The following is a 235,467-nucleotide window of genomic DNA, read 5'->3' on the forward strand; positions in this document are numbered from 1 at the left end:
AGGCCTGACGGATAAAAGCTTCTTTTGTTTTCTGTCCCAATACTGTCCCGTTTCTTCCCACATGGCTTCTGCCCTTTGTTGTTCAGTTTTGTTCCCATTGAGCACTGAGCTCTGTCCACCTATCAACACATTCTGCTATCCTACCTTTGCCACTATTAACACTCTTCAGTCCCTAATGGCACCATTAACAACCCCTTTGTCTCATATCCACGACATATTTACCAACCTCTCCTTAACTCTGGCCTATCACTGAATTTCCATTCTGCCCCACTCCCCTCTCCAAGTATATAGTTCATCACATTCCTATCGCTTTTCAGTTCTGTAGAAGAGTCGTACGAGCTCGCAACATTAACTCTGTTTCTTTCCACAGATTGTGCCACCTGCATTTTCTGTTTTATTTTAGGTGCCTGTCAGTCTCAGTCTGCCAACCGCTCCAACGCGGGCCTAGCCGCCTGGGGAGGCCCGACGCCGGAGTGGTAGGCGCCACTCCCCTACGCCGGGACCCCCCGCCCCGCCGGGTAGGGGAGAATGCCGCCCCGTTTGTAAATTAAAAGGCAATTAACCTTTTTATTATTAACAGTAACTATAATTAAAGAGGCAACTAATACATCCCCTGGTGTATGCAGCATTGTCAGTCCGTTTGCAAGTGACTTTTGTGATCAGATACCGGAGCTGCATATTGGCAACGGGGATGATTCACCTTCTCAATCTGCCTGTCTTGGGGGAAAACTGTTTGTTCTCATTCCAGCACTTCCTGACGGCATTGTCATTGTCAGGTATTAATCAGATCGGAATTGCAAAGATAATCTATTTTAAGTGCTAATCAGTTCCTAGACAGGTGAATAAATCTAACGAGCCACAATAAATGAGCGTAGTACTAATCAGGTCAAAGTAATAATACACCCATATACATTAGTATGACCAAAAGAAAAATTTAATTGCAGTATTGACCTGAGTTTAATTAATCAATCTAGTTACAGTGTTAGTCAGATCTTATAGTAGAGAAGAATTACAACACCCTGGGCCAGTCAATGCCAGCCCCACTTGACCCAGAGTCGCAACACGGTTGAAATTAACTTATTTCTTAAAATACTTGAGGCATTCGCTTGTCCAATAACTAGAGTCATCAGGGGCGAAATTGTCCGACCCCCAGCAGGGTCGGAGAATCGCCCGGGGCCGCCGAAAATCCCACCCCCCGCCGTGGCAGAAATTCTCCGCCACCCGGGAATTAGCGGGGGGGGGGGGGGGGGGGGGGAATCATGCCCCGCCGATTGGCGTGACGTCCGCTCCGATCGGCGAGATCCCTGCGGTGATTCTCCGGCCCGCAATGGGCCGAAGTCCCGCCTCTGGGAGGCCTCTCCCGCCGGGACCGGTGCGTGAGCGGGCCCCCGGGGTCCTGGGGGGGGGGGGGTCACGGGGCGATTGTCCCCGGGGGGTGCCCCCACGGTGGCCAGGCCCGCGATCGGTGCCCACCGATCGGAAGACGGGCCAGTGCCATGTGGGCACTCCTTCTCTTCCGCCGCCACCACGGCCTCCACCATGGCGGAGGCAGAAGAGAATCCCCCAGCGTGCATGCGCCGACGTCACCACCGGCGCATGCGTGAACCGGCGAAGGCCTTTCGGCCAGCCCCGGCGCCGGGCGGCGGGCCTGAAAGGCCGCTGGTGCTGGTTTTGCCGCTAGTCGGCGTGGTGCCAACCGCTCCGGCGTGGGCCTAGCCCCCTGGGGAGGCCCGACGCCGGAGTGGTAGGCGCCACTCCCCTACGCCGGGACCACCCGCCCCGCCGGGTAGGGGAGAATGCCGCCCCGTTTGTAAATTAAAAGGCAATTAACCTTTTTATTATTAACAGTAACTATAATTAAACAGGCAACAAATAAAACTGTTGACTACTATCTAATCTCTAAGCTTCCCCCCAGCCTTTTGACTCACCCCACCTTCAACACACAGACAGACACACACCGAGGGAAAAGAGGGGTGTAAAATAATGATGACAGTAAAAGAATAAGAGTCTTTGGGCTGGATTCTTCCGCCCTGTCCACCGCAAGAACGCCACGGGTGAGACCCCGTCAATGGAAAAATCTATTGACCTTGGGCAGGAATGTCCGGTCGCCAGGCGAACGCGGTCGGAGAATCCTGCACTTTGTTTCAGATGGACGTCTTCCAATTAGTTTCTTCCTCAGTCTAGGCTTTCAGATAGATGTTGGGCGGGATTCTCCATGAATCGGCGCGATGGCCCGATCCTGGTGCCAAAAACGGCACAAATCACTCCAGCGATGGGCCCCCCGAAACGTCGCAAATTCTCCTGCCGGGAATGAGTTAGTAGCGGTGTGACACCATTGGCGACGGCGTCACCCTCACGGACGCGTGCAGTGTCACTGCACAAAAGAACCCCCCCCCCCGGAAGCAAAAATGGCCACCCACCGCGCGGTGCCAAGTGAGAGCCCCCACTGCCTGTCCCCCTTTCCCCCTTCCCCATCCCCCTTCCCCATATCCCCCTTACCCCATATCCCCCATATCCCCCTTTCACCCATAGCTCCTTCACCATATCCCACCATATCCCCCCTTCCCAATATCCCCTTCACCATATCCCATTTCCCCCATATCCCCCTTATCCCCATATCCCCTTCCCCTGTAGCCCTACTTTCCCCCTTCCCCATATCCCCTTCCTCCATATCCCCCTTCCCCCATATCCCCCCATATTCCCCCTTTCCCATATCCCCCATATCCCCCTTCCCCTGTAGCCCTACTTTCCCCCTTCCCCCATATCCCCTTCCTCCATATCTCCCTTCCCTTATATCCCCCCATATCCCCTTCCACCATAGCCCCTTCCCTCATATCCCCCATATCCCCCTTCCCCCATATCCCCCCATATCCCCCCTTTCCCATATCCCCCATATCCCCTTCCCCTGTAGCCCTATTTTCCCCCTTCCCCCAAATCCCCTTCCTCCATATCTCCCTTCCCATATATCCCCCCATATCCCCTTCCCCCATATCCCCCCATATCCCCCTTCCCCCATATGCCCCTTCCCCATATCCCCTTCCCCCATCTGCCCCTTCCCCCATATCCCCCTTCTCCCATATCCCCTTCCCCATATCCCCTTCCCCAATATCCCTTCCCCCATATCCTCCCTTCCCCCATATCCCCCATTCTCCCATATCCCCTCTTCCCCCATTTCCCCCATAACCCCCTCCCCATATCCCCCATATCCCCCTTCTCCCATATCCCCCTTCCCCAATATCTCCCCTCCCCACATATCCCCTTCCCCCATATCCCCATTCCCCCATATCCCCCCTTCTCCCATATCCCCTCTTCCCCATTTCCCCCTTATCCCCCTCCCCCCATATCCCCTATATCCCCTTCACCATATCCCCAACCCCATCCACCATATCCCCCTTCCCCCATTACCCCATTCCCCCATATCCCCCTTACCCCATATCCCCCTTCCCCCATGAGGGGAGGGAGGATATGGGGGGAGGGGGATTATGGGGGGAGGGGGGATATGGGGGAAGGGGGGACAGACACGGCCCATCAGGCATACGACGCCCCCAGGATGTTCCAGGGTGGCCACGAGCCAGAGACAGACCCGGAGCACCGGAGGGGAAGGGCGGATGCTGCCCACATCTAGTGCAAGTCCGGTGACGCCGGCGGGCCACACCCAGTGACAAGGAGGGCAGACACAGCAATAGGCCCCCGTCGCAGCCGCCCAGGACTCTGACACCCATGACACTGACGCACACGACACCCCACATACAGGGGACGGACGGACAGGAATCACCACTCCAGGGGACCCAGAACGTCCGGTTGGATGAGGAGCACGCCATTACGTCACTGCACCCTCCACCATCGCAGACACTTGTGGTGATCGTAGATTGACTAGATACAAAAACAACAGAGCAAACACGAGCGGGAGAGCTATAAATACACTGGGACAGGATGTACAATTTTCTTTAACGATGTTCAGAAAATATGTTAAGAGAAAAAGGAGGATGTGGTGATCACAAGTTAACCAGATGCAACACAACTGAGCGACCACTAGAGGGAGCACGGGAGAGCCATATAAATAGATCAGGACAGGAAGTGAGGACACACTACACAGCAGGCAGAGCTAATAGCTGGACACACAGCAGCTAGGATAGCACTGAAGGTAGCCGTACGTAGAGCTCTGAAGAATGAACGAACTCACAATAAAGCATCTTCTCCACACATGCGAGCTTTATTAAGACACGAGGAACAACACATGGTACCAGGAGTGATTTCAGGACGCTTACTACAGGACAATTCAGCTGCAGATACAGAAAGCACAAAATGGCATGGAAATCTCCTACTGGACAAATGACTTGGGAAGACATCGCTAATTCGAGGATGTGGCATGGATACCCACCTCAGCTGGACACGACTGGTAATGTAAGAAATGTCTGGAAAAGGTTTAAACAAATGTTCGATTTTTATCTCATAGCTAATGATGTAGCAGAAGCCTCAGACAAATTAAAATAGCAATTCTCATCGAAGGGCCTGTCAATAGGAAAGTGTATAATGGATTTAAATACTCAAAAGGTGAAGACAGGAACAGCTTACAAACGTTACTAAACAAATTTGAAGAGTACTGTGAGAAATTTGAACAGCAAGGCATGCTCACAGTCCAAACTGCACAGAGACTGAGTGATGCAAAACTTAAAAAATCACAAAAAGATCAGGAAATCGCGAATGCACAGTACAGATCAAAAAGAAGAAATAACATGAATTTTTCACAAAGCCAAAACGCTGAAATCCAGTCCAGATCGGAAAGAAAAGGTAACTTACAACTTTTAGAAAGAACAAATGCTGAAATCCGCGATAAAATGGCGTCGGAGCACATTTTGCAGTCTCGGGTAAGCAAAGAACTACAAATCGCGTCTGCGCATGCGCCGGAACCGGAAGTCGCGCATGCGCAGTTTAAAAAAGATCGCGGCGCCGATCGTTATGCGCATGCGCAAGCCGCGCATGCGCAGTCAAAAAAAGTCTTCGTCGCGGATCGTCATGCGCATGCGCAAGCCGCGCATGCGCAATGGACACCGAACTGCACAAGGAAAGAAAGCCGATTTGCGCATGCGCAAGTCATGCCAACGCGTGACGTCATGACGTCTGAGAATCCTGACCACGCCCACTTAAAAGGGAAATGCCCGAAAATTGAAACCAAGACACTTAAAGTGGTAAAACCAAATTTTCTTGCCTCAGAACACAGAAAAACGCCTGAACTTAAACCAACAGTGAAAAACAACTTGCACAAAACCTTGGAAAAAGCTGCCTTCACCACACACAGTGAAGCGAACAAAAAGAATTCCGAAACAACAAAAGATGATTTGTTTTTCGACGATTACCTCTCAGACCTGACTGAGTCAGTCGGATATGCTTATCACAGCATCAGCGACACGGTCGCAAAGTACAACACGAACCAACTCGTGGTAGATGAATCAAACCAAAATGCTTTGGTTTTCGAAGAATACTACTCAGACAGAGCTGAGTCAGTCGGATATGCTAATCACAGCATCGGCGACACGGTCGCAAAGTTCAACACGAACCAACTCGTGGTAGAAGAAGCCAACCAAGATGAAATGGCTTTCAAAGAATACTACTCAGACATGGAGGAGTTATTTGGACATGCTGATCACAGCATCAGCGACACCGTTGCAAAGCTCAACACGAATCTACTCATGGTGGATGAATCCAACACCATGGTGACATGGCAGCTCGTCGATACATTGGATGACAGCAATACCCAAGACGAAGACGACGCCACACAGAGAGCACAGGAAGACTCCACGGAGCGAGCGATGACAGGCTCCACAGTGCGAGTGATGAAAGACGCCAACAGGGATGCAAGCAAACACTCCCGGGCGGACACCAAGCATGAACAAGACCATGAAGGTAAACCCGCTGTACCTGAGCAACCGCAAGCAGACTATGAAAGTCTACCAAGCTCACAGGAACAAGAAGAAAGAGCGGACTATGAAAGTCCAACACGCTCACAGGAACAAGAAGAAAAAGCAGACTATGAAAGTCCAACACGCTCACAGGAACAAGAAGAAAGAGCAGACTATGAAAGTCCAACACGCTCACAGGAACAAGAAGAAAGAGCGGACTATGAAAGTCCAACACGCTCACAGGAACAAGAAGAAGACAATGCACCTCTGCCCACTGCATGCGAAGACAGTGACAAGGTGATCACACTCAACGTACAGGATCACAGTGAGACTGACAGTTCTCAGCTTGTCTGTACCGAAGCACAGAGCGAAAACAGTGACAAGGTGCTCGCACTCGACGTACAGGATCACAGTGAGACTGACAGTTCTCAGCTTGTCTGTACCGAAGCACAGAGCGAAAACAGTGACAAGGTGCTCGCACTCGACGTACAGGATCACAGTGAGACTGACAGTTCTCAGCTTGTCTGTACAGAAGCACAGAGTCGGGCCACCCAACAATCCAGAGAGACGATGCCGAAAGAAAACATGCAGATTTTGACTCCAGAAGAGGAGCACCTGGAGCCCAGAGAGACAACGCCAAAAGAAAACATGCAGATTTTGACTCCAGAAGAGGAGCACCTGGAGTCCACAGAGACAATGCCGAAAGAAACCATGCAGATTCTGACTCCAGAAGAGGAGCACCTGGAGTCCAGAGACATCAAACAAAAAGAAACCATGCAGATTTTGACTCCAGAAGAGGAGCACCTGGAGTCCAGTGAGATAACATCAACAGAAATCATGAAGATTTTAACTCCAGAAGCGGAGCACCAAGAGTCTAGAGAAACCACGTCAACTGAAATCATGCAGATTTGGACTCCAGAAGAGGAGCGCCGAGAGTCCACAGACACCGCGTCAAATGTAATCAAGAAGACTTTGACTCCGGAAGACGAGCACCAAGAAAGCAAAGATGCGGAATCCAATTCTCCACAACTGATTGATGTCACCTACACCGATGCAACATCAGATCATTCGCACCACTCGCGAGAAGACGAGCACCAAGAAAGCAAAGATGCGGAATCCAATTCTCCACAACTGATTGATGTCACCTGCACCGATGCAACATCAGATCATTCGCACGACTCGCGAGACGGAATGCTCAATGACTCAAATTATCCACTCAGGACACTCATAGAGTATAACAAGAAAAACAAAAGTCAAAAGAAACACAGCAAGAACAAAAACAACATGAAGCGCGACAAGACCAACAACAATAGCAAGAAGCACAGCAGAAACGAGAACGACAACAGCAAGAAGAAAAGCAACATGAAGCGCGACAAGACAAACAACAATAGCAAGAAGCACAGCAGAAACGAGAACGACAACAGCAAGAATAAAAGCAACATGAAGCGCAACAAGACAAACAACAACGTCAGGCACAAAGATAGCGACAACGACAGAGGCAGAAACAACAAGAATGGCAACAAACACAACAAAGTCAGGAGCAAAGATAGCGACAACAACAAAGACGGAAACGACAAAAACAGCGACAAGTACGGCAACGGAAACAACAAAAACAGGAACGACAGAAACAACAGCAATGAAACAACGACTTGTACACAATGGCACTACTTGGCACATGATGGACGATGCCACAGCACACTGCAAAACGATAAAAAGACTATAAACATGTCATGGGATGACAACGAATCGCACAAACTCACGTCTGCTCCAGAACAAGCAAGCACACCAGCATCCAAGGCGGATGAGACAATAAATCAACACCACAAGCACAAAAAAAAGTCCATGCCAGTCAACATCAGTGATGTGACCATGCAAACACCTCGGGATGACGCATTGGGTACTTAAGATAACAAGGAACACCAACAACATTCACAGCGGACTTGCAATATCAATATCACCACGTCATCAACAACAAAAAGAAAAAAAAAAAAAAGCTCTGAACAAATTCATCAAGTTTGGACTCATAAATGTGTTTATTAAGTTTGGACATATAAATACATTGGCTTTGTTAACTAAGGCAATAGCATCATCACTTGTATAGATACGCATATCATAAGTTACTGTTTTGTATAATTTTCCTTAATGATGTACAGAAACTATGTAATGAGAAAGAGGGGGATGTGGTGATCGTAGATTGACTAGATACAAAAACAACAGAGCAAACACGAGCGGGAGAGCTATAAATACACTGGGACAGGATGTACAATTTTCTTTAACGATGTTCAGAAAATATGTTAAGAGAAAAAGGGGGATGTGGTGATCACAAGTTAACCAGATGCAACACAACTGAGCGACCACTAGAGGGAGCACGGGAGAGCCATATAAATAGATCAGGACAGGAAGTGAGGACACACTACACAGCAGGCAGAGCTAATAGCTGGACACACAGCAGCTAGGATAGCACTGAAGGTAGCCGTACGTAGAGCTCTGAAGAATGAACGAACTCACAATAAAGCATCTTCTCCACATTTGAGACTGCGAGCTTTATTAAGACACGAGGAACAACACAACACTCACCTCGGTTGGGCACTTTAGCGATGAGGCATCTGGGACACTAACTGGTGCAGCAGGTGGAGACAGAAGCAGCCGAGGGGCCGGGCGGTCAGAGGGCAGCCCGGCGCAGGCAACCATCTGCTGCCCAGACAGGTCCCGGGTTCCTGGCGTTACCACACTCACTCATAGACCTGAGTCAGTCACGGACCAAGGGACGACCGAAGGGGGTGACGGCTGGCTTGCGGTAGCTGCAGACGAAGGTGGAGAAGTCCACCTGCGTGCAGGAGCAGGTGGTGGTGCCAGTCGTGCGTGCCAACCAGGCTGACACCGCATGGGTGGCGTCTGCGGTGGAGGCAATGGGTGCGACGGTGTCAGACATGGGTCGCAGTATGCAAGGCCTGGGGCTTTCCGTGCAGGCGCCGTCTGTGGCCCAGGACATGGCTGCCTTCTCACAGGCAGCCATGAGCCAGAGCCAGAAGCATATCGCAGAGGCGCTCAACGTCATGGCCCAGTCTCAGCAGACAATGGCCCAGTCTCTGCAGGCCATTGCTGAGGGCATCGGCGTCATTGCCCAGGTGCTGGCCGGCGTCACCCAGACACAGACAGGGATGACCAACTCCCTGAACTCCAAGGCTGCAAATTTGCAGACCCTTGTTGATACCAGGGCGGGCCTCCAGGACTGGCAGCGCCAGGTGTCGGGGGGGGGGACGTCGGGTGCTCAGTCCGTTCATATCCCAGACCCATGTAGTGGCCCGGGAACCATCGGGCACCCCGAGGGAGGGAGGAGGTGGTGCTGGTCCCCCTGTAGGGGAGGTCCCGGAACACGGCGACACCTCAGACTCCTCCCCTTCCATCCCAGGTGCATCTGGTGGGCAAATGGGCAGGACAGGCTGGCAGCTTGCCATCCCAATTGCTCGAGCCGCAGCCTGGCACAACTAGGCCGGGCCGCCCCCAGGAAACGGCCGCCAAAGGCGTCCCTCGTCACAGGGCAGAAATCACAGTAGTCCACCTCCAGTTCTGCTGTACCATCTGGGGAAGCACCTAGACGTAGTCATAGGGACCATAAGGCCAAAAAATTAGATACTGAGTAAGTTGGCACGGGTGCAGGGCACAGATTCGTTTTAGGGGCTAGGGGACATGTATGAACTGTTTGTTATTAAAATCATTTTCACACCTTTAGAAGCTGCCTTTGTGCTCTGTCCGATGCGTGCAGGGGTGTGGTGTGAGGTGAGCGCGTGTGTGTGTGAGGGGTGATAGAACGTCAGCCTCAGGTGTGTGTGCCGACCCCCCCCCCCCCCCCCCCCCCCAACCGGGGGCCTGGCATGTTGGAGTGGCGTGAACCACTCCGCCATCGGGCCATCCCAAAAGTGCGGAGGTCCTCACATTGAGGGGCGAGGCCCGCGCCGGAGTGGTTGGCACTCCGCCGGCTGGCGTGAACGGCCTTTGGCTGCTGACGTCATCCCGGCGCATGCACAGGGGAGGGGGTCACTTCCGCTCCACGATGGTGAAGACCATGGCGATCTGTTCTGTAACCTCTGCTCTTTGTGTTTTTTATAAATGACTTGGATGAGGAAGTGGAAGGGTGGGTTCGTACATTTGCCGACGACACGAAAGTTAGTTGGAGTTATAGATAGTGTTGAGGGCTGTTGCAGGTTACAACAGGACATTGATAGGATGCAGAGCTGGGCTGAGAAGTGGCAGATGGAGTTCAACCTAGATAAATGTGAAATGATTCATTTTGGAAGGTCAAATTTGAATGCTGAATACAGAGTTAAAGGCAGGATTCTTGGAAGTGTGGAGTAACAGAGGAATCTTGGGGTCCATAGAACCCTCAAAGTTGCCGTCCTGGTTGATATGGTTGTTAAGAAGGCATATGGTGTATTGGCTTTCATTAACAGAGGCATTGAGTTTAAGAGCCACAAGGTTTTTCTGCAGCTTTATAAAACCGTGGTTAGACCACACTTGGAATATTGTGTCCAGTTATAGTCGCCTCGTTATAGGAAGGATGTAGATGCTTTGGCGAGGGTACAGAGGAGATTTACCAGGATGCTGCCTGGACTGGAAGGCATATCTTGTGAAGAAAGGTTGAGGGAGCTAGGGCTTTTCTCACTGGAGCGAAGAAGGAAGAGAGGTGACTTGATAGAGGAGTACAAGGTGATGAGAGGCATGGATAGGGTTTATAGCCATAGACATTTCCCCAGGGCGGAAATGGCTGCCACGAGGAGACATAATTTCAAGGTGATTGGAGGAAGGTGTAGGGAGATGTCAGAGGTCGGTTTGTTACACAGAGAGTGATGGGGGCGTGGAATGCACTGCCAGCAGAGGTGGTGGAGTCAGAGTCATTAAGGATATTTAAGGGAGTCTTGGACAGGCACATGGACAGCAGTAAATTGAAGGGCTGTAGGTTAGGTTGATCTTAGATTAGAATAAATGGTCAGCACAACATCATGGGCTGAAGGGCCTGTACTGTGCTATACTGTTCTATGTTCTATGTTCTAAGAGGAGAGAAAACTCACGAGCAAAAATACATTCTTTGTATAACTGTGGAGCACTTCAAACATGGAGGGGCGACTTAGAGCCCGCACTCACTGACGGCGGAATTGGCGGCACGGGCAGGAATTCCAGTGAGAATTAGGGGCGACCCTCCGATACCTCCGTGATGTGGGCTGGGTGCTGTTAGGCAACATCTCCGATTGGGATGCCCTTTAAAGATGGAGCCCCAATCTCTTCGGAGCTGATTGCCAGCTCTACGAGGTCCCACGCCACCAGTCTGTGCAACTGAGAGTTACACACCAGTTTTCTGTCTGAGTCTGACACTTTGTCAAATTCTGGTGTTGAAATAACTTTTGTCCATCCTATGTCTTTTCTTGTGTTAGAAACATGTATAGCAGTGAATATACTTTTCACGTCTAACAATCGTTATTTATTAGACAAATATTGCGGCCAATGATCATGCAGGACAATCTCACAACCAGAAATGAGGCAAGTCATCAGGTTTTATGGTGGTGATCACAAGGAAAAATGTTGGGCAAGAAACCAAAACGTGTGTTTGCTTTCCTCCAAACTGTGCCATGGGATTTCCTCTGCCACAGTGAAAGTCAGGCATGGCCTTTGGTTTCAGCTCTTTTGAAAGACTGAGGGCTGGATTCTCCATTGGCAGGATCTTCCGTTTCGCTGGCAGTGCACCCGTGCCCACGAATTTCCCAATGGCGTGGGAGTGCTCACAATGGGAAACTCCATTGACCAGCTGACGGGACAAAGAATCCCGCTGCTGGCGGGGGTGGGGTGCACAAGGAAACAGACGGAGACACCCACCCAGCATCTCTGGTAAGGGCAGCATTATCTCTAGCTAGATTATGCCCTCACTCTCTGGAGTGGGGTTTTATGCCATAGCCTCTGATTCAGACACCCACTGATCCAAACTAATTCAGAATGGAGTTTCCAAACATTTTTAGCACGTTTTCACCAAGGAACTACTTCTGTGAAATAACTTTCTTGAAGGAGATAGATAATAAAGTTGATACCCAAGTTTAATCTTTAAGCTCAATTTATTTTGCATTTAATTTTTAATGGTATCCAGAAAGATTTGCCCAATTTAATACAAATCATTGACTGAACTGACTGATATGATCACATTGTCCAGCCAGCCAAAGAATTTAATTTTCCAATTAGCTATACAAAGGATAATTTATTTTTATGATCAGTGAATCACTTTTGCTTTGCAATGTATTGAATATGTGATGGCACAGATGCTTTTGGGTAAAAAAATATATATTTATATTGCAGCGATGGTCCCTGTAAGATGAGGTTTCCCTCAGATTCTCTCAGCCCGTGCCGGTTCGGAAATCTCCGTTCCCGACGGTATTTCGTGCAACGCCAGTCCGACACCGTTTCACGATTCTGACAACAAGCAAACACGGCGTGGTCGTGATCGGTGCCGAGCGGCCCGGAGAATCGCCGGAGGGGGTCCGTTTAGCGATTCTCCGGGGTCCTGGTAATCAGGACACCCAGAGGTGACATACCACAAGGGGACCACTATAAAAAGGACACGGCACACAGGTCTGCTTCTTCCACCAGCAGAAACCTAGAGAGCAAGACAGGGTTGATTAACAGCAACATCACACCCTAGCACGTGGTCTCGAGCAAGCTTGTATAGTTAGCAGAGTAGACTGAGTTACTAGAGGCAGATTAGCAGAGTGTCGAACTCATTTAGGAGCATTGTTAATCGCTCAATAAATATGTTGAATTTACCTCAGAGTCTGGAGCATCCTTCAGCAAAGCCTACATCATGTAGCAGCTTAGGTTAACACAACATGCATGACCCTAGGTCATGCCAGCTCCGTTCTAACCTGCTTTTAAAAATCGGGAGCCAGTCGTGCTGTCTATGCGGAAGCAGAAGGTGAGGGGTCGGCGTGGGGGGACCTACGGGTAGCACGATGGGCACAGCCATGGCTGGGGGGGCGTGGGGGTGAAGGGGGGAGGGCCTCAAGGTTTGGAAGGTGGCGTGGGGAGGACAGCCCCGCCGGCCGGGAACAGCTCGCCATGGCAGGGCGGTGCCTGCACCACGGCCACCATTACGGCGGCCAGGCTGATGGGCACCGACCCTGGGTGCTGGCTGAACGCAAGCCCCCGGCCGTGAGGATGGGTGCCGGACCATCCCCCGGGGGGGCAGGCGACCCAGCTGGCGGCACCCACCACCGGGTGGGTCCAGGGCAACACCCATGGCATCCCTCAGTGAGGGCACTGCCATCCAACGGTGGTGCCAGCAGGAGGAATGGGCAAATGGAGTCGGGGCACAGAGGGTGCGGCCAGGGGTGGGTGTGCATGTGTGTGTTTGGAGCAAGTGTGGCACAACCAGCCAACCAGGGCGGCCATGTAGCCCATGGCATATAGTTGTGGAGGAGGCCATGCGCCATGCTTAAACCTGTTGCCTACCCCCCACCTCCTGCAGATCATAATGTTTGAGCACCAGCCAGTGATGTTGGCCGCCGTGGCAGGGGCCGCTGCCTGCATGCAGCCCTGTGACAGCGTCGGCACAGGTGGCTCAGAGAAGCGGCGGCAGCAGCGGCTGCAGCAGAGGGACAGGCTGCAGAGGCCCAGGTGGCACCCGCTCAGGCTGCAGGGCCGCCCGCCCAACAGACGCAGGAGGAGGAGTACAACCACGAGGATGGGGATACTGATGTGAATGAGGAGGAGGAAGAGGAGGAGAAGGTGGAGGAGGAGGTGCCACAACACCAGAGGCCCCGATGAGGCCTCGTGTCTCCTGGCGTCGCAAGTCCTTCGACGAACTGCCAGACAGAGCATGCAGGGGGAGACACCGGATGAGCAGGGAAAGCATCACACATATCTGCCACCTAACGGCACACCTGGCACCGAGTGGAACTGGGGGAGGACATGCTATTTGATGAACCATCAATTGAACGCGAGACGAGTTGCTGTACAAAAGTTAGGCTTTAATAAGCTAGATATTAGCCCTGCGGTCGACTACAGTAAATGGACGACCGCCGGGCGTACTGGGTATTTATACCTCGCCCTGGAGGCGGGGTTAACTCAGCCTCTCGACCAATCGGGGAGCCGTCACATGACTGGTCTCAACCAATCGGTCGAGAGGCACATGACCGACCAGGGCCAATGATAAGCCGGTGTTCTGCACCAATGGCAGGCAGCTATGTTAATCATACCACCACATTCACCCCTTGCGGAGAAAGAAGCCGGGGGGGGGGGTATCAACGAGAGCTGGGGGGCGGGGGAGGGAGAGAACTGGTGGTATGAGTAGTAGCCAGAGAAGGGAAAAAAAGTTTGGCTTCCCACTGGCCCAGACATTTAACAATAGTACATATTGTCCATACAAGGTCCATGGTGTTGTTGAAAATTAAATAGACTCGATCAGCCTTTTCGTTGCCCTTGACGTCTTGGCAGACCGCCGCAGTGGAGTTGGTGGCGCTGGTTCAGCCGATGGTGGTGGTTCCGTTGATGTCCTGGAGTCCGGGAGCGATGGTCCTTGAACTGTCTCTGTCACCCGGGCTGGTGGTGGAGACGCCATGGATGATGAAGGGGCGGCCTGCGTGGGGCGCTGGGGGAGAAAAAACAGGGTGGGGGGTCTGTGGTGAAGGGGTGGAAGGCCGCACGCCGGCGGGTGCCAGGTCCCGGAGGGAGACCGTGTCCTGCCGACCGTCGGGGTACTCCACGTACGCATACTGAGGGTTAGCGTGGAGTAACTGGACTTGTTCCACCAACGGGTCGGACTTGTGCACCCGCACATGCTTCCGGAGAAAGATGGGTCCGGGGGCAGCCAGCCACGTCGGGAGAGGGGATCCGGAGGACGACTTCCTGGGGAAAACAAGAAGACATTTATGAGGTGTCTGATTAGTTGCGGTACAGAGGAGTGAGCGGATAGAATGTAGGGCATCGGGGATAACCTCTTGCCATCAGGAAATAGGGAGATCTCTGGACCGGAGGACCAGTAGTATGGTCTTCCCGATGGTGCCATTCTCCCACTCGACCTGTCCGTTACCCTGGGGTTATAGCTGGTCGTCCTGCTAGAGGCAATGCCCCTGTTGAGCAGGAATTGACGCAGCTCGTCGCTCATAAATGAGGACCCCCGATCGCTATGTATGTATGTATGCGGGGTAGCCGAACAGCGAGAAGATGGAGAGGAGGGCCTTAATGACGGTCGATGTGGTCATGTCGGGGCAAGGAATGGCGAAGGGGAAGCGGGAGTATTCGTCGATTACCGTCTGGAAGTAAATGTTGCGGTTGCTAGAGGGAAGGGGCCCCTTGAAGTCAATGCTGAGACGTTCGAAGGGGCGGGATGCTTTGATCAGATGTGCGCCCTCGGGGCGGTAGAAGTGCGCAGATGTGGCAGTCACGGGTTACTGTCCTGACTTCCTCGATGGAGAAGGGCAGGTTGTGGGCCTTTATGAAATGGTAGAAACGGGTCACCCCTGGATGGCAGAGGTCCGCGTGGAGGGAGCGGAGACGGTCTATCTGCGCGCTGGCGCAGGTACCACGAGACAGGGCATCTGGAGGCTCATTGAGCTTCCCAGGACGATACAAGATCTCATAGTTGTACGTGGACAACTCGATCCGCCACCGTAAGATCTTGTCATTCTTAATCTTGCCCCTCTGTGCATTATCGAACATGAAGGCCACTGACCGTTGGTCTGTGAGGAGGGTAAACTTCCTGCCGGCCAAATAGTGCCTCCAATGTCGCACAGCTTCGACTATGGCCTGGGCTTCCTTTTCCACTGAGGAGTGGCGGAGTTCGGAAGCCTGGAGGGTTCTGGAGAAGAACGCCATGGGTCTGCCCGCTTGGTTCAGGGTGGCCGCCAGAGCTACTTCTGATGCGTCGCTCTCGACCTGGAAGGGGAGGGACTCGTCGATGGCGCGCATCGTGGCCTTTGCGATGTCTGTTTTGATGCGGCTAAAGGCCTGGCAGGCCTCTGTCGGCGGCGGGAAGGTCGTGGTTTGAATGAGGGGACGGGCCTTGTCGGCGTAATTGGGAACCCATTGGGCGTAGTAAGCGAAGAAATCCAGGCAGCGTTTGAGGGATTTGAGGGTATTGGGGAGAGGGAGTTCCATCAGGGGGCACATGCGTTCAGGGTCGGGGCCTATCACTCTGTTACGCACTACGTAGCTGAGGATGGCTAGACGGTCGGTGTTAAACACGCACTTATCCTTATTGTAACTGAGGTTAAGGAGTTTTGCGGTTTGGAGAAATTTCCGGAGGTTGGTGTCATGGTCCTGCTGGTCGTGGCCGCAGATGGTGACATTATCGTTAGATAATGTCTGATTCATGGCCACAGTTACACCCTCCACCTGGGTGGTCTCTGTGGTCCCTGTATGCGTGCTGGTCACTCCATCACGTGGCCCTGTCGAATCGATAGGGCATGGTTGCATGGACGCCAGGGGGGGGGGTTGGGGGTGCACATTACACCCACTGGGGCTGAAGTTCATTCACCCCTCAACCACAATGGCACTCAGTCCCCTACCCAACCCCGCAGGCATCAGACAGAGCACAGAGGCAGCTTGCATTGGTGTAACAATGAGTTTAATTGGAAAGGTTATGTACACGTACCCTCACCCCGATAACTAAACTGTGTCCTGCACACGTGCCAACTTACTAGGTGTCTAACTTCCTGGCCTTACGGGCCCTACCACTACGTCTCTGTGCCTCCCCAGACAGTACAGCAAGAGTGAAGCCGGACTGCTGAGACTCCTGCCCTGCAACATACCTTCCCGTTGACGCTCGTTTCCTGGGGTGGCCCAGCTTGGATGGGCCAGGCTACTCCTTGGGCATCCTAGATGGTTGTGGTGCCAACCTGTTCTGCCCGCTGTCCACCAGATGCACCAGTGATGGAACAGGGGAAGTCCGAGGTGCTGCGGTGTTCCGCGACCTGCCCTGCGGGGGTCACCGGCACGGGCTCCAGCCCCTCCTCCTCCCTCGGGGTGCCCGGTGGTCCCCGGGACTCTCTATGGGATGGGGGTGCGAGCAGAGACAAGACCCGAGGCACCACCGACACCTGGCACTGCCAGTCCTGGAGGCCCGCTGTGGTATTAACCAGGGTCCTTACGTCAGCAGCGATGGAGCTCAGGGAGTGGGTCATCCCTGCCTGGGACTGTGCCACCTTCAGCTAGGCTTGTGCAACGCCATCCAACATCTGGACCAGGCCGCTGATGCTCTCAGCGATGGCCTGCTGAGATCCAGCCAGACTGTGGAGCACGGCTGCTATGTCCAGCTGGCTCTGGCACATGGCTTCCTGTGAGATGCAGCCCTGTCCTGGGCCACGAATGACGTGTGCACATGAAGCCCCACGCCTTGCATGATCTGACCCATGGCCGACATCGTTGCCCCCATTGCCTTCGCCGCGGACGCCACCCGTGCGGTGTCGGCTTGGGTGGCAGCCATGACCGGCACCATTCCTTGCTCCTGAACGCGGATGGACTCCTCCACCTGCGTCTGCAGCTGCTGTAAGTCGGCCGTTATCCCATTGTCTAGTCCCTGGGTGTCTAACAGCATCAGGTCTATGGGTGGGACTGGTAAGTCCAGGAACCCGGGAGCCTTCTGGGCGGCAGTTGGTTGCTGGGGCTGGGCTGCCCTCCGACCGTCCGGCCCTCGGCTGCTCCTGCCTCCACCTGCTGTACCGGTTCGGCTGTGTGGGCGCACCAGTTAGTGTCCCAGAAGCCTCATCACTAAAGTGCCCAACCGAGGTAAGAGTCTCTACGATAGTGGAGGGTGTAGGAGATATCAGTGCCGAGAAATCAAGGTTGTCATCGGAGCCAACGTTTGGGGTCTCCTGCGTTGACCCCTGGCCCAACTGGTTGGCACCCAGTCAGCTAAAACTTTTGGTTCATTCCATGACAATGTTGTAAGATCAGGATCCAGATGGTTTAGCACAGGGCTAATTAGCTGGCTTTTAAAGCGGACCAAGGCAGGCCAGCAGCGCGGGTTCAATTCCTGTACCAGCATCCCCGAACAGGCACCGGAATGTGGCGACAAGGGGCTTTTCACAGTAAATTCATTTGAAGCCGACTTGTGACAATAAACAATTTTCATTTCATTTTCCATTTCAGATGGGAAGAATAAAATCCCTTTTGAAATTATTGTTGAGGTTCACAACTACCCCAACTTTATTTATCTGTCCACTTTACAATTGCACCCAGCCATACAACGGTTCGGCCATTTAAATATGCACACTGAAAACTATCCCACTAAAATACATTCTTCAGCTTTTAAAAAAAATTAGGCTGCAAATTATTATCCCGGTCAATCAGCCACCAAGAACACTTTAGAACTGTGACTTATTCTGCTGCCAGTCAAAGGTGTTTTTACTCACCACTTAAATCTCGATCAATGTCTCAGGAAATGTTAAGAGCTGTACCGATGCCCACTAGCTTCTCAACTTTTCCTGTTTCGAATGCACTCATGCCCTGAGGTTTGCAATCTCGAGAGAGGAAGATATACTCAGTATTGCAAAACCTGTTTGTTGTTCAAAGATCTGTTGGCAAAGAAACACAGCAGACCTCAGATCCTAAGTTGTTTTGGCAAGTGGTTTTACATAAACAGAACTAAATCACTGAATTCACCAACAAAGTCGCATCTCTATGACTGGCCTTTTGCAAGCAGTCACATGTGCTAATCTGTATTTTAGGTAGAACCCTGACCAAATTAAAACACTTCACTTGGTCTGATAGAACATAGAACAGTACAGCACAGAACAGGCCCTTTGGCCCTCGATGTTGTGGCAAGCATTGTCCGAAACCAAGATCAAGCTGTCCAACTCCCTGTCATTCTGGTGTGCTCCATGTGCCTATCCAATAACCGCTTGAAAGTTCCTAAAGTGTCCAACTCCACTATCACAGCAGGCAGTCCATTCCACGCCTTAACCACTCTCTGAGTAAAGAAACTACCTCGGACATCCCTCCTATATCTCCCACCCTGAATCTTATAGTTATGCTCCCTTGTAACAGCTACATCCACCCGAGGAAATAGTCTCTGAACGTCCACTCTATCTATCCCCCTCATCATCTTATAAACCTCTATTAAGTCGCCTCTCATCCTCCTGCGCATGGTTTTGCTGAGAAGGATAGAGGCATTTTTAACAGAAGTTATAGACTAAATAATAGCATAAATGAATGTTTACTTCCCTGCCTTAAGCATAAAGCAGTCATGGAAGGGTGAGTTAATTAATAATTAATCATCTTTATCGTCACAAGTAGGCTTATATTAACACTGCAATGAAGTTACTGTGAATAGCCCCGAGTCACCATATTTCGGCGCCTGTTCGGCTCCACAGAGGGAGAATTCAGACTGTCCAATTACCTAACAGCACTTCTTTTGGGACTTGTGGGAGGAAAGCGGAGCACCCAGGGGAAACCCATGCAGCCACGGGAGAACATGCAGACGCCGCACAGACAGTGACCCAAGGAGGGAATCAAACCTGGGAACCTGGGGCTGTGAAGCAACAGTGCTACTCACTGTGCTGCTAGTTATTAATAAATAAAAACTTGACTAGCGAGAAAGCAACATTTTGCGGCAAATTGTCATTTTGATTTATAATATTAATAATAGTTATCAGATTCAGGATAGGAGAGCGCAGTGCCAAATCCGTTACAAAGGCTCAAAGTACTTAAAACATAGAGACTCATCATAAGTGAGTTTACTCTGCAAATTAAGCCCTTAGAACAACTTGCAGCATTGGACTAACTTAGAATCATAGAATCCCGACAGTGCCAGTGGAGGTCAATCAACACATCGAGTCTGCACTGACACTTGGGAAGAGCACCCTATCTAGGCACATGCCCCCACCCCATCCCTGTAACCCCACCTAACCTTTTGGACACTAAGGGGCAATTTAGCACGGCCAATTCACCTAACCTGCACATCTCTGGACTGTGGGAGCAAACCGGGGCACCCGGAGGAAACCCATGCTGACACGGGAAGAAAGTGGCAACTCCACACAGAGAGTCACCCGAGGCCGGAATTGAACCAGGGTTCATGGCGCTGTGAGGCAGCAGTGCTAACCACTGTGCCGCCCTTCTCTGAAGTTACCCACCCCTCCTCCCAATTTTGATTGTTTCTTAACCAAGAATAGCCCAAGCACAATATTTTTAGTGTCTACTTTGAACGTCAAAAGAAAATAAATTACTGCCCCTATGGATTCTATCAAGTCCATCAGTCTGATGATAAAAAACTATGATTAAGCCCACTTAGATTATTTATTTTGCGATTGAAAACATTGAACAAAGAATGAATTCATTGGAAGAAGGAATATAGACAAAATTGAATCCTGAACTTTTCCCATCCTGTAAAATCTACAAGGCATGTTTGGAGACTGTAAAATCTTGTGGCTTCCTCAAATCATTGAAACCAAAACTTTCAACAAAGGTATTTTATTAATAAGCTCAACAACTACATACAGCAATTGTGCTCTGCCCGGGATTCTGGGGATAACTCCGGCGTTCTCGCTATGTGACCATTTTTATAGCCAAGTCATCGTGTTCTCACGTGGCCACTTGGTCTCCAGAGACTTATACATTGGATTGTTGTGGACTATTTTGTGCAGTTTTACTCTGAATAATCTGAATAGGACTTTGGTGCCTTGAAGAGGATTCATAATACTGTGATCAGACTAATTCCAGGTAGGATCTTGAGGATCGATGGCATTATTCTTTGACCAGATTTAGCGAGTAACCCGCTGCAGTGACGTGAGGCAGCCTGCCATTGGCCACCGGCAAGTTCTTCTCGCCCCGCCATTTTCGACAGCCTTTCCCGGTGAATGCTGAAATAAAAATGTGCTTCTGACAATTTTCAGTACTTATCACAGGCTATCAGCTCACGAATGAACATTTACTTAAAAGTTGAAGATGGTGGGGGGGGGGGGTATAATGCTGGCGCGACTGGATCTCCAAAACAATGCACCTCGTGATTTAATGACTTGGGTTCACAGCACTAAAGATTCCAAACAAGGATTCACCAATAATGTATACAGGATAACTTGTTGCAACTTACAATCAAATGTCCTTGACTAGTGAACGGATTTCCCAAGTCATGGGTATGCCACAAGGAACAGCGGTCAGCAGTTATGTCAGTGTGCCAATCATGAGCTCTGGTTTGGCAGGTCAATGTACTCAACGCTTCTTGCTGAGGAGAGGTCCACAGGCTTGAAAGCGCTTTATGATGGTCAGAAAGCAGGAGTTTACTGCAGTGTCAATGATAAGAACTTAGCTTCTATGCATTGAAATTGAAATTGAAAATCGCTTATTGTCACGAGTAGGCTTCAATGAAGTTACTGCAAAAAGCCCCTAGTCGCCATATTCTGGCGCCTCTCTGGGGTGGCTGCTCTGGGAAATGAACCGTGCTGCTGGCTTGCTTGGTCTGCTTTAAAAGCCAGCGATTTAGCCCAGTGAGCTAAACCAGCCCCTGGTTGAAGTATAAGCATATACTTATCTCTCATTTCTGCAACCTGAAACACAGGGAATTTGCTTGGTAGTTTGCACCACTAACACTGGAACTCAAAGATAAGAAGAATAATATATCCTGAGGTAGCATTTTGAAATGCTATCATTTTTCTTAGAAAAACTCCCTTGAAAACCATGCACTGCAAATCTTCGGTAGGGTTCATGTGCCCTGCTGCTTTATCATACCAAAGATAGGGATATGTTATGGATAGATACTTGAGCAGAATCTCAGAGTCCATGTTATGTAAATAGATGTTTGTAAAGGAAAGTTAAATTATTGGAGTTTTCAAATAATTCACTACTCGAATTATTGCCATTGGTAAAGAAATCGCATGGTAACACAGTGGTTAACATTGTTGCTTCATCGTTTCATCGTCCCAGGTTCGATTCCCGCTTGGGTCACTGTGCGGAGTCTGCATGTTCTCACCATGTCTGCGTGGGTTTCCTCCAGGTGTTCCAGTTTCCTCCCATAAGACATTCTGAAATCTCCCTCAGTGTACCCGAACAGGCGTCGGAATGTGGCGACTAGGGGCTTTTCACAGTAACTTCATTGCAGTGTTAATGCAAGCCTACTTGTGACAGTAATAAAGATTATTATTGTGTTGTGTTTAGTGGACGTATGTACTTTCAAACAAATGCACAATGCATCTTCACGATTGCAAGTTACTTCAATTACTGCAATCCCTCACAGCTAAACGTCCACAAGCAAAATGGTAAAATTTCTGGTGTAGATGTTTCAGCTCTGCAGTAATTGTATTAATGAGTGCACTCTTACAATCATTTCAAAGTAAAAACGTGTAGAACTTCCTTGAGATTGCTCATGATTAGCTCAGAGTTCAAGCTGGATTTTGGAGTATGTAAAGAAGTGATATTAGGAGCGGGAGCAGCACACAATGTCTGAGCTGGAGCAAGTGCATACTAAAGTAATTTTCTTGCGTTTTAGCCAATGGGCAAAAGAGGAAATATTTGCATTTAAATGTATCCTTTCCCAACCTAAGGCCATCCCAAATCATTTTACAGCCAATAAGGAACTTCTGAACTTTAGTCCCTGTTGTAATGTGGGAAACACAAGAGACAGTATGCACACTGCAAGTTCCCACAAACATCCTCAAAAAAAATACTACTTGAAACACATAACATCCTGAGGGATCTTGACAGGGTGGATGAGGAGAGGATGTTTCCTCTTGTGGGAGAGTCTAGAGCAAGAGAGGCACTGTTTAAAAACAGGGAGCCGTCCATTTAAAACTGAGTGCTGAGAGGAATTTTTTCCTCTCAGAGGGTGGTGAGTCTTTGTAGTGCTCTTCCTGAAAAGGCAGTGGAAGCAGAGTCTTTGAATATTTTCAGGCAGTGATGGATAGATTCTTGGCAAGCAAGGGGGTGATAGGTTATTGGGGGCAGGTGGGTTGCAGATTTGAGGTTACTATGAGATCAGCCAATGATCTTATTAAAGATGGAGCAGACTGGAGGGGCTGACTGTAGAATCCCTACAGTGCACAAGGAGGCCATTTGGCCTCTGACCCTCTGAAAGAGCACCCTACCTAGGCCCACTCCCGCGCCCTATCCCCGTAACTCCACCTAACCTACACATCTTGGGACACTGAGGGGCAATTTAGCATGTCCAGTCCACCTAACCTGCACATTTTTGGACTGGAGGAGGAAACCGGAGCAGCCAGAGGAAACCCACGCAGACACGAGGAGAACATGCAAATTCCACACAGGCAGTCACCCAAGGCCTGGGTTGAACCGCGGTCCCTGCCGCGTGAGGCAGCAGTGCTAACCACTGTGCTGCCATGCTGCCCTTGTTCCTTGTTCGCATGTTTGTATGTAAATGACCAGATCATTGGTTTTAACTGCAGATGGGAGAGATGAATGTTGGCCAGGACACTGGGGAGATTTCCCCAGCTATTCTTCAAATAGTGTGATGGAATCTCCTACACTCACCTCAAAGGGCAATCTACAAATAATTCCAATGTCCAAATTGTATTGTAATTTCGTGACTGTATCTCTTTTGACTATGGCTGAATAGCACAGTATTGAGGGAGTGATCAGTCTGTAAATATGACCTGCAGCTTCCAATGGTACGCCATTTTAATCCTCCACCCTACTCCCTTGCTAATCTCTTTTGCCCCCAGACTACTGCACTGTTTCAATGAAGCTCAATGCAATCTCAAGGAACAGCCGTTTATTTTGCACTTTGCAGCCTTTCAGACTCAACATTGAGTTCCACAATTTCTGACTGTAAACTCAGCACCCATTTTATTTATTTTTCTTTGTATGTATCAATTTAATTTTGTTCTTTTCCTGTTTTTGCTTTCAACGGCAACTGTTCATTATGCTGCCATGCACACCTTTTCTGGGCATATTTATTCCTTTATTTATCATACTATCTCTGCACGAAAAATATTTTGTCATTCAATGACCCCGTCTTCCAAACTATCATAGACTTTCCCTTTTTATCTAATCTCCCTCCCCCAGGTAAAACCAATTACACATCTAACTTTTCCCAGTTTTGAAAGATAATCGACCCGACGTAATGGACTGGATTTTCAGAGGATAAGAGAGGCCAAAACTTCCTCAGCCAGCAGAGCTGTCTCCTTATTAGAGGCTTCCTGTAAAATCTTTGTGTCAGGGAGGTGAGGCAGGCTGGAGTGAAACCCACCACTTTTAGAGGCAAGCCCAAAGGAAGTGGACGGATGGCAAGGCCAGCAGACTGGAACCAGGCCAGGGGCTGGTTTAGCACACTGGGCTAAATCACTGGTTTTAAAGCAGACCAAGGCAGGCCAGCAGCACGGTTCAATTCATATACTAGCCTCCGAACAGGCGCTGGAATGTGATGACTAGGGGCTTTTCACAGTAACTTCATTTAAGCCTCCTCGTGACAATAAGCAATTTTCATTTTCATTTTTTTTCATATCCACCTCCATTTACTGGGACATTGGCCCAGTTTTAATGGTGAACGTCAGCCGTCACACCCTCGCACACCTCCCCCCTCCCTGCCTGCCACCCCTTGCCAGAACATGGAAACTATAGAGGGCCATGGGGGTGGGGGGGCGGTTGGGAGGCAAGAAGAGAATGAAGTTGGGCCTTACGGCTTGGACACATAATGGAGGCAGTTCCAAAGACTGCCAACGATTGAGGTGATTTGTTTAAAAGGCCTAACTCAGCTCTAAATATTAGACCACAAATACCATCATGCATGAAACTCCCATCCCCCTCATCAACTCTATGTATTTATGCCACACCCACTCCCATAGCACTTTGTAGCCTCTATGGCCACCTATCCTCACCAACCTCCATGGCCCTCTATAGTCTCCATGTTCTGGCCGAGGGTGGGTGGGGGGGTCATTCAAAAACCCACTGTGTCTGATCATGAAATCCAGCATCGGGAAAGGGGGGCAGCTGAGAGCTACCCCCTACCATTTGCTGCTGACTCCCCCTTCTCAGCATCTGTGGCTTACATCTCTTGGGTGAGTACATTATTAGCAGCTGCCACTGCATCCTCAGTGGCAGTGCCAAGCAATGCAAAGCAGCTGGCCTCTAATTGGTAAATTGCAATCAAAAATTGGGAAATACAACTAATTGAGATGGCTTTAAAATTGAGCTGGTTCTGTTTGTGTCAATGTACATTCTCGTGAGGGGCATGGTAGGACAAACAAATCCAGAGCTCCCTAAATGCCATAAGGCATAGGAGCAGAAGTAGGCCACTCAGCGCATCGAGTCTACTCTGTCATTCAATGAGATCATGGTTGATCTGATATGATCCTCAACTCCACTTTCCTGCCTTATCCCCATAACCCTTAATTGCCTGACTGATTCTGTCTATCTTAGCCTTGAACTGCTTAATGAGCCAGTCCTGTGGTAAAGAATTCCACAGGTTCACTACCCTGTTAGAGAAAGAAATCCTCCTCATCTCTGATACTCTGAGATTATGCCCTCTGGTCCTAGACTTTCCCACAAGGGGAAACAACCTCTCAGCATCTACTCTGTCAAGCCCTGATAATCCTATATGTATCAATAAGGTCACCTCTCAATCTTCTAAATTCCAATGAGTCCAGGCTCAATCTAAGAGTAAGATGAAACAGAAAAAGGGTGCATGTGACAGATGCCGGGTTGATAATACAAAGGAGAATCAGACTTCTGAAAATAGAGAGTTCAAAAGGGAAGTAATAGCCAGAAACAGAGACAATATGAGAAAAGCCAACATAAAAGGAAATCCAAAAGTCGTCTGTGGGCATATAAATAGTAAAGAATGTGGTAAAAGGTTGGGCCATATCAGGGACCAAAAAGGATCCACATATAGAGGCAAAGGGCATGGTTGAGGTACTAAATGAATACATTGCATCTGTATTTACCAAGCAAGAAGATGCACTATAGTTGTAGTGAAGAAGGAGGGAGTTAAGACACTGGAAGTGCTTAGAATGGTCTTCTAGGGCAGCACGGTGGCCTAGTGGTTAGCACAACTGCCTCACGGCGCTGAGGTCCCAGGTTCGATCCCGGCTCTGGGTCACTGTCCGTGTGGAGTTTGCACGTTCTCCCCGTGTCTGCGTGGGTTTCGCCCCCACAACCCAAAAATGTGCAGAGTAGGTGGATTGGCCACGCTAAATTGCCCCTTAATTGGAAAAAATAATTGGCTAATCTAAATTTATAAAAGAAAAAAGAATTGTCTTCTAAGGGGAGGCCGCCTAGTAATCCAGAGATCTGTGTTCTGGGGACCCAAGTTCAAATTTAAATTCAACAAAAAAAAATCTGGAACTCAAAGTCTAATGATGACCATGAAATGAATGTTGTAAACACCCATCTAGTTCACTAATGTCCTTCAGACAGGCTGTCCTTACCTATATGTGACACCAGATTCATAGAAACGTGGTTAATTCTTAACTGCCCCTCAAGGACAATAAGATATGGGTAATAGATGTTGGCCCAGCAGGTGATGCCCATGTCCCAAGAAAGAATAACAAAAATTATTACCACTGAACTTTACAAGATGGCTATGTTTTAATATGCCTTATTTAACTTAAAGTAAAATTGGAAATTCAGAAGCGCCTAGCTCAGAGACAATATGAATGTTATCAGTTGATTAATTCTTAAAGTTGAAGGTAGTTAAATCAGATAGTTGGATTCTATTTATTTTTGTGTTTTCTATTAACCTTCCTATCCATGGGCGGGATTCTCCCCTACCCGGCAGGGCGGGGGGTCCCGGCGTATGGGAGTGGCGCCAACCACTCCGGTGTCGGGCCTCCCCAAAGGTGCGGAATTCTCCGCACCTTTGGGGGCTAGCCCCGCACCGGAGCGGTTGGCACCACGCCAACTGGCGCCAAAACCGGCACCAGTGGCCTTTGACGCCCGGCGCCCGGCGCTGGGGCTGGCCGAAAGGCCTTCGCGGTTCGCGCATGCGCGTTGGGGGATTCTCTTCCGCCTCCGCCATGGTGGAGGCAGTGTTGGCAGCGGAGGAAAAGAGTGCCCCCACATCACTGGCCCGCCCGCCGATCGGTGGGCCCCGATCGCGGGCCTGGCCACCGTGGGGGCATCCCCCCCGGGGTCCGATCGCCCGCGCCCCCACAGAACCCCGGGGGCCCGCTCCCGCCGCCACCAGAGGTGGTTCAAACCTCGGCGGCGGGAGAGGCCTCCCAGCGGCGGGACTTCGGGCCATCGCGGGCCGGAGAATCGCCGCAGGGGGCTCGCCGATCGGCGTCGGGTGATTCCCGCCCCCACCAATTCCCAGGTGGCGGAGAATTTCTGCCACGGCGGGGGCGGGGTTTTTGGCGGCCCCGGGCGATTCTCCGACCCTGCATGGGGTCGGAGAATTTCGCCCCATATTTTAAACATGTTGTGAGAGTGCATGTGGGAAGCAACTGCATTATTCCACCAAGGCACGATTAAAAACAGACCCTGACTCGTCTGGTCTGAGCACCCGTAATGAATATAGAATCTGTCCAGTTTAAGACAAAGAATAGACCTTGAAGTGATCCATTGTCTTATGTTAAGACAATGGGCTGGATTCTCCGGATACCCCAGCCGCGTTTTTCTCGGCGGTGAGCCGTTCGCTAGTGGCAGGATTCTATACTCCTGCTGCCTGTCAATGGGATTTCCCATTGAAGCTAACCCACGCCGCCGGGAAACTGGACTGCTGGCGGCAAAAGTGAACCTCAATGCCATCCATTTGAAGTTGTAATGTCCAAATTGTATTATTGATAAGTATAGCTTTTTCTTATTTTGCTCCTTAAGTTTATTGATAAGTGTATTGTTGTTTTATTCAATAAACTTTGTTTTTATTTGCTAATTTAGAATCCTTGTCTGATGTTTAGATCTCTATCAAACAAAGCAGGTTAAAGGGTTAATTTGAGATCCGGGGTGAGAAAGAGCCAGGGTGGCATGGTAGCACAGTGGTTAGCACTGTTGTTTCACAGTGCCCTAATAGTGGTTCGATTCCCGCTTGGATCACTGTCTGTGCGGAGTCTGCACGTCCTCCTCATGGCAGGGTGAAAAAATATCTGCAGGGCTAGGGGAAAAAGACAGATGATTGGGATCAGCTGAGTTTTTCCTCAAAGAGCCAGCATAAAATGATGGCCCTTCCTTCTGTGCTGTAACCAATCTGTGATTCTGTGAGGGACTTATGGATGAGGTGCTAAACTGACACCCTGTCACTCCTTGCAGGCGATCATAAAAAAATCCCTTGACACAATTTGAAGGTGGGCATAAGAGTTCCTCTGATGCCATGGCGAACATCTATTCTTCAACCAATAGCTCAAAAAATATCATAGAATCAGAGAAAGATGCAGGATTGAAGGAAGCACTTTGGTCAATCGTGCACAGGCGAGCTCTCTGGTAAATCTAACCAAGTAATTTCACCCTCCTGCTTTTATTCCTGTGTTTTTTTTTAATCCTTCAAGGACTTACCCAATTATCTTTTGAATTTGCTTCCATCACGTTCCAGGCAGCACATTAGCTGTTTAAAAATGGTTTTGTCATATCATCTCTGCCTTTTGTGAGGTGAGAAGGAAATACACAGGGAAAAGGTTTATGATAGGGTGAGCAGGAGTGAATAAATGACAAATGGGTGGTAGCACATTGCCGAACACAAAATGTTGATGCTGTTTTTCTCTCTCCTCAGATTCTGCCATACCTGCAGATCATTTCTGACATTTTCTGCTTTTACATTCCTGAAAAAAAGTGACATGTTGCTGAAGCTTTTCACCTCGCACTCATCAGGACAAATGCAAAAATGCCAAGTTTCAAAAGATCTCAATTTACACCTCAGGAGAGAATTGGCTAGCATTTTGATTCTAACTGATCGAGGCTAACTGTTTGCATTTCAGATTTCCAACACTTGAAATATTTTGCTCAACAATGTAATTACATGTGTCATTGCAAAAGATAAATCAAACCAGGGGTTGATTTTGCTGGCAGTGTCACCTCCCCACAGGTGGCCCACTGAAAGCACAGTCCCTGTGGTTATTTAAAATGCAGATAAGGGAGACGTGGTGACGTCATCGGCGGCAGCGGGGTAAGCTGCATACGTCTTCCCTTGACGGACAGCGGCGCTGGCCAATGAGGGAGGGCGAGTGGTGAGGTGGGCGGTGCGGCACGCGCAGAATGTTGGAAGGCGATACAGTGTCGCCGTGACAGCCCAGTGTTAGTGCAGCAAGAGCTGGACACAAGTAGCTGAGTCCTCGGCTGGTGAGAGGGGCTCGCTTTTACAACTCCGTTTCAAAGATTGTACATTTAACAACTTACATAAGCACGCAAAAGCAAAACAACAACAACTGCAGCAACAACAACAACAAAAAAAAAGCCAGCTTTGTCTCTCAGCCCTCTCCCTCAATAGGGTCAAAGATGTCGGTTGCCGGCTTGAAGAAACAATTCCATAAAGCTAGTCAGGTAGGAGACTCCCCACCATCGCCCGCCGTGTGTGTGTGTGTGGTGTGTACTGGCACAGCTTGCAGGATAGTCAGTCTCTCCTTTAATGGCATGAGACCCAATAACGGTACAGCCACAGGTTATGCTAATATGTCTGTGTGTGCTGCTGGATAGCTGCACCCTCCTGTGGAGTGTGTATAATTACATATGCGGGCATCTATTTTTTGGGAAATATTTATTTTTCCTTGCATATTGTAAATGACTTTTGATGTGTGTTGTAAATTGGGTTTAGACTCCCCACCTCCAACCCCGACACACATACGATCCTTCATGTGCAGGCTGTGGGCTATCTTAACATCCCCCTCACAAATCCATACTAATTTGTTAAACAAATACTGTCCACACTGGTTAATGCTAGCATGTCAAGCTCTGAAACTGGTGACCAGCAGATCTCAGCGACTCGGCCTTTTTTGGCTGTTTTCCATCTCACTGGGGGCGAGGGAAGGGGGAGGGGGTACTTTTAGTTCGTCTCACACTGCATAAAAATGTCCCTGTCCCTTTTGGAATTCCTCTTGTGTCTGCATTGCATTAAAGGCAATAGTAAACCTCTTAAACTTATTTCTTATGCTGTATTGTGGCAACCCATGCATTGCAAAACTGCAATTCTTTAAAGTTCGACGCTTATGTGCATGTGGTGTCTAGTAATATTGCATTGGCAGTGATGTTCAGTGTCTGGCATGTAATGGTTCAGAAGACCGTTGGTGCCAGGGAGAACGCACATATCTTATGTGTTGATGAAACTGTTGTATTGAGGAGGATGAATGCTTCACTCGAAATGCAGACAATGATCTGTTTTTGTAATAGTGGTGGTGATGATGTGTTGTGTTTCCTTGTTACAACCAACCCATGGAGGTTATAGTGTGCAGGCTGGCAAAAAAAATGCAACACACATTTCAAAGAGCTGTAAACATTGCCAATAAATCTTGAGCTTCCAGTGAAGTATAGATCTTGCTGTTTGTTGTTTGAATGGGGATTTTTGAGAAATTCAAAATCATGGTATTGCTAGTAAATATTCCATATTAATGTACTCACTGTTTTGCTGTTGTCATTTATATATTGGTATCTTCATTGCCAATAATGTATTGCCTAATGTAACATCACCAGCAGCAAGTGGGAAGGTTGAGTTGAGAAAATTAATTGCAGATTGGGTATTTTTTTTTGCAAAGGGGAAGAATAATTTCAGAATAAAATCAGTAATTCCTAAAACAGCCCTAATCTATTTGAACTACCAGATTGGTGCCATTGTACTCTGGTGTCTGCATTTTCCATGATTTACAAGTTACATTTTGTCTTGAAGGAAAAATCTCCTTCCGTGTCCTTGTACTAAGGTCACCGTCTTATTTGAAAATGTGACTTGTTTGTGTTATCTTTTCAAATTTGGAGTTTGATGTTTGGCAGTTTGACAGACCAGTAGTTCAGTTCTTGCAAGGGCAGTGAGATATTGAGGCCTTGATTTGTGTTTTGAAACTCTGATGCTGACAATTGGCATCTTATCCCTAACAGTAAATGAGCAAAATCCAGGGACTGCTAATCCATCTTTAGATTTCCATTTTTTATTGGAGTTCATTCCACATCTTGCATGCTTCCTGCTCCATTGTTGACTTCAGCAAAGTAACTGCACAATCTGTTTTTGGTCTTGTTGATGTTAAAGAGACCACACTGTGAGAAAATACAGTAAGCATGTAAACAAAATACAAGTAACTGTTGCCTTGCCTGCAAAGAGTGTTCTTGGCCTGACCAATGTGAGAAGAAGTTCACAAGTTCATTCAGGGTGGAGGAGAGTGGTGAGGGTTGGGGACTTGTTGGACCACTGTTGAAAGCAGAAGCAGATTGTCCTGTTGGGGCTGGGAGGGGTTTTAGCACCATAAATCCATAGTGAAAAGAACATGGTGAGGGGAAGGAAAAACAATGAGGGGGTTGGTGGGTTGGCAGGATTGATCCAAAAGACTATTATACAACTGGAAAAGGATGGAAGGGTTGAAGTAGCACAATGGGGTTAACACTGTTGCTTCACAATGCCAGGGTCCCAGTTTTGATTTGTGCCTTGGGTCACCGACTGTGCAGAGTCTGCACGTTCTCTCCTATCTGTGTGGGTTTCCTCCGGGTGCTCCGGTCTCCTCCCACAAGTCCCGAAAGACGTGCTGTTAGGTAATTTGGATATTCTGAATTCTCCCTCAGTGTACCCCAATAGGTGCCCGAGTGTGGTGACTAGGGGCTTTTCATAGTAACTTCATTGCAGTGTTAATGGAATCCTACTTGTGACAATAAAGATTTTATATATAAAAAAAGGCCAAATAATTGATTTGGTTAGAAGTGAGGAACAGAAGAGGAGCTATTATGCTACTCGATGTTTATTATAGACCACCAAGCAGTAGGCAGGTGATAACGGAGCAAATTATAGAAAGATGCACAAACTATCAAAGTGATAATTAAGTCCTGAAATTACCTTAATGTATAATGGGAAAGTAATGGCATCAAAGGGAGGAACATTTACATATTTCAGTGGCAGAAGGTGCAGAGGGGACATGAGGAAGAACTTGTTTATGCAGAGGGTAGTGGGAGTCTGGAACTTGTTGCCCGAGTTGGTGGTGAAGGCAGAGATCCTAAAAGTACCTGGATATGCACCATGAATGCTGTAAACTACAAGGTTATGTACAGGGTATAGGAAGGTGGGAGTAGAAAGGGTGCCTGGGTGTCGTCGGTTGGCATGGGCCAGATGGCCTCCTTCTGTGCTGTAACATTTCAATGGGTTCTATGTAGAAGATAACTTTTTTGATTAGTATGTTTGCAGCGCAAGAAGAAAAGGAGGCTGCAAGAAAATCAGAAAATGCTGGAAAAGCGTAACCGGCCTGGCAACCATTGTAGAGAGAGAGAGAGATAGAATTAACGTTTCGAGTCCATGTGTCTTCTGACTTGGACATGAAACATTAACTCCATATCTCTATCCTCAGATGGTGCTAGACTCATTGGGTTTTTCTAGCATTTCTGTTTTTATTTATTTCAGACTTCCAGCATTTGCAGTATCCATACCTGGAATATTGTATGTAATTTTGGTCCCCTTATCTGAGGAAGAATGTTCTTGCTCGAGAGAGAGAGTGCTGCGAAGGTTTACCAGACTGATTCCTGGGATGGCGAGACTGACATATAAGGAAGAATTGAATCGGCTAGGATTGTGTTTGCTGGATTTCAGAAGAATGGGGAGAGGGTGATCTCCTAGAAACTTATAAAATTCTAACAGGACTGGACAGGGTAGATGCAGGAAGGATGTTCCCAATGGTGCAGGTGTCCAGAATCAGGGGTCACAGTCTGAGGTTATGGGGTAGACCATAGAGGACTGAGATGAGGATCAATTTCTTCACCCAGATAGTGGTGAGCCTGTGGAATTTCTTACCAGAGGAAGTAGTCGAGGCCAAAACATTGTATGTTTTCATGAAGCAGTTAGATATAGCACTTGGGACAAAAGAGATCAAAGGATATGGAGGGGAAAGCAGGATTTGGCTATAGAGTTGGATGATGGCGGAGCAGGCTCGAAGAGCCGATTGGCCTCCTACTGCTCAGATTTTTCCATGTTTCTATGTTGTTTTTGATGAAGGAAGGTAGCAGTGGATCTAGTTCTGGGAGTAAACTGGAGCAAGTTTCAGTGGGGGAAAACGTGATCATAATATCTTCAGGTTTAGAATAGTCATGGATAAGGGCAAAGAACATTCTAGTGTGAAAATATGCCTAACTTAATTTAGTTAAAAAGGTTCTTGCCAAGATTCTGTTGTAAATACCTATTAGCTCAGTACTCCAGATTATTGCTACACAATAGGGTTTAAGTTCCAAAAGAAAATCTAAAACGTACAAGCAAACTATGTTCTAATTTATGCATCCTTTTATATAATGATGTAAGTAGTTCACAACCCTGAAAATCCAAAATAAACATGCCAAGTGCAATGTGCAATAAATGCTCCACAGATCTGGTGGCATCTGTGGAGAAAGAAACTGAGTTAAAGTTTCAGGTCAATATCCTTTCACCAGAAAGTCTGAACATATCTATAACTCTTAACATGTTGGTCCTAATCAGCTTGACACCAATAAACAGTTCTGTGGTAATATACAGCAGTTGGCAAACATTTTCTGAAATTTTACTCTACCACTGAATCATTATCTACATCCTTTCTACCAACAGGTCACCTGGGTTGCATTTTGGGTTGCATCAGGCTCAATAATGCTCAGCATCCTCCTCACTGAATTGTCTGCTTGGTTTTCTGATTTCAATTTGAAAATCTGCTGCTCTGAATAAAAATGTCACTCGTCACAGAATTTCAAAGTAACTCTTTTGGAAGTATTTGTGAATGTTATTTACCCGTAGTGGAGTATTTGACATTAGTTTAACAGTTGAGCCTCTAAAACTGTTTAGTCTGTGATATCACTCGTATTACTGATGAAACATTCCTGATGGATTTGTGAGATTGTTTCAAAATCCGGTGCAATGGCACTGAAGCCCAGTGCCTGAAAATAACAGATGTGTGAGAAATGACGTTGAAGAGTCTGGCGGCATGGTCACAAGGACGGCACGGTAGCATAGTGGTTAGCACTGTTACTTCTCAGCTCCTGTGCGGAGTTTGCAGATTCTCCCCGTGTCAGCGTGGGTTTCCTCCGGGTCCTCCTGTTTTCTCCCACAGTCCAAAGCTGTACAGGTTAGGTGGAATGGCCATGCTAAATGGCCCTTAGTATCATAAATTGTTGCATGGGGTTACTGGATTATGGGGTGGAGGTGTGAGCTTAGTTAGGGTGCTCTTTCCAGGGGCCGGTGCAGACTCGCTGGGTCGAATGGCCTCCTTCTGCACTGTAAATACTATGAAATCAGTGGGCAGCACTGTGGGTAGCACAAGGGATTAGTACTGTGGCTTCACAGCACCAGGGTCCCAGGTTCTATTCCCTGCTGAGTCACTGTCTGTGCGGAGTCTGTAAGTTCTCCCCGTGTCTGCGTGGGTTTCCTCCGGGTGCTCCTGTTTCCTTCCACAGTACAAAGATGTTAGGTGGATTGGCCTTGATAAAATGCCCTCAGTGACCAAAAAAGGTTAGGAGGGGTTATTGGGTGAAAGTGAGGGCTTAAGTGGGTCAGTGCAGACTCGATGGGCCGAATGGCCTCCTTCTGCACTTTATGTTCTATGTTCTGTGTATGTTCTATGAATTCTGGTTTCACTCCTCCATTCCCAATGCACAGCAAATGAAAGCAACACAAGATATTCTCAATATTGGTGAAAGTAGAAGTCTTTTGTCTCGCACTCATTCTTGCGTTTGGTTGATGAATGCAAGATGAATAGCTATCCAGAGGATTGGAGAGTGGAGAATGTCGTGCCCCAGTTGCAAAAAGGGAATAGGGATAACCCTGGGAATTACAGGCAGTTAGTCTTACTTCGGTGGTAGGCAAAGTAATGGAAAGGGTACTGAGGGATAGGATTTCTGAGCATCTGGAAAGACACTGCTTGATTAGGGATAGTCAGCACGGATTTGTGAGGGGTAGCTCTTGCCTTACAAGTCTTATTGACTTCTTTGAGGAGGTGACCAAGCATGTGGATGAAGGTAAAGCAGTGGATGTAGTGTACATGGATTTTAGTAAGGCATTTGATAAGGTTCCCCATTGTAGGCTTGTGCAGAAAGTAAGGAGGCATGGGATAGTGGGAAATTTGGCCAGTTGGATAACAAACTGGCTAACCGATAGAAGACAGAGTGGTGGTGGATGGCAAATATTCAGCCTGGAGCCCAATTATCAGTGGTGTACCGCAGGGATCAGTTTTGGGTCCTCTGCTGTTTGTGATTTTCATTAACGACTTGGATGAGGGAGTTGAAGGGTGGGTCAGTAAATTTGCAGATGATACGAAGATTGATGGAGTTGTGGATAGTGAGGAGGGCTGTTGTCAGCTTCAAAGAGACATAGATAGGATGCAGAGCTGGGCTGAGAAGTGGCAGATGGAGTTTAACCCTGACAAGTGTGAGGTTGTCCATTTTGGAAGGGCAAATATGAATGCGGAATACAGGGTTAACGGTAGGGTTCTTGGCAATGTGGAGGAGCAGAGAGATCTTGGGGTCTATGTTCATAGATCTTTGAAAGTTGCCACTCAAGTGGATCGAGCTGTGAAGAAGGCCTATGGTGTGCTAGCGTTCATTAGCAGAGGGATTGAATTTAAGAGCCGTGAGGTGATGATGCAGCTGTACAAAACCTTGGTCGGGCCACATTTGGAGTACTGTGCGGTTCTGGTCGCCTCATTTTAGGAAGGATGTGGAAGCTTTGGAAAAGGTGCAAAGGAGATTTACCAGGATGTTGCCTGGAATGGAGAGTAGGTCATACGAGGAAAGGTTGAGGGTGCTAGGCCTTTTCTCATTAGAACGGAGAAGGATGAGGGGCAACTTGATAGAGGTTTATAAGATGATCAGGGGAATAGATAGAGTAGACAGTCAGAGACTTTTTCCCCAGGTGGAACACACCATTACAAGGGGACATAAGTTTAAGATAAATGGTGGAAGATATAGAGGGGATGTCAGAGGTAGGTTCTTTACCCAGAGAGTAGTGGGGGCATAGAATGCACTGCCTGTGGTAGTAGTTGAGTCGGAAACGGTAGGGACCTTCAAGCGGCTATTGGATAGGTACATGGATTAGGGTAGAATAATAGAGTGTAGATTAACTTCTTCTTAAGGGCAGCACGGTAGCATTGTGGATAGCACAATTGCTTCACAGCTCCAGGGTCCCAAGTTCGATTTCGACTTGGGTCACTGCCTGTGTGGAGTCTGCACATCCTCCCCATGTGTGCGTGGGTTTCCTCCGGGTACTCCGGTTTCCTCCCACAGTCCAAAGATGTGCAGGTTCGATGGATTGGCCATGAAAAATTGCCCTTAGTGTCCAAAATTCTATGATTAACCTAAGACAAAAGTTCGGCACAACATCGTGGGCCGAAGGGCCTGTTCTGTGCTGTATTTCTCTATCTATCTATCTATCTATCTGCAAGTTGAACAAACTGTCTATCACAACTCTGCTCTATGACCATGAGAAGCGGCCCAAACTCTTGCCAGTATTGCTTGTACTCAACCACTCAGATATATGCAAGTCCAGTGCAAAGTGACTAAAGTTCTGTGCCGTCCTTCCCGTGACTACTTGATTAATTTTTTTGATATTCTGGCTGGGTGAAGCTTGGTGTGGAGAACTGAGGGCATATATCTCCCATCTTAGCACTCTGTCATCTTGCGTGCTGAAACGCACCATTCAGGTGATTATGATGTGGAGATGCCGGAGTTGGAGTGGGGTGAGCACAGTAAGAAATCTTACAACACCAGGTTAAAGTCCAACAGGTTTGTTTCAAATCACTAGCTTTCGGAGCACTGCTCCTTCCTCAGGTGATTGTGAATTTCACCTGAGGAAGGAGCAGTGCTCCGAAAGCTTGTGATTTGAAACAAACCGGTTGGACTTTAACCTAGTGTTTTAAGACTTCCTATTGAGATGATTTGTTGTTGTCTGTTGCTGCGCATGCCTTCTACATGTAGGAAAGCTCGAACAAGAGATTCCGACATATCGGTGGTGATGTTGAAATTTTATCAGGGCGGCTTTGAGGATATCTCTGAAGCGTTTCCTCTGCCCTCTTGGTAATCGCTTGCTGTGGTAAAGTTTGAAGCAGAGAGTTTGTTTGGGGAATCTGGGGCGGGATTCCCCCCTACACGGCGGGGCGGGGGGTCCTGGCGTAGCGGAGTGGCGCCAACCACTCCGGTGTCGGGCCTCCACAAAGGTGCGGAATTCTCCGCACCTTTATGGGCCAAGCCCTCACATTGAGGGGTTAGGCCCGCGCCGGAGTGGTTGGCGCCACGCCAACTGGCGCCAAAACCGCCGCCAGCGGCCTTTGACGCCCAGCGCCAGGGCTGGCCGAAAGGCCTTCGCCAGTTCGCGCATGCGCCGGTGCGTCAGCTGCCACCGACATCACCCCCGGCGCATGCGAGCTGGGGGATTCTCTTCCGCCTCAGGCCGTGGCGGCGGCGGAAGAAAAAGAGTGCCCCCATGGCACTGGTCCGCCGGCTGATCGGTAGCCCCGATCGCGGGCCTGGCCACCTTGGGGGCATCCCCCGGGGTCCGATCCCCCCCCCAGGACCCTGGGGGCCCGCTCGCGCCGCCGATCCCACCGCCACCAGAGGTGGTTCAAACCACGGCGGCGGAAGAGGCCTCTCAGCGGCGGGACTTCGGCCCATCGCGGGCCGGAGAATCGCTGTAGGGGGCTCACCGATCGGGGCGTGATTCCCGCCCCCGCCAATTCCCGGGTGGCGGAGAATTCCGGCCACGGCAGGGGCGGGATTTTCTCTGGTCCCGGGCGATTCTCTGACCCTGCGGTGGGTCGGAGAATTTCGCCCCTTGTGTCAGGCCTGTGGATAATGTGGCCCATCCAATGTAGCTGATTAACCATAACCAGTGCCTCGATACTGGGACATTGGCCTGTGCGAGGACACTGATATTGAAGTGTCATTGAATTTTCAGGATTTTATGGAGGCATCACTGGTGATATTTCTCCAGAGATTAAGGTGTCTACTGCACGTTATCTTTATCTCTGATGTATACCGGAAGTGCTGCTAGCACTGCAGACCATGAGCTTGATGCCTGGTTTGAGGTCTTTATCATCAAACACTCTTTTCCTCAGATGGGTGAAATCTGTCCTGGCACACTGGAGGTGATATTGAGTTTCATCATTGACAACTGCCCTTGCTGAGAGGAGGCTCCCAAGGTATGAAAAATGATTTAAGTTTCCCACTGTTTTATTGTGGATCCGATTAGTTGTGTTCCCCAGCAGGAGCAGGCTGCTCGATGACCTTTGTTCTGGAAGTGTATCCTAAGGTCCATTGTTTACATAAACCTTAGTGAATGTATCGGCAATGGTTTCAAACTTGGTCTCTGAGTGTGCGCATATGCAACTGTTGTCAATATGCTGCAGCTAGAGCAGCACGGTGGCGCAGTGAGTAGCACTGCGGCCTCAAGGCGCCAGGGTCCCAGGTTTGATTCCGGCTCTGGGTCACATTCTCCCCGTGCTTGCGTGCGTTTCGCCCCCACAACCATAAGATGTGCAGGCTAGGTGGATTGACCATGTTAAATTGCCCCCTTAATTGGAAAAAATTAATTGGGTACTCTAAATTTTCTTTTAAAAGAAAAAAATAAGTGGTGCAGGTAGATGACAGAGGTTGGGGTGATCTTGGTTCTGGAATGAAGGTGGAATGAAGGATCGAGTAACTTTCCGCTCATTCTGTCAAGTAGCTTCCCTCCGGCGGAGAGCTACATGGAGAAGAGGTGGAGTCTTCTGAGGACTCGCTGCCACTGAGAAGCTGTCCCTCCATCGGCACTTCCCTGGAGCACCGTGAAACCTTTACAAATGTGTGTGTAAGATGGGAAAGAGTTTTGTTGTGATGACACATCCTTGCTTGACCTCAGTTTGCACTCTCATTGGGTTTGTGATGGATCCATTGGTCAGTATCATGGCTTCCTCTCCTTCCTCAGGAAACTAAGGAAATTCAGCATGTCCACATTGACTCTTACCGATTTTTACAGATGCACTATGGAAAGTATCCTTTCTGGCTGCATCACAGCCTGGTATGACAACTGCTCGGCCCAAGACCCTATGAAATGACAGAGTCGTGAAACCAGCCCAGTCCATCGTGCGAACCCGCCTCTCATCCATCAATTCTGTCTACATCTCCTGCTGCCTTGGGGAAAGTGGGCAACATAATCAAAGACTCCTCCTATTCAGGTTATTCTCTCTTCAAACCTCTTCCATCGGGCAGGAGGTACAAAAGTCTGAGAACCACGCACTAACAGATTCTAAAACAGCTTCTTCTCCGCTGTTCCCAGACTCCTGACTCAACTGATCTCTCCACTGAGTAGCACAACACTCCGTATGCTTTACCCAATATCTATATCTATGTATTTACCATTTCTCCTATGTTTCTCATGTATGGAAATAACTGCCTGGTCTGTACGCAGAACAATACTGTACCTCGGTACATTTTTAAACAATAAATTTAGAGTACCCAATTAGTTTTTTCCAATTAAGGGGCAATTTAGCACGGCCAATCCACCTACCCTGCACATCTTTGGGTTGTGGGGGAGAAACCCATGCAAACACAGGGAGAACGTGCAAACTCCACACGGACAGTGACCCAGAGCCGGGATCGAACCTGGGACCTCGGCTCCGTGAGGCACAGGGCTAACCCACTGCGCCACCGTGCTGCCCGTACCTCGGTACATATGACAATAGATCTAAATCAAATCAAATCAAACCATGCAGCAGGCGGTGAGTGCGGACGAATTTCTGCGGGCATGCAAAATTTGAGCAGGACATTCTATAGCCCCTCCCGGTTGAGAGTTGAAGACCTTTGTGAGGTAGAAGACAGCCATGAATAGAGGTTGCAGCTGCTTAAATATCTGTCTATCTCAGCCTTAAGCACAATTAATGACCCAGCCTCTACAGCCCTCTACGGTAAAGAATTCCACAGATTCACAGCCCTCCGAGAGAAAAAATTTGTCCTCATCTATCTTAAATGGACGGACCCTTACACTGAGATTTTGCCCTCTGGTCCTAGACTGTCCCACAAGTGGAAGCAACCTCGCAGGATCTAATATTCCTGTTAAGTTTAGAAAACAGAGAGGTGATCTTAGAACATAGAACATAGAACAGTACAGCACAGAACAGGCCCTTCGGCCCTCGATGTTGTGCCGAGCAATGATCACCCTACTCAAGCCCACGTATCCACCCTATACCAGTAACCCAACAACCCCCATTAACCTTTATTTTTAGGACACTAAGGGCAATTTAGCCTGGCCAATCCACCTAACCCGCACATCTTTGGACTGTGGGAGGAAACAGGAGCACCCGGAGGAAACCCACGCACACACGGGGAGGACGTGCAGACTCCGCACAGACAGTGACCCAGCCGGGAATCGAATCTGGGACCCTGGAGCTGTGAAGCATTTATGCTAACCACCATGCTACCGTGCTGCCCAAATCTTATTGAGACAAACAAGAACCCTAGGGGACAGTATAGGGTGAACGCTGGAAGGATGTTTCCTCTTGTGGGGGAGACTGGAACTTAGGGATGCAGTTTAAGAATAAGAGCTCTCCCTTTTAAAATGGAGGCGAGGAGTAATTATTTTTCGCTCAAGGTCATTTTGTGAAATTCTTTCACGGAAAACAGTGGAGGCTGGGATACTGAATTTTTTCAAGGCTGAGTAAGACAGATGATTTTTGAAAGACAAGGGTTACGTGGGCACAGAAAGCAAAATTGACATGAGACCTCAACCAGATCAGCCATGGTCTTATTGAACAGGGTCAAAGGGCCGAATGGCCGGCTGCTGATTCTAAGCCCCATGTTCTGTGTTGCAGCACTTCTGTGATTCTATCTCCGTGGGACAAATCTTGACACAGCTGTTGAAATATTTGAGAAGAATGGCATATGGTTTTTTGGTCGGAAAACAAGACTTATGTAACAATAATTAGATGATGTAGTCTTTGAGAGATAACAAATACATCTTTTCAACAGAATAATGCATTCTGCATTATATACTGAAAGAAGATCCTTTTTAAAACAACTCCATCTGCTCCATCACGAGAATTTCCATGGAGATCTGCGAACAATGAATCATTGCACATGGTGAATGCTTTGGCCACACTCCTGTTTGATTTAATCATAGGGTAGATGTATTGTAAGTAATCAGTGGGTATTCAGATTTGTTTTCATTTATATATTACTCGGTAAGACATTGCAATCAAACTAGGCCTCGTACATCTGTTTTGTTTTTCCAAATATATCTTTGTTTAACTTTAGTCCTTTTCTTGGCTGGCACCCTGTCCAACCATTTTCCTTACCCCTTCCCTGTGGCTTCTTCACCACCCTCCCTCCTCCACTGGTGTACTTGGCTTTTCTTGTATCCAACCAATTTAGCACCTGTGCATTGTCTATCTGCACTTCCATCCTTACTGTATATTACTCCTGCTGTCGAAGCAGCTCGCTTTCCGTTGCACACTTCTCTGTCCAGCCCACCTATTTGTTATCTGACCATGTTATGTCCTTGTTTGCTAAAGTAGCTGCTTCATTTCTGCCCATGTGGGCTGCCTCTGTTGCCACCAGATCCCAACTCTGTTTTCTCCAGAACGTGCTCCAGCTTCCATCGTCAACTCCAGTCTCCCTCTCTAAGAAACTCAAGTCCCTACCATGGCTCCGCTGTGTTGTCTTCACTGGTTTATCATGTTCAACTCAAAGTCATCCAGGAGCCTGCTTGAATTACAACTCTAATCCAAAACCAACAACCTGGAAAGATGCAGATGCGAAACACTGTTTGTTATTATTTACTATTCTTCACGCACTCTTACCAGCACTCAAATATTCTGTAGCCAACCTCCTTGACGTTCCGAATGCTGCTGCATGTCCAGTATGCTTGTTCATTGAATGCACATTGCCCTTGTGAAAGAAGAACAGAAGGTACCAAGTGAAATGGACAACAGAATTCAGGAATTCAAACATCTTGCTTCTTTTAACCACATAATGGAGTTTATCGGTGGGAAGCCATTGATGACATACAAGCAGGTGGAGACAAGTTTCTGGCTTGTGCAATTATATTAACGTACCGTCCAGGTGCAAATGCGTTTCAGCAAGTTTAATGCAGTACGCGTAGCATCCCATGTATTGCCTGGGTATGAACAGGTTGAGTGGCTATCCACATGTACTTAACATGTATCCTACTTGTAGTAATCCACGGAAGGCAGGAGTTCTGTCACCACACCAATATTTATTTACAATAACGATATTACAGGAGCAGCTACAAACAGTGCTGCTAGCAGTCCAGTCAACTTAAGACTGGCTGACAAAGCCTACACAGGTGATTATATGGGCCCCCTCAATGAGCTATCATTGAGGGAGCTCATACTCCAATTGGCCAAACAATAAAGCCAATTGGAGTTCATTACACTGCTCCTCTTGTTACAGATTCTACCACTCCCCAAATGGAGCAAGCCACTTCCTGAATGACCAGGCCTCACCCCAACATTCAGCCTCATCAGGTCTTGAAGCAGACATCCGAACAAATGATCTGGCCATTATCTCATTGCTCTTTTGTGAGAGCTTGCTGTGTACAAATTGGCTGCCCCATTTCTTACAATGGACTGCACTTCAAAAGTTCTTTATTGGCTCATTATAGAATATCTAATCAGGTTTCACTCGTGGACTTTACAAAAACAGAAATTTAGAAAAATGTCATAGGTACATTGTTTTGCTTATCGTAACTGAAATTTCTAATTTAATTTCACTAAAGATTCTATGAAGGTTAATCTCTAAAATGTGCATATGTGATGTAGATTATTCTGACTTCCAAGAGGAAGTTGACCAGGAAAGCAGATCCAAAATCTAAATGGTATATTATTTTATAGAGTGCTATATTGAATGAAAAGATGCATAACTTGAATCTGGAATTTTTTCCCCTCATTTTCTAAATGAGCAACTAGTTAATGAATGGCAAGTAGTGTGGAGTTAGATTAATGTCACACAATTCAATTGATGCTTGCTGACCTACCATAATCTTCCATCAAAATTATGTTCTAAATGTTTAATACATAATCCTCTCATAGCAGGAATCTTCAAACTTTTAAGAAATAGTATGTATCATTTGCTGTATCACTTGCATTATCCCCCAATTCTTTTCCAATTCAATTCAGTAATTTGTCACAACTTCAGGCACCTCCCCGCACCCACCAGCTCAAGTTGTCTTGCCTCCCCATCTCTGATCCAACTTTATGCCCCATTCCCCGACGGTCGATTTCTCTCTAGTCTTTTCCATATGCTGTTGTGCTACATCTGAGGCCCAATATCGGGGTCAGTTGGATTTTGCCATCCAGGTGTAGGGGTTGTGTACGTGCCTGAATCTTTTGGCCAACCATGTGTGTTATTTTCTGGTAAATAGTGTTGATTAATACTTAAACTGTCACTGATCAAATCCTTCATTTGAAAACACCATCAAACTATATGAAATGTGCTGGCTGTTGTTAGTTGCCTGGATGTAAATTCAGCAAGTGTGTCCAACACCTTTTGTCATTATTACAGAAGGTATGATGCATCTAGCTTGTGGGTGAAGAGAGTTGGTATGCTTTCTACTCGTGTATGGCAGTTTGTTTCATTTACAGCCTGATTGGCTAGCAGTAATTCAAAAAAGAGAGCCAATGGTGTAATTCTCTCCCTGTCGGTGCACAGCCTCTCCATCGCAAGTCCTCAGCAGTGCTCCCTCGTGGGGACGCAAGGAAACGGAGTCCCTCACGGTCCTAGGCAGAAGCTTCAGAGGGACTCTGAGGAGGTTTGGTCCCCAGACATTCATTGTGGGGACGTGAGGACATCCACTGGTACTCACGAACCAAACTCACAGCTATGATCGAATTACTCCCCTAACTTGTGGATCCGTTGGAAAAGTAGCGAGTAAACTCTTTAAAAAATAAAATCTGGAGTGGAGCCCAAAGGGAACTGAAGTTTAAGTAGGTCGTCCTTCCGATAACTCCTGCAACCAAGTCGGTGCCAAACATGGTAACATCTTGGAATCTATCCTTGACAAAGTGGCCATTTTATGGACAGGCCAAGGAAACAGTCATTGTAGATTTTTCATCCATCTCCATCCTTAGTTCCCCATTGGAATAATGCCTGGTATGGCATTCACTGTCACATCAGGGACCAGCTAGGTTAAGGGTATATTAGAACGAATTGGCAACATTCAGGAAGGTAATTTACTTTGAATTTCAAATCGATGTGTAGCGTAATAATGTAACTTGAAGGAATATGCATTAATATTTTCAGGTGATCATGCCATTCCCAAATTCTCCTGAGCCAATTAATTACTTTTGAAGTTGTTTGGCAGGGAAAGGGGGCTGTTTGTGCACAGCAAGAGGTAAATGATCATTTATTGCAATTTAGTTTGGTGGGTAAATGTCGTCCAAGGCATCAGGAATCCTTTCCTCCTCTTTCAGTGGTACCACAAAGCCTGTTGGACATGCAGATGCAACCGAGGTTTACTGTCGAAATGAAGGGCTGCACATCCAACAATGCAGCACCTGAAATGTTAGACTAGATCACTCACTCGCGTCCATGGAATAGAAATTGAATCTCAACTGCTGCTGAACCAATCTAACACTTCATATCAGAATATTCCTCTTTGTCGGGGTGTGGGAAATGTGCACGTGTAATGGGAGCAATTTAATGTGTTGTTTAGTCTGCTTTTGATTCTGATCTTTGTGGGCTTTTAGCTGTCAAGCATGCCTGCCTTTCTCCTTGATGACATAGTTAAATAGCTACAATAGTGTGGATCATTAGCGCAGAAGTTTGCATTATAGATATATAGGGGCTGGTTTAGCACACTTGGCTAAATTGCTGGCTTTGAAAGCAGACCAAGGCAGGCCAGCAGCACGGTTCAATTCCCGTACCATCCTCCCCGAACAGGCGCCGGAATGTGGCGACTAGTGGCTTTTCACAGTAACTTCATTTGAAGCCTACTCGTGATGATAAGCGATTTTCATTTCATTTCATTTCATGATGTTATTCCTGTGCCGAGCATTTTTTATTTTAAACTGCAAATACTGTACCCCAATGAGTCTGTTCCAAATAGTTCCAACTGTATAATGATGTGTGTGGTTTCTCAGGTCCAGAGACTGCGTTCTGTTGCAGATTTTAATTTCAAATATTCAAGCCAGTGACACTAATGCTTGTTGCTCAGATACTATGCAAGGTATTTAACTTGCTTCAGTGCGACAATTGTGTAATGAGTAATTTTCAGATACCAGGCCATTATATTTAACCAATTTACAAGAGAACGTCTCATATACTCAGAGGGCTGCAATTTATTCCTTTTACCTTAAAAAATAGCGCCAGAAGCTCATTGAAATAAATGCACAAGCCTGACAACTATTGCAAAACTGCATTATATCCATGAATTTTTTTTTCTATAGCTGAGCTGGTATTGTAACATTGAACCAGTAGTGGGGGGATGAAAGTCATCTCAATTAATTGTAACTCCAATATTTATCAATTCTCAATTGTCTTGAATATGCTGCAGAATCCTAACCAGGTAGATGATGCACTGTAGCCCCAAGGTATTGTCACAACATATTACAGTAGCATATTTAATATTTTCACGGGTTTCCGTGTTTTGAAATACAAAATATTTTAAATTCTCAATTATATTGGTAGTTTGTGTAAACTACAATAGACAGAACATTATATTTAATTATATTTTGATGAGATTGGGTAGGTGAATGATCTTCTGGTGAATTGCTGGTCCATTTATGAATCTGCTTATTGTTGAATAAAGATTTGAATTTACATGGCACCTTTCATTACCTCAGCCCACCCTAAAATGCTTTGCAGCCAGTGAAGTATTTTTGAAGTATTATCATCATTGTAATATAGAAAATGTGACAACTAAAATGGAAACGACCAGCCTCCATAGTCAACAATAAGATAAATGACAAGATAATTGGATTTAAGTTTCGAGAAATAAATAGTGATCAAGAGAATGAGAGAACTCCCCTGCTTTAGCATGTCTATGTGAGCCAGGAGAAAATAGATTGGGATCACGGGATGAGAAGATGAACAATCCTATGCAAATCATAATACTGGCAATCTGTAATATTTCTCTTTTTACCATCACAAGGAGACAGTGCTCTGTAACTTTAATCACTGACATTTTTGGTTCCAAAGAAAACTACAATCAATAACACTGCAATCCTTTCATTTCAAGTATCTTTGCTATTCACGGAAATGTTTAGGATGGGCCTCCATGGCTTTTCTGGTATGTTTTAATCAATTGTATTTATGCTTAACATCAGTCTTGAGGTCCTTTCCCTTTTCTTCCAGCAGCCTAATCACTATTATCATCTTGGGATGACAGCCTGACTGCCTTCCAATCATCAGATTGGTTATACTGGGCCTGGTTGTTACAGGTGATGTATTGTATTTTGTTCAAATGTGTGCTGCAGCTATTGTTGAATGAAGATTAGTACCATGTGAGATTAGGGATGATCTGTTTCTTCTACTAGCTTCTACACTTTTCTGGAAAATTGCTCCACATTGTGTGGCATTTCACTCTTGGCCTACCCCAGCTGATCAATCACTGTATTGATCTGAATTAGAAAGACTTTATTGTCCTGTCTGCTGCTGAGGCTTATGATTAATTTCACTTACTGCCACACTGCAGGAGCGTCATGTGTATGGTTTGATTAGGACTTGTTACTATTAAAACATGTTTATTCTTTCTACAGATAAAATGGAAAATACTAGAAAGTTTGGGACAGATGGCATCTAATGAGAGAGAAGCAGAGTTAACATTTCAGGTCGTCGACCTTTATGCTTCTGCTTTGCAACTATAATAAATCCTATAGGTGTTTTTGTTACAACGAGGTTTCAATGCTTGCTGCTAGCAACTGGCCACTATTACTGCTTTGCACTGTTTACATCTGTGATTAAAGATGCTGAAAATTTATTAAATTTCCAGGTAATTATCAGTTATTTTTGAGTTATTTTCAGTTAATTTCTCAGTTATTTATTAATTATCAGTTATTTCTGAGTTATTTTCAGTTAATTTCTCAGTTATTTATTTTACCTCCCAACGTACAGGTCCTCAAATTCCTGCCTTTGCTAATTTTGGACTCTTGTAAGAAGCAGTGTGATTTATGCAGAAATTAGGAACAGACCTGATATTTATAGCTGGACTGACCCTCTTTAGTCTTCCAAAGATGGTTTAATGAATAATAGCAACCAGAGAGCAAGTGTCCGGCTTTGCTTTGCGGAACCTTGTGAACAGCATGTGTATGTACGGTGCCACTCTGAGAAATCAGTATTTCACACAGGTCAAACCTGGTGTTAGCTCAAAATTAATCTGTTTTCTAAGCCTGCTGTGATTGTAGCCACATGGAAACCTCCAGGAGCAACTTATACATCTCTGGTCGGTGAAGTACCTGACACTAAACTTGGGCAGACGTGAAAAAAAAACTCGGGGGGGGTGCGGAGTTGATTTGAAACATAAGTTGAATTATTATTTTTGTTCAACTTCAGAGCACTGCTATATGAAAATAGATGCAAACATTTTGTATCGCCTTGTCAGAAGGTGCTTCCCTGGAAAAGTTTGACTTTTTTTCCATGCTTGATTTTGCAGTAGCAAAATTATTTTCATACTCGGTACCACAAGCCTTTAAATTCAAGTGAGAAAGACCTCGCACCACTTATTTTTAACGTGTTACCGAACAAGGTTTTCTCTAATTTTCTCAATGCCATTATTTCTGCCCATTTGATTTCAAAACTATTTCTTCTGCATTGTTCATTGATTGTGTCTGGACTGCTGAATCTCTGGAATCGTCAGATTTCAAAATAGTTTCTTAAGACATTGTACATCAAATAATGGAGAGGAGCTACAGGAGATTTACAATTAGGGCAGCACGTTAGCACAGTAGTTAGCACAGTTGCTTCACAGTTCCATGGTCCCAGGTTCGATTCACGGCTTGGGTCACTGTTTGTGCGGAGTCTGCACGTTAGAATTTTTAGAATTAGAACAGTACAGCACAGAACAGGCCCTTCGGCCCTCAATGTTGTGCCGAGCAATGATCACCCTACTCAAGCCCACGTATCCACCCTATACCAGTAACCCAACAACCCCCATTAACATTATTTTTTTAGGACACTAAGGGCAATTTAGCCTGGCCAATCCACCTAACCCGCACATCTTTGGACTGTGGGAGGAAACCGGAGCACCCGGAGGAAACCCACGCACACACGGGGAGGACGTGCAGACTCCGCACAGACAGTGACCCAGCCGGGAATCGAACCTGGGACCCTGGAGCTGTGAAGCATTGATGCTAACCACCATGCTACCGTGCTGCCCCAGCACATTCTCCCCGTGTTTGCGTGTGTTTCCTCTGGGTGCTCCGATTTCCTCCCACAGCCCAAATTGTTAGGTGGATTGGTCATGCTAAATTGCCCTGTGGTGTCCAAGGATGAGGTTGGGTTGTGGGAAAAGGATGGAGGTGTGGGCTTAGGTAGGGTACTCTTTCAGGGGCTGTTGTAGACTTGATGGGCCGAATGGCCTCCTGCACTGTAATTTCTACAATTTCTATGATCAAGAGGTTGCATGTAATTTGCACAGTTGAGTGTCTAGGACCTTAATGTATATAATTATATGTCATTGTATATTTTAGTCAAACAAAGATGAAAAATGCAGGTGGAATATCTTTCCTCCCTGCAAAATAATCACTCATTTTCAGATCCGAGCAGTAGAAACAGGTCATGCCTGTACTGTTTTATTCAGTGAATTTAGTTTCCTGTATCCTAAAGTAATAATTGTAATTAATGTGCTCACAATGGTTTGATGAAATTGGCATGTGGAAAATAAGACATTATAATATGTGTTTCACTTCTTCAAAACAGTATAAATGAGGTCAACCTGCAGGCACCCCGATCACGTGATAACTCATCAGTAAAGTGGCCCATTTTTTTCTGTTTTTCCCTATTTTCCCCTACAGCGGTCAATCTCACAGCTGGATTAATGCCATTGAAATAATTGCCATTGCCGAAGCTGTGTGAATTTTTGTTTTTTTTAGAATGATCGAATTTTCAGAAACGAACAAAAAAAACCTAATTTTGTTAGCGACTCATGTATACTGAACAAATACAGGTTTCCTGCATATTATTTAGTTAGATGTGAATTTTTAGGCCCATTGCTCTTTCAAAAACAAAGTGAGCAGCAAGAGTCCCCCCCCCCCCCCCCCCCCCCCCCCCCAATGCAGTCGGTAGAACGTAGAACACTACAGCGCAGTACGGGCCCTTCGGCCCTCGATGTTGCGCCGACCTGTGAAACCATCTGAAGCCTATCTGACCTACACTATTCCATTTTCATCCATATGTCTATCCAGTGACCACTTAAATGCCCTTAAATTTGGCGAGTCTACTACTATTGCAGGCAGGGCGTTCCACACCCCTACTACTCTCTGAGTAAAGAAACTGCCTCTGACATCTGTCCTATATCTCTCACCCCTCAATTTAAAGCTATGTCCCCTCGTGTTGGTCATCACCATCCGAGGAAAAAGACTCTCACTGTCCACCCTATCTAACCCTCTGACTATCTTATATGTCTCTATTAAGTCACCTCTCAGCCTTCTCCTCTCTAACGAAAACAACCTCAATTCCCTGAGCCTTTCCTCGTAAGACCTTCCCTCCATACCAGGCAACATCCTAGTAAATCTCCTCTGAACCCTTTCCAAAGCTTCCACATCCTTCCTATAATGTGGTGACCAGAACTGCACGCAGTACTCCAGGTGTGGCCGCACCAGAGTTATGTACAGCTGCAGCATGACCTTGTGGTTCCGAAACTCAATCCCCCTGCTAATAAAGGCTAGCACACCATATGCCTTCTTAACAGCCCTATTAACCTGGGTGGCAACTTTCAGGGATTTATGTACCTGGATGCCGAGATCTCTCTGTTCATCTACACTACCAAGAATCTTGCCATTAGCCCAGTACTCTGCATTCCTGTTACTCCTTCCAAAGTGAACCACCTCACACTTTTCCGCATTAAACTCCATCTGCCACCTCTCAGCCCAGCTCTGCAGCTTATCTATGTCCCTCTGTATCCTATAACATCCTTCAGCACTATCCACAACTCCGCCGACCTTCGTGTCATCTGCAAATTTACTAACCCATCCTTCTACACCCTCTTCCAGGTCATTTATAAAAATGACAAACAGCAGTGGCCCCAAAACAGATCCTTGCGGTACACCACTAGTAACTGAACTCCAGGATGAACATTTGCCATCAACCACCACCCTCTGTCTTCTTTCAGCTAGCCAATTACTGATCCAAACCGCTAAATCACCTTCAATTCCATACTTCCTTATTTTCTGCAATAGCCTACCGTGGGGAACCTTATCAAACGCCTTACTGAACTGAGGTATCTGAGCACGCACACGAGTGTCAAGGGCAGTTTACATGTCAAAGAGACTGAGATGATGGGGCAAGAATTGAGTTATGCCACGTCATTCACGCAACACTTTGGGCAAACCAGAACTCCACATCAGAATCCTTGAATGAATTTCAAGAGCATTAGTTGTAAGTGGCTGAATATTGGTGATGCTTTTTCAGTGTCGGTGAACAGTTGTACGCTACTACTGAATATTGAAGATGGGGGCTTATCGGAACTTCCTCATATTTTAAGGTTCAAGAACCTCATTTTGCATTCGTTGTAGAAGATTAGGAGACTTTGTACTGAAAAATCACACCTGTGGCATGAGTCAGCCTAAATGTGAATAGGGCTGGATCAGGTAGGATGCTTATTTTGCAGTATGCCCGGCTGATTTGGCTGTCCATCAAAGTGTAAAGTAACATCAGGCAGGGGGTGAGGTAGGTGTCTGTACCAAAATCACCCCCTTTGCAAATCCATCAACTCAAAGTTCTAGAATTTTTAACTGCAGAATTTAACGTGTATGAGGTTATCCATTTTGGTCAGAGGAACACACAAACCCGCCTCCCATCCATTTACTCTGTCTACTCCTCCCACTGCCTTGGGAAAGCGGACAGCAGGCAAGCAGAACATTCTATATTCATGAACTAGATACTACAGATGAGCAACAGTAAAAATGGAGCCACCCTGTTCAGTTCCTGATGGAACCATTGCACCTTAACCCGAATATCAGCTGCCTTTCCTGTTATTCACTGAACCCATTCTTCCCGGAACCCTTAGTAACTAAGAACTGAGCTTCCGTGATCAGAGGAACATAGGAATTGGGAGCAGAAGTAGGCAATTCAATCCTTTCGAGTCTGCTTCGCCTTTCAGCCAGATCATGGCTGATCTTTTTCTGGTCTCAAAGCCACCTCCTTATGTTTCCCATATCCCTTTCACACATTTTTAAAATCAGAAATGTATCTATCTCCCGCTTGAAACTATTTAATGATTTGGACTCCACCGCACCATGGGGCAGAGTTCCACAAATTCACCACCCTCTGCGAGATGTAGTGCCTCTTCATCTCTATTCTAAATCTCCTGCCTCTCAACCTATATCAACCTCTTGTTCTAGATTGCCCCCTCAAGGGGGAATATTTGGACTACATGTAGTTTATCAGTACCTCTTAGTATTTTATATACCTCAATCAGATCCCCTCTCATTCTAAATGCCAAAGAGTACATACCCAAACTTTTTAATCTCTCGTCATACGTCAACCCCGGAATCAATCTGGTGAACCCATCCTCTGAACTGCTTCCAATGCCACCACATCCTTCCTCAAATAAGGGGAACAAAACTGGACACAGTACTCCAGCTGTGGTCTCACCAATGCCCTATCCAATTGAAACAGTACTTCTCTACTTTTTCCCCACACTACCATGTATTTCCACATCTTCATAATATCACGCATCTCCATTGCTATCACATGCTACTGCTTCGGAGCCATCCCCATTATCTTTTCTACAGTCTTGACTTCTTTAAGACTCCCCTCATTGGCCTCCCAGGCTGTCTTCTGCATAAATTCCTCCGAGTGCTCCGGTTTCCTCCCATATTCCAAAGTGGCAAATTAGGTGGATTGGCCAGGCTAAATTTCTCCTTGGTGTCCAAAGATGTGCAGGGTAGGTGGATTGGACACGATCAATGCACGGTGTTACAGGGATAGAGCGGGGCGTGCTCTTTCAGAGATTTGCTGCAGACTGAATGACCTCGTTCTGCATTGTAGGGATTCTATGGATTTCCCTCCACAATCTCCAGTATTTCATTATTAATAAGCAAAAGGTGCTCACAGAAACACTTGCTTTTTAATACCTATCTGATTTTCCTCTCTGACTCACAATCGTATCCTAGAGGTTGATCATCAGTTCCTGGAGACTGCAGGTAAATGCTGGAGCGTGGCAATCCCACTTCTCCAATATTAAGCTTGCGCGTGTACCATAATGTTGGGTGAGAGTCTGTCTTTTTTTTTTAACTCTGAACCAAATTTCAGTGGTTGCGTTACTGATATGAGCAATTATTGTGTCCTTTTCCACAGCAGTAGGTTGGAGGTTGGCACCGTTACATCAGCATAGTTGTATCACCTGAGTTTAATCTTTTTGTTGCAATTGTTTTCTGAGCCTTAATCAACCCATACCATTATTTTTTTTTGCAAGCACCATCTCACAATTGTCGAGAAACTCAAATTAAACCTGTTTTAATCTGTTTCACAGTTTTAACTACAGTACCACTTGTAACTTAAGCTGTCAACTCTGTGGTTTATATAACATTATTATTGTCAGTCAGTATGTTTCAACAATGTATGAAATTACGACACTGCACATTAGGATATCTACACTGGCTTTACAATTGCATGCCTCAGGGACTCCACACACACAACGTGCAGAAGGACGCCATTCGGCCCATCGGGTCTGCACCAACCCTCCGAAAAACTACTCTACCTTAGCCCATTCCCCCACCCTATCCCTATGACCCCCACCTAGCCTACACATCTTTGGACTGTGAGAGGAAACCCGAGCACCCATAAGAAGCCCACAAAAACACAAGGAGAACGCGCAAACTCCACACAGTCACCCAAGGCCGAAGTCCCTGGCGCAGTGAGGCAAGTGCTAACCACTGTGCCATCATGCGGCCCATATTAGGTCAAAGCCCATGTCACCATTGGTCTCGAATTACTGATGTTAACAAGACCTGGATTCATATTTGGGGCTTATTCACCAATGAGGAAGTAGCTCTAATCACAGTTCCCACAAAGGTCACTCTGGACAAACCGGCAGATGAAAAATTTTAGTGCGAATGGATTTGAACTGCTTGATGTTCAAAAGCCAGATTTCCATGTCCAAGGAGACCACAGATTGGATATCCTCCAGTAATTATAGCCTAGATTTTATTATCCTGTTAGTCCTGGCATTAACCCATTAATTTTAAGAATAACCATGCTTTTCTGATTGGTGTTTTGTGTTCTTATGATGAGTTACTTTTATATTTAGGCTACTCTAGCAAAACATATGATATAAATTAATAGCTAGTACTAATTTTCTTCAAAAGCTCTCTCTCCTGAAGGGTACCTACCATTTAGTGTTGGTTTAAAATATTTTTTTTGATTTTCTTAATTTCAAAGCCAATCCAGTTCCATATTTGATGTAAGCTTGCAGCTTGTTATTATTTACAAGATGCCATATTTTATAAACCTTTGATACTTATGCATTGCTGCCTTTCTCAGTAGCTTGAGATGATTGTTTCTAGCCCAGGACTCAAGTTTCTTTCCTTGATGTACTATACATTCGCCCTTTGTCTTTTCTCTGTTCTATGAGGATTCACTTTGTTGGATGGCATTCATGTTTAGTATTGAAATAACAATCTTTTCACCTCCCCCCACCCCCTCAAAGCATTGAATACATTAAGACGGGGTGGGCAAACTACGGCCCGCGGGCCGCATGCGGCCCGACAAAGGTTTTTATGTAAAGCGCATTTACTTCAGCGGCTTTTCCCCGGCGGCTTTTCAAAAATGCCGGTTATGATTCCGGGCACCTCATTGGCGGGCCGCATAAAAACGCGCGTAGTGGGGTGGATGAGTGGGGCTGTCTCATTGGTCGGTTTAGTTGGGTGTGCGACCAATAGGAGTCCAGGTTACAAACAATAAGCCTTATTATTGTTTGTAACCTGGACTCCTATTGATCACACACCCAACTAAACCAACCAATAAGGCAGTCCCACTCATCCACCCCACTACGCGCGTTTTTATCGTTGACTCGGCCAGGCTGTGCTTCTGTCAATGTTAAGGATCAGCACAAGCAACTTGACACCTGATTTCAACAAACTGGTAAATGACTGCAGTCAGATGCATCATTCTCATTGACATTGTTCTGTTACTTACTGAGTTACTTTATTTTTCAAATAAATGTGCTTTTTTTTCTTTAAAGACCTTTTATTTTGGCTATTTTAAATATTAATTATTTTACTTAATATACTATGCGGCCCTTTAAAATTGTGAACTTCTGAATGTGGCCCTTGCACGGAAATGTTTGCCCACCCCTGCATTAAAACCTTCGACATTTGTAATAATGGAGGAGGCCGTCAGTGGGAATGGAAGTTAGGGATCATTAAAGAGACTCCACACTTTAGCCTCACTGTTGCGTGAAAATAAAAGTGGCTAAAATTGCTGAACACGTGTGGTATAATAATGGTGCATGTTGTGCACCATATTATGTTGATGACATTTCAGTAACTTATGGCGCAAGTGTATTCTGCCTATCGGTAAGTTCCTGGAACTTACCAGGTGCTCGTCAAAAATGTTGAAGAACTGCATATGTTAGCGCCACCCACAACTAAAATAAACGGCGTGGTCAGTTTTGTCAAATTACCACCACAGATGCTTGGAATTTACAGAAGGCACTGATGGCTTCGCTATGTTTAGTGCTATCACAGGAACCGGAGTGTATAATGCAAATTAGGAAATAGCTCTGTTGCTCCCATTAGGCTTTTCTTTAATAGTTCAGTCACACACACACACAACATATTTACTGGTTTCAACTTGCAAACTTTCTTTAGATATGTAATTCAGGTCATTAATTGTGAATGTAGTCATTAGTAAGAACTATGTGGCAATTTGCACTTATTCCCAGCAACAAATCAGAAATAGCATTGGCATTACAGAATGCTTGAGCAAATGACAACTAAAGAAACGTCTGGTTTCCCAACTTCACTTTATTGGGAAGTGGGGTGGGGGAAGGAAGTCAGTGTTCCATCGAGACACAGAAAAAATGTTTCTTAAGATGAATCGTCTCTTTCTAATTTGAATATGTGCATGTGTTTGCCCATCTTTTCAACCTTTAAACATTTATTTTACTCAATTCAGGACCCGATTCCACCTGGCCATAGTACTGCTTCTCCCAGCCCCTTTGTTGTATTCACTGACATTCTATACGTTTTAATCATTTGGCCAACAAATTGCACACTAGCAGCAGACTGGGCACAAACACGTTTATACAAAATGAAATCATCTGTTTTTGGCTTGACCCACACTTTCCCAGCATTAATTGGTTTAGGGGAACTCTTTTTTTGCCCTTCGACCTGCCTCCCTCTACCCCCAGCCACTGAACACATTTTGTGTAAAGGATCTGCACAAAACCTGTTTTATCCAACAAATTTTGAAAATGTATCACCAAACTCCTAGTGTCTACTTAAATTCTAGAACCAGGCTGCGACATGTGCAGTTTGTTTTGGCTTTCATTCTACTTTTACCTGTGCCTCTTCTGGCTGGTTCCTTGAATGCAAACTCACCAGGAGCTTGCTGCTCTTTGCAGTACCTCCAGGTTTTCTTAACTAATCCAATAAAATGCCCTATTTGGGCCAAAACTCCATTAATCTCAACAGCTTTGTTAGAGTGCTATGTCCTTATGCCTTCAGGTCTGTTTTTATTCTGAGAGTAGCACGAATGTGAAACTGACATGGAGTCGATGAAGTGAATAGCATAGATACACGTAAGGGGAAGCTGGATTAACATGACGAAGAAAGGAATAGCAGGGTACAGTATTTCTATTGGGTTTAGATTAAGTAAGGTCAGAGAAGACACGTGTGGTGCATGAACACTGTGATAGCCTTGTTGCGTTCAATGGTCTGGTTCTCTGCTGTGCTCCGAATATGATGTCATATTATGGTCTTTTAAATATTAATACTTGACATCAGGAGATACAGTTGTATTTTCCTGGTAGATAGTTACAGCATAAATCTCTCTTTTAAAATGTTTGATATCTACTTCAAGATGGACCGTAGCTCCTTAGAGCTGGTCTTTAGAGGTGTACACACAAAACGTCAAGCTCATTTTGAATCCCAAACCAAACTCGGTACTGGGACACAGTATGACGACAGTACTCAGAACAAAGAAAAGTACACAAACAGACCCTTTGGCCCTCCAAGCCTGTACCAATCATGATGCCCTAACTAAAAACAAAACCTCCTGCCCTTAATCAGTCCATATACCTCTATTTCCTCCATATCCATGTATCCATCCGTATACCTCTTAAATGTTGCTAATGTGCCTGCTTCCATCACATCCTCTGGCAGCACATTCTAGGAATCGATCACACTGTGTGAAAAATGTACCCCGCCCATCTCCCGTAAACTTTCCCCCCTCACCTTGAACCTGTGCCCCCTTGTAATTGACACTTCCACCCTTGGAAAAAACCTCTGACTATCCACCCTGTCTCTGCCTCTCATAATTTTGTAGACCTCTATCAGGTCTCCCCTCAGCCTCCACCTTTCTAGTGAAAACAATCCTAGTTTATTCAACCTCTCCTCATAGCCAACACTCTCAAAACCAGGCAACATCCTGGTGAACCTTCTTTGCACTCTCTTCAAAGATTCCACGTCCTTCTGATAATGTGGTGACCAGAACTGCATGCAATTGACCAGAGCTGCACGCAATGAAGGAGACAAGGATGTGCCAGTTTGATCACTTGTCTGTGCCCGATATGTGGGAGTAAAAACTGTATCAGTGAGGCAGTATCTGAATCGGTTTATTCAGGCCCATCAAGTACTGTGCTCTGTAGAATGCTAAAAGAAACCTTAAAAAGTACTGAATTGTAAATCACTACAAACTGATGAGTTTCTTAATTATCAATGTCTTGACTTTGGTCAGTCAATATTGCAATTTAATTCACCTTCCATGAATACTTTTGAAAGACCTTTCTAGCCTGTATCAAATTAATAATAAAAAATAATTTTATAAGCAATAACAGCTGTTATATGAAAATAAATATCACTATTTGGTCTAGCAAATGTTCACTCTATAATTTAATGGGGGGGGGAAGCAACAGACACTGGCCTTCCATTTCATCACCGTATAAATGGGTAAAAGGGTCTGATGGATGAGGTAAATGGATAAGGGGGTAGGATGGGTGTGGTAAATGGAGAAGTCGGGGGAGGGGGCTTATGGAAAGTTGAGGGAGAAATCGGAGGTTGAGGTCGGATCAGGTTGGATTGGGGGTTAGAGTCTAGGTGTCAGGTTGGGGGGGGGGGGGGGTGCGGGAAGCAGTGATGTCAGGGGCTCGGTTATATAGTTTCCCAGGAGTTTGACTAGATATTCTGTTAACATTTCCAGAATCTGTACAAGACGGAACTATCCAAAGTCTCCGTGTGTTAATCTGACTTTTTTGGAGGGTCTTGGGGGACAGGGGAATTGCCCACTGCAAGTTCAAACTTCCCATGAAATTCCCACAGAGTCATTGCGTTGGGACTTCTGAAAGGTGCTGTTGCACATTTTGGGAGTACTCTGACTATCCGGATACTGGAAGATCTGGGCCATTATGTTTTGTTGAATTGGCATAATTATTCGCCTCCAGAGGGTTTTGCTCTGATGTTTTTATGTCTGTGCACTTATATTTATGTGGCAATTGCTCTTCTAAGCACTAAAGATCTTGATTTTGTAAGGTGCTGTCAAAGAAGCTGCAGTGGATCATAATAATCTTTATTAGTGTCACAAGTAGGTTTACACTGCAATTAAGTTGCTGTGAAAATCCCCTAGTCGCCACACTCCGGCGCCTGTTAGGGCACACTTAGGTAGAATTCTGAGTGTCCAATTCACCAAACAAGCATGTCTTTCGGGACTTCTGGGAGGAAATCGGAGCACCCAGAGGAAACTCACACAGACACAGGGAGAACGTGCAGACTCCGCACAGACAGTGATCCAAACCAGGAATCAAACCCGGGTCCCTGGTGATGTGAAGCAACAGTGCTAACCACTGAGCAACCATGTTGCACGAAATGTGGGAGTGAATGTTTAATGTGGTAGATTGGGTACTGATCAAATGGGCTGATTTGTCCTGGATTATGTCAATGTTGTTTTGTCTTGAATGTTGTTGGAGCCACACTCTTCCAGACAATATTCCATCACATCCCTGATTTGTGCCATGGCACAGTGGTTGGAACCGCTGCCTCACAGCGCCAGGGACCCAGGTTCAATTCCAACCTCAGATAACTGGAGTTTGCACATTCTCCCGGTGTCTGCGTGGGTTTCATCCGGGTGCTCCGGTTTCCTCTCACAATCCAAAGATGTGCAGGTTAGGTGGATTGGTCATGATAAATTGCCCCGGTGTCCAAAGTTTGAGGGGGATTACGGGGATAGGGTGGGGGAATTGGACCTAGATGGGTGGTCCTTTTTAAGAGAGTTGGTACAAACTCGATGGGCCAAATGGCCTCCTTTGGGGCGGCATGGTAGCACAAGTGGAATCGCACTGTGGCTTCATAGCACCAAGGTCCCAGGTTCGATTCCCCGCTGGGTCACTGTCTGTGCGGAATGCACTCGTTTCCTCCCACAAGTCCCGAAAGACGCGCTGTTAAGGTAATTTGGACATTCTAAATTCTCCCTCTGAGTACCTGAACAGGCGCCAGAATGTGGTGACGAGGGGCGTTTCACAGTAACTTCATTGTAGTATTAATGCAAGCCTACTTGTGACAATAAAGATTATTATTAAGAGGAAGCGCTTCAGACCAGGAAACCAGAAGTTATTGAAATGACATTGGGTGTCAGAAGAATCACGAATATAGGTGTGAGGTGACCGGACAAGGGGTGAAAAAATAGTCAAGACAGGAAGAAATAAGTTCAGTGGGGCAGGAACAGGCTGAGATGATTGGTCTACCAGGGCAGCTCTGTTTGTGGATTTTGGGAAGGAAGAAGTCGGCATTGGTGGACTATGAGATTGGCAGCTGTGGAGGGAAGAACTCCAGAGATGAGGTCAGTGATGGCCCTGGAAAAAATGCCTTGATGTTCAGTGGTGGGGTCATGATTTCAGGGGAGGTCAGAAGATGTGCCTGAGAGTTGGAGTTCAGCCTCCGCAACGTAAGGTCAGTACACCAGCACATCTCATTTCATGTGCTCAAGTCCTGGATTGGTGTTTCAACCATCTGGCTCTCTGACAAGAATGCTACTAACTTTAGAGTGAGAGGTAAGTCAGGTGCTCAATATACTACAGCATCTCACCAAGGAAATCTATTTATACAAATAGTGGAAACAAGTTTGAGTCATATAGTAGTGCTTTTGGAGACAGAAGGAATTGCAAAGTATAGTGAAAAGAAAGGCTGTGGTGTCAAGGTAGGCTGTGGTGTCAAGGTGGGCTTTGGTGTCAGGGTGGGCTTTGGTGTCAGGGTGGGCTTTGGTGCCAAGGTGGGCTTTGGTGCCAAGGTGGGTTTTGGTGCCAAGGTGGGCTTTGGTGCCAAGGTGGGCTTTGGTGCCAAGGTGGGCTTTGGTGTCAAGATGGGTTGGTTGGACCCAACTTCTTTTTCTTTAATATATACCTTTAAAACTGATTTTCTGCAAGAGACCAATTTGCTTATTCTGAACTTGAGCGAGCAGCATTAAAGTTGGTCTTGGCACTGCAGCATCCGTTGCCATGGTAATCATTCATTGGGGTATTTTTAATACTCCATAAAAACATTAATAAAGATTTACTGTCAGATTGTGTGAAATTGCTGAAAATTCTCATGATAAAATGCAAGAGCTAATTTTGGATAAACACGACAAATTTATGGAAGAGGGTTCTTCTGAGTGATGTTTTCAGGTCTTAAATATTTTCAGATGAGCGTTTTCAGGGTGGCTCCATTTTATATGCCATTTTATGTTGCTTTCACTATTAATTGTGCTGCCGCAGCTCCTTAATCTAGATGGGAGATGGTTTGATGCACAAAGATCACAATATTTTCTTCATTGCTCTCTGCATACAGGTGTTGCTGGAAAGGCTGCATTTGTTATCCTGAAGAGGTTGTAGTCATTACATTGCATTTACACCACAAAAATTGATTGGCCCAATCAGCCCAACTATTCTGTGACTGTATTTATGCTCCACACAAGCATCTTTCCATCCTACTGCATCTGACCTCTTAAGCATTTGCCCGTATTCCATTCTTCCTTGAGTATTTATTCAATTTCCCTTAAATGCATCTGTAACGTTTGATGCAACTGCTCCTTGTGATAGTCACTTCTACATTCTAACCACTCTGGACAAAGAAGATTTTCTTCTGTTCCTTATTGGATTCATTAATGTTACAATCCCAGTTCATGTTATAACTGAATGCGAAGATCCCAGAACTGAACGCTGGCACAGACGGCCGTACATTTTATTTTTCTTTATAAAACGTGGAGGAACAGTCATAGGAATGCTAATTAGTTTTATCAGCAAGGAAAAAACATTTATTAAACATTAAAAAATTGGATTATAGTACCCCCCCCCCCCCAATCTTAGCTTCTGAAATAGACATAGATTTAAAGATTACCATGAATTACAAAGTACATTTTAAGCTACAATGGTCTCCTTAGCACAAACATTCACTTTTGGACTCATAAGATGTTCAAATGCATCCTATATTCTGAATCTAAGTTTTTGGAAATAAATTTACAGTACCCAATTATTTTTTTCCAATTAATGGCTGTCTTAATTTTATGGCCCCTAGTTTTGGAATTCTATAAGAGGAAACATCTATTCTATCATACCTCTGCATCAATCTGAAGACCGGATTAGGTCAGCCCCCCAGACTTCTCTTAAGTAGTGATTGTCATACAACTTGAGTGGCCTTCAAGGCATTTATAAACCATATAGAACAGACCAGGTAAGTGTGGTACGTGCCCTTTCCTGTTGGGTAATAATGAACTCCTTGGGCTTTTCAACAATCTCAAAGCTTTCCTGGCCATTCTTTTTTTGGTTTGGCCTGCAACATGCTAGATTTTTTGGAGTCCAGTTTCACAACTCACCGTTGTGTATTGGAATCTAGCATTTATATATTTCTGATTTTGTTTTTAATTTTAACTAGCTCTAATGTTCAACATGATGCCCATCTCCACTGTGAAGAGAAAAAAATATATACAATTTTACATAGTGTTTTGCCTTGAAACATTAACATCGATGGCCATATTTGCTTTTAGGGGGATGTAGAATATGACTTTGGCCAAAACTATTTGCAGTCAGTAATTAGAACAAAAGAATTCCTACAGTGCAGAAGGAGGCCATTTGGCCCATCGAGTCTGCACCAACCCTTTGCAACAGTACCCTAACCAGGCCCACTCACCGCCCTGTTCCCGTAGCCCCAGAACCTCACCTAACCTGCACGTCATTGGACAAAGGCAGTTTAGCATGGCCAATCCAGCTAACCTGCACATGTTTGGTCTGTGGGAGGAAACCGAGCACCCGGTGAAACCCACATAGACATAGGGAGAATGTGCAAACTTCGCACAAGCAGTCACCCAAGGCCAGAATTGAAGCCATTTTCCTGACGCTGTGAGGCTGCAGTGCTAATCATTTTACAATTGTCATGTAACTTTTTGAAGTAACTTTTTTGATAGAAACATTTTGCTGTGAATGTTAAGATTTGAGCATTGGGGGCGGCATGGTGATGCAGTGATGCCTCACAGCAACGAGGACCGGGGTTCAATTCCGGCCCCGGGTTACTGAATATGGAGTTGCACATTCTCTCCGTGTCTACATGGGTCTCACCCCCACAACTCAAATATGTTCAGGGTAGGTGGATCGGTACACTAAATTGCCCCTTAATTTACAGAAAGGATTTGAGCACTGCAGTAAGATAAACAACGCTTATAAAGTTACTTTGTGAATACCAATAAACATAAATAGTATGGGCTACTTGATTGCATTTGAGGATCTATTCAATATCATCTTCTGAAAGCATTGAACCGCTTTTGCATCCAATGATGAATTTAATATTTTGCTATGTTTCAGGCTGCAAGCATCGTGGATGCCTGCTGTGAAATAATTTTGCCAGGTTGGGGCAAAATATGATTAAAAGGCAAAACAAATGTGAAATTAGAAACTGAAATGAAGCATTTTTATTGCTCTGGGATGCAGCGTGGTAAATGCTGAATAGAATATGAAATGAGATCACATATCCAGTTTTGATGGGTAGAAAACACTCGGTTAAGTCAGCTTGATGGGTGAATGTGAGTGACGTGGTTATCGACACTCCCTGGAAACTACTGAGTAATAGTGCCTAAGGGGGACTCTGTTTAGCATCACCAAAAGATAACACAGAACAACAATACTTGATCAAAATTAGGCTTGGGAAACAATAAATAAGGAATAATGCCAGGTAACCATCTGTGCATGTATTTAAAGGAGGAATATAAAAACTTATCTGACAGAATCTTGCTGCGATCAGTAAAATGTATACATACTTCTGTATTATTCACCTACCCACATGTTTCTGAAAATCAACAAAAATATTCCACTCGGGGGGGGGGGGGGGGGGGGGGGGAATAATTTAGTACAACAGAAGAAAATTCTGGAAGATAAAAAGTAAAGTAAGAAGGAGGTACTAATTGAATGATCCAAGTTTTAATTTGTTCACCGTGAGCAGATTCATTTAGTAACATTTAAGTACTGCAGCAATATTTGCTATGATGACAAAATGCAAATCTATTTCCAAGTGTTATTTTTTTTAAAGCCCCAAATAGATGGCAGAGCCCTCCTCTGATATTCCAGCTTTGTAACGTTTATTGAAATCATGAGCATTATTGGGAAAAATATATATATTTTTTATTGCACTTGACTGATGTGGGAGAGGTACACCCTTCTGCACTACAATAAGCAAACTGTGCAGTACTGTGCAGAATACCCCTGTGGTAGGTTTAATTACCAGTTTCACAGTGGAAAATCAAAATTCCTTTTTTCCCCCAGTGGCACTAAGAGGCTCTATTTTCCCAACACCGGTTTTTGCTCATGGTAAAGCTAATGGCACTTGTTGTTATTTATGCCGAACTGGTATGGCAGCTTCAGGTGAGGAATCAATGGTTGGTGAATAACCAAAGGTTTCTGCCTGAGCTACGCTGCTGTCGTGCTGTTAGCTTAACGATAGCAACACTTGTATACATTGACATGAAGTTACCACGTTTCTGTGGGAGACACAAAAGTCTCTTTTTTTGTGTGGACAATGTTGAAGCAAGGGATCTCTGGATTACAAAGAAAGTTGCTTGTGACGATCTAGCAACCTTTTGGCAGAGTTTTCCACTTTTCTTGACAACCATTTGAATTTGCCGTCTTGGATACCAGCAGTTATGTCAGCAAGCAGCCAATCATACTGAAGTACTCACAGACTAAACGATGAAGGTAAAAGCCAAGGAATATTCTTCGTTTTTATTTTAAATTTTCAAATTGTAAAATAAATGACGATCATTGGATTAGAATAGAAAGTAAAGGAAAACTTTGATAAATATGTGGATTTTATTATAATAATGGAAAAAATTGACAGTCCACTAATATTAAATTAGCTTTTCTGGGCCAGTGAGGGAGTTTGGCATGTAACTATAAAGTTCGTACGCTGTTTAAAAAAAACACCACTCATGCCTCATTCAACAAGGTGTAACTTGTTCATGGATTTTACAGTGAGCCTAAGTGTTTTAAGAGTGGAAGCTCTTGTCTATTGTTTTCCATTGATTGCAGTCCGGGGCGGCTCATAAGCACACTCCCAGCAGAAGTGCCGAATCATTGACAGCAACTTCTGGATTTCCATCTTATTCTGCGCATGTGTAGACTTCAGAAATTGCTATCAATTTTGGTGGAATAATGATCCCAAAGAAGAACTATTTTAGAATAATAGAATCTCTACAATGAAGAAGGAAGTGTTTCGGCCCATCAAGTCTGCACCGACCCCTGGAAAGAGCACGCTACTTAAGTCCATGCCTCCACCCTATCCCTGTAACCCAGTAATCCTATCTAACCAATGGACACTAAGAGGCAATTTAGCTTGGCTAATCCACCTAACCTCCACATCTTTGGACTGTGGGAGGAAACCAGAGCACCTGGAGGAAACCCACACAGACACAGGAGAAGGTGCAAACTCCACACAGCCAGTCACCCGATGCCGGAATCGAACCCGGGTCCCTGGAGCTGTGAGGCAGCAGAGCTAACCACTGTGCCACCATGCTGCCTATTCTTATCATCATTATCACTGAAAAATGTGGGCTAGACTTGTCACAGAAAGTTGAGTCTTATTATTTTGTGTCTTGTTAACCCTTCTAACAACATGATAATGTAATGATATCTAGTATATCGTCTTTGTATATATGGTATATCATCTTTGTATATGTGATCATGTAGAATAGTGTGTCATTACAGCATCCAGCCACTAGATGGTGTAAAAACACATCTCACAACCCACATGGTGGTCCACGTGTTCTTGGAGGGAGTTAGGAGAGAGGGTTGGAGACAGACGTGTTTTTCAGTAGTTCTGTGCATTGTAGTTATTTGATCTAATACTTAGCTTTTTCGCCATACTTAAGAATTCACAATTACTAGCGTAATGGAAAGAAATTGACTTTGATTTAGTTCAAAGTCTGCATGTTCTTTGTAGCAACACTACAACCTCAAAAGTATTAATTTAAACAAACAAAGAACATCACAGATAAGTATTCATTATTGACAGTCAAGCTGACACTGAAAATGCAGATATAGAAAGGCAGGTGTTACTCCTATTTTGGACGTAGGTACCCAAGAAACGACAGACCAGTGGGTTTGATGTCCACAGTTGGTAGAGTTAAGAAGCCTTCGTTAAAGACATGATAATGGAGCATCTGGTTGAAAGAATATTAAAAATATAGCCAAGGAAAGGGCGGTCTTGTCAATTTAATTTGCTGACGTTTACTTTGAGTGTGACAATAGCGTTTTGGAAGATAAGGCAATGGTTTTGACATACTTTGACGGTCTTCTGGAAAGGCAAGTATTGAAAATATGAATAAGTGGAAATATTTTACCATGCAAGTGTATTTAGTTGACTAACCGAACAGAAGAGGGTGATTGTATAGGGTCTGTAATCAACCTGGGAGAAAATTACCAGTCGAGTTCCACAGAAGTCTGGTTTAGGATTTTCCGTAGTACCAGTAATGATTTGAAGCTGCCACTTGCAATGGCTAATTTGCAAACACCCCATATAATTCAGATTTAAGTTGCGATTAATATTTTACAGGTATTTAGTGCTGTAATATTCATCAAATGTACTCTGCCATTCCCAGCCCAGTATTCCTGTAAGTAATGGTTTTAACAGATGAATCTAATTGGTGTTAATTAAATGCATGGTTCTATTGTGCTGTATTTCTGTAACATGTTGTTGCCTAGTGCGAAAATGAGTCATTCTCTTTCGAAGACACAGATGTGTCTGTCTTGGTATCATTGCATCGTGCATGTATTGTTTTTATTATTCCAAAGCTCTTATTTGAATGACATTCTGGTGCAGTGGAATTATTTATTTTTGCACCATTTATGGATATCTAAACAGTTGCTTCAAAAGCTCTGCCAGTAACTGGTATTTTTAATCTCTTTGGCTAAATTGTCAGCTAAGTACTTTTTCTTTACAAGAAAGCCCAGCTCACAAAACATAATACTGTAGACTTTGTCACCAAATATTGCTAATTGCATCGTTAGAAAACAATGAAGATGAATATTGTAGTTATACCAACGAACATGGATTGTCACAATAACTTAGAAACTGTTAATTAGATTTTCATCAGGTATAAATAACATTTGTTCATTGGCCTCTTGAATTCCTTTTATTACTTTTCCTTTATTACTCTCTATCCACAAAACATTGATGATTGAATCAGCTCAATAGGGATCATAGAATCATGGGACAGGATTCTCTCAGCCCGTGAACGGCCAGAAAATCCCCGCGACCGGGCCATGCCGCCCCGACGCCGGCACGCGATTCTCCGCAGAGCGGAGAATCGGCGCCATTGGCGGCAGCATGTTTGGCGTTGCGCCAGTCGCTGGTCAGCTGATTTGCTGGCTGAGATGGGCCGAGCAGCCGTTGTGGAAACACTGAGTCCCGCCAGGGCCGTCCACACTTGCTCTCAGCCGGCGGGAACTCAGCGTGGAAGGGTCACAGAAGTGGCAGCCTGTGTGTGGGGGGAGAGGGGGGGGGGAGGGGGGCGTCGACCCCGGGGGGGGGGGGGGGATGCCTCCCGTGCGGCCTGGCCCAAGTTCGATGCCCACCAATCAGCGGGCTGGCCTCTCTGGCTTGGGGCCCCTGTAGGCCTGCGCCATGTTGCATTGGGGCCGGCGTGTTGAAAGAGGCCACTGCGCATTGGCACCGGCACCACTGCGCATGTGCGGATCCCTCGGTGCCCAGTTTGCTCCAGGATCGGCAGCTGGAGTGGCGCGAACCGCTTCAGTGCCATAGGGGCCAGAATTAGTCTTGGCAGCGACCCGTTCACATTGTTTTACGACGGCGTTTATGACGGCGTGGAAACTCTGCCGCGGGATGAGCGAATCCCACCCACAAAATCCCTAAAGTCCGGAAGGAAGCCATTCGGCCCATTGAGTCTGCACCGACCCTTCGAAAGAGCGCCATAGGCCCATAATCCCACGTAACCTTTTGGACAGTAAGGGGCAAATTAGCATGACCAGTCTATCCAACCTGCACATATTTGGACTTGTGGAAGGCAACCAGAGCACCTGGAGTATACCCACACAGGAACAAGGAGAATGTACAAACTCTACACAGTCACCCGAGGTCGGAATCAAACCCGGGTCCCTGGCGCTGTGAGGTAGCAGCGATAACCACTGTACCACCATGTTGCCCTATGCCTACCTATTTAATAGAACTTTGTCCAGCACTATGTGGCTTCTTGCCCTTTATTTTTAGTGTCATCAGAAAAACCTTTATTAATGCTCGTGACATCTCACCAATTTCTCTACCATCCTTGCTAGACTTAAATCCTTTACTCCTTGTAAATTCCAATTTGTCCGTCTCCTGCCCGTCATCGATTTCCAGTTTTACTTCATCCTTTTCCTTGCTCTACTTTCACCAGACCGCATATGGAATTCAAAACGCTTGTCCTCCTCTTCAAACTGCTGCATTGCCGTGACCCGTCAAATCCTGATATCACTTCTCATTCCATCCCTCCCGGTTGCATGAACTTGCAGCTTATGTGCACCAGTGGTGACTGAGTCTGCAGCTGCCTTGGCCCTTTTCTTAGCCATGTGCTACCTGAGCCCACAAAGTCATTGATATATTTTTAAAACACCCTCAAAATCTTTCATTTCAAGCAAGATCTCGGCCACTCTCATAACTCTGCTGCCTTGGTGCAGCATCCATCCCAATTCAACTTCTGTCTCCCCCACCCACCCAACCAAACACATAAACCATTTTGGTGTTTCTTGTTTTTTGATGGTGATTTTGTACAATTCATGTACGGGATGTGAGTGAGGTTGGCGAGGCCAGCATTTAATGCCCATCCCTAGTTTCCCTTGAGAAGGTGGTTGTGAGCTGCCTTCCTGAACCATTGCAGCCTCTGTGGTGTCGGTATCGCTGCGATTTGTTGTTGGTTTCCTGGAGCTTGAGTGGTGGGAGTGGGGGCAGGACTTGGTTGAGGTGCAGACACAAACTGTAGCTTCTGATTAACTAATCTATGTTTAACTTAGATGTTCAAAGCAGGAAGCTAAGTATTGAGGAAGTCTAGCTGGTAAACAAATGCTTGATTAGGCTTTCAGTACCAGGGTGGGGGTAAGAACTATGAGGTGGGAAAAGCTTGGCAGCGAACCGAACATTGACATATGTATTCAGGTGCAGTGATGGGGAGATGGTCGGTTTCTACAGAAGAATTAATTATCTCTGTAATTTTCTCCGGTCTTACAATCCCCAGATCTGCACTGCTCCAACTCTAGCCTCTTTCACAAGCAAAATTTTAATCATTCAATCATTCCATTAGTGCGGAAGGAGGCCATTCGACCCATCAAGTCTGCAGTGGCCCTTGGAAAGAGCACCCTACTTAAGATCATGTCTCCACCCAATCCCCGTGACCCAGTAACCCCACCTAGCCTTTTGGACACTAAGGGCAGTTTAACATGGCCATTCCACCTTACCTGCACATTTTAGACTGTGGGAGGAAACCGGAGCACCCGGAGAAGATGCACGTAGACATGGGAGAAAGTGTAAATTCCACGCAGACACCCGAAGGCTGGAATTAACCCAGTTCCCTGGAGCTGTGATGCAGCAGTGTTAACCACTGTGCCACCATGCTGTTTACTCGTAGCTGCCAAGGTCTTAATTATCTCCCCAAACCTTGCCACCTCTACCTTTCTCTCCTTTAAGATGCTCCTCAAAGCCGACATCTTAGACCAAGCTTTTTGCCACCTTTCCTAATATCGCGTTGTTGTTGGATTTTGTCTGATTGTGCTCCTGAGAAGCATTTTGGGGCATTTTTACTGTGTTAGTGCTGCATGAATGCAGTTATTGTAGCTTCCTGTAGATCAGACAAATGGCCACCCCATCTGTCTTTTGTGGAGTCCATCAGTCCAATATGCACATTCAAATATTTTGTGTATTTTCTGAAAGAGTATTTTCAGTTGCTATTTTCTTGTCAATATCTGAAATTTACTCAAATGTCTACATGACTAGTGTCTCCCATTTCCTGGGAGCAAGCCTCCAAATTTGCATGGCAGATGCAGTGCACTTCAGAGATTGAAGTTGCTGCCTGATGGCCTGTATTTGATTTGATATTACCACCTCGATAGCAGGACCTGTGTATCCCACCAGAAGCCAACTCCAGCAGCAATATAAGAGGCAGACCTATGGTTAAAGACATACTGTCTGAATCCATAATAATGATGTGAGCAGACATTGCAATAAATTTTTCAGAAGCCTGGAAATGTTCCTTCTGCCCGAGATGTGAGCTTGAAAGTCAATATCACAACACTGCCAGAAGTGAAAATTCAGGCAATGTTAAATAGGAAAAATAATTAGTATGGGATTGCAGAGGAGTAATAGTATCTGACAGTCATTCTACAGACAAATCTTAGCCCAAAGGTCCATGAACCTTTCTTGCTTGGAGTCTCTCTTTTTATTCAGCCACTCTTTTTCACCTCCCTCCCTTTCCTTCTCTTTGCCCTGCTTTACCCAATTACTACTTTACATTTTTCATTTGTCTCTTATCACTTTATATTTGTTCCTCGGATGTGAGCATCACTGGCTAGGCCAGAATTTATTGTCCATTCCTAATTGCCCATGGAACGTTGGGCTCCCGTTGGCTTCTTCAACCGTGCTGCAGTCCATGAGGGACAGGCATAAACATGTTTTTTTTTCTGCCGCTGTTTGATACAACTGTTGCTCGTTCTGGGTGAGTGTGCTTAACACTCAATTGGCTCTGTTTTATTCCTTAGCTCTAGAGTCGCCAGGTATCTTTATGATACCGTCACGAGGTTCAAGTTCAAATTCAGATCAATGACTCAATACACCAGTTAGTAAGTTCAAACAAGACACGTTTATTATTACAGTTATTTACTTCTCATGCATATAATACGAAGACTAAACTATTCCTACCACTACTAGGCCAATACTTATCTGGAATAAGGGAACTGCCGGATCAGGTAACAATGGCCTCTTGCTCTGTCTTGGATCCGCAGGCTTCCAGTTGGTGTGGACTAAAGGGGTCAGGAGTGTCTATTCTCGTAGCGGGCGTTGTATGACACTTACTTGTCGGTGTAGCAATTGGCCAGGCCCGTCCTTCTCACGTTCAAGTTCCTGGAGAGCTGCTGCAAAGGTGTTCTGCTGGGAGGGCCGGCTAAGAGATCGAGCTGGGGTTGGGGTCCCTGTCTTATATTGTTTTGGGTTTCGCGCCCATCTGGGCGGACCCTCTATGAACTTGCAATCGATTGGGTCTCTTCCCTATCGGTTGATTACAACTTCCCCAGTAACGGGGCTGTTCCTGGATCACTGGGCAGTTCTTGGGGCTGTTTGTATCTTATTGTCCGGGACTCCTGCTGGCGCCGAAGAGTCTAGTTTGGCCTTTGTTATTCTTAATTGTGCCCGGGAATCACCGGGAATCGCTCAATTAATATGCACAGCTTGTTAGTTTCTATCCTGTCTGGTTTCTTCACAGACAGAATCCACAGAGAGGTTCTGCAACCTGCTTGCCTCTCTGACATTGTACAATTTTCCCTGCATGCAACTCAATGTTCCATTTTATGTCGGGAAGTGGCCAGCTTCGGTGGCTATACAACCAAGTGGCTTGCTGGGCCAATTCAGAGGGCAGGTAAGAGTCACCCACATTGAATAAGGGTCTGGTGTCATGTGTATGCCACATCAGTGAACCAGATGAGTTATGAAACAACCCAGTAGTTTTATGATCATTATTAATACGATTAGCAATTTATTCCAGGCGTATTGAATTTAAATCTCTGCAGCAGACATGGTGGGATTTGACCCCATGATTCCAGAGCATTGGTCTGGGCTTCTGGATGACCAGTCCAATAACATTATCAAGATGCCACCATTCTCACAATGACTGAGGTGAGACTTGGTGAGGTTACAGGAGGAAATGAGCTCAAACAATGAATCAGATTAGTTTGATTTTATCGTTTGATTTTGCCAAGTCCAGTGGCACAGCAACCAATTAGTTTTGCCAAGAGTAATCATGTGAAGTGTTGGATTGTTAATAGTCCTCAATACCAAAAACTAAAGAAACTAAATCCAGCTGGGCTTTTCATATAGCTCTTACACTGTCTCTTTTTATATGATGAGGGAGAAATTGTGCTCAATAAAACCCATTTCATGTAATCAGTGTCCTTGGGGTTCCAGAATGGGGTCTGTGATGTGTGGCATGCACACTATTACTGTTAGGAGACCGGACCAGACCCCAACATTAGTTAGGATACCGGATGAGAACTCCAAACAATCTTTTTAAAAATGTATAGAACTGTGAGGAAAGAATACTTCACCCCAGGAGTGATCACTGACTAATAGGTATATTTTATGTTAAAACAAACTTTAATTTAAACACAGAATTAACCACATTATCATTTTAAAAAGTTTTACAATTGTCCAATTACTCCAATTAAGCAACCCAATACAATTCAAATGCCACTTATAAATAACGTTAACAAAACTGGTTACTTGCTTAGCTGTGCAGAGCTTTGGAGAGAGTTCCTTTCAAGAGCAGATCCAAGAGCATACCCTTGCTCAACCTAACAGCATTTGGCAAAACTGCTGTTCAACTTAAAACCTTATGACAGACTGCAAAACTACAGTCAGACCTGGCTCCTCCCACTAATTACATCATCTGTATCCTACTAAATTCAGTGACCTCCTTAGCTAGGACTAAAGACCATTTTCGCATAAATTGTCTGCACTCCAGGGAATCATTAGCTCTTTATCTGTAACCAAATTAATGATTGGGATCAATCATGACCTGACCTTTTATGACTCTTTAATTGCAGCTTTAGCAGACATACTGCCTGTATGTATTTTAAAAGAGTTCTTTAATATAATTTTTGCAATAAATATGAAATATGACATAAATATGTAACAATTTCTACATTCATCACTTAACAGAAATCTCCCTAGGATCTTGGGAACAGGGTTGGTATGTGTGTACTTCACGTCCACTGGGCATATGCAGAGTAGATAGATTGCAGTGTCAGTCAGCATGCAACACTAATTTGATGCCCGCAGACAGGTTGGGGCTCCTGCTTCAACTAGATCCTCTCTTAACGTCACAGTGCTGCCCTCCTGTTAGCACCAGAGGGTCAACCTTGTGATCAAGTGACTTGTAGCAGCCAACTTAATTTTATTTTGTTCAGCAGAAAAGTCAATTAAAAAAAAAGTAATGAGGATAAAGTTTTGAATCTACAGTATTGGGTTCCTCTTAATGTCATAGAAACCCACCAATGAGGTGCCTTCTTGGACCATTGCAGTGTGTCTAGTCCAGGTGCGCCCACAGTGCTGTTGGGAAAGGAATTCCAGGATTTTGATCCAGCTACAGTGAAGGAATAGTGAAATTGTTCTGAGTAGGATTGTGTGCGGCTTGGAGGAGAACTTGCAAAAGGGATGTTCGCATGGCACTGTTCTATTGCCACTGTCCTTTTAGGTGGTCAAGGTTGCAGGTTTGAAAGGTGTTGTCGAAGGAGCCTTGGTAACCTTGGTAGATGTTGCACTCTGCTGCCACTGTTCATCGTTGATGGAGGGTGTTAATGTTTAAAGTCAAGGATGGGGTGCTGAGTTACCTGCCAATTAGGTTGCTTTGTCCTGGATGGTGTTGCATAAAAAATGGCATTAATCAGTCTTATGCATTCCCCGAAAGTCAGTCTTCTGTTTGCCTTTGTGTGTCATGGTGTGCCTACCAAGTGTTACCACAGTGGCTGCAGCATGGCTGGAGAAAGGTTGGTGACTTTCACAGGGGGAGACTGCAAATGGCCAACAGAGTCATGTTGTATGGGTAGCAGCAATCTGAGCTGGTTCGCTGACAACAACACGAACGCTCGCAGAATGCCAGTGGTGGGGTCATGAAAGTGGGGTCCCTGAGAGTACACTGCTAGTTGATGCTCCAAGGATCCCTGCCACCCTCCTGGGATGATGTCTCTCTAAGCCTAGCAGTCTGTTGTGGACAGATTGCGGGACTGCTGTTCCACCCTGCAAGTCCCTTAGAACACTGGTATTCACAGGCAGTAATGTAGAAGTCTGAGCTTCCACTGGAGCACCCTGACCTTTTGCTGCAGTGGAAGCTGAGACATCAATCATGTTCCTTGACATCGAATGAAGACTTTCTGGCAGATGTCCCAGTGCACCAAGCATTTTGGTGTGGTCTTTCGTCAGCCATCTTTTGTAGCCTGGCCTGCCAGAGTACTCAACTGAGTCCTCTGCAATAGAATTTGTGTGCAACTGACACTTGCGCTATCTTTGACTCCTGCCTGCAGCATTAAGCTAGTAGCTGTGAGAGTGAAATGAAAAGATGGTGTGACTTCATCAGTGTCTTACTGGCTTTTCTCTACTGCCTGACTGGTTGCTGTTCTAAAGGATAATATGAGGAGGGGAGAGTGGGACAGTAAGTGTATGCTCACACCATCTGTGGCGTGTAACTCAAAGAGATTATGGGATGAGTGAGAGGTGAGATGCGAGAAGGAAGATTAGGAACATCTTCAATGCATTCAGGTCTGCCGCAACACCTTCTCCTTCGTGGGGGTATTTAAGTTTGGAAAGTGAGTCGGAATGTTGTGCGATCTGTTTCGTCCATCGGCTGTCATGGTTGATTAGCTAGCAAGTGTTCAAGCCGTAAGACTTGTAGCAGTGCTGAGTGTAATGGTGTGGCGGAGCCTATGAGTATTGGCCTTGATGGAAGCATGAGTGATGGTGATGTGACTGAGGCTACTGATGCAGTTGATTGGAGATGGAATTTGAAAATACAATTATTGACCTTGACCACTCGTGAATTCCTTAAACCTCTTGCGGTACTGCACCCACGTGGAGTTAACCTCCTGCTGTTTACCTTCGCCTCCATCTGTTCCCACTTCCTGTGGCAGCTCTCACCCTTCCAACCTTCTGCACCATGATGATCCGTGTCAGAAAATTGGTGCAGGATCTTTCCCATAGGTTAGTCCTAGCTGTTGATTACACCACTCCAAATGATGTTCAGCACCCACAGTACACTTTCTCCTTGAGAGGTGCTGGCTCATTTTAATTGGTGCCAGCAGATGATAATTCAGTGCCCCATATTCAGCCGATGAACAGAACAGTTACTGTTGGCTGCAATTAGCAATCATGATAATGAGCAAGCATTACATTTAGCGAGCATGGGGTAATAGCACATTGTGATCGGCACACCCATTTCAGGGGCCATTCAATATATCGGCCAATGTCTTCTCAGTAACAGAATATTTTAAGGTTACCGTGGTCCAATTCTTATTTTATGAAACTGAAGTGGAAATTCTTCATCAAATCTATTGGAAATCTAGACGCGCCGTAGAAGGAGAGAGCAATGAGCCAATCAAATATTTGTTATTTGACACAGTCGAACATGGATTGAAGTAAAATGACAAGTGGAATTGTTGATTTTTTTTTTGTCTCCTCTCTTATATGCCAGGTATGGAGGACCACATGTTAGCAGAAGGATTCAAATTCATAATCCTCCAGTAGCAGTGACATTAGGAACTCCAGGCAAGGTTCATATCTTCTGGTTGCGCATCCATCGTGCCTTGGCTCACCAAACTACATTGGCTCCTGATGCTATGATCCCATTTAGCTCTATTTTAAAATCACTATTCTGCTGTGGACTCCATTATGTTAATACTCCTGTGAAGGCACTTTGAATGTTTCAGTCAGCTATAGATGCGATATAAATCCAACATGCAGTTGTTGTCCAGGCAGAGCAGGTCAAATTCACTGCCCAGACAGTCAACTATTTTGATTAAACCAAATTAAAAAAATTCAATATGCCCAGGCATTTACACCGTGAGCAATGGGGGCTGGTTTAGATTTAATCTCGTGCAATATTGGCCTTTTTCAGAAAACTCTTAAGTTCATACTTAGTCCATTCTCTGGGGCTTTTACTGTGTTGTTGAAGTGTTTAATTGCTTTTCTCCATTGCTCAGTGTTGAACTAATTGTTCCTTTAATTGATCTCATGGCATGTTGAAGTAGTATTCTTTAGGGGAAGGCAGTCTGTGGATTGTTCTACTGTGATTAGATTGATCATAGAATCATATATTGTAGAATTTACAATTTATTGGTCATGCCGCTCTGCCTGAAGCCGATGCAGATTATGTTTATAAATGTACAAGACTTTTGGTTTAAATGCTGGAAAGCAATACAGTGTCAGTTTTGGGTGTTTATGCAGTTTGAGCCGTTTAATATATTTTTCATCAGTGTATGCCTGGGGATCCACATTGACAGTGTTATTCTTCATTGCTCGCCTATAAGTTAGTGAATGGGGTAGTTTATATACCTCTGCTTCCAAGTCTGAGTTCACAAAAGTGAATGTCAAATATCGAATTTCAAATGATTTTTTGCCTACTTAATATAGAAGGTGAGGTGGTAACTGCCTGGCAAGTGTGAATCATAAATCACCTCATGTAATTGGAAAGCTGCCCCTGTTTGAGAGACAGCTGCGTGTGCTTTACAGGATGGTGGACAAAAAGGGTGGAGTCATCCCCCGCTCTGTCGAGGTGGGTTCAAGGCAAAGACAGGAGGAAATTCTGACATTCATGTGTCACGCTAGCAGTCCAACGCAGTCCTACCTCTGGGCATCGTTGCCGGACGTGGGTGATCGCGAGCTGGCCTGCCTGCCTGGCAATAGCAGGTAGCTGATTAGAGTGCCATTGAGATCATCCTAATGGCAAATCTCCCACAAAGGATTTCCCCCTCTGCAGGGGATCTACCAGATGTGGCAAAACTCTGTTTTGTTTTTATGAAATTTGTTCAGAGATCTTTCAAGGTAGAGGCATCATCGCAGTCCCCACCCTTCAATGGCTGCGCCCAACTCCATTACTGGGTCTGCCATTCTTTCGAGACAGCGGGTCCTCTCTTGAGCCTGCAGTCTCATGAACCTTTCACCATCTTTAATAACACAGCGAGCAAAGAGGCAGCCAATTAGGATGCTGCCTCCTAGAAATTTACGTGAGTGGGTGTGGTACCCAGAAGCTATAAAACTAAATGTAGTGGGAGGACTGAAAGTAGCACCAAATTGACGGGTTCTAGATTCTTTTAAAGAGAGGTCAAGATTGGAAGGGGTATCCAATGGGAGATGTATGGTAGCTGTTGGGCCAGATGGGGGCACAAGATGCTAGTTGGACAAGCAGGCCTCAAGATTGCCACGGTCAGGGTGCATGAGGACGTGGAAGTATATCAATATGATAACATTCATTCAGTGGGGCATAGGGAACAGGTATCATTGTGCTTAGGAATGCAGGTTATGATGTTTCTATTTGAGTTGTAGTTTGTAACAGATGGAAAGGGAAGTTTATGAAATTGAGTCAGGATAATAAAACTGGGAAAGTTTATCAGCAGTAAATAGGTGGGGGATGTGTCTTGGGGGTGGGTAATAATAGGCAAAGACCAGCTGTGGAAATAAAGATGATTATGGGGTTAGGCAGTAACCTCCGGTTCGGTGCTTCTCATTGAGCCTAAGTTGAGGTTGTGGTGGAGTTTATGAATTCAGTTCTGCCAAGATTCAGTAATTTATGTTTATTAGTTAGTTGGAGAAATTGGCTTTAACCTTAGTATCAGTTGTGTTCAGAAATAGATAGAATTGCATCATCAATGTCCATGTGAAAGCTGACAATCATAATGCTGTTGCTTTGTTTACTTGCTATAAACATGGCGGTTAATAAGGTCGCCTTTCTTAATCCTAATTATGAGTATGCTTTCAGAGTCACCAGGTATCTCTCGATACCACCACAAAGTTCAACCCGAATACCGATCAAAGAGCCAATACACCAGTTAGTTAGTTCAAAGTCAATACTACTTTATTTACACACAGTAAGATCTACTCGTGCACAATAATACTACAGGCTAAACTATATCTATCACTAACACCTATACTTAACTTCGGGTGCCCACTTAGGTCAGAGGAACAATGGCCGTTGTTCGGATCTGAAGCTGTTGGGTTCGAAGAGGTAACAGGAGTACAGCTAAGGTCATCCGTCTGGTAGCGAGCGTTGAACTTGAACTTACTTGCTTCTGGTAGTGCTGGTGGAAGGGTCTCTCCACGTGAGAGCCGAATCCAAGAGGCTGAATCTTTGGCGGGGGTTCCTTCTTATACTTGGAGGGGCTTTGCGCGCTTTTAAGCAGGCCTTAAACTTAGCCCCAATTAATTGGGCAGCTTCTTGATCATTGTCATCGATCTAAACCAATAAAGGGGCGGGTGCTTTGATGGCTGGGCATGTCCTAGGTGGCCGTTGGCCTTGCTTTGTTTGTGTCTTCTGGTTGGGGTAGTGGCGCCGGACTGTCTGGGACAGGAGCGGCTACCTGAGCACTCGTTCTTTGTTTCCCAGAGATGGGCCATCAATATGTAAATCGACCCAGAGTTTCGATTCCGTCTGCAAACTGTCTTCCAAATATACATTCAGGCTCTGTGCCTGCTTGTTGCTTTGTATTGTCCATTTTTCCCTATGGGCTCTACGAGTGTCCATTTTGTATACTGAAAATGGCCATCCCAGATGGCTACACTCCCTCCTTGTGATCCTCAACACGAAGCGTGAAGGATCATATTACTGAATCTTCTTTGTTCTCTGCCTAAGTCGAGCACCCGCAATCAAGGACAGGTTCTATCCTACTCTGTCCTATGGATTGGAACCTTTACCTGAATTGCTTTATGTACATCACATCATTATAAAATTCTAAGGGGCACTATGACATTCAAGCATGCATTACAAAACACGGGAACCTCTAACTATCCTTCTCTAAACTATCCTAAATCAATCAAAAGAATTTACAAACAGTATAAACTATATAATAGCAGCATTACATTTCTCTGTATCTTGGCGGTCAAGTACAGAATTTCACATTTTTCTTTATTAGAACAAAAAAAATAGTCAATGTACTTTATTTACTTAGAGAGAGTGGGGGGTTTGCTGGAGTCTGAAAATAGGGGGTCTGAGGGTATATACCGGGTTGCGGAAGGCTTTCCTTCGCCATTTCTGAAATCTCAGTGTCTGGATGACACTACAGAGTATCGCTATGACTAACAGTGCTTCTACAATGTATGACAGGGAATACCATTTTATAAAGTTGTCGCACCAGGTTCGTGTATCAGTGGCTATCTCTGGGTGTGTTGTATGGCAGGGATGGGAAACATTCACGGCCTGTGGGGTAGGGGTCAGGGGGGTCGCGTCCCTGTGCAACTGTAGTGATCCCACGAAGATCCAAATGTAGACCATGATGTCTGTCTTCATGTTCTCTTTTTCCTTCTTGGTCTTGTGGTGAATCACAGTAGTGTAATTCACACTGTATTACACATGTTGTACTATGTCTCTGTAAGCTCGGCACACAAGCAGTTGTGCTGCTCTGCCACTAGGGGGAGATGCACTGGGAGTGTACGGGAGTTTGTACTAGGCTCCACCCAAGGCTCCTCCCCCTAACCGGAAGTATAAAGGTTGATGCTGAGAGCCTGCCTGCAAGTTCATCTGGAGTTCATCTTGTCACAGGCAGGCTCTGTTGTAAGACGATTAAAACCACTGTTCACTTCTAACCACGTGTCGCGTGAATTGATAGTCTCATCAATTTAATCGTCTTAAGAAACAGTAAGGAACGACTATGGAATCAGCCCTCAAGCCTGATCAACTGGAACTCGACCCACAGGATGCAGAGGCGAAAGAAATCTTTTCACATTGGCTCCGATGTTTTAAGGTCTACCTGGCTGAAGCAAGCACCCCAGAAAAGAGGGAGGAGCAGAAACTCAGCCTACTTCACGTGCAACAGTCTGGAAGACCGTCCTACTGACCCTCCGGTCCAGGAATCTCCCGATCTCCCATTGGCAAGATGTCCTCTCCGACGCGCTCCACGCTATTAGGTCCCTCTTATGTACCGCTACCAACCAGACCCCTCACGAGCGGCTCTTTATTTTTCCCAGGGGCACTACCACGGGGGTTTCGCTCCCGGCATGGTTGAAGACACCGGGCCCAGTACTCCTCCGGAAGCACGTCAGGGTGCACAAAACTGACCCACTCATAGAGAAAGTGCTCCTACTGCATTCAAACCCCCAGTACGCCTTTGTAGAGTTCCCTGACGGCCGTCAGGACACTGTATCCCTCCGGGACCTAGCACCTGCAGGATCCAACCCCCCCCCCAATACCACCGCCGTGGTACCCCTCACACTACATCCCACCCAACTCGCCCCCCACGCCCCCGCACCTACCAGTTCGCTACATTTTTCGCGCGCCCGCGCCAGCTAGCTCCCAACGCCCCCAGTCGAACCAGACGGGTACGAAGCTCGGGCGGAATCGCCCCCGGAGTCCGCCATCGTACCCCAACCAATGGTGCTCATCCAGCCACCAGAAGGGGCTGCAATCCCGGTGCTCCGTCGATCACAGTGGACAACACGGCCACCGGACAGATTCAATCTGTAAGCCACCACCCCCGCCGGACTTAATTTTTTTACAGGGGGTGAATGTGGTGAATCATAGTAGCGTAATTCACACTCTATTACACATGTTGTACTATGTCTCTGTAAGCTCGGCACACGAGCAGTTGCGCTGCTCTGCCACTAGGGGGAGATGCACTGGGAGTGTACGGGAGTTTGTACTGGGCTCCACCCACGGCTCCACCCACGGCTCCTCCCCCTAACCGGAAGTATAAAGGTTGATGCTGAGAGCCTGCCTGCCAGTTCATCTGGAGTTCATCTTTTCGCAGGCAGGCTCTGTTGTAAGATGATTAAAACCACTGTTCACTTCTAACCATGTGTCGCATGATTTGATGGTCTCATCAGGTCTTCCTTTGTCTTCTGTTCTGCATTTCCTGTGGACACAAGCATAATATCTCTTATTACCTTGTTTAAGATCTGTCTGTCTGTCCTTTTATTCTCAATTGCCCATTAGAAATGTCACCATATGTGACTCCCTCATTTTTTTTTAAACCAAATATTTTTGGGGCCAAGACATGAGAAAGGAAAATACTGTCACAGTGCGGGCAGTCTCGCAGCCTGTGTGATCGATACGGTGAGTGGGTGGACAATGTCTCCGTCCAGCAGCAAAGCATTTCATTCAAGTGTTTGAGGATGTAAATAGCATATGGGAGAGCAACCTAAGGGTCGCCGGAAAACAAACAAAACTTGTGGCAAAGAACATTCTTTAAACCACAGACTAAAAGAACAGTAAAAGAGTTTTGAACCAAAAGTTCCGAATGAGGTGCCTATGGGCCATGGCGGGGCAAGAATGGGTGGAATCCCCAGGTAGGACAGTGACCAGTGCCGTAAGTGCACTACCTGAGTGTAGCTGACCAGATGGGGGTCCTCAGGCAGGGCAGGGTTCAGTGCCGTTATGCCACTGCCCGAGTGACCGGACAAGAATGGAAAGAATTTGTGATCAACGTGGATACTGCCTCTTATGATTACCGTCGAATCAGAAGAGTAGCTATGAATGGGTGTCTGTCGACAAACTAGTTCCTTTAACTGCCACTCGGCATTAAAAAAGTGGTTATGACTGCATCAAAATTTTACGTGGGGCCATGAATAAACGTTATCAAAGGGCCGTACACAAACAAACATTCAACATTTAAAATTAACAAACTAAAATAACAAAATCGGGCAGGCTACATCAGAAAGAAGGGCACCGTAAATCTCGATTGGTTCCTTTCTACCATCATCGGGACACCTCATTGTTCCACTGCAAAAAGAGTCGTAATGGGGCTCGTCTGGTGGGAGTCAGACTCTGAATTATCATCTTCTCCCTGTTGCCACACTCGTGACTGGAGTAGCTGTGCCAAAGCTGCTTAAGGTGAAGTGGGGTCCATCTCATCGTTACGGATGAGTCTGTGGGAAATGTTGCGGTGCCAATGTTTCGTGTCGAGGTTGGAGGTGGTAGGGGGCAATACATAGTCGTTGGGCGGTGGGTCCGGTTCAGGGGCTTTTATATAAGTGGTCTCAAAGGGGTCAAATGAATCTTGTTCGGAGTTGCTGGGAGTGGGGCCTGGTGCAGAATTGAAATCGTGTGGCGGGTCCATGGGGTTTAGTGTATCAGTGTTATCGCTGTCGGTGTCGCTGCTGGTCAAATGAAGGGAGAGGCGGAGTCGTGCCTCTGGGGGTGGAGTCGAAGTGGTGTCCAAGGATGGGCTGGACTGGTTGGGGGAGGGTAGGAATAGGTCGTCCGTGGACGGGGCGTGTTCGTCTGCTGCTGCAAGTGAGATGTGGTGTGAGTGGTTGCTCTGTGTGCCATAATCCTTAAGCTGGTTTAATATCAATAATGGAGATACAATCAAGTAAGAGACTTTGGATTATATGTCTGTGTGGAGTTTGCACTTTCTCCCCATGACTGGGTGGGTTTCCTCTGAGTGCTCCGGTTTCCTCCTACAGTCCAAAGATGTGTAGGTTAGGTGGCTTGGCCATGCTTAATTGCCCCTTCGTGTCCAAAAGGTTAGGTGGGGTTGCTGGGTTAAGGGGAGAGGGTGGAGGCACGGGCTTAATGAGGGTGCTCTTTCCAAGGGCCGGATCCAAACACGATGGCCTGAATGGCCTCATTCTGTACTGTAAATCATATGATCTATGATCTCTATCACAGGTGTCCACAGGGGCATCAAAGGAAAAGGTATTGAGGTCATGTAAAGCTGCCAGTATGTCAAATAAATGTTGACCCTTTGGACAAAAGTGCTCTGGTTGCAAGCTGTGGAAAAGTGCTTTTTGAGGAGGATGATGTGATAAATGATTTCGAAAGCCTGTTGAACACCTAACTTTATAAACTATTTGAGTTTCTAGTGAACTGTCAATCGGCCACTCAGAAGTTCTAATTGATTCCTTCTCTGAGAAGGTGGTGCATACGTTTTGTGGTTGCTGATTTGTATTATTTCCTGGTGACCTGTGGATTTTCCGTCATTACACATATTGAATTTCTTATATATAGTAAAGGTTTTGGTGACTCTGTAAAGCTGTTGCCTCTTGCCCCTTGTGCTTTCAGTAATTCTCCCTTGTTTCTCATGCATCCGCAGGTTTCTGGGTGTCAATTAATTACTCTTGCTGGGGTTTGAATCTTACCCTTATGGATACATGGATGCAGAGTTCAAATTTCTTTAAGCTGTATTCTACTTGGATCTGCATCAGTCTTACTCTGGATTAATATTTTTTTATTCTCTTGTTAATGCTCCCTCAAGTCACCTACTCCCTCATTAATGTCAGAGGGACCAATAACTTTTGTTGTAAAATAGACAACATTTGAAATCTCAGATATTTACCAAGAAAATAAAGCCACAAGATTCCTCCATGGTTTAAACAAAGAGACAACATTTTACTATATAGGCATCAACACAGCAAACTGTCAATGTGATCTATCCTATATTCTAACATCATACAGGATTGCGCAAAAGTGGCATTGAGGTGTTTGCCACTGCCTCGGGGCAGTCGCAACGGGACAGAACGTGGGGGTGATGAGACTGTGTCATGCAGCATTGGGATACTACTTCAATTCACTTGAGTTCTCATTCATGTTGTAAGGATTCACCAACCGGGGAGGGAGGGGTAGTGAGTGGGGAATGACTTTTCCATGCCTTCTTGCTGTGGCGATCTGTCAGTACTACAACTAATCTTGGGAATCAATTGAATTATCTAGCGAATGGAAGGGCCATGGCACTGATGAACGTAAGCAGCTCAGAAAGAGACCATTCAGCCTACTGTGTCTCTGCTTGCACTCTGAAAGGAAAATCCACTTCCCAGTCCTAATACAAAGTCTGGTGGAATGTTCCCCTGCAGCCTGATAACTGTGTTCCCCTGCAGCCTGATAACTGTTTAACACTACTCTGCTTTCCGCTGCTTCCCCAGTTCTATGTCCACGTAGCCACAAGCTCATTTAGTTAATTGGGTTTCAACTTTACAAACAAAGCTATTAGGTGGCACTTGAGCAAAGCATTAGAATTTTGGCATATACATCAATGGTACTGGTTTAGCTCAGTTGAGCTAGACAGCTGGTTTGTGATGCAGAACAAGACCAACAGCGTGGGTTCAATTCCCGAACCAGCTGAGAATTCTGAATTCTCCCTCCGTGTAACCGAACAGGCGCTGGAATGTGGCGACTAGGGGCTTTTCGTGGTATTTCATTGCAGTGTTAATGTAAGCCTACTTGTGACAATAAAGATTATTTATTATTTATATTTTTTATCTGCTAATAACATAAGTTAAACATTAATGGTTTACATTTTTGAGGTTAAGAGAATCAGGCAATGGGTATTAATTGTCTTTGCCACATATAAATAGGAATATCTGGGACACTGGGTTGAATGTGAGGAGCCAGAACAAGTCAATACATTTTCAGTAAAGAAAATCTCTGTGTCTTGGTTTCGGCTTCACCAGACCAATGCTGTTGGTCTTGTTCTGCATCACCACTCTCTGCGTGTGCCGGAGGGCAAACATGCTGTGAGTTATAATCCTTGGCCTCCATCTTGGCCACCTCCAAGAGATGCATCACAATGATTTCCCTCTGCACCCGACACCTGGCAGTTTCTCTGATAGCATGACCCGGAGTGGCAAGTGTCAGATTTCCTCACAAGAGAGTCCTTTGATTGTACACGGTGAACCTCATTTTATATATGCAAAAGTGTCCAGAGAATGTAGGCAGCTGACACTAGAACTCCTCCCTGTTTTGGGATTTTCATCTTCTGGAGAATATTTATGGGTATCTGTTTCCTGGGACCACATCTAGTTGAACAATATCTAGCTCTAAAAATGGTCCTGATTTGGAAGATTGTTGTATTAGCTTAAGAAACAGGAGTCTCTTGCTATCGTAGTCGAAAAAGTGATTTCTCCCCTTAAAGTTACTCAGACTTAGTGTTTGGATATGCACTGGGAGGAAAATAAATTCTCTTTGACTGCAATAGGAAATGTCTAATTCAATTGATGATGCTCATTTTTGAGCCTAAAGTTGGCCAGGTCGATTTCTCTTTGCCATCAAAATATAGCAGAGTGATAGAGTGATCTCATCTGTAAACTCAAGTGGAAATATTAACCCTGTTGTGTCACCTTCCAGGATGAGTTCTATAAGTAGCAGGATGCTAACACTATTGGAGAATATTTGCTAGTTTGTTATTTTGTTCACATGAGGAAGACTCTGCTTTTGTGGCTCCTCCTAATACCCTTGGGGAGGTCATTAAGATCTTTGCAATCTGGTAGCGTGCCTTGCTCAGTAATCTATCCAGCTGATGTCTATAAAAAGCTCCTTCTCAAGTTGGCTCTCCTTCCAATATGTGCATTCAAGTAAATAAATCACTGGCACTTGTTTTACCCCTGGTACTTGGAGAGATTGACTCGATTGTCTTCTACCGAAGAAGGACAGGAAGATTGTGGACTGCAGCACCTATAGGCTGACACCATTTTAGAATTCTGATTCTAAATTATTTCTGAAGAAATTGGCTTCCTGTCAGAAGATGGTACACTATGATCAATTAGGATTTGCTAATCTGCAGAAGGTGTCTCCTCAAACCATTTGTTTAACCAATTGCTTACATGAACCTAGTTTAATTTCCTGATGTATTGTGAAGGTTTCCAATAGAGCTAAGTACGCATTTGAAAAAATGAATTGGAAGCCATGAGCCAAAATTCTGTTTTCGCCCTGGGTGGAATGGGGATGGCATTGCCTCGCTGAGAATTGGAAACGGGGCCATATTCTGCTCCATGTTTTCCATGCAGTAATTTGCCAACTGGGGGGCATCATGGGTGGATCCTCTGTCTGGCCTGCAACACAGAAGGGAGAGAGCCTGGACAAGTGGCTGGATGCTCCTCCCTGCCGCGCCACATTTCTGCCTCGACCACCAGCGGGATTCTCCGTTACTCCGGCCGGTCAATGGGGTTTCCCATTGTGGGGCAGCCCCGCGCAGTTCGCAAACCCCCGGGTGCCGGCAAAACGGAGAATCCCTCTGGCGGAGAACCCCACCCAAGGTCTAGGATATACCCAGCAATTTCATATTTGGCACATGTTGCATCACAGTGGCACAGTGGTTAGCACTGCTGCCTCACAGCACCAGGGACCTTGGTTCCATTCCAGCCTTGGGTGACTGTGTGGAGTGTGTTTGTTCTCCCCGTGTCTAGCGTGGGTTTCCTTCTGGTGCTCCGGTTTCCTCCCACAGTCCAGAGATGTACATGTTAGGTAAATTGGCCATGCTAAATAGTCTCCAAAAGGTTGGGGGATTATTGGGTAGGGATAGGGTGGGGGCACGGACCTAGATAGGGTACTCTTTCAGAGGGTGGGTGCAGACTCGATGGGCCAAATGGCCTCCTCCTACACTGTAGGGATTCTTTGATTCTATGTAAACGGCCACGGTAGAACACACCCGGCTGAGAGCAGGTGCAAGTCCCACTGAGCTAAAAATGTCCCCAAAATTTTGATTAACAAGTGAGGTTTGGCTTTGAATGAAAACTACATGCAGCTCCTGAAAGCTTGAGAGTTACATTTATGATTGGCAAGAGTGCCAAGTAAGTAGTCCTCTGATTTAGCCAACCTCACCAATAATGATGGGCTGGGAAGGGGGTTAAAGTTGTCCCTACTAGATCTAGAAATGGAGTAGAAAGTGACAAATGACAGAACCGTTGTTTTTCTGAAGTAAAGCCACTCAGACTTAGGGCGCGATTCTCCCAAAACGGGAGAAATCGTAAAGCTGCCGTAAAACCCGGGCGGGTTTTACGGCAGCGCGCCCCTTCCCGACCGGGGACCGATTCTGGTCCCCGGTCGGGGCTAGCAGCCCGACGCCGTAGGCTCCGGCAAGACGGGCTTAACGAAAATCGTTAAGCCCGCTTGCCGGAGTTAGCGCCGGCTGACGCGTCATATGACGTCAGCCGCGCATGCGCAGTTTGGAAGACTCCAACCCGCGCATGCGCGGGTGACGTCATCTCGTTTTTGCGCGAAACCCGCGCATGCGCGGGCCGGGTTGCCCCTCAGCCGCCCCGCGAATGGATACTGCGGGGCGGCGGAAGGACAAGTAGTGCGCGGGCATCGGGCCCGCTGCCCGCGATCGGTGGGCACCGATCGCGGGCCCATGGCACCCTTGGCACGGCCGTGGTACGGCCATGCCAATCGGTGCCATGGTTATTAATAGCGAGTTTGTGACGCCGTTTTTACGAACGGCAAGACCAGGTGTGTTTGCCGTTCGTAAAAACGGCGGAAAGGGCTGGGACTTCGGCCCATCTAACAGCTGAGAATCGCTGCCGGCCGTAAAAAAAACGGCGGCAGCAATTCGGGTCGGGACTTCGGCGAGAGGGTGGGAGAATAGCGGGAGGGCGGCAAAAATGTCGGGAAGGCCCTCCCGCTATTCTCCCACCCGTCGTGGGGGGCGGAGAATTTCGCCCTTAGTGTTTGGATATGGACTGGGAGGAAAAGAAATTATCTTTGACTGCAATAGGAAATGTCTAATTCAATTGATGATGCTCATTTTTGAGCCTAAAGTTGGGCAGGTGGATTGAAGAGTGGCAATATCGTAAAATAGTCATGTGGCAAATGGCCACTGTCCTTGTGGAGTTTGCACATTCTCCCCGTGTCTGCATGGCTTTCACCCCCACAACCAAAGATGTGCAGGTTAGGTGGATAGGCCACGCAAAATTGCCCTTTAATTGGAAAAAACAATAATTGGGCACTCTAAATTTATTTTAAAGAAGGTCATGTGGCAATCTGAAGAGTGGAGAAATTGTGGCAAGTTCTGCACTGTATTTTGTTACTTCTACTTTTACCTCAGCAAATGAGCATAAGTAAACAATATAAACAAAGAGCAGGTGTGTCATTTAGCTCTTGAGCCTGCTCTGCCATTTAATAAGATCATAGCTGATCTGATAGTAACCTAAAATCTGCATCCCGCCAACAGCTGATAACCTATCACTCCCTTGCCTGCAAAGAGTCTATCCATCTCTGCCTTAAAAATATTCAAAAATTAATTTTAAACAGGATTAATGAAATATTTGTGAGATCATTCAAACTGGCAGAATTCCCTATGTGTTGCTCCCTGGGAGATCCAGGTTATGAAGTTTTCTCACAATATAAACATTATCTGAAGTATTTATCAAACATGTTCTTCGTGCTTGATTTTAAATGACAGTGCAAGAAGAACTGTGATAGTGTGGTATTTTGCTAATTTTGTGAATCTATTGTGAATAATTTGCCACATCCATAAACTAAACTCAAACTGAATGGTGTCCCAGATACCCTGCCATTTCACACACGGCGAGAAGTCTATGCCTTCCCAGCTACCCAACAGCCTGAACTGATTCCCAACCAGTACATGGTACAATGCCAAACACAATAGCACTCTTTATTGTGCTTGCTCTTACAGCTGATAGTGATGGGACAGACTGGAGCAATCGGTCTGTCTACGATTTGTAAAAATATAAATGTAATATAAATATAAAATATAAAGAGAGCATTTCACTGAGCTTAAACTTTCCTGGTTCAAAATATTGCTCGAGTGGTCTAAACCAGCTCACCATGTTTTTCTGGAGAGACCATCGTGAGTTTTAATTTTCCAAGATAGATAGCAAACTCTTCAAGCATTGGGAGAACATCTTTCAAAGCGAAATAATCTGTGAACGAGATAATAGTCATAACTATGTTGTAAAGCAAAGATATTAAGGGGTATGGGCCAATGGCAGGTGCATGAAGTTGGGCCACAGATCAGCCGTAATCTCATTGAATGGCAGGACCGGCTAGAGGGGCTGAATGGCCTACTCCTGTTCCTCTGTCCTTATGAGTCATAGAGGTTTGCATCATAGAAAACGCCCTTTGGCCCATCGAGTCTGTACCGGTCAAACGCAACCGCGTAATTTCACTTTTCAGCACTTGTGTCCATAGCTTTGTATGTCTTGGCATCGCAAGTGCACATCTAAACACTTCTTAAATGTAATGAGGATTTCTGCCTCCACCATCATTTCAAGCAGTAGGTTCCAGATGCCACCACCCTCTTGGTAAAAAAGTTGCCCCTCGCATTCCCTCTAAATCAGTGTTCTTCAAACTTTTTTTCCGGGGATCCATTTTTACCCATGCCGGCTGACCTTCGGGACCCAACCCGGCCAACCTTCGCGACCCAACCCGGCCGACCTTCGTGACCCAACCCGGCCGACCTTCGCGACCCAACCCGGCCGACCTTCGCGACCCACGCCAGCCGACCTTCACGACCTACTCCGGCTGACCTTCTTGACCCACCATTTTCTCTTACCTTGTTTGCTGCTGACAAAAATGGAGGAAATGGTTTTGGGTCCCTTTGGCCCTCGTACACGTTCCTCCAATGGAACTTGTTGGATGAAGGTGAAGCCTTCTGGTGTCAGACAGTATGGAGTCTCCATCTGTCCAAAGTTCTGCATTTTTTTCCTGTTAAATTTTATCAAATAACCCCCCCCGCGAACTTGTAAAAAAAAATGAAAATAAAATGAATAAAATAAATGAAAAAGATAAAAATTAAATGAATGAAATAAATGAATAAAATGAATAAATCCCCCCCGAACTTGCAAAACAAACAGCTGCAACTGTTTAAAAAAAAAAGCGCCCACACTGCGCATGCGTGCCCGATCATCGGCGCACATGTGCGTAGTTTTGCGCACGTGCGCCGATGATCTGGCACGTATACGCAGTGAGGCCACATTTTTTTTTATATGTTCGTGGCCATTTTGAAGGCCGCTTGCAGCCGGCGTTATTAACAGCCGGCTGCTGTGGCTGTTGTGCGCAGATTTGCGCAATCGGGAGCGCCACGACGGATGGCTCTGCGACCCTCCCGACACCTGCCCGCGACCCATCCGCAGGTTGCGCCCCTGAGTTTGACAATGCCTGCTCTAAACCCCCTGCCCCTTAAATCTATGCCCCCCGGTAATTGATCCCTCCACCAAGTGGAAAAGTTTCTTCCTGTCTGCTCTATGAAGGCCCCTCATAATTATATACATCTCAATCATGAGCCCTCACCCCTCCCTCTGTCTCCTCTGCTCCAAAGAAAACAGCCCCAGTCGACCAGTCTATCCAATGTCTCTTCATTGCTAAAACTCTCCAGCCTGATGAATCTCCTTTGCACCCTTTCAAGTACTATCACATCCCTCCTATAATGTGGATTCCAGAAATGCACGCAATACCCTAGCTGTGGCCTAGCCAGCATTTTATTCAGTCCCAGCATAATCCCGCGGCTCTGAAACTCTAAGCCTCAGCTAATAAAGGCAAGTATACCATATGCCTTCTTAACCACTATCTCCACCTGCCGTGCTACCTCAAGGGGACAGTGTATGTGCACACCAAGGTCCCTCTGGCCCTTGGTGCTTCCCAAGGCCCTTCTGTTCATCATGTGTTCCCTTGCTTTCTTTATTCTGCCCAAGTGCATCACTTTATACTTATCTGTATTGAATATCATTAGTCACTGTTCAGTCCATCTGACCAGCCCGTCTACATCCTCCTGCAGTCTCCGGCTATCCTACTCACTATTTATCACTCCACCAATTTTTGTATCATCCGCAAACTTGCTGATCAACCCTCCTATATTCATGACTAAATAATTTACATAAGTCACAAACTCAGTGCGGGACCCCACTGGACAGTCTTCCAGTCAGAAAAACACCCCCCGACTATTCCCCTCTGCTTCCTGCCACTCAGCCAATTTTGGATCCCATTTGCCAAATTTCCTTGCATCCCATGGGCTCTTACCTTCTCCATCAGTCTCCCATGTGGAACATTATCAAAAGCCTTGCTGAAATCCAAAGACTACGTCAAATGCATTGCCCTCATCTACACACCTGGCCACCTCTTCAAATAATCATGTCATGTTGGTCAGACATGACTCATTTTAACAAATCCATGCTTGACTGTTCTCGATTAATCCCTGCCTCTTTAAATGCAGATTAATTTTGTCTCTCAGAATTGCTTCCAATTGTTTCCCCACCTGACTGACTGGCCTGTAGAACACAATGGTTCTTTTTTTATTGGACACACCTACTAGCTCAAATAAGGTGTCAGTTAGCAAAAGGGATAAAAAAAACCTTTTACATTTTTTCTATTTTCCTGGGATTATATCAAAAGAAATGAATAAAAAATATATTTTAGGTGTTTTAAAATGTTTTCTTGGTATAATTGATAAATTTATTCTATTTGGCACTGTCATGATAGTCACTTGAAGACTACAGGAGAAAGGTAGATTGCAGGAGAAATGTATATATTTCTTCACGTTTAATTTGCTAAAATGAGAGTTGTTCACAATTTACCATTTTATTTTGTGCTGATTTAATTGCATATTCTCCAGCCTGTTATTCTACAATTACTTGTTCAATAATCCTAATTTTTAACCTGATTTTCTTTCATCAGTCTTGCACATAATTTCTCATTCTTTAATTTATGGTCGTTGCATGAAGAGGGTGTAAAAAGTCAAATCAGGTCAACTGTGGTATTAGGGAACTGGTATTCATCAATTTAATGTGATGTTACTTGCAAGCTGGCCAAAAATGTGCTCCCCCCCAAACAACTCGCCTTCGACTCCCATCACAAACTTTTATTTTCAATTCAATAATTACATTAGGTAGAAGGATTTATACAGCGCCATTCATGACCCCAAGGACCTGTCACATTGCTTGACAGCCGATGAAATACTTTTCAAGGTGTCAGCCCTGGCTTTAGTTGGTTACGTTTTCATTTGAGTGAGAAGGTTCTGGGCTTGAGCTTTACCCCAGAGAATTGAGCAGATACTTCCGTGCAGCACTGAAGGAATGCTGCGCTGTCGGAGGTGTGCCCTTATGGGTGAGATGTTAAAATGAGGCCCTATCTGTCCTCTCAGGTGGATGTATGATCTATGCCAATATTGTCATGAGAACAAAAGAGCTCTCCCCATATTTCTCTGGCCAATATTTATCACTCAGCTCAAATCACTGACACAGATTATTGGCCATTATTTCACTGTTGGTTGTGGGACCGTGGCAGTGCACAGTTGGATGGTTGCACATCTTGGATTACAACAGTGGCTACATTTCCAAAGCACCTAATTTGCTGTAAAATGCTTCAGGATGTCCTCGGGCCATGAAATGCAAAGTTACTCGTGTGTTTGCTGTATAGTCACTATACAACATTGGGAACATGACAGCCAGTTTGTGCATAGCATGATCCCCCAATTTGCAACGTGAGAATGATCAGATAATCTGTTTGTCATGTCCATTATCCAGTACAGTAGGAAGAAACATCCTTGCTCTTATTGGAAGTAGTGCAGTGAGAGTTCTTGAATCCATTGAAAGGGCAGATGGTTTAGTATCTCAACTAAAAGACGTAAAGATGGTAGATCTGTGATCTGCCAAATATCCTATCTGTACTTTTGTAGATTATTCTTGTTTTCTTGAGTTTTAACCATTGGAAAAATAAAAACCAGTTCTTGTTGTATATTTTTCCTCTGACTTGACCCAGAAGTCGAGTTTTGTTGCTCCATCCCTCTCCAAGTGCATGCAACACGATTGATTTTCTCTTTTTCCCATCTTGCAACTATAATCTGATGAGCGTATTATGTTTTTGGATTGGCCAACAAACAAAAATCATTGTGATTCTTAATAACAAGATATTTTTTAAAGATTCTGTTTATGCTGTATAATTGATGAACCACATTTCTTGTGTTTTTTAGTCGAGATACTAAACCATCTGCCCTTTCAGGTGGATTCAAGAACTCTCACTGCACTACTTCCAATAAGAGCAAGGATGTTTCTTCCCACTATACTGAATAATGGAAAGTGACAAACAGATTATCTGGTCATTCTCACATTGCGAATGGGGGGATCTTGTGAGGTTGATTGCCTTGTTGGTATAAAAGAGTGACAATGCTCCAATTGGAACTGTATTTTGTTATGTGAACGGGAGAGGGAGGGGGGGAACTGAGAAAATGGAAACCTGAAAATGCATCAAAATGTCCAAAATATTAACCTGTCACTTCCAGTAAACCTCCTTGTTGTTAAAACTACAAGCATCCCAAAGATGATGACCAATTTCATTCCACATATTTGAACTGACGTGATTTCAGAAATTAACAAATCCCGGTACAAATGTTGGCTAGTTAATTCAAATGTAAAATCATAGGCAAATCAAATTGATCCTCCTCCGTTCCATGTCGCATATTGTGTAAAGTCAATAGATATGGGTCTACCGAGAGCAAGAATATTACACGAGAGGTTGGAAAACTGCCTGAAGGTAGTCGAAAGAGAAGCACTGCAACTATCCTCAAACCAACAACTAATATCGGGAATTTCAAAGATTTGTATACAAGAATCATTGGCAACTAATGACATGACATGCTTGCGCTGGGTAAATGAGAGGAGTTTGCAAAGTAAATTGAGGATGTGAGCGAGTGTGTGACAATAGTGCAACTTTCATGACTAATGTGTCATTTTGGGATATAGAGTGAAGGCTGATGTAAAGGAGGTGACTGCATTGAAATAGGATGTAAACCTAAGCTTATAAGAAATAGTAAAGTAATTGTTTAAAACATATTGGAGCAGTGGTGCATACTTGAATCTATTTCATCCATGTCTTTGTTACCTTTAAACTCGACTATTTCATCATGTGCTTGGTTGATCTACCACTTGCACATTGAAAAACTTGAGAATATCGAAAACTATGCTGCCCTTTTCCTCATTCACAGCAAGTCCCATTCACCCATCACTCCCGTTTTTTTAAAAATCTGTTTAAAATTTCCTGCCTTGTTTGCCAATCTCTCCAACCCTAAATCCTTCCAAGGTCACTCTGCACTTCTTCAACTCTGGCAAATCTGGCATTAGGTATGCACATCACAAAAAATCTGTCCTGGTCCACCCACGTCAACGGTACGACCAAGAAAACATAACAGCGCCTATACTTCTTCAGGAACTAAGGAAATTTGGCATGTCTACATTGACTCTTACCAACTTTTACAGGGGCACCATAGAAAGCCTCCTATTTGGCTGCATCACAGCCTGGTATGGCAACTGCTCAGCCCAAGGCAGTAAGAAACTTCAGAGTCGTGAACACCGCCCAGTCCATCACACGATCCTGCCTCCCATCCACTGACTCTATCTACACCTCCCCCTGCCTTGGGAAAGCGGGCAGCATAATCAAAGACCCGTCCCACTCAGCTTACTCACTCTTCCAAATTCTTCCATCGGGCAGGAGATACAAAAGTCTGAGAACATGCACGAACAGATTCAAAAACAGCGTCTTCCCCGCTATTACCAGACTCCTAAACAACCCTCTGATGGACTGGTCTGATTAATACTACACTCCTGTATGCTTCACCTGATGTTGGTGTCTATGTATTTACATTGTGCACCATGTGTTGCCCTTTAAGTATTTTCTTTTCATGTACAAATGATCTGTTTGAGCTGCATGCAGAAAAATACTTTTTGCTGTATCTCGGTACACGTGACAATAAACAAATCCAACCCAATCCAGCACGTGCTTAATTTCCATCATTCTGCCATTGGACGCTGTGTCTTTAACTGCCCAGGCCCCAAGTTCTGGAATTACCTCACGATCTCTCTCTCTCTCTCTCCTTTAATACACTCATTAAAACCTGCCTCTTTGACCACACCTTTGCTCATCTGCACTATTACCACCTGAACAAGATTCAATGTCAAATTTTGTTTGAAAATTTCCTGTAAAGTGCCTGCATTAAAGGTGAAGTAGAAATGCAAGTTATCGTAGCAGATTTGAGTAATTGTGGATCTTGGCCAATAAGTTGATTCTGATTACAGTGAGAAATATTGGAAGATGTTGAAGACTAAAAGGTTAAGCAAATCTGTAAAAAGGGGCATTACAGGAATGTCAGAAGCATTAAGGCTCAAGTACTTAAACCTGAGTGTCGCTATCAGGAATCATGATTGAGGAATATCCAATTCATAGCTAACTTGAGAGGATGGTATTAAATACAACCTTCATGGAAATTGAACTAGAAATTCAGAGGTATCTTCAAAGTGAAAGTACATCCCATGGGATGTAGGGAGCTACATAATAAACTTACTCCGCAAATTTTAAATGTATAAAGCACAGAGTTAACACTAGAGGGATCCTGTAGCCTTGCAGGTTAAAATATGAGGTTAGACAAAGGGGAATTGGCATAGAACCAAATTCATGACAAAGAATATCGACTCTTTGAGACTTCATGTTCAGCGTAGAAGAACCTCGTCATACATACTCGTTTTAACCTCATTTATTTTAATTTGAATCAGATTGGTCATTTAAATCAATTTAGCTCCCTGCCAAGTCAGTGGGCTTTCTTCAGTTGTTTATTGCTGTAGAATTGCTCGTGCATGGAAAACAGCCACAGGAGGGATTTCAACTCTGGTCTTTTGGGGTTTGTTTGCTGAAGACGTGTTTGACTGTTTACTGTTGAACCTATCGTAGTTGTGTCTCTTTTTCTTTTGCTATCTGGCCGATCTTTATTTGCTTCATTGTTGCTTCCTGGTTCTATTTAGCCCTGATTGTTTCCATTTGCAAGATTTTCAAGATCCTTTTCCCACAAAGTGCCTTGCCAGCAAGATGGTTCTTGCAGTACACATTTCTCAGTGTGGGAATTCCTTCAGGAAATCCCATTGGCACTCCTGTATTTAGATGTAAAGGAGGGGGGTCCCTTATTGCTGCATGTTCAGTTTCACCCAAGGTCTAGCACCCATTCACCCATATCCCAGAAACTGGGCATTCATATCTGGCCACACCTACCTGCAGATTTCAGAAGGTGCCTCTGCCCCCTTCAGGGATGTCTGGTTGTTGCAGGTTATTCCTGAATCTGCCCCCCGAACAGCACCCACCCCTGGGATTGCTTTTTTCCCCAATGGTGGTAACCACAGTATTCAGCTTCTATGGTGCTAGCAACATTATCTATGTGCCAGTGCATGAACCAAGTGACAGAAGCTTTGCTTGCCAATGTTATCCTTGTATAAAGAAAGCAGCAGTATGGCAATTATCCAGTCTTTGTTTTGAGCCTTAATGTGTTTGAAATCACTGAGTCAGCTTGTGAACATTTAATTTGTTCTTTTAACTGTCAGGCCCTACTTTGTTTTTTTAAAAGAACCGCATGAAAATGGAAGAAAGATCGCAACAAGATTTTCATTTAATGGTTTGAACATTAGGGCTCTTTAATAGGGAGTTGATTTCAACTAATCTACTTGGGCTGAAAAGGAAAACAGAAATATATGGAGCTGCACTTAACTTTGGATTGGAAAACTGTGAACTCTGTGGGTCAAAATGATGCAAGCTCAAGTTGGCATATCCAACTCTGCTTTCCTCACAAATCTGATTCTTGCAGTTATATTTCTTAAAGAACCTTTAGCTCCGAGTTTCACTGAGTGAGTCAAAGTTGTGATTCAGGAGACACTGTCAGGGCGCCAATGTAAGCCAAACCTTTTCCCCCATTGCCCTATCCTCCGAAGTGTCATGCTGTTATAATCATAGATATTTTAAAAATGGGATGTGAGTATTGCCGGCAAAGCTAGTATTTATTGTCCATCACTATTTACCTTTGAGAAGATGGTGACGTGCTGCCACCTTGAACTGCCGCAGTCCATGTGCTGTAGGCACACCCACCATGCTGTTAGGGAGGGAGTTCCAGGATTTTGATTTTAGTCATGCTCTTTAAATAGAATGAAAACAGTGACTCCTCTCCCAAGACTGTTCGGCATAAAGTAAAACATTTAGTTACTTCTGTTCAGATAATATTTTTAAACACACCAAGGTATAAATTCAACTTGGACAATAGGGGCGGGATTTTCCAACCCCCCGCCTGGCCAGAGAATCACCAGGGGGGGCGAAGTGATTCCTGCCCCAACGGGGGCGGGAATGGCGTCACGCCCGTCGGAGGCTTTTGGATTTCCCCCCTCCCCCCGGCGATAGTCCGCTCCACGATGGGCTGAGTGGCCACCCGTTTTTGGCCAGTCCCGCTGGCATAAATCAAGCAAGGTCCTTACCGGAGGGACCTGGCTCTGCGGGCAGCCTGTGGAGTCCTCGAGGGGGGGATCTGGCCCTGGCGGGTGGCCCCACGGTGGCCTGGTCCATGATCGGGGCCCGCCGTGGGGGCACTCTTTCACTCCGCGCTGGCTGCTGTAAAGGTCCAATGCGGCCGAATTTGTTTTTAATGGCCACTTGCAGCGGCGTTATTAAAAGAAACCCCCTGCGCATGCACTGGGATCACGCTAGAACACGCTGGTGCTTCCACGCATGCGCCAACACACGCCAGCCGGCGGAGGCCCTTCTGTGCCAGTTGGCACGGCGCCAAGCCATTCGGCGGCGGTTGGCATGGCGCCAACTCCGACGGCTCCAGCCTAGCCCCTGAAGTTGCGGAGGATTCTGCACCTTCTGAGCGGCCCGATGCCGGAGTGCTTCACGCCCCTCCTCGACGCCGGTACAGCCTGCCCCGCCGGTTAGGGCAGAATCCCGGCCTAGGTGTAAACTAGCAGTCCATTTTACACTTTGCTGAATTTTCTTTTCTGCAAATAAAAGTCATTTTGTTGGCCGGCTCCCAAAGCCAGGTTAATTTGTCATCGTATGTGTACATCCAACTAATAAATTGTTCCCAGCCTTGGCCGCAAACTGTTGATGAAAATGAAATTTTAAAATGTGCGGAATGGGGGTGGAAAAAGTTTGAAGAATCATTCTGTAGTGCCACGTCGCAGCCAGAACGTGGAGCAATGATTGTTAGCATTCCCAGGCAGATGGGAAATATTAGCTTTAGCCATTCACATTGGTAAATTTGGCTGAAAATATTGGGACAGGAGGGTGTGCAGTTTATGGACAAGAAGTGCGTATCTGTTTAAAAATATAGATTGAGAGACTTCATTGCCAAATAATCTGTTTTCTGAAACGAAAGGGAAAATGCTAGAAAATCTCAGCAAGTCTGGCAGCATCTGTAGGGAGAGAAAAGAGCTAACGTTTCGAGTCCGATGACTCTTTGTCAAAGCTAACAGACAGAGAAAGTGGGGAATATTTATACTGTGGAGTGAGAATGAAAGATGAGTCATAGCCACAGAAACCCAGGGAAACCGGGTGCTAATGGCCACAGATACCAAGGGGAAAGAGTGTTTAATGGCAGTCCCAGAGAGGACAAAAGATGTGAAAGGTCAAACAGCAGGGAAACTAACATCAGAGGATGAACTGTAGGTGTGGGGGGAGGGGAAGGGGGAAGCAAAGAGGAGAAAGGTGCAGGAAAGGTGGATAAGATTGGGGGGGGGGGGGGAAATTAAATGTATATTAAGAAAGAAAGAAATGGCAAAAGACAGTTAAAATGAAATGAAAACAAATGGGTCGAGGTGGGGCTGATCATCTGAAGTTGTTGAAGTTGTCCTGTTTTCTGAATGTATAATCCAGTATATTGTTAAATTAGTTAACACATTGTATGAGTCATCTTGAAGTCAGGAAAGCAAACACATCAGAGTCTTGAAAATAAATGACTTAAATCTTAAAAATAAATTGCTACTTGCCACGGGGGCACAAATTCAAGGAGAGGGGGGCGGGCTCAGTGGAGATGTGCGAGAAAAGTTTTTTTACACAAGAGGGTGGTGGTGGCCTGGAATCCACAGTCAGGTGCGGTGGTTGAGGCAGGTAACGTTAGCGACCTTTAAGACCTATCTGGATTTGCACATGAACAGACGAGGTATAGAAGGTTTGTCTAGATGAGATACGTAATCGGTGCAGGCTTGGAGGGCCGAAGTGCATGTTCCTCTGCTGCATTGTTCTTTGTTCTATTCCCTCCCAAAATTATATACAATGAAAAGTTGAAATACATCATGCAATATTTTAAATATTGTACGTGGAGGAAGTATTGCAAAACAATGTGAACCAAATTCTGGAGAAACAATTGGATGGTCACAATATCAAATAGTTGAACATTATTGGATGTCGTTTCATTTCAACCACCGTTTTCAGCTTGTTATCACGTATGCCTTGTGTAGGGAAAGTTGTTGCAGACACAGATAGCTTATCAATGGAAGGTCATTAGAAATGCAATGGAACTTGTGTTAAACTGAAATGAGGATTTCACAGAAAATGTAGCAAACGCTCAGTAGGCCCAGTACCACCTGTGGAGCGTGAGAAGCAGACAAAGGCAAGGACTTGGAGCTTTACCTCATTCTCCCTCCCGCAGATCGTGGGTGGGATTCTCCCATTAGGCGGCAGAGTGTCCACGCTGTCGGAAATGCTGTTGCGTTTCACGACAGCTGGGAGTACCGATTCTGGCCCCTAGAAGGGGCCAGCACGGCGCTGGAGTGGTTCACACCGCTCCAGCCTCCATCCCGGCACGAACTGTGCGCCGCGGGATCCGCGCATGTGCAGTGGCGCCAGTGCCAACCCACACACCGGCCCCGACGCAACATGGTGCGTGAGTTCAGGGGCCGGCGCGGAAGAAAATAGGCCCGGGGAGTGAGAGGCCGGTCCGCCGATCGGTGGGCCCTGATCGCAGACCAGGCCCCATCGGAGGCTCCTCCCGGGGTCGGAGACCCCCCACAGGCTGCCCCCCAACCCTGCGTGCAGAGTTCCTGCCGGCTGCGACCAGGTACTGACGGCGCTGACGGGACTCAGCGCGGCCCGGTTGCGGGAATTCTCCGGCCCCGTGCTGGGAGAATCCCGCCCAGATTTCCAGCATTTTTATGTTTTAATTTTTCCAGCATCTGTAATACTTTGCTTTTGTTTCACGGGATCTTAATGTCTGCTATGTCAGTCAAAGTAAGAAGTGATGGCCAGCTTACTGATAATTGATGCATAAAATGAATTGAGGAAGCCCTGGTCCCTCACGCTATCGAATCGAAAATGATTATTTGAGTATGTGTTCCATTCAAACTTTGTTCTATCAATATGGCGACACAGGGACACAGTGGTTAGCACTGCTGCCTCACAACACCAAGGTCCAAGTTCAATTCTAGCCTTGGGTGACTGTGTGGTTCTCCCCGTGTCTGTCTGGGTTTCCTCTGGGTTCTCCGGTTCACTCCCACAGTCCAAAGATGTTAGATTGGGTTACAGGGTTGGGGCAGGGGAGTGGGTCTAGATGGAGTGCTCTTTCAGAGGGTCAGTGCAGACTTGATTGGCTGAATGGTCTCCTTCTGCTCTGCAGAGATTCTATGAAATCTCAACCAGGTCATAGAAAAATAATCCATGGTCATGCAAAAAATAGGTAACTCTGGTGCAGGCAGTTTAAATGTTGCCCAATGAAGCAATGCTTATAATTGCGTGTTGGTGTCACTTCATGAGTGTTGTCCAGTCCTTACCAATTACTAGTCTGCGCTAAACTGGACACTTAACTGAAATAAAGAAAAAGCTGTAAATCCTCCTGGCGCTAAAGTATTAAGTTTTCATTCCTTCAAAAAATAAGCACTTGCACTTATTCATAGAAAGCTCCCTTTGTGTCAGTCAGTCGGTGAGTCATTGTAGCACTTATGTCCAGATCATCTTACCCTTTCCAAAGATAAAAAAACAAACAACAAAGAAAAGTACAGCACAGGAACAAACTTGTGCCAATCATGATGCCCTAAGTAAAAACGCATGGTCACGCAGTGGTTAGCAAAGTTGCTTCACAGCTCCAGGGTCCCAGGTTCGATTCACTGCCTGGGTCGTTGTCTGTGCGGAGTCTGCACGTTTGCCCTGTGTCTGCATGGGTTTCCTCCGGGTGCTCCGGTTTCCTCCCACAGTCTAAAGATGTGCAGGTTAGGTGGATTGGCCATGATAAATTGCCCTTCGTGTCCAAAAAGGTTGGGTGGGTTTACTGGGTTATGGGGTTACGGGGATAGGGTGGAGGTGTGGGCTCAAATGGGGTGCTCTTTCCAAGGGCCGGTGCAGACTTGATGGGCCAAATGGCCTCCTGTAAATTCTGTGAAAACAAAACCTTCTGCACTTATTCAGTCCGTATCCCTCTATTTTCTCCCTATTCATGTACCCATCCAGAAGTCTCTTAAATGTTGCCAATTTGCCTGCTTCCAGCACATTCTCTGGCAGCACGTTCCAGGCACCCAGCACTGACTGTGTGGAAAAACTTAGCCTCCACATCTCCCTTAAACTTTCACCCTCTCACCTTGAACCTGTCCTCTTGCAATTGACACTTCCACCCTTGGAAAAGCCTCTGACTGTCCACCCTGTCTATGCCTCTAATAATTTTGTAGACCTCTATTAGGTCTCCCCTCAGCTTCCCTCTTTCCAGTGAAAGCAATCCTAGTTACTCAACCTCTCCTCATAGCCAACACCCTTGAGATCAGACAACATCCTGGTGAACCTTCTTTGCACTCTCTCCAAAGCTTCCATGTCTTTCTGATAATGTGGTGATCAGAACTGAATGCAGAACTTCCGAGCCCCGAGAGGCAGTTGGAACAATTGTAGCTTCCTGGAGCCCAGGTGGCAGACCAGGGATCCATATGCTCCAGGCAGACTAAGAGACCCTTCCTGTCTGCCTAGTGTCAGCTGTAGCCATGGGCCATCTGATGGAAAGTTTAGCTCTCTAAAATGGTGGCCCAACAGCTGAGGCGATTTTTTTACTTTAAAGTTCAAAATGTTGGAGAGAGTACACCCTTATCCGCCTCGCAGTCAGAATCTTTAAAAGGTCTCTCCTCATTTCACAGTGAATCCCTTCCCACTAAGAAAAGGTGAAGAGCTTTCCCATTGTGAACTTATGCCAGCCTATTAGCTCTTCAATGCTTGGTGGGTTTGGGGGCGGGGGGGAGAGGCTCCTATTAGCCCTCCAACTTTGAGAGCTTATGATAGCAAGCCCCTTGCTTTGCCATGAATTGGCCAATTTGGGGACAATCTCAACTGAATGATGGACTGCCACATCCCCCCCCCCCCCCCCCCCCCCACAGTGCAGACTCATGACTTCCATTTGGCCACAACAGTGAGGTTCTGAAGCCCACTGGGAAAATCCTGCCTAGAGTGTCTTTACTGATTACAATGGCACGCAGGATCCTTAAAAGACTGAAATATTAACCGTCTATAAATGAACCATTTGTTCTGCTGTTGCTTTTCTATTACAACCCGAATCATATTCATAATCAGAATCTTGAGACTGATTAACAGATTTAATTGAAGGTTGTACTGTTGACCCATTTCTGTAATGAGGCCGTATTGCTCTGCTTCTGCTGTTCGCCAATCGTGTTCTCCTTCATGTATTTAGTATTCATGAGGAATAAAACTTTAAGTGTAAGAAGTCAGAGTTGGTTGAGGTGGGATGGGAAAATAGGTTGAAAGAAGCAATGGCAGACATCGAAGGAGACACAGCACAATTCTCAACAAAGATATCCCATTGAAAAGTAAAACTAGCTAAGGAAGTTAAAGGTAGTGTCAAGTTGAAAGAAAAGATGTGCACTGCTGCAAAGATCAGAAGGCTAAAAGAAAATAAGGGAAAAATTGGAGTTTGAAAAAAAGCCTGTTATATTACATGATCGTAATATGACATTACTCTTTTTAAAATATTTTTTATTCTCCTTTTTCACATTCTCTCCCAAATTTACACCCACCAACAATAAACAATCATCAGTAACAAATATGTCAATCCCCATATCAATAACAATGATCCCATCCTCCCACCAAACCCCAAACATTAGCCCGCATGTTCACACAAACAAATGACAAAAAGGAATTAGGGATCACCCATAGTCGCCATTAACACACACAGACCCCCTCCCCCCAACCCTCCCACCCATCCGCCCCAACTAATGTTTGATGTTATCCAGTTCTTGAAAGTACATAACTGTTTGTTTTACTTCCAGAATGGTCTGATGGTTAGGTTTCAATGAAATTACCAATCTTCAATTTAAAGCAAATTAAATTTAATGAATAACGAACATAAATACAAATGAGTTTGGTCATTCTACAGAACTATAACTGATGACAAAGTAAATCAGAAGAAGTATTAACAATGTTTAACTACACATGCCAACTAAGCTATATCTCACTTAACACTCTGCTGTCTAGTCACTCCTGGTGCGAAAGACCCAAGATCCTCGGATTCAGTTTATATACCTGAATTTAGTGCTGCCATCTATTGGTTGTTTAACTCTATGATGCAGTTGTTAACTCTTCATATACCATCAGATATACAGATCACTACATCCCCCTTAAAGAAAAATGTATAATTATATAACAAATTATGGGATGTATATCTGTACAAATCAAAAACGAGTAATAACTATACACAAGAATTGATATATTACAAGTTCAGTCTGTTTGGTTTATTTCGTCATCTTGTCGATCTTCTGAGTTGTCGAGGCGGTGATGATGAAGTTTTCACTGGCTTTTGCATGTCATCATTATTTCTGGTATGTGTCAAAATGTCATGAAAAATTGATTCAGTCAAATTTAAATCAGGAAACATTTGGTTTTGTAGTCAAATATATTGTAGTGCACGTCGATTTCTGTGTAGAATAGTGCCTTCCGCTGTTTTCGCAATGTTGGAGCAAATGTAGGAGCATGGTGCTGCTTGCCTTAGTATTGTCGCAGGAGCAGACCAACCTCCATCTGGAATTTTTATTCTTACAAGGTCATCTGAAGTGAGTGGTTCCAGTTGAGATGCATGCATGTTATAATATGTCTGTTGACGAGTATGTTGCTGTTCTATCTTCTTTAACACTGGCAAGTGATCTGGATTCTGCAGGTAAAGTAGTTCTGACATCCCAATTCACCAACATTTGAGCCAGTGAAAGGCCAATAAATAGTGGTATAGCTCTATAGGATAACAGCGCAAGATAGATATCCGACTTTGAATCTATAGCTTCGCTGATTGACTGCTTGACAATGTGAACACCCTTCTCTACCTTACTGTTGGACCGAGGATAGGGAGGACTGGGTTTCACATGCGTGAAGTTGTACTGCTTTGAGAACTTGGCCCATTCACTACTGTCAAGACATGGACCATTGTCCGACATGACGGTGTCAGGTATTCCATGCCTTGAAAACATTTCCTTGCATGCTTTGCTCATGCCCAAAACACGTGGAACTTTTAAAAAATCATGATTTCAAGAGAAAAGGTACAGTAAGTTCTCAGTATAACTTTGAGTGAGTCAACTTCATGTGAATCATGCTTTCCGATAGAAACCAGTGTTAAAGCTTGGGGTTAGATTAATTTGGATATTTCTTGCTCTGCCAAAAACAATGGACAAGTTGAAATACTGTACAAAACATGCATTACTCCCTGAAATAGTTTGCAAAACAAAATAAATCACTAAGTATGAAATAAATCTTGTAAAAATTCAAATTAGAAAACCCATGGCACCCATTGTCTCTCAGGCAGTCCTTTGATCTGGGGATGACTTGCTTCCACTCCAACTCAAAGGGTTGGGGAGATGTTTTATCTCTTCAGGGATACTTTGAGAACATTTCGGTGGAGGTGGCTTTCAGTCATTTAGAGATTCAATGTTGGGCATGTTGGCTTGGCTTGTCTTGAAATAACAAGACAAGGGAGTATTCAATGAATGGCAGGACACTAGTAAACTCAGAAGGACAGAGAGATCTTGGGGTGCTTGTCCACAGATCCCTGAAAGTAACAAGACAGGTTAATAGGGTAGTTAAGAAGGCATATGGGACCCTTGCCTTTATCGGTCATGACATGGATTAGAAGAGCAGGGAGGTTATGTTGGAGCTGTGCAAAACCATTGTTAGGCCACAACTGGAGTACTGTGCAGGTCTGATCACCTCACTATAGGAGGAATGTGATTGCACTGTAGAGGGTGCAGAGGAGATTTACCAACATATTGCCTGGGATGGTGCATTGAGGATTGTTTTCTTTAGTGCAGTGAAGGCTGAGGGGCGACCTGAGTGAGAAGTATAAGATTGAGTGGTAGGGTCGACAGGAATCAGCTATTCCCCTGAGTTGAAGGGTCCATAAATGAAAGGGCATAATCTTAAAGTGACGGGCAGGAGGTTTAGAGGGGATTAGAGGAAACATTGTTTCACCCAGAGGGTGGTGGGAGTCTGGAATTCACTGCTTGGAAGGGTAGAAGAGGTGGCAGACCTCACAACCATTAAAAACTTGAAATATCACAACATTCAAGGCTATGGGCCAAGTTCTAGAAAGTGGCATTAGTGTAAATTTAATATAGTTTTATCTAGCAGACTTGATGGACTAAAGGGCCCCTTCTCTACTGTTTGACTCTGTGACTAAGACCTGACTGTTGCAGCATAGGGGATAGCCCAGGCATTCCAGCAATTGGCTGCTCATTGTACAGCCTCAAGGTGTTTTAAAACATCCAATTCCATTGCTAGATTGATGGGTTTTCTTTCTTCGCAGTAGCAGCAGGCACATTACCAGGCACTTGTCCCTTGATGATACAAAAAGTCTGCAAAGGGATATGAATCGGTTAAGTCAGTGAGCAAAAATTTGGTAGATGGAGTAGAATGTGAGAACATAGGAATTAGGAGCAGAAGTCGGCAATTCAGCCCTTCGAGCCTGCTCCGACATTCAATCAGATCATGGCTGATCTCTTCCTGGTCTCAAATCCACCTCCCCACATGTTACCCATATCCCTTTAACAAGTTTTTTAAATCAGAAATATATTTGTCTCTTTCTTAAATACATTTAATGACTCAGCAGAGAGATCCACAAATTCACCACCCTCTGTGAGAAGTAGTTCCTCCTCATCTCAGTACTCCCACTTCTGAACCTATATCCATGACCTCTCGTTCTAGTACTGACCCCTGCGGTACCCCACAGGTTACATCAACAATATTCTGTTAGCCGTCTCTGTAAACAATCAAATGGTGAAAACCAGTGATGACCTCACCTTTACAACTCCTTAAACACAGCTTTAGCAGACATACTGCCTGAATGGATTTGAACTCAGGGTTTTTAAGAACATTATGACAACAAAATATAATGTATAACATTTTCCGACATTCATTGTGGAACCCATTCAGCCCATCCTTCCTGTGTCCCCTCCTAGGGTAGAGCCGTGCTATGAATCATTCTCCTACTCTTTATCCATAACCCTATTCATCTTTTTCCCTCAAGCATATGTCCAGTTCTCTTGTCAAAGTTGCCATTGAATCAGCTTTCATCAGCTAGTGCTTTACAGAAAATAACGAGCTGTATAAAATATTATTTCCCTTGCTGTCTCTCCTTTGATTGTCAACCACTTTTGAATCATAAAATTATAGAACCACTACAGTGCGGAAGGAGACCATCCAGCCCATCAAGTCTGCGAGAAGACGTGAGGTTGTCCGCTTCAGCAGGAGGAATAGAAAAGCAGAACATTATTTTAATTGATTATTTAAAATGCTGGTGTTCAGGGTGACCTGGGTGTCCTTTTGCATGAATCACAAAAATGTACCATGTTGATACAGTACGTAATTGGGAAAGTAAATGGAATGTTGGCCTTTACTGCAAGGGGTAAGGAGTATAAAAGTAGGAAGGTCTTGATGCAGCTCGACAAGGCACTGGTAAGATTGCATCTGGAGTACTGCGTACAGTTTGTGTCTCCACGCTCAACAAGGGATATACTTGCTTTGGAAACAATTCAGGGAAGCTTCACTCGACTGATTGCTGAGATGAGAGGTTATCGCCTGACGACATGTTGACCAATGCTCATTGGAGTTTAGAAGAATGAGGAGTGATTTTATTGAAACATATAAGATTTTGAGGGGACTTATAACGGCAGATGCTGAGAGCATGTCTCTCATTATGGGGGCATCGAGAAATAGGTGGCAAAGTTTAAAAAGGACTCTCCCATTTAAGATGGCAATGAGGAGGAAATTATTCTCTTAGAGGGTCATTAGTCTTTGGAATTCTCTTCCCAGGAGAGCAATGGAGGTTGGGTCATTTAATAAATTCAAGGCTGAGTTAGATTTCTAATTTGCAAAGGAGCCAAGTATTATGGGAATGAGGCAGGAGTGTGGAGTGAAGGCAATTCAGATCAGGCATGATCTTATTGAACGTTGGAACATGCTCAGTGGAGGCCTACCCCTCCTATTTCTTTACCCTATAAATAATACATTTTAAATGGTATTCTTAATGTTGTTAAAAGTATTGTCTCCCATGACCACAGGTACGCCAAAACAATCTGAAAATTGATTAAATATAATTTTAAAATTGTTACATATTTATATTTCACACGTTTATATTCCATGCAGGAGGTTCACTGGAACATAATCACTTGGTGACATAACCTTGAAACTGACCTACTTGTTCTTAGAATAGAGACATTGTTCTGACAAAAGTAATAAAGGATCAATGTTGGCGATAACAAAGTAAGAAGTCTTACAACACCAGGTTAAAGTCCAACAGGTTTGTTTCAAACACGAGCTTTCGGAGCACTGCTCTTTCCTCAGGCGAATCACCTGAGGATTCACCTGAGGAAGGAGCAGTGCTCCGAAAGCTCGTGTTTGAAACAAACCTGTTGGACTTTAACCTGGTGTTGTAAGACTTCTTAATGTGCTCATCCCAGTCCAACGCCGGCATCTCCACATCATGGCGATAACCAAGGTGGACACAACCAATCTTGTTGGAAGAGTTTCCTGAAACCCTAGAGTAAAATGCTATATTTAGGGGTTTTCTTTAAACTTGTAATTTACTCTTGCAACATGTCATCTTTGACAATAAGAATCAGCAAAAACTGTCCAATTTAATAGTTCCCGCACCGTCTACAGCTAGCTGCATTGCACCAAAACATATTCGGGTAGATATCCATGTCAAGTGGTCCCGCAAACAGGTGGTATTGGATCAACCACCATTGGGTACAATGGAATTTCTCCCCATAGTACCTCATGCGAAGGATACTGATACTCAAATATATTTCAATTGTTTATCTTTTTCATTTCTCCCCTTTTTTCTCTATTTCCCCTTTTATACTCCTCTGTCCTCTCTTCTTGGTGTACTTTTCTCTCCTCTATTGAATTTCTCTTGTTCTTGTTTCTCTCTCACTTGTACTGTCTCTTGGTGGGGAGGCTGTGAGGCGGGAAGAGAGTGGCCCATTAAAAGTGAAAATTGCTTATTGTCACAAGTAGGCTTCAATTAAGTTACTGTGAAAAGCCCCTAGTCGCCACATTCCAGCGCCTGTTCGGGGAGGCTGGTATGGGAACTATTGGACTAGTCTACACAAGTTGGTGGGTGCAGAGTGCTACTCACTGGGTGAATCTTTGCCACTCATACCTGGCTTCAAATGAAGTTTGCAGGTGTCATAAAGAAGTCAGTGTGTTCCTTCATCTTGCGTACATATTTTGCAGGACTTTTCAACCATGGCACAGACTTAAGTGTGGAAGCACTGTAGCTACCAGGTTGGTGCCCTTTGAAGCATTGCACATGACCATTCCTTTCCAATATACCTTTTCAATGTCAACCATCACATTACATAATCCAATCCCCATTGTCAATGAGGCAGAGGTTCAGGACGTTATACTGCTCTGTTATATTCCGTGAAGAGTAGGTTTTTGATTAGGAGTAATAAAATGTATCTAGATGCTGTTAAATCACAAGATGGATATTGTCAGCTTGTATGTTTTGAACCCTATTATTAGGTGACAGTAGTAAGGTTTTCTATTATTTTGTGGAATGTTGATGTACAACTATTAATGTATCGAATTCCACTTGAGAGCACTGAGCAGTTTCCTGCTTTTCATCACATTGGATAACAGTAAAATTGCAAACATTGCCTCATGCAAATGTACTTGTTTACCACTCTAAAATCAGCTTGTTATCTAAACATGAACTGCACTGCCCCTTTAAATTGTCACATCATTCCAGAAGGAGTGAAATAAATTTAACACATAATTAAATCCAATGGGAGCTAGAGTAATTTTTTATTTAGCCCGACTGTGAAAAGTGGGAAGCTGTGGAACAGTTTCAGCAGAGTGGTGCTCACATCAATTACGTCCAAATCCAATTATGAGCAACCGATAGTCTGAAATTCATGATTTCCAGCAAGTTGTCTAATGAGCTTGAATCATAATCATCAAGCTGTGATTTTTTTTGGTGCCAGCTATTTTTGTGCTCTTAACGTATTGGGGTTGAATAGGTCATTTTCTTTTGGCATTGATTCTGTTTGTTTCCAAAAGTTGACCATGGTCAACTCTGATCAGTGTGTCAATTTTGTAATCCGTGCTCTACCTCCTTGCAAAGCTTAATGTTGCAAAATAGTTGGTGCTTAGTAAGCAGCTGCATTCCCAGATAGGTTCTTTGGGAATCGAGGACTGCTACATGAAAAAATTGTAACTAATAACTATTCTGTGCAAATTCAGCATGACCCAATCCGTTTTTCTCTGCACGGTGTACATATGATCCTTGTTTCATCAATATCCCCTTCAGTAAAAAATGTAACCAATATGGGAACCAGCAAATCAATGTTATTTTTAAGTTCATCCTGTCATTTCACCAATTTGTAATATTTGAACGATGCCACACGCACAGCGCCATTTAGATTTTTCTTTCCATTTTAGATTCATAAAGACTGATTCCCTCATTGTTCCCTAATCTGAAATTGAAAGCCAAACTCCACCAATGGTCTTTTTAAATTGGTATAGAGGTTGGTCCGTTTTTTCAAGTACGCTGGGAGCAATTCTCATCCCTGTTTTTAACGGGTGCTCAGGTTTCCTCCCACTAGAAAGACATGCTATTCGGTAATTTTCTGAATTCTCCCTCTGTGTACCCAAACAGGTGCCAGAATGTGGTGACCAGGGGCTTTTCACAGTAACTTCATTGCAGTGTGACAAAAAAGATTATTATTATTATGCAAGGCTCGAGTGGTAGGAGGCCTAAAATCATGGTGCACCACCTGCCCGCTCATTCTTGGCAATGTTCAGTCTGACGTGACTTTGGAGGAGGCCCCTGAGGTTACTGGTCTTCCACTGGTCAGATTGCACCCTCCACTTGGTGGAAGTGAGTTTGAGTAGTTGAACTGAGCCGGCACCTTAAACTGATACACAAAGAACATTTAAAAATCAAACCCTCAGTATTTAATACCTCCGCCCCAACCTCCCAGATTCTCTGAGCCATGTTATCAGGCAAACATGTAAAAATAACTTGCATTTATACAGCATCCTTAACATGGGCATTTCATCGCAGCATAATGAAACACAATTTGACACCCAGCGAAAGAAAATTATATTTGGTCAAGTGACTAAAGATGTAGGTTTTGAGAAGGCATTTGAAGGAAGACTGGTGCAGAGACTTAGGGAGAGAATTCCAGAGCTTAGGACCCAGACAGCTGAAGTCATGGCTGCCAATGGTGGATGAGTAGAGTGGTGGGTGGTGAGTGGTTGGGGAGCTTTGATGCCCAAAGGGACCTGGGTGTACTTGTTTATGAGTCACTAGAAGCTAGCATGCACGTGCAACAAACAATTAGGGAGGCAACTTGGCTTTCATCGTAAGGGTATTCAAGCCCTTTCCTTTGATTGCCACCATGCCTTGGTGGGGAAGCTTGAACGTTCTGTTGATCCCGAGAGCAATGCTGTCAGGAGTGTTGAGCTTCTGGCAGGGTCACCCATGAGGGAAGGAACCAGACAAAATGCAATCCAAAACAAGTCCTCAATGGTGGATCAGGTGGAAGATACGCATGTAGTGTCAACGGCTGCGATGGAGGATGAAAGCTGCAGCAGTACGGAGATCCCCAGACATTGAGGTTCCCTTATCAGTGGAATTAGGCCTACATACTGTCAAAGACCGTGTAAGCATACCCACGTTAAAAGGTGTCCTGCACCAGGTGTCAATCTGCAGGAAACCAACTGTGGTCAGAAAATCCAAGTTAAACTCAATTTTGGAACCTGAAATGTATGGATAATGAGCAAAACAATCGACTGGAGTGGAGAACTGCCTTTGCTGCCAGTGAATTCCGGCACCTCAATATTGGCTTGCTGATCTGCAAGAGACCCAAAGAGCAGGCAAACGGCAGCTGAGGGAAGGTGACGGTGGTTACACCTTCTGATGCGGAAAACCGAGGATCAGCTCAAGACACATTGAATTGGATTCGCCATCAAGAACGAACTTGTCAACCGACTCTTGGAGCTCCCTGTCGGCATCAATGAGCGCCTTATGGTCTTCCATCTACAACTTGCCAATAACCAGCAGGCAATGGTCGTGAGTGCCTACTCCCATCGTTCAATCCCGAGACCGTAAAGATGCCCTGATCACCAAAGCAATGACCAGTGCAGATGACTGCCAGACAGACCACGGGCGGATCCACTCCTATATGCCATCAAACTCCACCAGTCAAAGCAGAAGGTGAAGAAACCGAAAAAAGATCAAAATTGAGCGGCTTCAAAAGCTGTGAAGAAACTATCGCTACAAGACCAGGAAACACCAAGACGAGTTCAACGAGAGCGACCACACCACCCAAGTCCTCATCAGAAGAGGAAAGCTCTCCACATCTGACAAAACGACATAACCAGCAAGGGGAAGAGAAGAGCTCAACAATCAGCCAAGGGGGGGCTACAAAGAAAAACTAAGGAAATCGGGAACCGTTGGTGGACTGAGAATATTAAGGAGATGTAACTCCTTCCCGACAAGCACAATAACGAGGGCTTCTTCAGTGTCAACAAGGCAATATATGGACCCAACACCTTTGGCCTCAAACCGGTGCAGGGTAAGGACGGAACCCTCTTGAGCGACAGAGAAAACACCAGTATTTGATGAAGAACTTCTAAACTGTGATACAATCATGGATGAGGACATGTTTGAGGAAATCGCCGAAATCCCCATCAAAGATGATCTTGGACTCCCACCAAGTGTGGACGAAGTCGAAGCCGCCATTAAACATATGAAGAATGGATAAGCCGCAGGAGTGGATGGGTTGCATTAGACATTTTCAAACTTGGAGGGGAAGAGATCACCTGTCATCTCCATCAGCAGTTCCTGAAAACCTGGGACAGGGAACAAATTCCTGCCAGCCTCCAGGATGCTGTCATCGTCTTCAAGAAAGGAGACAAAACGGACTGTGGGAACAACTGAGAAATCTTCCTACGCTCCATCACTGGGAAGGTCATTGCCCAAATACGTGCAAACTGCCTTCTCCCAGTCTCTAAAGAAATCCTTCCAGAAAGCCAGTGTGGCATTCAGCCAAACTATGGAATAGTGGAAATAATTTTCACTGCTTGGAAAAGTCAAGAGAAATGCTAGGAGCAACATCAACCACTCTACGTGGCCTTCATCGATCTGACAAAGGCATTTGACTGAGTCAATTGGGAAGTGCTGTGTACATCTTGATCACCACCATCCTTCAGCCAGTCAAGAACAAGCTTCTCACTGCAATGGACATCGTCTCCACGATGGATGGAAAACCATTCAACCTCAAACAGTTGAAATCCAAGAAAGAAACAACATGGCATCACTCATGGAACTTTGCTGATTACATCATCACCTCCAATGTCTTAGACAAAAATCTCCAAGCCATGTTTAACACCTAACTCAAGTCGATTACCAATGCCCCCCCCCCCCAAACTCCCAGGGAAAGACCTGGTATCTCCCTCCATCAAGATCAGCAGAGAAACCTACCCAAAGTGGAACCTTTTCCCCCACCAGGGGTGGCACATCTCATCTCAGGCTGACACCAGGGCGGCATGTGGCGCAGTGGTTAGCACTGGGACTGTGTCGCTGAGGACCTGGGTTCGAATCCCGGCCCTGGGTCTCTGTCCGTGTGGAGTTTGGATATTCTCCCCATGTCTGCGTCGGTTTCACCCCCACAACCAAAGATCTGCAGGTTAGGTGGATTGGCCAGGTTAAATTGCCCCTTAATTGAAAAACCAAATAATTGGGTACTCTAAATTTATTTTAAACAAATCCCTGGCTGACACCGATGTGTAGATCCAACATCGTATCCAATTTGCGAAGCGCCTCCTTCGGGCACCTAAGGATGAGAGTCTTTGATGACTGCGACATGCATGCTGATGCAGAGAATCAGTCGCTTACAGCATCGATGTAAGGGCCCTGAGGTGGCTTCTGTATGTAGTGCAAGTTACTTAGCCATATAGAATGGTTAAGAGGATGACTGCCTTGTACACAAGGAACCTGGTGACAGCATGCATCGCAGACGTCAGACTCTCATCCTCAGGCCATCGGAGACCCCTGGGTGGTCAGGGTGAGTACAGGGGGCTCCCTGGCCCTCCCCCTGAATGTGGGCACCTTAGCACTGCCCATCTGGCACCTTAGCACTGCCACCCTGGAGCAAGCCAGCAGGACACTGTCTGGGTGCCAGGGTGGCAGTGCAAGAGTGCCCAAGTGCCAGGGTGGCCCTGCCAAGGGCAAGTAGGCAAGGACGGCTATGCCCATAAAATGTGAGTAGAGGGGGTTTTGAAGGGCTAAGAGTGCAGGATTGGTACTTGGGGGGCTTCTGGGAGGATAGGTGGGGGTCCTGGAAGGAAGGGGGTGCTGTCGGTGGATTTGAGGGGCCTGAAGAGAGGGGACCCCCAGGGACCCCATAACGGGGTGTCCTCACTTTGGGGGATGTGGGGTAGTGTCCATGTGTGTGGGGGGTGACATTACCCATGGATGGGTGGAGTATAGAGGACCTACAAGCAGGGCACCCTTTCAAAATGGCAGCCCGATTTCAGAGTTCAGCTCCCCAGTGCTAAAAGAAATTCTAAGTGTGGGCTAAAATGGTGCGAATCTCCCCAGGGCCCAAAAAAGTGACAAAGTATCTAATAGTGGTGGCGAAGACGCACGCCACAAATTAACTTAGAAATTTTTTAGGAGAATCACGCCCTAAATCCTAGAACCACAGTGATGGTAAGTACCAACAGTCCTGGGGAGGAGAGGGTAGGGGATGTCCTGGGGGATCGTGAAGGGAGGGAGATCTCACTGTCGAGTGGTAGGCCGGGGGGTACATGTGGAGAGAGGGGAGAAGAGTAAAGTTTTGGCCCTAATTTTCTCCATTACTTTTTTATTAGAAAACGCTGATTTTTTATTTGCTACCTTTCAACCTGTGACAATTTATCTGAAACCTAAGGATCAAAACTAATGGATCCTCTATTTCTGCAACAACCTCTTTTAAAACCAAGGATGCCCGTTTTCAGACCTCTACTTCATTCCATTATTTTCTGTCGTAATCTCTCTTTTTGATACTAATTCCCATTCTCGCAGGAATCGTTGTTTCTCTTTATTCCTGGAGTATTTTTGTGTCTTCTCCCGTGAGGACAGATGTAAAATATTTGTTTAAATCAATGCCTTTTCCTTTCTCTTCATTATAAATTTACATTCACTACCCCCAATGGGACTGCATTTACTTTTACTAAGCTATTCCAGTTTACATAGGTATAGAAATGCTTCTGATCTTGTCACAACCCCCTGGGCCAGTGCGCAATCAATTCCAGCCCCACTTGACCCAGAGTTGCAACACAATTGAAATTAAGAATTAATTCTTAGAAAATACCCAAAGACTTTGGTCTCTGGCTGCCCAATAACTACAGTCACAGTCACCAGGTTTGTAAATTTAAACAGAATTAATTTTTATTAGTAACTGTAATTAAATATACAGAAATTACAACAGGTTAACTATGATCTAATACCTAATCCCCCCTTTTTAACTTGCTCCACCCTCTACACGTACACAAGACAGGTCAAACACAGAAGGGTGTGAAGCAAAGTAAAAAGGATAAAAGTCTATGCTTCAGATGGACATCTTCAAGCACACCTTCCCTCAGTCTCGGCCTTCAGTTGGAGGTTTTTGCTATTAGTCTGTAACGGGTTTCATTGTAGATTCGTCAAGGTTCAGAAAACAGCAGTAGGCAACATTTCTGGAGAAAGAAAGAGAGAGATACAGCAGCTCACAGCTTCTTCTCTCGGCATCCAGGACCCGACTGTCCCTTCCTGGGTTCTCTGAACACCATCCCACACGGGTTGGACCCTGTCGCCGGGCAGAATACAGCTTTTGGCCAATTCATTGGCCACCAGCCAACGAATCAAATCAAATCCCTCCGATCTGCATTATTATCTACATCCGGATGGTCTACACCTGGGCAGGACTGGAACCAATGTCCTAGGGGGTGCTTTTGCTAACACTGTTGGGGAGCTTTTAAACTAATGTGACAGGGGGATGGGAACCAGATTAGGAAGCTAGAGGTCAGTAAAGAAGCAGCAACTAAAGCCAGTAAGGTACGAGACAATAAACTCAATGTGACTATGGGGAAGAGTAGACAGGGAATAGATGACGAACGCAAAGGGACAGGTGGTCTGAGGTGCATTTGTTTTAATGCGAGAAGTGTAGCAGGTAACGCAGATGAACTTAGGGCTTGGATCAGTACCTGGGAATATGATGTTATTGGTATTACTGAGACTTGGTTGAGGGAAGGGCAGGACTGGCAACTGAAATCCTAGGGTATAGATGCTTCAGGAGGGATAGAGAGGGAGGTAGAAGGGGTGGAGGAGTTGCATTACTTGTCAGAGATGATATCACAGCTGTGATTAAGGAGGGCACGATGGAGGATTCAAGCACTGAGGCAATATGGGTGGAGCTGAGAAATAGGAAGGGTGCAGTAACATTGTTGGGTCTTTACTACAGACCTCCCAAAAGCGAGCATGAAGTAGAGGTACAAATATACAGACAGATTATAGAAAAATGTAGGAGCAATAGGGTGGTTGTGATGGGAGATTTTAACTTCCCCAACATTGAATGGGATTCGTGTAGTGTTGGAGGCGTAGATGGAGCAGAGTTTGAAAAGAGCATCCAGGAGAGTTTTTTAGAGCAGTATGTAAATAGTCCAACTCGGGAAGGGGCCATACTGGACCTGGTATTGGGGAATGATCCTGGCCAGGTGGTTGATGATTCAGTCGGTGATTACTTTGGGAATAGCGATCACAATTCCATAAGTTTTAGAATACTCATGGACAAGGACAAGAGTGGTCCGAAAGGAAGAGTATTAAATTGGGGAAAGGCAGAGTATAACAAAATTCGGCAGGAGCTAGGGAATGTGGATTGGGAGCAGCTGTTTAAGAGTAAATCCACATTTGAAATGTGGGAGTCTTTTAAGGAAAGGTTGATTAGAGTGCAGGACAGACATGTTCCTGTGAAAATGAAAGATAGAAATGGCAAGATTAGGGAACCATGGATGACGGATGAAATTGTGAGACTAGCTAAGATGAAAAAGGAAGCATACATAGGATCGAGGCAACTCAAAACTGATGAAGCTTTGGAGGAATATCGGGAAAGTATGACAAATCTCAAACGCGCAATAAAGAGGGCTAAAAGGGGTCATGAAATATCTTTGGCTAACAGGGTTAAGGAAAATCCCAAAGCCTTTTATTCATGTGTAAGGAGCAAGAGGGTAACTAGAGAAAGGATTGGCCCACTCAAAGAGAAAAGAGGGAATTTATGCATGGACTCAGAGGAAATGGGTGAGATTCTTAATGAGTACTTTGCATCGGTATTCACAAAGGAGAGAGACAAGATGGATGTTGAGGCTGGGATGGATGTTTAAATACTCTAGGTCAAGTTGTCATACGGAAGGGGGAAGTTCTGGGTATTCTAAAAGACATTAAGGTGGACAAGTCCCCAGGACCAGATGGGATCTATCCCAGATTACTGAGGGAAGCGAGGGTTGAAATAGCTGGGGCCTTAACAGACATCTTTGCAGCATCCTTGAGCACGGGTGAGGTCCCGGAGGACTGGAGAATTACTAATGTTGTCCCTTTGTTTAAGAAGGGTAGCAGGGATAATCCAGGGAATTATAGACCTGTGAGCTTGACGTCAGTGGTAGGCAAACTGTTGGAGAAGATACTGAGGGATAGGATCTATTCACATCTGGAAGAAAATAGACTTATCAGTGATAGGCAGCATGGTTTTGTGCAGGGAAGGTCATGTCTTACAAACCTAATAGAATTCTTTGAGGAAGTGACAAAGTTAATTGATGAGGGAAGGGCTGTAGATGTCATATACATGGGGCGCAATTCTCTGCACTCACGACGGTGCGGAGAATAGCGGGGTTCGTAAATTTTTACGGCCACGCTAGTCTGACGCCCTCCCGCTATTCTCCCCCCCCCCCCCCCCCACGCCCGACTCCCGACACGAATCGCTGCCGCCGTTTTTTACGGCCAGCAGCGATTCTCAGCTGGCCGATGGGCCGAAGTCCAAGCTCTTTATGGCTGTTTTTACGAACGGCAAACACACCTGGTCTGGCCGTTCGTAAAAACGGGCGTAAAGTCCCGATTTTGAAAACCATGGGCCCGCGATCGGTAGGCACCGATCGTGGGCAGCGGGTCCGATTCCCGCGCACTCTTTGTCCTTCCGCCGCCCTGCTGTATCAATTCGCGCGGCGGCTGAGGGGCATCCCGGCCCGCGCATGCGCGGGTTTCGCGCAAATGCGCGATGACGTCATCCGCGCATGCGCGGGTTGGAGTCTTCCAAGCCGCACATGCGCGGCTGACGTCATGCGACGCGTCAGCCGTCGCAAACTCTGGCAAGCGGGCTTAACGAAATTCGGTAAGCCCGCGATGCCGGAGATCACGGCCGCGGCATGCTAGCCCCGACCGGGGACCAGAATCGGTTCCCGGTCGGGAGGGGGGGGGGGAGGCTGGCGTCAAACCCGCCCGCTTTTGACGCCAGCCTTACGATTTCTCCCTGTTTGGGAGAATCGCGCCCATGGACTTTAGTAAGGCGTTTGATAAGATTTCCCATGGCAGGTTGATGGAAAAAGTGAAGTTGTATGGGGTTCAGGGTGTACTAGCTAGATGGATAAAGAACTGTCTGGACAACAGGAGACAGAGAGTAGTGGTGGAAGGGAGTGTCTCAAAATGGAGAAGGGTGACTAGTGGTCTTCCACAGGGATCCGTGCTCGGACCACTACTGTTTGTGATCCACATAAATTACCTGGAGGAAGGTACAGGTGGTCTGATTAGCAAGTTTGCAGATGATACTAAGATTGGTGGAGTTGCAGATAGCGAGGAGGACTGTCAGAGAATGCAACAAAATATAGATAGATTGGAGAGTTGGGCAGAGAGATGGCAGATGGCGTTCAATCCAGGCAAATGCAAGGTGATGCATTTTGGAAGATCAAATTCAAGAGCGGACTATATGGTCAATGGAAGGGTCTTGGGGAAAATTGATGTACAGAGAGATCTGAGAGTTCAGGTCTATTTTACCCTGAAGGTGGCAATGCAGGTTGATAGAGTGGTCAAGAAGGCATACAGCATGCTTGCCTTCATCGGACGGGGTATTGAGGACAAGAGTTGGCAGGTCATGTTACAGTTGTATAGGACTTTGGTTCGGCCATATTTGGAATACTGCGTGCAGTTCTGGTCGCTACATTACCAGAAGGATGTGGATGCTTTGGAGAGGGTGCAGAGGAGGTTCACCAGGATGTTGCCTGGTATGGAGGGTGCTAGCTATGAAGAAAGTTTGAGTAGATTAGGATTGTTTTCGTTGGAAAGACGGAGGTTGAGGGGGGACCTGATTGAGGTTTACAAAATTATGAGAGGTATGGACAGGGTGGATAGCAACAAGCTTTTCCCAAGAATGGGGGTGTCAGTTACAAGGGGTCACGATTTCAAAGTGAGAGGGGGAAAGTTTAAGGGAAATGTGCGTGGAAAGTTTTTTACGTAGAGGGTGGTGGGTGCCTGGAATGCTTTACCAGCGGAGGTGGTAGAGGCGGGCACTATACCATCATTTAAGAGGCATCTAGACAGGTATATGAATGGGCAGGGAACAGAGGGAAGTAGATCCTTGGAAAATAGGAGACCGGTTTAGATAAAGGATCTGGATCGGCGCAGGCTGGGAGGGCCGAAGGGCCTGTTCCTGTGCTGTAAATTTCTTTGTTCTTTGATCTCTTGGTGCCAGAAATTCTGAGTTCTGCTGCTCGAAAGCTAAATCTCCCAATAGCACAGTGTACTGTTTTGCAACTTTTGAGTTCCTCCTTTCCTCTGCTCGATTTAAAGGTAGATGTCCATTAAATATCTATGGTTCATAATGATGACGACAAAGTAAAATAAATGGGATCTAAGAGAATCAACAGGAAGGGCCCTTTAAATCTGTCTCTTGTTAGTCTAATATATTCTCTTTTATCAATTTCTTAGTCATCGTCTGAATTATAAAATCCTTTGAATTTTCAGGCTCAATACTCCTTTTGGCGATCTAATATAATTAAGACCTCTTGTTAGCTTTTTCTGAGTTTTTCACGCTTTCAAGGAATGTAGATTTGTTGCATATTACGCATTAATTTTTTAAATGTGAGCCATTGCTTGTCCACCATTTTATCTTTTTTATGTCGTTTTCCAATCTACTTCAACTAACTCTGCCCCAGGCCGAGATGCCAGACAATTTTAGGGCTGGAGTATGTTATAGAGGGCAAAGCCACGGAGGAAATTACACATGATGAGAATTTAAGAAGTAATTTCTGTCAGCTTTTTGCAATTATGCACCTTTCCCCAAGGATACCTTGTTCATTCCCACAGTCCATCCACCAACTTCCATGTGAACTTTTTTAAAGATACTGAGATTCAATGGGTGCTGCAGCTTTGGATTTTATGCTTGTAATGCATTTAAACCAAGAATCTTGCAAAGCTTTGTTGCATACAAGGTCAGTTGAACAATAATTACAAAAACCTACATTTAAATAGTGTCTGCAATGCAGAAAAACAAACCCAAGATCAAAGAAACAGGTGGCTGTGAGATGTTTCTAAGCCTGGGGATTGTGGAGAATTTTACTCACGATTTCTTCAACTACAAACTATTGTTGCAGAGATTTCCAACTCCCACCCCTCTCCATTCTGTTTCCTGTTTCGGTCCGGGTCAGGTTAATGGCAGATTTTTGGTCCCATCCCATGCACACGTTGAGGGCATCTGAAAGGTTGCTTATGAGTATACACACGTATGCAATTACAGTAGAGAAACACTAAAGTGGCACTAACCTAATTCCACCAACCACAGGCAACCTCTGTTGTTTTTATTTTAATATTTGTATTCAAGGCATTTTCATTTTCCATACAAAACATAAAATACAACCATCTATATTCAATTATCATATAACAAAAGCTCCCCATTGTCTTAAGCACCCACATGCCCCATTTTATATCTATAAAATGTAACCATAATAATCACAACACAAAACAAAAAACTAAATCTAACACGCACATCTTTCGTGGCTTGTGGGAGGGAACCGGAGCAACCGGAGGAAACCCACACAGACACGGGGAGAACATGCAGACTCCATGCAGACAGTGACCCAAGCTGGGAATCGAACCTGGAACCCAGGCACTGTGAAGCAGCAAAGAAGGAGATGGAGAACAACCTCCACCTCAATAGGAACCCATCCTCTGACCCTCTAATGGCAAACTTTATCTTCTCCGGATGCCAGAATTCAACCAAGTCACCAAATCACTCACCCACTCTACTGTCTTTGACAGCATTGCAGCCCGCCACCCTAGCAAGATCTGCCTCCGGACCATCAAAAAAGGAAAGGCCAACACATCAACCTCTCTCCCCACCTGCACTCCCAGATTGCCCATAACCCCGAATATCGCCACCCACCAGCTTGGAGTCATCCCAACATCTTTGACATGGTCCCTGGGAAGGACTCCCAAAACTCCCCCAATTTCAGGCAGGACCAAAACATGTGAATGTGGTTTGTTGACCCTCCCCTTAGACACCGCCTATATCTATGCTCCACCTCCAAAAATACCTACTCATACATGACTTCATCAGGTGCGCTCCATGCACACCTTAAATTAAACTTAATCTCGCCTAATAGGAAGGCAAATTCATCCTCTGCAAGGCCTCACTCCAACCCCCCCTCCCCCACTAAATACCCCACCCGCCTCTCCCCACCTCTTCCTTCCACTTCCTCCTCTTCTACCGAGGTCCTCTCCCTCTTCATTAAATGCCCATACAGATCAGAAATTCTACCCTCCCGTATCTCACCCTCGGACACAATCCTTTCAAGCAACGAGAGGTTGGCAACCACAGAAATGCACCCAGCTCCTTCCTAGCAAAAGCCCTAACCTGTACAAAACGATACCCATTCCCCCTTGGCAACTGAAACTTCTCCTCCAACACTCCTAACTCTGTAAATCTGCTTTTCAAGATTAAGTCCCCAAACCCCTCTATCCCTCCTGCTACCACACCCTGTAAGTTTTATCCAACCTGCTGGGATAAATCTGATTGCCACAGATCGGTGCCCACAATAATAATAATAATCTTTAACACCACAATGAAGTTACTATGAAAATCCCCTAGTCGCCACACTCCGGCGCCTGTTCGAGTACACTGAGGGAGAATTTAGAATGTCCAATTCACCTAACAGCACGTCTTTTGGGGAGAAAACCGGAGCACTCGGAGGAAACCCACGCAGACACGGGGAGAATGTACAGACTCCGCACAGACAGTGACCCAAGCCGGAATTGAACCTGGGACCCTGCTGCTGTGAAGCAACAGTGCTAACCACTGTGCCCTCAAAGACATGTCTGCCTGATGCTGCCTGATCTGATTCCAGACCTGTAACGAGGCTATTACTCCCAGATTCATGGAATACTTAGCCAGCGAGAATGGAATGGGTGGCATCACAAGTGCCCTCAGACATGTCCTCCAACACGACAACTCCTCCGTCCACCCCAACATCGACCCTCCGCCATAACCTACTTTTCGGCATTTGCTGTCCAGTAATACTTCGGCAAATTCAGCAGAGCCAAGCACCCCCCCCCCCCCCCCCCCCCCCACCAGCCTATCCCACTGCAAAACTACCTTATGAATCTCCGGTGCCTTCCCTGCCCTGATAAAGCCTGAGGTCATCCTATTTACCCTCCAAAAAAACGACTTGGGCACATAAATTGGGAGATTCTGATATACAAACAAAATATTCGGGAGAACCGTCATCTTCATGGTCTGGACCCACTCCACCAATGATAACGGGAGAACATCCCACCTCTTGAAATCCTCCTTCACCCATCCCATCCACCAAATTAGCCAAATTCAATTCACGTAGCTGAACCCAACTCTGTGCCACATATATTTCCAAATAACGAAAGCTGGACCTGTCCAGCTGAAATGGTAACTTCTCCAATCCTCTCCCCTGTACCTGAGCATTGACCGGCAAAACCTTGCTCTTTCCCATATTGAGCTTATACCCCAAAAATGACCAAACTTTGTCAGAATCCTCATAATCCTATCTATGCTAGCAATTGGATTCATGACATAGAACAGGAGGTCATCTGCATAAAGGGAAGCTTGATGTTCCACCGCCCCCTCTCTCTATCCCTCCACTCTGTTGAAGCTCTAAGCACCATCGCTAGTGGCTCAGTCACCAATAGAAAAAGAAATGGAGACAGTGGACATCCCGCCTCGTTCCCCGATACAGCCAAAAATACCCCAAGCTTATAGTATTTATAGGTACACTTGCCGTAGGGACCCTGTGCAACACCTTAATCCAACAGAAAAATCCTAGCCACAAATCAAACTGCACCCAATATTTAAAAATCGTACTCCCATTCAACCCATTCATAAAATTCACAGTGCCGAAGGAGGCCATTCAGCCCATCGAGTCTGCAGTGGCCTTTACAAAGAGCACCCTACTCAAGCCCATTGGACAACTACCCTATCCCCATAACCCAGTAATCCCCACTTAACCCTTTTGGACACGAAGGGCAACCTGCACATCTTTGGACTGTGGGAGGAAACCGGAGGAAACCCATGCAGACACGTGGAGAACGTGCAGACTCCGCACAGACAGTGACCCAAGCCGGGAATCGAACCTGGGACCCTGGAGCTGTGAAGCGACTGTGCTAACCACTTTGCTATCATGCTGAGTCAAATGTCTTCTCCGCGTCCATGGATGTTATCACCTCGATTTCCTGAGATGTCGAGGCGTGATCACCACATTGGACAACCTCCTAATGTTTGACAATAACTGTCGCTCCTTCCCGAACCCTGTTTAGCCCTTGGCCAATGCCCCCGTACATAATCCTCCAGGCCCATCGGCAACATTTACCTAGCAACGTTGTGTCCACATTCAGAGGTGATATCCATCTATCTGAGCTGAAGTCCTCCAGATCCTTATCTTTCTTTAAAACAAGCAAAATCGATGCTTGTGCCAGAGTGGGCAGAAGCTTCCCTTAACTAATGAGTCATTAAACATTTTCACAAGGAGTGGCCTGAACTCTGCAGTAAACGTTTTGTAGAATTCTGCTGGGAATCCATCCGGAGCCTTCCCAGACCTGCATTGACCCAATGCACCTCATCACTTCCTCCAACCCAAATGGGCACCAGACCCCTGGACTTCCCCTTCTCCACCACCGGGAGATCCAAGCTACCCAAAATCTCGTTCACGTCCGAGTCCCTTCCGGGGGTTCCGACCTGTCCAGCCCCCAGCAGAAGGCTTCAAAAACTTGGTTCATCCTCCCTGGCTCGGTGACTACCCTGCCCCAGAGTCCTGAACCTGCCTCATCTCCATCCCCGCCACTTGCCGCCTGTGGTGAATTATACTGTATTGTAATTCACACTGTATTGCATTGCATTGTATTATGTCCTTGTGGGCTCTGTATGTGAGCCGTTGCGCGGCTCTGCCGATAGGGGGAGATGAGGAGCTTGTACAGGGCTCCACCCTTGGCTCCGCCCATGGCCCCTCCCACTGCCTGAAGTATAAAGTGCTGCAGCCGTAAGCCTGCTCTCAGTTCCTCTGGTCGCAGGCAGGCTCAGTTGTAAGACTATTAAAACCACAGTTTACTTCCAATCGTGTCTCTAGTGAATTGATGGTCACATCACCGCCTCAACTGGTGTGCCAATAGCCGACTGCCTTCTCCCCATGCTCATAAAACTCCCCCCTAACCGGTGTAACTGCCTCCCCTGGTGACATAAGATCAAATTCCATCTGGAGCTTCTTTCTCTCTTTCAACAACCCATCTCCAAGGGCTGCCGAGTACTTCCAATCCACTGCTAAAATGGCAACCCACCGTATTCCTATGTGCCTCAATCGAGATTAGTTCCCCTCTGATTACCACCTTCAAAGCCTCCTCACTTTTGTTAAACTTGACAGAGGTGCCTATAGCCACCCCGACTCTTTCACATAGCTACTTATCTGCCAACAGTCCGACATCCAACTTCCACTGCAGCTGCTGGCAGTCCCCTTTTTCCACGCACAAGTCCACGAGATGCGGCGCATGAACCGAAACAAAGATCGCCGAATACTCCAAGCTAACCACACCCGCCAACAGTGTCTTGCCCAGAACAAAAAAGTCGATACGGGAGTACACCCGATGCACGTGTGAAAAGAAAGAGAATTCCTGTGCACCTCGGGTGCCCAAGCCACCACAGATCAGTACAACCCCCCCCATCTGCTCCATGAACACCAGCAAGGCCTTTCCCACCCCCGACATTGAGAAAGCCACCGTCCTACTCATCAATACCACTGCTCTCCTTGCCTTGATTTCCAACCTTAAACAAAACACTTGTCCCACACACCCTTTCCTCAGCTTCGTTTGATCTTTAACCCTCAGCTGAGTCTCGTGCATAAAAACCATGTCTGCCTTCAAACTTTTTAAATGGGCGAGTACCTGAGACCCACCTCCTGGGCCTTCACAAAATGACCGCTGACATCCCCTCCCCCCAACCAACTACTCCATAAAGAAACTTTCCACGTCAGCAACCCCCCTGCCCTCCATCCCATCCCCTCTCCCAGCCCAAAAAAAGAAAAATTCACCGCCCCAGGCTCGCTGTCCCAACCTAAGCAAAGAACAAAAAAACCAAAAAGAGCAGGAAAAACATCCCCTCCCTAAACAGCCAGCAACCCACTTCCGTTAACTAGAATTTCTGCTAGCCAGGTGACCCTAACTCTAGGCTCAGAGCACACTTCCCTTATTACCAAAAAAACCCTTGTGCCCCGTGCTTCTCACCATATCCCACACATGCCAAAGCCCCCATACATATACCCCAAACGCAGGGCAGCAAACATCACAAAGTTTATTGTTACACAGTAATACTCGAGAACATGTAATACCTCACCTCCCCCAGTTCCACAGTTTGGCCCTGCAGGTGAACCCACCCAAAATCCCAAATCTTCAAATGTCCCCCAGTTCGTTCCTGAAAACGTTACTTGCCTCCTTCGGCATTTCGAAGTAGTGTTTCTTTCCCCCATTCATGACCCACAAGCGAGCTGGACGTATCGTCCCGAACTATAACTTGCCCCTGAAGAGAGCAGTCTTGCCTTGTTAAACCCAGCCCTTTTCTTGGCTAGGTCCGGGCCCAAGTCTGGGTAGATGCAGACTGTATGTCTTTCCCAGGTACATTCTCCTGTGCCCACATCAAAACCCTTTCCTTGTCCAAATACCGATGTAGCCGTACGATGATTGCATATGGCAACTCACGAGCTCTCGGCCTCCTCCCCATCGATTGATGGGCCCAATCAACCTCTGGAGAGTGGTCAAAGACTCCCACCAACTTTCCAAGCAGCTTCGCCGCATATTCTGTGGCATTCGTGCCCTCAATTCCTTCCGCCAGCCCCACAATCCTCAAATTCTGCCTACTTGAGTGATTTTCCAGGTCATCAACCTTCTCCTTTAACTTCTTCCACCCTTCCACCATCATCAGCATTTCTGCCTCAAAAGACGCAATCTGATCTTCATGATCAGCCACCGTTTCCTCCACCTTCTGGAGCGTCACGTTTTGTGCCTCCAACCTCTGTGCCATTCTCTCCAGGGCAGCTTGAATTGGCTCTGCCACTCTTGCCAACTCCTCTGAGGCTGCCAGCCTATGCTTCTTGAATTTGGCAAAGAGAAATTGGATTAACTGCTCCGTCCACCAATGTGTGGCAACGACTCGATAGCTGCCATTTTTGCCTCTGCTGTTCCACACGTGTACTCCTGGTCCGAAGAATGCCCCTTGTTTGACATATTCCTTGTTTAACATACTCCTTGTTTAACATACTCCTTGTTTGACATACTCCCTGTTTGACATACTCCTTGTTTGACATACTCCTTGTTTGACATACTCCTTGTTTGATAACTCCTTGACATCATCCACCAAAGAACAATATATTGTTCTGTATTGGAAGTACTTTCTTCACGTGCAACACCCCCTTAAAATGGTCAGAAAGAGCTAAATTGTCTGTGCCCAGGCAGGAGCCACCTTATGTGTGGCCACTCATTCCGTGGCTTCCCCGGAAGTCCTCCACAGGCAGCCGCTGTTGATAACAAACTGGCTGCCGTCAAGGCTGCATTCACTACAGGATAGCTGGAACATGTAATTTTGACATCACAGCAAAGCAGCAATGAAATAAATCCATAAGGTTTTCCATATTTTCCCAAGGACTAGAGTGAAATCAATGGCCTACATGTTCTGTTGCCCTTGAACTACCTCAACAGGAAGGGCTTCCACCCTCCAACTGCACAAACTGTATATGGCAATATGCAGAGGATCATACATATCCACATTCAATATGCTGCAAGTTATTACAAGGCGTTCATCCTTTGAAATGCCTTGGGAATCAGCCCAGGAGCATGCTCGGACTTTGGAGCTTTTTTAAGCAACAGCAATGACTATCTACTGCCATTAATGTAAAATAAAACCCCTAAATTCTTTAAAAATAAAAATACTTAACATTACAAACATTGGCCCCGTAATATGACAGACACTGGAGGCAGCGAATGTAAGGGGTGACTGACAGATCAAACGGAAGGGCTTTGAAGATGGAATAAATCCATCAAATCCCTAAAGTGCAGAAGGAGGCAATTGGGTCCATCAAGTCTGGACTGACCCTCCAAAAGGACACTTTACCTTGGCCTATCCCCATAACCCCGCGCATTGATCATGACCAATTCACCTCGGGGGCAGTACGGTGGAGCAGTAGTGAGCACTGCTGCCTCACGGCGCCAAGGACCCGGGTTCGATCCTGGCCCCAGGTCACTGTCCATGTGGAGTTTGCACATTTCTCCATGTGTCTGTGTGGGTCTCACCCCCGCAACCCAAAGATCTGCAGGGTAGGTAGATTGGCCACCTTAAAATTTCCCCTTAATTGGAAATAAAAAGAATTGGGTACTCCAAATTTAAAAAGAGAAAAGAAAATAACCAATTCACCTAACCTGCAGCAACTTTCACTTCTTTGGACTGTGGAAGGAAACTGGAGCAGCCGGAAGAAACCCACAGAGACACAGAGAGAACGTACAAACTCCACACCATCACCCAAGGCCGGAATCGAACCTGGGTCTCTGCAGCTGTGAGGCAGCAGTGCTAACCAGCCTGCCACTCCAACGAAAATAGGAAAGGTTTATGGATGGAAACAAATTAAATAAAATTTCCTGTTCTCCTTGATACTTATGAAGAAGTGAACATCCTAAATACAAATGTTTCCAATTGTTTATTTTTTTAATGCAGTCTCGAGTTGGCAGACAATGCGATTTGGAAGCACAAGTAGAACCCCAGTATCAGTTTCAAGGTGTGTTCTGGCTGCCTGTGCTTCCAATTATGGTTCCAATAACGGCTTAGATTGCTCCCGGGTAAATGACAAAATGCTGACCCCGCATGCAGACAGTTGGCAAAGAAAAACAATCGGCCCTCAGGATTGATCCTAAATTTGAGCAGGTAGGCATCTTATTCCATTGCTAAAGCAGCTGTAGTTGATTCATTTTCTGACTGAGCCAGAGGTCAAAGTGAAATACCTCACAGAAGTCAAGCAGAGCATTTTAATTTAAAACATTGGGTCTGTGCTTAATTTTGGAAAGCATTGGGCAGCAACTGAAGTGTTTTGCTGTCAAAAGAGGGTCGACTGGAAAAATAGACCTCCCACTCAGCCAATGACAAGTATTTGAGAGCTCAAACTCTCTCTGAAGCAAAATATCCCCAGGGCTGACAGATTTCATTTTTAACGTTCCCTACTGCTCATGGAAGGTTTCAAACATGTAAATAACAGGGATCTTGAACTTAGCCACAGTTCTGAGGAGACAGAGGGACTTGACAATTTAAACTGTATTGTGTGTACTTTGGTTGTGAAATAATTCACATTTGGGGGTGGGGGGGAACTAAAATTGGTAGCACAAACTTGACACTTAAAAGGAAAACAAAAGAAAAAATGCTGGAAAATCTCAGCAGGTCTGGCAGCATCTGTAGGGAGAGAAAAGAGCTAACGTTTCGAGTCCGACGACTGTTTTTCAGAGCTTTGACCAAGAGTCATCGGACTCAAAACGTTAGCTCTTTTCTCTCCCTACAGATGCTGCCAGACCTGCTGAGATTTTCCAGCATTTTCTCTTTTGTTTCAGATTCCAGCATCCGCAGTAATTAGCTTTTATTACTTAAAAGGAAAATGTCATCTGTGAGTGTGATCATTCTAACTTGTTATAATCACATCATTCAACACACTCCTCTTCCTAAGTCCCCATTCTGGCCTGCAACATGTTGTATTTAGCACTAGGATGGCATGGTGGCACAGTGGTTAACACTGCTGCCCCATGGCACTGAGGATCCGTGTTCGATCCCGGCTCCGGGTCACTGTCCGTGTGGAGTTTGCACATTCTCCCCATGTCTGCGTGAGTTTTACCCCCACATCCCAAAAATGTGCAGGGTAGGTGGATTGGCCACGCTAAATTGTCCCTTAATTGGATAAAAATCATTAATTGGGTACTCTAAAAACTTTTTAAAATATTTTATCCAGCACACTAATGCAAAGTGATTACAACCCATCACTGCGCCACCGTGCCGCCCCCTAGGTGAATTTTATACTCCACTTATTTTGTTGGGGTAATCAAATGGCAACAGAACCTTAAGTGACAATTCTCTATGTCTGTGCTCAAACAGTGAGTCTCCTCACAGCAGAGCACAGCCCTTGCATACCTAACATCAATGAGCATAGGTTTCACATAGAAACATAGAAAATAGGAGCTGGAGGAGGTCATTCGACCCTTCAAGCCTGTTCCGCCATTCATTATGAACATGGCTGATCATCCAACTAGATAGTCCGTTCTGACCTCTTTCTCTCCCCCCACCCCCCTCCCCCGGTCCTCATATCCTTTGATCTCTTGCATCCCAAGATCTATATCTATCTCCTTCTTGAAAACATACAATGGTTTGGCCTCAACTACTTGTTGTGGTAGAGAATGCCATTGGGGGAACACTCTCTGGGTGAAGGAATTTCTCTTCATCTCAGTCCTAAATGGTTTACCCTGTAACCTCAGACTGTGACCCCAGTTCTGTCTGGACTTGCCCGCCTTCAGGAACATTCTTCATGCATCGACCCTGTCTAATCCTGTTAGAATTTTATAGGTTTCAATGAGATCCTCCCCTTATTCTTCTGAACTCCAGTGAATATAATCCCAACCGACTTAATCTCCCCTCATACGTCAGTCCCACCATCCCAGGAATTAGTCTGGTAAACCTTTATTGCACTCCCTCTATTGCAGGACCATCTTTCCTCAGATAAGGGGACCAAAACTGCACACAAAGTTCCAAGTGTGGTCTTACCAAGGCCCTGTATAATTGTATCAAGACATCCCTGCTGCTGTATTTGAATGCTCTTGCTATGAAGGCCAACATACAATTTGCTTTCTTTACCACCTGCTGCACCTGCATGCTTACTTTCAACAACTGGTGTACGAAGACACCCAGGTCTCATTGCACAACCCCCTCTCTCAGTCTATAGTCATCCGGATAATCTGCCTTCCTGTTTTTGCTACCAAAGTGGATGGCCTCACATTTATCCACGTTATACTGAATCTGCCATGCATTTTCCCACTCACTCAGCTGTCCAAATCAAACTGAAGGATCTCTGCATCCTCCTCACAGCTCACCCTTCCACCCAGCTTTGTGTCATCTACAAATTTGGAGATATTGCCTTTAGTTCCCTCATCTAAAATATTAATATATATTGTGAATAGCTGGGTTCCCAACCCCGATTCCTGCAGTGCCCCCACTGCCTGCCATTCGGAAAAAGACCCATTTATTCCTACTCTTTGTTTCCTGTCTGCCAACCAGTTATCCAAATCAATATCCAACCCCAATCCTATGCGCTTTAATTTTACATGTAATTTCTTATGTGGGACTTTGTCGAAAACCTTCTCAAAGTCCAAATAAGCCTCTTCTACTGGCTCTCCCTCATCAACCCTACTAGTTACTTCCTCAAAGAACTCCAGTAGATTAGTCAAGCATGATTTCCATTTCGTAAATCCATGCTGACTCTGTCCAATTCAGCCACTGTTTTCCAAGTGCTCTACCATTAAATCTTTTATAATGGGCTCTAGAATTTCCTCCACTTCTGATGTCAGGCTGACTGGTCTATAATTCCTTGTTTTTGCTCTTCCTCTCTTTTTACATAGTGCGGTAACATTAGCTACCTTCCAATCTGTAGAATCCTGGAAGATGACCACCAATACATCCACTATTTCAAAGGCCACTTCCTTAAGTATTCTGGGATGTAGATTATCAGACTCTTGGGATTTATCGGCCTTCAATCACATCAATTTCCCCAACACCATTTCCTACTGATACTGGTTTCTTTCTGTTCTTTCCTCCCACTAAACCATGTGTTCACCAACATTTCTGGTATGTTATTTGTGTCCTTTGTGAAGACAGAACCGAAGTATGTATTTAGTTGGTCAACTATTTCTTTGTTCCCCATTATAAATTCCCCTGTTACTGCCTCACAGCACCAGGGACCTGTTCAATTCCAGCCTTGGGTGACTTTGTGTGGAGTTTGCAAGTTCTCAATGTGTCTGCATGGGTTTCCTCCAGGTGCTCCGGTTTCCTTCCACAGTTCAAAGATGTGCAGTTTAGGTGGATTAGCCACAGTCACTCTCCTTGATGAAGAATTCTACCATATTCTGGTCACTTATCCCCACAACTATATTGTAAATTATTCCTTTCTCATTCTACAATAGCAAGTCTAGAATGGCCTATTCTCTAGTTGGTTCCTCAATATATTGGTCCAGAAAACCACCCCATATACACTCCCAGGAATTCCTCCTCTAGGGTATTGTGACTAATTACATTTGCCCAGTGTATTAAAGTCACCCATAATTACAGATGTTCCTTTCTTATTTGCGTCTCTAATTTCCTGTTTAATGCCATTCCCAACATCATCACTATAGTTTGGGGGTCTATATACAACCCACACTAATGTTTATTTGCCACTTGGTGTTAACCAGCTCTGCCCATACAGATTCCACATTGTTGGAGCTAATATCCTTCCTCACTATTATGTTCATTTCCTCTTTAACCAGCAATGCAGTTCCATCGCTTTTTTCTTTTTGTCTATCCTTCCTAAATACTGAATACCCCAAGTTGTTCAGATCCTTGCAGCCATGTCTCCGTAATCCCAACTCTTATCATAACTGTTAGATCTATTTGCATGATTAATTCATCCGCTTTATTGTGAATGCTCCATATGTTACGGCACAAAGCCTTAAGTTTTGTTTTTTTAACATTACTTGTCCCATTCCCACTATTTATCGCTTAGGGCCCTATTTGATTCTGGCACTTGAATTTCTCTGCCTATCGTTTTTCTTATTCCACTTACTGTCTTTTGTTTTTGTCCTTGATCCCCCTCCCCTGACTCCTTGTACAGGTTCCACCCCCCTGCCATTTTAGTTTAAGCCTTCCCTAACCACTCCAGCAAATACTCCCCCGAGGACATCAGTCCCGGTCCTGCCCAGGTGTAACCCATCCAGTTTGCAGTGGTCCCACCTCCCCAGAACCAGTCCCAATTTTCCAGGAATCTGAAACCCTCCCCCTCACACTATCTTTTCAGCCATATATTCATCCGATACATCCTGCTATTTCTGTTCTGAAAAGTACGTGGGATTGATACTAATCTTGAGGTCCAACTTTGTAAGTTATTTCCTAACTACCTAAATTCTGCTTTTAGGATCTCATTTCTTTTTTTGTTACTTGTGTCGTTTGTACCAATGTGGACCATGGCCACTGGCTGTTCACCCTCCTCCTCCAGAATATCCTGTCACCGCTCCAAGACATCCTTGAATCTAGCACCAGAGAGTCTCGTTTGCAGCCACAGAAACGCCTATCTTTCCCCTTATAATTGAATCCCCTGCAACTATTGCATTCCCACACTTTTTGCTCCTCCCCTGTGCAGCAATGCCAACTGTGGTGCAACAAATTTGCCTGTTGTTGCTTTCCCCTGAGAGGCCATTCCCCTTAACAGTACCCAAAGCGTTTTGCAGGGAATGGCCACAGGCGATTCCTGAACTGCCTACCTGGTCCTCCTCCTCTGTCAGATGATCACCCATTCCCTCCCTGCCTGTGGAGTATGAGCCTGCTCTGTGGCCATCTCTATATATGCTATCCACAATACTCTCCACCTCGCGTATACTCTATAGTGTCCGCAGACGCGAATGCGCTACAGTGTCCCCAGCTCGGAAACCCAGGCTTCCAAGGAACTGAAGCTGGAGATACTTCCTGCACACATGCTGGCCCCGGATGCTGGAAATGTTCCCTGCTTCTCACATAGAGGCGACCTTGCCATTCAATCCTGGATTGTGAGCACATGTTCTTATACCCATGCCACAAAATCAAGTTGTACAGTGCCACCGTGTTTTGGACTGAACGACTTCATGATCTTGCATTCAGAGTAATCGGATTTTGGCATCTGTCAATATGTTTTTTGTTTTTGTTTTATTCATTTGCGGAATGCGGTATCGCTGGTCAGGCCAGCAGTTATTGCCCATCCCTAGTTGCCCTTCAGAAGGTGATGGTGACTTGCCTTCTTGAACCGTTGCAGTCGCTGAAGTATAGGGAAATCCACAGTTCTGTTAGGAAGGAATTTCCAGGACTTTACCCCAGCAACAGTGAAGGAACGACAATATAATTCCAAGTCAGGGTGGTGCGTGACTTGGAGGGGAACCTCCAGGTGGTGGGGTTCCCAGGTAAACATGGTTTGACACCAACTGTGCCATTTCTGGTCTCAATGCTCTGGCTAATGCCCTCTTTTAGCCCTGCACAGCTGAACATGTGTTCAGCAGCAGGAATGACACTCACCCGTGCAATTTAAAAGGGTTGTCAATAACATTCCGGTTAGTTGCTGATTGATTTCTACTGACTTATGCTCAATTTGTAGAAGTGATCAGTGGATTCTGCTGCTATTTAAAGCCGCTGAAGCCTGTAGGAAGTGGTTTAGCATGTGAAGATGGCATTAGTTCTGACCTCAGGGGTTCTGCAAGGACCTCTTGCTTTAAATCATGGGTGCGATAGTTTCTATTCTCCTTCACCTGCAGCACGAAAGGGAGATTGAGCAGAGGTAACACCGAGGCGGATGAGCTGATCAAAAGAGGGAGAAAAGAGAGAAAGGATCTCAACAGAAGGTCTAATGCAGGTAGGGCATATACAGTGAATGGTAAAACCTTCAAGAGTATTGAAAGTCGGTGAGATCTAGGTGTACAGGTCCACAGGTCACTGAAAGGGGCAACACAGGTGGAGAAGGTAGTCAAGAAGGCATACGGCATGCTTGCCTTCATTGGCCGGGGCATTGAGTATAAGAATGGGCAAGTCATGTTGCAGCTGTATAGAACCTTAGTTAGGCCACACTTGGAGTATAGTGTTCAATTCTGCTCGCCACACTACCAGAAGGATGTGGAGGCTTTAGAGAGGGTGCAGAAGAGATTTACCAGGATGTTGCCTGGTATGTAGGGCATTAGCTATGAGGAGCGGTTGAATAAACTCGGTTTGTTCTCACTGGAACGACGGAGGTTGAGGGGTGACCTGATAGAGGTCTACAAAATATGAGGGGCATAGACAGAGTGGATAGTCAGAGGCTTTTCCCCAGGGTAGAGGGGTCAATTACTAGGGGGCATAGGTTTAAGGTGCGAGGGGCAAGGTTTAGCGGAGATGTATGAGGCAAGTTTTTTTACACAGAGGGTAGTGGGTGCCTGGAACTCGCTGCCGGAGGAGGTGGTGGAAGCAGGGACGATAGTGACATTTAAGGGGCATCTGGACAAATATATGAATCGGATGGGAATAGAGGGATATGGACCCAGGAAGTGTAGAAGATTTTAGTTTAGACGGGCAGCATGGTTGTCACGGGCTTGGAGGGCCGAAGGGCCAATTCCGGTGCTGTACTTTTCTTCGTTCTTTTTTGTTTTGTTTATATCCACCAGGGTTCACGGGGGAGCATTTCTCCCCTCTCTGCCTCAGTGAGGAACAGTGTATGTTACCTCTCCACTCCACTGAAAAGATACTTCCTGTATTTGCTACCTCAGAGCAGGGGTGAGAATGACCTTGTCAGTAGCAGTTATGTTGACCATTGCCATGATTTTGCCTTAGCATCTGGCTCCTTCCAGGCTGCAATAGGTGATGTTTTCAACATTTCATAGTACGCTATCCACTATTGCATGAGAAAGTCATTGAGGCTCTGATACAAAGAGAGCCTAATATATTTTGTTCTCTCTTGCCAGAGAGAAGCAGCTGGAATGAGCATGCGACTTCACCGGCGTAGCAAACTTCCAAGTGGTGCGAGGCGCCATTGACTGCACACACATTGTTTTGCAGTTACCACATATAAATTCAGAGATTTGATGCAATTGGAAGGGGTTTTGCTTGTGTTGGACCATTCTCAGCACATCATGCAGGTCGTTGCCCAGTATCCTTGCAGCAGTCATGATGATTCATTCTACAGGATTGAGCTGTACCATGAGCGCCATGAACAAGAGTAGCTCCTGGCCGATGTTGTGTTTGGTCCATTGTACTTTTAAGATGAACCCAAACACTTTGATCTGTCCTATCAAGATCCTTTTATGGATGGAAATCTGATACAGTTATCATGGAGTCTTGCTACTCCTCTGGAACTTACAACTTCTGCTGACCTGTTACATGTACATCTTATTACCCTCTATCTCGTGTTCTTCTCGAGATGGCCAGATGAGCCTCTCTTTATATACAGGTCCCCGGTTGCATGGTGTGTGTGTACCACCACCTGCAGGTTGGAGGTCTCACACTATCCAACTATGATATGGCCCATAGGTATATCACCACAGCCAACAAGGGTTATCTGCTGATTGCCTAGCTCAAGACTCTGATGTACGTACAAAAACAACATTTTTAAAAAGCAGCATAGTAACATTCAGTATATGATTATTAAAAGTTCAAGTGGATCCATGTATAATAATATATCATAAAAAACTGAAAAGCTGTGTTTTAAGATAACTTGTAAATGTGTTATTACTTCAAGTACCTAAATAGGTTTCAGCTACATTCCCTGTGTTTCCCAGTGACAGAAGCCCTCATCAACCAGCTTCCTAGCCAAGGATGGCTGTGCATGACCACTACTGCACATTTGCCACCTCTAACAATGGCAACTGTTATTCCCAGGAGATGCCCCAAAACTGCTGCCCAGCTGAGTGCAAATGTGGCAGTGGTAATTTCTCAATTGCATTTTGCGGCCTACGCAAGGTTTTGGTTTTTTTTAGTAATTATGTCTCTTAAGGAAATGTGACTAAGTAGGTCCTTCTAATTTCAAATTGCAAGATCGCGTTGTATATTTTCCCTTCAAATGAGTATATAGAGAATTGGTGAAATTTCTAAACTGGCTTATGTTAACATGAAAGCGATTGCTTAAGATCATTTGAGAATGGCATCTGGCTGTCTGCATCAAAGCAGGCCAGATGTTTGATCTATTAATTGATTGATGAGGTTCTATGTTTGTATTACAGGACACCTTATTTCAGAATTAGCAATTCCTGTACATTGCAATCACTGGGTTTGAAGTTTATTCACACAGTATACTTATGTCTTTGTTCTGATTATGATGGGCAGGTTTATTGCTGCAAGCTCCTAGGCCTGGGAATAAAGCTTTTACTATATTTTCAGTTCAGTTCTCCCGGTTCACACAGGCCAACTATATTTCCATGTTCAAATAGAACACTGAATGCAAATCACTTACATTTGTGAGACAGCTGACAGCTTCGGATCTCAAGGATGTCTAGTTTCAAAGAAGCATTAATACCTGTACTAAAATTAACTGCGGATGGGGGGGGGGGGGGGGGGGGGGGGGGAAGATTGTCAACGTTGAGTTAACTTCAGCAACTCTGTGAAGTTTTTCTTAAAGTGAAGACCCTTCAACTGCTTTCGTAAAACTAATTACTGAGTCGTAGAATATACAGTGCAGAAGGAGGCCATTTGGCCCATTGAGTCTGCACCGGCTCTTAAGAAAGAGCACCACACTTCAGCTCACGCCCACACGTAACTCTACCTAACCTTTTGATACTAAGGGCAATTTAGCATGGCCAATCCACCTAACCTGCACATCTTTGGACTGTGGGAGGAAACCGGAACACCCGGAGGAAACCCACGCACACACTGGGAGAACGTGCAGACTCCGCACAGACAGTGATCCAAGCCGGGAATCGAACCTGGGATCCTGGGCTGTGAAGCAACTGTGCTAACCACTGTGCTACCATGCTGCCCTACTTTTTTTTAAAAATAATTTTTATTCAAGTTTTTTAATAACAATAACAAATGTTCTCCCCGCAATTTAAAACAAACAAGGTGTGTTTCCACGCCAAAACAAAACAAGAAAAGAACTCTTCCCCCCCCCCCCACCAGAATAAATAAGGGCAAATTTCATCCTCTCCAACTTGATGAACCCGGCCATGTCGTTGACCCAGGTCTCCGAACTCGGGGGCCGCGTATCCCTCCACTGTAACAGAATCCTGCGCTGGGCTATTAGAGACGCAAAGGCCAGAATGCCGGCCTCTCTCGCCTCCTGCACTCCCGGCTCCGTAGCTACCCCAAAAATCGGGAAGCCCCCAGCCTGGCCTGTCCCTAGACCCAACCACCTCCGACAAAATCCCCGCCACCCCCTTCCAAAACCCTTCCAAAGCCGGACATGACCAAAACATATGGGTGTGGTTTGCCGGGCCTCCCGAACACCTCCCGCACCTATCTTCCCCTCCGAAAAACCGGCTCATCCTTGCTCCCGTCATGTGAGCCCTGTGCAGCACCTTCAGCTGAATTAGGCTGAGCCGTGCTCAAGAGGAGGAAGAATTCACCCTCTCCAGGGCGTCCGACCACGTCCCATCCTCAATCTCTTCCGCTAGCTCTTCCTCCCATTTCGCTTTGAGCTCATCTACTGAGGCCGCCTCCTCCTCCTGCATCAGTTGGTAGATAGCCGAGATCTTCCCTTCCCCGACCCACGTCCCCGAGAGCACCCTGTCCTGCACCCCCCTTGGCGGCAGCCGCGGAAACTCCTCCACCTGCCTCTTAACAAAGTCCCTGACCTGCATATACCTAAAAGCGTTCACAGTGGGGAGGTTCCACTTCCCCACCAGCTCTTCCAGGGTCGCGAACTTCCCATCCAAGAAGAGGTCCCCAAACTGTCTGATGCCTGCCCTGTGCCAACTCCCAAATCCCCCACCCGGTCTCCCTGGCGCAAAACGGTGATTGCCCTGTATCGGGGCCCAAACTGAGGCCTTCACTTACCCCTATGCCGCCTCCACTGTCCCCAGATTTTGAGGGACGCAACCACCACCGGACTCGTGGAGTACTTTGCCGGGGGGAGTGGAAGTGGGGCCGTCACCAAGGCCTCCAGACTCGTACCCGCACAGGATGCCACTTCCAGCCTCTTCCATGCGTCACCCTCCCCTTCCATCACCCACCTGCGAACCATCGCCACGTTCGCCTCCCAATAATATCCACACAGGTTGGGCAGCGCCAGGCCCCCTACCTCCCTCCCTTCGCTCCAAAAATACCCTCCTTACTCTCGGGGCCTTCCGTGCCCACACAAACCCCAGAATGGACTTATTCACCCTTGTGAAAAAAGCCTTCGGGATCAACATGGGGAGGCACTGGAAAAGAAACAAAAAACTCGGGAGAACCGTCATTTTAACCGACTGGACCCTGCCCACCAACGAGAGCGACAGCGCATCCCATTTCCTGAACTCCTCCTCCATCTGCCCCACCAGCCTCGAAAAGTTAAGCCTATGCATAGCCCCCCAGGTCCTAGCCACGTAGACCCCAAGATACCTAAAGCTCCCCTCAGCCCTCAACGGGAGTTCCCCTATCTCCCTCTCCTGATCCCCCGGGTGCAGGACAAACAGCTCGCTGTTCCCCACATTCAGCTTGTATCCCGAAAAGTCCCCAAACTCCTCAAGTATCCTCAGCACCTCTGGCATCCCCTCAGCCGGGTCCGCTACATACAGCAGCAGATCATCTGCATACAGCGACAACCGGTGCTACTCTTTCCCCCCCCCCCCCCCGACAATCCCCCTCCAACCCTTCGAGTCCCTCAGCGCCATGGCCAGGGGCTCAATTGCTAACGCGAAGAGCAGGGGAGACAAGGGGCACCCCTGCCTCATCCCTCTAGAAAGCCGAAAGTCCTCTGACCTCCTCCCATTCGTCACCACACTCGCCACTGGGGAGCTGTACAGCAACCTCACCCAGCTAATGAACCCCTCACCAAACCCAAACCTCCGCAACACCTCCCACAGGTAACTCCACTCCACCCTATCAAAAGCTTTCTCTGCATCCATGGACGGCACTATTTCTGACTCCCCAACCACCGGCGCCATCACCATAACATTCAGGAGCCTCCGCACGTTGGCATTCAATTGCCTCCCCTTTACAAACCCCGTTTGGTCCTCATGAATCACCGTCGGGACCACATCCTCCACCCTCCTGGACAGCACCTTTGCCAACAACTTGACATCTACGTTAAGGAGCGAGATCGGCCTAGAAGACCCACACCAAAGGGGGTCCTTGTCCCGCATCAGGAGCAAAGAGATAATTTCCCTGGACATCGTCGGGGGCAAAGCCCCCCCCCCCCCCCCCTCCCCCCCTCCCTGGCCTCATTCAGGGTCCTCACCAGCAGCGGGCCCAGCAAATCTGAAAATTTCTTATAAAATTCCACCGGGAACCCGTCAGGCCCCGGCGCTTTCCCTACCTGCATGCTTCCCAGCACCTCCACCAACTCAATTGGGGCCCCCAAACCCTCCACCCGCTCGTCCCCTACTCTTGGGAACTCCAGATTATCCAAAAAGCGGTAAATCCCGCCTGCTTCCCCGGGGGGTACCGCCCGATATAGCCCCTCATAAAAGGATCTGAACACCCCATTGATGTCCTTTCCACCCCGCACTAAGTTCCCACCCGCATCCGTGACTCCCCCAATTTCTCTAGCTGCCTCCCGCTTCCGGAGCTGGTGAGCCAACATCTGGCTTGTATTCTCCCCGTACTCATACACCGCCCCCTGCGCCCTCCTCCACTGCACCTCCGCTTTACGGGTGGTTAAAATGTCAAACTCCGCTTGGAGACGGCGCCGCTTCCTCAGAAGCCCCTCCTCTGGGGTGTCTGCATATCTCCTATCCACCCTGACCATCTCCTCCACCAGCCTTTCCCTCTTGATCCTCTTCCCCCCTCTCCCTGTGCGCCCGAATAGAGATCAGCTCCCCTCTAACCACTGCCTTTAGCGCTTCCCAAACCATCCCAACCTGTACCTCCCCGTTGTCATTGGTTTCCAGATACCCTTCGATACCCCTCCGGATCCGACCGCACGCTTCCTCCTCTGCCAAAAGCCCCACATCCAACCTCCACAGCGGGCGTTGATCCTTCCCCTCCCCCAGCTCCAGGTCCACCAAATGTGGAGCATGATCAGAAATGGCTATCGCCGAATACTCCACCCCCACCACTCTCAGGATCAGCGCCCTGCTAAGCACGAAAAAGTCAATCCGGGAGTACGCCTTATGAACATGGGAGAAAAAGGAGAACCCCCCCCCCCCCCCCCCGGCTTCAAAAACCTCCAAGGGTCCACCCCTCACATCTGATCCATGAGCCCCCTCAGCACCGAGGCCGCTGCTGGCCTCCTGCCCGTCCTAGACTTCGAGCGGTCCAGAGCCGGATCCAGCACCGTGTTAAAGTCCCCACCCAGAATCAATCTCCCTGTCTCCAGGTCTGGGATCAGGCCCAGCATACGCCGCATGAAGCCCACATCAGCCCAGTTGGGAGCATAAACATTAACCAAGACCACCTGCTCCCCCTGAAGTCTCCTACTCACCATCATATATCGACCTGCACTGTCCGCCACCACTTTGGACGCGACGAACGACATGCTCTTACCCACCAAAATTGCCACCCCACGGTTCTTTGCATCAAGCCCCGAGTGAAACACCTGTCCACCCATCTCTTTCTGAGCCTCACCTGATCCGGAACCCTGAGGTGCGTCTCCTGGAGCATAGCCACATCCTCTCCCAGCCCCCTCAAGTGAGCCAAGACCCGGAATCGCTTCACCGGACCATTCAGCCCCCTCACGTTCCATGTGACCAACCGAACCCGAGGGGTCGTCCCCTTCCCTCTAGGCCGATTAGCCATAGCCCTTCCTCAACCCACCACGTGCGCGGGGAACCCCCCAAGCCCGCTCCCCACGGTGGCAAACCCCCCCCATCCAACCACCCTCTTCACCATCCATTCCCTCACAGTCCCTGCAGCAACAACCCGGCACCCCCCCCCCCCCCCCTCCTCCTCCCCCCCAAACCCCCCCACCCCCCCTCCCCAAAGCTAGGGCCCCCCCTAGCTGCGTTACCCCCAACATTATACTTCCGTGAGTCAGCTGACTTCTGGTGACCCCGGCTACTCCCGCCATAACCACGACCCCCCCACCCGGATGCAACACAGCCGCCAATCACTTCCTCCCAGCGCCGGCCCCACCCCCAATTCCTCTGGCGCGGGAAGAAAGCCCGCGCTTCCAACCTGAGCCCCGCCCCTCGACCCAACACGCGGGAAAAAAACGGACACATGACCCATCGGGACCCCAAACTACTCCCCAACCCACCAGTGGAAAAAACAAAAAAAAAACACCACAATAATTAACCAACAGCCCCAAAGAAATCCCGAAAGAACCCAAATAACCATAACTCAAATAGCAAAAACGGCGAAAACAAACAGGAAACAACCATCAGCAAACACAGCCACGATGGGCGAAAGGATACCCAAGAGGACAAAGCCTCCAAACAAAGTACATTTCCCCCCAGCCCCCTAGTCCTCAGTCCGAATCCAAGTTCTCAGCCTGGACAAAAGCCCAGGCCTCCTCCGGGGAGTCAAAGTAGAGCTGGCGGTCCTTGTACGTGACCCAGAGGCGAGCCGGCTGTAGAAGGCCAAACTTCACTCCCTTCCTGTGGAGCACTCCCTTCGCTCGATTGAAGCTAGCCCTTCTTCTCGCCACCTCCGCGCTCCAGTCCTGAAAAATCCGAACGTCCGTATTCTCCCACCTGCTGCTCCTCTCTTTCTTCGCCCACCTCAACACGCACTCCCGGTCAACCAAGCGGTGAAAGCGGACCAGCACCACCCTGGGTGGTTCGTTCGGCCTGGGCTTCCGCTGCAGCACTCGATGGGCGCCTTCCAGCTCCAGGGGACCACAAAACAACCCTACACCCATCAGCGAGTTAAACATTAGGACCACATAGGCCGCCAAATCCAAACCTTCCAGCCCCTCCAAGAGGCCCACATTCCGTAGATTCTTCCGGCGGGAGCGGTTCTCCATCTCCCCCATCCTCGCCTGCCATTTCTTGTGCAGTGCCTCGTGCAACTCCACTTTCACTGCCAGGCCCAAAAGCTCATCCTCATTCTCCGAGGCCTTTTGCCGCAGCTCCCGAATCTCCCCAGCCTGAGCCGTATGCGTCGCCACCAGTTTGTCCAGTGAGGCCTTAAACGGCTCCAGAATCTCGGCTTTGAGCTACTTGAAGGAGCGCTGAAGCAACTCCTGCTGCTCCCGCGCCAACAGCTGCCACGCTGCTTCCCCGCCCGCCGCCATCTTGCCTTTTCTGCCTCTCACCGTTCTCTGAGGTAAAACCGATTTTTGGACTGCTCCGCTGCGAGTCCAGTCCATCCACCGGCTGCTGGGAACACTGGCTGTGTTTCCCCCCCGGGGGAAAAGTCGAAACAGCGCCATAAGAGCCCGAAAATCCAAAAAAAGCGGGAGCTGGCGAACGTGCGGCTAAGCTCCGCATTGCCGCCACCGGAAGTCTCCATGCTGCCCTACTTGTGCTACTATTACAATTTGGCATTGACCATAGTCCAAAAAACACTGAATTTAATAAGGAACCCGTTAAAATACTGGACATCTCTTTCTGAAATGCCTGATATCAAACTTTTCTGAGCTTATCAAGTCCAGGATAAGGTTATTTTAAGGAAACGTCGTTTGAGATGCAGGATTCTATTTGTAAACTACCTAAGTGTTCTGACTGCTAAGGCTTTGAACTTCTGTAATATCCAAAATCTTGTCCACTTTGAAGGCATAATGGGTCTATTTTCTGACCCTCATGGTTAATCAACAGAAACTCTGGTCGGTAAAAATAAAGTGGATGACAGTTGTCCATTGGACTTGATTGATTTTGAAGTAGTTGAAGTGATTCTTATTTTCCAATAACCTTGCTTCATCATCGAGATTTTCAACCATGCATAAACAAGACCAATCTGGAGGTAATTTCAGTTAATCTACCCTGGTGTGTGTCAAATCTCACAGACTCTTGGAAGGTCAAATAATTTAGTTTCTAATGTCAGTTTGGTGTCCCAATAATACTTAATTTGAAAATTTATTTCAAGCATATGTCATCCCGTTAGCTTAAGATACTGCCTTTCAAAACAATCTGGTCTTTGGGTTTCAAATCTCAGAATTTAACGTGCCATATCAATTACAGGAATCCTATCATAGTTTTTTTTATTTCTGCTTATCATATTTGGAGACACAGTTGTTAAAGAGAAGAAACCCCGTTATCCATTTTGGATAACTGGTATCTCCATCATCTGTTCACAGATAATTCCATTGTTGACTATCTTGACTAAATTATTTGAAGTAATGGTGAATGTTGAGAAAGGTAGCAGGGTTGATGTTCTGTACATAGACTTTCAAATGGTTTTTGACAAGGTCATATACATTCTGGAGGGAAGATTTCACGGAAGAAGAGAAATGAAGAGGATATCTATGTTGGATGGCTTGAAAATTGAAGGAAGTTATTGATAAATGAAAAGAATTGCACAGGGTAGAGAGACATGGAAGATCAACTATGAGCCAAGGACTTGCCTATAGTCGGAGCACCCAAGATGATGATCATTATGTGACATCATGACAGAACAGAAGGCAGTGGCATGTTGTCATTGCCACTGGACTAGTAATCCAGAGACCCAGGGTAATGTTCTGGGGAGCCGGGTTCGAAACCCACCACTGCGGGTGTTGAAAATTGAATTCAATAAAAATCTGGATGACCATGAAATCTTTGTTGATTGTTGTAAAAGCCTATCTGGTTCATTAATATCCTTTAGGGAAGAAAATCCCCCTCACCTACGTGTGACTCCAAATCTACTGCAATATGGTTGATTACTCAGTCCCAGGGCGATTAATGATGGGCAATAAATGCTGGCCTAGCCAGCGATGCCCACATCCCATGAATGAATAAAATAAACGGACCATACACAGTGAATCAAATAATATTTTATCGCAAGGTTTAGACTAAATCTTAGATTTGGAAATAATTATGCACTTTAACTTCTCAATTAAATGTATTCCAACCTCAGGATATATTGCATTACCATATCATGTCCTATTTTCATAATACCGGTCAGTACCTCAGGGACATCTGATTGACATATGAGCTCAAAAATCCACTTGATAATGCTATGGTAGGAATAGACTAATGCAACATGACTTTTGTATCTTCATGCTCCTCCCTTGGAGAGAATAGTGTGAAGCAGAGGATTCATGGACTAATTAACAGTCTGCCCGGCTCAACTGATGAATCCAATATGGTCTAATTTACGATTTGGGATTTTCTGGACTCCAAGACACATGATATCAACCTCGTGCACCAGATGCGAGAATCCGAGTGGATGTCAACCAAGGCCGGTCTCCACACACCAGGGTTGTCTGAACTATTGGAGGTTCAGAACTTGTACCTTCTGACTCTGCGAAGCTTCCACTAGATCAAAGGCTTTGATGCCATAGTGCCATAAACTACAATTATTTACCTTGCTGTCAATGTGGTGGTCTCAAATTGATAGCACACACCGAAATCTATTAATTTTAACTTCAGACTGTTTGATCTAGAATAGTCACTTGTACCCCCAACGTCACCTATTTTACTCATTTCTGTTCTCCCATGTTGTTACAAAGCCATGCTCTAGCCCATGTTGTTACAAAGCCAAGCTCTATCAAAACATGACTATACTGACTTGAAATCACTGAAGAAATTTCAAAAAGAACTCTAACTGTTAAGGCAGCTGCCAAGAATCAGGTAACTCTTTCAATTCCTGCAGACTCAGAATTACTTAGTCTCCACAAAGTACGTGATTAAATAACCCTGAGTGGAATGTGCTCCATGGAACCAACAAGCTGAGATGAAACCATTTGTGAAATTCACACCACCTGTTGTCTATAGAATTAACAAAACTCAAAATTCATAGACTCCCAGACTCACTGGAGTTCTATCTTCATTTTCAGGAGGTCCACCCTCTTTCTGCTATATTGGTCAGTGATGTTGGCTGTCATTTCACTATGTTGCCTGGATAGGATGGAAACTACCCACCATCAGGCCTGCCCCGCCATGGGATATGGATCAAAACACCCAGCTGCATGATTAATGAAGTCGGGGCTGGACAATTTGGCTGATTTTCTGCTGGTCTCTGCAGTGGGAAGCACTCAATGTTTCCGTCGTGACTTAGTCCCAGTATGAAGAATTCTGCCCACTGTCTATGAACTTAAAACTTTATAGGAGAGTAGTCGAGAAACCAATTCATCATAAGTCAGTATGAATATCCACCGTCCATTCCCTCTTGTGTACCAATGGCTTCTAACATCAAATCATTTGTTTGGACACTGGGAAGTATTGATCAGGTGTTACCTGTTCGAAACTGATATCCGATCAGAAATCTTTTAATCCAAGAGCCTGAGAGAAATTAAGCAGTCTGCAAACAAACAGCACAGAAGATCCCTGTGAGGGTTTCTCTTTTTTCTCTCTCTCTCCTCTTTCATCTCTTCTCTCCTCTCTCTCTCTTTGTCTATTTAATAAGCTTCAGCCAATTCTGCTGTAATTAGCTATCCATATGCCACCCACAAAGATATTTTTAAAAGCTTCTACCCAGCAGCTGCTGCCTCCATAAAAATAGGTAAATCACTTGCTACGTCTTTGAACCATCACATTGCCGAAACCAGAAGGGCCATCGAGCCCAATCTGGATCTACCCAAGTCGCCAACGTATGAGAAACGTCTCACTTTGATCTTTATTGGACTTTAATATTGTCCCTGAATCTATCCTTCCACCTGGCAAACTAGCTTTCGCATGTGCACACACGTATCTTGGAACATTTTTATCATGTTACTTCAACTGGTTCAGTGAAATAAAAACTATTCTCTTTCATTTTCAAAGGAAACTCAAAACCTGTCCATTTGTGTATTTTACAGTCACTGCATGTAAATTGTTAAGCACTCACTGAATTAGCAAGCATACCTTTTTTTAAAAAACAAAAATAGCTTGTTGTGGTTAAACGAGGAGTGGGCAAATAGGGGAGCCATTCCACCTCTCTTCACATGAACATAAGAGGATTTGGGGGCTGCCTCTGAGATCGCACCCGTAGACAAATGAGTAAATGGAACCGAGAAATCAAATTGCCCCGAGAAATATGTTTTTACACTTCCATACAGGGAACCGACTTACTCAACTAGGACCTGATAGATTTGCAGCCTCGGAAGAGAGAGGAGGAATAAAGGTTTGAGAGAAAAGGGGGGAGTAGTGTGGTGAATTCATACTGTATTGTAATTCACACTGTATTACATTGCATTGTATAATGTCCTTGTGAGCTCTGTATGTGAGCCGTTGCGCGGCTCTGCCCATAGGGGGAGATGAGGAGCTTGTACAGGGCTCCACCCTTGGCTCCGCCCATGGCTCTGCCCATGGCCCCACCCACTACCGGAAGTATAAAGTCCTGCAGCCGTGAGCCTGCCCTCAGTTCTTCTGGTCGCAGGAAGGCTCAGTTGTAAGACTATTAAAACCACAGTTTACTTCCAGTCGTGTCTCTAGTGAATTGATGGTCACATCAATTTAATAGTCTTAGAAAACTTGAAGGAAACTACTATGGAATCAGCCCTCAAACCTGATCGACTAGAACTCGACCCGTAGGCTGCAGAGGCGAAGGAAATCTTCCTACACTGGCTTCGATGTTTCAAGGCCTACCTGGCTGAATCAAGCACATCCGAGACTACAGAGGAGCAGAAACTCAGCCTACTGCACGTACGGGTGAGCCATCGTATCTCTACGCAACTCAATTGTACCACCTTATATACTGAGGCCCTGGCTATGCTCGACTGATTGTACGTGTGGCCAATTAACGAGGTCTACATGCGGCACATTTTCACGGCCCGTCGCCAGCGCCCCGCAGAGTCGCTAGAGGACTTTCTGCGCGATTTAAAAGCTCTTCCTCGGGACTGAAATTTTCAGGCTGTAACGGCCTCCCAGCATATGGAAATCGCTGTACGTGATGTATACGTTGCAGGGCTCAGGTCTAACTATGTGTGCCAGCGATTACTTGAGAAAGGGGCCCAGACTTGGAGGACACGGTAGAGTTAGCTACGGCTATGGAGGTCGCGTTCTGCATTCCCCGCGGACCAAGCGACCCCATCATGGGCCCTCGACCAGCGACTGCCCCAGGCCTGCGCCACGCGGCCACCCACCCACTATGGAGCGCCAGCGTGCCATTTTTGTGGCCAGCCCCAACACCCATGGCAGCACTGCCCGGCCCGCAACGCGACCTGCAGCAGCTGCGGTCGCAAAGGGCACTATGCCCAAGTATGCCTGGCAAAATCAAAACTTTCTAACTCCCCCACAGTCCAGAGCAATTGCCTCCCAAACTCGCAGACCTGCAGACCCCGTAATGCTGCAGCGTGTCTGCCGACTCTGCCTCCACCCGACATGTGCGACTCATGGGGGCCACCATCTTGGCAAACCTCCTCCACGCGGCTGGCCACGTGCGAGTCATGGGGGCCGCCATCTTGGACGCCATCTTCCTCGCCGCCCGCCACGTGTGATCCACGGGGCGGCCATCTTGGACGCAATCTTCTTCATCACCCGCCACGTGCGATCAATGGGGGCTGCCATCTTGGCAATCAACCGAACCGAACCTCGACGACTACGACCTCAGCGGACAGTCATCACGGGGCCACTCCAGCACGGCTGATCGAGCCGCCGACTACCCGCAACTCAACGCAGTCACGTTGGACCAGTCGCGTCCGAAGCACCTCCAGAGCTCGATGATATCCGTTAAAATCAACGGGTACAGGACACCGTGCCTCTTCGACTCCGGGAGCACCGAGAGCTTCGTACATCCAGATCTGGTAAGACGCTATTCGCTCCCTATCTTCCCTGCACGGCAAATTATCTCCCTCGCCTCGGGCTCGCACTCAGTCCACATACAAGGGCGCACCGTCGCGACCCTAACGATTCAGGGCGCCAGCTACTCTAATTTCCAGCTGTACGTACTCCCCGACCTCTGCGCCCCACTCTCCCCACTCTTACTCGGGCTCATTTTCCAATGTAATCTCAAGAGCCTCACACCCAGCTTCGGCGGACCCCTACCTCCACTCACTATCTGCAGCCTAGCGACTCTGAAAATCGACCCCCCTCCACTCTCCGCTAATCTCAGTGCTAACTGCAAACTCGTAGCCACTCGCAGCAGGCGGTATAGCCTGCAGGACAGGGTATTTATTAGAGCCGAAGTCCAGCGGCTCCTACGTGAAGCCAGTAACAGCCCCTGGAGAGCTCAGGTGGTGGTCGTCAAGACCGGGGAAAAGTTCCGAATGGTGGTTGATTATAGCCAAACCATTAACCGGTTCACGTACCTTGATGCGTACCCCCTCCCGAGAATTGCAGACATGGTCTATCAGATCGCCCAGTACCGCATATTCTCCACAGTGGATCTGAAGTCTGCTAACCACCAGCTCCCAATCTGCCCGGAGGACCGCCACTACATGGCATTCGAGGCAGATGGCCGCCTCTTCCACTTCCTCCGGGTCCCCTTTGGCGTCACGAATGGGGTCTCAGTGTTCCAACGAACAATGGACCGAATGGTGGACCAGTACGGGCTGCGGGCCACGTTTCCGTACTTGGACAATGTCACCATCAACGGCCATGATCAGCAGGACCACGATGCCAACCTCCACCGATTCCTCCAGACCGCCCAGAAACTCAATCTCACTTACAATACGGAGAAATGCGTTTTCCGCACTACCAGACTAGCCATCCTCGGCTATGTCGTGGAAAACGGAGTCCTGGGCCCCGACCCGGACCGTATGCGTCCCCTCTTACAACTCACTCTCCCTCATTGTCCAAGGGCCCTCAAGAGGTGCCTGTGATTCTTCTCGTATTATGCCCAGTGGGTCCCCCAGCATGCGGACAAAGCCCGACCACTATTTAAGACCACACTCTTCCCACTGTCAGCTGAGGCCCGCCAGGCCTTCAACTGCATCAAGGAGGACACCGCCAAAGCCGCCATGCGGGCGGTGGATGAATCCATCCCCTTTCAGGTGAAGAGCGACGCCTCAGAGGTCGCTCTCGCCGCCACTCTGAATCAGGCAGAGAGACCAGTCGCCTTCTTCTCCCGAACCCTCTCCACTTCGGAACTTCGACACTCCTCAGACGAAAACTCAAGCCATTGTCAGGGGCTGGTTTAGCTCACTGGGCTAAATCGCTGGCTTTTAAAGTAGACCAAGCAGGCCAGCAGCATGGTTCGATTCCCGTACCAGCCTCCCCGGACAGGCGCCGGAATGTGGCGACTAGGGGCTTTTCACAGTAACTTCATTGAAGTCTACTCGTGACAATAAGCGATTTTCATTTCATTGTGGAAGCCGTACGGCACTGGAGGCACTACCTCGCTGGTAGGAGGTTTACCCTCATCACCGACCAAAGATCGGTTGCCTTTATGTTCGACAACTCGCAAAGGGGCAAAATTAAAAATGATAAAATATTGCGATGGAGGATCGAACTCTTCACCTATAACTACGATATCATATATCGACCGGGGAAGCTCAACGAGCCCACAGATGCCCTGTCCCGCGGCACATGCGCCAGCGCGCAAGACGACCGCCTGAAGGCTATCCACAATGGCCTCTGCCACCCGGGGGTCACCCGGCTCGCCCACTACGTCAAAGCCCGAAATCTGCCTTTCTCCACCGAGGAGGTAAAAGCCATCATTAGGGATTGCCCGATCTGCGCGGAGTGCAAACCGCACTTCTATAGACCAGACAAGACCCATCTGGTAAAGGCATCCCAGCCCTTTGAACGCCTGAGCATCGTTTTCAAAGGGCCACTCCCCTCGACCAATCGAAATGTGTACTTTCTTAACTTCATCGACGAATTCTCCCGCATCCCCTTTGCCATCCCGTGCCCCGATATGACCTCCCACACAGTCATCAGAGCCCTGCACAGTGCCTTCACCCTGTTCGGTTTCCCCAGCTACGTACACAGCGACAGGGGTTCGTCCTTCATGAGCGACGAGCTGCGTCAGTACCTGCTCAACAAGGGCATTGCCTCGAGCAGGACTACCAGCTACAACCCCAGGGGGAACGGGCAGGTGGAGAGGGAGAACGCGACGGTCTAGAAGACCGTCCTACTGACCCTACGGTCCAGGAATCTCCCGACCTCCCACTGGCAGGAGGTCCTCCCCGACGCGCTCCATGCCATTAGGTCCCTCCTATGCACAGCCACCAACCAGACCCCTCACGAACGATTATTTGTTTTCTCTAGGGGCACTACCACGGGGGCTTCACTCCCATCCTGGTTGAGGACACCGGGCCCGGTTCTCCTCCGGAAGCATGTCTGGACACACAAAACAGACCCGCTAGTAGAGACAGTGCTACTGCTCCACTCGAACCCCCACTACGCTTTTATTGAATACCCTGATGGCCGTCAGGACACCGTTTCCCTCCGGGACCTGGCGCCTGCAGGATCCACCACCACCACCGCCGAGGTACACCTCATACTACACCCCACCCAACGCCCTGCGCCCCCGCCCCATAGGTTTCCCGCGCCACCCTTCGCCCATCGGACTGGTCAGGAATGAAGCTCGGACCGAAACACCCCTGGAGTCCGCCCTCATACCCACACCGATCATCAACTCCCAGCCACCCAAAGAGGCTGCAACCCCGGTGCTCCACCGATCCCAAAGGATGACTCGGGCACCGGACCGGCTCAACTTGTAGACCCGTCACCCCCGCCGGACTTGATTTTTTTTACAGGGGTGAATGTGGTGCATTCATACTGTATTGTAATTCACACTGTATTACATTGCATTGTATAATGTCCATGTGGGCACTGTATGTGAGCCGTTGCGCGGCTCTGCCCATAGGGGGAGATGAGGAGCTTGTACAGGGCTCCACCCTTGGCTCCGCCGATGGCCCCTTCCACTACCAGAATTATAAAGTGCTGCAGCCGCAAGCCTGCCCTCAGTTCTTCTGGTCGCAGGCAGGCTCAGTTGTAAGACTATTAAAACCACAGTTTACTTCCAATCGTGTCGCTAGTGAATTGATGGTCACACCAAGTAGTGAGGAAAAAAGGGATCAGTTCCTCACCTTTAAAAGAAGGAAGCAGAACTCACTGCCAGGGGAGGTAGTGGAAGCAGATACGTACGATAGCGACTTTTAAGGGGCGCCTTAACAAGTACATGAATAGGATGGGAATATAGGGAAAAGGTTCCCGGAAAGGTAGGGGGTTTTAGTTCAGACGGGCAGCATGTTCGGTGCAGGCTTGGAGGGCCGAAGGGCCTGTTCCTGTGCTGTAATTTTCTTCTTTGTTCTTTACAATGGTGAACCGGTAAACCTGAGGGAATATTGCTCAGGCAAGATTGTTTCTGTCCAAAGCCAGGAGGATCTTAAGCTTCTGTTTCAATGTAGCAGAGGGCCAGAATACCCATCAGGACTTAATGGAAAAATAACCACTAGTTTTTGTAAAAATCCAGAAACGGAGATCGTCATTTTCAGAGATACTGGTTGCTTGCTAACTTTGCTCATGACAGGGATAGAATGAAATGAAAATCGCTTATTGTCACGAGTAGGCTTCAATGAAGTTACTGTGAAAAGCCCCTAGTCGCCACATTCCAGCGCCTGTTCGGGGAGGCTGGTACGGGAATTGAACCGTGCTGCTGGCCTGCCTTGGTGTGCTTTAAAAGCCAGCGATTTAGCCCAGTGAGCTAAACCAGCCTCTTGGATCATCCATCTGAAAACAGAATGAATGCCAGTGTGATAGTTAAGGGGCTTTCTGGACAGTATGTAATGATTCCATTCAATAAAGATATACTTGCAGCATGAGCAATTTACAGGGCTACTAATGGTGGAATGACCCCAACTTTACCCATGCAGGAGTGGTTTTATTAGGGTTCTAAGGTTTCCCCCAAAGTGCGCAGACAGTCTACTGACTGGGAAGACTGAGGGGAACAAGTGAAATTCTGCATCGGTACAGAGGGCTGAGGAAGTTTCAAGCATCCCACAGGAGGTGACAGAGGCCAGAAGAGATTAAGGAGGATGAAAGGAAGCTGTGAGAATTTAAAGAGCCCAAGAAATAAACTGTAGAATTTGGAGTGGCCAAAATAGAGGAAAGCAAAAGTACTGGCACAAGAGACGCAGAGGTCAGAGGAAATGCAACAGAAGTATGTTTAGCAAGGACCTTCTTTTCAAGATTTCAGTAGGGAGAAGGAATGTTCCCAAACAGACAAACAGAATGTGAGAGAGATACCTCACCTAGCTGAATTGCCACAGGAGCGTGCAACGGAATCTGGACATCCACCTTCCAGCAGTAGTGTCTCCGATGTCATGGGACAGACAGCGGGGGGAAACCCATCCCTGAGATGAAGAAAAAAAGATGGTAATGCACCTTAAAGCAAACAGTACTTGTGGGAATTACAAGGGAAATACAAGTGAAATCATTGTGGAATTACCAACTGGAGAGTCAAATGATCATGTTTTAATTTCAGGTTAAACCCAGCAAATCAGCCTCAGAATTTACGAAGGGCAAAAATCAGGAGTAGCACTCTGGATTAAAACAGCAAACTAGAGGTCAAGTGGCTTTTGTAATTTCTGCAAACTCAACCTAGTCTCCATAAAGTTTTTAATGAAATGACCTTGGGTGGGGGTACCCTCCATTGAATGGACACAGTGAGCCAAAACTATCTGTGTGAATTCAAACCTAGCATCTTACCAAAATTCAAAACCCATGAACTCCCAGACTTAAAATGCAACTGTAGAGAAACCAGTTCATCATAAGTAGGTGTGAATAGTCACCATTCATTTCCCCATTGTGCAACAATAGCTTCTAACTTCAAAACACTTTATGTGAACAATGGATGTATTGATCAAAACTTACTTCTGATAAATTTACAACTTTTAAACTCTCAGAACCAGAGACAAAGAAGCTAGTCCAGAAACAAATAGCACAGACGTTCCCCTCTCTCTCTCTCCACTTATTTTTGTGAGCTCAAGCTCTGGCTGCTGTTTTTGATCATTCCTGTGCTGCAGGCACAGATATTTTTAAAGAACACAACCCAGCAGCTGGTGTCTCCAGAAAAACAGATGAATCGTCTGTTTGCATCTGTAAATCTATCGGCCGAAACCAGAAGGACCACCGAGACGAACCTGGATCTGCCCAAGTCATCAACCGACAAATGCCACCTCTCTTTAATCTTTACTAGACTTAAAATTATTCCTTAATTCATCCTCCCACTTTTGAAACTTTTGTATGTGAGATGAGTGTGTGTGTGGATGTTGGAGCGATTTTATTATTTTACTTAGATTGTGTTAAGTAAAAGTACAACAAAAATATTTTCTTTTCATAGAAAACATGTTTGATTGTGTTGCTAATAGTCACAGTACTCAGATAGTTAAATGCAGTGAATTAGTGAGCACGTCACCTTTTAAAAAAACAACCTTTTGTGGTCAAACAAGGATTGAGAAAAGAGGAGAGCCATTCTACCTCCTCACCTGATCACAATTGTCACAACGCCCTGGGCTAGTGCGGGGTCATTTTCAAACCCACTTGGCCCACAGTCAAAACACAATTATTAACCATTAATTCTTAGAAAAATACTCAAAAGTCTTTGACCCTTGGCTGCCCAATAATTACAGTCACCAGGTTTGTAAATTTAAACACAATTTTTTTTTTCTATAAGAAGAAATATAATGAAATATGCAGCAAATACAACTGGTTAACTATGATCTAATTCCTAATCCCCCACTTTAACTTGCCTGAAAAAACATATTTATTTACATATATATAATACTATATTATATACATATAAAACACACACAAGACAGACAAACACGGAGAGGGGTTAAAATAATAAGTAAAAGGAAAAAGAGTCTTTGTTTCAGATGTTTGCCTTTAAACAGACATTCCATCAAAGTAGGCTTTCAGATTCAGGTCTCTATTTGCAGCTTGTAATGGTTTCATGGTAGATTCATTCATTCAGATTCTCTGTAGGTTCAGAAGTACATAACTCATAGTCTGAGAGCAGAGACTGGAGAATCGCCGCAAGACTCTCGCGCGCAGTTGACGCGCTCCGGCCGGTCGGGGGCCATTGAAAGAGCCCCCCCCCCCCCCGGCGATTCCCTGCGGTTGACCGGCCGGGCACCCGCCGATGTGGTTCTAACATAGTTCCCCGCGGCAGGAGCTCGGACCTGTGGCCACGGTGGCTGTCCTGGGTGGGGGGGGATCAGACTTCGAGGGGGGGGCCTCCACGCCGGCCAGACCCGCAATCGGGGGGGCAACCTTCTGCCACGCCAGCCCGCTGTGTGGCTCCGCATGTTATGCGGGCCAGGCCCAGAACCGGCCGCCGCGCACATGCTGGCCCCCTGTGGGCCACAGAATCGCTGAGCCAGGAGGCCCGTTGACGCCGGCATGAAACACTCCAGTGTTTACGCCGGCGTCAACACTAGCCAAAGTATTGCAGAATCCCGGCCTATAAATCTGAATCCAATTTTCCTGCACGCTATCGAGAACAATGAATGCAAGCTTAGGGACTAAAACTGAACACAATGTGGCTTAATTGAAACATTGCACAAATTCAGAGTTAGACCCATTGGACTTGTATTCGGTTTGCTGACGTGAGCCCTTGTATGTTTCGCAGCATTTAAGTTGTGATGACTTACCAAGGCTTCCTTTGACAGACCTTCCAAACCCGCGGCCTCTGCCACCCAGAAGGACATGGGCACCGGACACATATTAACACCACAATATGCAAGTTCCCCTCCAGCCGATTGATTGCCACCCTATCCACCACCTTCAACATTCACTCCCTACCCAAACCCACACCTCCACCGTATCCCCGTAACCTAACCTAACCTTTTTTGTTTGGACACTAAGGGCAGTTTAACATGGCCAATCCACCTAACCTGCACATCTTTGGACTGTGGGAGGAAACTGGAGCTCCCAAAGGAAACCTACACAGACACTGGGAGAATGTGCAGACTCCGCAGACAGTGACCCATGCTGGGAATCGAACCTGGAGCTGTGAAGCAACAGTGTTAACTACTGTGCCGCATGGTGGTAGCCACGCTCTGAACGTGGTATCAAATGAGACAACACTTCGGCCTAACCAAAATGTCCACTCTGGCTCCCATCTCTATCAGCCACAACAATGGATGCCACCTTCAAAAAATGGAGACAGGAAGAGGGGACTCTGACAGGTAGTGGTATGTACACAGATGAGAAGCCCTGGAGGAACTCACGGAGAGGTTCCAATTACCTAAAGGAAACAAAATGAGGAATATACAGATCAAAAGCTTCCTGCACAGGGAAACGACGACTTACCCCTAGGCACCAGGACACTCGTTAATTGAGGAGCTGTTGGATGCGGGTGACCTAGGGAAGGGGAACTGTGGGGACCTGTACGAGCGACTGTTGGAGGAGGTACGCTACAACTGGACAACAGAAGGGAAAAGCGTGAAGAACTAGGCATAGAATTGGGGTTGGTGCCGGGGGGGGGGGGGGGGGGGGGGGGGGGGGGAGTACTCTGGATTGAAACACTACACAGGGCGGCGAACTTCAGCTGCACGTGCACAGGGCTGAGCCTAATGCAGCTAAATGTAGTGCACAGAGCACACCTAACCTGAACCTAAATGAGTATGTTCTACCCGGGAAGTGGAGGACAAATATGAATGGCGCCAGGGAGGCCTTGCCTGGGCCTGCCCCAGACTTGTTGGGTTCTGTGCGACATTAAGGCAATGTCTAAGGTTGTGCAGGTGAAGATGGAGCCATGCCCAAAAGCGACGGTCTTTAGGGCTTCAGAGAAGCCAGAACTCTTTATGCGGAAGGGGATCACCACCTTTGCCTCCCTAATCTCCTGCCGAAGAATTCTCCTTGGCTGGCGATCGGCAGCAACACACACAGCTGCTGACTGGCTGACCGACCTGTCTGGATTCATCCAATTGGAGAAGGTAAAGATTGACATCCGTGGGTCAGAACAGTGCTTCCCACAGGGTACGGATGCTGTTCACCCACTTGTTCCAAGACCTGTTTGAGCCAGCAACCAGTAGAGCGAAGACGGAGCGGGGAGGTACAGACAAACCACAGAACATAAAGGAAAAGAAAGGGCGGGTTCAGGGGAATGGAAGGGGGAACCCACAAAAAAGACCACGAGGCACAAGTGGCAGAGCCACAGAGGACAGGCCTGAGGGTAAGCAGGAAGCCAGAGGGAGCAACAATTCTCTGGTTAATACACGCTCGGGCCAACACTGGGGTGGGCAGATGAGGCAGATCAGCCTCATGGGGTCCACAGCCATGGGGGCTTGTAGGGGGGGGGGGGGGGGGGCAGATGAGTAGTGTAAATATTTATAGTGAACTTTATTTATGATTTCTTTCTCGCTCTTCTCTCTTATGTAAATCTTAATCTTTCCTTGGTTGCTTGGTATTATGTGCAGTTCTGAAACTTGTAACTTAACGTACAAACTGAAATGTGTAACACAATGTGAAAAATAATAACAGTTTAAAACAAAAACAAATGGGTCACCAAAATTCATTTTGCAAAGATTCTCTGACTTTTTATCTCTATGCTGTGGAGATGCCAACGTTGGACTGGGGTGAGCACAGTAAGAAGTCTTGCAACACCAGGTTGGACTTTAACCTGGTGTTGTAAGACTTCTTACTTTTTCTCTCGGCATATGAATTATGTATTCTCTTTCCAGTACACAGCATGACCACATGAGACAATAAAGAGATCAATGAACCCTGTGCGAGCAATTGGCACCAATTATCTTTCCCTTTCTGGTATGTTGATTTGCACTCCTTCTATGCTACACATGTAATGACAAGTTGCATGTAACTCATGGATCGTATTGTAATCTGAAAGAGAGGGCTAGAGATACCAATAGCCAATAAACCAATTGGCCACGACCTCGCATCTGAATCTGCTGGAGAGAATGTTAACTGCTCTGCCAAGGCCATGACAGGCCAGAGCAGCATTAATACTAGGGATAAACCGAGTGCCACGACCGCTGGTGAACAGCCAACAAAGAACAGGCAGCACAGTAGCACAAATGGATAGCACTGTGGCTTAACAGAGCCAGGGTCCCAGGTTCGATTCCCTGCTGGGTCACTGTCTGTGCGGAATCTGCACGTTCTCCCCGTGTCTGCGTGGGTTTCCTCCGGGTGCTCTGGTTTCCTCCCACAGTCCAAAGACTTGCAGGTTAGGTGGATTGGCTATGATAAATTGCCCTTGGTGACCAAAAAGGTTAGATGGGGTTATTGGGTTCTGGGGATAGGGTGGCAGTGAGGGCTTAAGTGGGTGAGTGCAGACTCGATGGGCCGCATGGCCTCCTTCTGCACTGTTATGTTCTATTTCTATGAACCAAGCAGGTTCACCTGTTGCATTAAATAAGTGAATGTGGCACACAGCCGTGTAACAGTCAAGTATACATGGAATATCATTTTCTGATGGCACTGTCTTTTGAGTGTGCCTAGAATTAGATTTATATTTGGCTCGTTATTACTGGGTTGCGTGGGTGAACAGTTTGGTTCGAATGGATCGCCTGATTAAGTTTGAAAACAACCAATCTAGAAGATGAATTGTAGCAATTCAAGTATCCTTAAACAGCACCTTCCAAATCTCCAATATCTACTACCTAGAAGGATAAAGGCAGCAGGTGCCTGGGAAGGTGGTAGAGGTGCATTGCCTCACATCCTTTTAAAAAGTATCTGGATGAGCACTTAGCATGCCATAATCATAGAATCCTTACAGTGCTGAAGGAAGTCATTCAGTCCATCAAGTCTGCACCGACACTCTGAAAGAGCACTCCACCTAGGGCCCCCCTCTCCAACCTTTGGACACTAAGGGAGCAATTTAGCATGGCCAATCCACCTAACCTGCACATCTTTGGACTGTGGCCGGAAACCGGAGCACCCGGAGGAAACTCGTGCAGATGCTGCGAGAATGTACAAACTCTACACAGTCACCCAAGGTCAGAATCAAACTCTGGTGCTTGGCACTGGGACAGCAAGGCTAACCACTGTGCCACCTAAACATTCAAATGGCATTCTCATGACAAATAACATTGAAGGCTGTGGACCAAGTGCTGGTAAATGGGATTAGATACGTAGGTCAGGTGTTTTTCCATGTCAGTGCAGACTCGGATGGGCTGAAGAGCCTCTTCTGTACTGTGTGATTCTGTGAACACCACCGCCAGAAAGTTCCCCCCGAGTCGCACACCATTCTGGCTTGGGAGTATATCGCTGTCCCTTCGCTGGATCATAAACCTGGAGCTCTCTTGCTAACAGCACTGTGGGCGTGTCTACACCCAATGGACTGCAGTTTAACTAGGCAGCTCAGCACCACCTTTTATGAGGACAATTAGGGTGGGTAACCAAAGCTGGCCTTGCCAGCCATTCTCACATGCCAAAAACTAATGATTTAAAAAAAAACATTTCCAAGTAGGTTTTGTTGGCCTGATTTGAGGGAACCCCTCACCAACATCATAGAACATAGCACTGTACAGCACAGAACAGGCCCTTCGGCCCTCGATGTTGTGCCGAGAATTGTCCAAAATCAAGATCCAAGCTATCCCACTCCCTGTCATTCTGGTGTGCTCCATGTACCTATTCAATAACCGCTTGAAAGTTCATGTTGCATTTCTCTACTCAACTTTTTGTTTCTGGTTTTAAACTGTCCGAAGTGCGTTGTTGCATCAGCTGCCTCTATCCACGGTATGACGGGAGATTTCTGACAAACGGTTATTCGTACTAGATTGTTTCTTTGCTGTCCTTACTGGTATAAGAAGTCCAAGTACCTTCTTTATTTCTAATTTTTCAACCAGCTGGACAGCCTTTTCATTCAGATCCAGTGGCCCTGATATTTGAGGAGAGGCTGTGAGGAAGCCGAGCCAGCCCGAGTACCTTGCAGGGCCAGGAATATGGAGGTCCAGCTGAACTTTACTGGCAAGATCTCTGTGTCATGTTTTCTGTTCTATTTCCTGCCCTGCAGCTGGACACATTGAACAGGCTGGCTGGCAGCTGGTAGAGTAAACTAGTGGACAGCAACCCACTGCCATGGATTTTTGAGGCTGCTTTCTTTATGTGGGTGCACTCCCACATTTACGCATTTAACCCTATTCTCTGCCCTGACGTTCCCCTGGGTGCAGGGGGAAGGGAAGGATTAATATTGAGCTATCTGATAGTTGAGTTACAGTTATTTCAATTACTGAAGAAAAGCGAAAATGTACTAAATTACAAAGAGTAGTGTCCATTATACGTCACCAACTTAGCTGTGATTTGGGGTAAATTTTACAATTTTGTGCTACTGCAGAGTTGTGTACAAGGGAAATGCATTGAGAGAATTTGTGAGCAGAGGACGGTCCACTCCACTCACTTTTGGCATCCCCAGCAGGTACAGCTCTGAATCAACAAGGCTAAATGACGGGCGGCACGGTGGTGCAGTGGTTAGCACTGCTGCCTCACGCGCCAAGGACTCGAGTTCTATCCCGGCCCCGGGTCACTGTCGTGTGGAGTTTGCACATTCTCCCCGTGTCTGCATGGGTCTCACCACTGCAACACAAAAAGATTTGCAGGGTAGGTGGACTGGCCACGCTAAATTGCCCCCTAATTGGAAAAGAATAATTGGGTATTCTCAATTTCTAAACAAAAAACAAGTGTAACTGATAAAGTTTGCTTTGCTAGCTATATCAGCCTCCCGTATCAGCCTCCCCGGAAAGGCGCAGGAATATGGCGACTAGGGGCTTTTCACAGTAACTTCATTGAAGCCTACTCGTGACAATAAGCAATTTTCATTTTTCATTTCATATCCCCATAATCTCCCCAAATCATATTTTAATTGAAATAGTCACTTGGTAACCCAGAACTTGGGTACTGCTGAGAAAAGACAAATGTTGTTGAAGCTTTTAATCTTGCACTCACCAGAACAATTCATAAAAATACCTAATATGAAGGGAACAACAATTTATACTTCATGAAAAGAGTATACTGACTGAGAGGCATTGCCATGGAGAATGCACCTGTTAACTAATGATTGACAGTTAACTATCAAACCTTGTTTAATTTCAAACCAGACAAGTTGGCTCTAGTCAAGGCATTGTCCTGAGGAATCAACTAGAGAATGGCTGTCGGTATTTAGTTGAAACAGGCGCACTGTGTGTACATGTTCTTTCTGTCTGCAAGAACAGGACCCTGTGTGTTGCTATATCTGGCCTCTCGCACAATTTGATTTTAAAATAAGATTAATATTTACTATTTCGGTCATGCAACTAAAAGGTGCAGGATAGTACAGAGGCAATCCATTGAAAACACATTTGTCATTTACTGTCAGAAAAGCAAAAGCTTCTCACTTTCTTGGTTGTTTTCAAAGAGAGAAATCCCGTTTTTCCTCTTCCATCCACCCCTCTCTACCAGGCTTTAAAAAAAAATCCATCAAATCTTTGAGGGGGAAAATAATCTCTAAAAATCACCTATCTCAGAGTTCAGATCTTATACTGAAGGATAAAAAAATTAACCAAGGACCAATTAACCAATAACAAGTGAAAATTAATCAATAAAATAATAACATTTCTCACTGACCTTTCCTGTATGATCAGGAAAAGGCAGAAATTTTCTTCTAAGCACACATGCACTGTTTTGTCTTTATCCTTCTTGAAGAATCCGATTAGTTCCTGATCCCTATAATCCTCTTGTAAAACCTAACTACAATACAAAGATTTCAATTTGACTGCACCGTGCCACACAATATCTGGATTAGGAGGGTAAGGCTCAGTATGAAGCATTGATTGAACTACATTGTGTATGCTTCTGGTCTACCTATTTCAAGATGGATATAGTGGCATTGGAGGAAATGTAAACAGGGTGAAAGCGGAACTGTGATATTTTACCTATCAGGAAAGACTGAACAGGCTGGGGCTCTTTTCTGTAGAGAAATTAAGGCTGTGGTGGAGGCATTTGATGGAATAGACGCAGAGAAGATTTGGGGAATCAAAAACTAGTGGCAAAAAATATATGCTATTAATAAATCCATATAGGTTTCAGGTGAAACTGCTTTACCTAAAGAAAAATGGTTGGAATTTGGAACTTCGGAGAAGCTGAGGTGAATGGAACAGATGCATTTAAGGGGAAAGTAGATAGGTTCGTGAGAGTGAATGAAATGAAGGATATGTAGATAGATTTAGATGAAGTAAGTTAGGAAAGAGACTCGTGTGGAGCATAAACATCAGTATAGAAGGCACTTTGAATGAATAACCTGTTTCTGTGTTGCAATTCGACATACATCAGTCCATAATTGGAACCTGTCAGACCCATTTCCCCAGGAATGGAAACATTTTGGTTGCATTTACCTCCAAGTAGCTATTAACAGATTGGCCTGTGGTCAAGCCATCTGAAGATAAGCTCAGCTATTCAGCTCCCAGCTGCCAACCACACTCAAGAGGGAGCAAGAGTTAAGAGTAAATGTGCTCACTGCTTCGTAAGTTATGTAATTTGCACCTCTTTTTAAGGGAGGCACTCGAATGGCAGCGTGGGAGTCCTAAATCCACCTTCTAAGTTGAGGGAGAGAGAAACAATTGAAAGTAATGGTGAGGAATGTTGAATTAATCCATACCACTTTCTGTAGGATGCACATTTAAATAGCTACAATTATATATCTCATCGACATTGGAAAAGCAGATTTCTTTTGTAGGATATAGGAAGTGCCAAAAACAACTGCATTCACATTGGATTAAAATGCTGAAGCATTAACCTTTCTTCTGTGATCCATCAAAGTGCGGTTTTGGACATGGCTGATACTTGCATTGAATGTAATGTCGTTCTTCACTGTGGAAACAATATAAACCAAGCCGGTTTAGACTTTGTTTTTAACCTAAATCTCAGCAAAGCATGGATAATTTTGAATATTATGTAACTGCCCTTCTCTAACAGATGAAACCAAATACTCCAACATTCAATACTATGATTTATGGTTGAAAAGGGAGATGTTGATGTTTTCTATTAGTGTGATCTCAACAGACGATGAGCATTGGACTGGCTTCAGCATCTGTGCAGCCCGAGGCAGGCGTACATCACAGGAAAGCTACAATTTTGAAATAATGCGAGGAGTGCAGATTGTCAGTTTGTTTTAAATCAAGTGCTGCTTTGGGCTGATTGTGATGCCATACAGCTCTCCTGAGAGGAATACATTAAATTTGTTTCATTGTCACTCGTCCTAATCAATGTCTTCATCTATTTTGGTTACTGGGTGGCATCAGTGTATTTGTTGCAGGCAATTCTGAAAGAACAATGACGCTGCTTTTTACAGGCAATGCTGAGCCATTGGTGGTTTTTGTAGGGCTCTGTGCTTTTGCTTGACAATTTGAACAATGGACAAGCCATTAAATAATGTGTTCTTAACACTTTGTATGGGCCAAGAGAGAATTCCAAAGGTCTAGATTGAAATATACATGGGGTGTCTGTCCCCAGTTTGTTGAAGCATGTTAGTACTTGAGGATTGAACTAGATGCCAACTTTGACTAGACAGAAGCATTCAGGCTTTACTAAGAAGGGGTGTAGATCATGAGCTTTTTGGTCTTACTCAATCTCAGTGCACGGTGGATAAGATGTAACCAAACATTTCTCCTTCATAGTTGAACACTCCTACTCATGAAACTAAAATCGCACATTAACTGTGTACAAGATCTAGGACCAAGCTCTGGGTAGATTTGTGACCTAAATATGACATGAATAGGAAATTGTTGACAGAACCCAGAAGGAAAATAATGTTTCGGACCAGTATTCGTATTTCCCCGTTTTACTGTGTTTTTTCCTTCTAGGAAATGGGAGGGGGTTTCTGACCACCCTAGCTTCTTCAAAGAGGTTTTATTGATCAAATGAGAAAGGGTAGAATGGCTCTTCCTACTCATTTAACCACAACAGATTTTTCTTTTGAGAAACAGGTCGCTTGCCAATTCAGTAATCGTTTAACTGTTTTAAGTGCTGTGACTGTAAAAGGCACACAGAAACAGGTTTTCTTCTAAGATTTTGGAAGAAGAAATAATAGTATTTATTGTACGATGTGCGGGTTAGGTGGATTGGCCATGCTAAATTGCCCGTAGTGTAAGGTTAATGGGGGGATTGTTGGGTTGCGGGTTACGTGGGTTTAAGTGGGGTGATCATGGCTCGGCACAACATTGAGGGCCGAAGGGCCTGTTCTGTGCTGTACTGTTCTATGTTCTATGTTCTATGTTCTAACACCCAATTGAAGTTAGAATAATTTTAAAGAATTCTCTAATTCTCTCGTGTGCATTTGTGAGTTCAAACAGAGTGGGAGGATAGGTCAAGTAGTCCGCTGCAGATTTCTCATTAATTCTTCCCCAGATGCTGGTCACACTGTGAGACAACTAACCTCAATGCAACTGACTTTCACACGAGAGTTTCCAAACTCCACTTTCAAAGAACACATCTCAGAATCATCTCCCAAACAATGGTTTCTTCAAGGATTCACCGGCAGGATTTCAATTCCTCTCCTCTCAAAGGTTGCCCCACCTGGCTACATGTTACTTCACCCCCTCCATTCTTTCATATTTGTATGGTTTTGCCTCCTGTATTCATATGATCATGGAGGTGCAGCAGGCAGTAAAGAAAGCAAACAGTATGTTGGCCTTCACAGTGAGAGGATTCGAGTACAGGAGCAGGGATGCCTTGGTACAATCATATAGGGCCTTGGTGAGATGACATCTGCGGTATTGTGTGCAGTTTTGGTTTCCTTATCTGAGGAAGGAGGGAGTGCAGCGAATGTTTACCAGACTGATTGCTGAGATGGCGGGACTGATTTGAGGAGAAATTGAGGGCAGAATTCTCCGGGCGCGTTTTGCCGGACACCGGAGAACCCCAGCTGCGGTCAATGGATTTTTCCATTGTCAGCATCTCGCCCGTGGCCTTCTTGCAGCGGGCAGGGCGGAAGAATCCTGCCCTGAGTCAATTAGGACTTTATTCGCTGGAGTTCAGAAGAATGAGGACGAATCTCCTGGAAACCTATAAAATTCTAGACAGGATAGATCTAGGAAGGGTATTCCTCATGGTGGGGGAGTCCAGAACCAGGAGTCACAGTCTGAGGATCTGGGCTTGACCATTTAGGATTGAGATGAGGAAAACTTTCTTCTTCAGGGAGTGGTGATCCTGTGGAATTTGCTACCACAGAAGATAGTTGAAGCCAAAACATATTCTGTTTTCAAGAAGGAGTTAGATATTATGTATGTTTGTATAATGTTTGTTTGGCTGTTCATTTTTATTTGCACTTCATGTGCAAAACATGTGTGGACTGCTACTTTTATGACACTTTTATCATTTTTGTTTTTCAGTTTGTCAGTGAAAAAATGGGTGGAGCTGAAGGAACAAAACTAGATGAGGACTTTGTAGAAATGGAACGGGTAAGTAAAGGTGCTTCTGTGAAAGGCTTACAGCTAATAGCAAAACTTCAAGCTGGTTGTTAAATATAGTGAATATGCTTCAGATGTTGCATACAAGAGAAAATATTTGAAGTTCCTTGGCGAGTCTGAACCAGTGCTTTATTGATTGTAGAACATGGATTTAATTTATGAAAAGCTATTTGAAGTAGTAGGGCTTTTAACTAAAGCTGAGAAGGTGATGCGATGCCATCAAGATTATGAAGGTTTGGGCAGCACGACTGGTGCAGTGGTTAGCATTGCTGCCTCATGGCGCCGAGGTCCCAGGTTCAATCCCGGGCCTGGGTCACTGTCCATGTGGAGTTTGCATATTTTCCCCATGTTTGCGTGGGTTTCACCCCTACAACTAAAACATGTGCAGGGTAGGTGGATTGGCCACACTAAATTGCCTCTTAATTGAAAAAAATGAATTGGGTACTCTAAATGTATTATTTTTTTAAATATTGCAAAGATTTGTTACAAGGTAAACAGTGATAGATTAGTTCCACTCGCTGCTGAGATGGTAACCAGACAAAATTTAAACCAAACCCAAAAAGAATTGAAGGGACACCTTGGAAAAAGCTAAGTGCCTTTTGATATAGTCAGTGGTTAAAGTGTAGGACCAGCTGGCGCAGCTGGCTGAAACAGAGGCCATGGGTTGGATTTCATGGGAGGGGTAAGCGTTGCATATTGCTCACCCTCCTCACCCTCCACTGAAGAGTCGGTCAGCAGCCAATGCAGCTAGAAGAAGCCTGCACTGCAGCCAGGGGGATAAGCAGGCCGAGTGTGCAATATATGCTCCCTAAGTGGGAGGACACCCCGCCCACGAGAGCTGCTGGTCAATCCGTTATTATACAGGTCAATAGCTTGTTCACAAGCTCAATTGACCCTTAAGTGTTCAAAACTGGTGGGCAGGTTGCCTATTTAGGCACCTTCCTGTCGTATTCTGTAGACTGGATGAAGTGAATGATGAACTACAAAACATGTAGTTAAAATAATTTTGTGCAACAACTACGTGGTTAGATAACTAGGATACCGTGTGGGCAGCACAGTAGCATAGTGGTTAGCACAATTGCTTCACAGCTCCGGGATCCCAGGTTCGATTCCCGGCTTGGGTCACTATCTGTGTAGAGTCTGCACATTCTCCCCGTGTGTGCATGGGTTCCCTCCGGGTGCTCTGGGTTCCTCCCACAGTCCAAAGATGTGCAGGTTAGGTGGATTGGCCATGCTAAGTTGCCCTTAGTGTCCAAAATTGCCCTTAGTGTTGGGTGGGGTTGCTGGGATATAGGGATAGGGTGGAGGTGTGCGGTTGGGTAGGGTGCTGTTTCCAAGAGCCGGTGCAGACTCGATGGGCCGAATGGCCTCCTTCTGCACTGTAAATTCTATGAATTCTATTAATTCTATAACTAAAATAATAATCGACTAACACTAATCTACTATCGTGGAACTACTGCAAATATGTCTATCCTCCAGCACGACCTACCCCCTATATTCTCCGACTATAGGGTCACGCGAAGGATTTACAATGGCACCTAGTGGTCAGAGGGCATACATTACATTATGTACAAACTTGCCTTATGCATATCATCACACCTCCCAGCTACTGAATAATGGAAGCTGGGTGGGAATATGTTGGGCTTGCCAACCGTCATGGTTTACCTGTGTCCTTGCTGAAAACATGCTGGAGGAAAGCTGTAAGATCCAGCCCCTTAGATTCTTCAAAAAGGAATTAAATAACATTTTGAAAGTAAACAGCTGGGAAAGTGACTAGGTGTTTGGGATTAGTTAAGGCAGATCATGTGGAGAAATGCACCAGCACCCGTTTGGCGGTTGTTTTGCTACTTCAACATTTTGTGGTTCGATGCAGTCAGTGTATGATCGTAAATACAACGACACTCTGATCATAGTCTGACTCAGGCAAGTTTATTGTAAAATATTAGACTGCCACCTGCTGTCTGATTTATAAATCATACCAATGAAATGCAAAAATACATGATTGTTACCCTTAATGGGATAGTAACTTTAAAACGTAATGTTTTGTGTGGATACAAGGGACTTTATTATCCTATTTTTAAAGATACTTTCCCCAAAGCCTGCATCACAATTTATTCTTCAACTGGTGAAGCAAAATGGAGATCGTCACTTGCAATTTGCAAAGTGCCTTTAATGTAATGAAACATCACAAGGCCCTACACAGGGACATTATCAAATTAAATTTGATGGCATATCACATAAGGAGATATTGAGTTTGGTGAGCAAGAGTTTGGTCAAAGAGATTTTCAGGCATATCTCACTGCCTGCCATTTGGAAAAAGAAGTGCTGCAGGCCATGTGCTGTAGGTACACCCACTGTGCTGTTAGGGAGAGAGTTCCATGAAGTTGACCCAGCATCAGTGAAGGAATGGCGATATAGATCCAAGTCAGGATGGTGAGTATCATCAAGGGAAAGGTGATGTTTCCATACATCTTCTATACTGGTCCCTCAAAGTTGTAGAGGATTTGGGTGGTGTTATCGCGGAGCCTTGGTGAGTTGCTGTAGTGTATCTTACAGCTGGTGGACACTGGAGCCACTGTGCATCAGTGGTGAAGGGACAGAATGTTTAAGTTAGTGGCTGGGGTGCCAGTCAAATGGCTGCTTTGTTCTTGTTTCTTTCGTATTGTTAGAATTGCACTCATACAGGCAGTGGATAGTATTCTGTGACATTCCTGAATTGTGCCCTGCAGATGGTGGATGGACCAATGTAACCCCAGATTAATAGTGGGGGATTCAGGATTCAGGCATGGTGATGCCATTGAATGTGAAGGGGTGGTTAGATGTCTCTTGCTGGTGATGGTCATTGTCTGGCAATTCTGTGGCACAAATGTTAATGCCAGGTCTTGCTGCATTTAGATATGGACTGATTCTTTACCTGAAGCGTCACGAACATTGTGCAATCATCAGTGAACATCATCACTGTGGTGAATGTGATTCACACCGGATTATAACCTGTATATACATGTGTCTATATTGTAAGTACAGTTGCAATATCTGACCTCCAGGGGGAGTAGCTCTGAGAATGCTTGAGAGTTGTACGGGGCTCCTCCCTTGGCTCCGCCCAGGACTCCTCCCCCGGGAGCTACTGTATAAAGATCAGTGCCACAGTGTCAGCCGGCCAGTTCACCGAAGGTTCAATGGCTAACAGGCTGGCTCTGTTGTAAGTATATTAAAACCGCTATTCTAATCCTACAAGCACGTGTCCGTAGAATTGTTGGTTCCAACAATTTAATATACTTAGGAAACAGCCGAAGAAATCATGGAAGCAGCCCTCAAGCCCGGACGCCGAGAACTCGACCCACAGGATGCAGAGGCTAAGGAATTTTTTTCCCACTGGCTGAGATGTTTTAAAGCCTACCTGGCAGAAGCCAGCACCGCTGGAACAACGGAGGAACAAAACCTCAGCCTACTGCACACGAGGGTAAGCCACAGCTGAATCCGGCCGGTTCCTACACCGCAGCGCTGGCAATACTGGACAAAATGTACGTTAGGCCCATTAACGAGGTTAATGCACGCCACGTGTTTACGACTCGCCGTCAGCGGTCTACAGAAACGCTTGCCGAATTTGTAAGGGAATTGAACAACCTTTCCAACCAATGACTGTAATTATCAAGCCGTTACCGCGGCTGAGCATAGGGAGCTTGCTGTGCGGGATGTTTTCGTAGCGGGCCTTAGGTCTAACTATGTGCGCCAAAGACTGCTATAAAAGGGGGCCCAGGACTTAGACACAACTGTGGAGGCTGCTATCACTATGGAAGTTTCCTTCCGCAGCCTCACGTCGTTTCCCGCGGACCCCACGACCCCATCGTGGACCTCCGACCAACAGTCCCCCCAGGCCTGTGCTGCACGGCCCCCCAGCTACCGCGCTGCCAAAGCCAGTTACTCTGCTGCCCCAGCCAGCTACTCAGCTGCCCCAGCCTGCCATTTCTGTGGCCAAAGCCAGCACCCGCGGCAGCACTGCCCAGCCCGATCCGCGACCTGCAGCAGCTGCGGGAAGAAAGGCCACTATGCCAGAGTGTGCCTCACGAAAAGGGCCCCAGTTTCTAACTCCCTGCAGAGAGAACAAATCGCTCCCAACACCAGCGGGCCCGCGGGGCCCGAAACGCTGTGGCCTAGGCCCCGACTCCGCCACCTCCCGCCATGTGCGATCCATGGGGGCCGCCATCTTGGCAAATCCCCACCATGTGACCAGCCACGTGCGACTCATGGGGGCCGCCATCTTCCTCGCCGCTCACCACATGCGATCCACGGGCTCCATCTGCATCGGCATGCTCAGAAAGCTCATCTGAAGAATACGACTTCCTCGGGCACTCGCCACGCGGCCCGCAACTCAACGCGGTCACCCTGGATCAATCCCGCCCCAAGCACTTAAGAAGTTCGATGGCGGAGGTCCAGATCAACGGGTACAGCACGCCATGCCTCTTTGACTCCGGGAACACCGAGAGCTTTATACATCCAGAACTGGTAAGACGTTGTTCACTTTCTATTTTTACGGTGAGCCAAACTATCGCCCTCGCTTCGGGCTCCCACTCAGTCCAAATCCAAGGACGCACCGTCGCTACGCTCACAATTCGAGGCGCTAGTTATTCTAAATTTAAACTTTACGTCCTGCCCGACCTCTGCGCGCCACTCTTATTAGGCCTGAATTTCCAGTGCAACCTCAAGAGCCTCACCCTCAGCTTCGGCGAGCCCCTGCTCCCACTCACTATCTGCAGCCTAGCCACACTGCGCATCTCCCCCCCCCCTCCTCTCTTTGCCAATATCACTCCAGATTGCAAGCCAATAGCTACTCGCAGCAGGCGATACAGCCTACAAGATAGGGTCTTTATCTGTTCGGAGGTCCGACGGCTGCTCAGTGAGGGGATCATAGAGGCCAGTAATAGTCCCTGGAGAGGTGGTGGTCATCAAGACCGGGAAGAAATTTTGCATGGTCGTCAACTATAGCCAGACCATAAATCGCTTTACGCTCCTAGATGCGTATCCCCTCCCCAGAATTGCAGACATGGTTAATCAGATCACCCAATATCGGCTATTTTCCACGGTGGATCTGAAGTCTGCATACCACCAGCTCCCAATCCGCCCGGAGGACCGCCACTACACGGCGTTCGAGGCCAATGGCCGCCTCTTCCATTTCCAACGGGTTCCCTTCGGCATCACTAACGGGGTTTCGGTGTTCCAACGAGCAATGGACCGAATGGTAGACCAGTACGGGCTGCGGGCCACATTTCTGTATCTGGACAATGTTACCATCTGCGGCTATGACCAGCAGGACCACGACGCCAACCTCCACCGTTTTCTCCAAACGGCACAGAAATTAAATCTCACTTAAAACAAGGAGAAATGCGTTTTCCGCACAAACAGACTGGCCATCCTCAGCATCATGGAGAACGGAGTCCTGGGCCCAGGCCCGGACCGCATGCAGATCCCTCATTGCCCCAGGGCCCTCAAACAGTGCTTGGGGTTCTTTTCATACTACGCCCAGTGGGTCCCTCAATATGCGGACAAAGCCCGCCCACTCTTTAAGGCCACACGATTTCCCCAATCTGCTGAAGCGCGCCAGGCCTTCAGCTGCATCAAGGAGGACATCGCCAAAGCAGCCATGCGGGCAGTGGATGAATCCACTCCCTTTCAGGTTGAGAGCGACGCCTCAGAGGTAGCTCTAGCAGCCACTTTAAATCAGGTAGGGAGGCCCGTTGCATTTTTCTCCCGTACCCTATCCGCTTCAGAACTCCGACACTTCTCAGTCGAGAAGGAAGCGCAAGCCATCGTGGGGGCTGTTCGTCACTGGAGGCACTACCTCGCAGGTAGGAGGTTCACCCTCATCACCGACCAACGATCGGTTGCCTTTATGTTTGACAACTCGCAAAGCGGAAAAATAAAAAGTGATAAAATCCTTCGGTGGAGGATCGAACTCTCCATCTATAGTTACGATATTAAATATCGGCCGGGGAAGCTCAACGAGCCCTCGGATGCCCTATCCCACGGGACATGCGCCAGCGCGCAGATCAGCCGTCTGAAAGCCATCCACGTGGACCTCTGCCATCCAGGGGTCACCCGGCTCGCCCACTACATCAGAGCCCGAAACCTGCCTTTCTCCAACGAGGAGGTAAAAGCGGTCACCAGGGACTGCCCGATCTGTGCGCAGTGCAAACCGCACTTCTATAGACCAGACAGGGCCCACCTGGTCAAGGCTTCTAGGCCCTTTGAACGCCTTGTGATCGATTTCAAAGGGCCACTCCCCTCCACTAACAAGAACATCTATTTCCTCAACATCATTTACGAGTTCTCCCGATTCCCTTTTGCCATTCCATGCCCTGATATGACCTCCCACACAGTCATTAGGGCCCTGCATAGTGTCTTCACCCTGTTCGGTTTCCCCAGCTACGTGCACAGCGACCGTGGTTCGTCCTTTATGAGTGGCGAGCTGCGTCAGTACCTGCTCGACAAGGGCATCGCCTCGAGCAGGACTACCAGCTACAACCCCAGGGGGAACGGACAGGTGGAGAGGGAGAACGCGACGGTCTGGAAGACCGTCCTACTGACCCTCCGGTCTAGAAAACTCCAAGTCTTCCAATGGCAAGACGTCCTCCCAGACGCGCTCCACGCTATCAGATCCCTCCTCTGTACAGCTACAAATCAAACCCCTCACGAGCGACTATTCATTTTTCCTAGGGGCACTACCACGGGATTCTCACTTCCGGCGTTGCTGAGGACACCAGGCCCAGTCCTCCTGAGGAAGCACGTCAGGTGGCACAAATCTGACCCCCTTGTTGAAAAGGTGCGCCTCCTCCATTCCAACCCCCAGTATGCATTCGTGGAGTTCCCGGACGGTCACCAGGAAAGAGTATCCCTTCGGGACCTGGCACCCGCTGGATCCAGCCCCCCCCCCCCCCCACCCCCACTGAGGAACCCCTTACCCCGTTCCCTAAGCTGCCACCCCCTCGCGCCCCCGATCCCGCAAGCTCATCCCACCGGTTCCACGTGCCAGAACCAGCCTGCCCCCAGCGCCCCCAGTCTCCGGTCGAGCCAGAGGTGTATAAAGTTTGGACGAGACCCGCCCCGGAGTCTGCCATTGTACCCCAGCTCTCAACACCCACCCAGCCACCGCAAGAGGCTGCAACCCCGGTGCTCCGCAGATCGAAAAGAACAATTCGTCCACCGGACAGACTAACTCTGTGAGCCACCACCCCCGCTGGACTCGATTTTTTTCACAGGGGGTGAATGTGGTGAATGTGATTCACACCGGATTATAACATGTATATACATGTGTCTATATTGTAAGTGCAGTTGAACTATCTGATCTCCAGGGGGAGTAGCTGTGGGAATGCTTGAGAGTTGTACGGGGCTCCTCCCTTGGCTCCGCCCAGGACTCCTCCCCCGGGAGCTGCTGTATAAAGATCAGTGCCACAGGGTCAGCCGGCCAGTTCACCGAAAGTTCAACGGCTAACAGGCTGGCTCTGTTGTAAGTATATTAATACCGCTATTCTAATCCTACAAGCACGTGTCCGTAGAATTGTTGGTTCCACCAGTCACACCTTAAAAGGAGGAAGGTCATTGTTAGGCAAGCGGGTGGGAACCAAATCAAAGGTGAATTAACTGAAGGGGAACTAGAGAGTGGCGCCAGTTAGACTCAGAGGAAGAACAGGGTGTGGTTGCTGCTCAGTGAGAGTATGGTGGACTCAAGTGTCTTTGTTTCAATGCAAGAGGTGTAACAGGTAAAACAGATGAACTTAGAACTTGGATTAGTACTTGGAACTATGATGTTGTTGCCATTACAGAGACTTGGTATTACAGAGACTTGGTTAAAGGACGGACAGGTTTGGCAGCTTAACGTTCCAGGATACAGATGTTTCAGGTGGGATAGAGGGGGATGTAAAAGGGATGGAGGAGTTGCACTACTAGTTAAGGGGAATATCACAGCTGTACTGCGATAGGACACCTCGGAGGGCTTATGCAGTGAGGCAATATGGGTAGAGTTTAGGATTAGGAAGGGTGCAGTCACAATGTTGGGAGTTTACTCTAGGCCTCCCAACAGCCAGTGGGAGATAGAGGAACAGATATGTAGGCAGATTTTGGTAAGGTGTAAAAGTAACATGGTTGTTGTGGTGGGTGATTTTAACTTCCCCGAAATTAACTTGGACTCACTTACTGCTAGGAGCGTGGATGGGGCAGAGTTTGTAAGGAGGTCCAGGAGGGCTTTTTGAAACAGTATGTAGACAGTCCAACTAGGGAAGGGACTGCATTGGACCTGGTATTGGTGAATGAGCCTGGCCAGATGGTCGGCGTTTCGGTAGGGGAGCAGTTTGGGAACTGTGACTTCAATTCAATATGCTTTAAGGTGCTGATGGATAAAGATAAGTGAGGTCCTCGGGTGAAGGTGCTAAATTGGGGAGTCAGGAGGGCTCAAATGGGTCAGAAACTTCATTGGCCAGCAGGATTAAGGAGAATCCCAAGGTTTTTATATACATATATAAAGGGCAAGAGGGTTGGCCCACTCAAGGACAGGTGAGGGAATCTATGTGTGGAGCCAAAGGAAATGTGCGAGGTATTAAATGAGTACTTTGCGTCAGTATTCACCGTAGAGAAGAACTTGGATGATGATTCTGGGGAAGGGTGTGTAAGTAGTTTGTCATGTTGATATCAAAAAGGAGGAGGAATTGGGGCTCTTGAAAAACATTAAGGTAGACAAGTCCCCAGGGGCTGATGGGATATATCCCAGAATACTGAGAGAGGCAAACAAGGAAATTGCTGGGGCCTTGAGAGACATCTTGGTGTCCTCACTGGCTACAGAGGAGGTCTGGAGAATAGACTATGTTCCTTTGTTTAAGAAGGGTAGCAAGGATAATTTGAGTAATTAAAGGCCTTAATCAATGGTAGGAAAATTATTGGAGAGGTTTCTTCGAGACAGGATTTACTCCCACTTGGAAATAAGTAGACGTATTAGCGAGAGGCAACATGATTTAGTGAAGGGGATGTCATGTCTCACTAACTTGATCGAGTTTTTTGAGGAAGTGACAAAGATGATTGATGAGGGTAGGGCAGTGGATGTTGTCTACAAGGACTTCAGTAAGGTATTTGACAAGGTCCCTCATGGCAGACTGGTACAGAAGGTGAAGTGCATGGAATCCGAGGTGAACTGGCAAGATGGATACAGAACTGGCTCGGTCTTAGACGGTAGCAGTGGAAAGGTGCATTTCTGAATGAAAGACTGTGACTAGTGGCATTCCTCAGGGATCAGTGCTGGGACCTTTGCTATTTGTAATATTTATAAATGATTTGGAGGAAAATGCAACTGGTTTGATGAGTAAGTTTGTGGATGACACAAAGGTTAGTGGAATTGCGGATAGCGATGAGGACTGTCAGAGGATACAGCAGGATAATGATTGGTTGGAGACGAAGGTGGAGAGATGGCAGATGGAGTTTAATCCAGACAAATGTGAGGTAATGCATTTTGGAAGGTCTAATACAGACAGGAAATATACAATAAATGGCAGAACTCTTAAGAGTATTGATAGACAGAGCGATCTGGGTGTACAGTTACACAGGTCGCTGAAAGTGGCAACGCAGCTGGAGAAGATAGTCAAGAAGGCGTATGACATGCTTGCCTTCATCGGCCAGGGCATTGAGTTTAAAAATAGCCAAGTCATGTTGCAGCTTTATAGAACCTTAATTAGGCCGCAATTGGAATACAGTGTTCAATTCTGGTGTCCACACTACCAGAAAGATGTGGAGGTTTTGCAGAGGGTATGGAAAAGATTCATCAGGACGTTGCCTGATATGGAGGGCATTAGCTATGAGGAGAGGTTGGAGAAACTTGGTTTGTTCTCACTTGAACAACTATCAGGTGACCTGATAGAAGTCTACAAAATTATGAGGGCATTGACAGGGTGGATAGTAAAAAGCTTTTTCCCAGGGTGGAAGAGTCAATTACCAGAGGGCATAGGTATAAGGTACGAGGGGCAAGGGTTAAAGGAGAAATACAAAGCAAGGTTTTTACACAGAGGGTGGTGGGAGCCTGGAACTCGCTGCCGGGGAAGTTGTGAAAGCAGATACGATAGTGACTTTTAAGGGATATCTTGACAAATCCATGAAAAGGATGGGAACAGAGGATATGAGCCCCGGATGGGTCGGGGGCTTTAGTTCCGACGAGCAGCATGGTCAGTGCAGGCTTGGAGGGCTGAAGGGCCTGTTCCTGTGCTGTAATTTTCTTTATTCTTTGTTCTTTGATGAAGCAGCTCAAAATGGTCGGGTCTAATGCACCACCTTGATTTGTGGGGGAATCACGAGCTTGAACTGGGATTTGCTCATAAGAACTTGTAAAAGGCTGGATGTGATTGCACTATATCATCCCTCTGTACTGGGTTCTGATGAGGGAGTCTTAATACAACAACAACTTGAATTTTTATAGCTTCTTTCACTCAGTAAAATATCTCAACCTGCTTCACAGGAGTGGTACCAAACAAAATTTGACACTAAGCCACATGAGGCTATATCAGGGCAGATTCAAGAATTAGGTTTTTAAAGAGCTTCTTAAAGGAAGTGAGAGAAGTGGAGAGCAAATAGTAACATAGAAACACTGAAAATGGGAGCAGTGTTGGACATTCGACCCTTTCAACATGATCATGGCTGATCCTCTACCTCAGCACCACACTCTCCCTTTACCCTTGAAACCTTTAGAATCTAGGAATCTATCTATTTTCTCCTTAAATATGCTCAATGATTTGGCCTTCACAGCCTTCTGTGGTAAAAAATGCCGCAGATTAATCAAATAAATTTCTCTTCATCTCGGTCCTAAATGGCCTACCCCATATCCTGAGACTGTGACCCCTTGTTCGAAACCTTCCAGCCAGAGGAAACAACATCGCTACATCCATTCTGTCCACCCGTGTCAGAATTTTATACGTTTCAAGTAGATTCCCTCTCATTCTCTTAAATTCCAGCCCAGTTCACCCAACCTCTCCTCATAGTGTTTGAGAGATAGTTCCAGAACCTGGGGCCTGGACAGCCTGAGGCATATCTGTCAATGGTGGGGGCGAATAAAATTGGAGTTGCACAAGAGGCCAAAATTGGAGGAATGCCAAGAGCTTAGAAGGTTAGAGGGCTGGAAGACTTTACCAAGTGGAGTGAGGGTGAGGGATTAGAGTGCAAGGATGAACATTTTAAATTTGAAACGCTGCTTCACCGGAAACCGGTATAGATCACAGAGATGATGGGTGAACAGGACTTTGTGTAAGTGGATAGAAGCATTAACCCTTTGCACAAGTTCAAGTTTAGAAGAAAATGGGAGACAGCTTTATCTGTATCAGCTGCACAGCTTGCTGTCCAAGCATGCTTCCTTTTCAATACTTCCTGATTTGTGTACTCGCTAGAAATATATCTGTGTGCATCCCCCCCACTAAGCTGTACTTATCTGGGTTTTAACAGTATTTTAGATCCATGTAGCACCGTTTGAAACCCTCAAGCTTTTAATTTATTCCCTTAATTTCACCCTGTTTTCTGCCAACAAAGCTCACGTTTGTTTTTTGCTTGCTTTAACTAAATAACAACAAAGAAACTTGGTACTTAAAATATTGCATATTAATATTCTGAATACGTCACTCTTTCTCTGATTGACAGATCTGAATAGAATTTATGAGTGGGGAGATATTACAAGTGCAGTGGTGTAACTGCTCTGATTTCTGAATGAAAATTTTGCAAATGAAGAGTTATCTAGAAAAATGTTGGGTGTAGATCTTATCAATGGTATGTGGTAATGTGCTCTTGGAGAACTAGAAGTGCTTGCACTTGTTTATATTTAGTCGCCACATGCAGATGCTTTATGTAAGAGTATTGACTACAACCATTGTAAACATTCATATTTAAATTTTCAAATGAACTTTGATTTCTTTTCTTATTTTAAGAAAATAGAAGCTACAAGCAAAGCCGTGGCAGAGGTTCTGTCTAAAACCACTGAGTACTTGCAGCCGAATCCAGGTATGAAACAATACTTAGAAATATAATTTTTAAACATTTTAAATACGATTTCTTATTTTGGTGCTTTTAGGTGAGAGATAAGACTTTTCGTGAACACGAGGTTAGGTGTCATAATGAATTGACAACGTGAGAGCCTAACATTCCGGTAGATTTAGTGAATGGATGGAACAGTGCCAGATGCAATTTAGTTAATAAAAAATGATTTCTTAAATTTTGGATGCAAGAATGGCAGATGGGATTACAATCTAAATGGGAAAGCTCCAGGCAGATGATTGCGAACAAAAGAATTTAGAGGTCTAGGAACACAAGCCAACACAAGTAAACTTGCAAGATTAATAAAGCAAATAAGATACTGGATTTCATCACAAAATTATGATTTATAAAAGTAATGAAGTTCAACTCCAGTCGTAAATAGAGTTCGTTGGACCTTAGAATTTTCTATTCAACTTTGGGCAGTCGTTCTTCAAATATAACCTTTAGAGATAATCTAGTGACCATTCACCAGGATGTTACATGGATTGAAAAATTGAGGGGTTTGGGGAGTTTAGATCCTGTGATGTTTGTCCCTTTAAGGACAAAACAGCAGAATAAGGGTCACAAAGGACACTGAGAGTGGAATCACCCCATGGTGAGTGAGGCTCCTAGGCAAAGATTCATTTTGGGAGCTACATACACCCATGAGGCTGCTGTACAATCCTCAACGAAGTCTGTGAAAGTGCATCTTTACATCTGGTAATGAGGATCAACTATACTGACATTGCCTCTGGCCCGACACCTGTGAGTACCCTGTTTTAATCGAGGTCACCAGAATGTGTCTCTTTGGGCGAATAGACGCATTTGAGTCCTCCACGGAGGACTGGACACAATATGTCGATATTATTTCCAAGCAAACGAAATAGGGGAAGAGGCAAAATGCAAAGCAATTCTCCTAAGTATTTGTGGAACTCAGACCTCAAACTTTATTCACAGTCTTACAGCCCCAAGCGTGCCCAATTCCAAATCATTCGAGATCTCATGGATTTAGTGAAGGCTGAATTGCACACTCAACCATCAATTATACTCCAGAGATTCAAATTGTTTTTTTTTAGAGTACCCAATTCATTTTTTTCCAATTAAGGGATAATTTAGTGTAGCCAATCCACCTAACCTGCACATTTTAGGGTTGTGGGGCGAAACATGGGGAGAATGTGCAAACTCCACATGGACAGTGACACAGAACCGGGATCGAACCTGAGACCTTGGCGCCTTGAGGCAGCAGGGCTAACCCACTGTGCCACCGTGCTGCCCGATTCAAATTTAATTAAAGGGTGAGAGCCCCAGGTGAATCAGTTGCAACTTGACATTGCTAAACAGAAGCAGTTATCGACTATGTAATCGGGCAATGGAGATAGCGCTGGCCATGGAAAGTTCTGAAAAAGGTGCTAAAGGGCTGCAGAGCGCACGAAGTGGCACCATTCGGTGCAGGAACCTGCAGCCATGAAGTGGGAAACAATTTCAGCCACCAACAAAACAAAAAGGTACAGAATAGGCAATCGGGCAAATGCTTAAAGTAGAATGTTACCGATGTTGAGGTAATCACACTCCTGAATCATGTCGGTTTAAGGAGATTGAATGTTTTTGTTGTCATGAAAGAGGACATTTGATAAAGCAGTGCTAAGTGAAGATCAGGGAGTAATGGATCAACTATGATGTTACAAGTATACAATATGGAAGTGCCAAGTTCCACTGATTCTGGTATTCACTCTCTGTTTAATCAAAAATAGGCAAGATTGACCCTATTACTGTAACACTCTGGGTAAATGGGAAGCTTCTGAAGATGGAAGTGGATACAGGGACATCAGCCACCATGTTCATCAAACATACATTTCAGTAACTAAGAGAGGAAGTTCAACCAAAGAACTTAAAGAGCACTTATGCCAAGTTGAAGACTTATATGGGCGAAGCGAGAAAAATAAAAGTACCCACAATGGTACCTGTAAGCTATGGGCAACAGTCCACCAAAGTGTGAGACAAAATACTTGTAGAATGGTAAATGAGCCCGTTTCTGAGGAAATGCAACAATTTTTTACCCACAAGAACAAATTGAATTGTCAGAATGGCATCAAACTCTGGGAGCAAGAATAGTCGTTTCTGTACCAGACAGAGAGCTCCTCCTAAATGAATTATACAGTGCTCATCCCAGCATCTCTAAGATGAAGATACTTTCCAGGAATTACGCATGGTGGCCTTGTATTGATGTTAATATCAAAAACGTAGTCAAACACTGTCAGCACTGCCAACTCAACAAAAGTTGCCTACTACAGCCCCACTGCACCCTTGAGAATGGCCTGGCAGGACATGGGTACGAATCCCTATTCATTATGTTGGTCCATTCCTGGCACAATATTTATGCTCATGATTGATGCGCTCACTAAATGGATGGACATTTTTGAAATGAAGTCACCTATATTGCGTGGTACCAACAAAAGATTACATCAGTGCTTTTCACCTCTCAGATTACCTGATGTTCTGATATCAGACAATGGAACCATATTCACAAGTGCTGAATTTCAAAATGTCACCACTCTCAACGGTATTAAATACACTAGAACAGGGGTGGGCAAACTACGGCCCGCGGGCCGCATGCGGCCCGCCAAAGGTCTTTATGCGGCCCACCAAGATCAAGTCATAAAAAAAAAAGTTTCCTTTTTTTTTTATAAGGTTAATGGGGGGGGGCTGTTGGGTTACTGGTATAGGGTGGATACGTTGACTTGAGTAGGGTGATCATTGCTCGGCACAACATCGAGGGCCAAAGGGCCTGTTCTGTGCTGTACTGTTCTATGTTCTATATGAGGCGCCCAGGATCATAACCGGGTGAAGCGCTATTTTTGAAAAGTTGAGAAAAAGAGGGCTAAATGCAGGATGCCGCCGGGGGAAGCGCTGAGGTATATGCCGCATGCTAATTGGTTACAACCGGGACTATTAATTAATATACTATGCGGCCCTTTAAAATTGTGAATTTCTGAATGTGGCCCTTGCACGGAAAAGTTTGCCCACACCTGCACTAGAACTATGCTTAACCAAGCAGCATCAAATGGACTTGCCGAGAGGGCTGTCCAAACTTGTGGAAGCATTTTGGAAGCAAGTTACAATCATGCGGCTGCTGTGCAATTTTTATGAATAAATACCTTTGTGTCATTAATTACTTCTGTGAAAGTGCATCCTGAGCCAAGTCTGTTCAAAGTGGATCCAAGAAAAACACCCTTGTACAAACAGTTGTACCTGTGTGGATGCACTGAAGATCAAATATGCCAAATCAATTGTGGTGTTCAGAAAGGAGAGTGATGGAGAATGGTCTTGCTCATAAATGGTTAATGTGGAAGTTAGTACAACACAGTCCACATAGCGATGTAAAAGAACACAAGATCCACATCAGGGGTCACTGTGGTGTTGGACAGAACTGCATACAGAAGCAAGCACGGAGACAGCTCCTACCTTGGTACCTTTGTACCAATGTATATAGTCTCCATAGTTAATAAACACTTACTGTTGAACTACCTAATATTACAAATATCCTAATCAGAAATACCAAACTGCACGCTACACCATACAACATGGTGGCAGTGAATGGAACAACTTAAAACCTTGCAGAGACTGCCGAAGAAAGTTTAAAACCTCGAAAACTGAAGGAAAAATCAAAAGAACATGCTGACCTGAAGAAAGCTCAAAAAGTGAAGGCACAGAAGGAAATCACCAGAGAAAAACTCCAACAAATGTCTGGGAAGCTGAAGACAGGAATTAAACTTCTCACTGCAGCAGAAGGCTCAATCGAATCCCGGGGAATTCCAACGTCAATACCCAGAGAACAGGACAAAGAACAAAATCAATTAAAAATTATCGCGACTGAGTAGGCAGCTTACAAAAACCCAGCAAAGGCTGGGTTGCACTATTGTTGCACTAAATGTTGCACTAAACGTGAAAGATTCTCTGAAAACACTGCTTTATTTGGTGGGACGGAAACCAGCGTTAAATAGCTAGAGCATAAGACCAGAAGAAGTCTTACAACACCAGGTTAAAGTCCAACAGGTTTGTTTTGAATCACTAGCTTTCAGAGCACTGCTCCTGGAGTTGTAAGACGTCTCACTGTGCTCACCACAGTCCAATGCCGGCATCTCCACATTAAGACCGGAAGACATAGGAGCAGAATTAGGCCAATATGCCCATCGAATCTACTCCACCATTCAATCATAGCTGATATTTTTCTCATCCCCATTCTCTGCCTTCTCCCTATAACCCCTGATCCCCTTATTAATCAAGAACCTATCTACCTCTGTCTTAAAGACACTCAGTGGCTTGGCTCCACAGCCTTCTGCGGCAGAGTTCCACAAATTGATCACTCTCTGGCTGAATAAATTCCTCCTCATCTCTGTTTTAAAGGATCGTCCCTCGAGTCTGAGGTAGTGTCCGCTGCTTCTAGTTTTTCCTACAAGTGGAAACATCCTCTCCACGTCCACTCTATCCAAGCCACGCAGTATCCTATAAGTTTCAATAAGATCCCCCCTCATCCTTCTAAACGCCAACGAGTACAGACCCAGAGTCCTCAACCGTTCCTCATATGACAAGCTCTTCATTCCAGAGATCATTCTTGTGAACCTCCTCTGGGCTGGTTTAGCTCACTGGGCTAAATCGCTGGCTTTTAAAGCAGACCAAGCCCGCCAGCAGCACAATTCGATTCCCATACCAGCCTCCCCGGACAGGCGGCGGAATGTGGCGACTAGGGGCTTTTCACAGTAACTTCATTGAAGCCTACTCGTGACAATAAGCAATTTTCATTTCATTTCATTTTTCATTTCATTTCATTTCATCCAAGGCCAGCACATCCTTATGTATGGGGCCCAAAACTGCTCACAATACACCAAATGGAGTCTGGCCAGAAACTTATGTAGCTTCAGAAGTACATCCCTAGTCTATTATTCTAGCCCACTCGACATGAATGCTAACATTGCATTTGCCTTCCTAATTGCCGACTGGACCTGCACATTAACCTTAAGAGAATTGTGAACAAGGACTCCCAAGTCCCTTTGTGCTTCCGATTTCCTAAGCATCTCCCCATTTAGAAAATAATCTATGCCTCCATTTCTCCTTACAAAGTGCATAACCTCACACTTTTCCACATTGTAATCCATCTGCCATTTTGCCCATTCTCCTTGTCAAAGTCCTTCTGCACCCACCTGCTTCCTCACTACTACCTGTCCCTCCACAGATCTTTGATTCATCTGCAAACTTAGCAACAGTGCCTTCAGTTCCTTCTTCCAGATCTTTAATTAAGATTGTGAAAAGTTGTGGTCCCAGCACTGACCCCTGAAGCACACCACTAGTCCCCGGCTGCCATCCTGAAAAAGACCCCTTTATCTCCACTCGCAGCCTTCTGCCAGTCAGCCAATCCTCTATCCATGCCAGGATCTTAGTCTTAACACCATGGGCTCTTAACTTATTTAACAGTCTCCTTTGTGGCACCTTGGCAAAGGCCTTCTGGAAATCTAAATAAATTACATCCACTGGTTCTCCTTTGTCTAACTTCCTTGTTACTTCCTCAAAGAACTCTAACAGATTTGTTAGACATGACCTACCCTTGAATAAGCCGTGCTGACTCAGTCCTATTTTATCATGCACTTCCAAGTACTCCGCAATTTCATCTTTAATAATGGACTCTAAAATCTTACCAATGACCAAAGTCAGGCTAACCGGCTTATAATTTCCTGTCTTTTGCCTCCTTCCCGTCTTAAACAGCAGTGTTATGATATCTACTTTCCAGTCCTCTGGGGCCCTTTCTGCCTCCTGTGATTCCTCGAATTCCTCCACAATGTCCTCAACTATCTCTTTTAGAACCCTGGGGTGTAATCCATCCGGTCCAGGTGATTTATCTACCTCAGTACTTTCAGTTTCCCCAGATGCAGGAAGTTGGAAGGTAGTAAAACAGGGACAGAATCAAAAGGAAGTAAGAGGGAAAGTGTAAGGCAGAGAAACCATAGTCAAAAATCCAAAAGGGGGGGGGGGGGGGGGGGCGTACAAGGTACTGTGACTGAGGGGAGCTCAGTGAATAGGCCCAGTAATACTAAAAGGGATACAATGGGAAGTAAAAACATTATTGGTAAGCGACAAGGAAAATTAGGAGAAAAGAGGAAATATAACTTAGGAAAGGTTACTGATCGAGTTGTTAAGATTCAAAACAGAGGTAAAAAAGCCAACATAAGTGTACTTTACCTGAATGCTCGTAGTTTTCGGAATAAGGTAAATGAGTTCATAGAATTTACAGTGCAGCAGGAGGCCATTCGGCCCATCGAGTCTGCACCGGCTCTTGGAAAGAGCACCCTACCCAAGGTCAACACCTCCACCTTATCCCCATAACCCAGTAACCCCACCCAACACTAAGGGCAATTTTGGACACTATGGGCAATTTATCATGGCCAATCCACCTACAATGCACATCGTTGGACTGTGGGAGGAAACCAGAGCACCCGGAGGAAACCCACAGACACACAAGGAGGATTTGCAGACTCCGCACGGACAATGACCCAAGCCGGAATCGAACCTGGGACCCTGGAGCTGTGAAGCATTTGTGCTATCCACAATGCTACCGTGCTGTCCGTAAGGTTGATGGCGCAAATCATCGTGTATGACTTTGATTTAGTGGCTATTTCTGAAACATGGTTAAAGGATGGTCACGACTGGGAGTTAAATATCCAAGGGTATCAAACTATTCGGAAGGACAGAGTGGATGGTAAGGGAGGTGGTGTAGCTCTGTTATTTAAGGATGACATCCGGGCAATAGTAAGGGATGACATGGGTGCTATGGAGGATAAGGTTGAATCCATTTGCGTGGAAATCAGGAATAGTAAGGCAAAAAAGTCACTGATAGGAGTAGTCTATAGGCCACCAAATAGTAACATTATGGTGGGGCAGGCAATAAACAAAGAAATAACGGATGCATGTAGAAATGGTACAGCAGTTATCATGGGGGATTTTAATCTACATGTCGATTAGTTTAACCAGGTCGGTCAAGGCAGCCTTGAGGAGGAATTTATAGAATGTATCCGTGATAGTTTCCTAGAACAGTATGTAATGGAACCTACGAGGGAAAAAGCGATCCAAGATCTTGTCCTGTGTAATGAGACAGGATTGATTCATGATCTCATAGTTAGGGATCCTCTTGGAAGAGGCGATCACAATATGGTGGAATTTAAAATACAGATGGAGGGTGAGACGGTAAAATCAAATACTCGTGTTTTGTGCTTAAACAAAGGAGATTACAATGGGATGGAAGAAGAACTAGCTAAGGTAGACTGGGAGCAAAGACTTTATGGTGGAACAGTTGAGGAACAGTTAATAATGGGAGATGAGGAAATGCCTGAGGAACTGAACAGGTTTTTTGGGTCGGTCTTCACAGTGGAAGACACAAATAACATGCCAGTGACTGATAGAAATGAGGCTATGACAGGTGAGGACCTTGAGAGGATTGTTATCACTAAGGAGGTAGTGATGGGCAAGCTAATGGGGCTAAACAAGTCTCCTGGCCCTGATGGAATGCATCCCAGAGTGCTAAAAGAGATGGCTAGGGAAATTGCAAATGCACTAGTGATAATTTACCAAAATTCACTGGACTCTGGGGTGGTCCCGGCGGATTGGAAATTAGCAAACGTGACACCACTGTTTGAAAAAGGAGGTAGGCAGAGAGCGGGTAATTATAGGCCTGTGAACTTAACTTCGGTAGTAGGGAAGATGCTGGAATCTATCATCAAGGAAGAAATAGCGAGGCATCTGGATAGAAATTATCCCATTGGGCAGACGCAACAGGTCTGCCTTTCATAAAGGGCAGGTCGTGCCTAACTAATTTAGTGGAATTTTTTGAGGACATTACCAGTGCAGTAGATAACGGGGAGCCAATGGATGTGGTATATCTGGATTTCCAGAAAGCCTTTGACAGGGTGCCACACAAAAGTTTGCTGTATAAGATAAAGATGCATGGCATTAAGGTTAAAGTAATAGCATGGATAGAGGATTGGTTAATTAATAGAGAGCAAAGAGTGGGGATTAATAGATGTTTCTCTGGTTGGCAATCAGTAGCTAGTGGTGTCCCTCAGGGATCAGTGTTGGGCCCACAATTGTTCACAATGTACATAGATGATTTGGAGTTGGGGACCAAGTGCAATGTGTCCAAGTTTGCAGACGACACTAAGATGAATGGTAAAGCAAAAAGTGCAGAGGATACTGGAAGTCTGCAGAGGGATTTGGATAGGTTGAGTGAATGGGCTATGGTCTGGCAGATGGAATACAATGAGGACAAATGTGAGGTTATCCATTTTGGTAGGAATAACAGCAAAAGGGATTATTATTTAAATGATAAAATATTAAAACATGCTGCTGTGCAGAGAGACCTGGGTGTGCTCGTGCATGAGTCGCAAAAAGTTGGTTTCCAGGTGCAACAGGTGATTAAGAAGGCAAATGGAATTTTGTCCTTCATTGCTAGAGGGATGGAGTTTAAGACTAGGGAGGTTATGCTGCAATTGTATCAGGTGTTAGTGAGGCCACACCTGGAGTATTGTGTTCAGTTTTGGTCTCCTTACTTGAGAAAGGACATACTGGCACTGGAGGGAGTTCAGAGGAGATTCACTCGGTTAATCCCAGAGCTGAAGGGGTTGGATTACGAGGAGAGGTTGAGTAGACTGGGACTGTACTCATTAGAATTTAGAAGGATGAGGGGGGATCTTCTAGAAACATATAAAATTATGAAGGGAATAGATAGGATAGATGCGGGCAGGTTGTTTCCACTGTCGGGTGAAAGCAGAACTAGGGGGCATAGCCTCAAAATAAGGGTAAGTAGATTTAGGACTGAGTTTAGGAGGAACTTCTTCACCCAAAGGGTTATGAATCTATGGAATTCCTTGCCCAGTGAAGCAGTAGAGGCTCCTTCATTAAATGTTTTTAAGATAAAGATAGATAGTTTTTTGAAGAACAAAGGGATTAAGGGTTATGGTGTTCGGGCCGGAAAGTGGAGCTGAGTCCACAAAAGATCAGCCATGATCTTATTGAATGGCGGAGCAGGCTCAAGGGGCCAGATGGCTTACTTCTGCTTCAATTCTTATGTTCTTAGTGATGCCCACTGCACTCACCTCTGCCCACTAATTCTCTTGGAGCTCTGGCAACCCTTGGTGTCTTCCACCGTGAAGACTGATGTAAAGTAGCTATTCAGTTCCTCTGCCAAGGAATCAATGATCATCGGCAAGATTTGATGATTTTTAAAATCGTTTGACATTTAATTTTTTTTCAAAAGTAACAATATCATAGAAAGTACCAGATTTCATGGAAGTATCCAGCAGTCAGAAGAATTTGTTGGCTCCTTTATTAATGAGTGAATAGAATGACTAAAGGTTGAAATCTGAGCTAACCGGGCTAGAATAATTATAGGAATGGCAGGCGTCGCACTGTTGGACATGCTTCAAGCGAAGGAATATGTAATCCTTGAGAAAACAATCCCAATTGGCAGGCAATCTGAAATCAGTTTGCAGCATAGATCCATGTTAATGGACAAAATAAACCATGGGACAAAGTCTCACCGTCCAGTTAGTGAAACAGCACAGAAACAGGGCTTCAATGTAAACAGATAGGATTCTTCAGGAAGTTGTGCAAGGCCAAAACATCAAAATGCACTGAAGATCCCAAGAGGATTCGCAAGGTTGAGACAGCGCCTCAAGAGGACACACAGTCATGGGTAAGATCAAAGATCCTCATCCAATGGAATGTGGACCTCTCGGTTAATGGTCATCTCACAAACCATAAATTGGACATGAGAGCCAATGTTACGGTCCTACCTTAGGTTGGACATGGGAGCTGGTGTTATTGTCCTATCGGGCAAAGAACCGTGGCTGAGACACCTCGGGCTATGAACAACAGTCACACCACTTTATGGGCCAGCAGGAGTTTTACTTCCAGCCATAGGCATGATCCTGGATGCATTAAGCTATGGCGCCAAACAAATCTTTGAACTGATATTTGCCGTCCCTAAGTTTTTTTTTCTTCATCCTTGAATAACGATGCTTGCGAAGCCCTAAATCTCGTCAAAATAGCAGAAGATGTCAAGACAACCACTGTTGTAAATTATACAGAACTGCACGTTCCCAAGAGCTCCAACAAGAGCGATTCTCTTGACTGGGACTTAAGCTCTAAATTGCCTTCTTTCTTTCCAGAGCCGGTTTGTCCACTTTTGTTACAGGTGCCAATCACTCAGATGGTTATCATAAAAACTTGAGTAGATGACAGTCATGTGAGGAACCAGCAACAAGACATGCCTTGACCTCTGAAGCCAGTCAGAGAGAGATGAACCCGAAGACCACGGAGCAGATGCTGTAATTCTCAGCCAGTTTGACAATGCCACAAACTATGCTGAAACCGAGTAGCAGCCATCAATTGATGATGGCACAACATATAGCCAAAAGCAAGTGTGAGATTGCTCCAAGGTCACACCCACTGATCAGGAAGAGCCATTGTCCATCCCAGCCTGCGACACAACAAGCTGCATAAAGGAAGAAGAGAAAAAGACACTAAAGAGACAAGCTCACAGTTTATCCTACCCATAAAGAGAGGGATAAACCCACCACCATGTATCACTACAACTGTGGAATTGACAGAGAGTGATTCATTGCCAACGTATGGAAAAATACGATGAAAGACACCCAGATGCCAGAATATCCTCCGATTCAACAAAGTTTACCTGCAGCGACAGAGTCTGCCACTCCTCCGACAGTAGTGGAAACAAAACATGTAACGATTGTAAGTCCTCAAGACCGCCTGAACCTATGAACTCAGAGGCTTGAGGGGGGAAGATGGGAAATAGTAATGTTTTATTTACATGGGGTAATCTGGGATGATTTGTAAATATGTTGGATATAGACTGGGGGGAGGTGCGGTATATAAAGGGTTAGCGTAGAACTGAGCACAGTACTACCCAGTGATTTAAGAGAACACGTGTCCTACACCTAGGGGCCAGTGTAGTTTTGGACAGAACTGTGTGTAGAAGCAAGCTTGGACAAGGCTCCTAGCTTAGTCCTTTACTCTACCCACATATATTATTTCCAGTAGTTATTAAATACTTGCCATTGAGCTACCTGAGACTACACATACCTTAATAAGACCCACCAAACTATGCCTTATAACAGAGAAAAGGCATGGATTTGTGCTCAGAAGGATAGACCTACCATTGCTATCAGAATTACTTCTTCTGGTAGTCGCTTCCCAGATTTTGGCTAATATCGTTCTAAAACCATTAACTGACCAGCATACCTATGTCTTGAGCCAATTTTATATCACTCCGTTTAGGGAAACTGGCCTGTAATCAGCAATGTGCCAGGATAAGAATCTTGATATGTCTCTGATCATGTGCAGTCATCCTTTTTACTGTGCGCAAAATAACATGCTCAAATGTTTACGTAATTGAACATTTCAATTTGCTAAACACGCTATTTATCATATTCGCTTATATTTGTGCATGTTTCCCCTAACAATGTGAGTTTGAAGAACTCGAGAATAATTTTGATGTGGGGTTTATTGTGCTGCAGATAATATCAAGTTAGCCATCCATTATTTAACTGCCCAGTTTTACCTTCTATTGACTTCAGTGGAAACCAAAACCGATCACGGTGTCTAATGGGCAGGTAATGTAATATAGCCCAATTCATACCATTGCGTTAAAGTTAACATTACCCCCATGTGTTGAATAACCAGTTTAAACTGTCCTCGGGTAAGAAAATAAGAATTGAATTTTCTTGCAGTTAGAATAACCTAGTATCAGATTTTTTAAAGTTTGCTTCTGGTAAATGCATAATTCTCAGTAATTTTCCCATCTTTGGGTGGTGTGGAGCCCTCCCCTCTGGCAGTGTACATCAGAAATTCAGTCATATGCTACACTGTTCTTCAACTTCTAATTATAAAACGGTTGAAAATCATGCATGTGTAACCAGCGGGCATTGCTTCCCAGCCAGTAGTGCCAAGTCAGAAAATTATGTATTAATGGCTTGATTATTCGGCAAAATAAAAACATCTGAAAGCCCCAGGATAATTAATGATTTCTCCGCAGAAACCAGAAACTCCGCTGTATTTGATATTCCACGTTGAAATTTACAGGTTGCGTTAATGTCTTTTAAATGATTCATGTCATTTTTGAAGCCTACAGAGCCAAGTTAGGCATGCTGAACACCATGTCAAAGATCCGAGGGCAGGTGAAAACAACAGGTTATCCTCAGCCTGAAGGTCTGTTGGGGGAATGCATGCTCCGAAATGGAAAGGACCTTGGAGACGATTCCAATTTTGGTGGGTTAATTGATGACGTTGTGTGTAATGCAGCGTGGAGTTTTATGTTCATGTAATTATATAATCGAGCCACATCAATAACTTATAAATGCGACAAAGATTATATCAAGATACCGTGCATTTTTACTTTGGTGAGATTGTGAACAGAATGAATACAGTGAGTGTGTTCAACTTTGGTTTTCGGTGATAGAAGGAGTGGGCGTGATTCTCCCCAAAGATTTCTACGTTTATTTGTGGTGGGTTTTTCAGGGAGTTTCCAGCTGGTTCTGCTGGTGAGTTCCCCACTGCTATTCAATGATACTTTTTTGGACCCTGGGGAGTTTAAACCCACACTTAGACTTCTTTTTAGCACTGGGGAGCTGAGATCGGGCTGCCATTTTGAAAGGGTACCACGATCTCTAAGTGAACTTGTGGCCCCTCACCCATGCGTAATGTAGCCCCCCCACTCACATGGGGACTACCCTACATCCCACAAGTGAGGGCCACCCTCTTCAGGCCCCCCAAGCCCACTTCTAGCCAGGACGTCCACCCATCACCCCCCCCCCCCCCCCCCAATGTCTCTGAGGCCCCTACTTACCTGCCCTGCACGACCCCACTCTTCAAATCCACAGTGGTCGTCACTGTTGCTTCACAGTGCCAGGATCCGAAGTTGGATTTCCGGCTTGGGTCACTGTCTGTGCAGAGTTTGCACGTTCTCCTTGTGTCTGCGTAGGTTTCCTCCGGGTGCTCCAGATTCCTCCCACAAGTCCCGAAAGATATGCTGTTAGGTGGATTGACATTCTGAATTCTCCCTCTGTGAACCCGAACAGGCACCGGAATGTGGTGACGGGGTTTTACACAGTAACTTTATTGCAGTGTTAATGCAAGTCTACTTGTGACAACAAAGCAAAGATTATTATTATTATCCACACTCTTTTCATGGGCATGGCTCCCCTTGCCACTTGGAACCTGGACACCATAGCTTTGCCATCCTGGCACCTGGCAGTGTACCTGCCAGCTTGGCAGTGCCAAGGTGCCCACGCTCCAGACCTAGGGCCAGGGAGCCACCCTGCACTGATCCTGATCACCCAGAAGCCTCCAGTGACCCAAGAGACCTACCAGGTGCCAGTCTGCCTGGTCCACGTTTGTATGGGCCAGTGCTGAACAGCGCCTGGCTCTGACGTCGCTTGGGAGGCCAGAGAATCAAGGGAGGCCGGTGAATGCTGGCTACGTTCGCCGAAGTCAGTTTAAATCCGGCTTCGGTGCATGCCGTTTGGTCACGCCACTTGTGGGCGGGATTCTGACTCCAACACCTTGTGGGACTTGGGTGAATCCCGCGAGACATGATGACTGCCGGGAAGCCCCCAAGAGAGCTCTCCCGGTATTCACCGGCCGCACGTGCTCAAGGGAGAGTGCAACTCGGCGGGTGGATCGTGCCCAGTATGTTTGAAAATCATTCTCGTGGTCGTCATTTGTCCAGTTGTGATTCAGTAGATGTGGTTCTTAGCTTGTACAATAAAGATGCAATTCTGACCATTTTTAAAAAGCTGAGTAATACACATTGCAACATTCTTTGATTGGGCTGATGTGGAATCTCAATATTGCCATGTGAACAAAGAACATTAGACTTTGTTTTAGAAACAAAGTTATTTATTACTAACACTACACTAACAAATAACTAACATGTCTGAGATGGATACAGTTGGAAATAATTGTCCAACACTAACTCACTAAGATACTACAGAGCTACTCTAATATGCAAGTGCAATCAACTCCTTACAAACGCCTTCTGATGGAACACATGGTGCATCCGGGTCATTTGCCTGACACTCTCACCACCTGCTGGTCGGATGCTAGAACTGCAACAGTAAAACATATAATTTATAATACACATGCAGATGATGGTGAACTACTCATATTATATACAGACGATAGTCTACCTATCATCACACACATATATAACAAAAACATTGAATTTGAAACCTCTTCTAAACATTCCTTTCTGTTGGATTTTCTTTTACCTTAAATTTCATGGTTTTCTGTCTGATTTTCTTAGGCCCTGCACTGATCGATGTTGGTGAAGCTTTGAAACAAATGGGAGAAGTAAAGGATTCCCTTGACATTGATGTAAAACAGAACTTTATTGATCCCCTGCAAATTTTACAAGAAAAAGACTTAAAAGAGATTGGGGTGAGTTTGTGAATTTCTCTTATTTCAATGTTTTAAATGGTATTTGGTGTAATGACCAAATCCATCAGTAATGGTAATATCACATCATAATGTCAGACTTTATTCTTAATCCATTAAGTGCTGCTATCTACAACATGTTTGAAGTGCTTCCACTTAACCCATAAATTATTATTTAAACTGTGCATTTGTTTAACAAGTTATAGTATCTGATGAATTTAGTAATCATAATCCCCAAGAATGGGTGGGTTGGAGTCAAGTGAGCGGTAAAATTGTTAAAATTCTCAAACCCCACTGCCTCCAGCCCACCCACACCTGGGTTTCGTCAGAGGCAGGACAGGTAGTAGACAGCCACGTACACTCTCCCAAAAGGTGGGAGGCTCCCATTTAATCTGTGTCACAGGTGTAACCCTGGTCAGTCAGGTTTCCTGGACCTTCCAAGAAACATTGAGCGGTTTACAGCACTGGTCTGTGGGCTGAGATACAGGAGTGCTTCCTCCTATCCCCTCCTAAGTTTACCTTCTTTCCCGCTGTCTGAATCTCACAATCTCCCACCTGCCCCACCCCCCCAAAACGCAAAGTCTACTACCTCCTGGGATCGGGTACTGCTACCGCCCCCCTCCGTTAACAGAGCATCAAGTTCCTTATTGTGCCTGCAGAGGTCTCCCTGCTCAACTGAGAGTCAAATCTGACTTCCAGATGGGTGTCCTGTCAGAAAAAAGGCATTGCTGTGGAATGCAATTTCCGGAGTGCATGGGGGAAATTCTGGATTTCCTCATCGAAGCTCCACTCCTTCGCTTACAAAACTAGCTCCCGTCAGTCTCAGGGTTCCTCAAAGATCTCAGAGAGTTTGCTGCACTTAAGTTTAATTAAAATAAACCGAGACTAACAAAAACATGACACAACTGCTAAAGCAGCAGGACGATGAACTGAGAGGATCTACTTTCTCGCCTTGCCTTTTCTGGATTTCTTCATTAAAACATAAAAACTCAGAATGGCGGATGGAACATTTAAAACCGGACTGTAAGCAGACCGTCAACAAAATAAAATCTGCACTTATTCCCCAATTTGTTTGTAATAAAAAGAAAACCAAGTGTTACCACAAACTGGGGTGGTGGAGATCGTACATCATTCACTGTCATGAGCCGCAGAGCCAGATCATCATATTTTAGCAGAATTGGTCAAGGATGGGGGCAGGTCATTCCAGGAGCCAATGAAACAATTGTACTCTCTTTATTTTCTCTGGGACCAACTCTGTATCATAGTTAAACATAAGTCCAGGTACACACTAGTAATCGGATGGGGAAACTTTATGGAAGTGAAATTTAAAGGAAGGGAGAGGCAGTGGCATATTGGTATTGTCACTAGATTAGTAGTCCAGAGACGCAGAGTAATGCTCTGGGGACCCAGGCTCAAATTACACCATGACAGATGGTGAAATTTGAATTCAGTAAAACATCTGGAATTGAAAGTCTAATGATGCCCATGAAACCATTGTCAATTGTCATATAAACCCATTTGGTTCACTAATGACCTTCAGGGAAGGAAATCTGCCATCCCTTCCTGGGGTCTGGCCTACGTGTGACTCCAGAACCACAGTAACATCGTTGACTCTTAATTGCCCCCTCAAGGACAATTAGGGATGGGCAATAAATGCTGGTCCAGCCTGCGACGTCCATGTCCCATGAACAAATTTTTAAAAAACAATTAAACAGGATCCAATTGGAGAAGCAAAAATTTTGAAAGTCTTTGGGAAAGTCATCAAGCTTCTTACGCAATTGGCAGTCTTTGCTAAGTTTGAAAGAGGGGAAGACAAAAAAGAGAAGACAAAAATGAAGGACAGTGAAACCTCCCATGTGAACATGCATCTTTAGACAAGTGGCAGCGCAGACCAGGATCTGGCTCCTGTTTGACAACTGCTGAAGCAGAAGCCATCATGAGAGTTTTGTAGAACATAGCCCTGTCCATCATCCCACGGCACCATTCACATGGGTCAGCGTTAAAGCATGCCTGCAGGGAAGTTGTGATAGCCTGAAGTCTGCAGAGGATCATTGTTGGCACTGGCAGAACCAATTCTATACACTGTTGTGGCCACAGGTCCTTGCAAAAGGTGGCATATTTGTGCAACTATCTTTCTGATGAGCACATAGAGCAAAAAATAAGTTTGAGTAAGTCATCCTGAAGCTAAACAAAGCAAAGGCTTTGTCACCACCGTTGAGAGCAATATGGTTTTGTAATATTTTCAACCCAGATTGACAGCTACCCAGTGGGTATGATGAGGAATCGATGTAAGCCTGATAGAAACAGCATCAAATCCCATTGAGGTCTACTTTTTTGTCACTCTCCTCCAATCTCAAATTGTTTACCTCTTACTCCCTCCCCACATTTCAGATGGGAGCCCCTGCAGCTGACCCCCAGCCGTGATGGAAAATTCAGCAGCATGCAGTATGCGGCCAGGACTTGGCTAAGTCCAGCGTCCATTATGCCGCATCTGTGCTAGTTTCTGAAATGTAATGGAGATTAAAATTGAGCGTGTAACCTTTCTTGGATGAGTGACAGTCTGCCGTATTTCAATTTAGGAAGAAAGTGGTGCGGGGCATGAAAATGCAAAATTGATTTGCGGGTGGTGGGGGGAAAGTTAGCTGGTCCATCTAATCTGCCTCACACCGCAATGGCTGGGGCACCCAAACCAAAGACATCTGTCCATCCCCCCTCTTACCTGCCTACTTCTTCCATAGGAAGCCCCCCAAAAAAAGAAGAATCTCAGAATCAACAAGGAAAAAAGTACTCCGGCAAAATTCCTTTCCAACCCCCTTGGAGGAAGGAGTTAACACATTTTAAATGGAAAAAATGCTTTGAAAATATGAATTTCTTGACACGTGGAGAACTCATAACATGTTCTTATCTTTATCAGCATCATTTAAAAAAGCTGGAAGGTCGCCGCCTAGATTATGATTACAAAAAGAAGCGTCATGGTAAGATCCCTGATGAAGAGATCAGACAAGCTGTAGACAAGTTCGAAGAATCTAAAGAGCTTGCTGAGATCAGTATGTTCAACTTTTTGGAAAATGATGTAAGTTTTACAAAATATGTATATAAACAGAAACCACTCATGTTTGCAGTGAACTTTTTACAACTAAATAAAACCAGCTGCCCAGAAAATCTTGTAAACTCTACCCAAGTATGATTCAGTGCATTAATCTTAAATAAGAGACCTGTGGTACAGTGCTGGTGTAACTGGACAAGTGATCTAGAGGCCAGGGCAAAAGCTCTGGGGACATGAGTTCAAATTCCACCACAGCATTTGGGGATATTTAAAGTAACTTAATTAATCAATCTGGGATAAAAAGATAGTCTCAGCAACAAAGATTGGGAACTAATGGATTGTCGCAATAGCGTCCTTCACCAATGTCCTTCAAGGAACCGGTCTGACCTACATTTTTTGACTCTTTATTCTATTTTGACATGCCCAAGCAATCCACTCAATTGTAGAAAACTGCTACTGACAAGGTGAATAAGAATAAAACCAGACGGACGATCTTGAATCAAACTCGGCATGATAAGAACACCCCCCTGCCCTGTTGGCTCTGCAATGTCCTCCTGACCAACATCTGCATGCTTGTGCCAAAATTGGGGGAGCTGTTCCTCAGACTATTCAAATAACAGCCTGACGTAATCATACTCATCAAATCATACCTTAGAGCAAATGTCCCAGAATCCTCCTTCACCATCACTGGTTATGCCCTGTCCCAACTGGCACAACGAACCCACTGGAAGTGACCGAAGAGTGGCATTCAGTCAGGTGGGAGTGGCCTCACTCTTCACCCTGGACCACATGAAATATTATGCCATCTGATTAAACATGGACAAGAAAACCTGCTACTGATTACCACCCACGGCACTCCAGCGGATGAATCATGAATCAGTACTATTCCATGTTGAACACCACTTGGAACAAACACTGAAGGTTGCAAGAGCACAATGTACTCTGGATGGGGAACTTTAATGTCCATCACCAAGAGTGGCTCAGTGGCAGCACCACTGACCGAAGTAGCTGAGTCTTGAAGGACAGATCAGCTAGACTGGGCCTGCAGAAGAGAGTGAGAGAACCAATGAGAGGGGAAAGCCTTCTTGACTTCATTCTTCGTGGTCTACCTGTTGTAGATGCATACTGGTTCTTATGGAGATGAAATCCTGTCTTCACAAGGTGGGCATCCTCCAAGTGTGGTGTGACACTGCCGTAGTACTCCATAGAATCCCTGCAGTGTAGAAGGAGACCATTCAGCCCATTGAGTCTGCATTGACCCTCCAAAGGAGCACTCTGCCTAGGCCCACTCCCCCACTGTATTCCTGTAACACTCTGTATTGATCATGGCTAATCCACCTAACCTGCTAATCTTTGGATTGTGGGAGGGAACCAGGGTGCCTGGAGGAAACCCATACAGAAACGGGGAATGTGTGAAATCCACGTAGACAGTTATCCACAGCCAGAATCGAATCCAGGTCCCTGGCACTGTGCCACCATGCCGCCCAGCTCGATGAGATGCATTCAGAACAGATGTAGCCGTTCAAAAATAGATCCCCTTGGACATGATGGAACATCAGCAGCAAAATTGTATTCAACCACAATCTGTAACCTCATAGCCTAGCGTATCTGTCAAGCCAGAGGACCAATCCTGGTTCAGGAGTGTGGAAGAGCATACCATCTGTAAGGTGCAAGTCAGCAGTGTGATGGAATACTCTCCAATTGCTCTCTAGCTCTAACAACACTCAAGAAACTCAACACCCCCAGGACAAAACAGACCACTTGATTGGCACCCCATCCACCACCTTAAACATTGACTCCTCCCACCATCGATGCACCCTCGCACCATCTACAAGATGCACTGCAGCAACTTGGCAAGCTTTATTCAACAGCATTTTCAAAACCTGTGACCTCTGCCACCTAGAAGGACAAGGGCGGCAGAGATGCATGGAAACACCACAACTTGCAAGTGTCCCTCCAAATCACAGCAGCCAATGATTCCACTGTTCCTTCACTGTCACTGTGTGAAAACCCTGGAACTCTGTCTCTAACAGAACCATGGGTGTACCTGCACCCAGATGGATTTCAGCGGTTCAAGAAGGCAGCTCACCACCACCTTATAGAGAGACAACAAATGCTTGCCCAGTCTGTGATGGTCACATCCCATAAACAATTCTATTTTAAGTTGCACTGGGAAGAAAAATCTGGCAAGGACATGGTTCTTCAAAATTCTCCCCTTTTGGAGAAAATATTAGTCTTAAGAGAATTTGGAGTGATATTTTAATTAAATAGACAAATTACTTACCAGCATGGAGGATGTTGGATTGTGTCTCTGTTCCTTCAAGGCTCCATGAAAGCAATCACCCATCTGGAGCTTGCCCATGCATCATAAAGTTGAAGCATTGCATGCAGAACTTTCGAACTTCAAACCGGAAAGGGACCTGGTCCAGAATCACTTGAAATTATGCGATGAAACCTGCATTCTTTGCTTGCAGCATGGTGTTAGCCTTTGCTCAATGGTAGCATTCTCTCTTCCCAGTTAGAAAGTTGTGGGATCACATTCTGTCCCAGAGATTTGAATGTAAAATCTAGTACTGAGTAAGTGCTGTTCTGTCAGAGGTGCAGCCCTATTCCAAAAAACATTAAACTAAAGCACCGTATGACCTTTCAGGTGCACATAAAGGATGCCCTGATGCTATTTCGAAGAAGAGAAATGGGCATTCGACCAACACTTGGCTTTGAACCATTTTCCTGAAACATGATCTGGTTATTCATTTATATTATACTAAATAAGCAGAGTGCTGGACGTCCTCAGTAGGTCTTTGGAGAAACATAGTTTCAGAACAGCCTTTTATTGCTGTTTGTGGCACCTTGCTGTGCGCTAATTGGTTTCCATGTTTCCTCTTATGGCTGAGTCCAGAACTAAAGGGCACTATTTTTAAATTGGGGGTCACCCTTATAGGACATAGATGAGCAGAAATTCTTCCTCTCGAGAGGGTTGTGCGACATTGGAACACTGCCTCAGAAGGCAGTGGGAGCAGGGTCATTGAAATCTAGTTAAGGTGAAGAGAGATAGGTTCTTGTTAGGCCAGGCAGCAAAAGGTTATCGAGGGTAGATGGAAAGGTGGAACTCAATAAACAAACGGATAACCCACAATTTTGTTGATTGGCAGAGCAGGCTTGGGGGGGCCGAATGGCCTACTGCTATTTTGCATTCCTATATGTTTCCCTATAAGGTAACAGTGATTACACCTTAAAAAGAAAGTGATTCATTGACCATAGTAGAAAGTCTTGAGGTTATGAAAGGTGCTGTATAAATATATTTTTTCCGTTTCTTTCCCTTTCCTCTTGTATAATGTTTGGCCTTTGTCCTCCGTGAAGTTTTAGCTGTTGCAGAATTACAGCTGGCATTTACATTGTTTCATCAAAATAATTTTGTTCTACATTTCAATTAATTGCATTAATTAAAGTGCTAAACAGGCGTGGATTATATAAAAATGGAATTATAATATACCTCAAAATCTAATACCATACTGATTTTAATATATTGTAAAATTACTAGTGTTATCTGCAGAACATTGCTTGCTGTGACCTAAATATTTTCCTGAAATAAAGATTGAGAGTATCATACAGAAATTTTAATACCGTCAGTCCATCATATTTATCCTGATATTTTTGAAATACATCAGTTCCTTTGAAGACCGTCTTTTAAAAGACTTGTGTTTTGACCATTTAAAACTTCAGCTTACATAGAACAAGAAAAAATTGGATAATGTCTCTGTTAAGAGAAAGTTTCATCCGCAGGTGAGCAATGTGCAGATAGTTTAGCTGAATAAAATGCAGTGTAATTGAACTGCAGGTTGGAAAATGAACACTTGCCCTACTGAGTAAAATGAAACTCCTGACCTGGTTAGCACAATAAATGTTGTGACTAAAACTTCTAGCAATTAAACCTCTGTCAACCTTCTTATGTCTTATGCTCCTCCCAAAATTAATCACACACTTGCTTTGAGTAATTTTGATAACCAGTCGTCTTAACTTTCATTGCTAAAGAAGTTTCCTCTTTCCTGTAGGTAGAACAAATAAGCCAACTGTTAGCTCTAGTGGAAGCAGCATTGAACTATCATAAAGAATCCACTACAATTCTGGAGGAGCTTCATAACACACTACAGCACAGGTGAAATTGTGAATCATATATGCTACTAACCCTTCTTCAAAGGATGTGGGGGTCAGGCAAAGGGAAGCGTGGTTCTTTCTTCCTTCCTGAATTTGAAAGGAGAATAGAATGCAAAAGACAAAAATAAGTTTCTGAACCTGATAAAAAAGGTTGACAATGTTCACCTTTTGTGATAATTGGAAAATTAAAGCCCCTGGTCAGCTGCTAATAATAGTCCTATCAGCATTACTGTGCTCCCAGATATTTTTTTTTTGTTTTTTTAAAAATTTAGATTACCCAATTATTTTTTCCAATTAAGGGGCAATTTAGCGTGGCCAATCCACCTACTCTGCACATTTTTGGGTTGTGGGGGCGAAACCCACGCAGACACGGGGAGAATGTGCAAACTCCACACGGACAGTGACCCAGAGCCGGGATCGAACCTGGGACCTCAGCGCCGTGAGGCAGTTGTGCTAACCACTAGGCCACCGTGCTGCCCCTGTGCTCCCAGATATAAGTTTTGTTCAAGAATGTAAGTTGGAGAATCATGTTGACATTTTCGTACCCTATTTCTGATTCATCGAAATATAGAAAATAGGATCAGGAGGAGGCCATTCGGCCCTTCGAGCGTGTTCTGCCATTTATTATGACCATGGAGGATCATCCAACTCATTGGCCTGATTCTACCTCCAAACCCCCGCCCCCCACAAGCCACCCATCACATATCCTTTGATCCCCTTCACCCCCAAGTGCTACATCTAACTGATTATTGAAAATACACAATTTTTGGGCTTCAACTACGTCCTGTGGTAATGAATTCCACAGGCCAATCACTCCCCCCATCTCTGTCCTAAATGGTCTACCCCATATCTTCAGACTGTGACCCTTAGTTCTGGACACCATTCTGCACCATTGGGGACATACGTTTCCTTCCAACAAGCTCCTTCACTAGGAGCACAGGTCATTGATTTTATTTCTCATGTTTTGCCTTTTTTTCTGGCTCAGTATTCCAATGACTTTATTTGACCTCAATATCTTGGTAATGAAAAAGGAAAGAAATGTTTCCTTCCAACAGAAAACATCTCTCTGCCCTCTCAAACTTGTACCATCTTGAATTTGCAGCGAACAACTTACATTATAGCGCCTCTTTCTCCTCCCACTATTTTGTTTGAAGAAATAATGTATCCGTGTGTGTAAACCTCCAATCTTACATGTGAAGCAAACAAGTGTGGACAAATGTAGTTAACAATTACAACACAGGCTGAAACTTCCTTTGGAATCGATGAATTTAATTCCCAATCTAGTTCCCCATTTAAATTTTATTCTCCTCGGTGGACAAGCAGTTAGGCTAGAGGATTTAGACTACAACATGGAATATAATGGTCTGGCGTTCCTCTCTTCAATTTTGGTGGACGTCATTCCTTTTTATTTTAAATAGATTGACATCTTCACCAAAATAGTGGAGACTGGAATTTCAAGCAATCGCATTAAGCGTTTGGGTAGCATAACTTCAGAATTAATGCTAGTGCGCTCTACATGAAGCATGTATAGACCAAGCTCTGTGCCCTGGGGTCAAAGATCAATATATACCGGAGCCAGGCTTATGCTGGAGGAGAAAAAGAATAAGTGTGTGGTCAGCAATACCTAAGGAAGAATGGAAGAGCTGATCTCTCAAACAACCTGGTTTTGGACTTGCAAGGATATAAAAATGAACCTGTGTGACCCTGGAAAATCAAAATGCACTATTACCAACATGACTCCTATAGTGTCATCTCGGTTTAATAATGTTGAATAGGGCCGTTCACCACTGTCCTACCACAGTATAAGAGTAGGATAGCAGACGTCCGGTGGCGGCCAGAGTGAGTGGTTGCACATTTGGTGGAATTGTTTGTTACTTTTCACCCAATATGGGGTGTTTATTGGTACAACGTGCCTGACCACTGAGAGATAGAAATTCCCCTCTGGTCGGGCCTGTTTATGGATTATCAGACAAGGGGTATAACGATTAAGAAAGGGGCAGCAGCCTGGTCGGGAGGACTCTCAAAGTGCAGCTGAGGGAAAGATGGCGGAGCGCTCTGGGCGTATCCCCATCCCAGTGGTCTACTGAGCAATTGGTGGAATTTCTGAATGCCAAGTTCCAATAGCAGAGGCAAGAGGCCATGGAGGACCTGGCTAAGGTGGCGAAGATGATCAGGGTGGCTATGAAGAGAGTGGAGCAAAGGCTGGAGGCGCAGTGTTCGACACTCTAGAGGTGAAGGAGTCGGTGGAACATCGGAACTTGGAGAAGAAGTGGGCAGTTCAGCTCTTTGAGCCTGTGCCGCCATTCAATTAGATTATGGATTATCTCTCCCTGATCTTAAATCCACCGCATCACCTGTTGCCCATATCCTTTTAACCTTTTGTTTAAATAAGAAATATATCTACCTCCTTCTTGAAACTATTTAATGACTCAGATCCCACTGCACTATGAGTTCCACAAATTCACCACCCTCTGCGAGATCAGTTCCTCCTCATCTCAGTTCTAAATCTACTGCCTCTCAATCTATATCGGTGACCTCTCCTTCTAGATTATCCCACAAGGAGGAACATTTTGTCCATGAGGACCGGCTGGCTTCGTTGGAGGCAGAGATGGTGCTCGTGGTGGAGGGCCAGAAGCGGCTGAGGGAAAAGATGGAAAGCCTGGAGAATCACTCCAGGAGGCAGAATGGCCACATTGTGGGGCTGACTGAAGGGGTTGAGGAAATGCAGGCCACAAAGTATGTGTCAAGTATGTTCAAGAAGTTGTTGGGGGAGGGGGTCTTTGACCGATCTCCCAAAATGGATCGGGTGCACAGGGCCAGCGGTGGGCTGGGTTCAATAAGGCCAAAGCGACCCTCTACAAGAAAGAAGTGAAGTTCAGGGTGCTTTGCGTGGCTCGTCTGTGAGTCACGCACCAGAATCAGGAATTTTATTTTGATCTGCTGGAGGAGGTGAGTATTTTTGAGAGACCATAGACTGGGGGACTTGTGATGACATAGAACTTTGGAGGTGCAAGTGTGGGAAATGTGGTGTGTATGTTGGATGGATTGTTGTATTTACTATGTTTCGATGCGGATTTGGTAAGTGTGTTCAACTGCTTTCAGGGAATTGCGGGTGAGGTGTGGCTGGGGGAAGGGGAGGTCGGAGATTGCCTCGAGTGAGGCCACCTTGCTAGTAGGTAGGCTAGTTAGCTGGAGTGAAATGGGGGGGGCGATCCATGGAGGGTGTTGTTTTTATGTCTTTGTTTATGCGGGGGGGGGATATGTTGACATGGATGGAGTTGATGTGGCACAGTTGGTTAAGGAGGGATGGCGGTGGACATCTTGGAGAGGACCCGGGAGTGTGGGAGGCGTGAGCCTGGGGGACCTGGTTAAAGAGGGGTTATGATTAGGGCAGCACAGTAGCATTGTGGATAGCACAATCGCTTCACAGCTCCAGGGTCCCAGGTTCGATTCCGGCTTGGGTCACTGTGCGGAGTCTGCACATCCTCCCCATGTGTGCGTGGGTTTCCTCCGGGTGCTCCGGGTTTCCTCCCACAGTCCAAAGATGTGCAAGTTAGGTGGATTGGACATGATAAATTGCCCTTAGTGTCCAAAATTGCCCTTAGTGTTGGGTGAGGTTACTGGGTTATGGGGATAGGGTGGAGGTGTTAACCTTGGGTAGGGTGCTCTTTCCAGGAGCCGGTGCAGACTCGATGGGCCGAATGGCCTCCTTCTGCACTGTAAATTCTATGATCTATGATGACTGATCGGGGAGGAGGGTTGGGGGTGCTGGCAGTGAGACCCCCCAACCCAGTTGATTACATGGAAGGTTTGGAGATTAAATGGGCCGATAAAGAGGTCTCACGTTTTCGCGCATTGAAGAAGTTTGAAGGCGGATGTGATGTTTCTTCAGGAGATGTATTTGAAAGTTAGGGGACCAGACGAGATTGAAGAAGGGATGGTGGGGCAGTTATTTCATTCGGAGTTGGATATGAAGATGAGAGGGCTGGCAATATTGATAAATAAGAATGTGGCGTTCGAGGTGTAGTGAATGACCTGGGTGGGGGGTAGGTATGTGATGGTGAGTGGGAGGTTGCAGGGGGGCACCCATAGTGTTGGTGAATGTTTTTGCCCCAAATTGGGATGATGTAGAGTATTTGAAGCGGGTTTTGGCAAAGATCCCAAACTGGACACTCACCAGCTGATTATGGGGAGTGGAGTTTAATACAGTGCTGGACCCTAGGTTGGACCGGCTGTGTCCCAGGTCCCTGAAGGTTCGGCCATGGCAAAGGAGTTGTTGGGCTTCATGGAGATATGGGAGAGGTTCCGTATACTCCATAATTGGGACATTTATGGAGCATATGGGCCCTCTGGACCAGGACTGGTGGAGAGCACCAGTCCTGGTGCTCTCCACCAGTCCCAATCCCTCGTACCCCATTTCTCCCAGAATCGGTACCACTGCCCACCCCAGGCCATCCACCAGTCCCAATTCCTCGCACCCCATTTCTCCCAGCCCCAGCCCTTGCCGCGTGTTTACCATACCCTCTGACCTTCCCCTCTCTGAGGCTGAGCGTGCTGTTCTCAGCAAATGACTCAGCTTTGCACCCTTACGTCCCCACCTCAATGAATTCCAGGCTCGACATGATGTTGACCTCTCCTTTCGCCGTCTTCGTCTCCGTGCCCACTTCTTTGGGCAAGAATCCTCCCCCCATTCCAGTGATTCTTTCATGTGCCTCCAACATTCTGCTTCCAAGTGGACCACCCACCCCCTGCCGGGACAATTACCTGCCCTTGATCTTTTCATTGAGAACTGTCGACAGGACATTGGCTGTCATACCCATTCCAACCTCTCACCTTCCGAACGTTCTGCTCTTCACTACGTCAGGTCTAACCCCGACTTTGTCATCAAACCTGCCGGCAAAGTGGTGTGCTGTTGTCGTCTGGCGCACTGACCTCTACCTCGCAGAGGCTGAGCGCCAACTCTCAGATACTTCCTCTTACTTCCTCCTGGACCATGACCAGACCACTGAACATCAAGCCATTATCTCCAACACCGTCAGCGACCTCATTCCCTCTGATGCCATCCCCCTACGGCTTCCAACCTAATCGTCTCCCAACCCCAGACAGCCCGCTTTTACCTACTTCCCAAAATCCACAAAAAGGACTGTCCCAGCAGGCCCACTGTGTCAGCATGCTCTTGCCCCTCCGAACTTATTTCCTCTTTTCTTGACTCCATCCTCACTCCTCTGGTCCATTCCCTCCCCACCTACATCCGGATTCCTCTGATGCACTGCGTCATATTGACAGCTTCCAGTTCGCGGGCCCGAACTGCATTCTATTCGCCATGGATGTGCAATCCCTCTACACCTCCATCCCACACCAGGATGGCCTGAGAGCTCTTTGCTTCTTTCTCGAAAAGAGGCCCAGATAATTCCCATCCACCACCACACTCCTTCGCCTGGCTGAACTCGTTCATCTCTCGACAACTTCTCCTTTACTTCATCTCACTTTCTCCAAATCAAAGGTGTAGCAATGGGTACCCCGCATGGGTCCTAGCTACACTTGCCTTTTTATGGGGTATGTGGAACATTCCTTGTTCCAGGCTTATCCGGGCCCCCTCCCACAACTTCTTTACCGATACATTGATGACTATTTTGGTGTCGCGTCATGCTCTTGCCCGGACCACGAAAAATTCATCAACTTCACTTCCAGTTTCCATCCTTCCATCACTTTCAGCTGGTCCATCTCAGACACTTCGCTTCCCATCCTTGATCCTTCTGTCTCCATTTCCAGCAGTAGACTATCCACTAATATCCACTACAAGCCCACTGACTCCCACAGCTATTAGGACTACAGCTCTTCGCACCCTACACTCTGTAAGGACTCCATCTCTTTCTCTCAACTCCTTTGCCTCCATCGCATTTGTTCCGATTATGCCACTTTCCAAAATGGTGCTTCGAAAATGTGTTCCTTCTTCCTCAACCGTGATTTCCCACCTACAGTTGTGGACAGGGTCATCAACAGTGTGCGGTCCATCTTCTGCACGACTACCCTCGTCCCCTCCACTCCCTCCCAGAGCAAGGGTAGGGTCCCCCTCGTTCTCACATTTCATCCCACCAGCCTCCGTATGCAAAGCATAATCCTCCGCCATTTTCGCCAACTCCAGCGTGATGCCACCACCAAACACACCTTCCCTTCACTCCCTCTGTCAGCATTCCGCAGAGACCTTTCCCTCCGAGACAATCTAGTCCACGCCTCCACCATACCCAGTACCTCTCACATTACCCATGGCACCTTCCCATGCAATCGCAGAAGGTGTAACACCTGCCCCTTTACCTCTTCCATGCTTAGCATCCCAGGCCCAAAACACTCATTCCAGTTTAAGCAACGTTTCACTTGCACCTCTTCCAATTTGGTCTATTGCATTCGCTACTCCCAATGTGGTCTCCGCTACATTGGAGAGACCAAACGCAGACTGGGTGATCGCTTTTATGAGCATCTTCGGTCTGTGCGCATTCAGCACCCTGGCCTTCCCGTTGCTTGCCATTTTGACAAAAGACCCTGCTCCCATGCCCACATGTCTGTTCTTGGCCTGCTGCAATATTCCAGTGAAGCTCAACGCAAACTGGAGGAACAACATCTCATCTTCCGGTTAGGCACGCTACAGCCTTCCAGCCTGAACATCGAATTCAACAACTTCAGATGATCAGCTCTACCCGATCTCGACCCATGTGTTTTCATCGCATTTCATTTTAACTGTCTTTAACCATTTCTTTCTTTCGTAATATATATTTAATTCCCCCCCCCCCCCATCTTATCCACCACCTTTCCTTCACCTTTCTCCTCTTTGCTTCCCCCTTCCCCTCCCCTCACAACTACTGTTCATCCTCTGATGTTAGTTTCCCTGCTGTTTGACCTTTCACATATTTTGTTCTTTCTGGGGACCGCCATTAGCACTCTTTCCCCTTGGTTTCTGTGGCCATTAGCACCCGGTTTCCCTGGGTTTCTGTGGCCATGACTCATCTTTCATTCTCACTCCACAGTATAAATATTTCCCACTTTCTCTGTCTGTTAGCTTTGACAAAGAATCATCGGACTCAAAACGTTCGCTCTTTTCTCTCCCTACAGATGCTGGCAGACCTGCTGAGATTTTCCAGCATTTTCTCTTTCGTTTCAGATTCCAGCATCCACAGTAACTTGCTTTTATTTATACGGGAGAGGTCTAGTAGTTTGAGAGGCCGAGGGCGAAGGAGTGTTCATACTTCTCGCACGTCCACCATGTATACTCCCAAATTGATTTCTATGTCCTGGACAAGATGCTGTTGGCGGGGGTTTTTGGATCAGAATATTTGGCGATTGTGGTGTCTGACTATGTGTCGCATTGGGTAGAATGGTGGCAAAGGGGAGTCCCCAACGGCCACAGTGAAGGTTGGATGTGGGAATGGCTATTCAAAATTATGCGGAGCAGAAGAAGACAGGGTAGGTTACCACCTCCACATTGTGGGAGGTACTGAAGGTGGTGATAAGGAGGGAGTATATCTCGATCTGGGTGCACAAAGAGAGGGTCGAGCAGTCTGAAAGGTTGAGGTTGGTGGATTCCATTCTGGGGGTTGACCAGAGGTACTCAGTGACACCTGAGGAGGTGCTGTTGGAGGAGGGACAGAAACACCAGATGAAGTTTGGACATGGGTCCATGGGAAAGTCAGTGGGGCAGCTGTGCAGGACCAGGGGGTAGTATATGAATATGGGGAGAAAGCCAGCAGAATGGGGAGATGGTAGCGTAGTGGTAATGTCATTGGTCTAGTAAACCAGACACCCAGAGTAATGCTCTGGTGATCAGGTTCAAATCCCGCCAGTGCAGATGTTGAAATTTGAATTCAATAAAAATCTGTAATTAAAAGTCTAAAGATGACCATGAAACCTCCCGCAATCCAAAGATGTGCAGGTTAGGTGGATTGGCTATGCAAAATTTTCCCCTTGTGTCCACAAGGTTAGCTGTGGTTACTGGATTACAGGAATAAGGTTAGATGTGGGCTTAAGTAGGGTGCTTTTTCCAAGGGCCAGTGTAGACTCGATGTTTCCCAGGGTTGCAGAGGCGAAGGTGTAGGGATTAGGGGCCACAATTGGGCTGAGGTGTGGGGATTGGGGGCCACAATCGGCCTGAGGGAGGTAATAGACTGCATGGAGTCTGTGCAGATGGGGAAGGCTCTGGGACTGGATGGATTCCCAGCCGAGTTCTACAAGAGGTTTGGGCCTGAGCTGGGGCCTCTGGAGGTCGAGATGTATAATGAGTCAACGGAGAGGAAAGAGCCCATTCCAATGCTGCCTCAGGCTTCAATATTGCTTATTTTAAAGAAAGACCAGGAGCAGTGTGGGTCATACCATCCCACTTCGCTGTTGAACGTCTATGCAAAGCTGTTGGCGAAGGTGCTGGCGACGCAGAAAGAGGATTGTGTTCCGGGGTTGATAGGTGAGGACCAGACGGGATTTGGGAAGAGGTGGTAGCAATCGATGAATGTCTGGAGGTTACTGAATGTAATCATAATGCCCTTGGGTGGGGGGGGTCTTCAAGTGGAACTGGTTGTGGTGATTGACACAGAGAAAGCTTTCGGTCGGGTTAAGTGGGTGCACTTATTTAAGGTGCTGGGGCAGTTTGTGTTTGGGGAGGGATTCATGGACTGGGTTTGGCTGTTGTATAATGTGCCTATGGCAAGTGTTCGGACTAACATGGTCAGCTCGGAGTGCTTTAGGTTGCACCGGGAGATGAGGCAGCGGTGCCTGCCATCCCTGCTGCTCTTTGCCCTGGCAATGAAACCCTTGGAAATGGTGCTTCGGGGCTTGAGGGGGTGGAGGGGTATTGAGCCAGCAGGGAGTGGGGCTGCTGGTGGGCTTTGTATGTGGATAATTTCCTGCTGTATATTTCGGGCCTGGTCGAGATCATGGGGACTTTGGGGGAGTTCCGTCTTTTTTCGGGTTAAGCTCAACGTGGAGACAAGTGAGGGGTGAGTTTTGCTACCTTGGGATGCAAGTGGCGTGGAGTTGAACCCAGCTGCATAAGTTCAATTTGGCGTGGTTGGTTGAGGGAATGATGGCGGGCTTTAATGGTCAGAAATGCCGTTGTCGTTGGCTGGTCGGGCCCAGATGGTAAAGATGGATGTGTTGCCAAAGTTTTTGTTTGAGTTTCAGAACCTCAAAATTATTTTTAAAAATATTTTTATTCTCCTTTTTCACATTTTCTCCCAAGTTTGCACCCACCAACATTAAACAATAAGCAGTAACGAATACAATGTCAATCCCCATATCAACAACAACAATCCTATCCTCCCACCAACCCCCCAAACAGCAGCCCGCAGCTTAAAATAAACAAATAACAAAAACGAATCAGGAATTACCCATAGTCACCATTAACACATACAGACCCCTCCTCCCAACCGCCCCCCCCCCCCCCCCCCCCCCCCCATCTGATGTTCAATGTTATCCAATTCTTGAAAGTGCATAATGAATAACGCCCATGAATTGTAGAACCCCTCCATCTTCTCAAGAGTTAAGAATTCCAACAGGTCCCCCCGCCCACGCCAGGGCATAGGGTAGAGAGGCTGCTCTCCATCTCAACAGGATCCATCTTTGGGCGATCAACGAGGCGAATGCTACATCTGCCTCCGCACCCGTTTCCAACCTCAACTGGTCCGATACCCCGAATATGGCCCCCCGAGAGCCCGGGTCCAGTTTCATGTGCACAATTGTAGAGATTACCCTAAAAACCTCCTTCCAGTAATCCTCCAGCTTTGAACAGGACCAAAACATATGAACGTGATTCGCACCCCCCGTAACGTTCACGCACATCTTCTACCCCCTCAAAGAGCCGGCTTATCCTCGTCCTTGTGAGGTGTGCTCTATATACCACCTTCAGCTGTATCAGCCCCAACCTTGCACACGAGGTGGAGGCATTCACTCTTCGGAGCACCTCACACCAGATCCCTTCCAATGGTGCCTTCTCCTCTTCCAAAATACCCCGTAAACCTCCGACGCTACCCACTTCTCCAGTCACCCTGTCGTCAGCTCCTCCTCCAGCAATGTGGAGGCTGGCTCCACCGGGAAGCTCTGTATCTTCTTCCTGGCAAAATCTCGAACCTGCATGTGTCTAAACTTTTCCCCCTGCTCCAGCACATACTTCGCTTCCAGCTCCTTCAATCCTGCAAACCGACCCCCAAGAAACAAATCTGTTAATGTCTTAATCCCCTTCTCCTCCCATTTCCAAAAATTTCCGTCCCACTTCCCTGGCTCAAATCTGTGGTTCCCCCAAATCGGCATTTCCCTTGACCCTGCCCCAACCCGAAGTGTTGGCGAAACTGCCTCCAAATTCTCAATGAAGCTATTATTACCAGACTCCCTCAGTATTTCCCCGGGGTCATCGGGAGCGGCACTGTTGCTAGTGCTTTCAATCCCGACCCCCGACTCAAACTCTCCTCCATTCTGACCCACTGGGAATCAAACCCTCTGACCCAGCCCCGCATCTTCTCCACATTCGCTGCCCAGTAGTAAAACATAAATATAAATTTAGAGTACCCAATTATTTTTTTTCCAATCAAGGGACAATTTAGCGTGGCCAATCCACCTACCCTGCACATCTTTGGGCTGTGGGGGTGAAACCCACGCAGACACGGGAAGAATGTGCAAACTCCACACGGACAGTGATCCAGGGCCGGCATTCGAACCCGGGTCCTCAGCGCCGTAGGTAGCAATGCTAACCACTGTGCCACGTGCCGCCATCGGGAGTGGCGCTATTACTAGCGCCTTCAATCCCGACCCCCTGCACAAACTCTCCTCCATTCTGACCTACTGGGAATCAACCCCTCTGACCCAGATCCGCACCTTCTCCACATTCGCCGCCCAATAATAATACATCAGGTTCGGAAGACCCAAACCCCCTGCCTGCCTTCTCCTCTGTAGCAGCACCTTTCTAACTCTGGCCACCTTCCTTCCCCATACGAATTAGATAATCCTTCCTTCAATCTCTCTAAAAAATGCCTTTGGCAGGAAAATCGGCAGGCATTGGAAAATAAACAGAAATCGCGGCAACACGTTCATTTTAACCGCCTGTAAGAACCTCCCAATCTTTGTGCCCAAGTCCTTTTGTTCGGAAGGTTAATGGGATGATTTTGATGTACTTATGGGCACCTCCACGGGCTCAGAAGGTGTTTCATAGAGAGGGATCGACGGGGTAGGGGGGTGGGTACGTGTTGCCGAACTTGCAAAACTGTTATTGAGCAGCAAACATTACAATGATAGGAAGTGGGTGGTGGAGGAGCAGTAAGTATGGCAGTGGATCAAGGCAGCCTCCTGTAGGGGGATCAGTTTGAGGGCACTATTGCTGGCAGCCCTTCCATTCTAGCTGGCCAGGTACTCCATGACCCCAGTGGTGATATCAGCAATGAGGGTGTGGAACCAGTGCCGACATCATTTTGGAATGGAGGGCATGTCCTTGTGGGCACCAATTTGTGACGATCGTAGGTTTGCCCCAACGGTGTTGGATGCGAGGTTCCAGGGGTGGCGGCAGGTCAGGATAGAATACTTTACGGATTTATTTGTTGGAGGGAAGATGTCGAAGAAGAATGGGTTCAGCTATCTGCACGTTAGGGACTTCATGAGGAAGAAGGTGCCACCCCTGGTATTGCAGAACAAACCTCTGTCCAAGGAGGAGATAGGAGAGGGCAAGGTCTCGGATATATATGGGGAGCTGTTGAAGAGAGAGAGTGCCCTGTGTAGGAGGTTAGGTGTACGTGGGAGGAGGACCTGGGTGGGGCGCTGGGGGCTGGAGTATAAAATCATAGAATTTACAGTGCAGAAGGAGGCCATTCGGCCCATTGAGTCTACACTGGCCCTTGGAAAAAGCATCCCACTTAAGCCCACACCTCTTACCTATCCCTGTAACCCAATAACCCCCCCCCCCCCCCGTACCATTTTGGACACTAAGGGGTAATTTAGCACGGCCAATCCACCTAACCTGCACATCTTTGAACTGTGGGAGGAAACCGGTGCACCCAGAGGAAACCCACACTGACACAGGGAGAATATGTAAACTCCACACAGACAGTGACCCAAGCCGGAATCGAACCTGGAACCCTGGAGTTGTGAAGCAACACTGCTACCATGCGGTCCACGGCGGAGGCTTTGTAGAGAGTTAACGCGACCTCGTCATGTGCAAGACTTAAGTTTCATCCAGTTTAAAGTGGTACACAGGGCTCACATGATGGTGTGCAGGATGAGTCGGTTCTTTCCAGGGGTGGCCGGCGAACCATGTTCATATGTTTTGGGCATGTCTGAGGTTGAGGGGATTTTGGACAGATTTGTAAATATGATGTTTAAGATTTTGGGGGTATCCATAGCTCTAGTCTGGAAGTGGCAATATTTAGTGTTTTGAAGGATCCAGGAGTGCAGGTGGGGAGAGAGGCCGATATATTGGCCTTTGTCTCCCTCATAGCCCCGAGACAGATTTTGTTGTGCTGGTGGGACTCCATGGTTTCCGTCCTGAAACAATAGTTTCATGCCAATCTTGGCATGGAAAAATCTCAAAACCAGCATTGGAGATGCAACTGAATGACATCACCTTCAAACTGGTTTCAGAAAATGAATAGAGGCAAAAGTATATCATGACTGTATTCAGATTATCATAGAATGCGTTTAGGTCCCATTTACACCTCCCTTCATAAACAAAACATAGCAGCTAGGCCATTCAATATTAATAAATTGAATATAATCTTTCAAAGCAATAGTGACAAAACTCAGTGGCCCGGTCCAACCAAATCATTCAACCATGGGAGTGCTTGAATTGCTTTGAACAATATTAAAGCAGCCATTTTGTAGAGCTGTGATTCAGGCAAAGAATTTCTGCCCAGAATGAAGGCCAAAAACTCCAGAACACGGTACATGATGTTCTAATGATTTAGAGTTTGTTGCGGATTGGTGATATGTCTTTGGAGCACTGTCATCAGTTTTGGGTATTGCAGCATAATAAGGATAAATTAACCTTGGATGGAATTGACCGGGAGGATACCAGGGCTTAATAGGATTACATTATGCTGATAGGATATGTAACAGTTTTTTCAATATACGCTTGAATATACTTGGGCTTGTGGCTCCAGATCAGAAGGTTGCGTGTTCAAATCACATCAGGCTCACAGAGTTTATCTTGGGTGGCACGGTAGCACAGTGGTTAGCACTGTTGCTTCACAGCGCCTGGGTCCCAGGTCCGATTCCTGCTTGGGCCCCTATCTGTGCCGAGTGTGCATGTTCTCCCTGTGTCTGCGTGGGTTTCCTCCGGGTGCTCCGGTTTCCTCCCACAAGTCCCAGGAAGATGTGCAGGTTAGATGGATTGGACATTCTGAATTCTCCCTGTGTACCCGAACAGGCACCGGAGTGTGGCGACCAGGGGATTTTCACAGTAACTTGATTGCAGTGTTAATGTAAGCCTACTTGTGACAGTAATAAAGGTTATTACTATTAAAGAATATTTATGGTTGATCTGAAGAAGTTATAACATGTTAACAGGATGGGATGGGATTCTGCATATGCAGAGAAATGGGTATCACATAGAGGGATAAATTAGTTTCCCTGAGGAGGAAATCAATTGTGTAATTTAAAATTGGAGCCAGATAATTATTGCTGGAAAATTAGGAAGTGATTTTGCATGAAAATGGTGGAAATCAGGTACTGTCAAGAGGCAGCAGCAGTACCCACATCCCCCCACTAATGGCTGTCAACACTGAGAATCTGGGCTCTGGAGATTGACGGAGATATGTTTTTGAAGAAGGATGGCAAGATACATGGAGCTAGAGAAAGTAACTGGAGTTCAGGTACTGATCAGTCAAGATCTAGCTCCTATTGGTCAACTCACGTACAGCTTCAGGTGGAATTTCCAATGTGTTGCTTTCAGCAGACACAAGCTCCCACCCTCCCACCCCAAAGAAGGGAAAAGACTCCCTCTTATTTATAAATTATTTATCTTTTTCATGTACCATTTTTTTGTTTTCGCTGAATAGTTTCTCTTTAAATATTTGTCTCTTTGTGTCTTTTTCTCAAAGGATAAATACAGCCTCTAATCGTCCGAAGCGTGAATTCAAACCCAAGCCTGTAGTTGTCACATCTTTTGAGCCCAGCGACAACCAGCAGCAAAATGGGCTTTCATACAGTTCTTCATTTAAGTCATCTGGTAGGAATATTTTCCAGTGGATATTTTTAGATTGAAGTGCTTTGTTGGTTGTACATCTGTGCGTCATTACCAGATTGTCATACTGCATGTGTACAAAGTGCATATTACCATACCATATAACACAAAAGGATTCACAGCATTTATCTTTGCATGTTATCCTTATAAATTCTACATGTCTGATCCATCTTTGGTGCTTTGAACATTTTACATCCTACAACATGAATATTACCCATTCTGATTCCAATATTAATATAACTTCTGTTCTGACTCTGATTGCACAATTATTTAATTTGCTAAGATTACCGGTTTACTTCTGTTGGCTCACGTCATATTAGAACCATCCTCCTACAAGCTTAATCCATCATTTGCCTTTCTGTTATCATTTAGCTAAATCATCCCCATTCAGGTTTCCTCGCAGGTCAAAGCATACTTGTTCACCTTGTGAGTAGTTTCTTAAACTGATACGTGTGAGTGAGATGCACCCCTATTTTTGCATGTTTGATGATTGCTCCAACTATTTCCAGAAGTTGCTATTTTTGGATTAATTAATAATGCAATTCTTGGGATAGCAAGTAGAACAGACAGAATTCTCTGGCGTCCCCGCGTTATGTTTCTTGGTGGCGGGAGATGGCCCGCCGCTGTCAAGGGGATTTCCCATTGAATCCACCCATGCCGCCGGGAAATGCACAGCGAAATCAGCTGAAAGATCTCACCCAGTGTGTCCTCATGTATGTGCTTTAGAATTGACTAACCAATTGTCCCTGGTACTGTCCCAGCATTTTATTCAAACAAAAGCTAAACAAATGTCCTTAATTTTTTACTATATTCTAAACTGCTGTTTCTTAATTTCTGAAGTTGAATGAACTTCAGTACAATGGTCATTACCCATCTCAGTTTACTCTTCCAGTTCCCAGATATTTGCATGAGGCTGAATTTAGTTACCATTGTCCTAATGTAATTGATATTTGGATTTGGAAATATCTGGACAACACTTGATTTTTTTTTCCTATGAAGTGCCAGGAAATTTGAGACAAACTTGAGATGGGTTTGGCATGTGCCAGCACTCAATAAAAAAGTGACTGGGGAAAATGTTCGAAATAGAAACAAGGCACATCTCATTTCTTACATTTCCTGAGTCTTCTCCCCACCCTCACTCCCCGGAATGACTTTTATGCCTTGCTCTGAAATACCTTGTATGGTTAAATAGGTTGAATGTAGCTTAATTAATTATTCATTAATTTTCATGCAGTGTGATATAATAAATTGATTTTTCTTTTCCCTTCCCCATGTTTTGCCCAGCTCCTTGCACACAAGTGGATCAGCCTTGCTGTAAAGCTCTTTATGACTTTGATCCTGAAAATGAGGGGGAACTTGGATTCAAGGAAGGTGACATCATCACTCTGACGAATCAGATTGATGAGAATTGGTTTGAAGGCATGTTGAATGGTGAATCTGGATTCTTTCCTATTAATTATGTTCAAGTGATCGTGCCTTTGCCACAGTGAAAACCGCCTTTGATCCAGTTTTGTACATTTTCGGACATCAACTCGTGTTGAAAGCCAATTTGAGCACAGACATTTCATCAGTGTGGCATTCTGTGAAAGCCTTGCTATTTGATCGACTTTTGTATATGTCTTCTATTTGTGTATTTATTTTTTTACATGTTCCATTTGTATTGAGAATGTTTACGTCATTTGCTACAAGAGTAATGCAAATCTAACCTATTTCTGCCATGAAGTTTACAGTTTCTAAGTATATGGCTTTATCTATTTAACTTTATTTGTTTGCTCTGAGCCTTCTCTTGCTGATTACAATTGAGAAATTTTCTATCTAGCTGTAATGAAGAATATTCTTGATACAGTTTAATTATTGTGGTTATAATTAACTGTTATTAACTCCTTTTTAAGGTTCTGACAAATGTTCTTGTGCCATTTTATTTGGCAATGTAACTTATTGTTATGCAAAAAGATGTCATAATAAATGTGTGAACAAAAAACTAATTTAAATAGCATTTGCTTTTTTGTTGTGCAGCTTTTGTCTTCCATGTTTCCATGTATTTTCATTATTTGAGGGGAAAAAAGTCTGGAATATGCTTTTATTCAGAATTCATCAAAGAGATACTGATCACACATAACTCTCCAGCTTTCTGCCCAGTTAACAGGAATTGCAACAGCAGACTTGGTATGTGAAAAAGTGAAGATATTTCATGTGAGAGGGTATCGTGATGCTCAACATTAAAATACAGATTCTCAGTACCCTAATTATTTCCCTAATCTGCCCAGTTAGGTGTGAATCCAAGTGTTCAAAAGATTGGAGATAACTGACTTGAAATCAAACTTGCCAATAAAAATTGAATGAAAATGCTGTAAGACCTCTGTTTTCCTTTCTTTAGTCGCGCTCAAGTTGCTGTTTTTACTAATATATATTTTTAATTTGCATTTGCTCTTACATGAACTTTTCTTCGCCAAAGGCTAATAGTTCCAGCAGTGTCTTAAGTGAGAAGTGTTCTTGCCTCTAGGGCATGTTGCCTTTTTTTACCCTTTATGTGAACCACAAGCTGTTTCTTATATTGACCAAATGACCACACAACCAGTATGTTAGCTCAAAAACACAGTTTATTAATAACATAAGACTTGTATCTCTACACAGTAATACATGTGGCTCTGTACTAAACTACACTTACCAACTAAGATGACCTTTACTTAACTTCGAGTGACCGGGACTGTGTGAGATAAGGCCTTTATCCGGTTCCAAGTGGTCGGTTGGAACTTGTTGGGATCGTCTCACCTGGGCCCGTCCTTCAGGAATAGTTGCGGGTCCTTGAACTTCGGTGTTCTGCTGCAGTTGTTCACGCACAGGCCGTTCCAAAAAGAGACAGATCTCTAGTGCGCAGGGCGTTTTATCCTTCGTCTCTTTCACGTCCTTTTGGGCGGTCCTTACTCCTGGTCCAATGGATCGATAGGATTTTCAATCACCTCATCGATCTCGGCCAATTAGGGGGCAGATACCTTGAAAGCTGTGCGGGTCCCAGCTATCATTGCCCCAGGCACGTAGGCCTTTCCAAATAAGGGGGGGGGGGGGGGGGGGCGCGCCGGTTAGTCTGCTACTGTTGTAACTCCTTGATTCAAACTATATTGTCCTGAGGGAAATGGCGATCAACTCTTAATAAGAACTAGGAGCAGGAGTAGGCCATCTGGCCCCTCGAGCCTGCTCCACCATTCAATGAGATCATGGCTGATCTTTTGTGGACTCAGCTCCACTTTACGGCCCGAACACCATAACCCTTAATCCCTTTATTCTTCATAAAACTATCTATCTTTACCTTAAAAACATTTAATGAAGGAGCCTCAACTGCTTCACTGGGCAAGGAATTCCACAGATTCACAACCCTTTGGGTGAAGAAGTTCCTCCTAAACTCAGTCCTAAATCTACTTCCCCTTATTTTGATACAATGGATACAAGTTTCAGCCAAGTCTGGTTTCTTTGCACATTACACAGAGGCTGTGTACCTGTCTGTGTTCCAAATTTACCACAATTCCCATGGTCCTTTGTAGGTGGCCATTTTACATGGCTACAGGCAGAAGGCCATCTGTTCAAGTCCCACTCAAGAGACTTTGGCAGAAAATCCAGGGGGTACTGTGAAGGTGTTGCACTGTGGGTGGTGTTGTCGTCAGGTGAGGCTCCATTTGATCTCTTAGCTGATGGATGAAGATTCCATAGTATTATTTTGAAGGAAATATCCCTGGTCAATATTTATCCCTTATCCATTTTAAAATAATAACATTATTTGATCATATTCACTTTGCTGTTTGTGGAGCTTGCCTGTGCAAATGGTTGTTGCGTTTCTTGCATTATGATGGTGACTCCAATGCAGATAGTCAACAAATGAAGAATTACCATAAGCCCTAATTCCTTTCCATTTTATGGTACTCTGAAAGGCAGGAAATTTAAGTTTATCCTTACAGATCAAAAGCTTTGGCTCCATACCCTGAAGGTAGGTAGTTTCTGATTGCTGATGACTTTTGAGCACTTAATGCGCTCCTCCCAAAACTCTTCACTGTTTTGTCTCATTTCTTTGAAACGATTTAATGCACGTGTTAAAATATCACAGAGCAGAACTTAATACAAGCACATTAACATCCATACAAGAGCAATGCCAATCAGAAACTATACACCGTCCTTTCTCTTAATTTTGATACTGGATGTTCTGGAAAGGATGGTTTGCCATCTTATAGACGAGAGGGTTTCTGTCACACCACATGAACCAACTGTGAATTGAGTGCTTAGTAACTGAACAAAAAAGATAATTGCACAGGCTCAGTGGAGAAAGTGGCACAACGTACCGACCTCCTGATGACTCTTTAGTGACAGGTTTTCCAGAAGGATGGGTTCTCTTTCTTTGGGAACATCTTTTATTTGATGCATTCTGTCTTGGAACTTGTTTCATGCAGTAGAGGTAGCTGTTTGCCAGTGTTTACTTTTTAGTGGAAAGGGTCAGTCTTCAAACTCCTTTTTGCCTGGTCTGATGAAAATCGGTTTGGAACGTGGACACACATGGGAAAACTTTTTGGAGTTAAATTGTATGGACTGATGTTAATTCCTTTTGAGCTGTGCATGCTCAATGGTAAATTTCTGGGGCAGAATCCGGACCTTCTGATGCAATTAAGCTTTATTGGTCCACATTCTTGATATACTACCAATGTTTATATACATTCGGGATAAATAATTCATTACTTTAAAAACTCTGAAACTAAGAAATTACTATTCCATAATGCCTACCTGCTTCGTATGGATTCTACTGCGTGGATGTGTACTGTACTTCCTGTTACAGTATGTAGAAATCTAATTCTAAAAATGGGGATGTTGATTTATTTTGGAATAATGTGTCGCAATTTCTTGAAGACAGAAAGCAAGTTATAAACAGGTGACCATAATGCCGCTTCCTGGCAGCAGTTCTGAGGCATTGAGTCCCATTTTTCTAACCCTGCCCACCAGAATGGGGTTAGCCAGAAGTTAGGGTGGGGTTCACATAGCATTACCACTGGACCCCATTTTAACTTGTCAAAAAAGATGGAGAAACAACCTGCCACATGCCTACTTAATGTTCAAAAGTCACCACTCAAAGATGTTATCAGTGGCGCATCTGAATTGTTCTCAAGAAAATTGGGACACTAGCTCTGTACAAAAACTGCCAATAAAATCTGGTCAGACACGCTCAATTGACTATTAGAGGTCCAAGGTAAGGTTTTCTTCAATAGAATTTCTGTGCTAGTTGCTTGTGGGTTTGGAGGTGGAGGCATGCTATTCCTGGTCCTACAATGAATCCTTGGGCTTCCACATCCCAGGTCATTCCTCTTCATTTCCAGTACTGGTATCAATTTAGAGACAATTACCTCCCCACCCCCTCTGCATCTTCCAGTGGGGACCGCTCCCTTAAGTTCTCAGTCTGTCGGACACGTTGCGACTTCTTGCTCCCATCCACAAAACTTGATGTAATTCCTATTGACTTTGTGTGGTGGCTCAAGATGGTTTAGATGACCACCTGGGTACTCAAACTTGTTTCTCTGCAGAGTGTGCACCCTACCGCCGCCCCTTGAATGTATTGAGTTAAGATTGGGGCTCTGCGACGCTAATCACTGCCGCCTTAGCAATCCTTCCTGTTCCAATGCAAATTAAATATTCACCAGTTGAACTGTCCAAGTGGGAAACTTGAGCACCAAGTTTAAGAAAGCAGGTTGCAAGATTTACAGGTACTGAATTGTTGACCTTTAGCTGACCACTAAGGGAGGTATAGAATCACACCATTCACTAATCCGCTTTCCCTGTGGGTAGGCACTGTTTTTCAAAAGGTGGAAGTGGAATCTGTGCACACAAATCCCAAAGTAGGAGGTGCCTTTGGCGTGTCTCGGGATAAGGATGCCAGTGCCTCCTGTAAATAGATGCTCCCAAAGGCCCATCCATATGTCTAGTGAGGCCCACTACCTGGCTGGCTGGTGGGCATGAGAATTTTGCAATAGAAATCTGTGGACCATGTTACTCATTGAAAGGAGGGGGAGGATGGGACTGGGGAAGCACAAGAATTGCTTGAGGAGCACCGTTGATCCTGTTTTCTCATAAGGATTTCTAATAGAAGTAGTCTTTTAGAACTTAACTTGACCACTCCCAGCTAGTTGGCCTCTCTGGCAGAACCTTCTGTCACTTTAAGTTAAATTTGTTATGAAACCAATGACGTTATCGGTCCATGACGTTTGAACGTTAAGAGGTTCGTACTTGGCTATATCTGGAACTTTATCAATTCGAAAATTGGTTAAGGTGAAATGGTGCCAGGTGGGAATGGAGTGACTTTAGGCTGATAAATGGGTGCAGCCTAATCTTCATTCCCTCGCATATACTAGCTGAATGGGGTGGTGCAGATGGGGAGAGGCTTCTTAAAATTCCAGATGTCAGAAACTCTGTGACTGAACCAGCATCTTGGGACTCTATATGCCATTAGCCAAAAGAAGCAAAGGAAAATCTTGATTCAGCATTACGTTTATTAACTAAAGTATAAAAATGGAAGGCAATTTATCAATATATTCCATGAATGAACCTGAGAGGCTATTTATATAAAGAACTTACAGAGTCTCGAATTTTGGCTGAAGGGTAAATTAAATACGTTCCACTAAGGCTGGAACATATGAGGCTGTTTTTCAAATCCAGGTGTTCTGGGTTACACATAATCATCTTGTCATCATTTTTCCATTTTCTTGTAATATTCCTTGGCTAATATAAGGCACTGTCTATGTAAGGTAAACGTGATCTGTAATATTATAAATGACTTCACAGAATGTATTTTTTTTTTCAATCTTCTTGGCATGTATTTTGTTGCAAAAAATGTAATATGGTTCAAATAAAATAAACCGAGTTTTTGTATTTTTTTTCAGGGAATGATAATTCAAACACCCGAAACAATAAACCTGTGGGTTGCTTTGGACTTCAGTTACCAAAATTCCGAATTTCATCTGAAATAGAGGCCGGTAGAAGTGCATTTACTGAAAATGCTGTATGGCTTTTGGACCAGAATGCCTGTTTCGAGGAGAACCCTGAACGCCGGGGGGGGGGGGGGGGGGGGGGGGGGGGGGGGGTAAAAGGGGATTGCTTGTCGAGGCTTGTTTGAACCTTATTGCCAAGAAAGTGAACACCTCGAGAGGAATGTTCATGTTTAACGAGATGTTCACTATGTCCTTTCTTTGTGCGCCTCTGTCAGCATTCGCTCACTGTTACTGGAGCCGATTGAATGATCATTTTTCGGCTGTTAAGCCAGCGTTTTGCATTGGGAAGCGCCACCATTGCTTTCTTCCATGTTACATAACATGGTGTAACAGGAATGTATAAGGTTGTCTGGATTTTATTATTGCATTATCATTACCTTACTAAATGAGCTATCCCCCCCCCCCCTCCCAAACGATATTTTGATGTGTTAATGGACCCCTCCAATTCTGAAGCAAGTTATTTTGAAACATGTAGTTGCTGCTCCTAACCCTCTATTGAGTTAACAGCTGTTGTCCTTGTTTGCAGTTTCTTCGGGGCAATCAATTTTCTTTCCCTAAAATCATCTGTATTGCATTATTATCTATAACATCCATGAATATACTTGCATGCCAAATGCGAAATGCTAGGCACATGTAAATCACATATGATAAAACTGTAACAATTAGATATATTCCCCATCACTGACACAATGTTAGCGTTCTCAAAAGAAATTGACATTTACCCCATTTATTTAATTTACTCTTTTATCGCTGGCAAGGCTGGCATTTCTTGCCCATTCCTTATTTCCCTTGATCTGAGTGCCATTTCAGAGGGCAACCACATTGCTGTGGTCTGGAATCACATGTAGGCCAGGTAAGGACGACAGATTTCCTCCCCTAAAGGACGTTAATGAACCAGATGGGTTTTTTTGACAATCGACAATGGTTTCATGGACATCATTACTGAGAATAGCTTTTAATTCAAGATCTTATTTATCGAATTGAAATTCCACCAGTTACCATGGTGGTATTTGAACCTTTGGCCGCAGAGAGTTAGGCTGGGCCTCTGGATTATTAGTCCTGTGACATTACCACTATCTTAACTACATGAAAATTTCGGCAGTTCCACGAAGCAGCAGCAATTGCATTTGTCCAGCGACTTTGAAGTCTGAAAGCTTCCCAACATTCTTCACAGAAACATAATCACTAAACAATAAACATGAACCCAAAGAAAGAGATATTAGGCTGGTAAAAATTCGATTTAAAGAGGGTGAAATCCAAGGAGAGTCAAATAATTGATGGTGTTGATTACTGACATCCTTATATAGGACTGAATGTTCTTTGATTATGTATATAAATTGAATGATTTAATCCCGTTGGGGGTGTATTGCCACATTAAATGTAAGTAAAGACCATGGCCGGGATTCTCTGAAATCCCGGCCAAGTGTTGATGCCAGCGTCAAAAGCGGCGCGAGTGGCGCCGGCGTTAACGGGCCTCCAGGCCCAGTCATTCTCTCCTTCCTCGGGGGCTAGAATGGCGCCGGACTGCTGTGCGCTGCTCCGGCACTGAAAGCCGGCCCTACACGGCCGGCGCGGGTCCGTGCATGCACACCATGGTTGTCTCCGTGCTGGGCCCGGCGTGGAGGAACAGATGCCCCCCCCCCCCCCCCCCCCCCCCCCTGGAATGAGCGCTTTCGCCGATTGGTAGCCCCCGATCGCGGGCCTGGCCACCGTGGAGGCCCCCTGGAGTCGGATCCCCGCCCCCCACCAGGACGGCCCCCGCAGCCAGAAAGCTGAGGTCCCACAGGTTGGGACCATATGTAAACCACTTCGGCGAGCACGTGGCCCGTCAAGTGCTGAGAATCGCCATGGGGGCTGCTTTCAATGGCCCCTGACCGGCGCCACAGCGACTGTACGGGCGCGATTGGCGCCGATTCTCCGGTCGGGATTCTCGCGCACTCCCCCCCCCCCCCCCCCCCCCCCCCCCCCCCTCAACCCCCGCCGATTCTCCAACACGTCGCGAGCTTGGAGAATCCCAGCCCATACACTTGGAATACATGTATTGACTCTCTCAGTTGATCTCGCGCACTCTTTTGGGTGACCAAATGAACTAAATTAACAATTTGAGGAATAAATTAAATAGCAGCCCCATAAAGTGACACTGATTCAAAGTAAACAGAATCTCAACAGAGACTTAAAACATCAAAACAAATTATGATTAAAGAGGTCAATAAAAGTAATCCGTAATATTTACGCACAAGAAGTTGGGATGAGAGCATATCCTGAGTGAGACCCAACCAGAATGGGAGTGTGCATTTTGGAATCCTGAGCATGGTGGGAATTGAACTGAGAATGGTCTTGCTCTGCTGCAGGAGTAGAGGCTACAAGGGAGAGAGATGATTGATAAGTAGTGAGTAAGTTGGACATAGTCACCCCACAGCTCAAAGAAATGCTATCAGAGAGGGAATGGGTGACCACCAGTCAGAAGAAGGGGGACGGGCAGGTAGCCAGGAAAGAACTGTTTTTCTGTATCGGTAAATGGTGAGACTGACTGTTCCTCTGGGGAGAGCTTGGGGGTGTGAAGGATGGGGGTCCAGAAAGAGGGCATGGGAAGGCCTGAAAAGGAGGACCTTCAGCAACCCCATAGCGGTGTGTCATCACTTGTGGGAGGGGGGAAGTGGGGTAATGCCCACGTGTGTGGGGGGTTGACATTGCCCATCGGTGGGGGCTGTGGGGACCCACAAGCCGTCTTAGATATCGGGCCACTGATCTCGGAGGAGTGAATATAGCCAGTGAGTTCAGCTCCCTAATGATGAAAATAATTATAAATGTGGGCTAGAGAAACTCCTCAGGGCTTACAAAAGTGACTAAAAGTGTGATTAGATAACGGTGGGGAACTTGCCGACAGAGCCAATGGGAAACTCCCAGCAATACTCGCCACAAATGAAAATTAGAAAGATTTCCGTTAGATCATACATCAGATTTCTGAATTGGAGGAAGGCCAATTTTAAAAGATTAAGGCAGGATCTGGCCAAAATGAAGCATGAGCAGCTATTTGCAGGAAAATCTGCATCAGAGCAGTGGGAGTCATTTAACAAGGTAATGGAGAGAGTACAGGGCCAAGTTGCCAACACGTTCTTTTAACGGGTGGGACCGACAAGTCCAGAGAACCCTGGATGTCAAGGAATATTCAGCATTTGTTGAGGGAAAAAAAGGGAAGCTTGTGACAGATTCAGGGAGCTCAAAACTGTTGATGACCTAGAGGAATATAGAAAGCGCAGAGAGTTTGGGGGGGGGGGGGGGGGGTACTATTTTTTAAATTCGGAGAATGAAGAGTGGGCATGTAAAAACGCTGGCAGACAAAATAAAGGAGAATTCTAAGGTATTTTATAAGTATAAGTTAGGGCAGCACGGTTGCTCAGTGATTAGCACAGTTGCTTCACAGCTCCAGGGTCCCAGGTTCGATTCCCGGCTTGGGTCACTGTCTGTGTGGAGTCTGCACGTTCTCCACGTGTCTGCGTGGGCTGCCTCCGGGTGCTCCGGTTTCCTCCCACAGTCCAAAGATGTGCAGGTTAGGTGGATTGGCCACGCTAAATTGCCCTTAGGCTATGTGGGGATGATGGGTTACGTGGATAGGGTGGAGGTGTGGGCTTAAATAGGGTGCTCTTTCCAAGAGCCGGTGCAGACTCGATGGGCCAAATGGCCTCCTTCTGCACTGTAAATTCTATGAGTATAGTAAAGACGATAATCATGGAAAGAGTAGGGTCCATTGGAGACCAAAGTGCCAACCTGTGAGTGGAGCCAAAAGATGGAGGTGAGGTAATAATGAGTGTTTTGCATCTGTGTTTACTGCGGAGAAGGACAATCTAGGTATAGAAAGCAGGGCGCGGGACTGAAATATAATTGTACAGATTAGCATTGAGAGGAAGGAAGTGTTAGCAGTTTTAGTGGGCTTTAAAATGGACAAATCGCCAGGCCCATGTGACATGTGTTCTAGGCTGCTGTGTCAGGTAAGGAAGGAGATTGTAGGGGCTCTGACTCTAATTTTCAAATCCTCTCTGGCCACAGGAGAGGTGCCAGAGGATTGGAGGACAGCGAATGTGGTACCATTATTCAAGAAGGGAAGTAGGAAAAAAACAGATAATTACAGGCCAGTGAGTCTAGCATCAATGGTAGGGAAATTATTTGAAAATATTCTGAGGATCAGAATTAATCTCCACTTGGAGAGAGGAAAGGATTAATCAAAGATAGTCAGCATAGCTTTGTCAGGGGGAGATCATGTCTAACAAATTTAATTGAATTATTCGAGGAGGTGACTAGGTGTGTCGATGAGAGCAGTGCAGTTGATATAGTCTACTTGGGCTTTAATAAGGATTTTGATAATATCTCGCATAGGAGACTAATCAAGAAGCTAAGAGCCCATGGGATCCAGGGTGATTTGACAAATTGGATCCACAATTGGCGTAGTGGCAGGAGGTAGAGGGTGACGGTCAAAGATTGTTTTATGTGCAATTCTGGTCAGCAACCAAACCAAAGAAAAGATGTGATTGCACTAGAAAGGGTGCAGTGCAGGTTTACCAGGATTTTGCCTGGGCTGGAGCTTTTAAGCTATGATTATGAAATGAGGCTGGTTAGGCTGGGGTTGTTCTTAGAATTGAGAAGGTTGAGGGGGAACGCCTTGAGATATACACAGTTATGAGGGATATAGCTAGGAAGAAACTTCTCCCCTTAGTTGAGGGGGCAATTACCAGGGGTAATAAATTTAAGGTTATGGGCAGGACGTTTAGAGGAGATTTGAGGAAAAGCTTTTTCACCCTTGGGTAGTGTGAATCTGGAACTCACTGCCTAAAATGGTGGTAGAAGCGGGAAACCTTGCGACATTTAAGAAGCATTTGGATGAGCACTTGAAACAACATAGCGTTTGAGGCTATGGACCAAGTGCTGGAACGTGGAATTAGAAGAGATAGATGCATGATGGCTAACAGAGATATGAGGGGCAGAAAGAACTGTTTCTGTGCTCATTGACTCGAAAACACCTCCATCACTGCGGTGCCCAAAGGCATGGGTTGCTCTAGCACGACTGTGTGCTACCTTCAAAATCCGTCTGAAATAGCGCTCTACCCGACCCCCATCCCTGTAAGTCCACGCATTGATCAAGACCAATCCACCTAACCTGCACATCCTTTTGAGTGTGGGAGGAAACCGGACCACGCTGAGCAAACCAATGCAGACACGGGGTGAACATGCAAGCTCCACGTAGACAGTCCCCCATGGCTGGAATCTAACCTGGATCCCTGGCGCTGTGATACAGCAGTGCTAACCAGTGTATCACCGTGCCATTTCTTTGCATTCCCTTGAAGCTATCAAAATACAACAATACATGCACAACTGACACCTCTCCCAAAATAAAGAGGTGGAGTTCCTAAGATAGTCCAACAGGAGTCCAACCCCGCACTGGGATGCGAGCAGTCACGCAGTGGTGATTTTCCCTGAACGAACCAATTCGTGATGACCAGAGGGCCATTTACCACCCAATTAGGAACAGCGGGCAGGCTCTTGAAGTTAGAGGGCCAGTTGGCGGTCCCCCCCATCCCCCACACACAGGGTATCATGTGGCACCAGCTGTGGCAAGATAGGCAGGCAGAGCCTCAAAGCCTGCCTGTAGTGCAGAATGCCACCAGTCTGCCACTGGGAGACCTTCAGGCAGCTGGGCAGTTCAAAATGTCAAAAGGAAGCTCATCTGCCAATTGAAAAGGCCAATATAACGTTAACAAAGCAACCAGCCGGCGGCACAACATGATTTGCCTATCGCTGTTGTGGGCACACATGAACTATGGCAATGAAAATAATGGCACTGAAGAATCAAAAATCCTTGGACCAGATGGTTTTCATCTCGGGATTTCAAAGGACGTAGGTGAGAACATTGCACATGCCCCTAATTATAACTTTCCAGGTTGTCTTGATTCAGAAACTACGCCTTCAGTTTGGAAAATTGCTATTTAAGCATGGGGAGAAGGGAAAACCAATTGGATTATAAAAGGCCATAAGATATGGGAACATAAGTAGCCCATCCAGTCTGCTCCACCATTTGATTACATCATGATGGATCTTATACAATAATCATCAACTCCTCCTTATCCTCGTAACCCTTAATTCCCTGACTGATTAAAAATCTGAACAGTTATCCTGTTGCCAGGAAATTACTGGAATCTATAATAGGGTGCCTGAATAAGTTGGAAATTATTGGCTGAATGGAATGAGCCAACATAAATTAGCGATGAACTGGATTGAATTTTCCGAAGCATGGATTGTCTGTGGATGTTATGTATATGGACCTCCAGTAATCGCTCATCGGAAACAGCGAGTTAAAATTGACATTCATGGCAATGTGGGAAAATCACTGACCTGGTGAGGAAATGAGCTAAACAGCAAGTGACAGAGTAGGGTTAATGGCTGATCCGGTAATTGGCAAAATGGGGCTAATCGTATCCTACCAATTAGGGCCTCATTTAAAAAATATATATTTTTATTCTCCTCCTTTTTCACATTTACACCCAACAATAAACAATAATCAGTAACGAATGTAATGTCAATCCCCATATCAATATCAACAATCCCATCCTCCCACCAAACCCCCAAACATTAGCCAGCATGTTAACATAAATAAATGATAAAGAGGAATCACCCATAGTCACCATTAACACATACAGTCCCCCCTCCCCCAACCCTCCCAGCCCCAACCCCCCTAATGTTTGATGTGATCTAATTCTCGAAAGTGCACAATGAATGATGCACATGAATCGTAGAATCCCTTCATCCTTCCCCTCAGTTCAAATTTGACCTTTTCAAGCATCAAGAATTCCAGCAGCCCCCCCACCACCCTCCCCCCCCCCCCCTCCCCCCCCCCCCCCACCCCCCATGCCAGGGCACAGGGTGGAGAGGTTGATCTCCACCCCACCCTAAATTAGGGCCTCATTAATGGAACGCTGGCCTGATACCTTGGGCACGAGAATGCAAGGGTGTAGAGGCATGTTATACATGTTACACACACCTGGATACAATGTTCAGGTCCCACACCCTGGGAAGGATATATTGATCTTGGAGAGATTGCAGCAAAATGATACCTGCATTTCAAGGGTTAATTATAGAACTATAGAATTCCTATAGTGCAGAAGGAGGTCATTTGGACCATCGGGTCTGCACTAACCTGAAAGAGCACCCCACCTAGGCCCAGTCCTCAGCCCTCTCCCCGTAACCCCACCTACCTTTTTAAAATATTTGTTCATGGGACGTGGGCGTTGCAGGCTGGGCCAGCATTTATTGCCCATCCCTAATTGCCCTTGAGAAGTAGTTAAAAGTCAACCACATTGCTGTGGGTCTGGAGTCACATAGAAGCCCGACCAGGTAAGGATGACAGACTTCCTTCCCTAAAGGACATTAATGAAACAGATGGGTTTTTATGACAATCGGCAATGGTTTCCTGGTCATCATTAGACTTTTAATTCCCAATTTTTATTGAATTCAAATAAACCAAGGGTACACTGGGTCTCTGGAATACTAGTCCAGTGACAATGCCGCTCTGCCACCACCTCCACTTTGGATCTTTGGATACAAAGGGGCAATTTAGCATGGCGATGTCACCTAACCTGCACATCTTTGGGAGGAAACCCACACAGGCACGGGGAGAAAGTGCAAACTCCACACAGTCACCCAAGGCTGGAATCAAACCTGGGTCTCTGTGAGGCAGTGGTGCTAACCACTGTGCCACCATGCCGCTCCATAATTATGAAGAGCAATTTCATAAACTAAGACTCTATTACCTGGAATTTAAAAGAATTTAAAAGGGTTATTTGATCAAACTTCGCGAGGCATTTATGGGAACTGATAGGAGAAATGGAGAGAAACTGTGGGCCCGATTCTCCCAAAAGATTTCCAATTTTATTTGGGTGGGTTTTTCAGGGAGTTTCCTGCCGGCTCTGCAGGCGATTTCACCACCGCTATTCAATGACAGTTAGTTACTTTTCAGGGCCCTGGGGATTTTCTCATCTGTTTAGGCCACACTCAGAATTTTCTTTAGCACTGGGGAGCAGAACTCAGAGATCGGGCTGCCATTTTGAAAGGGTGCCCCAATCTCTAAATGAGCTTGTGGGTCCCCCACAACCCCCATCCATGGGTAATGTCACCCCCTACACACATGGGCACTACCCCACCCCCCACCCCCCCAAGTGAGGACACCACGCTATGGGATCCCTTGGGGTCCCCTCTCTTCAGCCCCACCCCCACCCCCCCATGCCCCCTTGCAGCACCTCATTCCTTCCAGGACCCCCACCCATAACCCCCAACTTCCCGGAGGCCCCTACTTAACTGCTCTGCACTCTCGCACCCTTCAAACCCCCAACATCCTCATTTCATGGGTATGGACCCACTTGCCTCCTGGCCCTTGGCAGTGCCACCCTGGAACTTGGGCATTCTAGCACTGCCACCCTGGCACCCAGGTAGTGTTCCTTCTGGCTTGGCAGTCTCATCTGAGCACCTTGGCAGTGCCAGGGTGGCAGTTCCAGTGTGGCAGTGCCAGTGTGGCAGTGCCAAGCTGCCCGTGTTCCAGGGACATGGCCAGGGAGCCACCCTGCACTTACCCTGACCACCCAGGAGTCTCCGATGGCCTGTGAGAACCCCCGGATGCCGTTCCGCCTGGTCCATGTTTTTTTGGACTAGCATTGATTGGCGCCCAGTTGCAGCCTCCCTGGGGAGGGTGATAAATCGAAGGTGGCCATTGGATCCCGGGCAAGTAGGTCTTAAGTAGGTTTACAACCTACTTCTGCGAGCATCATTCAGTCACGCCTATTTGGGGCGGGTTTCCGAATCTGACATCTCGCAAGCCTTCAGGGAATCCCGGGAGGCGCGGGGCCTATTGGGAGGCTCACTGGAGGGCTTTTGCTGCATTCTCCGGCCACGTTGTGCTCAAACGAGAGCCCAATGTGGCCGGAGATATGCGCCCTGTTCCTACAGTTGAGGAGTCTAAGATTAGAAGTCATAGCCTACAAATTAGAGTCAGATTTATAGATCATAGAATTTACAGTGCAGAAGGAGGCCATTCGGCCCATCGAGTCTGCACCGGCTCTTGGAAAGAGCACCATACCCAAGGTCAACACCTCCACCCTATCCCCATAACCCAGTAACCCCACCCAACACTAAGGGCAATTTTAGACACTAAGGGCAATTTATCATGGCCAATCCACCTAACCTGCACATCTTTGGACTGTGGGAGGAAACCGGAACACCCGGAGGAAACCCACGCACACATGGGGAGGACGTGCAGACTCTGCACAGACAGTGACCCAAGCCGGAATCGAATTTGGGACCCTGGAGCTGTGAAGCAATTGTGCTATCCACAATGCTACCGTGCTTTCAGGAGTGATGTTATGACACACTTTTACACACAAACAGTGGTTGAAATTTGGAACTCCTCTCTGTAAGAGACAATTGAGGTCAATTGTTAATTTTAAATCTGAGTTTGGTAGATTTTTGTTAACCAAAGGTATTAACTGATATGGGGAAAATGCAATATATGGAGCTAGGTCCCGATCAGCCTCAATCTTGTTAAATGGCAGTACAGCTCGAAGGACTAAGTGGCTGACCCTGATTCCTGTGTTCCTAAGATGAGGAGGAGGGAGGTGGTAAATGCAATGCAGCATTGGTTGCTCACATTGCTGCCATTACTATTGCAGGGTTCACTTAAGTTACACCAGTAGACCATTGTCAGAACTGTATGACCAGCCATTGCACCTTGTTTTCCTGTTCATCGTCAAACAAATTAAAAAGCACCTTATGAGCCATTAACCAAAAAATGGGCAAGACAGGAAAGTGATACAGTCTAATAAGGTTTATGTAATTTTACACAGCATATAATTTTCTCACACACCCATGTATGCATCCTTGTGCAATCCTTGTGCAAACACAAAGCTTTACTCTTCCTTGGCCTATGCTTTGCAACACATGTTGCTTCAGCCATGGTAGAGGTGCATTGTTCAGATTCTTGGTCTATCTGCAGAGATGCTCTTGGCGGTTGACCATTATGGTTTGGAGGCCATGAGAGACTCGCCAAAGACCGCCCCACCTACACCTGTGTAACAGCAGACTGAGCCAATGGGACACACGGCAGTATGGGGAGACCGTGACGTAGTGGTATTGTCACTGGACTATTAATCAAGAGACCCATGGCAGATGTTGAACTTTGAATTCAATAAAAATCTGGAATTAAAATTCTAATGATGACCATGAAACCATTGTCAACTGCTGTAAAATTCCATCTGGTTTACTAATGCCCTTAGGGAAAGAAATTTGCTGTCCTTAGCTGGTCTGGCCTACATGTGATTCCAGACCTACAGCAATGGTGTTGACTCTGAAATGGCCCAGTAAGCCACTCAGCTCAGAACAATTAGGGATGGCCAACTAATAATGGCCCAGCCAGCAAAATCCACATCCCAAATAGAAAATAGAAAATATGAACAAATAGAAAATATGGCGAAGAAATGATTGAGGGTGAGTTGGCAATAGGTGAAATGTGGAAGCAGTTTAAGTATTCCCCACTCCCATGTTCCTTTTTTTCAATGTTGCTTTTTGTCTTGATGGCTCTCATGGCTTAGTTGCATTCAATGCGACCACTTTTTGGGGAGCACTGTGATACTGATCAATTTGGTGGTGCAAGGCAAAAGTTAAGATATCTGTCATTCTATTTACAGTGGCAGTCACAGTGACAGCCAGAGCCTGCATGGACTTTTATGATTGAAGCATTTTATGTTCAGTGGAGTTAGTCACAAGATACATGCAATTTCCTGTAACTCAAGCTTGAGGCTGATGGCTCCACTCTCTCTGCCACCCTCCCTCTGTGTTTGGACAGATTGCCAGTGCACTGCGCATTGTCTGCTGTTCTTCAGTGATTCTCCCTTTCATCATCAAACCCCAGAGCGTCTGCATCTAGCTGGGCAGCGCTTGGAGAAGTCTGTGCCTTGTGCTCATTCTTTCTTGTGAAATATGATCAAATAGGTGAAGCAACTGTGCTATCCACAATGCTACCGTGCTGCCCTTAAGAACAAATTAATCTGCACTCCATTAATCTACCGTAATCCATGTACCTATCCAATAGCATCTTGAAGGTCCCTAATGTTTCCGACTCAACTACTTCCACAGGCAGTGCATTCCATGCCCCCACTACTCTTTGGGTAAAGAACCTACCTCTGACATCCCCCCTATATCTTCCACCATTCACCTTAAATTTATGTCCCCTTGTAATGGTTTGTTCCACCCGGGGAAAAAGTCTCTGACTATCTAATCTATCTATTCCCCTGATCATCTTATAAATCTCTATCAATCGCCCCTCATCCTTCTCCGTTTTAATGAGAAAAGGCCTAGCACCCTCAATCTTTCCTCGTATGACCTACTCTCCATTCCAGGCAACATCCTGGTAAATCTCCTTTGCACCTTTTCCAAAGCTTCCACATCCTTCCTAAAATGAGGTGACCAGAACTGCACACAGTACTCCAAATGTGGACTTACCAAGGTTTTGTACAGCTGCATCATTACCTCACGGCTCTTAAATTCAATCCCTCTGCTAATGAACACTAGCACACCATAGGCCTTCTTCACAGCTCTATCCACTTGAGTGGCAACTTTCAAAGATCTATGAACATAGACCCCAAGATCTCTCTCCTCCTCCACATTGCCAAGAACCCTACCGTTAATCCTGTATTCCGCATTCATATTTGTCCTTCCAAAATAGACAACCTCACACTTTTCAGGGTTAAACTCCATCTGCCAATTCTCAGCCCAGCTCTGCATCCTATCTATGTCTCTTTGCAGCCGACAACAGCCCTCCTCACAATCCACAACTCCACCAATCTTCGTATCGTCTGCAAATTTACTGACCCACCCTTCAACTCCCTCATCCAAGTCATTAATGAAAATCACAAACAGCAGAGGACCCAGAACTGATCCCTGCGGTACGCCACTGATAACTGGGCTCCAGGCTGAATATTTACCATCCACCTCCACTCTCTGACTTCTTTGGTTAGCCAGTTCGTTATCCAACTGGCAAAATTTCCCACTATCCCATGCCTCCTTACTTTCTGCACAAGCCTACCATGGGGAACCCAACTACATCTTTAAAGAATTCTAGTAGATTTGTCAAACATGATTTCCCTTTTGTAAATTGACACCGATTTTTTCTGATTATACCACTGCTTTCCAAATGCTGTGCTATGAAATCCTTGATGATAGACTCTAGCAACTTCCCTATTACCAACGTTAGGCTCACTGGCCTATAGTTCCCTGTTTTCTCTGCCCCCTTTTGCAAGAGTGGGATTATATTATCTACTCTCCAATCTGTAGGAACCATTCCAGATTCCATAAAGTTTTGGAAAATGACCGCCAATGGATCTACTATTTCTAGGGCCACTTTCTTAAATACCCTGGGATGAAGATTATCAGGCCCTGGAGATTTGCCCACCTTCAATCCCATTAATTTCCCCATTAAAAACCATTTCTTCACTAACACTAATTTCCTTTAGTTTCTCACTGCAATTTGTGTATCTCAGAACTTCCGTAATATTATTCATGTCTTTCTTTGTGAAGACAGAAACAAAGAATTTAATTCCTCCGCCATTTCTTTGTTCCCCATTATGAATCCCCCCTTTTCTGACTGCAAGATGTCTACATTAGTTTTTATTAATCTTTTTCTCTTTAAATACCTATTAAAACTTTCAGAATCAGTTTTGATGTTCCCCACTAGCTGACTTTATTGTATTTACCCTTTCTTAATCAATCCATTGGTCTGCCTTTGCTGAATTTTAAACTGTTCCCAATCCTCAGGTCAATTGCTTTTTCTTGCAAATTTGTATGCCTCTTCTTTTAATATAACACTGTCTCTAATTTCCCTTGTAAGCCATGGTTTGATCACAGTTCCCTTTCTATCCTTGCTCCAAATAGGATTAAACAACTTTTAGGGTTCACCTATTTGTTGCTTGAATGCCTGCCATCGCCTGTCCGCTGTCTTTCCTTTCAGTAATGTTTCTCAGTCTATCATAGCCAGCTCGTGCTTCATACCATCATAGTTACCTTTACTGAGGTTCAGGACCCTGGTCTCAGAATCAACTACCTCACTATTCACCTTGATAAAGAATTCTACCATATTATGGTCACTCATCCCCAAGGGTTCTCTCACAACTAGGTTGCCAACTAATCCTTTCTCATTGCACAACACCCATCCAAAATGGCCCATTCCCTTTTGGCTCCTCAACATATTGTTCCAGAAAACTATGCCGTGTACACTCCAGAAATTCCTCCTCTATTGTATTGTGACTAATTTGCCTCACAGATGGCCCTTTATCACATGCGTCTTTGACTTCCTGTCTAATGCTTTTCCCAACATTACCACATGCTGTCATTTTCTCGTGTTGTAGATTCCCCCTGCACTGAACCCCCACCGCCAGGACATCAGTGGTCTGTATACCACCCGTACAAATGTTTTTATTCCCTTGGTATTTCTTAACTTAACCCAGTCAGAATCCATATCATCTGTGCTAATATCTTTCCTCGATATTATATCAATACCGTCTTTAATCAACAATGCAACTCCACCACCTTTTCTTTTCTGTTTGTTCTTCCTAAAAACTGAATAGTCCTCAAATGTTTAGATCCTATCCTTGGTCACCTTGGAACCATGCCTCCGTAATTACAACTATATCATACCCCTGTACATCTATCTGTGCAACTAATTCATCCATTTTATTTTCAAATGCTCCACGCGGCCAGGTACACATTCTTAAGGCTAGTCCTTTTAATGTTCCTTGTCCCATCCCTACTATTCTTTACAGTGTCATTATCTGATAAGGGCCCTTGATTTCTCTATCACTTTTCTTATGCTCCTTGCTGTCATTTTATCTTGCTCTTGATTCCCCTGCTCTGTATCGTTACATAGGTTCCCATCCCCCTGCCATATTAGTTTAAACCCTCTCCAACCACTCTAGCTAGTCCCCCCCCCCCCCCCCCCCCCCCCACCCCCGCCTCGGTTCGTCCCAGGTGCAACCCATCCAGTTTGTACAGGTCTCACCTCACCCAGAACCAGTCCCAATGCCTCATGAATCCGAAACCCTCCCCCTCACACATATGCACCCAATATACCCTGCTATTTCTAATCTGACTAGCACGTGGCTCTGGTATTAATCCTTAGATCACTACCATTGAGGTCTGACTTCTCAACTTTTTTCCTAACTCCCCCTATATTCTGCTTTTAGGACCTCATCACTTTTTTGTACCTATGACATTTGTATCAATGTGTATCATGAGCACTGGCTGTTCGCCCTACCCCTCCAGAATGTCCTGTAGCCGCTCTGAGACATCCTTGACCCTAGCACCAGGGTAGCAACATACCATCCTGGAGTCTCGTTTGTGGCCACAGAAATGCCAATCTATTCCCCTTACCATTAAATCCGCTATAACTATTGCATTCCCACACTTTTTACTCCTCCCCTCTGCAGCAGAATCAACTATTTGGCTGTTTTTAAAAAATATATTTTTATTCTTCTCCTTTTCACATTTTCTCCCAAACGTGCACCCACCAACAATAAATAATAATCAGTAACAAATATAATATCAATCCCCATATCAATAACAACGATCCCATCCTCCCACCAAACCCCAGACATTAGCCTACATGTTAACATAAACAAATGACAAAAAGGAATCAGGAATCACCCATAGTCACCATTAACACACACAGTCCCCCTCCCCACAACCCTCCCAACCACCTCAACCACTCCCTCCCCCCAACCATTTGGCTGTTGCTGCTTTCCCCTGAGAGGTAATACACTTTGGAAGAAGAAACAGGACAAGGGAGTATGTGATGAATGGCAGGACACTTGGAAGCTCAGAGGAACAGATGGATCTTGAGGTTTCTGTTCACCAATCCTTGAAGGTAGCTGTGCAGGTGAATAGAGTAGTTAAGAAGGCATATGGGACACTTGCTTTTATTAGTCATGGCATAGAATATAAGAGCAAGGAGGTTATGTTGGAGCTGTACAGGACATTGGTTAGGCCATAGCTGGAGTATTCTGTGCAGTTCTGGTCACCTCACTATGGGAAGGGGATGATTGCCCTGGAGGGGGTACAGAGGATATTCACCAGGATGTTGCCTGGGATGGAGCATCTGAGCTGTAAGGAGAGACTGGATAGGCTTTGGTTGTTTTCTTTAAAGGAACATTTGTAATTATGGGTGATACATGGGATGGTTTCCTGGACCAATACATTGAGGATCTAAACAGAAAACACACCATCTTAGACTGGGAACTGTTTAATGAGAACAGAATCATTGGCTATCTAGTTGCGCGAGACGCCTTGGGGATGAGCGGCCATATTATAATAGAATTTTTATCAAGGTGGAGAGTAAAGTAGTAGATTCTGAAATGAGGGGCCTGAATTGTAATAAAGGAAACTATGATGATATGAGGTATGGGTTGGCTATGATTGATTGGGAAACATTACATAAAGGGATGACTGTAGATAGGCAATAGCAGACATTCAAGAAGCGCATAAGGAAACTGCAACAATTGTTTATTCCTGTCTGGCACAAAACTAAAATGGGAAAGGTGGTCAATCCATGCCGTACAAGGGAAATTAGAGATAATATTCGATCCAAGGAAGAAACATACAAATTGACCAAGAAAAACAACATGTCTGAGGGATTGGGAGTAGTTTAGAAATCAGCAAAGAAGGGCCACAGGATTGATTAAGAAGGGGAAATAGAGTATGAGAGTAAGCTTTCAGGGAACATAAAAACTGACTGTAAAGGTTTCTATAGGTACTTGAAGAGAAAAAGATCAGTGAAGATTAAAGATTAGTGAAGTCAGAAACAGGGAATGTGTAATAGGGTTAAAAGAAATGGCTGAACAACAAAACACATACTCTGTTCACAAACGAGGACGCAAATCAGACACCAGAAATGCTGAGGAACGCAGGATTTAGTGAGAGAGAGGAACTGAAGGAGATCAATATTAATAGAGAAATGTTGTTGGGAAAATTGATGGGATTGAAGGATGATAAATCCACAGGGCCTGATAATCTACATACATCCCAGAGTACTTAAGGAAGTGGCTCTAGAAGTAGCGGATGCAATGGTGGTCAACTTCCAAGATTCTATAGACTCTGGACCAGTTCCTGCAGATTGGAGGGTAGCTAATGTAACTACACTATTTAAAACGGTAGGTAGAGAGAAACAGGGAATTATGGATCTTAAGCCTGACGTCGGTAGTGGGGAAATCTCTAGAATTCCTGACCAAAGATTTTACAGCAGAGCACTTAGAAAACAGTGGCAGGATCAGACAGAATCAGCATGGGTTTATGAAGGAGAAATCATGCTTGACAAATCTACTGGAATTCTTCATGGATGCAACTAATAGAATTGACGAAGTGAAGCCAGTGCATGTGATATATTTTGGTTTTTGACAAAGTCCCATATAAGAGAGTAGCATGTAAAATTAAAGCACTTGGGATTAGGGGTAGCAGAATCATAGAATAGAATCATAGAATCCCGACAGTGCAGAAGGAGGCCCATTCAGCTATTCGAGTCTGCACCAACCCTTGAAAAGAGCACCCTACTTAAGCCCATGCCTCCACCCTGTCCCCGTAATCCAGTAACCCCACCTAAACTTTTGGACACGAAGGGGTAATTTAGCATGGCCACTCCACCAAACCTGCCCATCTTTGGACTGTGGGAGGCAACAGGAGCACCCAGAGGAAAACCACCAGATACGAGGAGAACGTGCAAACTTCACACGGTCACCAAAGGCTGGAATTGAACCTGGGTTCCTGGCGCTGTGATGCAGTAGTGCTAACCACTGTGCCACCGTGTACTCCATTGTGTACTGAGATGGATAGAAAACTGCTTGGCAGACAGGAAACAAAGAATAGGAATTAACGGTTCTTTTTCAAATTGGCAAGCAGTGACGAGTGGGGTACTGAAGGGATTGGGGATGGGACAATTGGGCGCGGCCGTTTTGGCGCGGCCGTTTGGACGCAGCCGTTTGGGCGCCATGGGACAATTGGGCGCAGCCAATTTGGCGCGGCCGTTTGGGCGCAGACAACAGAAATTCTTTTAGTTTTTGTGGCTAGTAACTTGTTGCAAATTGTTGCAAGTAAATTTAAAAACCTTAAATTAGTTCATTTAGTTTAGTTCATTTGGTGATTATGAGCAAGGCTCCTCAAGTACTCAAATTTTCAAATTTAAGAACACTTTCATGTATTCTTTTATCTTTATTGTAAATTAAAAACCTTAAATTAGTTCATTTAGTTAAAAACCTTAAATTAGTTCATTTAGTTAAAAACTAAAGTTAAAACACCTTTAGTTTAGTTCATTTGGTAATTATGAGCAAGGCTCCTCAAGTACTCGATAGCATCCATGTTTTCAAATTTAAGAACAGTTTCATGTATTCTTTTATCTGCATCTCTATACTTTTTTAGTTTTTGTGGCGGTTCATGGCCGGCTAGTAACCTTTCATAATATGCATCTCTACCTTTCTGTACTTTACGCAGGCCATCAATTAGTTTCCATATGGTGGGATGATGCATGCCAAGTTCATATTTCAATCGACGGTGGGCTGCCTCCGCATTGTTGTTTGTGCGGTCTTCCCCGTTTAATGTTCTCTGATAAAAGTTCCAAATCTCAGGGCGAAATAAAGGTGTTCGTCTACCATTTCCTCGTCTGTTCAGGCGACCAACATATGTATCTTCAAACCAGTTGAGTAAATCTTGAAGTTCTTGCGGCAGTTGGGTCGCTAAAGCATCCAGATATTCATCGATTTTGTTCAAAGGTACAAAGGCAATGGCAATAATCATTTTAGCTTTTAACGCGAAATCTGGATCAGTAGTATACAAACTACGGAACCCCATACTAGCTAGATGTTTTTACATATTTTGAGCATAAAGAGCATAAACCGTAGGAGTAACTCCTCCGTGTTTTTTTTACCATAATTACATATATCTGAGAAAAGAGGCTGGGAGCAATACTGAATGTGCCATCTGCAAACCACATATCAGATGTCAATAAGTGCTGTAGCCAGCTCTGTCTTCCGAAGATTAATATCCGGTCGTGACCTGGTCCGCTATCACAAA

General features: G+C 45.8%; 1 protein-coding gene across 5 annotated transcripts; it reads left to right on the forward strand.

Moving 5' to 3' along the window:
* Window positions 1-29,008: 29,008 nt before the first annotated feature.
* On the forward strand, window positions 29,009-212,304 carry sh3gl3a (SH3-domain GRB2-like 3a). 5 transcript variants are annotated; one of them, XM_038813566.1, is made up of 11 exons: window positions 29,009-29,291; window positions 46,221-46,306; window positions 162,309-162,377; window positions 174,326-174,398; window positions 186,597-186,740; window positions 188,776-188,909; window positions 191,821-191,979; window positions 196,005-196,108; window positions 210,168-210,295; window positions 210,683-210,736; window positions 211,595-212,304. In XM_038813566.1, exons 3-11 carry the CDS (start codon window positions 162,324-162,326, stop codon window positions 211,798-211,800), a joined length of 1,056 nt encoding a protein of 351 aa, XP_038669494.1. In that variant the 5' UTR covers window positions 29,009-29,291; window positions 46,221-46,306; window positions 162,309-162,323; the 3' UTR covers window positions 211,801-212,304. The 5 variants fall into 5 exon arrangements, with proteins under 5 accessions (XP_038669494.1, XP_038669493.1, XP_038669490.1 ...); XM_038813565.1 differs by having other exon boundaries at window positions 46,224-46,306; XM_038813562.1 differs by lacking the exon at window positions 46,221-46,306.
* The last annotated feature ends 23,163 nt before the right edge of the window (window positions 212,305-235,467 follow it).

The sequence above is a fragment of the Scyliorhinus canicula genome, chromosome 12 (assembly GCF_902713615.1).
Source record: "Scyliorhinus canicula chromosome 12, sScyCan1.1, whole genome shotgun sequence".
Lineage (NCBI taxonomy): Eukaryota > Metazoa > Chordata > Chondrichthyes > Carcharhiniformes > Scyliorhinidae > Scyliorhinus > Scyliorhinus canicula.

Excerpts from the sequence above, each read along its gene's own strand:
- sh3gl3a (XM_038813562.1), top strand. The coding sequence starts at position 29,247 with ATGTCGGTTGCCGGCTTGAAGAAACAATTCCATAAAGCTAGTCAG. Across the intron at positions 188,910-191,820 it reads AAGACTTAAAAGAGATTGGG|CATCATTTAAAAAAGCTGGA; the intron begins GTGAGTTTGTGA and ends TATCTTTATCAG. Across the intron at positions 191,980-196,004 it reads TCAACTTTTTGGAAAATGAT|GTAGAACAAATAAGCCAACT; the intron begins GTAAGTTTTACA and ends TCTTTCCTGTAG.